General features: G+C 37.9%; 4 protein-coding genes and 1 long non-coding RNA gene across 13 annotated transcripts in view; 4 read left to right on the forward strand and 1 right to left on the reverse strand.

Moving 5' to 3' along the window:
• Positions 1 to 4,243, forward strand: part of LOC145989346 (F-box only protein 22-like) — a 12,210-nt gene extending 7,967 nt beyond the window's left edge. For all 3 annotated transcript variants that reach the window (XM_083124690.1, XM_083124682.1, XM_083124698.1), the window contains exons 4-6: positions 1,236 to 1,375; positions 2,558 to 2,750; positions 3,788 to 4,243. In XM_083124690.1, the coding sequence (XP_082980816.1) occupies positions 1,236 to 1,375; positions 2,558 to 2,750; positions 3,788 to 4,105 (651 nt within the window). In that variant the 3' untranslated portion in view covers positions 4,106 to 4,243. The remainder of the gene's footprint in view (positions 1 to 1,235; positions 1,376 to 2,557; positions 2,751 to 3,787) is intronic.
• A 49,854-nt stretch (positions 4,244 to 54,097) lies between these two features.
• LOC146002060 (zinc finger protein 341-like) lies at positions 54,098 to 93,768 on the forward strand. Of its 2 annotated transcripts, none has more exons than XM_083139783.1 (14): positions 54,098 to 54,141; positions 63,618 to 63,743; positions 64,315 to 64,422; positions 66,438 to 66,619; positions 67,748 to 67,882; positions 70,105 to 70,248; positions 73,322 to 73,549; positions 78,224 to 78,379; positions 80,581 to 80,688; positions 81,500 to 81,643; positions 84,194 to 84,387; positions 87,464 to 87,852; positions 88,824 to 88,972; positions 92,680 to 93,768. In XM_083139783.1, the coding sequence occupies exons 1-14, from the start codon at positions 54,117 to 54,119 to the stop codon at positions 93,472 to 93,474; spliced, it is 2,883 nt and encodes a 960-aa protein (XP_082995909.1). In that variant the 5' UTR covers positions 54,098 to 54,116; the 3' UTR covers positions 93,475 to 93,768. The 2 variants fall into 2 exon arrangements, with proteins under 2 accessions (XP_082995909.1, XP_082995902.1); XM_083139776.1 differs by lacking the exon at positions 54,098 to 54,141 and adding an exon at positions 54,738 to 54,768.
• A 7,032-nt stretch (positions 93,769 to 100,800) lies between these two features.
• LOC146002075 (endothelin-converting enzyme 2-like) lies at positions 100,801 to 177,411 on the forward strand. The gene is made up of 18 exons (XM_083139794.1): positions 100,801 to 101,038; positions 111,473 to 112,337; positions 118,018 to 118,194; positions 118,451 to 118,567; positions 118,862 to 118,967; positions 124,343 to 124,541; positions 140,696 to 140,830; positions 142,527 to 142,610; positions 143,183 to 143,307; positions 151,651 to 151,834; positions 153,235 to 153,414; positions 154,122 to 154,228; positions 154,556 to 154,620; positions 155,991 to 156,110; positions 159,666 to 159,799; positions 161,507 to 161,662; positions 167,806 to 167,882; positions 177,200 to 177,411. The coding sequence occupies exons 1-18, from the start codon at positions 100,835 to 100,837 to the stop codon at positions 177,354 to 177,356; spliced, it is 3,192 nt and encodes a 1,063-aa protein (XP_082995920.1). The 5' UTR covers positions 100,801 to 100,834; the 3' UTR covers positions 177,357 to 177,411.
• Positions 154,298 to 194,017, reverse strand: LOC146002102 (uncharacterized). 5 transcript variants are annotated; one of them, XR_014443675.1, is made up of 4 exons: positions 178,160 to 178,408; positions 176,160 to 176,344; positions 163,880 to 164,164; positions 154,298 to 154,683 (listed from the first exon to the last, which is right to left on the reverse strand). It is a non-coding gene; the product is annotated as an uncharacterized LOC146002102 (long non-coding RNA). The 5 variants fall into 5 exon arrangements; XR_014443677.1 differs by lacking the exon at positions 163,880 to 164,164; XR_014443673.1 differs by lacking the exons at positions 154,298 to 154,683; positions 178,160 to 178,408 and adding an exon at positions 193,779 to 194,017 and having other exon boundaries at positions 163,051 to 164,164.
• A 325-nt stretch (positions 194,018 to 194,342) lies between these two features.
• LOC146002086 (ATP-dependent RNA helicase vasa-like) lies at positions 194,343 to 230,320 on the forward strand. 2 transcript variants are annotated; one of them, XM_083139813.1, is made up of 12 exons: positions 194,343 to 194,437; positions 198,342 to 198,411; positions 204,703 to 205,150; positions 209,242 to 209,375; positions 210,054 to 210,239; positions 211,223 to 211,444; positions 212,651 to 212,827; positions 218,004 to 218,199; positions 226,051 to 226,254; positions 227,540 to 227,712; positions 228,212 to 228,313; positions 229,641 to 230,320. In XM_083139813.1, the coding sequence occupies exons 2-12, from the start codon at positions 198,352 to 198,354 to the stop codon at positions 229,719 to 229,721; spliced, it is 1,983 nt and encodes a 660-aa protein (XP_082995939.1). In that variant the 5' UTR covers positions 194,343 to 194,437; positions 198,342 to 198,351; the 3' UTR covers positions 229,722 to 230,320. The 2 variants fall into 2 exon arrangements, with proteins under 2 accessions (XP_082995939.1, XP_082995932.1); XM_083139806.1 differs by having other exon boundaries at positions 204,703 to 205,149; positions 209,235 to 209,375.
• Positions 230,321 to 243,793: the final 13,473 nt, after the last annotated feature.

The raw sequence follows: 243,793 nt of genomic DNA on the forward strand, positions 1-243,793 counted from the left end.
GGTACAGGATACAGAGAACACTGGAAGCTAGTGTAGAGCTATCAAGGAGAAAAAACTTTCCCAAAGCACTTGATATCAGATTTAAGCACATTCCTGAAACGTAGAACTTGGATCAGGAAATTTGGAAGATAAATAATCTTCATGCCCATTACAGAGAGCAATAGCTGCATCTGAAGTTGTAGGAACGAAGGAAGAACTGCTAATATTATCCATACCCTTCAGTTTAAAACAGCGGAAGCATTTAAATGCCCCATACTTTGCTCCGTGGCAGTTTGAGGTGCTTTACCGTTAACATATTAAAATCGGGTAGGCTATGCAAGGTCACGAGACAGAAGAAAAGCCAAGATAAAGTGCTTTTTATTCTAGAAAATAATAAATGGATAAAAATGTCCCAAGAAATTTTTGTCTTGATGTTTCACATGAGAAATGATGATTATTTTGACTTTTTCGGAGCCCCTTAGGCTTAGAGCTCCCGCCCGCCTCTGATTTGACATATTTATTCAAGTTATAATGTTAAACTAGAATATAGAGCCAGATAAAAAGGACTTAATTTTATTGCTCACAAAAATTAGCCTTTTCTATCTTTCTCACTTCCATTTATTACGTTTTTCGTATCAACCTCATGGGACGGGAGGCCCCTACATGCGCAAGGCCCAGGGTGCTCGCCCACTTCACCCACCCCTTGCTACGCCACTGGTTATACAACCTCAAGGCACCTGCACTGCACCTAGCAGAAATTAAAATATTTCCATGCGTAGTGAAATATAATGGCTGTTGGCAACACTGACAGGACTGCTCGCTTCTACTTGCAAGAATTACATCGAGTCTCATGGGTCTTCTTAAGACCCGGGTAATAGAAAAGCCTGGCAGGCATCGATGCCTGTGCACAACTGTGACGTGAAGCTCGCTTGTACGATGGCTTGACGTGCGTGTTGCATATTCTTGTAGGCGTTCCTCCATGCAGACGGGTTTTTTCCGGGTCTTGTGCAGGTCTCTGTTCTTGTTGTTTATTTTTACTCATGACTGAGCATTGTTAAATGTGACAAAAATCCACGTCTTACATGGGATACAAACTCAGAAACTCAACATATTACCCTGACCCCCACCTCAAGAAGATTGGTGTGTGATTAAATAATTTACTTTTAAGGGGATATTCTGTCACTTGGGACAATGTTGATGATATATTATGTTGTTAGGTAGTAGTATAATTTTTATCATTTTCCTCATTTTTGCAGGAAGTATTGAGTTCAGAAGATATGACAAAACTTACGGGAATCCCACCGACAGAAGATGTCAAGTGTCTTTTGCTGTTTTGCAATGCAGTGGAGATTGGTGGGGAGGCTGCAAGAGTAATCGCTAAGACTCTAATTTGCAGGTAAGTTCAGTCCTTTCAGAAAATTGTAATCAGAGTTAGAAAAAAGTTTTATGTCGTATTTTTGCAATTTCTGAAAGAATATTTTTCTTGTAGTAATATTATCATGCAAAATAATATAGGCAGATTCACTTTTTTCTTAAATTACTCTCTTTTGTTGTTTGAAGCAACATTGAAATTGTACTATGTGAATATAGAACCATTTGGAATATGTAAACTAGTTACAGGAAGCAGCTTATAGAATACAGAGGACAAACTGAACTATAATGTTACTTAATCACATTTAATTAAAAAATGTAACATGCAAACTATTTTCTAAAATGTAAAATAGGCTTTCTTGAAGCAACATTGTAAATATGCCTTTTCATATAAAATTCACGTACACTCTAAAAATTATGATCAAATGCACAAATGGGCTTGAAAAAGGTAAGGGAAGTGAGGATAGATTATAAAAAGACAAACCAGCTTGTGCAAACTAGTAAGTCATGTGCTACGGTGTATAGGCATTGTCTAGTATGGAAAACAGTGCCCAGGTTTATTATTGTTACTATTTACTATTTTAATAGTGTAAATATAACCATCTGGTACCACCTGTATTACAGTTTTGATAGGAACCTAGCCAACAATGGTTGATTTAATCTTATTGGTTATGTACTATTTATAGTTTCAGGAAAAGGATGTGAATACAGTGGAACCCCAATTTTACATTTTCCTGCATTATACATTTAATCTTGATGATCACAACATAGCAAAAGTGTAAAATGTTCCTCGAATTTCCATTTCCATGCATTTTAAATTTTTTTAAGCTTGATCCCCTGAAAAACATAAAATCGAGGTTCCACTATAGTAACATTGTGTGTTTACAAGGGTCATTCAAAAAATAAATTTCAGTTACCCATAACATTTTGATGAATGTGGCTGGGACAAGAATTGTTATTGAAATTTGCATATGTATTCTTTGAACAAGGTACAGAGATACTCATGTCACTCTACGACAAATGTTTCAACAGACTTTGTGATTATGTAGAATTGAAGTGTACTTTCATGTAATACAAGAACTGTCCTCCATATTCCATACGCTATTTCTTTCATGCTATTGCAACTAACTTTTTTGACTGACTCGCATATATATATGACATGATAATACAATATATGTGTAATGCACGATACAATTTTCTTTTGCAGTCAGAACGAACGAATAGCCGTTGGAGGAGGATTTGCAGACACTGTTGTGCTTCCATCTCATAGTGACAAACTATCCCCCGAGCAGCCTTTCACTGTAGGGATAGCCATTTCAGGCCCAGAAGTAAAAGCTGCATCAACAATCATCCGTCACACTGTTAAGAAGGCAGCTGGGGTAGAGAAGGTTATTCAAGAGGTAATTGCTCAGATTTTATTATTTATAGCAGCGTGCGAATTTTTCCCATTGCAGTGTCCTGTGAGAATCTCAGAATTTCAGTGTCAATCCATTTTTGTGAAGGAATTGGGTGAACAACTTGGGAAAACAACAACAAAAACCGGCAGTCTCCTGTCAAGAGTGTTAAATAACATTACTGATAAAGGGGTTGCTGCAAAATAGATTTGCTGATCTTTGTTGATTTTGTTTTATTTGACTTCGTGTTTCTGCCACTGTTGGCTAATCTGTAGATAAGATTGGGGAGGTTACTGAGTGATTGTATTCACGCAGGGCTGATATGTAGGTTCTCTACCATTTTTTCCATACTGGGGGTGTTGGTGAATTGGGGGTTAGGGGATGGATGTTCGCTACCTGGATGCAATCATTGAAAGGTGTATTGTGACTGTTGGTATGGACTGTGACAGTGAAGTCCAGGTTGGGGGAGGGGGGATACTGGTTGTTGTTGATCCTGAGGTTGATGGCTGCGTTTCCGAAAGCTAAAAGACACAGATGTTGCAGGTAAGTCTATAGATGAAGTTTGAGATGTGGCAGGATCCTTTTGGATGGAGTTGTTGTCAGGTGATTACACTAAGATATATATATATATTTTAAAATGTTAAATGTTAATTCACAGGTAACATTCAAATCTATTTTTTCTTCGTACAATAAAGAAAGCTGGTAAATATACAGCTTAAAGAAGATGTTAGTTCTGATATATGATGGTCACTGTTTGATATATATTGAAATATAGTAGATAGTATGTGCCAGAAATACAAATAAAATACAAATAAGTGGTCATATACTTTGTTAAATATTTGTTTTAATACAATAAATATGATGGTTCATTACTTTAGCTATGCGTTATTATAAATTATTTTAAAAAATCAATGCAAAATGGTTCTGAAATTTTTGCCAAGTGAATTAATCAACTGTAAAAAAAAGTTTGTATCTACAAGTCAGACTTGTGTTTTATGTTACAATAAATTGCTGCATATGTAATAGAATTGTCCCTTTTCCAGCTTAAAAACAGTAACATCCCGGAGGAAAATAGCTTAGCTTTTATGTTTGCATGCGTTGGAAGAGGAAAGGGATTTTACCGGAAACAGAACGTGGAGTCTCAGATATTTCGTAAATACTTCCCAAACACTCCACTCTTCGGGTTTTTTGGAAATGGTGAGATTGGCATCCAGTACATCCCACAGTTTGGCAATGTTGAGGAAGTGAAGCATTCGTTCAAGACCCCAAAGGGTGGGAGAAAGAAGCGTGAAGAGCTATTCCATGGCTACACTACTATACTTGTGCTTGTGTCTCTAGGAAAAACTATGAAGGGAAAGTAGCACCTGCAGGGATCCATAAATATGAAAACTTAACCTCGTGCAAAGTGTTGTGTTAAACAGTAATGTGAATTGTAATTTTTTTTATTGAAAATATCTCTGTGTGTGTGTTAACTGAAAAATATATCTATACAAACAATGTTTGTCTGTTTTAATGTTTCAGTGTTTTAATGTTTCAGATTGATATTTTTTTATGAAGTTGTGATATGAATTTGAGGTATCCTTTTCTTTTCATTAAACAGTACATTTGTCTTTGTTACTGTCATTTTATAAAAATGAACAAATTGTCTTTACTGATTATGTATGCTGAATGTTCAGGGAATTGTAACCACGTTACTAAGGAAAGTCTAAGAGTGTTCAACTACAAACTGGGATTTATTTCTTATGAACTCTGGAAACAATGGCTGAAAACTGCATGTTGTATCACATTTGGATCTGTACTACAGGGTGTTCCATTTACAACGCAACCCGGAGTTGGGGTAGTACAACTTTTGAACAGGAAGTGGTACACATATAATCCTTATACCAAATTGAAGCCTTGTAAATGCATATATTTTTAAACTGGGGAACAATGATTGGATTTCATTAGTGTCCATGCAGTGTTGCCAGATGTAACGGGAAGCATAAATGAAATTTTTACAAAGCATGAAAAATGGCACATAACACACATGTACGACATACCGTCGGTAATTTGCAGTTTCGTTAGGTGGATCTATCTATGGCAGTGAAAAAAGAAATGTTCATTTCTACCGATAGCCAATCGGATGAGGTGGGAACTAGGAAAATCGTTGTTTTTAGAAATTAAGACTGTGCATTGGCAACACTGCTGGTGTTTCAGTGCCACAAAAGGTGTGTTTCGAAACTGAATACATCATGCAATTACTGAAAACAATAAAAGAAGAAACTTGGAAATTTTCATGAAAATAGTGTTACTTACAATCACCTGGCATCAGGAATTTATCACAATGAGCTATTCTCATTAACATTGACAGCAATTACATATTCGGATGAAGAAACAAACTTATCACATGGTTGCCAGGTGCATGTAAGTAACACTCTTTTCATGAAAATTTCCAAGCAGAAATGAACATTTCTTTTTTCACTGCCATAGATGCCGAGCTAATCCACCTAACCAAATTGCAAATTACAGACGGCATGTCCGTACGTGTGTGTTATGTGCCATTTTTCATGCTTTGTAAAAAATTTCATGTACACTTCCCGTTACATCTGGCAATACTGCGTGGACACTAATGAAATGCAATCATTGTTCCCCAGTTTAAAAATATATGCATGAACAAGGCTTCAATTTGGTATGAGGATTATATGTGTACCACTTCCGGTTCAAAAGTTGTACTATCCCCAACTCCAGGTTGTGTTGTAAATGGAACAACCAATAGTTGGATCCTGCTGGATGGATTAAGATATCAGAGAGAACAAGAGAAGTGGGGGAGGGATACTGTATAGTATTGCACAGTTTTTATATGTGAAATTTTGGACAAAGAAGATGTTCCATCAGATATTTCTACCAGTATAAAACAGTGTTTTAATTCAAAGTTTGAAGTCACTATCTTGGGACAAATGTTCATTCATCGTCGTAAATTATTAGCCTGAAGAAACTGAAAATTGACATAAGATAAAAATAAGACATATACTTAAAGCTTCATGTTTTTACAGTTTGTAGTATGTTAAGCAGATTCAACAATGAAGTACAAGAGAAGGAATAATAGAGAATATAATAGTCCCTGTGGGATGCTTTTACACCTCTCCAAAGTAATCCAGTTTCTCGTATTCCACCTCTAGATTTGTGGTTTTGGCAAGTCCAAAAAAGTCCCTATTTCATGTTTTGATGATATGGTAGCCCCTTGTCATTGACCTCTCTTTCACTTGCATTCAACAAAGGTCATTGTAGTGTTTGTTACCTGTGTGGATTAGTCCACACAGATAATACAACTATCCAGTAACAAATTATTGAATGTTGTAAGAATGATATAAAATGTCTGTGTGTGTGCCACTAGAGTAGAGGGATAATATTGACTGTCTAGTTTGGTATAGATTGTAGTTTTGTCAAGACATAGGTGTGGTGTCCTCTGAGAAGTAGGAAAAATGCAACAGTTTTCTTAACTATGCTAAAGAAGAAACTGAAGAAGTAAAGATATGGGTTATTGAATTCACTCGGAAAGGTGCAAAGGGGCTTACCAGATTTTCAGAGGAGGCAAAAATTATGTTTTTGTATTTTTCTTATTTACCGCTTTTCTGCCACTTTTGACATTACAATGATGAAGATCAATGATAAGTATATTGACTTTATGGGTGGACAGTCACAAAAGAACATACCATGTTGTTGAATCAGAAAGTTTCCAAACCCATAAAAATATCACCCAGGACCATTTGATAAATAACTGTTACATTTACAAAATCATAAACATTACTCGTTAATTTGCTTCTCAGGTTCCAAGAAGTTAACAAAAGTACCATTGACTTGGAAATTTTGGGATCAAGTGCACCTCTTGCCCCCATATGTTACGCATGTAAGGGGGCAAGGTGAGGATAACAGGGAATTAGGGATGGGTATGAGCAGTACTTGAAGTGGAAAATGGTAGTGGGGGGAGGGGGGTATGTTTAAATAATCCTTGGGGTTAGCTAGGAATTGCTATTAGCTCCTATGGTTTAACATGGTTACAATTAGACATCTTGGGAGGGGGGAGGGGGATGCTTTTGCAAATATTTTGTCGAGCACCGAGTATGAGGGGTGGAAATAGGGTTTGTTTGGGAAAGTTACTGAGTAGCCTTATTCAGGCCAAGGGATGTCCTTGCACTCACGACTGATATTTAGACCCTCTCCAATGTTTTCCATACTAAGGGTGTTTGGTGGATTAGGATAAAGGTTGGATCACTACCTGGAAGCAGACATTGAGACGGAATAACCAAAGTAAAAACGAGCTGGCTTAAAAACTTTAGTTCAAATTGCAAAAACCAGAATTGCCAAATCAGAACATGTTCATATTCTACCATGTAATCCAAATTATGTTTAATTAGATATATACGAGGGCCATTTTTCTTGTAGTGGCAACACTGTTGGCATACACTTGTCAGTTATCGCTGGGACAAAAGACGATCGGGTCTTGTTTAGTCTTGTACTATGGGTCGTGTGTAGGTGTTTGGTGCTAGATAGTACTATTGTGTTAGAAGACGTTAAAGTGAAGTGTGTGTATAATACCGCCCTGAACAATGTTCATGTGTGAAGAACAACGAATATTCATCAAATTTCAGGTTGCACGTGGAAGGAATGCACGACAAATTCACAAGGGCTTACGCGAGGCATGTGGGGATCACGCTTTACAGTATTGTACCGTTGCCAGATGGACCAAGGCATTTGAAAGTGGCCGTGAATCAGCCATGAATGAACATGGTGGTGGGCATCCTCGCACAGCAACAGATCCATACCACATTCATGCACTTTGCAGATTGCTGGAGAATGATCGGCGTTGGACATGTAGTGAATTAGCAAATTAACTGAAGATTTCACCATCCTCTCTCTGTATACCAGATGCTAACTCAGGACCTCGGCCTGCGTAAGATATCGGCAAAATGGGTACCGCATATCCTGATGGAAGTTCAGCAATGGCACAGATGGGAATGTGCATGCATGCACCTTGCACGTTGCCGATTGGAAGGTAACGCATTCCTTGCTCTTATTATTGCCACTGACGAGATGTGGACCAGTTCGTACGAACCGGAATTGAAGAGACAGTCGAATGAGTGGCGTCATCCGGCTTCACCACGTTCAAAAAAAAGTCAGACAGGATCCGGCGGATTTGAAGGTGATGATGATTGATGCAGACTATTACGTCAGTTACCTTCGTGACCATTTGCTCCCTGCTCTGTGCAAAAGACCACATCTCCTGCAGGACCCATCATTCTCCACGATTGCAATATGCCATACAGCATAAGTGGTGCAGAACGTACTGCAACAATGGGGTTGGGAGGTGTTACGAGTAAAGTAAGGAAAATCAAATAAGCCGTGAATAAACCAGGAAAAGTAGTGTAAAAGTCGTGTTCCAGGATGAAAGTGGTGATGTCTTGAATGGTCTCCAGTTTTGTGATCAGAGGCGTGCCGGGCGGGGGGGGGGGGGGTTGATGGTAGTCATAACCCCCTTTGTCCCAGTATTTCTAAAGAAAGAACGTACACCCCCTTTCAAAACATCCTGGACACGCCACTGTTTGTGATATCTTCCATTGTGTAGTGTATGAATGTATTGGGTGTACGAGATTAGAACTAACATAGCTGGTACACTTTTGAAGTTTGTTTTTTTTATAAATCAAGGAGCACCGCAGGACAAAGAAATAATTTTTTTATAGGTCTGCAAAGTCTCTATTCTATCTTGCGGCGTGCTGCACGTACCTTTAGTACAAGCCTGTGTTACTTAATAAGGGATATATTATTGTTTTCTCAAATTTCATCTTTATTTAACTGTATAACAAAAATTAAAGGAATATTCATTTTAAATTTTAAAAAGAATCTGGATGGGGGCCCGCGATCCCAAAGCTTGAAGCATAGCTTGCACCTTAGGCTTCCATAGAACTGCATAAAATACAACGTTTGCTGAGCACACCACGATCTTCCCCTTCAAGCCTCTAATTCGTCCTTTCAGCAAGCTACTAAAATTGATAGTTGTAGTTCGCCTAATTTTTTTCATCATCACCGTAGAGGCGTTGCGGTACATGTCAGCTGCTCCAGGCCCGTAGCTAGAGGGGGGCAGGGGGGGCAACTGCCCCCCCCTGAGACCCTGCTCTGCCCCCCCTGTGAAAAATCATGGAAATGTTTTTCGCGATAACAATTACGAATTAGCATAATGAACCAAGATTGAATGAAGAAGAAAATTACAGAAACTATTATGCATGGACGAAGCATGTTGCTTTGAACTAATGGGAAAAGTTCAATCTTTACTGAAAACCAAGCTTTGGTGTCCGCGACTTGACCAGAGTGTAGCGAAACTTCCAAATGTTTGGAATGCGAGAATCTTGAGGTCAAACTGAAGGCACCTTGTAACTTGAACCAACTTGCAACCCCCCATCCACTTCGACATCTGGTTCCGATGCCGGACGAGAGCCGTTGTGGTGTTTAGGGAGAGAAAGAGTCGCATTCCTCTTGTCACATGGATGTGCTACGGATGTGTTAGAGAAACTTGAAGATATTTCAGAAACGAGTTGCAAGGTAAGTTTGAGATTATTTACCTCATCTAACATTAAATAAAACCCTGTCATATCACTTCAGACGGTCAGACTGACTTTTCAATTCACAGTAACATGTTGGGGCCTCGACCAAAAGGAAGTAATTCATGTTATACAGATTTGAAAATGCCCACATATACATTCGTATATACACAAAAGAACACCATTACAATTATTGCTTCTATAGTACATATTTGTTTGAAACACTGTTCCTCCCCTACACACACAAAATGCATGGATTCGAGCATTGCATCGAAAACAAGAAAGGCTTTCATTCAAGATTTTATTGAAAGTAATAATTAAAAAATTTAATGGGAATAAGTGTAGAGACGCTCACAAGGAACATTCATCCCCAAAACGGGATTCGAACCAGGAAACTCTTGCGTCGCTAACCACTCTGCCAAGGAGGTCGGCAAGTGATAATTTGGGCAAACCTAAATATTATTTATCCGTGTGCCCCTCTGTATTTTTTTTACAAAAAAAATGTAATAAGTGCCTATAGATTTTGTTCATTCTTAACGGCGGGCAATCTAGATGCTGGCAAGGGAAGTGGGGAGCGTGGTAGCGAATAATCCAGCACAAGAAACACAACAGCCTGTAGAACGAGGTGCGCGTAGTACTTCCTCCTGCCACATCGTAACTCTCGGCGCCACCGCTGTTGTCTTGTTGGTCTGCTGTGTATACCTCGCTCCCCACTTTCGTTGCCAGCATGTAGAGTGCCCGCCGTAAGAGTAGACAACACCTATAATGTTATATCAGATAGTACTCAGGATTGATTTTAATGCAAAGGAAAAACCTTCCTTTTTGCGTGAGCGGTACGGAAGTAAAAGTACACACGGATAACAATATAATCCACTGTGAATGGATGTTATAGATATAATGATTTCCACTTATTGGACTTCATTGACTTTGTTTCATTACCGAAGGGGTTATGGAAATAGTTCTCCAAAACAAGGGCTAGTTTGACACCCACGAATTCCCATTGGGCACGCCACTGATTACTTCAAAAATCATTTTTAGTGTTTTATAACTGTGCATGCTCATGCGCGTGTGTCTATTCCTCAATTTTTATTTTTTTGCTTATGTAAAAGTATTTTTATTTTTTTTATTATTTTTTGCATTTATGTATATTTGCCATGGTTTTCTGATTTTGCATATAATTTTGTATTTTTTATCATTATTTTATATATGCCTTATTTTTATTTTACCATTCATTTAAAACATATTTGTAGTAAATGTGTGTACCTTGTATACCTCTGGTTCTCATACTTTTTTGATCACGCCACATCCGTCCAGTATAATGCATTTTAAAATGTCAATCCTTCCGACCTAATCTCTTTTGAATATATTCACGCTTTCCCATTTTAATAAACGTTTTTCGTGGATTTTTACGCACACCCATATACCAAAGCCATCCCACACATTTTACACATTTTTGGTGCAAAATAACGTTCTTTTTCATCACTGAGAGGTGTCTAAAGAAATGGTTATTTCGTTTTTTTCTTGTTTTTTTTGTGCTTGTTAATAAGTTAAGCAGTCAGAACCAATGGCTTTCTCTGTAAAAATATTCAGCAATGAATTTGTACGCGAGTTCAGAGATGTTTACCATCCAGAAGGCAACCCTCATGAGGGCGGACCTCATCCTCACCCCCTGTGGCCAAGCACGTAGCCAGGGGGTGGGCTCTAGGGGCAGTAGCCCCCCGAAATCGTACATTTGACAAAAATACTGTATAGTGGTAATCAGGTCCGTAGCCAGAATTTTATTTCTGCGGGGGGAGGCAGTCACTATCAGCACCTCCCATCTAAAATCAAAAAATTTGGAGGGGGTACATATTAGTGAATTGAATGTTTAGAACCAATATAGAAAAGAATAAATATGCTATGCGCATGCATAATTTCATTTCGGAGGAGCTTCAAAGCGGTAGGTGTATAAGCCAAGGAAACATTTGTAGGATTTCGTGGGGACTTCAGCCGTCGGAGCCCTCTCCCTAGCTACGTGCCTGGTGGTAATTAACTTTACTTCCTTAGTAAGATTAAACATCTTGTATAATAAGTTACAATATACTGATAAATTCATCGTCAGTGCTATCCCCACACTTTATTGCCTTTAGATGACGGCTGTTGATAAGGGATGACCCCCCCCCTACCCGAAATAAAATTCTGGCTACGGGCCTGCCTCCGGAAAACTTGTAAGGATGAGGAAAGATGAAGTCTTGGGTTACGTGACTCGTGAGGGTGTGGGCGAGGTGATTCCCAAGGATGAGGACGTCTGAGGATGAGTCACGAAGGGAGGGCGGTCCGTAGGGATGATGGTGAGGGCAAACCTGATTGCCGTCCGCTTTGGAAAGTCTGTTATAACGGCCGTGTTTGGTAAGCCGAGACAATTGTAAAATCGTGACGTCATAGGGATGAAAAAGATCATGGGAAAAACCATCAAAAGTTCCGTTAAATTTGCAGGCAGATATTTGGAAATTCAAGTATGCTATTGTATTTAAACGAGACCCCTTTCAAGCTATCAGAAAAAATAACTATTTTCACTATGATTCACACTATGATTCGTGCTACTCAAGAGAGTGGCCAGGGCTCCGTCCTCGGGGGGAGGAGGTGGCTCGCATGGACGTCCGCAGGATATTTTCCAGGGCGGGGCAAGGAAGATATTTTTCCAGGTGGGCAAACAAGTCACATTTTCCCCCCAAAAAGTCTAGTTCCCTAAAAAAAAATTGCTTAAATTTGAATTTATGGTGTTAATGCAATAATTAAACCATATTATTGTGGCTAAAATGAAATTATATGTGTGAAATACATAATTTTTGGTTGACTTTCATTTTCCAGGGGGGTCACGACCTCGCCTTGTCCCCCCTTCCGGACGCCCATGGATGGGTGACAAACTGTGCATCCGCCTTGAATAATGTCGGAACCTTATTTCTGATCATATGTGGTGTAAGCGTGACTATTTGTTTGAAAGAGAATTGGATTTGTGTAGACGAAAAATTAATGTAAGCTACTGTGGCATATCATAATTTATTGCAAACTTATGTAGAAATTTAACCCAAGAAATTATTGTTATTTATATATTATTATGTAGGTATTAAATAATAAATACATACCTGCAACGAACGTGTTCTTTAACAGTAACATTTAAAGTTTGTAAGAAATAAGACTATTACTTTTCGTCATTAACAACTTAAATATACAACATGGCCATGTTTCTCATTGGATAAAGGTGGAAAGTAGAGAGACCAGGGTATAAAATTGTGGGGGAGGGTGAAAAGAACGGGGGGCACCAATAATCCACCTCGCCTGGGTGAAAATTTTACCTTGAGCTGGTCCTGCACACGGTTGTTTTCAAAACTGTATCAAATACATTTTGGGAGTGTAAGGAATTAAACTTGTAATTCAGAACATTTATTGTACAAGACTTTATTATTATTTTTTAAATAGCTCTCTCCATTCTTCTCTCTTTCTCATCCCCTCCCCCCTTTCTCTCACTATAATGCATAGTTCAGGAGGTGAATGGAGGCACTCATCCGGCTTGGTGATCCAGTTCTTTTAGTGGTCCAATTTCAATCTTGCCCACCGGACACCGAAGTTCCTCGATTCGAGTCTCGGCCTGGGTATGAGTGTTCTTTAATCAAATTGTCCCGGATTCGATACCTAGTGGAGGCAGATTGGTTCAAATCCGGTGTTAAACTGTTGGTTCAGTCTCACAGTAGCGTTTCTGTGCACAAATTTGCACAAAGCTGAACTCATGTGTTCTCTTTGTGTGTGTCCCTTCATCGATTAAAACTAATCACGAATCATCCTCTTCGGCGCGATTAACCAAAACTGGCAAAAAAAAATCTACACACCTCATCCTCCGGAAGACTTGTGAGGATGATTTTTTATTTGCTTTATTTTACTTCGCATTTTGTGCCACTTTTGGCTAATTTGCGAAGATGCGGATGAGTGATGATATGACGAAATTGATGAATGGACACTCACAAACAACCATGCCCAGGCCGGGACTCGAACCCGGGACCCCTGATGTCGTAGCGTGATGTGATAACCACTCCGCCACGGGGGCCGGCTTTGTAAGGATGAGGGAAGGCGATGGCTTGGGCAAGTCACGAGGGTGAGGTTAAGTCGCAAAGATGAGAGAGGTTGATTTGAAATGAATACCTCTGGGGTAGATTAAGTAGATAGATTCCGGCTCTTAAAATATTAGATTTCATAATTTCAGTTCTGATATCATCTTAAAATATGTTTATTTTTTTCTGGAAATTCTACAGAGTAGTTTGGTACACTTCACCCCTCATTTTGTAGATTGCAAAATGCATTCAAAACAAGAGAAATGGGCACTAAAATACACAAACTAGAAAGAAATTTCTACAAAGTTTTATTTTAATCTATGTAGTATTCAACTTTAACATAGACAATGAGAATAAGCTGAATGGAAAGTCTAAGAGACTGGCAAGAACATACTATGCCTACCATTTGTCCATTGAGAAGCTATCACTACATACACGTACAATCAATACAAAACGAAGGATTTTATTTGTAGTTCTATTTATAACGCTATAGTTTAAATAAGATAAATTGAAACGTGATTAAACACAGTTTGTTAATTGTCGAACTTGTGAATAGACAACTATATCTTCTGATTGGCAATAAGTGCAGCATGATCTTTGTTCTTTTATGTTTGTCGAACATTCTGTGTAATGTTATAAAACTGCCTGTTTGAACTTTTTAAAAAAAATGGTATTTGCAGGACAATTAATTTTGGTTGCCATCTAAAAGAGGTTTTCACTGCTGACTTTCTGCATCCATGAGCTGCAGCTTCATCCACCAACTACTTCTGGACAAGAGCAAACTGTTCTACATAAATGACATGAATTCTCCATGATGACAGTTTCATTGAGTATCGATGTGAGTGCCAATTAAGTTCAACTGTGTGTTAATGGACTGATTTTTCAGAGAAAGATGGATAAATTCATAGTGAGGAGCAAGAAGTTCACAAACTCAGGTACAGTGTCTAATGATTTTCCCCCAGCCTCGCCATCATCTGAAAACGAGCATCTCCTTGCTGAGGTGAAAGTATTTTCGACACGCAACAATAACACGTCAGTACCCAGTGATATTTCAACATTAGGTGAAGATATAAAACAAGTAAAGTTAAAAGTCTATCCGAGAAAAGATGGAAGAGGATTTAGAGAGGACTGGTTCAAGCAGTATATATGGCTAGAATATTCACCTTCCAGGGATGCTGCATTTTGCTATGCATGTAGGCAGTTTAACTCATGCGGTTCAAAAGAGAATGTTTTTACAGTTAGAGGATTTACGAACTGGAAAAATGCTCTTAGCAAAGAGAAATGTTTTCCAAAGCATTCCACTTCAGATTCCCATCTTGAAGCAATGCAGAAGTGGCAAGAAAAAAGGAACAGGGAATCTAAAGGTTGCTCTGTCTCGATACTTTTAAAAGACAGTGTGTTAGAACAAAGAAGATATTACGTAAAATCCATTGCAGAGGTTATTCAGTTTCTAGTGGTAAATGAATTACCATTACGAGGCGATTACAGCTTGGAGGAAAGTGAAGAACGCAGTTTATTTATGAACTTATTTAGTTTGTTTTTGAAAAAAGATGAAAAGCTCAAAGAAGCTAGTAAAATTATGCCAGGAAATGCAACATATACATCCCCAGAAATTCAAAATGAAGTTATAAGCATTATGGCTGAAATGGTTAAACAAGATATTGTAAGTGATGTTCTTTCAGCTGATGTACCATGGTTTAGCCTGCTTGAGGATGGAACAAAAGACAAAAACAACCGTGAGCAGATAGCTATTGGAATTCGTTACGTCAAGGATGGCAAGCCAAATGAATCTCTTCTTTGCATGAAGTCTTCTGAAAAATTGGATGCACAAACATTTGCAGACTTAACTCTGAAAGAACTGGAAGACTCTGGACTCTCAACTCAAAATGTGTTAAGTCAATGCTATGACGGAGCATCGGTTATGAGTGGCCGTGAAGGCGGAGTTCAAGCATTAATAAAGAAAAGTGCAGGGCGAAATATTCCTTACATACATTGTGCCAATCACCGTCTTCACCTTGTTGTAATGAAAGCTACAGACTTTGAGGACAGTGTTCAACATTTTTTTCAGCAGTGTGGTACACTTTATTGTTTCCTGAAATGTCATAAGGTGAACAGATTATACAATGGACAGCAGTTGGTGCGATTATTGCCTCAGAGGTGGTCTGGACACTTGCAAATGATCAGAATAATTTACAATAACTTTGACCTTATTCTAGCTGCGCTTGAAGAAGTAAAATCCCAGCGAACACAGTTTGATGGAGAAGACATTGTTCAAAGTGTAGGTCTTTTGAATGTCCTGAAGAAGTTTGAGTTCAGATTTATATTAGTCCTTATGAAAATGGTACTTGAAGCCCTTGAACCTGCAAATAAAAGTCTTCAATCACGCACTACAAGTTTAGTAGATAGTTCTAATATTATCAAGGCAACTACTGATTTCATATTTGACAAACGTAATGAAGAGACACTAGAAGTGCTTCTAGAAGAATCTAGAACTCTAATAAAGGTAGAAAATAGGAAATATGAGAATGCTCATGATGGTACTGCCGAAAGTTTCTCATCTCTGCTTCCATGCAAGAGACGAAAAGCAAATACGTCATTTTCAGATTTTGTCATCACTGAAAAAATAGGATCAAGTTTCTCTTCAGAAAATTTAAAGAGAATATTTTATTCGGTGATTGATGTTATTGTATGTGAACTTGCTCGCAGATTTTCCAGCAATGAAAAACTGTTAACAGGACTTCAGGCAGCGGAGAACCTTGATTATGATAATTTAAAATATCTTCGAGAATTGGGTGTATGTGTACCTTCCAAAGAAGAGGTAAAAGTTGTGAAGAACTACTTGCAAAAATTTGATGATCCGTGCATATTTCAGGAAGTTTACAAGCAGAGAACAGCTTTTGAGGACACATACAAGTTGCTAGCAACAGTGAGAACATTTCCTTGTAATACAGCAATGTGTGAATCTACATTTTCTATTTTAACCCATATAGATAGCCCAAGAAGGAGGTCAATGTCTACTACCCGACAATCAAAACTCACCTTTCTCGCCTTCGAAAAGAAGAGAACTGAAAACCTTGACCTGGACAAATTTTTACACTGCTTTAACAAAAATAGAACAAGAAGGTTGCAGCTGTTTTGATTATGTATTCTGGAGAACAAACTAAGGCATGATGTAATAAGGAACACAAGAAACTATTGTTTGTATTCGTGTTTGAAAATAATACTATATTCGTTGGATGTGTTTGGTGCAGAATGAATTAATATTAAAGTGATGAACATGTTGCACGAGTTAAATGCAAATTTATTACATGAAGAGCTGAACATTTTTTCCCCCAAGAAAATGTGAAACAGTGACAAAACACAACAGACTGTTGATGTTGATGGAGTTGCTTGTAAACGAAATTTCAATAGACAAGTGTATAATTAAAGTTGAAAGTGTTGCTGTTGAGATGCTCAACTTTTGTTTCCTTCATATGTCTACTTTTTGGATACATTGATGCATGGTGCATAGAGAACTTATTGGGTTAATTAGGAAACAATGTGAGAATGTGATTAGTGTCAAGTGTGATAGTTCAGGAATTCAGGAAGCAGGAGAATAGGAATTCTATTTTTCAAGAATGGGTGAGTACTGTAGCTTCTCTAAATTTTGTTCTTGTTATGTTTCAGTTCATTTGTTAAAATATTGTTAATATGAAATAAGTCATTGCATGGTAGAATATCCATGCACATAATAATTTCATCCACGAGCCGTTACTGAATGCGACTGGCAGCTTGCCTCTGAAAAATAATAATTATTGTTAATGGTGAAAATTGTCTATACATTTGACTCAGTATTATTTTATTTATGCATTTGTGTGTGATATATTTTAAGATAAGTGTGGACTTTCCTTGAACACTACTGTAACTAAGAGCGACACCATGTATTAAAAATTTGCCCCCTCATGGATTAATTTTGCCCCCCCTAGTAACAAATCCTGGCTACGGGCCTGAGCTGCTCTCTCTCCCGCCCTGGGTATGGCCATTCCACAGTGACTGGACACGAAAAAAATGAGTGAGTAGGCAGAGGTGACGGGAAAATTTTCTAAATCCTCTGTGAAGGGGCGGCCGGCCACCTCACGACTCCTTTCATCCACCCTAGTAATATTATACTAGTCCTTAACCTAAAGTTTATTTCGTGCTTATCTTTCGTCCCCCCCCCTGTTTCGTGATTCTTACCTTTGTTCGCCCCCCTGCCTCTCGTCGTCTCCTTATCATTCTCGCTCCATCCATCGTCATTCTTATCTTTTTTCGACCCTTTATCATTCGTGGCGTCCTATCTTTCGTCCCCTATCTCTCGTCGTCCCCATCCGTCATTCATATCTTTGTTCGCCCTCTGTCACTCGTCGCGTCGTATCTTTTGTTGGCCCTATCTTTCGTTATGCTTATCTTCGTTCGCACCCTGTCTCTCGTCCACCCCTTATCATTCGTCGCCTCCTATCTTTCGTCCTTCTTGTCTTTGTTCGCCCCCTGTGTCTCGTCGCCCCGTTATCATTGTCACCTCCTATCTTTCGTCATTCTTATCTTCCCAGTCAACAAGGTAACGTTACCACAACGTTGTGGCAACGTTAGCCCCTAACATACCTAACGTTGTTACAACGTTGAATGTATGTTGATACAACGTTGCGAAAACGTTGTGTCAACGTTTACGGGTCATTTATTTCAACGTTGCTGCAACGTTGGTTGACAACGTTGTCGCAACATATACTGAACATTATGTAGCAACGTTAGGTATGTAAGGGGTTAACGTTGCCACAACTTTTTTGCAACATTACCTTGCTGCCTGTGTAATTTACGAATATAACAATGCACATTTAAAATATGGTTATTTCACATGGTAAGCTATTAGCAATCTTGCCACATTTTTGTATATACTACATATGCGTCACAGTTTCTCTTGAAATATTATAGAAACTTTTCCTGCTCCACCAAAATAGACAATTGTTAGTCTGGAGATTTTCATGAATTAACAAATCTCTAACTACACCTGGTAATAGGTTTCTTTTTGGATCTCTTAGCTCCTGATTATATAGTCTGGGATAAAAATATTTATCATGGGAGTTTCACTTGTATTCAACATATTTCATTTTCTGATCTTCCTTACAACTTCAATATTCACACATCTTTCGAAGGATAATAAAACACATTTTTTTTCACTAATTACAAATGAAGTTATCCTTATTTGTGTTACTAAAAGTTATGTTTGATTTGCATTTGAGTCGCACTGCCATCTAGTGTATGCTGTAGGAAATATAAGGTTTGGTGGTCAGTGCACATACAAATTCAGATTAAACAAAACACTTCGATCTGATGCTTGTGGTGCTCATGGTGGTGACCATGTAAACTAAAGTGTATTCAGTGGAATGTTTTTTTTGTAACATTGATGCAACGTTATCTCAACGTTGTTCCCCTACATACAACATTCATAATAAATACAACATACATACAACGTTGTGGCAACGTTATCACAACGTTGTTCCCGTACATACAACATTCATCATAAATACAACATACATACAACGTTGTGGCAACGTTAGTGTGTTGACTGGGTTTGTTCGCCCCCATATCATTCGTCGCTCCCATTTTCCATATTATTTTCATTGTTCGCCGCCCTGTCTCTCGTCGCCCCCTTATCATTCGTCACCTCCTATCTTTCGTCGCCCCATCCTTCGTCATTCTTATCTTTGTTCGCACCCTGTCTCTTGTCGCCTCCTTTCGTCGCCCCTAGTTTAATCACTCTCTGCACTCGCCATTAAGCTTCCTGCTCTCCCATAACGGTAGTTCTTCGTAAAATACCACAATATTTGCTTTATTGCATTTCAAACCTGCATTGAGGGTCTGTCGCCCCTCGGGTAGTGGGGCGCCCTTTGCGTCCCCATTTATTCTGCTCTTGTATGTTTCTTAATTGGCTCTATGTGTGTTACAATTCATTCCAACTGTGTAAATTATTTATCAATATATGAAAAAGTAAAATATGTCCTCGATGGAAGTCCCCCACGACGTCCCCTCAAGGGCCTCGGAGGGGGATATCGCCCCCTCCACCCTCCCTTTAATCCGTCCTTGTTGGTGTTGGAGCACCCACCTTATTCTCCTGACATGAGTCCCTGCGACTTTGATGTTTTTCCCAAGACGTGTTCACGCAGCGGCAGAGATTACATTGAAGGATTGTAAATGATTCCAGGTATGTATCTCCTTTCATGTCTCTTTCTCATACATGTTGCCACTACAAGAAAAATGGCCCTCGTATATGGTGGCCATTTTGCAACCTTCAAAGTATACGAGTAAAATCCTCTTATCCAAAACCCTTACCTTAAAGTTATAAAAGGGGTGTAAGAACGGAGTGGCTACCAGTGAATAAAGTCAAGAAAGAGTAAAGAAGTCAATAAGAATTCAAGAAATTATTCTTGTGAAGAATTTTTGCTATCTCAATGATTGATTTAGTTTATTTTACTTCCCTTTTCTGCCCGTGTGGCTAATCGCGAAGATAAGGATGCATGGTGGTAAAATAACATGGATGAAGGGACAATCACAAATATATAGGGACGACAACACAAGCCTCACGTAAAATTATACTGGGTGAAAGTCCAGACGCCAGAGCTTCGCTAGTCAGTCAAATGCAGTCCAGGATGTGCTAATAGATAGCTAAAGCAAGTCTAATTCTGTTGTTAAATACAGGCCTTTTGGTAGGGGTTTTTAATTAAATAAATATTTATTTTCTTAATTCCTAATTTCCAACTTTATCTACCTAAGTAGGGGTCGTATAAATAAAGGTTAAGGAAAACGAAAATAAAAGGTCAAGAAAAAGTCAATAATTTTGGTAGACACCCTGACAAAGTCCCTTGAAAAAGGTTAAAAGTGCAAGGTTGTACAGGGACCTGCACAGGTCATACACAACACATTAAAAAGGTAAGAAGAGACTAAAAAGACTTCCTTAGAAACAGTATAAGAAAGAGCCCTGCTCTTCGCAAAATGCTAAATTGATATTATAGATCGGTATTTCTATGTTTTGAGTGATTTTGCCAGATTATCGAATGCTGCATTATACAGGGTTACTTCAAACTCGACGTATTCCTTTGAAGGCATGATAGTACAGCGAATTTGCAACAAATTGAACCCTAAAGTGCCTTATACCAAGGGGGTCCATTTTCGAGATATTCCATATTTATTGATTTTGTTGAAAAACTCCCGATTTCCATGTTCAAAATTAAAATAAGAAAAAAGTGGTGATCGAATTCAACTTGTTTTAATTTGTATGTCATGCCAACACGTTGACGATGTTTTTTATGAACAGTAAAACAATCAAAAGCACCGAACATTTTCAAATAGCAGGTCAAAACTTACTCGATGTTTAAATTTTCAATGATGTTGCTTATAAAGGCCTGCACAAGACCTGGAGCAGACCCGTTCGCGAGACATCGCTCCTGAAATGCCAAGCAACCTGCGCAACACCCTCGCTTGAGCAGCTTGTATGCCCACCTGCACAGATCGTTCCTGGCAGGCATTGTAGACCCGCTGGGTACCCGCAGTCTTACGATACCTAGGAGGTCTCAGTTCGTTCTTTCCATCAACTGCAGACCCCTCCCTCTGCATGACGTAGTTGCTTCGAGTAGAAACTGCACCTGGCCCACACCGTTCTGCAGTGTTGCCAACTGCAATAGATTTTCACTACTTAAAAAAGGGAACTCGAAGCTTCGTAAGCCACATCACCAATGAAATGAGATTTACGAATGTTGCTACCCCCCCCCCCCACACACACACATTGAAATAGGTTTTCCGTGGCACAGGATCCATAAGTATATGTCGTAAACAACCAATATACGTATATATAGTGATATAGGACAGGACTGAAACATGTCACGTTCGACGCTGAGGTCGCGAGTCGAACAACACACTGTTCTACTGCGAACACCAGGGCCGTAGCCAGCCAGGGCCATTGCCGTTACCCTCGTTTGGGGGGTAGGGCCAAGTACTTGGATAAACGTGCCAACAAGAACAATCACAATAATAGTAATAAAGTAGCATGAAAGGCATTATAATCCTCATAAATCACGCAAAAAGGGGGTAGAAGTCGGTTCTCACGCGCACTTGTGTTGAAACAGAGGATTAGAAATATTTTTTTTCAACACGTCAATTTCACATTAGCTAATAATGGAAAACAAGCACACAAACTGTTTTTGAAAGAAAGAAAGTGCATGATAAATGCATTCCGAATGTACAGACATATGGCATGTAAAATTTCCATCTACAATATTTTCTTTTCACATGGAGCGACGTATTACATAATCAATTCATCCAACTCGTAACAAACCAATATTAATAGCAAATAATATCACGGGCCGCCATAGCATTCTCTGTTTTAAAACTTTTCTCACTTAGATCGTTCGGCGCTCAGGGCCGACTCCCGCTACCCCTTTGCTACGGCATTGAACTTGATGAGACTGGATAATATTTTATAATATATTTCTACTTTCATAAAATTTGAAATCAAGGGGTTGCAATTACCCCTCCATTCCCCCTCTGCAGGTGCCCTTGGCCGTCTGGAAGGAAAATGCAAGAAAAATATGAAAATTAATTCCATCTTGAGTACCCTTTAGCCCTGCTACTCTTAAATTCTGCTAGTCTGTTTTTTCTTGTACTTTAATGTTTGACCCCCCACCCTGACCCTTCCGCTAGACTTAATTTCCGTCCAAGCTTGTGAGCAATGCACCCTACCCCCTCTGGTTGCGCCACTGCGTGCCTGGTTAAGGCACCATGCAATGAAAAGCAATTAGTTTTCAGTGAGGAGATTTTTGTTTGCTCGATCATTCATTTAAATAAATGAAGCTGTAATACTACGTGCATTTCCTGGCAATAAGATAAAAACTGCTTACGCTGAACTGAAATCGCTAAGTATATAAATTCTCCTTGGAGGAGAGAGCTCCTCCTAGGACCTCGTAGGATTTACGAGCTACGTAAGTAGGCAACACTGGCTGAAGCTGTCCACGTGGTGATGAAACACCTGGAGCGACACGCTGCCGGAGGGCTGTTTCCTTCCAGCAGGTTTTGCAGGCGCCCGGGTCTTGTTGAATGCCCAGTTACCTTGTAAGCGCAGAGCGCCTGGAAGACGAAGAACCCGGGTAAAGACGCAAGTCGACTCGTTGCCGTGGGCAGGCTAGCAGGTATACCTGTCCTCACGGGCAAGCGGGCAGTGGGTAGGTAAAATTCAGACTATGCTGGCCTCTAGTTGCTTACCAAAAAACAGAAAATATCTCAAAATATCATTAAGACACTAAGCGTACAAACTACTAGAAAAACGTCCTTGTTTTAGCAGCTGTCCGACGACGTATTATAATGTTCACAAAAAATTTAATAAATCTTGGAAAAAGTTCAATAACAACGGGACAAGTAGAGCGCGACTATGAATTGGAAATTGAAAGAATAATGAAATGAAAGAAAGTTTGTATGGAAGAATGGATTTAGTTCACAAGAGCGTCGCATTCTTCAGTCGCATGGACGATTCTTTGTTTGAGATTTTCCACGGAAAGCACTGGTGTTGCGTAAACTAAGGCCACCATGTGCACATAAAAATCGACAGTAAACAAGTCGGGACACCTTGCAGGCCACGGGATTGACTTGATAACACGAAACCTATCCTCCATTTCATCATCCCATTCTTCCTGCCAAGTGTGAAGAAGGCAAACGCAAACAAAAATGTGCAGGTCTCTAGCTGGCAGAAGTGGACAAGAACATCGCCATCTGCGTTATCAGACTTTGCGACAGCATCGGCTGCTTCGTCCCCATGCTTCGTTCCCTTAGATGCCCACGTGACTGGGGAGCCGTCACTGGCAGATAAGGAAATAAGTCGTCGAAGGATCCCAAGTAACCACAACCGTTGGGCCAACGTCAGTTTTTACGTGGGAACGGTTATTTTTACGTTGGTTGGCAAATTTACGTTGGGACAACGGTGGTTGCCAACCTTTGCCCAACCATGGAAAAGTGAGTCAAAATACGTTTTAAAAGCAACTTTCTCACGTTAAGACAGCTTCAAAGAGTATGCTGTAAATTCTAGAGTGCAAAATAAATGACATGTAAAAATGTTTCTTTCGAATATTTCAGTCACAGCACATACAAGAAATATAATATTTTTTAATGAAAGTAGAAGCTATTTTTAACAAGCAGTCACTCACCAGTCACCAGTTCTTTATCAGCCACCATGGATGAAATATGTGTTGGGAATTGTTTATTGTTTGTCTCTTTAGCTGTAGCAGAACAAGAACAATCTTACAGGTATTCTTGTGAAGGTGATTGATTAAAAGTTAGGCCAACCACTTTTGGTTACTTGGGATACGCTGCACTACAGGATGCCTGGAATCCAGCGATTACAGAATCTGGAGCACACTGATTGAATCAGTGCAAATAAGGACTCTTGAAAGTGTGGACGTTGGTAAAGAGCCTTTGGAACTGCATACAGTTCTGCCGTGTATACGGAACAGCCAGGATGTAACGCGCAACTTTAACTTTCAGAGTCCACAACAAAGGCGCAACCAACTGATTCGACTGACTTGAACCCATTGGAAGGTCACCCATGTAGCCTTATTGATAAAATTCCCCTCTAACCTCCAAAGAAGTGTCTTGAACGAGACGTGCAATCGTTAAATAGGGTAACTATTAATGTCAGTATATTAACGGTATGAAATGTGAAAAAAAAACTCATCTGGTATATTCAAGGATATGTAATAATAAAAATAACAATATTAAATAATTTATTGTAGATGTATAATAATCGTTATTTGATTATTATTATTATTATTACTAATTATAGAAGTATTATTACTAATACTTCTACTTCCTTTCAATTTTATTCCGCGGCTTGACTACCCCCCAACTACAAAAATGTCTGTCTCACCCCCATCCCCCACCCTCTTGTGAATGTGGTTGACATGCTACTGAAAATGCTTGCTCGTCGGAATCAACGACAAAGTTTTAATCGATTTGTGTAGCAATTTTGTGATTAGTTCACATTGACATTACTGTTTTGTTAGTTTCTCCTGCTCAAAGACCAAAGTGTATTTAAACAGCAACGAAGTGCATCATATCGTCTTACTTTAAACTTGAATTACGTCGATAAATTTCTTTAATGTGTCTTAATTTCCCTACATACCCCATTAACTCTAACCAATTATTTCGTCTAGAGAGGGCACACATGTTTGGCCAAGAGTTTGTGTAAACATTATTATCGCAATCAATTATTGTTTACGTCAGTCCGTGTTATCTGATGGAATGTGTAAATGTCAGAGTAAACCAATGGGTAAATAATTTCGTTTCCAGTGCTTGCTACTGACCAAATGTTTGTTAAGTTGGTAGTTATTGAGCACTCGCGTTATTCTTGATCAGATACGCATTTCACTGTCCACCAGGGGAATATATTGCTGATATAATTAACTCACACAGAACCTACAAACTCTCAAATTCAGGATCACAAACCGAAGTGTGTGTTTTATCTATTGACGAGTCCTTTCCTAGTTCCTTGTGAGTTGGAGAAAAGATCGATTGCGGTGGTCTTTGAATATCATATAACCACGTAGTAACCTTGATATAACTAGGAAAAGCATTTCGTTTCATTGAGTTCGATTAAGGTAACAACAATAAGAACAAATGTATTTCTTTCTGTTGCTTGATTGATAACTAGTTCGTGTCATCGTGTAATATTTCTCACACTCTTGTACGGATGTGAATAGAGGCCAGCATAGTCTGAATTTTACCTACCCACTGCCCGCTTGCCCGTGAGGACAGGTATACCTGCTAGCCTGCCCACGGCAACGAGTCGACTTGCGTCTTTACCCGGGTTCTTCGTCTTCCAGGCGCTCTGCGCTTACAAGGTAACTGGGCATTCAACAAGACCCGGGCGCCTGCAAAACCTGCTGGAAGGAAACAGCCCTCCGGCAGCGTGTCGCTCCAGGTGTTTCATCACCACGTGGACAGCTTCAGCCAGTGTTGCCTACTTACGTAGCTCGTAAATCCTACGAGGTCCTAGGAGGAGCTCTCTCCTCCAAGGAGAATTTATATACTTAGCGATTTCAGTTCAGCGTAAGCAGTTTTTATCTTATTGCCAGGAAATGCACGTAGTATTACAGCTTCATTTATTTAAATGAATGATCGAGCAAACAAAAATCTCCTCACTGAAAACTAATTGCTTTTCATTGCATGGTGCCTTAACCAGGCACGCAGTGGCGCAACCAGAGGGGGTAGGGTGCATTGCTCACAAGCTTGGACGGAAATTAAGTCTAGCGGAAGGGTCAGGGTGGGGGGTCAAACATTAAAGTACAAGAAAAAACAGACTAGCAGAATATAAGAGTAGCAGGGCTAAAGGGTACTCAAGATGGAATTAATTTTCATATTTTTCTTGCATTTTCCTTCCAGACGGCCAAGGGCACCTGCAGAGGGGGAATGGAGGGGTAATTGCAACCCCTTGATTTCAAATTTTATGAAAGTAGAAATATATTATAAAATATTATCCAGTCTCATCAAGTTCAATGCCGTAGCAAAGGGGTAGCGGGAGTCGGCCCTGAGCGCCGAACGATCTAAGTGAGAAAAGTTTTAAAACAGAGAATGCTATGGCGGCCCGTGATATTATTTGCTATTAATATTGGTTTGTTACGAGTTGGATGAATTGATTATGTAATACGTCGCTCCATGTGAAAAGAAAATATTGTAGATGGAAATTTTACATGCCATATGTCTGTACATTCGGAATGCATTTATCATGCACTTTCTTTCTTTCAAAAACAGTTTGTGTGCTTGTTTTCCATTATTAGCTAATGTGAAATTGACGTGTTGAAAAAAAATATTTCTAATCCTCTGTTTCAACACAAGTGCGCGTGAGAACCGACTTCTACCCCCTTTTTGCGTGATTTATGAGGATTATAATGCCTTTCATGCTACTTTATTACTATTATTGTGATTGTTCTTGTTGGCACGTTTATCCAAGTACTTGGCCCTACCCCCCAAACGAGGGTAACGGCAATGGCCCTGGCTGGCTACGGCCCTGGTGTTCGCAGTAGAACAGTGTGTTGTTCGACTCGCGACCTCAGCGTCGAACGTGACATGTTTCAGTCCTGTCCTATATCACTATATATACGTATATTGGTTGTTTACGACATATACTTATGGATCCTGTGCCACGGAAAACCTATTTCAATGTGTGTGTGTGGGGGGGGGGTAGCAACATTCGTAAATCTCATTTCATTGGTGATGTGGCTTACGAAGCTTCGAGTTCCCTTTTTAAGTAGTGAAAATCTATTGCAGTTGGCAACACTGCAGAACGGTGTGGGCCAGGTGCAGTTTCTACTCGAAGCAACTACGTCATGCAGAGGGAGGGGTCTGCAGTTGATGGAAAGAACGAACTGAGACCTCCTAGGTATCGTAAGACTGCGGGTACCCGGCCGGTCTACAATGCCTGCCAGGAACGATCTGTGCAGGTGGGCATACAAGCTGCTCAAGCGAGGGTGTTGCGCAGGTTGCTTGGCATTTCAGGAGCGATGTCTCGCGAACGGGTCTGCTCCAGGTCTTGTGCAGGCCTTTAATAACCAGACACCCCCCCATAAAATTTGATAAGAGACTTACTATCCGAGACTCTTGGTGTCGTTCGAATCTATCTACACAAAAATTTACTTTAGTATATCTATTCGATCATTAATAGATGCCGTAGATTTTGTTTATCAAATTATTCCATTGGCGGCATTGAGAACCTGTGAAACGAGTTGTTTACTTTCAAGGGGGGGGGGGGATTGCAAGGGTTCGTAGCGTTGAAACTCGGCATGAAACAGAGAAACGTTGTGAAGAGAAGTCCTTTAATGACCCTAGTCTATATACCCTCTCAAAGTTTGTGCAGTGGCACTCTGAATGTGTAGCTTATCGGGCTCTTGACGATATCGACATGAGACTGAGATTCAGCCAAGTCTCGTCTCGTCTGGTTGCAATCCCTGATATAGAGTTGGGTAGCTTACTACAAAAAATCAATATGTTACAGGTTTTCAAAGCAACCTGAGACATCCAAGGGCAGATGTATCCCCCACCCCATAATTTTATGCAAAACTTCCCACCATTCTCCATTCTTTTCTGTCGAAGCTAGAATTATGTATAATTATTAAACTTGCATTTACACTCGCAACTAAATTCTAAATTTAGTCTTATTAATTTTTAGTTCTTGCTTACATATGCATTATTTACGCAAAAATTATTCCAAAAAAATATAAAGACTGACAATTTTGGTGCCTTTTTTTTTCAATTAAAAAATAAAAGGCTAATGCTAACAAAATTTTATGTGAAAAGAACATTGTTTTTCTCAATAGAATTAACGCACTTCATCATTATTAATTATATTCAAAGTTGTAGAAACTTGGTCCTTGGTCCGATTGGGATCTGATGTTTTGCTATTGCTGTCATTTGACATATAAGGTTTCAATTTTGACGCGCAATTTGGCACGCTTTACCTAAATATATAAATCCACTTTGAAACCTTGCTTAGAAAGCCTGCTTGCACAAACAAGTGGAAGCAGCCAAGATTAAAGATATGGCCGAACGTTTTCTATTTCTATTTTTTCCTATCGTGCATCTTGTGTATTTTAATGTCAGGAGTAAATTGCTACTAATATTATCATGTTACATGTATATTCTCCCTTTTTTTCAGGATCTGTGTTGCCTAGGAATGAACTCGAAAGGCATCATCTGTCTCATTTATATAATCCCCATTACAGCGTTGCTACTTCCACACCATGACAAATGCATTGGTCTACAGAAACTGTTTAACTTCATCATAGATAAACACTTCTATCCGGGAAAGTGTTTACTTATAACTCAAGATACTAGAACATCATACAATGAATTGGAGGAAAATGGGAAATATGTTCCAATTATCATCAGCTCTAATAATTTTAAAGAACCATTTAAAGGTAGGAAGAATAACATTTATCTTCAAGTAATGAACTTGGGTTGCAATTCGTTCGCAGTCTTTAACAGTAACGTTTCCCAAACCATAACTAAACTGAATGACGCAATTGCATTTACAAAGCAAAGAATGCTTAGAAAATATGTGATATTTAGCAACACTACTTGGGATTTAGCACAAGATTCAGCTGTGAGAAATTTTTTAAAGTTCTCGCCGAACACTATAATTGTTTCTCCCAATTCTTCACATGAAACTATAGTTGATGGATCAAGTTTTGACATATTGACACACATTATAGGGGATAACTTACAACCAGTTTCATTTCAAAGAATTAATGTTTGGAATGGAAGTCAGTTGTTGGGTGATGGGGACTTATTCGCCGATAAAATCAAAAGTTTTGCTGGCAAAAACATAAAAGTCGGTTTCCTAAATGTCAGCCATCCCACAATAGCTACAAATGAGTTCTATGACGGTTCCCACTTCCGAATTCTGAAGGAAATCGCGCTCAATTATAACTTTACCTTGGATATCAACTTGATTCGAGGTGGATTTGGAACCTTCCTGAAGAACGGAACGGTCACTGGGCTGATTGGAACACTCATCAAAGGAGACAGTAATGTTGGAGTACCAGGAGCATACGTTGTGCATTTCCACAACGAAATTATGGACCTTACAATTCCCTTTTCAGTATCTTCGGTTAGTTTTTTAACGCCGAAACCAAAGATCAGAAACCGTTTATGGTCGATATTTTTGCCTTTCAGAACGTCCATGTGGGTCACTACCGCTGCGTATCTCTGTTTGACATCCTACCTGTTGTACTTATTTGCCGGAATCCGTTCTAAATGGTTTGAAGATAAGTACAAGGAGCCTTACTCCGATTTCTGGTATTCCCACTTGAACTCAATCGCTATTTTGGTTGGTGTAAGTGTTCCACTTCACGCCCACATGAACCATTTGTTAACATCTTTTTACATTACTGGAGTATTGGTGACTACAGCCTACGACTGCAACCTGGTGTCTTTCCTTACAATTCCTGTTTATGAGGAACCGATTGACACCCTACAGGGATTAGTTGACTCTGGCTTACACTGGGCAGTGCATGATGATGCATGGCCAGGACTGTTCTTAGGTGCTGAAGACACGAAGATTAAGAAGTTGCAAGACAAGTTCGTTGTTATAGAAGATTTTGATAAGTTCAACGAGATTGCAAGGGCAGGGCACGTATCAGTGTTAGTTGAGAGGCACTTGTACAACCATATCAGCTTAGTGGATTTCTTGGAAGAGGAAACCCTACAAAATCTTTACCTTATGAAAGAAAACGCAATGAATTTTCACATAGCCATCATGCTGGAAAAGAACTCCCCTCTACTTGATAGATTCAACAGGATGATCTATCTCTTTCGCTCATCAGGCATAGTAGATCAGTGGGATAGAGAGGTTTCTAGGATATACGGACTGAAGAAGTTTTTACTAGTATTGACATACACTGACGATACAGAAGGAGGCCCTTCTCCACTGTCGCTGGTGAATGTGGGTGGGGCTTTTCTTCCTTTGTTTATTGGAACTGCACTTTCAACTCTGGCTTTTTTGTGTGAAAATGCACATAAGACATGGTAACTTGTTGTGCGGGGTGAGCAAAAGGTAACTGTGCACCTACATTACGCTTCATTATGCAGAGAAAAACTTCACTTTTTTGATGTTCGTTGGTACATAAGGACATGGACAGTTGGTTAGAAAGACGCTAATTGTTGTCACCCACCTATTGTTGTAAGTCACTCATTGTTGTCTCTTCAGTTGTTTCTTCGAAGCGTGATCTTGCAAAGCGCGGAACTGCATTAGCAATGGTTTTGTTAATCGAAGCTCGTGTGTTTTTGGTGGAACATGTCTTACGACATGGAGGTGAATATAAGGAAGAACTGCGAAATAAGTTTATGGAAAGGTTTCCTGATACAGATCCACCACATCGTAATGCAGTGCGGCGGTTGATCGATACATTTCGCAGAACGGGATCAGTGAAGAATGTGCCGAAATCAGGCAGGTCACGAGTTCTAACAGAGGACAAATTACAGGATATTTCGATTAGAATAGAGCAAAGCCCAAAGATGTCAATTCGTAAATTGTCACTGCAAGTGAGTGTGTCGTACGGCAGCGCAAGAACCGCACTGAAAAAGCATTTACATTTACACCTCTACAAAATAACAGTAGTGCAAAATGTGCAAGAAAGAGTCCACGACAAGCGTGTTGAGTATTGCCAGTGGTTCAGGGACTAACCATTGCTAATGAAGTTCCGCGCTCTGCAAGATCACGCACCGAAGAAACAACTGAAGAAACAACAATGAGTGATTGACAACAATGAGTGACTGGCAACAATGGGTGACTGACAACAATGAGTGTCTTACTAACCAACTGTCCATGTCCTTATGTACCAACAACCATCAATAAAGGGAAGTTTTTCTGTGCTGAAGCATATTGTAGGTGCACACTTACCTTTTGCTCACCCGGTACAATCTATGTTTCAAGCAACACAAATTACAGTCCTTTGTAGTTGTTATTGTTGCTGGCTATTCAGGTTTTTCAAGTTCTAGCAGTAGACGCTGTAAATACTAAATGTATTCTTATCTCGTCACTTTGTGGTCCAGGCTGAAGTAGTGAAGTGCAATTGTGGTGTGAGAATAAGTAGAGAAAGGTGCTGTACATAAATGCCGTATACACTTTACGATCTTTCGATCTGCATTAATGAATATCAATTCAAGGGAAGCATAGTTCAGTGTTAATTCTGCACTATACAAAGCTTATTTTCGGCACTAATATTGTACAGAGATCTCATTTAAACTGATATCCTAGGAATTTTGGATTAAATAAATTCCTCATTCACAGTGTACTGATTTTTGCAATGTGTGTGTATTTTGTACATTTATGGGTTGATAAAACGAGAATCCTGGTTGATATGATGCACACGAGACAAAAAACACAAGGTAACATTCATTTCTTGGTGGGGATTCGAACTCAGGAGTCCCTTTCACAGCACATTATGATAACCATGCCTGCACGTAGACTGGTAACTCTTTCTTTCGTGATCTTTGCATAGTCAATAGATGGACATAGAAAGCAACGATAATTCACAATTAGAATTTGAGATTTGGAAAAGTAGGCAAGGACATTGAAAGTTATAAGCGTTGAGAGTAAGGGACAAGCGACATAATGTCTTCTGTCACTGTAAACGTTTATGACGACTCTATAAGGAGGGACTAGGGGGCAGAAAATCCCCTATTATTCAGTAGTGGCGAAGCGTGACAGTTTTACGTAGTCATCGCAAGGCTAGACAAACGTCAGGGTCAATCTCTCAACGGGAGGGGGGAGGGAGGTCAATATTTCTCCACGATAAACGCCAAAGTCATTAGTTATGTTATGCCATTCATATTCTAGTATCTGAGTGATTATTTCTCACGGTGCCGTAAGCGCGTGTCCATTATCTCAAGAAAATTCTGAGTTTGCTTACCATACATTTGCATCCGATGAGAAGTTCGGAAAAATTGGGAGAGCAAGTCCTATCGCAAATACAAAATTTCAGGTTGCTAACATTTTTTTACTATAATATTACGAACGTGATTTAAAATTCGAATTGCTAGGAATTACACCAAAGAAGAGATTGAAGAAAGGCGCCATTCCTACATGGATAATGATAACAGTGTTCGTACATGACGTGTGAAGTAGGGGTGGCCAAATCCGGATTTTTTTTTTCTATGGAGTATATGATCGTAATATGAGGAAGACGAAAATGTGTTAATACATTCTACCCGAAAAATGAAAAAAAAAAATGTTTAACCTCTCTCTCCAAAATTCGGATTGCCTCCGAAATCCGGGTAGTAACATTTCCGAATCGAAATTTTAAATTTTCCGGAATTCTGATATTTTGGCCATCCTTAGTGGGAAGGTAAGATGTGCTAGGAAAAAGGTTCTGTCTGATTTGAACCGCAGGATCCAAAAAATGAAAAGGAGAAATACTATGAAGGAAATACAATGTATCAAGAGTTACTCTTTTTTTTCAGTATCTTCCACCACTAACCGTGCGTAAATTTATACTTTTCCTCACTTATAATATTTTCGGTGCAAGTAAGTTGTCTTGCGATGCTCTTCAATATGCTCTTCCTCCTTAAAACAAGAGTGTTGAATGTATATAATGCTGCTGGAAATAGAAGACACTCTGAAAAGTTTCATCTTTATGATGTTACAGAAACCCTTCCGGGGTTGTAATCGTGGGTGCCAGTAGCGGCGATTAGGGGGACGAGGGGCGCAGTGTCCCCCCCACTTTTCGCCACTTTTGCCCCCGCACTATGCTAAATCATATATACAAAGGGAAATATACTGTCTTTGCCCCCCCCCCTCAGTTTTGACACCTTGCCCCCGGGTTTTGGAACCCAATCGCCGCCACTGAGTGCTGAAAAAAAGGTATCTTTCAAGAGCGGTTGGTCGACTGACCTTGGATTAGCAGAATTCTGCGATGAGCTGAGCCGCCTGACACCATTGCACTCAACAGGAAACCAGGAAGGAACGGTTGGGTACGGGAGGTAGAACTGGGCTCTCGTTTCAATGCGCTAAAACTTAGCGAATCTCTTGCGTATTTCTAGCTGTCACTTGACTAATTTCACACAAATATGCGAACATTCTGACTTATTTTTTTTTACTTCTTGTCTAAAATATTTAAAATGCAATATTTTTATTACTTTACTTTATCATCGCAGCATCTCTGCTATTATTGTCATTATTTCATCAGATCAGAAACTTGAATAATACCCACGAGCATTCATCTATCAGCATGAATCCAGCTTACTGTTATGGAATAACAATTATTCTTGGATATTATGAGCACAGGCAGAGAAAAGGCATTCCATTAGTTCATTCATTTTCCTTAATAAAATAAGGCAATATAGGCATGGACGTCCGCAGGATTTTTTCCAGGGAGGGGCAAGGAAGGTATTTTTTCCAGGGGGGAGGGCAAACGAAGACAATTTTTTTTCCAAAAATAGTGTTGTTCCCTAAAAAACATTGCTTAAATTTGAATTTATGGTGTTCATGCAATAATTAACACATATTATTGTGGCTAAAATGAAATTATATGTGCGAAATACATATTTTTTGGTTGACTTTCATTTTCCAGGGAGGGCCACGGCCCCCCCCTTGCCCCCCCCCCTTCCGGACGCCCATGAATATAGACTAATTATTTTGCTCCAATTTCTTATTTATAATTGCACAAAATATTTTTCAACTGTTGAACCCCTTTAAAAATTCCAGGGAGGATTATTTTCTACATCCGATCCGTACTCCCCACCTCCGGATGTCAAAACCGAGTGGGCGCAATGCCCCCTTTTTTATATTTTTGCTCGTGAGGTTTAAAAATTAAAATATTTTTACATCAGCACTAAGTCTTGCTCTTTTCAGAAGTCGTATGTAGTACATTCATAGTATTGTTGCAAGAACATCCATCGTACACGAATCCTACACGTTCATATAAAACTCAGGTGTAGGCTATATGTCCGATGCTGCATTACTTTCTCACATATAACTTTTATTTTTACATTCCCTGACACTTTAAGGTAATTCTTTGTTCTTTTTCTTCTCCTTTCAAAATTTATCTTCCATGTCCTTTTAAACAGGCTCACTATTGAAAGTTCTCATTTTCAGTTATTCTTCCCATCTTGCAAGAGCTTCGATTTGTCCACTTCGAATTGGATGTTTTGACTAGAGTGACCGTCAAATCTCCTGCATATGGCGATAGCAAATAGCAGCGCACTGCAGCGATGCCATGTCGAAATCTCACACGGAAAAGAGACAGCATGGTTGAGCGAAACGCCTTGTCAAGGAGAGCACGGCAACGCCGCACGTCTGTGATTCGCTGGTGCTGTTCAGCCGTTCAAGGCCATATGCAGGAGATTTGACGTCCACTCTAGTCCATATTTACACTAGTTTTGCAACATTTTGTTCTACAAAGAAAAAGTTTTGCATCTCTGCCAAATTACGGCAAATCATGATCCGAAAGTCGCATTCCAGCGTTAACTTGGAACCCGAAATTTGAATTTGAATTTGAGGGTTTTAATAAGCCCAGTTTGCGATAGTTTTGCACTCTTGTGTTCAACCAACAAAGAAAAAATTTTGCACCCCTCCCGAATTGCGTTAAATCGCGATTTATAATTCTTCAGCTTAAAGTTGGAGCCCCAATTTTGAATATTGTTTTACCTTTGCATAGAGTTTTGTACAAGGTTTGTAGCTTTTGTGACACGTGAAAAAAGGTTTTGCACCCCTCCCAACTTACGGGTAAATAAATCACTATCCTAAGGTCGCGTTCAGGAAAAAACTATTTTTGACGGAAGTGCTTCCTCCCCGTTTTGTTCTACAGGCATGCCAACAGACACACTTGTCCCCATCGGCATATTCCTATTGGTGTGGAACAAAATTGCTGCTAAAATTGAAATAAAGAACTGGAAATACTTTTATTTTTATTTTCTCAGAACTCAGAGAAGGGACGTCCGAATTTTACCATCATGCCAATGTGCCAACAAGTTTCAAGTCATCATGGTTTGAACGAACCAGTAGTGTGTGCGGCTTCCATCCAGGCCCGTAGCTAGAATTGATCTCAAGGGGGGGCTCACGGGTAATCAGGGGGGCTTTGCAAAGCAAGTCCCTTGTTTAAAAGTTTAACAGTATTAAATTAAAGTAAATTATGTGTGAGTGTGTGTGAGGAGGTCATTAAGTTACATAAAATTTAGAAATATCATATAAATACTACATTTTTCTATATCTTTTAAAATACCTGTTGAAGTGTTAATTCGCGATTAAAATTACCACCTGAGCGCTAGTGTCGCTTCCAATATGGCCGCTCTATGTAGGATACATCCTTGCTTACAGTATAGAGCGTGGAATATTGTCGTAAATTAAACATTGCAGACTGAAATTTTTTCTGACACCGGCAAAAGCGAAGAGGAGGACTGATCCGGTACCCTCCTCAGGCAACATGAGGAAAGGGTCCTGAGCCCACCCAAGGAAGACTTTCCGTCGCGGCAAAGACTGTTACGGCGGGAGGAGGAGGCGGGTTATTGGCATGACTGTTTAGCCGCTGCAGTTGCCGGTGATCCTTACCGGATACAGATCAGTGTTGCCATATTCAATTGACAGAAAAGAGCTAAGTCGCCTAATCGGGTCTATCTTACTCTGAAGGTGTCCAGTCACACTGGGGAACGATGGCGCAGTAGTAGCGTCGCCGCCTTGTAATCAAGGGATCCCGGGTTCTATACCCGGTGGAGGCACACGTGGTTCGGATCCCACTTTAAACTGTCCCGATTAACATTACTGTGCATGAGTGGACTTAAATCGCCAAATCAAAATTTTAAACAATCAAATCACACTGGGGGAAAAGCAAACTATCAAGTGATATTTTGCATTTACTCTAAATATCAGCGATTACGAAAGTCCTCTTTGTCCTTCTTCGACATCATGGGCGAGAAGGAGAGGAGAGGGAGGGGTATAGTCAAGGGGTCCGCTGTCCTTCTGAAAATGTCAACCTAAAATTCTATATTTCACACATATATTATTTCGGTTACAGGAATTTGTGATAATTATTAAAAGGGCCGATTGAGATTGACATACGTTGTCACAGGAATCCGATAATTTCTGATTGAAGCAATGTTTTTGAGGTGGTAGAACTGTTTTTGGGTGAAAACATTACTTGCAAGCATAATTTCCCGATATTTAGCACGCTCTGAAGTGTCAGGTGTCTCAGGTTGAATCCTCAGCAAGAAATGGTTATTTCAATGTTTGTTGTTATTATTTTACTTACATAATTATAAAAATTAATAATTACATACACAAAGAAATAATAATTTTATTTCAGTAATTCACCACGCATCCTCATCGTCACGATTATCCTATAAAGCGAAAGCCTTAAAGGTAGCAAGGGAAGTAAAATATACGAAATAGTAATGGTGGAAATTAGATTTCAGTGGATTTAGCGAAACATGGGAGTGGGAGTAGTTAGGAAATAGATGAAGACTACATCTACTCTACATACGTCTTATTTGAAACGAAAAGTTTCGCCATTTGGGCAAATCTGGTTTCAAAAGAACTAAGATGGCAACAGTAGTAGAACTGGACTTCTTGCAGGTTCCGAAGGAAGCGCCGATGCTGAGAGGGGGGAGGGGCAAGGAGGGTGCTTCACGTGTTACAGAAGTAAACAATGGTTTGCGGGAGGGACTGTGCAGTGCGAGTTTTGTGAGTGGTGTCTTTCGTCTTTATGTTGTTTTCGGGCATTGTCAATTAATTAATGGAGCTTGCTCCGAGTTCCGAGGTGGCGGGTTCATCCTATCTGAACAGTGTGTGTAATTGTGCAATAGAAGATATTTTGAAGCAATCTTTTGGTTCGTTCTTTTGCAGAAAAAAGCGAAATTGTGGCGAAAGGGAGGCCAAAGCCTATTTTGAACGATTTAAAAACCAAGTCGTCTGCTGGATATGATTTCAATGTTTCGTGGTATAACGACTATCCGTGGTTATGTGGATGTGCGCAGTTGTCGAAACTCTTTTGTTAGTCATGTACTCTATTTTCGAGTGAAAAAAGTGTGGAATTCAGGTGTGGATAACATGGACCATGACCATGACGCACCCAAAAATTCAAATTCAAATGACAAACTTCACTTTATGACAGCATCATAGAACTTTTTTGATATGATTTGATTGATTTTGCTTCGCTTGTGCCACTTTTGGCTAATTTGCGAAGATGGGGATAACTGATGATATGATGAAATTGATGAATAGACATCACAAACGTCCATGCCCAAGCAAGGATTCGAACCTGGGACCACAGCATCATATAACTATTTTCAAAGAAGAGTCGTCGAATTGATCTGCTCTATAAGTAGCCTTCGATGTTTCTGTAAGTATCAAATTACGTATTATTGTGTCAACAACCAATGTTTACGATTTCACTTCAGTCCTTATGTCAACATTTTTTTTCCTGATTAATAACTTTACCAAAATCTAGTATTGAATTGCAGACGTGCCAGATTAATATTATATGCACTACTTGGAAGACATTTGGGGGGGGTTGAGGTGGGGAGGCGCACAAGTCTTACGGCTCCTCCCTTAAATGTCCTACTGATAACCGGTAACACTTTTAAAAATCCCACGCCACGCCACTGGAACATATATTTGCAGTTCTTCCTCCAAAAAGGCAGGCTGGTTTAATAATAACATAACAATAGATTCAGAATTTCATGACCAGGCTTACAGGCTATCTTCAATGAAAAATGACATCGTACTGAATGAAACAGCAATATTAGCATTTTCTTTTTCTGGTTACATTTTAGATACTAATCCATTCTCAAACTATTTTCATCTTCGCACTTAATACTTGCGCTTGTTCGAAATTTCACACATAATAGCTACCACAATACGTTACTATCTAGATCCATTGGGCAAGACACTTCGTGACTTTTCGAAAACAAAGTTTTATTTATAAAGTAAAATTTAAAACTTTATTTTCATGGTAATATATAATCATGTTTCGAAGAATAAAGTGAGCAAACTCGTGCAATCTTCGTAATTTCCTATTTCAGCGTTTTCCACCACGCCAGTCTTCTGTCAATCAATTCCGTTTTCCATGATTTACAAATTTCATTTTATTTATTCCACGGGGATTCCACACACATGTAAACGTTTCACTTATTCTGACCCATAAAACGATTTAGAGCGAAATACTGAACAGTAGACAAGACATTACTTTCTCGCACATTCCCCATTCCTTGAACGACTTCAACACAGCAAAAGTGTCCCGCATAGAGTGGTTCCTGAAAATCTCACCAGATGACATATCGGATAATTTTAATTGCGAATTGACTGCTACTGAAATCATCCCTTACTACACACTCCATACTACTTTTGATGATACAGATATTTATATCATACAAGAGAAAATGCACAATACTTAATCATAGTGCCTACAGTACATTCAACCACCGGCGCAATGAAACTCTCCTTCGTTCCCAAAACGTGGGAGCTGTTGACCTTTGACGCAGATGTGGAAGGAACATGGATGATGACGTCAAAGTCACAGATTTGTGTCTAAACGGGATGCCGCAGAAGGGGCAGCGAAGGTACAGATAAAGAAGGTCCCCTCCCCTGTGAAATAACTTTCTAAAGTCTAGAGAAGAGAATCTTCTAAATAAATGTCGCCATTTGGGTTTCTTATAAATCATGTGAATGAATGTAATAGCTGCTTGTTCATTTTCTGTGAATTTATCCTTCACCAAAGTTGTGAACAAAATAATATCTGCTGTCTACATTTTCACTCTTCACTGCAGACAAATTATACAAAATAGTTTTACCTAATGTCAAGGGAGCTGACGGCAGTGCCAGGGGAAGCTGACGGCAGTTCCATGGGAGGCTAAGCACCCCCCCCCCCAGCCCCTGCCTGGCTACGGGCCTGCTCCCATCCAAGTATTATATTCGCAGGTTTAGTTTTCAAATACGTCTTGATTAATTTCAAACGAGAGATGATTATTTCTGCATTCGGCTATTAGCTATGTTTTAAATCGCAGGGTTTAGCTGTGAACCACTGACGATGACGAACTATCACGGCGTGTAGAGAACATCAATGTGAACGCTTTTTCTTGATAATATTTTGTTCATTGAGGTCTCATTTCAACTCTATACAAATCCTCAAGAAACAGCATTTTTATCCTGTACATTTGCAGCCACGAATCACATTCACGGTTGCCACTAGCATTTTCTTTCTGCCGAAAAATGACAAAAAATGTTTAGTACCGAAAGGACAGATAGGAAAGAATCGTCATCAGAATATGAATATCTTCAAATAAAACTTAACGAGTCTCTAATGCAAGGGTATTAAATACGATAACCAACAATGCACGAATTGAACGAAAGGATTAAAATCAGGGGTTTCATCCTACTGGCTTCTCTGCTAGCATGATCTCGCTAAAGTCTTTAGTGTGTTATCTGAAGAAAAAATGTCAGTGACAAAAATGCATCTGTAGTGCGGTCACCATAGGCGTGCGCGGACCATCTGATTAGGGGGTGGGGAAGGGAGGCAAAACCGTGACGACTGATCCGTCGGTGAAAGAAAAACCTCATTCCATATCATTGTTTTATTGTATTCGTGTGTAGGAAATAGAGGAGGAGGTATATAGTTTATGTCCGGACCCAACGAAAATCCAACTAGAATGAACTCCTGCAGTCTTACAAAATTATTCTATACTATACTACAATGTAACGGGTAAATCACAAGAGGCTGGATATCCTGCTAGATTAGCTGCTTGGGCTTGGACTAGTGGTGTGGTACATACGTACTTTGTCACGTGCTAGTTTTGTACTCTCATGATACTCGTTGCCGTACTTGGTGGTAGAATTTTGTTCCCACAAGGCATTGTGCAGACCAGCGAAGCTAAAATTGAGGAAGAACATCGTGGGATAATAGCTAGAAACTGACTCGAGAGAAGAAATGGTAATCAAGGTATGCTCAATGTGATTTTTAATGTCCTCGGGTATGTGTTCATACATGAAATTCGCAGGATTCATTGATAAAAAACAATGATTGTTGATCAAGTAAATATGTCAAACATTTAATACAGCGGTTGCTACGCCCCTTGTGGGTACGTACTTAAATGTTATTTACCACGGCTACAGATATCTTAATCTCAGGGGGATAGGTTCTTTGTTTGAGAATTCCAAATAAGAAAGCGTTTTATAGCCAAGAGGATATAGTAAAATGCGGATCTATATTCTGAGAACTTGACAAAATACAGAGAAAATATATGTATATGTATAATCGAAAAGGCTTCTTCTTCTTTTAAATGGCTTCTTCTTCTTTTAAAAGGCTTCTTCTTCTTTTAATATGGAAAAAGCTTCTTCTTTTCTTATGGAAACGGCTTCTTCTTCTTTTAAAAGGCTTCTTCTTCTTTTAAAAGGCTTCTTCTTCTTCTAAAAGGCTTCTTCTTCTTTTATTATGAAAACGTCTTCTTCTTCTTTTAATATGGAAGTGGCTTCTTCTTCTTTTTCTTTGAATTTCTTCTTCTTTTATTAAAGCGTAATCTTATTTATGTGCTCGCTTTCCCCCCGCTTCTTTGTCAAACAATACAAGCTATACTTGTAGAAAGAGTAGGGTCGACTAAACTGACAATAGCGCCACCTCCTATTTGACGACCAAAGGGGAATAACCAGGATCGCTAATAACGAGCGCTGCCAATGGCCCAGTGCGACTAATAAAAAGCGCAACCGAAAAGTGCTTCGGGGCGTCTAATTTGACACAGCGCCACCGGGGAACGGACAAATGCAAAAGCTGACGATGTTCTCCTCGTCAGAGAATCAAAAAGAAATTGAGATACATTTCTGAATTCATTTGCTCGTTTAATAACTTTCCTAAACGTTTCATATGCGGCTATATTCTTAATTCTTTCAAATTACTATATACATCATTCTATTTACTTCTATTATAGTATTTGAACTCTTCTTTTATATATTTCTCAATTTACTATAATATATATAATCCCTCTTCTCCGCTCTAAGTTTTTTATAATTTCCTTCACTTCTCTTTACATAGCGTGCTGCCATCTCTTGTCGATTCCGAGAAACCATTCCTCCTTGCAACATTCATTGTGTCGTCGAAACTGGCACGTGACACAATATCCCCCTCCTTGAGGATGAAAATTTATATATTTGAAAAAATCTTTTGGAAATAGATAAATTTTTCCACTTTCTCTACATCTCGTTTGACTTTTCTCATTGGTTCTCATTTCTACAGCTTACATTACTTTTCACTTTCACTGTGAAATTATATCTTTTGGCAGGCAGCATTTTTCCTCATCTCTCGATTTATCTCTTCTTTCAATTTTCGTTTCTAGATATCTTATCACCACATTCCGGAAATATTCGTGACCTCTTAAGTTATTTTTAGATACAAAATATAATTCTTCAATAGTTCATCTCCTGCAAGTCGACTCATCTAATCTCTCCAAGATAGTCTTTACCTGACGATGTCCTGCCAAAATAGTAATTTTCGTTTCGCCCTTTTCTTCTTTCAGCAATCTCTCTACAGATTATCAGTTAGCTCAGATTTTTCCGTTTCAAGAACTCTCTCTCTTTTCTAAGTTGACCATCTAAGTGTTTCTATCAGCTACAATAATTATTCACATCAGCCTTAATTTCATATCAGCATGTATCTAGATATATTTATTTTCTGGGATTACAACCCATTCTCGGAATACAACCGATTCTTCTTTAGCTTCTGGGATTACAACCCATTCTCGGAATACAACCGATTCTTCTTTAACTTCTGGGATTACAACCCATTTCTTTTACACTTTTCTAAATACACGATGACTTTTAGTCGTCTAAGCTTACAAAGAATTCATTTTACTGATACTATTCTTTCATATTGTCTTCTCCTTTTTCCTTGAGAGTTTTCTTCGTAATTAACTTCCTTCTGCGCCTAACTGTTCTATCTTCTTCGTTCTTCTGTTCGTACGATTGAAAAGTTTACATCCATTTTCCATATTGCTTTCTTTGGCATCTCTTCTTTTACAGGTTTGATCTTTCACTATCAGTCTCATTGTTTAATGGAGTGGTGACATAAATTAGCATTCATTATTCTTTCTTTAGATATAACTTGCAGAATAGATTTTCCTCCAACGATGACTATCATATCTATATATCTTCTTACAGGAACTAACATTAAAGAACTAAAATTTTCTTCCTTCAAATAGATCACTAATAATTCCACGAATTTTTCTTCTGGTAAACTGGAACTTTCTCAAACAACTTTAATTATTCTAGAAACGTGCGCTTGCCAGTCTGTAAATCATAACATTTCCTTCCTTTGCACTAGTCAGTCTTATTTGTTTCTTCCAATGCTTTCAAATACTCGATGCTTGTCACTATCTTGTTTTCTTTCTCTTCCTCTTTTTCTTCTCTTTCTTCTATTTTCTTTTCTATTCTTCTCAAGATTCTTCTTCCTCCTCTTCCAACTTTCTTCCAGTAAAGAAATTACTTTCATTTCTCTTTTCTTCCAATCTTGTTTCTGCCAATACTTCTTATGTTCTACATCTTCATCGAATGCATACTCTCCTTGTCTTTTCCGTCTCGTCTTCTTCTTCCTTCTCTTTGGCGAAGTAGCATCAAAATCCATTCGATCTATGCCGACCCTTTTTAGCATATTATTAACTTTCTTCAGGTTCTTTTCTATTTGTAATTTCTTTCTCTTCTTCTTCTTCCATGTCTTTACGTGAATATATCTAAATTTCATTTTACTTTTCTTTCTTCTTTTTTTACATCTTCTGCTAGGCTTATGCTTCTTTTCTTCTTCCGTCAGAGACTCGTCACTGGAACTTTCTTCCTTCATCTTCATTTCGCCATGGATTTCTTCATCATTATATTGACAACTAAATTTTTCATGTCTTTCTATTCCTCTTTCTTCTTCTTCTATTTTCTCATCTTCCTCTTCTTTGACCTCTTTAAGTTCCTGAGTGTTTTATTCTCGTAACTTTATAGCTACTTCTTCTATCTTACTGCCATGCTCGTCATTTGAACTTTCCTTTTTCATCTTCCAAATTCTATCTTCTATAAGGACCTTCGATTCTTCTATCTTGTCTTCGTTTACTTCTATTCTGGAAACATCTACTTCTGTCTTGCTGTCATTTTCTTCTGTTCTTGAGACAACTACTTCTATCTTGTTTTTGTTTTCTTCTATTCTGGAAACATCTACTACTGTTTTGCTGTCATTTTCTTTTGTTGTTGAAACAGCTAATTCTATTTGAGATTTACTTTCAACCAGCTTTCTCTCCAAATTTTCATTTCTTTGTTTATTTTCCTCTCTGAGATTCGAAACCTCCTCTTCTATTCTTCTATTTACATCAAAACTTGTACTCTCGATTAACAACGTTGTTTCTTCTATCTTGCTTTCCAGCGACTTTCTATTTCCTTCACACGTTTCATTCAATCTCAAGAACATCTTGTGGGTTTCGGACCTCGAAGCTTCCAATTTCCTGCTATTTTCCTCGAGCCTTTCTTCCATCTTTTTATTATTTTCTTCAAACTTCTCTTCTAACTTTCTACTATTTTCATCTATCTTTTCTTCAAACTTTCTTTCTAACCTTCTGCTATTTTCTTCCATTTTCTCTTCGAGTCTTCTATTATTCTCTTTTGCTTCTCTGTTATTCTCTTCCATCTGTGTTTTTAATTCTCTTTCTAATCTTCTGCTATTATCTTTTGCTTCTCTGCTATTCTTTTTATTACTTTCTTCTATCTGCATCGATAACTTCTGGAACATTTCTATCATGTTCACCTCTTCTGTCTTCTTTGTTTTTTCCTTCATTTTCTCTTCTTCCTTTTCCGTTTTCTTCTCTTCCTTTTCATTTATCCTTTCTTCCTTGCAATTTTTGCATACGTAATCTCCTCTTTCACATATTCCTATGTACTTTTCTCTTCTTATCTTCTCACATAGCCAATGTTTCATTTCTTTGCATGAGCTGCATAGGATAGTTTCTTCCTTATTTCCCTCTTCTCCACAGCAGTTTAATATTTCCTTTCTTTCTTCCATTTCCTCCATTATAGTTTCTCTGTTCTCGCCTTCAATTTTATTTTCTTCCTCCATTTTGGCTTTCTTCCTTTTTCGCTTTCTTAGTCACAATTCTGCTAGCCGCAACGTTGGTCGCCACTAATGCTACGCCCCTTGTGGGTACGTACTTAAATGTTATTTACCACGGCTACAGATATCTTAATCTCAGGGGGATAGGTTCTTTGTTTGAGAATTCCAAATAAGAAAGCGTTTTATAGCCAAGAGGATATAGTAAAATGCGGATCTATATTCTGAGAACTTGACAAAATACAGAGAAAATATATGTATATGTATAATCGAAAAGGCTTCTTCTTCTTTTAAATGGCTTCTTCTTCTTTTAAAAGGCTTCTTCTTCTTTTAATATGGAAAAAGCTTCTTCTTTTCTTATGGAAACGGCTTCTTCTTCTTTTAAAAGGCTTCTTCTTCTTTTAAAAGGCTTCTTCTTCTTCTAAAAGGCTTCTTCTTCTTTTAATATCGAAAAAGCTTCTTCTTCTTTTATTATGAAAACGTCTTCTTCTTCTTTTAATATGGAAGTGTCTTCTTCTTCTTTTTCTTTGAATTTCTTCTTCTTTTATTAAAGCGTAATCTTATTTATGTGCTCGCTTTCCCCCCCGCTTCTTTGTCAAACAATACAAGCTATACTTGTAGAAAGAGTAGGGTCGACTAAACTGACAATAGCGCCACCTCCTATTTGACGACCAAAGGGGAATAACCAGGATCGCTAATAACGAGCGCTGCCAATGGCCCAGTGCGACTAATAAAAAGCGCAACCGAAAAGTGCTTCGGGGCGTCTAATTTGACACAGCGCCACCGGGGAACGGACAAATGCAAAAGCTGACGATGTTCTCCTCGTCAGAGAATCAAAAAGAAATTGAGATACATTTCTGAATTCATTTGCTCGTTTAATAACTTTCCTAAACGTTTCATATGCGGCTATATTCTTAATTCTTTCAAATTACTATATACATCATTCTATTTACTTCTATTATAGTATTTGAACTCTTCTTTTATATATTTCTCAATTTACTATAATATATATAATCCCTCTTCTCCGCTCTAAGTTTTTTATAATTTCCTTCACTCCTCTTTACATAGCGTGCTGCCATCTCTTGTCGATTCCGAGAAACCATTCCTCCTTGCAACATTCATTGTGTCGTCGAAACTGGCACGTGACACGGTAGTAATAACGATTTCCATTATCGGCTAATCACATCTGTCGTGTACAAATTTCATTGCTATGGATAAATTCCTAAATAATATAAAACACGCATGCACCTCATTTCTGCTACTTGTTTTGAAAATCGGTAATAATAATAATAAAAAAATAGAACAATCAACACTCGAAAAACACAGAGAGAAAACGATTTTCTGGATTTTCCCTGCCAAACTCTTCATATGAGCAAACGTTCTCTCTGATTGGTTGATACCACATCATCGAGCAGAGAAACAAGTTGTAATTAGAACAGGGCATATTTAGTCGCCAAAACTAGCCTTGCAGTCAACCTGGCAACTATCATTTCTATCCTGGTAGCCAGTCTAGCGCCAACAAGGGGATTCCAGTAGGAAATCCAGTGACAAAATCACGACTACATTTCGAGAAAATTCGGGACAGGGATTAAAAGTAATGGACTGTCCCGACTAAATCGGTAAATCAATGATTATAAAAGTAAAACTACCAAATATTACAGACTGCAGACTTCTACACAACAAACACATTAATTTATGCAAGAACAAAATTGAATTTTTTACAAATTTGCAAAATCGTCGATGTTATTTTCGTAGCTTCTTATATATTCTTATATACATTTAAATATTTCAGGGTTCGAGAGGGACATGCCCCCCCCCACCCCCCGCCCCGGGTACGGTCCTGGCTCAATATAAGGCTGCAGATAATCTAAAGGGCTAGCCTGGTGTATGCTAGATTGCTCTTAGAGAACACTCTTTCACGCAAGCAACTTGTCACAGGAAAAACAGAAAACATCTTCACCACTCTACAAAAATTTGTATATTTTTCAGTTGGGTTATTACCAGAAAAAGCTCAACCACCTGCCATTCCCCAGGGAAACGATTTTCACTTGCAGAGCTGTTTAGAAAAAAAGACATATCACCAGTCGCCACTATGAAGGACTTATTCTATATTAGAAGAATTCATACTTCCGTGACAACACTGTTCTTTGCCCCCCCCCCCCTCTTTATTTTTACTCTGTGGTTCAGAGTCTAATATACATACATGGACGTCCGCAGGATTTCTTCCAGGGAAGGGCAAGCGGGGTATTTTTCCAGGGGAGGGCAAACGAGGCATATTTCCCCTCATAATAGTGTTGTTCCCTCAAAAAACAACTGCTTCAGTTTGAAGTAATGATGTTGCTGTAACGCCCTCGAAATAATCAACAAATATTGCTGTTACTGAAATGGAATTACGTGTGTTACATACATAATTTTTGGTTGACTTTCTTTTCCTGGGGAAGGGGCATGTTGCCCCTCCCCCCACCTCTGGACCTCGTAGTATACATACAAACATGATTTCTTAGAGCAGATTCAAAGCAACTACACATAATTTACTAATTTTCTATGTATGAGCAATTTATTCTGCAACCATCTAGAGGTAACACAATTAACGAATAAAGTGTGTGGGAGTGTTAAGAACAAGAAATTTGCTAGAAAACGAAGTAGGATAGTCCTCTTACATAGGATATCGTGCACCCCTCCGCCCGTTGTTGGCGTGAAAATACTTCATTTTCTTCAAGAGTATAATATTGTTTAATAATGTCGATAAGATTTCGGTACGCCAAATTTCTGTAAATGAAAGTATTAGGGGCAATTGCCTCCCCCTCGCACCCCCGTGCGCACGCCTATGGCGGTCACGGGGAACAAGCTTCACGCTGCCCACAATAAGTTCATGGCGTTCTTCGTTCCGTCCCTCACGTCGAGAAGTCCTAACTCGACTGCGTATTGGACTCACAGTCGTTTCACGTTTCACCCATGGTCACTTGCTTTTTTTATATAAGAGCTGCACCCTCCAATGTGTCATGTCTGTGATGTCGTTTTTAAGTGTTCGGCATATTCTTCTTGAATATGCCGACTTTGCTTTCCTCATGCAGATTTTTCATCTTCCCAGTTGTTTGTCATCCCTGTTGGGATATGACGACAGTGTTTTAATAAATGTTTTTAGCTTTTCACGAAGAACTGGTCTGTTCCACTGCCTGTGATGAAGTTTTTAGTTGATTCTTACTTACTTTTCAATGTGTTAGGTTTGTCTTGTGCAGGTCCTTCTACAACTTTTGCACTTTTACCCTTTCTCAAGTGGCTTCTTAAGCCCTTTGTGTTAAACTTTTAAGTAAAGAAGTTTAGATAAAGGTATATTTCTCCCGTGTACATTGAAGGGTGCAAAATGGCTATACGTGCCGACGCACTCAAAAAATTTAAATCAAGCAATCAAGCATCTGTAGTGCAAGGCTACATACACACAGGGTAAAATATTGTTTCTCGAGTAGTGGTAGCACGGAAACAAAACCTGAACTATCACAATGGTAAGTAAAACTGTTTGTCGCAATGTCCTCTGCATGCTGTCAAGTTTCGCTGGTGGTTCACGGGAAGTCCTTGTGCTGAAGGGGGCGGAATGAAGTTTTAGTTGAGTTTTAAGTTCATTTTATGCACAGATAGGCTAATTGAGGCTGGACCTACAATTTAAAATGAGATTTGAACCATTACTGGTGTCGTTCCGGAACCCTTGATCACAAGGCAACGACAATACCACTACGCCATCGGAATTCGGAAGGCACGAAATATGTGTGTGTGAGGGGGGGCAGTGGCGTAGCGCAGCGCCCTGGGGCCCCCTGCAATTAAAATATTGAACGACCTTGTCACACTATAGCTACAAATCGAAAATAATCTGTAACACTTAACAGGTGGGAAATTTGTCTTAAGTTCTTATTTGAACATGAAAATGCTTGGGCCCCCTTTGAAAATATTTGGTGGGAAGTTACATTTTAAATACCACGCATAAAACAAAGATTAGTGGTAATAGTTCATAAATTACCAAGTTTTCTTGTTTGTGTGGCAAAAAAAAACCAGACTGTCCGAGCAACTGAATCTTCCTACTGGATTCATAACTGCAGACAATTTATGCTCTAAAAGGTTCTGACAAACGGTATATCTATAAAGGTGTGAGATGAGAGATTTTTTCATTTTTTGGCGATCTGCGACATTTCTGAGGGCCTACAGGTTAAGTTTTGCCAGGACCCCTTTGATTGAGTCAGTCGCCCCTGCTTATTATCGTAGACATTGTCTTATATGTTACTGGGAACCCACTTGACCACCTTCCACATGAAAATAAATAAATAAATAAATAAAACAGTCGTGAAGTTATTTGTGGTGTAAATTACACTAACTCTGTTGATATGTAATTCTAAGTTCACCGATCGGGCGTCTCTATTTAGTGCTCACCACCGTGAATTTCGAGTTCAAATTTTGTCATTGTTGACCTACATTTGGCTATTTCGTATTTTAAAAAAGTAACCGACAGTATGTGCTGAATTTCCGAGATTATATAAAATTTCAGGCGCGCAGATTTACACAACAAATTAAAATCATATTCAGTGTGACAAGACATTGTGCACGCTGAACCAGATTCAACTCGAAAAATTACCTCTCAAATCACAATAGATTGTAAACTACCCATTCGACATCATCACTTGTTTACGCAGAAGGTGTAACCTTCCCGTTTTATCCTACCTCCCCATTTTGCCAAACTTTCCGCTAAATAGCGATTAACCATAATTTGGAATGGACGCAAAACCAGGCCCGTAGCCAGAAATTCTTAGTAGGGGGGGGGGGGGCGAAGTCAATCCTAGAGAGGGCAAATTTGTAATTTATTGCGTTGCATTGGCAGATATAGCAAGGTACAGAGGATCACTTGCCCCCCTCCTCCAAAAGTGATAAGTAACAGGAAAGGAGTGATCTTGAAACTCCAACGAACAAAAAAAGTTCGAGCAACATCAAATAACAATATTTCGATAATGACCTATCGGACTGCCAAATAATACAAATATGAAGTTTAACATAAATAGGTTAATCGGGACTGTATCTACTTGATATTTACAGGTCAATAATGTTAATAGACGATTAATATGTAGCAACAGCTTTGGGCTTCTCTGCAGAACTGATTAAGGACATCCTTTATAAATCGTGCTTCATAATGTTTCCCTCTAGTTTCAAGTATGAAAGATTTTTACGCATAAAGGAATCTAACGAGAATGCAACAACACCATTGTGTTGTGTTATGCAAAAAAAATCGAATTAATTAAATAATAATGGTTACATATAAAACTAACTAACTCTCTAGCCTTCTTAAACCCGAAGGTTCATGGCTGCAGCAACACAGGCCTTCCATCTGTCCCTATCTTGAGCAAGATCTATATACTCTTTTCCATCCCTACCGATTTCCTTTAGGTCTATCTCAACGTTGTCCCTCCATCTTCGTCTTGGCCTTCCTACAGGTCTCTTGCCATCAATGGTTACATATTATTATGATATTATCTACACTTTGATGAATTGTGTAAAAATTTGTAATACATTTTTTATAGGCCTACTTGCTAAAACATAAAAACATAGGTCCCTTACTCCACCACAGATTCTACAACCTTAGTGACAATGAAGTTCGACCAGTCACAAATATAGGAGTGTGTTGTGAAAGAAGGAGAACACATGCATATGCTGAACATATTTTATTCAGCAGGCTACATGGAACAAAGGAAAACATAAATTTCCGCTGCAACGCAGCAATGTATGGTGTTCACACAAAATAAAATATTTTCGTCCATCTACACGTGACATTGAAGTTCGACCACTGTTAGAGGGGATCCTGTTTACCATGGTGTGACGCCGCCCCGTCGGCGAATAACTGTGGCAATGCGTCAGGGCATGCTGCGGACGAGTCATTCAAGGTATTCTACATCGATGCGGTGCCATTCCTCCTGCAGGCAGGCGATAAGAGCAGCCACTGTCGTGGGTCCCCTCTGTTGCACACGTCGCTTAAGAACACGCCACACATTCTCAATGGGCGAGAGGTCGGGACTCGATGGTGGAAATGGCAGAGTTCGCACGTGATGGCGAGTCAACCATTCTCTTGTCAGCCGCGCTGTATGAGGCCTGGCATTGTCGTGTTGAAAGATGAGACGCCGCCTGTGGAACAGGTGCCTTCGCACTGTGGGAAGATGCCGCTCCAGTATGCGTGTATAGGCGTGTGCATTCACAATGCCCTCACAGACGTGTAGTGGGCCAACCCCAGATGCCGTCATGCATCCCCATACCATCACTGACGCAGGTTTCTGTACCCGACGTGCATAACATTTTGCTTCATTCTGTTCCTCCTTCCGACAAATGACTGTTTTCCGTATTTTCCCGTACACAACATTGAAAATGGATTTGTCCGTCCACAAAACCCTGTTCCACTGCCGAAATGTCCATCCCCGGTACATTCGTGCCCACCGTAGTCGATTGTCTTTGTTCAACATGGAAAGGAAGGGTTTACGTATCGCCTTGTACACTCGGTAACCGCATCGCTGTAGGTAACGGTGAATGGTTCTGGTTGACACTTCAATGTGAAAGCGTTCTCGAGTCCACAGTCGTAATTCGGCCACAGAAACATGATTGTTGGTTTGGATATAGTGCCTAAATATCTGCAGGTCAAGCACGCTCATCATGCGTTTTCGACCGGGGGCCTTACCTGGCTCTGTAGTACCCGTATTTTGGGTAAGTTCAGTTGGCGCCCTATTTCCCGTTCACTGAGTCCATCCCGTTGCAACTCCACCACTCTTCTCCTCACGGTGTTGTCAATAGGTTTGTCCCTGGCCATGGTGATGATGCACTGCGGTTCCTAGGTGCACAGCATGCGCTTATATACGGCGGACTCCCTTATTGTGTCCGTGACGTCATGCTTCCGTCGAATGCGCCACTATCTGGAATTTTCTGTGTGCGTCTGGTGCCTGGTCGAAGTTCAATGTCACGCGTATAGTTCCCCGTTTTCGTTCTTTACGTGACCTTGGGTGCAACATGCTGGGATCACGATTCTTGCCTGCTCACACGCCTCCTCTTACACACATGCGTCACTTCTGCGGGTCACCCATTCCACCGCCTATGCCTCTGTGCATTTAATCACGTATTTATTTCTGGTCGAACTTCATTGTCACCAAGGTTGTATTTGCTTCAAATGAAAGACCCTTGCATTACTACAGGCAATGTTTGCCTACTGGTTACGTTAACCATTTTGCAAAATATTGTGTTGTTGAAATACTGTGTTTGACAACGGACAAACAAATAGGAATCCCTTGATTGATCAATGACTTCTTTGATCAGTGTCATCATTAATATTTCATATCAAGTTTTATAGAGGGAAATGTTGTATCCTCTTTACATTATGAAAAATATCTTCCTTAATAACTATGATACGAAACCGAAAACCCCAAATATCAGTTTTTTTTATGCTGATACTGATTTCTGCCAGTCACAGATTGGCGAAAGATATATGAATAAAATTAGGAGAATCCACTCCATGGCAGAAGAGTTGACATAATTATTTGTCAAAAAATTAGGTTGTGCCTGAGGTACTTTAACAGACAATGTCTGCTACAGACACAATGTAATATTATAAATATAAGAAAATAAATATAATATAATTTGAGAGATTTTCAATCGTATTTATTTGACTGCAGCTTTTTTCTACTTGTCATTTTCTTGAACCTACATTCATAGGGTGCCTCCTGATGAACACCGACAACTTTCACAGTGTGTACAGGACATCAAGGCAAGCAACTTTTCTCAGTCACTATTTGCTCGTCTAATTCTTCCTTCGATGTTACAAGCAATCGAAATATGGCATCTTCTGTCCTTAATGTATGCAACCCCATTGATAGCTTCGCAGTTGCAAATCTCATTTATTGTTAGTGCCGTTTAAAATTCTTAGAGCAATATATAACATGCTATGGAAACGATATCGTGCGACAGTCAGGGTTAAAACTTAACTTTTCCTTTATAAAATGGATATCATAACACACCTATGTTGCTTATCATATTTGATGTGTCTGCATAGAGAAATGATTCATAAGATTTGATTGATTGATTGACTTGACTTGCTTTATTGTACGTACTTCGCCTTTTGTGCCACTTTTGGCTAATTTGCGAAGATGGGGATGAGTGGTGATATGATGAAATTTATGAATGGACCCTCACAAGCATCCATGCCCTGGCCAGGATTCGAACCCGGGACCCCTGGCGTCGTAGTGTGATGTGCTAACCATTCCGCCACGGGGGCCGGCTCATAAGATTTGAAATTGATATTTACACTCCATAAGATGCTTAGTGTAACCCGTATCAAACTACACATTTTATCGCTTTCTAACCGAAATAATAAATGTGAAACACTATCACATTTTCATCGTGTTTGATAATAATTTGAGACAGTAAGCTGTCCTACATCTTTCACTAGCCGACCTCCATGGTGGGATGGTTACATAACACACTACGAAGCCAGGGGTTCCAGGTTCGAGCCTGAGCATGAGTGTTCTTTGTGAGCAGAGGCGAAATTTTTATCTGGAGGGGAGGGGGTCAAGTACCAGGACAAACGTGCCAATAATAATAATAATAATAATAATAGTGGTGGTAGTGGTAGTAATAATAGTAGCATTAAAATACGACGTAAATCATGCAAAAGGGGGTAGAAGTCGGTGCTAATTTAGCACTGCTAAAGCATTTATGTTTGAACAAATGATTTGAAATAATTTTTCCAACACGTTCAATTTCATAGTAGCTAATAATGGAAAACAAGCACACAAACTGTATTTTTGAAAGACAGAAAATGCATGACGAACATTATTCTTTTTGTAAATGTACAACATATATTTTACACATGCAAAATGGAGCGACGCAAAAGAAGAAAATACGTATTCAAAGTTATGAGTTATATTATTTAAATACATTACATGATCAATTCATCCGCCAAATAGTCTCTCAAATGTGCACGCTGCGAGCGAATCGACCAAAATTTTTTACAAAATGTACTTTTATTTGTATAAAATTTGAAATCGAGGGGGCAATTGCCCCTCTGTGACTCCTGCAAGTGCCCTTAACCGTCTGGAAGAAAAATGCAAGAAACACTTGAAAACTAATTTCATCTTGAGTACCCATTTGTCCTGCTATCTTTAGATTCTGGTAGTCAGGTTTCTTTACTTCAATGTTTGCCCCCCCCCTAGATTGGACATCCGTCCAAGATTGGGGGGGAAATTCCCCTGCCCCCTGTGGTTGCAGCACTGTTTGTGAGTGTCTCATCAATTTCACGTCATCACTCATTGTCACGATTAGCTAGATGTGGTAGAAAAGCAACGCTAAGTAAAAGAAATTAAATATCCACTCCCTCTCTCTATCAGAATCGCTATTAGTACCAAAAGGTAGACTGGGGAAACAAAAAATTATGCAGTTCAAACTTCATAGTAACATATCCAAGAAGAACAACCAAACACATTAGGCACCTTTAATACAAGCTACTCAAAATATCACAATTGTTCTAGATACTGAAAATTGCTAGATCATTTCCCGAAATCTGAATCTGGAAGGGAATTCCCCCCCATACTGATACATTATACGAAATCCCACACACCTTTATAAATCACAAAATCAATAAATGTCTTTGTTATGTTGCTAGAGTAATACAGGATATAATTGTAAAGAGTAGTGAGAATTCCAGGTAGGAATGTGTTCTGTATTTTCACAGGGGGGCAGAGCAGGCTCTCAGGGGGGGAAGTTGCTCCCCCTGTCCCCCTCTAGCTACGGGCCTGCGCAAAACTTTTTCTGCCTCTGTGTGGACAAAGCCGTGCAAAACTAATGGTCTAGCCAAAGAGCCCTCAAATTCAAAAGTCGGGTTCCGAGCATAGAGTACCATAGGAGTAGAGCTTCAACTCGAAATCCGACTTTTGAATCATAATTTATCGTAATTTTGGTGCGGTGCAATTTTTTTTGGCCGAGTCTGCTGCCACGCACGTGTCAGCAGTAAGATTAAGCTTCAAATTTGCTGCTGCCACGTAATTCGTCTGCTAAGAGGATGTTACAAATCTTAAGAACTGATTAAGACGAGAGAAATGCAAATTTATGATTAGTGGGAATGAATGTACAGGTAATTTAGAATATTTTTCTTTAGAAAGCATTTAGCGATATTATTTTAATGCTAACAGAACCTAACCTAACTACGAGAGCATTTAGGTTTATTATTAGAAGAATGCTGAGGGACCTAATCTTAAAACATTTTTGTGAAAGTAATCGGTACAACTTCACAGTATGTGTTACAGACGTAATTGCATACATAGCATGATGAAATCACGATAAAACAAAGACCGAGTCTACTGCCACGCGCATGTTCTTTGAGATTCCAGCAGAAAAAGAACGTGGCAGCAGACACTGCCATTTTTGGAACAAAACGGTGCAAAAATGTTATGAAGTAGTTGCAAGGTGGTTCCAACTTGATCGGGCTGTGAGCAACCCCCCTCCCCACACACGCTATGACAACAGATTATCTTTAATTCCCACTCTGTTCTTGATTAATACGTAGATTGTTCATATTCAAAAGCAAATGCCGCTGTCGTTATTTTTTTATGAATAGAATAATGCTTAACGCTTGTGCAACTTGCTTTACTTACATTTATTCTGAAATCCGATAAGAAATACATGCGAAAGATGTACATTTTAACTAGCACCGTTAGTATCATAACAAATATGGCGCAGTCGTTGTTTGATGCATTTGGGGGTAAGCTTTATTTTTGTTGACATTTTACCGATGAACTACACATGATTGGTAGTCGTGAAAATGCCTTACTTTTGTGCACAAATATAAAAGCCCATATTCATATTTTATTTTCCTTAGATATGTGTAAGAAATCAACAACAAAATGTTGAAAACTGCATCTGGGTTCTGCTTTCCATAGTCTTAAAGATGTTGTTTTCATTTTTTACATAATTTAATTGAATAATGAGTAATTTAAATGTGCGTATAGCATCTATCGAATCAAATCTTTTATCCGATTGTAAAGAATTTACGTTAAGTTAGAATTTCCAACTACCCGAAGGGGTAGGTTAAGTAGCCGTAAAAGCCATTCCAATAGCCATTTTAGCGCGGTTGCCAAATATGCGTATTTTTAAATCCAGTAAAGGAGAAATAACTTCAAACTCCATGCTTTGCATTTTAGAATATTGGGTGTGTATTTTTCCCCTCGTAGATTCTTGCATAGAGATTTTTTTTTCGTAATATATCTTTACATGACTAGAAAGTTCAGGTACGTGCCCCAATGGTCCACCATCTATCTGCTATACCTGAAGTCCTTGTCGGCCCAAGTTTCCATTGTTTAATTCCGAATTCCTTTTGTTTTCTTTTTGCGATTTCATCATGCTACGAATGCATGGTTCAATTTCACAGCCAAAGAGCTGGGTACTACTTTACTATACCTGAGACACCTGGGAATCATTTCTTTCGCACTTTTTTACATTGCTAACGTACTATTCTGCATTCCGGAACACTTATTTAGGTGAAATAATTGAATTTGTTAGGAAAGTAATGTATATTTCTTACATTTACGAGTACTTACTGTTCTTGTTTATTTCCACACACAACATGGCGATAGCTTACCGTTGATCGTTCCTTGAGCCAGAAAAACCATTGACGTTAGCCCAAAAATTCACAATAGCCCCACAAACCATCACGGGGACGAGGTATGCCTACTAGGCTAGGTTAGGCCTGTTAGGTTTGGTTCCATTAGCACTCCTTTCGTTCAATTTAGCATATACGGACAATACGAGAGCGTATTGTGCTCTCATGCAGGAAGCAAATGGCGGCAGCAGCAATAGCGCGTCGGAAATAGATTTTCGTACAAAACCACATGCATTCGCATTAAAATGAATCAAAATTACATTCCCGAACATCAACAATGCTACAGAAAATGATTTGCGTAAGTACTTTCTCCTGTAAATTTGAAGAAATCTGTCTCAGGTATAGTAAAGTGTTACCAAGAGCTGAATTTTCTTAATGTGAAATTGTATTGTTTGTTAATTTGCATGTATATTGTTAGAAAAAAATATATTTTTCATCATTGCTATGTTTTTAAAACATTATAGTTTATTTCTTTTTCTGGTTGGTTTGTCAGTTTACAAAAAACTGTAACACTTGCATCTTTGAACAACGGATTTCTTCATTTTTACATAAGAATGTACTTACTGAAATGAGTTTTTCTAGCATTTAGATAGTTACTGGAGGTATTTTCTTTCGTCGTTCAATATGCTTGAGTGGGAATTCAGGTGTTTTTCACGAAAAGTATATCTCCGACGTACAATGGCCGTTGTTTTTCTTTTCTTCCTCTACTTGAGATCCGGATGTTCCGCACGTTTGATGACTTAATCTCCTGATAGTGTTTCCAAACACGCCGTTCTTTCGCCAGAACATGGTGGAACGAAATATAAATTCCTGACCCGAAATTTTAACTGTTTACCTAACCTAACTGAACCTAACCTAACCTTACCATGAATGGTTTGTGGGGATATCCGTGAATGGTTTGTGGGGCTATGCGTCAATTTTTGGGGCTATTCGTGAATGGTGTGTGGGGTATTTTTCGTTTATAACCCCAAATTTTAACTGTTTGCCTAACCTAACCTTACCGTGAATGGTTTGTGGGGCTATGCATCAGTTTTTGGGGCTATTCGTGAATGGTGTGTTTATAACCCCAAATTTTAACTGTTTACCCAACCCAACTGAACCCAACCTAACCTTACCGTGAATGGTTTTTGGGGCTATCCGTGAATGGTTTTTGGGGCTACGCGTGAATGGTGTGTGGGCATTTTTCGGTTAACGACATTGGAAACACTGTGAACCCACTGATCCATGATGCTAGTCAACCTGGCGCACACCATATTGTGTGTTATGGAAGCGAAACAGAGAGGAAAAAAGGACGAGCAAGAATTACTGTTATGGACATTATTTTCGTGAGACAAGCAAAATGACACACTACACAATGTTCCGCAATGCACAATCAGTAAGTATGAATGTAAAAAATGACAAAATTTACGAGTTAGAGGTGTTCGGAGATGCAAGTGGTAATCAAAAAACATCTTAACTTTAAATTGCAATATTTTGGCAACCAGGGCACCAATAGAAGTGATTCTGATGGCGTTGGAAAGGTCTTGACGGGCTCTTTCACATGAGATATAGCATGACTGCCAGGGTAATAAATCAATTCAAGGTGGTGTAATGAGAACTTTGGTAGCAGTTTTCTCAAAAACTGGTCTTTTAATTTTTTTCAAAAAATTACGTGTTATACATACACTATTACTCAATAACTATACGAAATTTAAAAATGGGATGCCAATGGAATCCGGAGTTATGTTAGGTTTAGTTTAGGTTAGATTAGGGTAGGGTATGGTAGGTTAGGTAATGGATGATAACAGATTTTGATAGACAAATTCCTAATGTTCATAAGCAAATTCTAACAGAAATCAAATACAATATTGTTTGAATTAACGTACATGTATATGATGTTTAAATTCTCATTTATTAGAAACACATGCTGACTCAAAAGTTTGGTTCAATATGCAACTCCGTTATTAGTGCACATAGCGAAAAATGAAAAGAGGTGAAAGTTGGTGGAAATAGGTGAGTTTCAATCTAAAGTGCTTGAATTTTCAACGTAGGATGCACCATTCAGGATGTACACTGGTACTATCCTAATTGGTAACCAAACATTCCACGTGCTTGCCCCGGAATACTGTATACCATCACAATGCTATGCAATTCTGGGTAAATTAAGTATTCATGATCATAATTCCCACTTTGAGTGAGTTCCATACTTTGATTATTTCAATTTATTTTAATATATTTGTTTGTTCTCATGGGTTTTCTTCGCACTTATAATGTCTCATCTATCATATATAAATAACCGTTGACTAGAAAAAGTAGGAGCGATTTTACAATACCGGACGCCTCTCCGATTTCTTTCATATTTGACATAATCATTAATTGAGGCCTCCTAATTACGAATCTGAAGTTAAAATGTGGAGGTCACGTTTTGAAAATGGGAAATGAGTGGAAAGAATGTTTTTTTGCGAAATATATGTGAATTGTTTTACAAACAGAATATTAACTATGCTTGCCTAACCTAACCTAACTTAACCTTAACTTGAATGGTTCGTGGTGATATCAGGGAATTGTTCCACCATTCTTGCACGATGCATGCTCTACAAGTAAGAAAGCAACAGTGTGGCAATGCTGTAGACAGCGTAACTGATTGGTTTCCATGCTTGTATACGGAGAATGATCGTGGTAATTGAAAAGCTTATTTTACAACTTCTACATGTCAATTAACAATTTCTACACGTCGCGTAGAAATTACACAAGCGTCTGGTATTGTAAAATCTTACCAGAAAGTAATATTGTTCTATTTTTACATTAATATACTTATGTAGATCTCTACTAGTTAATAGTGGTAGTGGTGGTGGTGGTATTAGTAGTTACAGCAGCAGCATTAGTAGTCATATTAGTAGTAATTAAACGGTAAATTTCTCGTATCGGACAAACGGCTGAAATTTGCAAGTTCATTTAATTTGAATATTCGTACTTACGTATTCTGCATTGAGAAACATTGCTGAAGGTGGCATTTCGCCTATTTCACGGAAATAAGCTCTATTTGCGACATATCGAGTCAGTTTACTTCCTTCCTTTTTGCCTTCGGTAACACGCAAAATGGCGGTCACAGTTTCACTACCGTACTCGGCATGCAGTGTTTCCACCCCATTGCACCCAAAAATACTTACGTAGCCCCACAAACCATTGACGCATAGCCCCACGAACCATTTCCGGTAAGGTTAGGTTAGGTAGGGTCACTATAGGTTACAATAGTTAAACATTGGTTTCGAAAAAAATATGCGTAGCCCCACACACCATTCTCGCATAGCCCCATGAACCATTGACGCATAGCCCCACGAACCATTGACACATAGCCCCACGAACCATTTGCGGAAACGTATCTTCTTCAGTTACATAAACACATGTTTGGAAACACTGACCGGGATTACGTCATCACATACAGGCTACATCCACCTGGAAGTAAATGGATGCAAGAGCTTTCGTGCATCGGTCACACATTTATATCGAAAAATAGATGATTTACTGGCAAAATTCAATGAACGATGCGAGAAAACACTTCCCCGAACTTCCACAAGTCTAAAGAAACTGCATTCTGTAAGTAATTTCTCCTGTAAATTTGAAGAAATCCGTTTGTCCGATACGAGAAATTTACCAATTAAACTATAATAAGATGCTGGTAATGTGAATTTGAATAAACAGTTTAAGAAAACCCTCCCCCTTCATGAAATCCATGTACACTACTGGTTAAGCCTTTTCTAGTGGTCTGGAGAGGGGAGGGGGAATGCTCGTCATATGTTCACATTTTTTTACTTTTTTTCTTTCCCTTTAATTATTGTCATCAATTCTTAAGTTACCCTTTTCATGAGAACAAACACACACATTAAAATAAATTGAAATAATCATAGAATGGAACTCACCCAAAGAGGCAATTATGATCATCAATTCTTAATTTACCCAGAATTGTATAGCTAGGGAGACAAATTTATGGTAAATAAAAACTGAGGAGAGTGGTAAATATAATGTTAGATCAGCGGTGGGAAAAAAAATTGCCACACACTTTTTCATTATGAGAGTAAAACAACATACAAAAGAGCTATAAATTGATAAACTACTTCATTTTTATATACTGTACACATCAGTGGCGGTCCCTCCATGGAACAGAGGGAACAGGCTGTTCCCTTCTACTTATCGCCCTTTTTAGCTATTTAAATTATCTATAATAACATAATAAGAACACTTCTTTCTTCCGAAATCAACACGCTGAAGAAAAACTTTCACCCTGACTGGAAGTTTGTTTACTTCACCTACCCTCGTCCTCCCACCCTCTGCTCTGACACCGAGTATTTCCGACCACGAGCGAAGGTAAACGATCGTCATGGAGCCACTTCTCACCGCGGAAGCTGAACTCTCTAGCTGTTCCCTACGAGAGACATAGCGAATTCGTTTTCCTTCGAGTTTTTGCTATGTGCTAAAGCTTAATTGCGTCGTAGTGATAGTTTGGAGTGTAGTAAGTCTATAGTTTCCTAATCTCATTGCAAAATTGCGTTTGCCAGTCATAACGAACTGGAAAAATCTTCTAGAGTCTAATCGTCTGCTAAATGCCTTGGCTAAACGCTGCGAAATAGCTTCCGAGGGAACAGCTCGCATCCACCTGTTCCACCAGCAAGACAAGCGCAGCGCAGGACAAGAAAGCGAATGTTGTATGATCGACCGGCTGAAGACGAAAGCTTTTAGTACATTGAACTTTACAGAAAAGACAGCAGACATACACCTATCCTAACCTAATTAGAAACTAAAACGAAATCGTACACAAGGCATTTTCAAACAAGTTACTACAACTCTGTAAAATGATTAACTGGATACTCTTCCAGTGGCAAATTTTTGTTGTCCTTGTTTGTTCCCGAGAGGCAGTTTGGAATAGTTCGGATTTTGTCACAATTTCTACAAATCTAGCGGACGTCATGAAAAAACTCGGCCATCTGATTGCCATTATTGCATTAAGGACGTTTGAATTACAATGCTCAACTCTAGAAAAAAAAATGTCAACTTAATCTACAAATGGAGAGATGAAACAGGTTTCGACAAAACTATTTTTTTTCTGATCAATCATAAATTGCTTTTATTAATTTTTCCTTTGTTGCACATCAACAATTTTGTTTTTAATGTTTTGTTTACATTATATCATATTTGCTTTAACATTGGTATTTTCATAATTTTAACGTGCTTCATGTATGTCACTTCTGAAAATTTTTAATATATGTTTCGTATGTTTATTTATTTCATTTCAACAAGGGTTGAATTTTACTTGGTTTACTGTATTATATTACGACAGGTATGGGAGGGGAGGGGGCAAGTGCAGGTCACCTGTTCTCCTGCCTGATTTAGCACTGCACGCCACTGGTACACATACACAAGTACTTAGCTGTCCAACCAAGAAGAAAACCTCAACATAAAATCACTTCATTTCTAAATTGCATATCTCAAGTGATTTATTCATTGTATGTATTTAAAGGATATCCTTGCTGTCCAACAAATAAAGTAATCACTACTGCACATACACAAACACATGTTGAAAATCACATGATGATAAACAAAATTCATTCAGGACTGAACACAAATGACACCATTGTTTCCCTTCATGTACGGGAACAGACTAATCTTATCGCTGCTACAACTAGCAAGTTCAATGAAACTGGAAGTTGAGTAGACATTCGGGGGAAGAAAGGAATGCAGCCTGACAGGGAGTGAAGTTTTCGAACTGAGATTATGTGCTTGGGAAATCCTAATTTGCAGCATCTTCCTGATGTGATCGAAGATAAAACGTTCTTCAGCTGCAAGTGGTATTGTCAGCAGTTCTTATGAACTTTCCAGCCTGATCATTACCAGTGCGTAGTTACAGATCGGTTAGTTCATTGAACTCTCCAGCATAACTATTGCCTATTTTTGTGGGAGCAGGGAAAGGTTTATTATCCATTATCTCACTTTGGGCAAACGTTTCGTTACAAATCAACAGTTTGCGCACACAACCTCGATTGCCGGTTTTTGCGTGTTTTCTACTTAACTTGATGATATTTCATGGTTATTTCGCGAAAAAGTGTTCATTTCGTGGGAAAGCACACATTTTGCATTACTTCGCGAATAAAACTCATGCATATTTTATCATTGGGGGTGTAGTTAAGTGCAGAATGTTCAAAATTGCATCTTTTTTTTCACATTTCGCAATTTCGCACATCATGAAAATTCAATGTTCCTATGTATAGCATTGTAATACCATACAATATTCCGGGCCAAGCATGTGGCATTTTTGGTTACCAATTAGGGTCATACCAGTGTACATCCTGAATGGTGTATGCTACGTTGAAAATTCAAGCACTTTAGATTGAAACTCACTATGTGCACTAATAACAGAGTTGCCTATGGAACCAAACTTTTGAACCACCCTGTATTTCTAATAAACGGGAATATAAACATCATATTCATGTATGTTAATTCAAACAATATTGTATATTAGGAATTTGTCTGTCGAAATCTGTTATCATCCATTACCCAACCTACCATACCCTACCCTAACCTAACCTAAACTAAATCTAACATAACTCCGGATCCCATTGGCATCCCATTTTTAAATTTTGTATACTTATTGAGTAATAGTGTATGTATAACATGTAATTTTTTGAAAAAATTAAAAGACCTGTTTTTTATAGAAAATTAGTACCAAAGTTTTCTTTAGACCACCTTGAATTGATTTTTTTACCCTGGCATAGTCATGCTATATCTCATGTGAAAGAGTCCATCAAGACCTTTCCAATGCCATCAGAATCACTTCTCTTGGTGCCCTGGTTGCCGAAATATTGCAATTTAAAGTTAACAAGATTTTGGTAAAAATGGTCAAAATCGCACAGTTTGCAACACTGTAATTTCGGAAATAGAAAATATATGGATCTGCAAAGTTGCATATTTTTCGACCTCAAGTGGCCCTTCCGGTATGCCAAATTTCAAATGGATAAATAAATGTACGGTTGAGAACCTAGTTAATTTGACATGGAATGACCCTTTTGGTCAATCCCTGCCCTTCGTCATCTGACGTAAGCGCGTGTAGCTTTACAATCGTGCGTTGTTCACACTGGTTCCAGAATCAGATTCAGACCCAAAAATTTTTCACGCAGTTTTTTTGTCAGGCATGTGATATGTGAAGCAGTCATTGTGAAGGATCAGTTGCGATTTGTTGTTCCATGCACTTGCATATGCGGGGTTGGGGGAGCTGATGGGGGTACACTCCCTCTCGAAATTTTGAGAAAAGTAAAACTTTCAAATGAAAACAGTTAAGAAGGGGGGGGGGGAAGAAACAATCTGATAAATGCAAACCTCCGATTACCATTTTTGTCTTTGAACAGCTTTTAAAATGATGGTTAAAAGTGGTGATTGTAAAATATTTTGTAGTTTATTCTGCCCCTACCTAAAAAGCAGCTATGTGATACCGACTTTTACAATTCCAACCTCCCCTCCAAAATGAAATCCTGCCTGTGCAAGCGGTTCCAGGTTAGTGTATATGTATGTGTGTGCAGAAAGGGGGGGGGGGGGGGGTCATTGTAAATGCAAGAAAGAACACATCACCTGTAGCATGTATCTTTGAAAAGTCAAGAGCTGCTTCTGGGTGGGGGTTACATGCACTTTTGTTAGTAGTCGTTCCTCATTTTGCAAACTTTTCCTGCCTTTGATATTCTTTTCTTAAGGAATGCTGGGGCTAAAGAGGGCTGGGAGGGGTGGGGTTATGACCCCCACCAACCTCCTTTGAGTATGCCACTGATTGCTACCCCAAGTGTTTACGTCACCGCATCACTGATTCTTAGACACAAGTATACAACATTCTTTAGTAATTTCATTGTCTTTTTTGATTGGTGTCTTAAATAGTTTCAGTAAAAACCTAAAATTGCTGGGCTATTGTTACAATTTCTTACATATGTTTGCAGGTGTTACACTTGATAATCAAACTACCTTGAGTGTGCATTCACTGTTGGAGTCCCAAAATGGAGGAAGCATCACTCTTCCGACAGATACTACAGGCTCTGGAACTTCGGTTGTAACAGAAGTGCAAGGTTTGTTAACAAACATGTGCATGCATGTGCATATAGTTTTATCATCATTGTAGTTCACCATTGTACAAACACTTCATGTCATCTAATAACTGATAATGAGAGAATGTATAGTAATAATTGTATAGAGATATTTATCTGAATGTTCCTTTTAACTCACAGTTAATTCATGAAAATATATATCCACATTCTCACTGACCTAGAAATTTGGGAAATATCAGGAAATTAAAAAATAATAATAATCCAGAAACGTAATAATCAAGGAAAACCAAGTGTTTTTTGTACTTGCTGGGGTTTGGGAATGATAGTGAATTCCACTTTTTTTATGAATCAGGGAATTTGAGTTGGAATGCTGTTACTAATATCCATAACATACCAAGAAGGCAAGAAAGTTATTAATTTTTGAATAGTTAAAAAAATCTGTTGTATGTTCATGTGAGTGAAATATATTATCGAGGTGGGAGAACTGATCCAGAGCATGTGTTCCGTTTCCTTAAAGCTGTTAATGTCTCTCTTTTTTTCTTATTTGATGTGAGTATTTGATATACATTTCTTCAAAATTGTCATTTTCCAGGCTCACCAGTTCCATTGGATGAAGATGATGTATTCCAGTGTGGACGATGCAAAAAACAATTCACCTCATTGCCTGTGTTTATGAGCCACAAGAAAGAACATGCTTCATGTGAGTTGGATTTACCCATGAGATAGTTAGAATATTATAATTTATACCACAAAAATACACTTTCTCAACTCATATTTTTGGGTACAAAGTGAGTGAACATTGCACATTGTGCTTAATTTGAAGCATATTTGCACTGTGTGAAAGTGTACTTTGGTATTTCAATGCTCTGTAAGGTGGGCGTACATCAGTTTTTAACAGAACTTGGATTTTAGGGCAAATGCCTACTGTAAACTGGAATTAATAATACAGGGTAATTATAAATGATTCATCAGGTTTTAAAGTTAAATATTTCCAAAACTATTAATATAATATGTGTGTGCTAATCATGAAACGAAAGAACACATCTGAAAGTTTAATTTCTCATATTTGTAAGCTTAGTGCCTGCCGACAGATGGCAGCACCAACCTAGTTTCCAAAATGGTGTCTATGCAGCAGAAAGCATTTTGTGTTTTGGAATATGAGAAGTGTTTTTCCGTTCCGTTGTTACCATACAGCATGCATTCCGGAGACAGTTTTCAACTGCACTGCCAGGTCATCAAAGCATTCTGTGATGGCATCAACAGTTTAAGGAAACTGGTTGCCTGTGTAAAGGTAAAAGCACAGGACGTCCAAGCGTTTCTGGTGAAATAGTGGAGTGAGTTAGGGCGAGTTTTGTGCGTAGCCCACAGAAGTCAACATACCGTGCCAGTCGGGAACTTGATATTCCGCAGCCAACTGTCTGGAAGATTTTGCGACTGAAACCATACCGCATACAGTTATTGCAAATGTTACAACCGAACGACCTCGTCAACTATATGAATTTTGTAATTCCATGCAGGACACTATGGAGGAGATGGTTTTCTTGAGCTGCTGCTGTTTAGTGACGAGGTGACATTCCATTGGAGTGGCAAGGTTAATTGCCATAATGTTCATATCTGGGGTACTGAACAACCAGATGCTACAGTGCAACATGAATGAGATTCCCCAAAAGTGAATGTGTTTGCTGCAGTGTGTAAGTCAAAGGTGTACGGTCCCTTTTTCTTCGCAGAGAACACTGTGATGAGTATGTCATTCCTCGATATGCCGTAGTTGTGGTCGTTTCCACAAGTGAAAGAGGATTCCAATAACTTTGTATTCCAACTTGATGGAGCACCGCCCCATTGGCACACTGAGGTGTGTTGCTACCTGAATGAGGAACTCCCATGACGTTGGTTTGGGTGATGTGCTGAAGATGACTTAGTGCTTTTTCCATGGCCTCCTAGATCTCCCGACCTAACGGTTTGTGATTTTTCCTTTGGGGGCATGTGTGTATGTGCCACCACTACCAACAACTTTGGTTGAGCTGCAGGATCGCATTACAGCTGCATTTACGATCATTAGAGAAGAGCGCGCGTGGAGCAAATTAGTCTATCGCATAGATGTGTGTCCTGTGACAAAAGGAAGTATGTCTGAAACCTGGACAGTTTCCGTTTATTTTCATGTATCATTATTTATTGTGTGTGTTATATATTTTTTAATGCAGCCCTTTCAAACCCGATGAATCATTTATAATTACCCTGTATATTAATTTCCATTTAGCCTGTCTGAGCATAAAGTAAACTTAAACACACTTTAGCTTAAAAAAATGGTTATGTGCTCCCCACCGGTGTGAGAGAAGGTCATTAATCTGTCACTGAATCAAATCAAATCAAATTAAATTTGTATCAATAAAGCACAACTCACAGCACATGCCAACAGGCATGTGATACAGGCATTGTTTGCTATTTTTGTGGCATATACCTTTAATTCCTTAAGCTTTCACCACATCATGCAGCTTATTCAGGAGTTTGGACAAGATTTCGTTAAAACATAATAAAAGATAGATCCTTTAAAAGGTAGGCACGTATCATTAGAAACAAAGAGTTGCAGCAATTTAAGGCACATGAAGAAATGAAAATAATTATAATTACAGTTGACAAGCATGAAATAGGTTGAAGTGGTGAGTCTTTCTGCATGTTTCAATATTTGAGAACAATCACTGACTTGTTTTCTCACAGGTTCTAATACTGCAAAAATGGGAAGGTGTAACTTGACTTTGGAAAGGGAGGTTGGTTCACAGCCAGATGAGGGTGCTTCAGACCCTTCGGATCCTGGAGGTTTTGATGTAGCGTCAGCTCTTTCCAGCACCTTGGGAACCTCACAGGTTCATCAGTTACAGCTACAGACTGAACAAGACCAGGTAATAGGCTAATTTACATGTTCGAAATAGTACAAAGCATGCTAAAGTTTTGTTTGCATGTCTAAGCAAATGTAATGTTATTGAGAACCCAAATTTATTCAAGCTAACTCTGGCATAGTGTGCCATTGCTCTGCCAACTAAAGTACCAAGCCCATCCTGGTTTCATGTGATATCTCTCTTTCGCTCTAATATCTACACATTATATACTCGTATCATTTATGTGTCAAAGTTAAGGTAGTCAAAGAAAGTTGGGCAAAATATTATAGATGCATTGTTATGAAATTTTTGTTGCAATACCAATAAATTGCCAATTAACTGCATGCAGTTGATAAGGCTGTCGGACTTCCATGCAGAAGAACCTTTTTTATTTATTTTCTTTTCCGAGGAGTGAGTGGTCTCAGGTGGGAACATTTCTGAATTTACAGAACATCCATCTTGAATGGTGCTGATGATAACCGTGACCCATAGATTTTCAAAGTTTGCTCAATATTGGTCCAAATAGGCATGAATCTTTGGCATTCTGTACCAATGATATATATATATCCTTTGTTTATGAAATGTAAATTATAAAAGTTGAAACATTGAGAAACAATTTTTTTGTTGACAAAGTTAATTTTCGAAATAAAATATCAAATTATATGATTTCCCACAAAGCACCTTGTTAAAATAACATACAGTATTAAAAAAATTAAAATAAAGTGCTCCCCTGTGCTTTGCACTACACCATGAAGGTGTATAGGGGGTGTGGAGTTGGGCCCCACACTTTCTTGATCACGGCCGAAGGTCAGGTTGATGTGATCAGCACCATGCCCCTGGATGCCTTTACCCCCTAGAGTTTCCTCCAGGTACCCACTATATACAACACTGGGTGGGTGCCGGAGCTGCTTGAAGAGGTGGAAAAATCCTGGTTCTCTCCTGCCGGGGATTGAACCCAGGTCTCTCGCATGGTAGTCAGACACCCTAACGACTGAGCTACCGTGGCTTCTCAAAATTAAAACATTTTTATTGTTACCCAGAGTTCTCTGAAAAATGTGTAATTAAGATTTGTTTAACTATGATTGTAATTTGCTTTGTAATTTTTAATATTGCAACAAATTTTATATTTGAACTTTGTGTTTTATGTTCTAGGTGTCCCCTAGATACAGTGGGTCCATGTCTACATCCCCTGTTCCTCATATTGGACAGCCCATTATACTGAACGATAGTGATATCTTGTCCTTCAACATTGATCAGACTTCTTTGAATATCACATCACCTTCTCAGGTAAGAATTTTGTTTAGTACTTTCTGATAATGAAGATACTGGGCATTTACTGCATGAAACCTTCCTCATTCTATTTATTTTGAAACATGCTAGATAATCCTGAAATGTGACACATTTTAAGTACAGGGTGTAGAAAAAAGAGTTAACAAAAACAATCATATTTTCCTTATCATTAAAGATACTGCCTACAAACTTCACAGGGAATGTCACTACACTGTAGAATTTAGTTTGCATATTCATTAGTGTATCATACAAATCCATACAAAAACAGCAGCAGCCTAGAAAATACCCGAAAATCATACTTAGCAATGTATGGGATGAAAGTGGAACCAACAAATCAAACAATTTTGCCAATTTGATAGTGAAGTTCAAACAAACTGGAAGTGCAGCGGATGATCTTCTGTGGTGGCTAATTAGTATGCAGACTTAATCACCCTGTAAGGGATCTCACATCGAACACATAATTTCATAAAATCCATGAGTTCTTATGTAATTTCCATTTTGAATTAACTGATTTATCAGCTTTTGTTGGATAGTTATGTCTGTTTCTTTTTGTTAAGTCCTTTTTTGACACCCTGTACATTGGCTTCAGCTGTTACATCATTCTTCAAGTCAGGCAGATTGTCAGAGAAAGGAAGTGTGCAAACAAGGTCATTTGCATCTCCCCACAAAAATTAGTCACACAAAGTGTGTACTTGTCCAAATTGAGTATGAAACTGCCACTGAAGGGGCTTCCACTTAACTGGAAAGTGGATAGGAGACCTGAAAACACATTTTGCTTTTCCTTCAATTGGTTTCTTGTATTTGAATTGAACTTTTATTTTTATTTCACATTGCATTTCTACTACTTTTGGAATTATGAAGAGTGATGATTAGATTAAATTTATGAAGGGACACTCACAAAGAACAGAGAGACTGAAAGTTGACAATTTAAAGTGTTTGCCCACCGAGCTGGCAACTGGCATCTTGATTGGGGATACTTTGTGTGAAAGTGTTTATACATTTTATTTTTTGTTCATTTGTTTTGAGCATTGTTGAATAAGCTTCATTTATTTAAATTGTCAAAGTTGAAACTTTAACACTTATTTATTACTATGTTAAAGAGTGGTCTTAATAGTTATTTTCAAGCCACCGGAAAAGTCAGGGAATTTTGTTCTGAAAAATGAAATGGATAGGAACCCTCAGAATGCTTGCTCCTCTCCAACAGCTGCTACATTGCAACAGTGGTACGTGGAATTAGAATGAACCAGTCTTTGGGAATTTTCTTGTAAAAATAACTGAGTTAAAGTTCACTTTGCTTAAAAAGTAAATTAGTTATAGTCCATGCGTTTACTTTGTTAACGTCGAAGAACGTGTGTGGGAACAAATAGCGGGCGAGTTGTTTTCGTCCAATCACACTCAACATTCAGCCAATGGGTGCAACTGTTATTCTGCTCGTCTACGCCACGTGGAGTCTCAGTCACATGACTGCGGATATGCTGTTGTCGTACTTTGCAACTTCAATGTGGAGACCGTGGGAAGGTGCTTGTGCATGGAGGGACAAGGTGGCATAGAGTAAATGTGGAGAGTAGATGTGTGGCAACACTGTGCATTGAATGTGATTGTTGCAGCTGCTGGGCGTGCTCCGTGGACTTGAAAGCCAGCTGGTCGACTATGCATGTACTCTTTTTTAAATATACTCACTTATATTTACTCTTTTTGTAACCCTGTTACAATTGATGTTACTTGACATACTTGTGCATAGTTACATCTATAGCTCGTAGAACATGTTGCATGGATAAACGTTAAGCAGAGTGTCTTTTTCTTTAGTAATGACTGTATGAAATTTACACTAATGTACATTATTTTATAATAAACTTCATAAGTATAAATATGAAAATGTAAAACTACGAAAATTCAAAGTGAACCCTTGTACTTGAAATATGTGCTGCAAATGTATATGAAAAATGATGCTTTAGTTCTATTTATTATCAACTCATAATGATGTAGATTGCTGTTAAAAAGTACATAAAAGTAGCTACTCATTTCGTTAGTTGCAACATGTAAAAAGTAACTTGTAACTGCTTTACAAGCAACTCTGTTACTTCCTAATGCTGGAATGAACTAATTTGACCTTTGATGATTGATAATTGTACAGATTAAAATTGCATTAATCTTAATGCAAATTAATTCTTCAGTTGCATAATATTCTTGGTACTTAAATTACCCAAAATTATTTTCAGGTTTTGCCAGCATTATCAGGAGCCATACAGAACACCTTATTTCTCAATAACAGAAGTGCCATTTCTTCATTGAAGCCATCTTTGATTACTTCCAATCACGTGAGCATGACGATAGCAGGGCAGCCTGTGATAGTTACCTCCCAGGTATTGTATTTCATGTACTTTTTTTGGAGCTTTTGTATTTTGAAGTAGAATAATTGCATAATTATTGTAAATGATCATATATATTTCCCTTCAGTTTGAATGAAAAAGAAAATCTTGAAAAATTGAAATATATATTTATTTATTATATACTCCCCACAGAGGCATCATCACTTCTAAGATAGTATTTCTTTACATTCATTTGTCTGGATCAACCAGTGTTTATTGTGTGATTTAGATGTGAGTAAACATTTATAATAAATTTGGAATTTATTATTAAGTTAACCTAAAAGAAAAGTGCCATGGGGTGTATTGAAACTGTGTCAAAAGCTTTACAGGTTTTTGTTAGTTTGAAGGGTCATAAGTAATGTGCATAATTAATAAGAATCAAGATATTACATATTATTATTAACTGTTCAGCCCTAAATTATTATTATATATTCCTTGGTTATCAATTAGAATTAGAATTTACACCCTGGACTGCATTTTGCAGACTAACGAGGTCTGGCACCTAAACCTGCAGCCTCTAGGAATTGTGTTGTGTTGTCCATATATGTTTGTGATTATCCCTTAATCCATCTAATTGTATCACCATTCATCCCTATTGTTGCAATTAGCCAACAGAGGCAGAAAAGTGGCGTAAAATAACCAAATTCAGTCAATCAATCAAATTAGAATTTACGTGAAGAAAATTTTGGTAAAATATGAAATCAAGAATGCGAAAGATGAAAAAATGTTAAATTTATTTGAACCACAGATACAAGGACAAAATTGATTTCTGACAGTAAATTAACAGAAGTTTCTCCATATTTTCCTGTAAGAGTCTAAGCCGTTTGTCAGTCTAGATTGTTATGTAGGAAGAGAAGCTATGTTACACATAACGTGAGGTGACACAAGCATACTTGTACCAAGCTACATTCTCTAGCTTAATGTTTACTGGAATGACTGTGAGCCAGTGGCTTGGCAGGAGTTTTTCAAAACTTGCTGGTAACCGATATTCTATCAATAGTATGATGTAAAATTACAAATGTTTATTGAATGTAAAATGTTCATAAAAATCCTTAATTAGTATATGTAACATGCAACTGCAGTGGGTTTTTACCTTTGGAAAAGAAACTGGATATTTAGACATTACTTCACAAAATCAAGGCATACGAATTACTCATGGTTATACAGGGTGAACAGAAACTATAGGGACAAACTTCAGGAGGTGATTCCTGACAGGTAAAGAAACAAAAAAGTTCATATCAACATATGTCCGGAAATGGACGGTGAGTCTGCAATAAAGCAATTAGTACCGGTACACATTACATGGCATGACTTTCATCCATGTTACAACAGGTGTTGAATGTGGCCTGCATGGGATGCAATGCAAGCGTTCACACATCGCACATGGATTGCCTCACTTGTTCGAATGTTTCAGCCTGTACCCGAATAGCGTCACAGGCTACACGGACACACTGTTCAAGGGTCTGCACATCAGGAACTGGCTCAGCATACACAACACCTTTCATATAGCCCCCAAAAGTAAAAATCAAGGGGGTTTAAGTCCGGTGATGGAGCGGGCCATGCCACAGGGCCTCCTCATCCTATCCATCTTCTGGGGAAGATGTTGAGGTGTTGACGGAACAATAATGTGAAAGTGGGCTGGTTCTCCATCATGCATCAGCCACATTACCTGTCGTATTGTCAAAGGCACATTCTGAAGGAAAAAAGGCAGAGTGTTCTGCAGGAATTCCAGATACGTCTGTCTGTTAAGGCGTTGTGGAAGAACAAAAGGTCCAAGTAGGTGGTCGCCAATAATCCGTGCCCAAACGTTGATGCTGAACCGTTGCTGATGAGACGATTCAACCATTCCCCGAGGATTGGCTGTAGCTCACAGATGACGATTGTGTAGGTTGACAATTTCATCTCTACCAAATGTTGCTCCATCGGTGAAGAGGACTGACGACAGAAATCCCAATATGGTGGTGGCTTGTTGCAAAAACCAGCGACAAAACCGTTCCCTTGGAAGAAAATCCGCTGGTGATTATCCTTGCACACGTTGCAGGTGATATGGATAGTAGCGGTTTTCATGCAGGATACACAACATCGTTGCTTGGCTTACACCATGCTGGCGGGCCACTTGCCTGGAGCTTGTACTGGGGTTGTTCTCAATATTGTGTTCGCACATGCCGCGGCTGCCCTCCATGTTCACCTGTATGAATGGACCCATGATCACACAAATGCCCATAAATGGCTGCAAAGGTTTTGTGGTTTGGGTGGTGCTGTCTGTCCGGGTACATGCCTTGATAAATTCGTGCAGCCTCTCGACCGTTTCCACCTGCTTGACCGTATATGAAGACCATCTCGGCTTGTTCCTGGTATGAATAACGGACCATGGTGCTTCGACGTAGCTCCAATCACACAATCTGCAACACAAAAAGCACACTGTGAGTGTTGTTATGAGAGGAGGATGTCGTTCTTCAGTGCCATCTACCTTGGCAAATATGCATTTCCGGACATATGTTGATATGAACTTTTTTGTTGCTTTACCTGTCAGGAATCACCTCCTGAAGTGTGTCCCTATAGTTTCTGTTCGCCCTGTATAATAACAAAATGGCAGAAGTCCTTACCAAATGAAAGAATATGTATAGATCTGATGTATCTATAAAATATAAAATTATCAGCAATTTTGTTGATAAACCGATGCACTGATATACCTGCATCAGCCAATACCGAAAGAGTACAGATTAATATATCCGTCAAAATAGAAATACAGTATGGTTAAAAATCATGGTGAAAGTGTCTTGCCTGGCACCCTGCACTTTGAATGATTCCAGACAACTAAAGGAAATTCAGAACTGCTCCACAATCCTGAACCCCATAAGCATGAACCACATTGCAAAACCTAGCAGTGATGCATTGCCATCTCCATCATGCCGTAATCTATATTAATGAAAGCAATGTTCCTTTGAAATTAAGCAAATTTTTAATTTACTTTTCAATGTTACATGTTGCATCTTTCTCGACCTTTATATGAAAATACAACAGAAGCATTGCAAGTTTATATTTTGTATGTTTTCTTCTTCTGCAGTTACATGGCACAGTGACTCCAGCAGCCCTTGTAGCCACGTCTGTACAGAGTGACTCAGCTGCTATCCATTCTTCAGAAGAACCAAAACAAATAGAGGGCATTACTATTCTTCCAGATGTGCAGAAAGCTGCAGAGAGTGGAGGCAAAGATGGCGAGAAGGAGGCAACAGACAATGCAGCACTGGATCCAAATGAACAAGGTGAAGGATCCAGCTTGAAATCCAAAAAGGTCAGTGTGCAAGGTGTAGGGGATAAGAATATTGACGGTATCTTAGGGACATACTGGACAGATTTTTAATTTAAAAAAATAATGAACACATTGTATAAATTTTCACCTCTTTATTCATTGTATATCACTGAATACCTTAATAATTTTATTCGCATTGGAAAATAATGTACATATTTAAAAGTAATTTTCCAATGAAAGAAAAGTACAATGAAACCTCAATTTTACATTCCCAGATGTTACATTTTCCTACATTATACAGTCAACTCTTGATTTTACGACCCCAGATATAACGACCCTCTTGAAGTAACGACCCTTTTCCTGGGAACCGTGAAAAATTTTGAAAAAATTGAAAAATTGAAGGAAATCAGCAGAAAAATATGTTTTTTGCACTCGTTTTATTCGTACTCATTCCCTTCACGAGCGCTCTACCACTTGCAAGTGGGTGTGATCTAAAAATAAACACCACCACACCAAGCTTGATTGATATCCAATAGCACTTGACCTCTACCATCCCCTCCCCAAGCACGCCAATGTTACTATGCACCCGACCGCCGCTACTCAACACACTAGGCTTGTTTTGCCATTCTGATTTCGCTTGCTCTTGGATACGTGAGAAGAGAAGATCGAATGTGCTTGGATGTTATTTTAAATCGACCTTGACTTGCTTCCTTGTCCTAAGAGCAGCTGACAACTGGATGGAGGGAGGGGGGGAAGCAGCCCGAAATGTCTGTGCTGGACATGCAGTCTTTGTCTATGTACATATATGACAGGTCAAGGTCTTTCATCGATAAATACACCACCTTGAGAAATTAGAGATAAAATTGCAGGAATGTTCCAAAATACAGATGCGTGGTGCCTGAAAGTGTGGACTGTCTATCCAGCTCTTACCTAGATTTCAACAGGTCCCCGTGAGTGAGCAACTCTTGGCCTCATAGCCAACAACTTCCGGTAACCGCTTTCATTCAAAACGCGTTCTTTGTTCCCTGTAACACTTAATAAGAAAGCGAAACTTTTAGAGATAATCAAAGCAACATAGGCCAACTAAAGATCGTCAACCTGCTTAATGATATGTCATCCAAGTTTCCGCAAAAGTTTACTTCAATCTTACGTGCATCATAACTCCCATTTTTCACTTCATATGTTTTCCTAACTGTGCCGATGTCGTAATATTTGCCAAAAAAGTGTTCCGTTGGCTGAGTGACTTCTCTCTCTTTTCTCTCAGCAAACGTGTAGGGGGAAGGGGGGGGGGGCAGCGATGACGATTGTTTCAGCCACGATTTTCTTGCTCGTGTGTGCACATGGGATGATTTCAGGCAAGGGTGGAATTGGACCGCTCTTCCTTTCCTTTGACATCTAAAATGGGGCAACAAGCTCAAGATAAATTCATGAAAACGAACAAAAACCATAGGAAAAAAAAAGCCACCCCCTTTCCCAGCTCATTCTCCGCCACTGGTGTGCACAGCAATGTGATAATTGCAGAATTCAGGTCCTATTTTTTCTTTTAATGCTATTTACTGCATAGGAAATATTGCCCGTATTATTGTCTGTTGCATAGTAAAACGTAAAGCAAGGGTCATTTCTTTCTTCTTCACACTGCTGATAAAAGTTCAGTCTTCGACAGTTGCGTTATCTTAAAATGCTGAGGATTTTCTCTTCAACCACCTGTTGCTCGAACTTCCAGCTGGTCTCCTTGTTTTTACGCTGCACCTGGCGCCAGTGTTTTGTCTAGCGTCTGCAAAGCTGTCGCTTGCTGATAACAGCAAAGACTCATCCAGTGCGAAGGAAGAAGTCTTTTTTTTTTAATCTGGCAAAGCTGTTTTGATTTGAAGATAACGAAATTCGATCTCCAGAAAGGAAAACAAGAGTTAAAACAACTAAATGTTCTGCACCTTCTAATAAGCAAAACTGTAATTTTTATTTTGCTACTGACAAGAATAAACTTCCGCTACATTCGGAGCGTGTTGGAAGGAAATGCACACAATATAATCGCCGCTTTTCTTCAGAACCATTCATGTGGGAGAAAAAAAAGTGCTGAATGTAGGAGTGGATGCTGAGACCGATTTAAAGAAACATTATTCAAGGGGAAAACGTTTGGAGGAGCGGATGTTTGACATCGAGAATACTCCTAAATCCAACATTAAATCATCGATTAACGTGAGACTAAATAACGATCTCCAATTTTGATACGTATCTAAAAATGCGTAGGTTTCATAAAGCTTGTTTTGAGTTCATTTTCTGCTGATGGGCTAATCGGGACTAAATATACAGTTTAAAGTGAAATCCAATTCCAAACCCGAATGATTATCGAGTGCGACGCTGTTTAATGACGTGTCCTAGAATACACATTGGGTGAAAACAGACCACAAGTTGCATGTTTCCTTTTTCACGCTGGATTACAATGCAAGTCGAGGAAGGAGTTTGGACTGCTCCCTTGAATGGGGAACGGGGGTGACTGAAGTTAGTTGAAGCAAAGAAAGCATGACTTTTTTACGATGTATTTTACACAACCGAACCAGAACGAAATTTACAGCCTCGCTTCTTTTTTGTCTGGTGCCAAGAAAGGTTGTGTTGTTTCTCCCGAGAGATATTATCTTATCAGTTAATCTTGTAACAGACAATACTCCAGTAGATCCATATAAAATCCAACATTCATTCTGCCCAATTATCTCCCGACTTTTGCTGGCGCCAGTGTGACTGGTGTCAAGATTCTTCGAGTTTCGCTTGCAATAAGCGAGAGATTGTTTTCCTTTCCATAGGACTCAGTGCCAACGGGTTTCTCATGAACTAGAATTGTAAGAATTTCCTGGAAGAGCAACGACTGTGCACAATTGAAAGAAAGTAACATTATTTGAAATCCTTTTTTGTGAAAACGTTTTCATGTTCTATTTTCCTTCTCACAACATGCATCATATGCATAACAGGTTGTATAACTACCAGGATAAATGGTATTACCGTCTCCTAGGCATCTTTGTGTCCGTTTGAGCTCCGTTTCAGCTGAAAATTGGTGCAAATTCCAATAACGACCCTTTTCCCGGGAACTGTGAAAGGTCGTTGTATCGAGAGTTGACTGTACATTCATTCTTGATGATCCAAAAATAGTAAAATGTTGTAAAATTTTCCTCGATTTTACATTTTCCCACATTTTAAGTTCTTTCAGTTTGGTCCCCTGAAAAACTTAAAATCGAGGTTCCGCTGTACATGTTCAACAAAGTATTAGAGTATTGACTATATTTTAGGCATTGCAATAAAATAATTATTATCAAGAAATACTGAAAAAAAATTGCATTAATTGACTCCAAAGGAGTAAAAGGTGTGAATATAATGGAAAAACAGTGTTGCTATGCATCTGGAAAACGGAAATGTCAGGGAATTTGGCTTGTCATGGAAAAATCAGGGAAATGTCAGGAAATTTTGCAGATTGTCTGGAATTTACGTGCATTTTGGAGTCTGCAAGACAAAATGTTGCAAAATGAACAAGCAGTTCACTTCCACTTCTGGATTCGGTTCTTGTGTGATTCCACTACCAAAGAAGATTCAGTTTAGAAACTAGTTTCTTTCGTTCTTAAGATTCTCAGTCTTGTGCAAAATTGTGGTTCCTTTGAATTTCTTTAATAAATTTTCACTTTTATAATACTAGATATTAGAAAGAATCTGAAAGTAATACTTGCAGTCCTGATATCTGATTGATGACTAAAGTACATATACAATATGATCATAATTATCGGAAAGGTTGGTGAAGATGAGATTATCATCTATTATTTTATAGATCTTAGTCTTGTTGGCATAACAAAAATATCTCCAGATTCTGTGTACTTATAAATGTAAGCAAAGAAGCAGCATTTTCTCCGACACTATAAATCTGCCAGAATATGAAAAATTGTGGAGATCTGTTATGGTGAAATAATGTACCTCTGTTACCTTAGCCTGAAGGCTAGATGCACATGATTGTAGCACCAAATACATTTCATGTTGATTGTAATTTTACATTTTAGTCTTGGAATTTTCAAGTGTTCTTGTGTGTGTAGAATGAAATTTGAAAGAGAATATTCATAATAATTAATGGATTATATATTCAATTGAAAAACACAAGGTTCAAAAGCAAAAATCATGATGATAAACATGTCTGGAAAATTTTCATTTTTGGACTGGAAAACCTGGAAATGTCAGGGAATTTCATAATAAAAAAATCGTTGCTACCCTGAAAAACCTCTTGTTTTGTTATTCACACATTAAATGCTTGCACAAGGAGTGGAAGGGTGTTTAAGTTCATGTGTATGGTTAGAACTTAAGTACATGTAATTTAAATATTAGTTCATATAACAACCAACTTGCTTGAATAATAATGCATCGAATCTAAAGTTTTTCGAAATGGGTAAAAAATTAAAATCCATCAGAACGAGCAGTGGGAAGCAGATAATTTATTGGGGCAAAGATTAGTGTGAGAAATTTAACAACTTATCATAAAATTATTAATTATCTGAATGTTTTCCTGTAGTCATCATCAGTAAATTATAATAGAAATAATAATGCACAATTATCTGCCTCCAAAAGAGAGCTGACTTCCAAGCACCCTCTTCAAAGCAAAAAATCTTAATTGGCATGCTGCATTGTAAGAATGTCAAGGATAGAAATTGTGATAAACTTTTGTAACAATGTATTGTTCTTTTCTTTCAGTTGAAATGTGCCTATTGTGAGAAGACGTTTGCGAAGAACTTTGACCTCCAGCAGCATCTAAGGTGCCACACTGGAGAGAAACCTTTCCAGTGCATTGTTTGTGGTCGAGCCTTCTCACAAAAGTCAAATGTGAAGAAACATATGCAAACACACAAGGTACAGATTGTTACTGTCACTGTCATTGAACTTAAACGTAGGAAAACATTGTAAAATTGTCTTTACCCATAGTACTAATTATAAAAATTGGTGGTGGAAAACCTTGTGTAACAAAAGTGAATATTGCAATTAAATGAGAACTAGTTTAAAATTCTGATTATCTTAAATAGATATGAATATTTTTAAGCGTAACTGTTAATTTAGACTTCCAGTCTATAAAACCAAAGTTGTTTTCAAAAATTCTTCTTCTTTTGAAAAACTACTGTGATATTCCAAATTGTGAAAAATTACATCTGTTTAGAATTCGTTCTAGAGCCTTCACATGAATCTTCATTTGGTTGTCTTTCACTGTATCTAAAGTTCAAATCATCAACCCTGAGACCTTCTGTAAACAGAACCACGTGCATGCAGAAAGCATTGCAAACTCGTAGAAGTAAAATAATCCACATGAAAATCCAGCTTTGTTACAGGATTCATTACGTAAGGTAAAACAACGGCCAATTTGTAGTATGGGATACGCTGCCGCAAATGACGTCTCACTTTATACCAAATGCTCTTTGTTTTGTGCTTATTGCTTCACCTTTATGGTTAACTCTTTGCACCAGTAATCATTTCCCATAAATTTGGCTTCGTTCTTGCATGCAAATTGAATATATTTTACTTGCATTTTTTTTAGACAAAATGATATAACATGGTAATGTATATTTCTAAGGTTTGATATAGATAGGAGTGTATTTGAAATTTGTTTGTAGATTTTATGTAAATAAAATATATAATGGGCATAAACAGCCATATGCAATGCTGTAAGTCCAATAAATATATTGATGATCAAAACAAGACAAAGAAAGTTTGTAAATTTATTGCGGTTGGAAACTTTGACAAGTATCCTAATAACGATTTTTGTTCCGCCAAATATAGTGCACTTCGTAAAATAACTTGGTGACATGGCAAGACAAGATAAGTGTGAACATTTTGTACGAATATGCATTGTAACTTTCAATGAGCTTAGAGATTTGTGTACATAATGATATTTTATAACATTGGTTATTTTCTAAAAATAATCATGTGAACAGCAAGGAAGTAGTGCCACTTTCAACATGGCGAGTTCTATGCATGCGGGAAGGTCTCCTTGTTCAGTGATACATCAAATCGGTGAGACGGTTTGTTTACAGAAAGTCTCAGGGTTGGTGATTTACATTTTAGATATTTGTGTTTGTGATAATTTTGTGGCAGTATAATCCGATGTTCTATCACAAATATCTAGCAAACCCCATGAAGCTTCACTTGAGTACTGTAGATGCAATTCTTAACAGTAGTAATTTTTCAAATTTTGGAATATCATATCCAATGCTCAAAGTGGAAATTCCTAGCTTTTGTGGGAGGGGGTTAATTTTAGCTATAGGTTGGGGGATGCTTGTAAACATCAACATGGAGACAGTACAGTAAGTGGGTGGATGAGTATGAAAATTTTCCTACATTTGGAGGGAGAGTATGTTTTATTAAAATTTTCTTAACTGGAGGATAGCCTTGATCATAGTTTTTCAGTAGAAAAGGAATTTTTGAGAAACGACTTTGCTGCCCAGAACAAGGTCAGCACAACCTTAAAGCATAGGTTACGCCTTGTGCCCACCATTATTAAGAGTGAGTTTGTAATATATTTATTTATTTCGTCTTCTTTTACATGGCGAAGTTAAGGCTGTGGAGCCTTTTCTTCCACTTGACCATGTTTACAAAAAAAATTGAACATGAAATAATTAAAATATTGAAAAAAAAGAAAGAAAAAATATATAAAAATTACAGAGAAATAAAAAATGCAAAGAAAAATTACATATAAGAAAGGTAATCTAACCTATAGATGTGATTAGTTTCCACTTATCTTTATTAATATTTGTGGCACATATTTGTTATTTTACACCTAATTTTTACTGTTTCCAACAGTCTTCCTCAGGCCAAATAACCAGGTTGATGGTCTCAGGTTGGTTCCTTAATGATTCTCTCAAATGATAAGGTATAATTCCAATGGACTTAGTCCTTGTTGACAAGTGTTTTTGAAATTTCAGGACCAAAAACAAAGATACCCACATTAAAAGTGCTTGGTGGAAACCTAACAAGCAATTTTAACCTGTGTAGTTTTATTTCCCATTTCTTCAATTTTTATCCTGACTACAGTGATGTGTTTATGTACATTATGTCATCCTTAGGTGTGGCCTAGTGAATTGTCTCAGACTTTACCAAAAGATCCCATTCAAGCTGTGATAATAGAGAATCGCAATGCAAGTGAAGTGAATGACCAATCAAAGACTGACAAGGTAAGCATGAGAACTTTTCGGTGCTTTGCTATTTCATGATTTTTCCATTGTGCATGCATATGTATATCTTATTTTAAAAATGGAGTTGTTCTTATAAAAAGATGTTAAAAACTGTACTTACGTATGCGAGTATGTTGTTCCTAATTTCCTTTCTTTAGAACTACATTTCGGAGATTAACTATCCCCTTCTTCAGGTTCGTATGAAAAAACTAGGTACTTAGCATAGTCTACGTCAAAATGTAATAAAGGATTGTGGACAAGGGTTGGTGTGGATACATTTAAGATATTATATATATCCTCGCCCTAGACGTATATGAAAAGCTCGTTGTTCGCTAAAACTTGCACAATAAACCTATTCTCATGTTAAAAACGTTAAAAAACTAAAAAAAAACTGTGTGTATCACTATATACAACTTGCAGGTTCGGCCATTCCTGCTCAGTTACATTTTGACGTGGTACTATGCTAAGTACCTAGTTTTTCATACACACCTGAAGAAGGGGATAGTTAATCTCCGAAACGTAGTTCTAAAGAAAGGAAATTAGGAACAACGTACTCGCGTACGTAAGTACAGTTTTTAACGTTAATTTTTTAACGTCTTTTTATATTCTGGAATTGTGAGTAATACACACCAAACCTACAAAATGCTATGGAGTTCTTTTGTTTTTCGTGTATATAAACCCAAATTGTTATTTTTTTGTGTGTTTTGGTTTGTTTTAATGTTTTTTTTTTAGTGTTTTGGTTTGTTGAATTGTTACGCAAGAACTGAACACAGTAATGAACAAACTGTTATAAATGTTTTTATGCTTTCAGGGAGCAAAAGGCAAAGTGAATCATAAAGAGGATGGAAAGCTTCAAATTGTGGTTGACAGTTCATATGTGTGTCGATATTGTGATACATCGTATGCCTCCTACATTGAGTTGAAAACGCACATGAAGGAACATTCGCATAGAAAGGTATTTCATACTGAATTATGTTTTGAGCATGTGTATGCTGACATTATAGAGGTACTAAATTAAATCCTTAGCTGGACATGACTGGGCCCAGATTTATATACGTGAAGGCCTGGTGTTAACATCATTGTGAATCTCCCTCCCCTATGTACAGTTTAAGTAAGTTATAACTTTTGGGTCAAATTATGTCAAATGGTTATATTTTTACTTTATTTCAAATATATTCTTTTTCCGTTTTTATATGATTGTGCATATGAGGTGTGTGTATATACACGTGGGAAAGTCAAAAAGTTAGTTGCACTTATCCATAACATTTTGTCCGAATTTTGATGAACGTGGCTGGGAAGACTGCACACAGTTCCCTTGAAAAGGTGGAGTTAAGGTTGTGCCATGGCTGTTAGGGCTCTGACATTATCAGTGCTGAAAATGTCATGTCAGTTGGAAGTTCCGTCCAAACTGGAAGTGCACACTGCAGTGACTCGCTTTCTGTGGGCAAGAAGGTGTAAACCTACTGAGAATCATTGCCAATTGCATGAAGTGTGTGGTCATAAAGCAATTTAGTCTCAGGCGATCACACAGCATTGCGTGTTGTTCGAGAATTACCGACAAGAAGGCTGTCAAACGAGGGACAATGTTGAACATGTTAATGAACTGATTCGTAGTCCAGACCTTTCACCCTGCAATCTTCATGTCTTTGAGCCTATGAATAAAGAACTTCCGAAGCAGTGAACTGCGATGCAAGAATGGTTATCGAAAGTTAGATGGAATTCTTCGAACAAGGTGTGGAGAAACTCATATCACGCTATGACAAATGTTTTAACAGACTTTGTGATTATGTAGAAAAGTAGTTTTGTTAGTGTACTTTAATGTACATACAAGAATTGTCTGCCATATTCTGTACATTTTTTCTTTCACACCAGTACAACTAACTTTTTTGACTGACTCTAGTATATGCACATCAATGGAGTGCGTGTGATGTAATATTGCGACTGGGTTGAAGAGGCACCAGGATTGGTTGATGGTATCAGAAATTATCAGATGCTATTTAACCACCAATGCTGATCAATACTTTTCTGGAGTCTTGTGGGATCAATTTCCCTCTAAACTATGCAGATTGCCTACTTTTATTTAAGTTTGCTCCAAGATAGAGTAGTATGAATGACTGTCATAATTATATAGTAGCTGTTATGATATTCTAATTATCTTGCATCTTGTACATTATATTTTAAATAATTTGAAGAAAATCCTTTGTAGAATGATGTGTTATAGTTAGAGGCATGCAAATTTCGTTTTTGACGAAAACACTAAATATGAAATAACATTACTTACGTGAAATTTAGAAGATTTCGCACTTCCGCATTGCACAATTTAATGGTTCAATCCTATTAATTTCGAAGATCCACTGTCTTCATTCACAAAAGGGTACATCGTTTGAAGTGGAGATGGTACCGCGTCACTCAGCGGTACCATCTCCACTTCAAACGATGTACCCTTTTGTGAATGAAGACAGTGGATCTTCGAAATTAATAGGATTGAACCATTAAATTGTGCAATGCGGAAGTGCGAAATCTTCTAAATTTCACGTAAGTAATTTTAAACCGCGTTTACCGCAACCATCATGACTGAAATAACATGCTGTAATGTTCATTTTTCATGTTTCTGAAAGGTCTGAGGTGCATTTTTCTACCCTGTTTTGTCACGAAAGAATGCGAAATGAACTGCAAAATGCGAAATTTACCGTTTATATACCGACGCGACACTTTCGGAAGTCTGAAGTATCCTGTGAGTTATGCAATTCACGGAAAATTGATTAATTCTGCTGTAAATATTTGAGAAGCAAAAATGGACCCCTTTACACAGGAATAAACTTAATACTCTGGTAACTACATAAATGTGCTATTAGAAGGGAAAAGTTTATTTTGTGTAATAAGTGCAGTTTTTAAATCAAATTTAGGATTATATTCACAATTTTAAAACCAAAATGTCATCTTATATAGCACTTTTGATGTGATTATTCACCGCTATAACACCGAAATTTTATTTTATTTACCGCTTTTCAACCTGAAATCGACTCTGTTTTTGTACCGAAATTTTGCTTTTTTATTTACCAAAAATATGTGCCTCTAGTTATAGTTATAATGCAACACTTATATATTAATTTTTATAACATATTTTAATTGCTCTCAATGTTCAAACATGATAGTGGTATTGGTGTGAATCAGGAAGAATATAGACATCAGTAAGAGTATCAGTTTAAAAAGTTATTGGCTCAGTACTAATGATGTCCATGCTGTTTAGTGGCCAACATACCCTGAGTATGACAAGTTTGAGCTGATATCGTGACTCCTGTGTAACATTTGTTGTTTTGTCCATGAGATGCTACAACAGACCCGGACAGCTATGTCAGAGTACACTATGATGCAGGAACCTGATCACAGCAAAAATGGTGGGACCAAGTCGTAAGTGCATATTCATGCTCTTAGAGAAAGTGTAATTGAAAAAATAAATGATTATTATGATTTGTTATTAAAAATACATGAATTGCAATTCCAGGTCTACAAATGCATCCAGAAACAGTGCCAGCAAACATTCACCGACCTGGACTCCTTCATTGTACACACAAAGTTACATTCCAACGATATGCAATATCACTGCCACGTGTGCAATAAAGCATTCTCATCACTGGGACAGCTTAGTGTACATCAGTACAGCCATAGTGGAGCCAAAAATGACAAACCTGGACCTAGGTGAGTGATATAATCTTACAGCATTGATTCAGATTTTTACAAATTTGGACATTTTGTGTCTTGTGGAACTGTGAAATGTCAAACAGAAAAGGAAGATGTTTAAAATGCACGGAAGGAATCAATTAATTGGTAAATTATAGATTTTGAGCAATAAGGTATCATTGAAGCTGAGCCAAAATGCAAAATGCCACACAACACGTGGCTGGGTGTAAATATCTGGGAAATTATGCAAGAAGCATGATTTGCATTAATATTGGAATATAATATTATTTTTATATATTACAGATGAATAGCAGCTATTTTAATTTTCTAATTATTTTATATGGCGAACTTATGATTATTTTAAAGTAAAAACTGTTGGAGATTGATATACCATATTTACGCGTGCATGTATAATGTGCAGTACAATCCAGTTTCAAGAAATGGCTTTCTTAGTTGTAGGTCGTAAAGCTGTTGCTTTGTTGATCAAGAGTGAATAACTTCATACCTATTCAATGAGTCACCTGTTGCTATGTGGACCAAGAGGAGAATATCCTCTTGTGGAAACAATAACTCATCTCCCCCCTTTTCCCTCCACTGTGTTTAGTATCCCAAAGCTTTCACTCTTTAACCACCTTATTTATTCTGTAATAGTAGAAAGCGAGATCAAAATTACGTTATGGATTTGCAGTGCTCAGGAAGTTATTTTCTATTATTTCTCGCCAACAAATACTGCTGATATGCATCCCATGTGACAGAAGGTACATGCTCGAATTTCGCCAGAGTTACACTGCTTTTCTTGGTGTCGCAGAACATTACATTACAAAGTGAAGAATCGTGTGAAATGGCCTTCAAACTTTTATACGTGGTTTTGCTCATTCCTACTTTACTTTTTTTTAAATAACTTCAAAATATATACTTTTTCCGTGACTAATGTAACATTTATACAAGGCACATTCAGGACTTTCAAACTATAGCCTGACCAGTTAAGTCCCGATATGCGCAGATCGCTGTGGAGCACTTCCTATTATGTCATCCTCCCCACCACTCTTCTACGTACTAGTCTGGCCTTGAGAGTACTCAGCAAAATTAAGCTAAAACAAATATGACAAACAATTTTTACTATGTACATTGACGATATCAGTTTATCAGTGGTTCATTTGATTTAATGGTGTCTTTGAAAATGCGTGCGGTGAGCGGATCATAAACTCTAGTAGTACGCATGCTTGTTAAGGTTTATAACGAAGAGAAAGTACTGGGCGAATGACTTCATTTTCTGAATGCGACATCAAGCAGTGGCCTGGTTTTTTTTAAAGCCGAGTAGGGTGGGGGTTCTTTTGTTTATCGTACAACAATCACTACGAGAAGACAATCTGATAACATGCTTGCCTGTGTTCTTTTTTAAAGCATTGAAATGTTCTTGCTCTTTACTCTTGGCTGCATATTTTTGGAATGCAAAAATCAAATCATGCCGGGTCCAACGAAATCCACAATCTGCTCTGGAAAGCCCCTTAGAGGACAGGCCAGATAAATTGTTTACAATGTAACATATTTGCGAAATCAGGAGTAGTTACATTAACTTAAGTATAATGTTGTCGAGTCCACAAGCGCCGCTACGGGAGTATCTACTGTAAATGGATGGTTTCTCAAGTTTTAAAAGAATTGGATTGGATTGTTGTTTTAAGTCCACTTTATGCACAGTAAGGCTAATCGGGACTGGACCTGCAGTTTAAAGTGGGATCGAACCACTATGTGCCTCTACCGGGAATCGAACCCGGGACCCCTTGCTTAGAAGGCGACGACGCTACCTCTGCGCCATCGGGGAGGCCAAGTTTTAAAAGAAGGAAAGGTGCGCTGAATTTATGTACTCCGACAGGTAGAAAACAGCCCTGGAAAAAGCAAATACAAATTTCGTTGAAAATCCTCGGACCATTCCGCTCCCTCCAGGTTGCAACACTGCGAACCAACGTTGCTGCGAAGAATGGAGTGGGGAAATGTGGTGTGAGATGCGCAACAGCTATTTGCAGCGTCTTCGTTTTAAACTTGTCAAGTTATAGTTAGCAGCACAAGATTTCTTCCATTAAGGAATTTACACACTCCATTATAATTATTTGGCCAGTAATACATTTTAATTATTGTTTTCTTTTTCCTTATGTTTTCTTTCATTCAAAGCACCATAGAAATCAGAATGTTCCTTCATTTTGTGATGAACTTATTTCAACCGCATTTCACGTTAGTGTCGTTATCTTGAATGGAATACTGTTGCCATATTCAGAAACTGCAGGATTTAAGCTTTACAACGATATTTAACATGATAGGGTTCCGAAAACATGAAAAATCAATGCAAGTGTCCAAATTCATGGAATGCCCCTGTACGGTTTCATGTTGGCTGTCTGAATTATTCCGTGCATAATATGCACCACAGTTTTTAGGAGCAAAAATTTTGGAAAAAAGTGCACATTATACATGAGTAAATACGGTATTATAGTTCCAGTGAAATTGTTACATGTTCCAGCATTGTTATCAATGGGAGTTGGCAAGAGTATTAGCATCTGCACTGGTTCAAAGAGGTATCAGCTCATCCATAGTTTCAACAATAATTTTACCACAGTATTTGTTTAAATATTTTGTAAATAAGTGTACAGACCTGCCCTTTTGTTATTTTCCACAAAAGTACACGTATATAAGCAGAGCTCGTACACTGTATTGTGCAAGAAGAGGCAGAAAACAACATAAAATAACCAAATCATCATCATTTATTGTTATCAGCAAACTGTGTATGTGTAGTCTATTTAGTATTGATAAAAGTTGAGCATTATCTTCTCGGTTGCCGAACATGTTCAGTGACCCACTCAGTTTCACTAGTCACTACAAAAGACTCTGCATTTGATTCCTGGCCTTGACATGGGTGTTTCTTTGTTAGTGTCCCTTCATTGGTTTTATCTGATTAATCCTCATTGTTGCGATTAGCCTGAAGGTGCATCTTGAGGAAACTTGATGCATTCTTGTGGATGGTTTTATGAACCTGTTTTTTGAAGTAAACAAAATTGTTTGTCTCATTTGTAACACAATGCAACTTTTATTTCCTATATTGCAGGTTCTATCGATGCTTCAAGTGCAAGAGTCATTTTTCATCACCTCAAGCCCTCGATCATCATGTGTCAAGTGCATCGCATCATTACCCTTGCAAACATTGCAACAAAGTGTTTACGTGTGAACGATACCTTCGAAGGCACCTGCCAACGCATGGGACGATGGATCTGTTTCCTTGTGTTTACTGTGGTAAAGGGTTTCGGACAGAATATTACCTGAAAACTCATTTGCTCATTCATAGTGGCGAAAAACCCTTCCGTTGCACTGAGTGTGCATCATCCTTCAATCGCAAGGACAAACTCCAGAGGCACATGCTTATCCATCAGCCTTTCAAGAAGTTCAAGTGTCCGTTCAGAAATTACTTGGGGTGTACAAAAGAGTTCAATAGGCAAGGTAAGAGGAAATGCAATGCACATAGACAGAAGTGGGCAGTAGTGTTGGTAAAAGTCTGTATTTAGAGTTTTTTTCTTAAAGTCTCATTAAATTCAGTATCTTTTGTGTTTGATTTTTGTTACTAAGCATCGCATTTGTGTCACTTTCAGCTAATCACAGTGATGAGGATACGTGATAATTTGATGAAATTGATGAAAGGACACTCACAAAGATCACCCATGCCCAGCTGAGATTCGAACCCAGGATAGCATGCTGTGGTCAATTTTGAAATTTTGGGATACATATGGATTCACAGTGAGATGACCGATATTTTTTACAGTTCAGTTAAAGATTAAACTTTCCATTTAAGACATTTTCTACTGTTGTGATAACTATTATCGTTCTGACAAAGTATCCCAGTTATGAAAGTGTTTTTTGATTATTGGATCTCACTAACAGATGGAAATTGTATATATATTATGGTTTTGAGAACTAGGTTTTCTTCTTTTAATTCACCATGTTATATTACCAAGTTACTTTTTTTACAGTACATCTATCATGATAATTTTTAGCACAAAATTAAAACATTTTCTTACCTTCATAAAAATATTAGTTTCGTGTTCAATAATAATAATATGTGACAATACTGGCTTTGGAGTTATACGTAAATGCATATAATATGGACTTTCTAAAAAATGTAATTGCCATTTCACTTTTAAAATGCTATTTGTCAATATATAATGTAATGGATCTGCAATTTCAACCATTAGACTAGCTTTCACCTCTGATCCCTCTTGAAGGCTGACAAGGCTATGACCTCTTTACACTACAGTAAGTAGTGTTGGATTCAACTTTCATCATACAGGTACATATGGTGTATAAATTTTACTTTACCGTTGATATAATTAAGAGTTGTAACATGAATTATTAAAGACTTTAGTATAGTGCTGTTCGTGATTTATATCTCCTATCTGGTGTTCTTAATTTTGCAGATAAATTGAAGCTGCACATACTGACCCACAGTCCAGTGAAGAAGTACCAATGCAAGAAGTGCAACAAAGTGTTTCAAAGACTGACTCTCCTTCGGGAGCACGAGAAGACTCATAGCAGTGCAGACCTGCACTGCACTGGCTGTGATACAGTAAGTAAAAAGGTTCACTCATAAGATTCAGTAATAGTCTAGTTTCACTGAGACACAAAAGATCACATCTTTGTCAAGTTGATTTTAAGTCATTTCATGGAGAAAGTTTAAAAAAACCAACAACCAGAATCATCATCATTAACACTGGTTGTTCGTTCTTTTGGACTTCCTTGTTGTTTTTCTGTCTCAGCTCACTAAAATAAGCAAATCCAGACTATTACTGATATCTATGTTCTGAAAGGTTTGCATAACCGCTTTTTGTAGATGCAAAATAATCTAACACAGTAATTTTTAGTGGTTTTTATTTTATCTGTGACGTTTCATCCTGGTTTCCAAGAACTTTTTCAAGTATACACCAAGATACACATACAACACACAACCTCACATGGCTAGTCCTCTACACTTCTGTGTGTAGTGTGTAGAGTTGACTAGAGTGTGTAGTGACTAGAGTGTAGAGTGTGTAAAGTGACTAGCCTATTACTGATAAAACAAGAGATGTGTGCACCTATTACAAGCAAATTCCTCGTGAGATTGCATTCTCTCCTTTATTGATTGAAATCGCCCTTAACCCTCGGATGCATGTGTGGGGTCATTTTGACCCCACTGTCTGTTTATTTCCTGGTATTATAATAAAATCTAAATAAATAATTCTGATTTTCTGTGACATCTTACCATGCTACTTCAGCTATAGGAACATGTATAAATAAATTTCTTACAATTTATTTTAAATTATATTTTTTAACGTTTTTACGTTAAACGTTAATTTAACGTTTTTTTTAACAATACCCCTCCTTTCCGTGTGTGGGGTCATTTTGACCCCAGCCTGAAAACAGCAGGAAAACATTCATAAAGGGAAATTGATCCTACATATTATGTTCAATTATGCCCTAAACTAAACGCAATCATCTGAAGGTCAACCACCCACCCTGCCATGACTCACTGCAAAGTGCGCATGCGCAGATGTATTTGGCGCGGATCGAGGCCAACTGAGAGAAGTTGGGATGTTCCTGTTCGTGAGCTTTTTTTCAACAAATTCTCCAACCCAAAGTACAAAGCAACCTTTGGAGTAAATCGTTTCGAAGACATCAGAAGACTGCTCTGATCTGATGACAAACATACTCGCGCTGCACGTCTGGAGACTGATCACATGGCTGCATTTCGATATATCTGGACACTTTTTATCAAAAACTGTCGCAGAATCATGGTACCCGGCGACTTTCTTACGATTGATGAACAGTTAGTGCCTTTCCGTGGGAGATGCAAGTTCGTGCAATACATGCCAAGTAAGCCGGCCAAATACGGCATCAAGATCTTCTGGTTGTGCGATGCTGATAACTTTTACGCCAAAGACGGTCTAATCTACTTGGGACGACAGCCAGAAGAGCCAATTCAAAAGAACCTCGCCAGCAACGTCGTGAAGAAACTGTGCTACACACTGCGGAACTCTGGAAGAAATATCACAACTGACCAATTTTTCACAAGTCATGAATTGGGTAACGATCTCCTGTTACAAAATGTAACCATTGTTGGAACAGTAAAGAAAAACAAACGTGAAATCCCACCTGCACTTACCAATATCAAGACAAGGCAGCCTAGTACATCACAATTCGACTTCCATGAAAAGAGACCCTGGTAAGCTACGTCCGAAGAAAAACAAGAATGCCATTCTACTCAGCACTATGCATCATGACATACACATTGATGATGATGATTCTAAGAAGAAGCCAGAAATCATAAAGTTTTACAACCAAACAAACAGTGGAGTGGACGCCATGGACAAACAGGTTCAAACATACAACTGCAGAAGATAGACAAGTCGATGGCCAATGGCTCTCTTCTATAATGTAATCAATGTAGGCGTTCTCAATGCATACACATGCTACTTGTCACAGAATTCTGATTACCATTCAGACGCCGTATGTTCCTTATTGAGTTGGCGAATGAGTTGATTCTTCCTCACATGCAGGGCAGGTGCCAAAGTTTGAACGTGGAGGAACCAGTAACCGAGGCAATGAAACTTTGCGGCGTAGTAAGGCAGACACAGACACTGGAGGATAGATCTTCAATAAAAAGAGTAAGATGCCAGGTCTGCACAAGACAAGAGGACAGGAAGACGACAGAACGTTGCATAAGATGTGGGAAACCTGTGTGCAATGTCCACAGCAGTGTGATTCTGGTGTGCTCAGAATGCAAGTGAGGCTTATTTAATTGCCATGAGAGGCCGGCACATTCTTCTTTTTATTTCTTTTTTATTATTTTTTTATTTTTATTTTTTTAAATTTATTTGTTCTAGATAAAATAATATTTACTGCTGTATTGTGTTATCTCTAAAATACTGTTTCTCAGGTCAACTGAAGTGCTGATAATTGCGAGCGAAGTGTAACTACCATTAATATGTAGAACAGTAATTGTTTCCTATGTTATATTCAGATAAATTATTGATCAATGAACCATATTAGCTGAACTATTTACTCTGTCGTACTTATTTCAATGCATAATTGCATTGGGGTCAAATTGACCCCACATATGTAAAGTTGTAAAAAAAAGTGGCATGCATCCGAGGGTTAATGTCATCAAGTTGCACCCTCCATGATAGCACTGCAGTGAAATTTGCACATGATAAGTATAATAATTGTTTTGGTTCCAAGATATTTTAGGTGGCCAACTGCCCCTTCAAATGCATCACAAGAAAACAAGGACCATAATCACCGAAGGGTGATATGTGCATGTGTGAAATGACAGACAATGTTTACCAGTACTGTTAATTTTCCTAACCTGTATGTGCTTACCTTCGTAATTAAGTTTCACACACAAATAATAAACACATATTAAACATTCCGAATCCAAAAATAAATAGATCAATGCACGTAGCAACAGTTTAACACCGCAGGAATGAAAACAATGATATTTGAACAACATCAAAACTTAGAATGACTTCATGTTGTAACAAATTGTAATTGGAGTGTGCATACAAGAATCTATACTGTCTACAGTGTTAAGGAAGATTTCAGATTGAAGAAAACCGCGTTTGGTACAACCTGCCACGTTTCCCATACTAGTGATCGCTTGACAGTTCTTGTGCCACTGAGAAACGAGGAAAAATTTGCTAGGCAGCAAGGAGCGAATGGAAGCTGGAAGAGAGTTGGCGTTTAAGCAGATGCTGTTGCCACGTCGCAGTCTAATTCCCATGTGTTTTGTTTGTGGCTTGTTGAAGAAACTTGTTTCAAATAAGCATGTTGCTGGTTAGTGTGGTGTTATCTGAATACACATGTCTTAATTGCAGCCTGGCCTTGGCTTCCCCAACGTGCAGGTCACTCTATATATAGCGGCAACTCTGCATGGTTTCTGTTAGAAATGCTGACTGTTGATGAGCATGGGAAACTTGACAGGTTGTATCAAAAGCAATTTAGTAAGTGTCACATGTGACAAATGGCAAGTATCATTACAGCACAAACTGCACATACCTGAGTAGCCACTTTCTCCTCTAGTATGCAAAAAGCATTATCTGTGCATGTGCAACAAGTAGAGACAACGTTACACATGCTATTGAGAAAACAACTCAATATGAGTGATACAAGTGATGTGTGCAGTGTCTTGCAACTCCAATATGAAATGAATCATTCATTTGTTGTCTCTTGTCACTTCAGTGTGAAATCTTTCTGTAAAACTAAGTATCTTTATAACCATTTATTGCTCTTCTTTTCTAGACATTCAAGAAAAAACTTCAGTTCTCTAATCATAAGTGCAGTGGTGTAAAAAGAACACAAAACAACGGAAGCAGAATCTCAAATGGTCAGAATTTAAGGTATCCTCAAGCAAGACTACGTTCAGTCAGGTTTCAGGACAGGGAGCAAACGTCACAAGCATCGGAAATCGACAAAAGGCAGTCTGACAATCCTCAAGGTAACAGCATCACACAGACAAGTTTCTCTGAAGAGAAGGAGCAGGATAGGACAGATGTTAATAAAGTTCAAGTGCCAAATGAATCTGAGAAAAATTCAAACGATGATACTATAGTGCCCAGTGATAGTGTCCCAACAATAGAGATCATAGTCGTACCTTACAATGTTAATATTCCACATGCAGGTGGCGATGGAATGTACGAGGTCACATTCCCATCTGATGGGAAAACAAACTCTACAATATCTGTGTCGAACACAATCCCCGCATCTTCTGAACTACAAGACCTAGCCAAAGAATGTTCTTCGGATGCAAACATGACTATTCAGTGCACTGAGCAGACGGTATGTTCAACAGAAACAATGAACGAGAGCAATTATTTCGATTTGGTGTACTCGAAAGAAGAAGTGAAGGATAATATGACTTTTGAAGCATCGTCCCATTTTATGGTTGCTAGTGAAAAAATATTAAAAGATGCTGAAAGTGATCAAAATTGTTCAGCACCTGATTTAACACCCGAATACAGAAATGTAAGACTTTGTGAACTGACATTCGATTTGATTAATCGTAAGGACATACAAATTCACGATTCCAGAACATAAGTTCCTTTTTTTGAGACTTTTCTTTTTCTAGTTTCAATTTGTTACCTGTAAGTGTTTGTATAGTAAATGAGTTTATGTACTGATATTTATACACAACTTTTTAAAAGTTAGTATTTGACTTTCCTTGACATTTCTGTGATTCATTTGTACACCAATTTTTTTCTTTATACTCTGACATCAAAGTGCAATATTGCATTTATATCTGCATTTATATTACAAAAAATATGATGTGTCAATTGTGGACAGGGTTGTTAGTATTGATTTATGACCTAAAACTGAATAAACATTGTTATGTTTAAAATATATATATTTCATCTTTCCTTTGTTTGCTAAAGCAGGAGTTTCTTTACAGTTGTCCATGTTACCACATTCAATGACTAATTTGTAAAACCTTAAATTTAAACCACATGTCTTATAGATGATACCAGGTGATTTGCCTGGTCACTCAATGTTTCAACCAATAATTATTGGTCTTCTTCAGGAAGCAATAGAAAATTCTTAGGTATAATAACATTGTGTCCCACACCGTGGCCGTGCGGTCTAAGGATCAGGCTACAGGATATGCGCTGGTTAGGGTCACCTGGGAAGAAGCGTAAAAAATATTCCTAAGATTTCAGCCAGTGTATGGGACTGGTGGTCACCCACCATTGTTAGGAAATTGGAGAGCTGTGAGTAAGTAGGGTAACCTAGTCATGAAAACATACGACAATGACTGGGGGTTCAACGTGCTTTTTTTATTTTTTTTTATTTGATTTAGTTTATTTTACTTCGCGTTTTGTGCCTCTTGGCTAATTTGCGAAGATGGGGATGAGTGATGAAATGATGAAATTGATGAATGGACATTCACAAACAACCAAGCCCGACCGGGATTCGAACCCGGGACCCTTGGCATCGCAGCGCGATGTGCTAACCACTCGGCCACAGGGTCGGGCGGTTCATCGTGCTGACCACACCTTACCTGTAACTGTTTGGATGATCGGCCACCTCTGCTGAGGCATGTGAGAGTGAGGTAGGTCGGCCCTGGCCTCCTGGTCCGTTGTGCCAAGGGCTATTATTATTATTATAATCACATGGTATTTAAAGAGGTAGATAATATGAGATATGGAGACATGGGCTTCCGGAAGGGGGAGCAAGGGGGGTGGGGGAAACGGAGTAAAAGCTTTGAAGGAGCTAGATTTACGAAACTGGATAAAGTGCCTCCTGGGGTAATTTTAGGTGTCAAATGAGTGGGGTTGTGGATGAGGGGCGCTGTTATTACCGTCAGCTTTAAAGTGATGGCAATTTATTCTTAGTTTTCACCATCACCATCACCCATCTCAATAATCCACTGATGGTCGTATGAAATTGGAAATAAAGTATTCCCAAATAACAATATCACGTACTCTTCATGTCAGCCAAGGTGCTATAAAGAACAGTAGCTAGGGATGTAAGAGGGTGGGGTGACTCAGCCAATATAACAATATCATGTCACGTGCAAAATGTATACTTATGACAAGTTGTCTATGTAAGCCGGAACCAGTGGTGGCATCATAGTGGGGCAGGGTGCGTGTGCTATAGTTCACAGCCAAACGAGTGCACGAAAGAGCCAGATCTGACTTCAAAAGAGCGAAGCTGGCAACAGTGATCGGCAGCTGCCGAAGAGAGGAGGACCTAGGGGAAATTGTCCATCTCCCCCTTAAGTTCTTGCTTTTAATGCGTCTGCAATTGTATTGTCCACTGTCTCCCAATAAATTATTTGTGGTAAGTCTTTGTACGTATGAGCACTGTTATTCATTTCTTTTATATATTAATTATGTTTCACTTCATCCTTCTTTTCTCTGCATTAACTCTTCAAAGAAAATAGAAATGTGTAATACAATCCTATTTATCCAACCAGTTGATTTTTATTTTGGTGATAGATTGTGTCTTGAGTGGTATGCAAATTTCTGAGATAGGTGGTTCATGTAGCACTAAAGAGAGAGAAATCATGCCATGAGTGTGCATGCATTAAAGCATGACAAATAGTTAAGGTGTCCTCGAGTTTAGCTCTGTTTTTTGCTGGTTTTGCATGTGCATGTGCACCTGAAGTGGGGAGTTTGAGCCTTTTAAAAGCAGTGCAAGTGTCGAAACTCGGTGGTAAGTCAGGGCAGCTGGAGTGTCACTCCACTGGAGAATGGATATAAGCTTGGATGAGCTTGGTGTCTATTGATTCAGCATTGGGATCAGTCCCTTGGTTGACAGCTCTCTCTCCCTGGCAGTATAATCCCTTGGGCTTAGGTTGTTCACTTATTACTCACCAGGTGTTGAGCAATCACCCATTCCATTTCAGGTTTTCCACTGACATGGAAAACAACCTTGCTATCATTAGGAGACTCCAAAGGGGGGGAGGGGGCAACCACTGGGGGAATGCCAAAGGACCATGCCGGCCAATCAACTTGAGGCAGAATGAAAGAAAACCCAATAATGTCAGTGTGGGTGTGGGTGGATGTGGTGACACATCTCCACCTAGAGGGAGAAAAAAAATGAACCTATCCAGCTTGACGAACCCAGGAAAACAAAAGAGAGAGAACAGAATGTCTAGTCACATATTCCTCTCTCTCTCTCTCTCTATCTATATCATTTTTACCTTTGGTCATGGGCAGGTATGGTTGGCCCTATAGCACACAGGATCAGTGAACCTCCAGTAATATACGGCATTTATCTTGAGAATGAACAATAAACAATGTCTTTAACTTTTGACAATTTTTCATTTAAATTTCTACACAATAAGTCATGTATTTGTATCCGTAACAGGGTGAATTCTTTTGCTGAGAGAAAGAAAGCGCAAGTTGGCTGCTCTGGTGCAGTTCCTCAGTTGATGATCCCCACAGGACAGCTTGTGCCATAGTGAAGTTTAGGGCGGCAGGCAGAAGCTTGGGGTGGCTATATGGGCAAAATACATGGAAGAGGATACTGCTGAACCTATATCTCAAAGAAACGGACATGTGCAGTTCGTGCTTTCATAGCAGAAGGCATCATTCTCGCTGTGAGTGAGACCCAGCTATTTCCTCCCTTCTAGTGTTGCCTTGTGAGGTTCAAGTTTGAAGTGCATTCATTACATATTCAATCTTCTCTGGTTTTTTTTGTTCAGAACGTCTTTGCATAAATGCAAAATTGTAGCACAGAAGGATGAGTAAAAATGAATGAAAGCTGGAATTAGCTACGATGAATTAAAATAAAAGAGATACATTACTAAAATAACTCGTGCATGCATTCAGACTTTTTCCTTAAAGGTGGAAACACTTCGGGTATGTGAAAGTAAAAGAATGGCGAGAACTTAGACAAGAAAGGAAGACGTGACTAACCTTGTCGGTGTCAATGTCTCAAGTTTGTTTCTTTGTTAGTTTTTGAAGTGTTGGATAGTTGTTGCAAAGTATTGACAAATATTGTATTGATGCTGTGAGTGAAACGAAGGATGGACTATGTTACGTCATTTGATGCAGTGTAGCCTAGTGTAGGTGTTGCTGTCTGCACAGGTAAGAAATGACTGCTAAAATGCATCCGAAGAAATAAAAAAAAGCTGTCGCATTTGAATGAAAGGGTCTCGGGTTTGATTTCTAGTACACACATGCTATTGGTTGCCATTTCCCTTTAATATTTGTAGGACCATTTTTTAATTGCAGGCATGGACGTCCAAAAGGGGAAAAGGGGCCACACTTGCCTGGAATATTAATGTCAACCTAAAACTATTTATTATACACATATAATTTCATTTCAGTCACAGTAATTTATGAAAATTATTATAAAGGTGTTGCAGGGACTGAAAGAGTGTTTTTTGAGAGAACTACAGGGGAAAATGTGCCTTGTTTGTCCCCCTGGAAAAAGAAATGAGCTTGCTTCCCATCCCCGGAACAAATCTTGAGGATGTCCATGATTTTCCAATAAAGCCCCAAATTTCTTTCATAGAGACACATTTTAGTTAGTTTCAGCAGCCCTAAATTTATTCGCACACCTCTATGAAACCTCATTCTCACAGATGAAAAAATTATGTACCAATCTTTTAAGCCTCCCACCCCCATCCTTTTGTTGGCAAAGAAAGTCTATTTGCAGAAACTGAATATGTGTCACATGGCTTCTGTGAACCACCAGGAAGAAAATGCACGAGCCGTGTATGGTCATGGATTTCATAGATGCATGCTCTCTCTAACACACACCTACTCACTGGCCAGTCCTTGTTGCCACCCCTTTCGGACAGTGCATATACTGTAAATTAGAAGGCTGTTAGGACCACCCAGGCCCTAACTTGATTGGGGGGAGCGAGCTGGAATGAAAATTGATTTTTGCAGCATCTCAGTCATGTTTGACATGCGACGAAAACACACACACACACACACAGAGAGAGAGAGAGAGAGAGAGAGGAAGTAAAATAACAAGGTAGATGATGAGGATAGTGGTGATATAGTGGTTGAGTAAGGGTATGATCACAGCTGTTTTGCTTTGTTAACCTTGTAGCCCCCCCCCCATCCATTTTGGAGGCAGAGAGAAAAAGGTGCCTGAGCAATGGGAGTGTCACAATCTCCTGTACCAGTAGGTAATTTGGAGGGAGGGGGCTTGTATACAACCACTAGGAGCTCACCTCTCTCTCTCTCTCTCTCTCTCTCTCTCTCTCTCTCTCTCTCTCTCTCTCTCTCTCTCTCTCTCTCTTTGGCGGTAGGGCATGATACCTCCAGATACTGTGTTTCTTCCTTCGTTCAACACTAACATAAAAATATATCTTCACCCTTTCCCAGAGGAAAGGAAACTTCCTTCCCTTATGATTCTTCCATTCTTGTCTTCACTGTTCTACATTCCCAAACAAGGACGTGACAAGACGTCAACCTATTCCCTTCTATTTCTACCCCATCGTCCTTTCCTACTGTTTCACACCTTCTCTCCACCACCTGCAATCACCTAAAGAGACAATCGTTTTTTCCTTGATGTTTAAAATTACCACTTTTAACATCTAGGCAATCGCCTCCACCTTGACGTCTAAAATTACACATTTTGACATCTATATACCCAATCACGTACATCTTGATGTCTAAATAGGCGATCTTCTTGGCGATTAAAATGAGACCTTTCGATATTTAAAAAAGGCCATCACCGCCCGCTTGCCGTTTGAAATCACCCTTTTGGACGTCCAAAAAGGAGATCACATCCAGATTGACGTCCTCCTTTACGTTTAAAATTACCCATATTGAATTTGAGTTCTCGTTTTAAGTTCACATTATCCACAAATAAGTTAATCGGGACTCGGCCTACAGTTTAAAATGGAATCAGAACCACTGTGTACCTCCACCGGGTATCGAACTCGGAACCCCTTGATTACCAGTATATCCTTTATGAATTAAAGAAATCGATTGCCGCCTCCTTGATGTCTAAAATTACCCCGTTTTGACAACTAAAAAAGGCGCGTCGAAAAATATCTCTTTTCAGGTATAAAAAAGCGATCGTGTACTGAAGTTGTTTAAAACTGAAAATTACCTGTTAATTAAAACCTTTGGAGTTTAGAATTAAGTGATCCCTCCCGGAGACAATGTCTAAAACTGACAATGAACCTAGCGGGCGAAAGCTAAGAAAAATAGCAAACGGACCTGTACCTCTCTCTCCGAGAGGTCACCAGCCCTCCGTAACCATTCATATACTTTGACTCAGAACCCATAGACGTCCGCATCGAAATTACCGTGTTACTGCAGCGAACCGCCTCTGTCGACTTTCGGTCTCGCCAGCGAACTTCGCTGGTTCGAGTCCCTGCCGGGGCATGGGTATTCTTTCTTCATCAATTTCATCTAATTATCAATCATCTTCATCCTCGCGATTAGCCAAAAGTGAAAGAAAGCTACGTAAAATAATAAACACTACAAATACAAAACTGCATTCCTGCAGTGATCTGTATCAATTTTCCTTGTAATTAATTATCAGAAATAAAGAATTTAGGTTGAGATTCATTTTTCAAAACGGCACACTCCATCCTTGCTCTCCGGACGTCCATGCCAGGACCTTATCCGCCCAAAAGAACGTCAGATGCAGGAAATGAGTGCATAAAATATGACTGGCTTCCAAAACAAGGAAAGCTTAATCCCCTCTTACGAAATACCTGGATCCACATTTATCATACAGTAAATGAGGAAAATGTAAGGGGAAAAATGTGATTTTGCTAATTGAAGCGTCACCCGGAATTTAAAAAAAAACAACAGATTCTGGTCTATATAGAGATAATAGATCCGAATAACGGATCAAGGTCTGAAGATTCGGATATCGGATCGAGGATTCGGATGTGGGATCCAGGATTCGGGATTCGAATATCTCAGAACAGTGTCTCTGTATTCGGATATCGTATCCAGGATCGAGATTCGAATATCGAATATCGGATCAATGATTCGGGATTCGGATAATATATCCTGAACCGGGGATTCGGATATCTGATCCAGGATTCAGATATCGGATCCTTGATTCTGCATTTGAATATCACATTCGGATATTAAATCCAGGACTCCGAATTTGGATATCAGATCGAGGATTTGGTATTCAGATTCTTGACCCATGATTCGGATCTCGGATCAGGGTCTCGGGATTTCGAGAACAGGTACAGGACTGAGGATTCGGATGTCAGATCCAGGATCCTGGTTTTGGATATCAGATCGAGGATTTGGGATTCGGATTCTTGGCCCATGATCCGGATATCGGGGTTTATTGATTGATTGATTTGCTTTATTTTACTTCGCTTATTGCGCCACTTTTGGGTACTTTGCGAAGATGGGGATGAGTGATGATGAAATGATGAAAGAACACTCACAAACATCCATGCCCAGGCCAGGATTCGAAACCGGGACCCTTGGAATCGTAGCGTGATGTGCTAACCACTCCTGCTCCGGGACTGGGGATTCGCGTTTTGGATCGAAGACATGGGAATTGGGTAGCGGGATTCTGGATTCGGATGTCAGATCCAGGACTCCGAATATGGATATCAGATCGAGGATTCGAGTTTCGAATATTGGATGCAGAGCTCAGGATTCGCATTTAAAGTTAAACACCCATCGTGCAGGTTGTCCTTTTAAAATAAATCGGAGGAAATTTTAATGTTCACTGGATGCAAGTTTTGCATAATTTCCCTGTTCGTTGGTATAGATCCAAGAAACTGCAAGAGATAAAAGACTGTGGTGAACGTCAGATATGGGGCAAATGTATTAGGAAATACAGGACGGAGATAAGAGGGTAGGAGAAAACTGGAAGGAAGTAGAACAGGGGGGTTCCTGTGCTGCGGTCGCGACGGCCGGATGTTTTCCTATCGTTCCCCTAGAACCGAGGAAGAAGCAGTTTTGCAGAAGAACTACGGCAAGGTGGATCGTAGGCAGTCCGGAGTATGACGAGGGGTTCGTACATAATTCAAGAAGGGGCAGACGGAGCATCCCCGGTTAGTCCCGCGCCCAAACGCCCGGACACGTCGTTTCGGTCCTGCGTGCTGACTCTTGGCCTATTCGCCATCTTCTGCTTTATCATCATATTAGCACTTGCTCTTTCTGGATCTGGATCGGGGACGAATGAAGAGGAATCAGCGACCACAGAGGTGAGTATTCACTATGTTAGATGAGGCCGAGACAGACATTCAAAAATCGAGGTGAGACCAGTGCCGGAACTATAAATCTTTGCCCCCCCGAAAAATATTACCAAAGGCCCCCTTCACACACACACACAAACACATTATATGTATACATATATATATATATTATGTGTGTGTGTTTAATTCTTGATCTCATGTTGATAAAGTCACATACAAGGGCCTATAGGATGAATTAAAAGTCCCTTAACACCCTTTATAAAAAGTAAAGGAGTTAGACTGGGTACAATTGGTCATCATAGAAACAGGTTAGGCTTAGGGAGAATTACATTGATGTGTTCCAAGCGGACGTCCGCCATATTGAATTCAACTCAATTTTTTTAAAATGGGAATGGGGTGATGTGCATAGGCGCCGATTTCTTTAGAGATTTGGGGGGTGGGGGCAAAGGTAAGTAAAGCATAAATACTGATTTATTTCTGTTTGCGGGGGCGGGGTGTTCAGTTGGGAACCTAATACACTTGAGTTAACCTTTGAAAAATTGTAATTACAATAACTAGCTTTAACTACAAAGCATATATATATATCAGGGCACATCGAACTCTATTTGCTGGACAAAAAAATAATTCACTGTACTACTCTGATTTTATTATGTAATTGTACAACATAATACTTTGCATGTAACTTTTGATTGAGAATTTGATTATCATGTTCGGTTTATAATACTTATTCCTACACCTACAATCCTTTATAGGAGTTTAATATCTTCACACATATTTACATAAAAAAGAAGGCCCAAGATAAAATTTTCATCCAGGCGAGGTTGATTTTTGGCACCCCAACTGGGGTGTCTTCCCGTTCCATCGCTTTTCGGAAAGTGGGCGTGGTTTGTCCCGATCTATCGCTCCTGATAACGAAAGTGGTTTTTCCATGTCAGGTGTTCCCGGTCCATCTCCCCAGAAGCATCAGTTGCATACTGAGGTTCAGGGTTTTTTCAGACCAGCACTATATTGTTTGATGCCAAACAGAGTAAAATACAGTCACATAAAAGTTTTTCCACTTACTAAATCGGTTATGCCTGCGTGGGAACCTAAAGTTATGATGATAGATTTTGAAAGTGCAATGGTGGAAGCGATGAATCGGGAACACCTGACCCGGAAAAAGCACATTCGTTATCAGGAGCGATGGATTGGGACAAACCAAGCCCACTTTTCGAGAAGCGATGGATCGGGAAGCGATGGAACGGGAGTAAATCAACTGTCCACCCTGTCACCCCCGCCTCAACTTTCTACCCTGATCCCACTACTTTCCACTTTCGGCCTCAAAAGACATGACCGTGTTGCATATTTACGGTTTTAACGACGATAAATAATAGCCTTGTTTTTTTCAATGCCTTATGTCAAAGAACGCGTATATTGTAGGTTGATATCAAAATAGCAGTGGTGTCTTAGTTTAAATTGCTACATGATTTTGCAATATACTTTTGACATTGAGAAGTAACTTCGATGATTTTTTCTCTACACAAATCCAACTCTTTATAAAACAAACATCCACATTTATGTAATCAGAAATAAGGATTTGGCTCTACTAAATCCTGACGCCCCGGTCTGGCGCCTTCACCGGTGGTGCCCCGGGCAATCGCTTGGGTCGCCCGGCCCTTAAGCCGTCCACACACACATACACGTATTGTTTTGAACGTTGGTTAAGCATTGGTATGAGTATGTAACACTGCAACTTTCAGCCACATCAATGCAGTATGAAGTAGCACACACATGTTTACAGGTATTGTAAAAACAATACTAATCCTGATTATATAAAACAGTGGCATATTGAAAACAGAATATTTTCAACTTCTGATTGACATTTCCGAAAGGAAACAAAGATGCCTATTTTGCAATGGACTGGCTCATACAAGAGCATGAAGACTATAGTATTCCCACGCTTCTTCCTCTATTCTCGCACATATTAATTCATAATATATCATGCGTTTTCCTTAATTCATTGTTGGTTTGAAAAAGGAAATACTGAAATAGTAAATGCACAAGCACAAGAAAGACTCAAACTGAGTGATAGTCCCACATTATTGATTCTGCCCATTTCAGAGCAGAATACTGCGTATTTTCCCACCTGTTGTGTGCAAAGGTTTTGTAATATGTTGAAAGTTATACATTGGGCCCCCTATAGGGGCGGGGAGCAAACGAGAACTGAAGGGCCCCCCTGGTCTTCCCGGTTTCGGCGCCCGTGTTGATGTGATAATATGACACTGTAGTGTCACCTGGAAAATGATACATTTGTTACAACCATGCAGTCATAACTTTTTCCTGATTAAAGATATGTTGAAGAATCCTTCACCATTGCATTTATCGTGAAATTCTAACCTGGTTTGATTCTAGTCTGACTGCCACGCGGGAAACCCGAGGTGGGTGATCTAAGGTCGGAATTTTTCCGGCTTTGTCCCCGCATAAAGCTGCTCCAGGGTCTACCCAGCCTCAAATCAAATGGTAGCCGGTGGGGAGTACAGGCGGCCGGAGCGTGGTGCTAATCACATCACCTCCAAGATGTCCTACATCGAAAATATGTGGGACCCTACCTCTACATACCCTAAATGTGCCTTCATGGCACGGTGCTAAATGCACAGTGAACTTGAACTTTACCTTTACCTGTATGTATATATTGTACAGAATATTGTATTAGTTTCTGTATCCCTGAGTAAGCACGTTTATTTTATACATACGCAAACCCTCTACTATGTCAATGGCTGAGGGCCTCCTAGAGGCTTATTTGTCTCAGCCCCCCCCCCCCCGCACTGCGGGGTTTTGCGGCTTGTAGATCCGGCACTGGGTGAGACCGAGACTCTCGATCTCCTTACAAACTTAGGTATGATATTGAAATTTACTTCACTATGTGACTTCTTCATCAGATATACTAAGTGGATATGTGCTTGATAAGCTAAATGTTTTGTTTGCATTGAATAGAAAGACAATCAGTAATGACAATTGCGAGCTTGTGCTGCGTACTTGCATATATAGTCAGGATAAACATCCGTTTTTTTTAAAGAACTTGTAGCGTCGAAAACACTAAACACAAAAGCTTTAGTAAAAAATAGTTGACTTCTATATGCTGTCTTAGTTTGTGCGATGATACGTTGTGGATGTTGAAGAGACCATTTTTGTCTCGACACATTCCTATGTAATTATTACCGCCTATGCACAGAAGGGTAGAAAACAATGGATGTTTTGAATGGAAGCGATCATTGTTTTTCTTTTGTTGATATATATTTATTTATATTTTTAGACGCTACTTAGGGTGGTCATTTAATTTTGCACATCAATTTGATTTTTTTAAAAATTTGAATTTAAAATTTTGGGTGCGTCAGCACTTAGGCTCCAACCCCTTATCATAACAAATAAATGTCGCATAACTAAAATCTTAAAATATTCTGACTTAGGTTAAAAGATGAGGCTGTAAAGGGGCACTCAGCACACATAAGGACAAAACACAGGACAATACATGGAATTATACTGGCCATAGAGCCAGTCGCCAGAGCCTTGTTAGTCTGCAAAAAGCAGTAGTGTCTTGCACATCAAGGAGGGCAGCGATCGATATTTACGTTTATGTTAATTTATTGTTGGTGTTAGATGGTTTCCAACAATGGCGAAGATTAGGGAGGGCGGCAACCATTTTTTGCCCCCGCACTATGGTCTATAATGCTAAGCCTTGTCTACCAAGAAAAACTAAATTCTCATTGCCTTCCCAGTTTTGGCACCCAATCGCCGCCAATAGCTGAGAGCACCCACCCTTGGGCCATGATGATAACGCGTATACGATCGCAGTCTTGCTGTCATACCTTTGTGTTTTATTCACAGTGTTGATGCATGGTTCCTTTTTTCTACAAAGAGTCTAGGCTCGATCTGGAATTCGAGTGCGATATCTTCACTTCACGTCATTTTTTAGTCGCCTTTTCCGCAACATCTCATTCGCCGACAGATTTAAGACTACAGTTTTCCGTGTCCGATCATTCAGACTTAGGTGTGCCCGCAACGTTTTGCAATGTTGGGATGGTATAGTCAACGGCAAAGATAATAGTAGGTAAATTGTCCATCACTATTTCCATTCTTTTCTATTCTACTTCCTGTGTTGTTTTAAAATATGGAATTTTGTTGATGTGAAGCAGATATTGCCCTCTCCTTATTGACGTTTTTTATTCCAATTAATGGCCATTACAATGTAGTAAACAGACTGACTGTGATGGACATATTCTAATTAATGACCATTACAATGTAGTAAACAGACTGACTGTTATGGACAATTCGCTTACTACTATTTCTTTTTCCGTTGGGTGTACCTACAGTGAAGGCCACTGGCGCTTCCTTCTCATATTTGTTCGCTTTTTTCTTTCACCTCCTGCCTAGTCGCGTGGTACAAATATGCAACGTCTAACAAATCCACCTCACCTCCAAATCTCGTTGGCCCATTCGTGTGTAGATTAGGGATGGCCAAACGGATCCGGATCCGTATCCAAAAGTTACGGATCTGGATCCGGATCCGGATCCGATAGTTTCGTATCTCAATCCCATTATAATATTACCACACCTTAAAAGGTATTATGATCTTCGATTACAAAGACATTTTTCATTTGTTAGTCCTACATGATTTTTTTCAAGTATTGTACCTAAAATAATTTGCTATTCATCGGCTAACACACTCGTGGACAAAAATAATCTTACTTGTTTAACATAAAATGTCAGAGGTGATTTTGTAAATGCCATTGAAACGAATATGTATTCATTCGAATGTATTGGAAATGGAAACACACATAAATGTGAGACATTCCATTCCAGGATGAAACCTTTAACACATTTAATAATTTGATTTGATTTGATTTAGTTTTATTTTACTTCGCGTTTTGTGCCTCTTGGCTAATTTGCGAAGATGGAGATGAGTGATGAAATGATTAAATTGATGATTGGACATTCACAAACAACCAAGCCCGACCAGGATTCGAACCCGGGACCCTTGGCGTCGCAGCGCGATGTGCTAACCACTTTTTTTTTTCTTTTTTAAAAGGAAAGCCCCTATGCGGAAGCTTCCCCCATCACACTTCATTCACTCATATCATTTCATTCATATTTCAATTTCAAGACTTTTCAGGACAGACAATCACAAACATCCATGGCCGAGCCGGGAATCGAACCCGGGACCCCTGGCGTCGTAGCGCGATGTGCTAACCACTCCGCCACAGGGGCCGCCCACCACTCGGCCACAGGGTCGGGCAACACATTCAATAAGATAGAAATGTTATACAAAAATTATACAATTGTTCTACAGTTACAGTTTTACAAATTAAAATAAAACATTATAATATATGCAGTGTTACATAATTACAAAGTGTAAGACTAACAAGAGAGTTTATCTAAGTGTTCCCCTCCGATTTCCATGAAACTTGGCAGGTGTATAAAGGGACCCAAAGGAAGAAATACGTGTTTTTTTGTTTCAGCTAAAAAACTCTCTTAGGGGCAAAACCCCCCTCAAATGTCAAGATGAGGACAAATTGAAGTAAGGATCTGACCCCTGTGTCCCCCTCCGATATTCATGGAACTTGGCAGGTGTATAAAGGGACCCAAAGGAAGAAATACGTGTTTTTTTGTTTCGGCTAAAAAAAATGTTTTAGGGGGCAAACCCCCTCAAATGTCAAAATGAGGACAAATTTAAGTGGACATTTGACCCCTGTGTCCCCCTCCGATTTTCATGAAAGTTCGCAGGTGTATAGAGGGGCCCAAAGGAAGAAATACGTGTGTGTTTGTTTCGGCTAAAAAACTGTTTTAGGGGGCAAAAACCGCCTCAAATGTCAAGATGAGGACAAACTGACGTGGGGATCTGATCCCTGTGTCCCCCTCCGATTTCCATGAAATTTGGAAGGTGTATAGAGGGGCCTTATGCCCCCTGTTTCTTCCTATGCCATATTTACGTTGTTTTGGGGTCAGATCCCCACTTCAATTTCTCATCTTGACATTTGAGGAATGTGTTGCCCCCTAAAACCATTTTTTAGCTGAAACACAAAAACACGTACTTCTTCTTTTGGGCCCCTCCATACACCTGCCAAATTTCATGGAAATCGGAGTGGCACACAGGGGTCAGATTCCCGTGTCAATTTGTCTTCATCTTGACATTTGAGGGGGTTTTGCCCCCTAAAACCGTTTTTCTTAGCTGAACCACAAAAACACGTATTTCTTCCTTTGGGTCCCTCTATACACCTGCCAAGTTTCATGGAAATCGGAGGGAGAGACTTACACCTCCCTTGTAAGTGTATTAATTACAAATCGCGCACAGGCACACATTATATATATATATATATGTGTGTGTGTGTGTGTGTGTGTGTGTGTATTATATATATATATATATATATATATATATATATATATATATATATATATATTAGCAGGTAACAATATGTTATAAACACATTCGTAGTTTCCAAAGAAGCGCTCAAGTGGAATGCAAAACTGATCCGGACCCGTTTGGATCCGAATCCGAAAGTTCCGGATCCGGGGTCCGGATCAGAAAAAAATCCGGATCTAGCCATCCCTAGTGTAGATGACGGCTGACAATGAAACGCGACACATTTGTAATCAGTAGGCGCCAGGTTTGATTTCTGGTAGCTTTCTTTGTCGCCATCAACAATGAAAGCGAAATTTTTGTTAGAAATTAAATATTTTGCGAATATTGTTTTCTTTGTTCTCGTTTATCCCGGCATTGTTCGTCGCTATTCTATTCGTGTTTAATCAAGTACTAATCCTTTTTGTTCTAAGTTCCTAGTACATATAAATGGCCTACTTTTATATGATATTTCGCGACGATGAGGATGAATAATAACCGATAAAATAGACTATGTGACAAGCATTTGTGATTCGAACCTACGGCCTCTGGCGTCGTATTGTGCTTATTGTTAGTTTTTTTTATAATTAATACCAATTACTGTGACAGTGACTGAAATTAAATTTATGTGAATAGGCTGATATGTCCTTTTCAGGGGGTCAAGGGCTCCCTCCAGATGACCTTCGTCACCCCCCCCCCAAGCATCTAAAACTGGAGTCTGTTAAGATGATGTCATTTCATTTCTAAAATTAATCTAAAACTAGCAACAATGCGTTAATAAGACGTGAGATGATTGCCCCACTTCATTTCACGTCTAAAGAAAAGATCACTCCTCTTAACGTTTAAAACCAAAGGTTCACCCCACGATTTCTACAGTAAGTAAACTGTCTATGAATCTGGCGGGTGGCAGTAATTTAGAAAATGGATTCATTTTCCTCTTCCCCTCACGAGAAAAGGTCGTTAATCCGACACTGAGGTAATCACTACATCAGAGAGGCCAGCAGAATCCAATTTTGATATTCCTCTTAAGCCCTTTTTCTCTTGCATTTACTCTGTCAGGGTGAGATATCCTCGGGCGAATGGATTATCCCTACCACGATCTTGTACTAAAAATACATGCCCCTTCCCGCCCACACACCCACTAAAGAACTTAGTTATCGTTTGCTCTCCTGTCTTTTCTCTGTTAGACTGTGTCATAAATTAAATTTTAGTTACTTTGACCTTGATCCCATCATTTGTATAGTCTATTGAATAATATTGTGGCACTCACAAGCAGTGGGCGAAAGTAGCGTGCTACTTCTAGCGGCACTACTGTAGCTAGCTACAAAATTTATAGTGGTAACTGTAGCGGTGCTACATTTTTAATATTGTAGTTGTAGCAGTAGCGAAGCTACAAAATCCCTTCTCAGCATTTTAAGGTATATTTTAAATGTGGCAACAGCATTTAAAAAAATCGACAATAACGCTTACTTTTGCATGAGATTCATAAAGACAAAGTCTATTACATGGAAATATGGATAATGTAGATTATAAATATCTTGATATTGCAGTATAGGTATCCGCGTAATTTATTTCATTAGTATCTTAATAATTCTAATATCCAGATAACTAACTGACATATATGAATATATTCCAGCTAACAGCTACTTTTTTTTTTGAGATTTTGGTGAAATGCCTCATTTATGGCACCCCTAAAAAAAAATACCTCGTTTGCGCTACCCCGGAACATATAGGATATCCCTAGCCAGCAGTCAATGGCTCAATATGTTAACAGAACTCTCAGATTTACACATCAGTTTTCTCAATATATTTCCGTTTAGATTTTCTTTTACTTTTGCTAATCATGACAATGAAGATCAATGTTTTATTTAGTAATTATCTTATCTACAGTCAAGGGGTCCTGGGTTCGATACCCGGTGGAGGCACATAGTGGATCGGATCCCACTTTAAACTGTAGGTCCAGTCCCGATTAGCCTTACTGTGCATAAAGTGGACTTAAAACAAAAAGTCAATCAATCTTATCTAGAGTCACTTTCTGCCACTTTTGGCTAATGTGAGAATGAGGAAGAATGATGAAAGACGATGAGCAGCATGGGGAATGGAGAAGCAGGAGAATCCCATCCTCCAGGCGTCTTTCCTAGTTTTTATTTGGAGTCCACTTTATGCACAGATAAGCAAATTGAGACTGGTTTCGAACCACTATGTGACTTAACTCAATATTTATTATCAATAAAAATATATTGATATATAAATGTAAATAATTCTACCAAATTTTATTTGTGTATAGTTGTAATCATTAATTTTGTGTCATCCTAATTGCAATACTCCCTATCAAATTTGAATTGATTTGCCGCTTACATAGGTACGTTATTCTGAAACACTATATTGAAAATAAGCAACTGAAGTAACACTGGTATCGAAATTACCAAATGACGGAAATCATGATAATAAATAACAGAATCTATTTTCCAATATGTACAACTATCATACTAGGGTCTTTTTTGGAATATCCATGTGGTTGTTAATTTTTTTTATGCAAAAGGAGCGGAAAAGTAGCGAAGTAGCGAGTTGCGAACAGGAGTAGTGTAGCGAGCTACTTTTTGGAAAATGTAGCTGTAGTTGTAGCGAAGCCACTTTTAAAATGTAGCGTTCTGATCACTGATCACAGGGTACAAGGATCTCTACATTTCCCAGTCTAAGAGCAGAACTCCAAGAGCATATTAAGGGGAACTCCTGAAACTTGCAATATAGTGGCGTGCCCAAAGAGGGAGGGGTTGGTGAGGGTCATAAGTCCCCTTTGACCCAACATTTCTCAAAATAAAAGAACGTCAGTCAAATGTAGGAAAAGATGGTAAAATACAGGGCTGACTACTAAAGGAAAGACGTAACTTTGAACTTATTTCCTTTTCCTCCTAGATGGAGCATAGCGACTCCAGAAAATTCCTCCATTGGACTTAGATTTGGACGAGCACCTTCACCTCTCCCCAGTTTTTCCCCCGTCTCTGAACACTCAGTGGCATGTTCAGGAGGAGGGATGGAGTCTACTTTTTTTGGTCATCTTTTCTGGAATTTGGTGCCCTTCCTTTTAGGAATGCTGGACAAAAATGGAGGAGAGGACATGACTCCTCATTCACCTTTTGGCACGCCACTGTGAACACTCTCTCATCACAGTCCTTTTCCAGGTTTTCCTGGCTTGTCCTATTTTCCTTTTACCTTAGAGATTTCATTCTATTGCTTCTTTCGGGATACTGTTCCTATCTATCTCCATTTCCTATTTTTAATTTCTGCTTCTTAGCATCGTCACCTTGTAATCATGGGGTCCCGGATTCGATACCAGGGGAGGCACATAGTGGCTTGGATCCCACTTTAAACTGTAGGTGCAGTCCCGATTAGCCTTACTGTGCATAAAGTGGACTTAAAACACCAAATCAATCCAATCCAATCCAATTCTGCTTCTCTCTTTTGCATGTTCTGTCACTTTCCATATGTATATGGACTTAGTTTGTTATCTTTTACTTCCAGTGGCGTGCCCAGGATTTTCGAAAGGGAGGGATTACGTACACTTTTTCTGGTAGTCAGCTTTCATTTTGCCATCTTTTCCTACCTTTAACGTTCTTTTTTTAGGAATACTGGGCCAAAGGGGGGTCATACCCTCACCAACCTCCCTTGGGCATGCCACTGATTACTTCCAACCATCTAATTCGAACAATCCTTCTTAATCATTTGTTTGGAAAAGTTTGCAATTAATGTATAGATGTTTTCCTTTGGTTTTTTTCCAATGTTTCACATGCATATGGCAAAATTGATTTCATGCTTGCTTCAAATGTCCTTAATTTGATGTTTAATTAAGGTTTCTTTATTGGGGATATAACCTATATAAACCATCATACACTGGAAACACCAGTAGTTATATGTTTTGCATTTCCCAGTGTATTATGTACTTTGTACAAAAATCCCTTTATGTTACATATTTTTGCAAGTATGCTTTCTTGTGTTTAATTTTGTTAGAATGAAAATGCATAAATAACTGAGGGATTCAGACGTAACATATCATTGTTTTTTTCTTGCAGACAATCTTAGGAAAGCATGCCAAATACAATGAAGAAGTTATTCCTTTCGAGGACACAACAACAACAACTACTACTACTACTACACGACGAACAACAACCAAGCAATATCCAATTAAAGAGGTAACAATCAAAAAGATAACAACCACAGAGTTGTCAACTGAAAGCACAAAGCAGACAACACATAGAACAACACCAGTAACTAAATTGGAAACTGAAATTGAAAAAGTTGAACCACCAACAACATCTATTCCAGCAATAACTTCAACAGATGGAAGGATAATTGACACTTTTGTCCATGATATCTCTTCAACACCTAAACATATTTCAACATCAGTTAATGATAGAACTGAACGTATTAGAGAAAGAATAGTTTTAGATCCAGATATCACAAGTAGCACATCCCAAACAGAACCAGTGTCTCCAGTTGAGCATATAAATCATTCAAGTATTACATTCCTAGAAACAACACCATCTAGCACTGAACCAATTAGAAAAAGGTTTGAAAACGAATCAACTACTGCTGATACAACAATGGATGAAAGTCATTTTGAGCCAGTAACAAAATTAATTGAATCTTCAAGCGAAAGGACATCAACCATTGGTTCAACGCCAATTCAACACACAAGTTCAGATACCAGCTTGGAATTTGAAAGTAATGTGAGAACGAGCTCTTCATACTCCAGTAGTACACCACTCACAGTTCTTGCCTCTCATATGCCAACTATTTCTACTGAAGAATCTGAAACTGATGTTAGGAGCTCTGCAAGTGACACCAGCACAGCAGAAACAGAAACTATCTCAAGTCTTACCGAAACAAAGAGTGGAAAAATGATTCACTCAGAGTGGAGTTCTACATCATGTATAGGTATGTGAGCATTTAATATATAAATTAATTTTTCTTCCAGTAGAATGATACTTCATAAATATCTATATCTATCTTGTCATTAAACAAGTTAAGAAAATTTCCTACAGAGACTACTTTGTTAAATTACATATGAATTGATCACACTTTTGGTGGTATATTTGTTTGTTTGGTTTGCTCTACACATATATTTGTAAGACATAGGCCCTCCCATGACCTTGGTTCCTTTTCATTAATCTATCACTGGATGAGAAGAAACTGTATCCTAAGGGAAGCTATTGAAAGAATGGCCAAGGGAAAGAAAATCTGGAAAAGAAGAAAAAAAAAAACAAATGATTAACAACATCAAAATAAATGGGTCCTATGCTGCTACAAAGTGAAGGGCTGAAGATTGAACAGCACATAGGCATGCATGTACATGGATGGGGGGAAGGGGGAAGAAAATGCCCCCCTAATCACGGACGTTCCCAGATTTTTTCCACAAAAGGAAAAGCAAGGTATTTTTCCATGGGGCATATTAACCCGATAATAGTGTTGCCCCCTCAAAAAACATCATCTGAATTTGAAATTATTGCATTCCTGCATCCCCATTACATATTAATTAATATAAATTACTATGACTGAAATCAAATTATTCCTGTGAAATATATGTTTTCGAAGGGGAAGGTGTGGCCATCCTTGACCCCCTTCCAGATGTTCCATGCCTGTATATTATTATACTCACCTAGAAATTTAATGTAGAGGAATCTAATTGCTGTTATTAAATGATATTATACTCTTCAAGAAAATGAAATATTTTCAAGCCGGTGAAAGTTCAAAGCAACTACAGGGAAAGGGGGTGCAGTGGTGCAAACACAGGGGGGCAGAGGGGCATTCCTTGATCCAAACCTTGGGCGGAAATCAATTCTAGGGGGGCAAACATAGAAGTAAAAGAAAGCAAGACTGGCAGAATCTACGAGTTGCAGGACAAAACGATACTCAAGATGGAATAAGTTTACACGTCTTTCTTGAATTATTTCTTCCATATGGCCAGGAGCACCTGCAGGGGGCACAAAGGGGCAATTGTCCCCTCGCCTTCAAATTTTATACAAATAAAAATACATTTTTTTTTTGCTCGCTTCGCTTGCAATATCTGCATTTCTTACAGTCTTGTTAAGTTCAGAGCCATACCTAGGGAGCGGCAGGAGTTGTCCCTGGGCACCGAACAATCTGATTGAGAAAAATTGTAAAAGAGAATGCCATTCTGCCAGTCCCATGAAATTTTTTGTGCTCTATGAAATTAATACTGTTATCAACTTACAAAAATTTGGATCAAAAAATTTTCTTGCTCGCTTCACTCGCAATTTCTTTTCAGTAGTAATGCATTGCAAATTACCAGAGAGAGAGAGGTAAGAACAACTAAGTACTTCAGACAGTTGCTGCTATAACAGTTTGGTTTGGAGGAAAAGGAGCACGTACATTTCAGAGACAATTTATATCGTTTTTGCTGTTGGTTTGTTATGAGCTGGATGAATTGATTATGTAATGTATTTAAATAATATGTTTATATATAAATATAATTATATACATACACACACACACAGATACCCCTCAGTGCAATAAAACTAAGACAGTGAGATAAAATGAGGTTTTTCTTTCCCAACTGAACTTTCAAGGCTTTTGCACCCCCCCCCCCCCCCTGCCCTTAATCAGAGGGTCTGCGCATGCCTATGGAACAGCATGGAGGTTACAAGGAAAGACCAACTGCCCCTGGGAAGAAAACAATGAATGAATAAATATCACTACATATGTGAGTGAGTTATCTAAGAACATATTTGAACCTATACAATTTGCAAACATCAGCATTTTATATACTTGCATTGTTAAATTTTAACTTTTAATTAACACCTTTCTTTAAAACAAGAGAAAGGGAACTTCCACTGTTCTCATTTGAACTATGTGACCCTGTTCCAGGATCACTGTCAGAAAAAAGAAACAGGTTCATGGAACATATTGTATTTGATAGCTGCCACAAACCATATTTGTCTTCCAGTATTAAGATAATACTTCAATCAGTAACACTTAGGTTGAATGTAAGAAATGAAAGTATATACACAGTACATGAAAATGTTCATAAAAGGATTTTAGCAACCAGGCACGTATCCACGAATTCCTTTCGGGGGGGGCTCAACACCATTTTTTATTTATTATAGTAAGAACCTCACAATTGTATGTTTAAGACCAGTGGTGGCAATTGGGTTCCAAAACGAGGGGGGGGGGGGGGTGCGGAGGGCGTTGCAAGGAAAGTTTACTTTCTCTTGGTAGCCAAGGCTTAACATTAAGAGGCCATAATTTTGAAGCAGAAAAATAAAAAATGGGGAGCAACTATCCCTTAAATCGTTGCCACTGTAAGGCTATCATTTTAATCAGAACGTGAAATCGGAACATTTTTTACCACTCGACTCCTCTGTTTCCATGCATTAATAATGTGTGCCGGAACCATCTCAGTATGTGTGTTTGTCCATTTCTTCTCATCAGGTATAAAAACATCTATGGTATCTTTGAGTGTTTTTACGAAGCTGTTACACATGCACGGGATGGACAATCCACTCGACAACGCGAGATTCAAATTGTGGGTTGCGAACTGGACGCAGACAGCTCTCGAATATTTCTCTCTAATTCGAGCCTGAACACCACTAACGTGTCTTGTCCTCCCATTTTTTCAGCTCTTATAAAAGCCGAAACCCCCAAATTGTTCCGATTCAGGCCTTAGCACTCACAAGTATTCAAAAATGCCTGTCACAGCTTTCGCTGTCTTGTTATATATCGGCACGAAACAAAGGAAGTCTTCTCGAATACAGGTGGATCACGAAACAATTAATGCATAATGAAAACCCTTCCGTTCCCAGCACATCTAATGTTTTGTCTCCCAGTATGATCAAATGCTTACTCATTTATCTCCAGTGACGTGCCCAAGGGAGGGTTGGTGAGGTAATAACCCCATTTGACCCAGTATTCCTTTTTTTTAAAAAAAAAAAAGAAAAAAAAGAGGAACGTCAAAGACAGGGAAAAAATGGCAAAATCAGGACTGACTACCAAAAATAGTATGCGTAACCCCTCTCCCTTCCGAAAATCCTGGGCACGCCTCTCTTTATCTCGGACACATTTTTTAAAATGAACTCACCAGAAGTTTTTATCATCGTATTGGAGATTGAAGTAAGATGCGTTCTTCCTGCAGGTTTGAATATGATCCTTTAGGGTGCTGTGGTCTACCTGCCTTCACACCTAACCTTAACAAGGCCCTAATTTTCCATCCTTGTGACTTGGATTTTCAAGACTTAGGAAGGTTTCAGACCGAAGGGACACGCGATACATGTCGATTGGAATGGGCCAATCAACAGCAACGTTTCACACCGTAGCGACACAAAAGGCCGCACAAACCTAATCTTCAGGCGACACGGTGTGAAATCTCCCTTATTAGGCCACTGTCATTGTCACCTTGAAGTAGTAGCTCTTGTTGACCACAGAAAAAAATTATCCGCAACCGGTGATAATGCTCCTCAGTTTTCTTCTCTCTCCTATATTTTTTGTGCTTGTTCACTATGCAGGCAACACCTTACGATTTGATATACACAGGACATGTACTATGTAGACATTTTAACGAAAAATCGGTTGAAGTCAAGGATGACTATGTGGCTCAGTTGGTAGAGCCCTGATGTGGGTCCTGGTAGAGCCTGCAATTTCCGCCTAAAATGTCTACATATGCAACATCTTCTTGCTTTCTCTTCTCGACATTCATAAAATTTTCGGCTGTCTCTTTATGGTAGTTAAGTGTTTGAATGTGTTTCGAACCCAATAGGCTTAAACAAAAGTATTTTTTTATATCATGAAATTCTCAGACTGCATATACGAAATTTAGTTCTGGCAAAACTAAATCATCACTCAAAACTTTGATTTTCAGTTGATCTATGCAGCTTATTTCTGTTTTAATATCCGGTACTGATGAAATATTCACTTGAGAGAGAGAGAGAGAGAGAGAGAGAGAGAGAGAGAGAGAGAGAGAGGAGAGTGAGAGTGAGAGAGTGTGTCCTTGATCTCTTCGGCCCTCGAACCGAGCTAGCACTACTCTGAGGGCCCGGAAGTTCTGCTGTCGTCAATGTCTTCATTTTCGAATCACTATATCTTATAAAGCAACCAGAGGACGCTGACTGATCTGATCACCAATCGACTGTATGAATTGTCACACTTACCTCTGAAATCTCATTAACCGATTCTTTGTACAGATCAATCGAAAAATTGAATCGGCGTATTTATATACTCATTATATTGTAGAACGTTCCGCAGATAAAACGATTGTTAATATCGCCAGTAATTGACTCCTTCTCTCATTCAAGAACGTACCCTCTCCCGCCTTCCAGAGATTAGAAATTACAACGAATCGCCCTACATGTGGCTCTACCTTTGTTGTGCAGCATCCAAATGCTGACAAGTCTCTACATAGTCCTCAAGTGCGCTGAGTCAACACCGAAAGCGCAAGAAAAGTGTATGTGCAATATTACCAACAACAGGGTTATAGAACATTCTCAGTCTTGCCTCGATACTTGTCTATCTCCTTAAATCATCGTTACATTATTCAAAAAGCCAAAAACCTAATTTTATCTAGTGTAAAATAAAAAAAATCATGGGGGGGGGGGGGCTCGAGCCACATCAACCCCACCTTGGATACGTGCTATTAACAATAACAGGGTTATAGAACATTCTCCATCTTGTCTTGATAATTATTTCTCCCAAATTATCATGACATTATTCAAGAAGCCAAAATCCTAATTTTATCTAGTGTAAACAGAAAAAAAATCCTGAAGGGGGGCTCAAGCCTCCTGATTCCCACCTTGGATACGTGCTATTGACAATAATAGGGTTATAGAACACTCTCCGTCTTGTCTCGATAATTATTTCTCTCAGATTTATAAATTTATTATCTTCACATTATTCAAGACGCCAAAAATCTAATTTTATCTAGTGTAAATTTAAAACTTTCCTGAGGGGGGGGGGCTCGAGCCACCTCATACCCACCTTGGCTACGTGCTATTAATAATAACAGGGGTATAAAACATGCTCCGTCTTGCCTCGATAATTATCTCTCTCCTTACATTATTTTAACATTATTTAAGAAGCCAAAAACCTAATTTTATCTAACGTAAAGTGAAAAATTTCCTGGGGATAGGGTCGAGCCCCCTGTGCCCCATCTTGGATACGTGCTATTATTAATAACAGGGTTACGGAACATTCTCCGTCTTGCCTCCATAATTATTTCTTTCCTTAAATTATTGTCACATTATTTTATTTCACACCACAAGAAACAAAAAAAAAACTCATTTTATCTAGTGTAAACCTAAAACTTTCGGGGGGGGGGGGCTCGAGCCCCCTAAGCCCCCCCTCTGGATACGTGCCTGTTAGCAACTAAAGAAACTAAAGTTCTTATTAATATTATTAATTATATTTTGAAAGTTTATAAGTCCAAACTAACATGTTTAACATCAGGGGAAATGATAAGAACTGGAATAACAGATAGAACAGATAGAAGTTTTGCTCTCAAACAGAAATGAATCTTTGGTTTGATTAGACTGAAAGTTTTTTATGTTAGAATTTCCATGTGTATATTACATTTCAACCTTTATATTTTACTTGTGCATTTTCATTGAAGATACACCAGTATGTAACACAACAAGCTGTAAGAATTTAGCTAGCAGAATGTTAAGCCTTATGAAACATAATGTGAGTCCATGTGAGAACTTCTATGAATTTGCCTGTGGTGGACTGCAAGGAACTGCAACTCTACTTTCAGATAATCCACAAGAAGAAGTCTGGAATAGAATCACAGGTACAGTACAGCTGGTTTCTTTAATTCTTGTGGTTCAAGTTTAAAAGATGGAGAAAAACAACAAGATTTAAAAAATGCAGTGAATGTATCCCTATTTCAGTTTCTTTTTTTGTTGTATCTCTTGCTGTTTGCATGCTATTTCAACAATGAGAATACTTGTCCTCCATATTTTGTTTGTTCATTTTATTATTTGTAGTAGAAAGGGAACATGCTGTTGAACATTTCTTCTTATTTCAATATTTTTTTTATTTCTAAGGTGAACTTAATAAAATTAATGAATCCAGTCCAAGGGCATACAGAGAATTTGCAGCATTTCACAGCAGCTGCCTACTTTATGACTCAGCTCTAAAATTAGAAGATCGAAAACAGAGAAGTAAGTGTGTTTAAATATGGATATTTTTAACTTTTTCTGTTGACAAGTATTCACCAAATTAATAACCATATATTGCATGTTACATTTTCATTCAATTGAATCTCATTCTGAATGATGTCAAGTTAAATGCTACTAATCAAACACAAGATTCTACTAAAAATATTTTCACAAAAGAAAAGTTTTCTATCAATAATTGTAGCAACATTTTTATTTAAAAGAGCATATTATTTGAAAATCAGGAAGTAAATAAAAAATCTTGACATTGATTTCTATTTCTTACTTTTTCTTTTCTAGTCAAGGCACTTATCAACAATGTGGGGAATATTAATAATATAAGTTCACCAATAGAAGATATCACACATTTGTCAGGATTAATTGTTGCAATGATCAAGTACAACAGGTATGTTATTTCTTTCACTTATCTAAATTTGTGAACACATAATGTAGCAGGAAAAGAATTTGAAAGTCTAGTTTCTGAAACTTGGACGAATTCAGAAAAAAAATTGTTATTGTTGTCCATTTTACACATTTTTAAAAATAAATTTGTCTACCTGTATTTTGCAAGTATAGTAAAATATTTGAAGGGCTCAGGTGTAAAACATGGTATGGTAAGTGACAAAATGCAGTTTTTGAGATATTGAAAGTTGATGTTCCAAAAAAAAATATGTTTACTATCATACAAACATGATATTTCATCCGAATTATTTTTTTCGGTGGTGCTACATGCACTTTGTTTGAGAGTTGTTCAAAAAAAGGAATTGTTGTAGTTACCATGCTTTACATGCAACGTTATTATCAAAATGAGTGATCAGATACCGTTTTATTCAAGCATTCAAGCTAACTTATGATGTCAGTTCAATAATAATATTTTGACATTAGACTTTTTATAGCAACCATAACAATTTGTAACACAAAAATGAAAGCTTTTAATAATATCTAATAATAATAATTTTATTCAGTAAACAATAACCTGAGCTACTTGTAACAAGTTTTTGCTTTCCTATTTCTATGACTGAAATGAGCACCATTAGAAAAGTAAATTTTATCGTTTTATTATGTTAGTATTTAAAAAAAATACACGTAAGTTCTGAATGCTTGTGATTAAAAATAACTTCCTTATATCTATATGGAGATCAATATTCGTAAAAAAATGTTCATATATGAGCGGTTTTTCAGCTTCACATAATTACTACACACACACACACACACAGAGAGAGGGTCTATTTATTACCTCAGCATGCCCAACAGAATGCAATTCACAAACGAAAAAAGATATTTTTTTGAAAAACGATTTTTTCCTTCGAAAAACCGAAAAATCGATAAATTCCATTTTCGACATTTTTTTCGAAAATGCAATCCCTAGTTTAAATCTCTATCTTCAAGATAACAATACCGGCCCCCGTGGTGGAGTGGTTAGGAAATTGCGCTACAATGCCAGGGGTCCCGGGCATGAATTAAGCCTGGGCATGGATGTTTTTGAGTGCTTATTCATCAATTTCATCATATCATCACTCATCTCCGTCTTCGGAAATAAGCCAAAAGTGACACAAGATGCGAAGTAAAATAAAGCAAATAAATGAAGACCCAAATATGACCTTGTAACTTTCTGTTGTATTTTTATTCAACTTGACATGATTGTAAAGAATGATTTCAAATGTACACAGGGCTTAAGTTTTTAATAGCTTTCACTAATATTTAGCTCTTATGGATTAAAATAGTTATAATTTCGATCCAAGAAGAAGACATATTTGCAATATCAACAATAAAATAATTTGCTTTCATCAAAGTCACACATATCATAAATACGAAAGTTAATTAAATTACAAATAAGTTATTAGGTCCACCATAAAAATATTAAAACTTTTAAAATGCGCATTACAGAATTATGAAGGAAATATTTTATATAAAAACTGTTCTAAATAATTGATATGATTCAGATCAAATTACATATTCCTTAAGTGTAATACATTTTTGACATAGCTTGTAAGGCATGGTATCTTAAAGCAGCCTTAAATGCGCATACCCAATTAAAAATCAAACGAATTTCTATGTGACTACAGTTATTTATATCTAGTAGAAGAAAAGTATCTGTTTCTCTACTAGATCGCAGTTCAAATCCAGGTACGAGAGAAAAGTTTAATTCGAAACTGCCATTTTGAGCACTGCTGCATGTAAACAATGGTATCTACAGTAGATTCCACATTTTACATGAAATAGAATGTACGTGCCCATGCACAGTTTTAGTCACATTTCTGATTGGCAACCTCTTCGTTCTCCTCATTCGTAGTCGGTGGTACATATTCTGGGTCATTATGGGAACCACATACACTTTCTAACTCGTTCTCATCTTTGCTGTTGCCTCAATACTCGCGAATTTTCTGAGACACATTGCAATTCAGTAACAGCTGTTTCGCTGCCATCTTTGCTACTTACCATACTTTACATGAAACAACTGGTAGATACCACAACTTTCAACACGTCTAGCTCTGTCATCTGTTGACGAAACAAACCTCTTCGAGTACGATTCGACTCCATTTACGATGGACTACATGATGCACATTGTAACTCCAAAATGACCAAAATGTCACTTACCATGTTTTACACCTGAGTTCTTCATTTGGCAGATCAATAAATTCTTCTTGCTTGCCTGAAGTAAATAACAGAATGAACATCTACAGTAAACTTTATATTGTAAGTAAAATGTACTAGAGATGGCAGAGGAAAATAAATATCTGGTATTCAAATATAATATCCACCTAAAGACGACTCCAAAATCACAGATGATGTATTGGCCATTTTGCAAGTGCTTCAACGTCTTACTTTCCCACCCGCTAATTAAAACTTTCTTCTTCTTCAGTGTTCAACCCTGAAATTGGATTCCTTACTATTGGAAAATGTTACTCCTCCATCATATCATGCTCATATCATATTTCCAGTGGTTGGAAGTAGAGTGCTACTTATAGCATCGTTACTATAGCTAGCTACAAAATTTGTAGCTGTAGCTGTAGCAGTGCTGCATTTTGAAAATTGTAGCCGTAGCTGTAGCAAAGCTACAAAATTCATGTAGTTGTAGCGAAAATTACAGCTACAGTTCTTCTCAGCATTTTGAGGTAAATTTTGAATGAGGTAACAGCATAAAAAAAATCTACAATAACACTTACATTTGCAGGAGGTTCATAAATACACAGTCAATTAATGGAAATATGGATAATCTAGATTATAAATATCTTGATATCACAGAATATGGATATCAGCGTAATTTATTTAATTAGTACCTGAATAATTCTAATAGAGAACTAACTGACATATATGAATATATGCATTTTGGCTAAAAGCTACATTTTTTAGCTGCATTGCTACATGCCTCATTTGAGGTATCCCTGAAAAAAAATGCCTCATTTGCATCACACCCGGAACAAATCCTATGGTTATCCATTAGTGTAAGAGACAGCAAAATGTCATTAATTGAGGACTAAAAGTGGTAAATGTTGTAAGTGCCAAAAGCAAAAGTGTTGGGAAATCGCATTGTTCAGCACATCAGCCCATAAGAATGTTCACACTAGTGACCTCTTTACATGACCTTTGAAGTACTTAGAGGGCTACCAGCCACATTTCACGTTTACCACATTATAAAGCATGGCACATTTCACAGTTTAATGTGGAAAATGGTGCTTGAATTATTGTGGCCCTTACAGCGTTTACCAATTTTAGTCTTCAATTACTGTATAAAACACAACTTGCAGTGCAAAAACGAGCGACCCCTTTTCCACTACAATGACAAAGCAATAGTGCCAACCTTATCTGTCATGTTAATTATCATTCTTGAAATAGACAATGAGATATATTTTTCATTCAAAATACTGATTTAATATCAGTCTATTAAAATTGAAATATTTATTCTCAAGCAAAATAAAGTTGATATACAAACATAAATAATCCTACAAATTTTATTTGTGTATGGTTGTAATCACCAATTTGGGTAATACACTAATTGCAATACTCATATTCATTCATTTGAGAATAATGTACCTATGTAAATGGCACTTACATAGGTATGTTATTCTCAAACACTACAGTAAAAATAAGTATCTGAAGTTACACTGCTATCAAAATTATCAAATGATGGGAATCATGATAATAAATAATAGAATCTATTTTCCACTAAGTACAACTATCATACTAGGGGGTTCTTTTGAATATCCATATGGTTGTTTTAAGTTTTTTATGCAGAAGTAGCACGAAGTAGTGAGTAGCGAACAGGAGTAGCATAGGAAACTACTCTTTGGTAAATGTATTTGTAGCAAAGCTACATTTTGGATGAGTAGTTGTAGCTGAAATGAAGCTACTTTTAAAATGTAGCGTTCTGATCACTGCATATTTCCTTATTCTCCTCTTTCTTGTGTGTTTCCCCATGCCTAGCTTTACCTTCAAGGTTTATTATGATGTTGATTGGTACCACCTTGGTTACTATGTGCATGTAGCAGTGTACTCATGATTTCACCACTGAAAATTCCAGGTTCAAATCTTGGGTTCAGGCATGAGTGTTTCTTTATGACTGTTCCTTAACCAATTTTTTGTCTAATCATCACACATCCTCATCATTGTGATTAACTAAAAATAGCACAAACACAAAAGTGGCATAAAATAAGAAAAAAAAAAAACCTGATAATTGTTGCCATTATATATATTTGAGGACAGATTGGGTGCCAAAAAGGAGGGGGGGGGCAAGGACAGTTTACTTTCTATTGTAGACAAAGCTTAGCATTAAGAGGCCATAGTGCAGGGCCAAAAGTGGCAAAAAAAATGGGGGAAGGGGGACAACTGTCTGCCAAACACTTCCACTGTTTGAGGATTGAATTGTTGTTTCAAGTCCAATTTATGCACAGATAGGTTAATCAGGACTAGACCTACAGTTTTAAGTGGGATCCGAATCACTGTGCAATGTAACTCCACTGGGTATTGAACCTGGGACATCTTGATTGCAAGGCAACAACGTTACCACTACACCATCAGGAATATATTTTAGGAGATTTGTATATCTTATTATATTACTTTGAAATTTAATCCTTTTAATATCATTGTTGGTCCCGCACCATGGCCGTGCGATCTAAGGTGAAAGCTTTGCCTGGCTACAGGACGTGTGCAGGTTCAAGTCTCCTGGGGAAAGTGTAAGGACTTTTCTCCTGAGATTTTGGCCTGAGTATGAGACTGGTGGCCACTCATCATCATAAAGAAACTGAGGAGCTACGAATGAGTAGCATAACCCGATCATGAAAATCTACAACAATGGCTGGTGGTTCGTTGTGCTGACCATACATCACCCTGTAAGCCATAACCGGTTGGATGATCTTCCACCTCTGATGGGAGTGAGGCTGGCAGTCTGTGGGTAGGCACTGGTCCTCATGGGCTGTTACACCATGGATTATTACAGTATTTTTAAAACACCATTAAGCCTTGTTTCCATGATTATGAAAAACTAAATATGCTGACCAAGGCAGTAATTTATTTTATTAAAAACATAAGCTAAACGTAGCGTTTCAACCTTCCAGCAAGGTCTTCTTCAGTAACTTTTGTACTTGATACAGAGTCTGAAGAAGACCTTGCTAGAAGGTTGAAACGCTACGTTTAGTTTATGTTTTTAATAAAATAAATTACTGCCTTGGTCAGCATATTTAGTTTTTCAGTATTTTTAACATCACTGTTGAATTACATTGCACAATTTAGAACATGATTTACTTCAATGTACATACTAAATCTGTGCTTTTTGTCCTACAGGTCACAGCTGTTTGATGTATTGCTTGACGTTGATCAAAAAGATGTTTCAAAATTGTCCCTGACACTAGTGCCACCTGGCTTTGGCTTCAGTTTTCATCCTGATGAGGAAGCACACAGCAAGTGTTTTCCAAAATGGGACAAGGAAACACACACAAACATAGATCTGAATGAAAGATACAGTGAATACCAAAGCTGCAAGGTATGTTAAGTACTTTGTTGAATCTTGTATTTGCATAACATAAATACATCTAGTCTATGAAGAACAAGATCTTCTGCAGTTGGCTTTATTCTGACATAATGATGTGATGTCAAAGACACTGAAGCGAAGGGTTACACCACTGACTGATGGAAAGCAATGAACCAGCAATCAGTTTGATTGTGTTTGGCTCATATAGTTTACTTTCATGTCCCAAATTTCTGAACACCACTTGTAGCACCAAACAAATGATAATCAGAGACATTGTACGCTGTCAAACCTACTGTAAGTGCACAGTTTTCTCCACGTAAATGTATGTGTTGCTGAAGAGTGGACCCATAAGCATGAGCGGTTGAAGTACCTTGACTCATTGTATTTCCTTTTAGCATGCAAATACAGCAACAAGCAATGCTTGGCAACATTTCTCTTGAGCAGCTGTATTGTTCCTAGAACATTCACATTGCATATTGCCACCCACTCCAGCATACCCGCCTTAAAGATTAATTGATTGAGTTGGTGTTTTAAGTCCACTTAGTAGTGTAAAAGTATATACTCCTGGCGCGAGAAAGTATGAACCCCCCTCATGCAGATTTGGCTACACTTAAAACAAGCTCAACATGCCCATATGAGCTTTTTGCTCAAGTGTGGAACCCTGTCTAATCCAAGATTTTTGTAAAAATGCCCTCGGGAATTTCCTGAGAAAGTATGACCCCCCTCAGATTGATTTGTCTACACTTACAAAAGGCACTTCTGTGAGATTGTTGTCCATAAACCTGTCAAAAATATGCCCCTCTTGATATTTTTTTTTGCCCACACCTAAAACTATGCCAAACGTATTAACACACACACACACCCACACACACACACACTGATCTTGACCTTGACCTTGAGATGATCTTGACCTTGACTATTTTTTCGATTATTTTTTCGATTTTTTTCGATTATTTTTTCCGATTATTTTTCGATTTTTTTTTCGGTTATTTTGACCTTGACCTTGACCACACCCACCCACACCCACCCATATACACACCTACACCCACCCACACCCACCCACATACACACCCACACACACCTACACCCACCCACATACACACCCACACACACCCACACCCACCCACACATATTTACTTCCGGTCCACTTGTGGCCTATTTCTGGTTTATTTATATTGCATCATGTTTTGCAACAAATTATTACCCAATATTATGCATTAGACATGTGTTATTTTCTGATTGGTTGGTTATGACATAATGTGATGATGTGTTATATTCTGATTGGCTTATTGCTTCAGATGTTTTCAATGCGGTCCGTGCTTAGGGTATATAGAGAGATTTTGCATTGCATATCAGCCAGTATTGTGAGAGTTGTTAAAGAGTGAGGGTGTGTTGTTGCAGTGCTGCTCATATTTTTTAAACACAAAAACATTGCAGATTTGTATAAATTGAATTACAAATCTATTTGATTTAATATACAGAATTTTTGACAACCTGTCATAGGTTTATTAAGTATAGAGTTTTGATTTGAACCCCAGGAAATTTTATATAAATACCAAAGCCAAAAATATTAACACACATACACACATACACACACACACAAAATATTCAAAACACACTGCTGAACCCAACTGATATTTTTTATTAAGCATAGAATTTTGATTTGAATCCCAAGAAATTGTATATAATAAACAACAACAAAAATGCCAAATCAAAAATATTGTAATCAATGCAAAAAGAATATATCTAGCCCCAATTGGGCTAAGCATCAAAGGAATTGTAATCCAGACAAATGCAGAACTCCCACAAAAATTTGCCCTAAATGCCATAGAAAATATAGCATGGAATATTTCACATATAAACATAAAGGTACTTGTTCTGCACAGTCATCAACATTGCCCCCACAACCATCTACATCTGCTCTGAAAAGAAAGCATGAAACACCTCTTAATGCTGGACCAGCAAAGCAGCCACGCTATGAACCCATCCATAGCAGTTTTAACGGCCAATTAAGGGATCACCGTTTTGTATCAGAGCCAAGATGTGACATTAAGAATTTTTTGAACAGTATAAAACCAGATGTGCAGGCAATTCTAAATGCACAAAATGGCTCTTATAAGCTGTCCCTCAAATTGTTTACACAATATAAGAAGCCAAATGGCACAAAATTTACACAGCCCCACATAACAGAAACTGTACCGGTATATTCAAATGCAAATTCAGACAAAATAATAAGCAGTTTAATAGATCAATTGAATATTAAACACTCTGAATTTGCAGCAAAAGAGTCTGGATGGAGCCTATGCGGATCTCCACACAAGTTATATATTAATATTTCTGAATTCAGCCCATTACAAGGTTCCACTTATGTGCCTTTACCTGCCAATATTAAAAACAAAAGAGCCGTGGTTAACATAGAAAATAATGATGAGAAATGCTTTTTGTGGTGTATTTTAGCTGCTTTGTATCCAGTTTTAAGGGATCCTGAGAGAATAAGTTATTATAAACAACATGAAAATGATTTTGATGAAGCAATGGAGGGTTTAGAATATCCAATGTCTGTTCAGAATATTGATAAATTTGAAAAAAAGGCCCGGGATGTTAATGGTAAACAATTATCTATTAATGTATTTACTTGTTCTACTGGCTGTGGCAATTGCTTGATAGATCCTCTCAGAATCAGTACACTTGATGATGAATCTGCTGTTCCGATTGATTTGCTCTTAATTGAAGGGGATGGCACATATCATTACACTCTGATACATAATCTTGAAGCTTTAGTCAGAACACAACTAGACAAAACTCATAAAATATTTAAGTTGTGCAGAAGATGTTTGTCTGTATTTGATGGTAAAAAAATAATAAATGGGGTTCGGGAAGTGAATGCAGAAATTGCTAAAAACAAGTTAATTGAGCATCTGAAATACTGTGGCAACCATAAACCTGTTCATATGGTGATGCCAATGCCAAGTGAAAATGCCAAATTCAAAAAGTTTGAAGCCTTGTTGGAACACCCAGCATATATAGTCTGTGATTTTGAATCAAATCTCAAACCTCTTGCATTCTGTAGCCCAGATCCTGATGAATCTTCAATTACACCATACCAGCTACATGAACCTTCCAGTTTTTATTATGTGGTTGTACAGGATGGGGTTGTTAGTAAAGAATATTTATACATGGGAGCAGATGCCATCAAAAAATTTGCACAAAGAATAGAAAATGAGTGCCATGACATAGCATCTAATGTCTTATTAAAATCAAAACCCATGTTGCCTTTAACAGAGAAACAGATTGAAGATTTCAACAATGCAGAAAAATGCCCGGTATGTGATTCTGAATTTTCAGATACAAATATCAAGGTGAAACACCATTCTCATACAGATGGTAAATTCTTAATGGCCCTGTGTAATAGCTGTAATATTAAGATCCACAGACCAAAATTTGTCCCTATATTTTGCCATGGTGCATCTAATTATGATTTTCATCATTTGATCAGGTACGAGGGGTTTGACAAGCAGAATTTAAATATTTTAGCAGAAAATGATGAGAAATATATTGCCATTAGCAAAATAATTAAAGTTAATGGTGTTCCTATTCACTTAAGATTTCTTGATTCATACAGAATTTTATCGGCTAGCCTGGCTACACTGGCCACTCAATTATCTGATGATCAATTCAAAATCACATGTGCTTTGTTTCCAAATCAGGACCTGAAATTAATTAGGCGGAAGGGTGTATATCCATATGATTATGTTACAGATTTTTCTAAATTTGATGAGTGTTCTCTGCCACCACAACAAGAGTTTTACAGCAAAATCAGAGGATCTGGAATCACTGATGAAGATTATCACCATGCCCAATTGATGTGGAACAATTTAAAATGCCAGACATTTGGTGATTATCACAAGGCATATTTAAAACTTGATGTGACCCTCTTAGCTGATATACTGCAGGCATTCAGAAAATCTTCCATGCAAAATTATAAGCTGGATCCAATGTATTTTTACAGTGCTCCGGGCCTAGCATGGTCTTCAATGTTTTTGAACACTAAAATGCAATTGGATCTGATCCAAGATCAAGATATGTATCTGTTTATGGAGCAATGTATAAGAGGAGGCATGGTGCAATGTTCTCAGAGATATGCCAGAGCAAATAACAAATATATTCCTGATTATGATCCAGCACTGCCATCAAATTATATACTGTATGTAGATGCAAACAGCCTCTATGGTTATGCTATGATGGATAAATTGCCATATGCAGGGCTTGAGTGGGTTGAAGATTTCAATATTGAAGATCTTAAAGATTATGATGACAGTAACTATGGCCTCTTCTTAGAGGTTGATCTGACAATTCCAGATAATTTACACAATAACTTTTCTGATCTGCCCCCAATTCCTGAGGTTGAGTGCTCACCTGGCTCTAAACAGAAGAAATTGATGATGACTCTAGAGCCAAAACAGGGTTATGTCATATATTACAAAAACCTCCAGTTCCTGATGAATCATGGTGTTCAAGTGAGCAAAGTTGGAAAAGTTTTGAGGTTCAGGCACTCAAGATGGTTGAAGCCATATATTGATACAAACACAGAGCTTCGAACATCTGCAATGAGCCAATTTGATAAGACCTTGTTTAAATTGATGGTCAATTCAGTGTATGGCAAAACAATTGAAAATGTCAGAAAACATATTGATGTTAAAATAATTACTGACCCCAGCCGGAGCAAAAAATTGATAGCAAAGCCCAACTTCAATTACAGAAGAATTTATGATGAAAATATGGCACTTTTCAACATGAAAAAAACAAAGATCAAATTTGATAAGCCTATTTATGTAGGGGCTGTGATATTGGAATTGGCCAAATTACACATGTTAAAATTGTATTATGATGTGTTGAAACCTTTTTATGGTGATAGTGTAAAATTGATGTACATGGACACAGATAGTTTTGTTCTTGATATTCAAACAGAAGATGTTTATAAAGATATAGCACAGCCTGAATTGTTTAAATATTTTGATACCAGTGAACATACAAAGATTCAACCCCACAACAAAAAGGTGCCTGGCAAGTTAAAAGATGAGACACTTGGTGATGTTATTGTGGCATTTGCTGGGTTAAGAGCCAAGATGTACAGTTTTGAAACATGTAGTGGCGCTGTTGCCAAAAAAGCCAAGGGCATTGGCAGAGTGACTGTGGACAAAGAGCTTGAATTTGAGGATTACAAAAATTGTCTCAAATCATGTAGCACAATCAGAACATCAGAAAATAGAATTCAGAGTGTGGATCACTTGTTGACTAGCAATATTGTAAGAAAAGTGGCTCTGGACCCACATGATGATAAGAGATGCATTTTGTCATGTGGCATACATACTTTGCCATGGGGTCATTGTGATTTGAAAAGTGGCAAACAATGCCCAATTACAGAGCATGATTTGAAATAAATAAACATGCCTATGAACTTATTTGGGTTCAAAAAACAGGCTATTATGGAGCTGCCAACACCACAACCCTCTTCTGATATGATATCTAAACTGAGTGCTTTGTTAATTATTCATCTGAACAGCATACTTACAGATGTTGATGATGAAACAGGTAAAACATTGTACATATTTAACAATAATTTAAATCATTACCAATTACCTGTAGGTGGTCAATTACAATTTATTACAACCCCTGAGGGTGATGTCAAGATTTCAGTAGGGAGAAATATTTATAGAATTAAGCACTCAAACATGATTTCTGGCACTGTATATACTGTTTCAGCTGGTGACTGCTTATATATTGAGGTCCCTGGATCATATGACAAGCTTATACCCTTTTTTATAGAATTAAGAATTAGATATTCAATAATAAATAACCACTAAAACAAAAATGCCTAATGATATATTTGGCCATACAAGACATGAAGATCACAGTGATGAGATTCTGAAGCTGTAGCAGCTCTTCAAGCCAAATTTAAGAGCCAGGCCACCAACTCTGAGCAATTGAAACAGCAATTGGAAGAGCAGATAAATAATGTCCAGACACAGCTCCAAACAATTGTCAAAAGCATAAAATCACAAGAAGATTTTGATCTAGTGATTTCCACTCTAAAGGAACAGATTCAATCATTACAGATACCTAATCTGGACCCTCTGAACAATGCCATAGCCGAGGTTAAAGAAAAAATTGAGACACTTGAAAATTTTATGAACAACTTGCCATCTTCTGATGCTTTGAGTGCAATAACTCGGAGTGTTGCCAACATCAAGCTGCAACTTGAAACATATGAAGATTTTGGAAAAATTCAAAGTACCATAACCCATCTTGAGGGTACAATAGCAGCAGTGCAAAGTGATTTGACAAATGTACAAGAATCTCTAGAATCCCGCCTGCCCGGTATTGTAGATACCCTTGTTAGTGTCCAGCAACAGATCACAAAACTTGAAAACCTCAACACTGAATCTGAGCTATCTCATTTTCATCACTTGATCGATGATATCCAAACAAAGCTTGAAATTTTACAACAATCAACACCCTCTCAGGCAGATATAGCCCTGCTCCAAAATGCTATGCAAAATGTGGCTGATGCTTCTGAATTAAACAATGTAAAATTGGCACTTGAATTTTTGCAAAATACTGTAACAAATCTGCCTACATCACAGGAACTTAAAAATATTAAGAGAGCAGTGAATCGCATATTGAAATCAGAAGATATCAAGAATATCCAGACAGAGATCAAACAACTTACTCAGACAGTGGCCACTCTACCAACTAATCAACATATTAATGAACTGCATGCCCTGTTTGAGGATATCAGAAGACAGGTCCATGATCTTACTGCTCAAAATTCAAAATTGGCAGTTATTGAAAATTTGCAACAAATTGTAGCTAATATCAAGCAACAGCTAGGGACCATGGAATCCAATCAAGCAAATGCTCTGTCTGTTTTTGCCACCCAGCTACAAGAGATTGTGCAACAATACAAGAAACTTGTTGTGGACATAAAAATCAAGCCAGGCCATGATGATGTTGTTAGGACCATCAATGAGCATCTTGAATCTGTAACAAGCAGATTGCTTACAGCTGAAAAAGAAATAACAGGCATAATTGAGAATCCAAAACATACAGTAATTCTTGAATTGTACAGCATCCCCAATAAAGAATATGATTCACCATTTACACCAGGTGGCAAAATATATATGCTGTCCCCTGCACAATTTTATTACCAGTTTTTTGTTGGGGGCACACTTAGACCAATCAAGATCAAATATTGGCTTCAACCACAGGCACACCACTACCCCACCTTATCAAAAACAAATGCTGACAACAAACCAAAAATCACCAGTGTAGAGTTAGAGGATTTTACAGACCCCAATACATTAGAAACAGCCTATGCTGAAGATGATGGCTCTCTGGAATTTAAAATACAAATAGGAGACAAATTATATTTAGAAAATCCTGTAGTATCAGCTGCTGAACACCCTATAGTTGCAATATTCTTGTTTACATATTATGTCTAGAGAAATTATTGTTGATGAATTACACAGACAAGCCAGACATAATTATAAGAGACTGCCAGTAGTCACAAAAGGCATAGATGATTTATGGCAGAGTGACTTGATTGAGATGGCAAGTGGACAGCTGAAAAACTTAGACAAAATCAACAAGGGCTACAAGTATCTACTCACTGTAATAGACACATTTTCAAAATTTGCCTGGGCTGTGCCACTCAAATCCAAGACTGGAAAATGTGTTACAGAAGACATCAGGACAATCATCAATCAGAGTGGAAGATTACCGCGCTATTTGCAAACAGATAATGGCAAAGAATTTTATAATTCTGTGTTCCAACAATTTATTAAAAGCCAGTCAATAAAACATTACTCGAGTTACAGTGATCTCAAAGCCTCAATTGTAGAGAGATTCAACAAAACCCTAAAAAATCTTATGTATAAACAATTTACACTTCAAGGTAATTATAAATGGATTAATATTCTTCCAGAACTTCTACATAAATATAACAACTCGGTCCATTCCACAATCAACATGAAACCCTCTGAAGTAACTTCATCTGATGAGCAAAAATTGATCAGGACTGTTTATTATCCTAGATACCAGCCAACAACAAGAAAGGCCAAATACAGGGTGGGTGATCAAGTAAGAATCAGCAAATATAAGCACTTGTTCAAAAGAGGCTTTACATGAAACTGTAGCACTGAATTATTTACAGTGGTTCCAATTAAACGTGGGGCCCTTAACACATATATAATAAAAGACCACCGAGGAGAAATTCTCAAAGGCAGATTCTATGAAGAAGAACTCAGCAAAACTAAACAGCCTGACACATATCTCATAGAAAAAATCATCCGCAGAAAAGGCAACAAGTTATTTGTCAAATGGCTAGGACTTCCAGAACACAGCTGGATCGATGCAGACAAAGTGATAATATGAGCACCTGGGATGTTATAAAAAGGCTGCCAGAACCTGAACAGCAGATTAAGAGAAATGGCAAGTTGCTGCCTGAAAATATTAGATGTCTTATTGTTGGGCCATCAGCTTGTGGTAAAACTACACTAATGGTTGATAATTTTTTATTGGCACCCAACTGGTTAGACTGGAAAAACAGGCACTTGTATATCTTCTCTAAGAGCTTGGAACAATTAAAATATCAGCAGCTGATGAAACTATATGATGGATTGGATATAGCCACTTTTGAATCAGATGTTAAGCCACTTCATGAATGTCTCGATAATTCTGTTGTTGTGTTTGATGACATTATACTGGATAATCAAAACAAGGTTAGAAATTTCTTTACACAGGGCCGACACAAAAACATTGATTGCTTCTACCTGGCACAGACTTTTTCTAAAATACCGAAGCAGCTGATCCGAGACAACAGCAATTTTATATGTGTGTTTCATCAAGATCATACCAACCTCAAACACATACATGATGAATATGTAGGTGGGGACTTGAGCTACAATGATTTTTCCAAGTTTTGCAGTAGGTGCTGGAACCAGGACAGTTATGGGTTTGTCACAATTGATATGACAAGAAAACTCAATAGTGGCAAATACAGAAATAAAATCAACAATTTTCTAGACATTGAAACATATATAAATAACCATGAAAAGGCCAATTATTGATGATCTTAAATTAAGAGATTATCTTGTAAAAAGATTTAAGGGATGGAAATCACAGAACCGAGGAATTTATGAACAACACAAACAAACAGAACAGCCTATTATTGATGCTATTAGTGAATTAGGTAAAAATATCAAAACTGTTACAGAGCAAAATCAAAATTTGATCACAGAGCTTGTACCTGTAGCTGCAAGGAACATATTAGATTATCCAATCACCCCACTTTCCAGTATTCATACACCTAGTCCTATTGCTCCTCGAAGAATTGAAGCTACTCTGGATCCTATTGAATTGGGTCTTCTTGCTCAAAAATATTTAAGCACACCTAAAGACAACAAAGATGAGGTCTTTGGCTTATATGCTGACACAGAGCGTGATGGTAGCATCATACATAGAATTGGCAATTTCAGAGTAACATTTATGGGAGATGATCTGATTGTATATTCAGAATCTCATCTTGGAGAAAAAGGTGGTTTTGTTAAATATCTTGGCACACCTGGATTGTGGGAACTGATGACTAGGAAAAGGCCTGGCAGCTATACAGATCAAGATTATGAGCACTACAAAGAAATATTAATAAAATCAGATGCTCTATACCAGAACAATGATCCCACACAAAAAAGAGTCAAGTCTAGCAGTGGAGCAAAATACAATAATTTAATCAAGCCCATATGGTCACAAATTAAGACAGGCAGTGGAATCAAACAATACAACACCCTGCCTAAAGAATTTGTGTGGGTTGATGATGTCAGGAAACTTGTAGATAGGTTATTGGTGATAGCTGGGGAGGAAAATGCTGGCAACCACAATTTTTACAATGAAAAGGTTGGAATTATGGACATGATAAGCACAAAATTGTCTAATTTTATAGTGAATGACACTAAGGGGATTGGATATCTTATAAAAATTATTAATACTCTACCACCTAAATTTTGGAATATTTCTGAGGGTCGGGGGCTTGTTAATGACATTATAAACAAGCTGCCATTTGAACTACATATTCCAGGCTATCAGTATTGTGGTCCCGGTACAAAATTGGACCATAGATTAAACAGAGGTGATCCTGGTGTTAATCCCCTAGATGCTGCTTGCAGAGACCATGACATAGCATACAACACACATACTGATCTTGACAAGAGACATGTTGCAGACAAGAAATTAGAAGAGGCTGCATTTGGTAGATTTGTAAGCAAAGATGCTTCTTTAAGTGAAAAAATAGCAGCATTGGGGACCACCATAGCTATGAACACCAAACAAAAACTGGGGTGGGGGCTGTGAATATGTATATAATAAACCTAGAATGAAGGCCAAGGGTGTTATGTATCAAATACCTTATGCAGGTCTTAAATCTCTTAAAACTATTGATAGTCTTTTAACCAAAAAGCAGCGCAAGAAAAAAATTATTGTATTGCCAAGGGCCATGGTATGAAATTGTTGCTTAGTACCCCCCAATTAAAAAAATTACAACAATCTAGGAAAAAATCACATGTGGGGGGATTTATATTTACTATCCCGGCCATCTTAGCAGCACTTGGGGCTGTTGGGAGCTTGGCTGGGGGATCAGCTGCCATAGCAAAAACAGTAATAGATGCCAAGAAAAATAGGGCAGAATTAGATGAATTGAAGCGCCATAACCTGGCCATGGAGAAACAAGGCAAAGGTGTTAAGAGAGCCATGAATAAGTTTAAAAAAAACAACAGCCGCTTACAAACCAAGATATTGAAGCTTTAATCAAGCCACTGGGCATCAAACATTTTAGAGGTGTGTACATGTCTGATTCTTTACCAGAACAACCACTCAACAAAGAGTGTGGCATTGTTAATTTGGATAAGTACAAAAATCAGGGCACTCACTGGATCTGTTATCTTAAATATTTAAAAAATGAGGCATTTGTGTTTGATTCATTTGGAGGTATTCCACCTGAAAATTTAGTAAAATATCTAAAATCAACTAATCTTTATTACAATAATGCCCGTGTTCAAAATTTCAAAGATGTTAATTGTGGACATTTGTGTTTATCTGTTCTTAGATATATGTCTCAAATAAATAAACCATCAATTGAAAATTTTCAAAAAGCCTTGTGGTATTTAAAACATCATGGGGGTATTCCATCTCACCAGCCAAAATTCAATATTGAAACTCAAATTACATGATGATATAGTGTATCCCAAAACAATAGCTCTCAGAGCATTTTATGGCATGTACTTGATCCCTAATATTACACACCACAACAACACAATTGCAGTAGGGGATCAAAAAATTGTCATCACTCCAGGGCAATATAATCTGTCCACTCTAAATGCTCAGTTACCCAGAGGTATAGTATTAACTCAAAATTCTGTCACTCACAGAGTAGAGATTGTATCTGCTACAGAAACAGTGGATCTGGGTACTATAGGAGAACTGTTAGGCTTTGAGAACAACACAAAACTTGAACCAGCCATCAAACACACTGCTATTAATATACCTAAATTCTTAGCCATAGAGACTCTGAATATTCACTGTAATGTGGCTGAGGGTATGATCACCAAATCAAATGTCATAGGCACTCACAAACAAACTGGCATCATTGCAACATTCAAACCTAATTCTGAATTTATGGAGCCAATCATCTACACTCCATCCCCAACATTATATTTTCCTGTGTGCCATAATAGAATAGATAACATTGAATTGATGGTCACTAATGAAAAAGAAGAATTAGTTGATTTTGCTGGAGCCACAACAACTGCAATCATAGAGATTAATATTTAAATAAAAATACATACAAAAAAAAATGGAAAATATTGAGAGTTATGAGCTACAATCATTCCCCCCAAACAGGAGGACATTTGCAAATTTAAATCAACCCAACACAGAGATTGAGGTTGATCTTGATGTAGGGGATGGCTTTATACACCCCCACAGAGCAGATCTATACATCAAATTTGATGTTGTAAAGCTCGATGGAACAGATTATCCGGCAAATTCAAATATAAGATTAGTAGACAATTTTGTGCCGCATCTGTTCTCTGAAATTGAGATCAGAAAGCATGGTGTTGTTATAAACAGAGTGGATTATCCCGGCATTACCTCCACAGCTTTGGCCACACTAAAATTATCCAAAACCGAGGCTTCTTACTACAAAATAGGTGGATTTGAGGCTGGTGATAAAATTATATCTAAGAGCCACACAGTGCTGTTCCCTATGCGCCTGTTGCCAGGATTCTTCTCAGATTACAAAGATATTATGTGGAAAGGTGGTTTAAGAATCACATTTAGAAGAGCTGCCAATGATAATAATGCTTTGATGAGGTACAGCACATTAAACTCTACAGGGGAAGCTCTGCCCAATACCCTACCTGATGAAGGCAAATGCATTATTCAGACTATGGAGCTAAGAATCCCCGTTGTTGAATATGAGGCCAGTTATGCTCTTAAATACAAAGCAGATATAATAAAAAATCCACAGATTCCTTTACAATTTTATACATATCAATGTGTACAGAAGCCTGCCGCTGGTACTTATTATGAGTTTGATGCTACAAATTCATTCTCCAGTATACAATATGACATGCTGGATTTTGTGGTGGTACTGTTTCAGACTGGAAGACACAATAATCAGGAAAAAAATTCAAGTAGATTTGATAACTGCAACATCAAGAACATATATCTTAACAATGGCAGAAATGAGGTATTTCCTAGAGAAAATTATAATTTAGACATGTCCAAGGATGATTTCCTTAAATTATATGAAGCATTTACAGCATACAAAAGGGTCACTACTGGCAATACTGACATGTATTACACACCAGATGAATTCAAAGCACAGAGACCCATGTTTGTTATTAACACTTCAAAAAGGAAACAAGTTGTGGTTAATGACAGGACAAACATTAAAATTATCTGTGAATTCCACGATACACTCCCCGATGACACCATATGTAGTGTTATTCTCATAGGTGAAAAATCATATGTTTATGATGTAAGAAATGAGAGAGTCACAGAGCAATTCTAGAAGAATTACATTATCTTAATACTAGATATACAAGTTGAGCCTGGTGCCCAATTGAACTTAAACCGGAAGTAAATATGTGTGTGTGTATATGAGTGTGTGTGTGTTAATACGTTTGGCGTAGTTTTAGGTGTGGCCAAAAAAAATATCAAGAGGGGCATATTTTTGACAGGTTTATGGACAACAATCTCACAGAAGTGCCTTTTATAAGTGTAGGCAAATCAATCTGAGGGGGGTCATACTTTCTCAGGAAATTCCCGAGGGCATTTTTACAAAAATCTTGGATTAGACAGGGTTCCACACTTGAGCAAAAAGCTCATATGGGCATGTTGAGCTTGTTTTAAGTGTAGCCAAATCTGCATGAGGGGGGTTCATACTTTCTCGCGCCAGGAGTATATACTTTTACACTACTCCACTTTATGCACAGTAAGGCTAATCGGGACTTGACCTACAGTTTAAAGTGGGATCCGAACCACTATGTGCCTCCACCGGATATCGAACCCAGAGATTCCTTGATTACAAGGTGACGATGCGACCACTATGTCATTGGGGAGGCCCTCCACCTTTGATTGTATTTGATGCTCTCAGCCTTTCCGAGATATATCTCCCAAGATCATCTGCCAAAGACAGGCTGTTATTATAAAAATAAGTAAATACAATAGTAAATAGCAATCAGTCTTCCTTTCTTGACATCTAACTCGCAACGTATCTAAAATTAACAAGAAAAGTGTTAATGGTAATAAGTGAGAACCTCCCTTCCACTTCATGCATATAATTAAGCAATCATCTAAAACTAAGAATAATATTTAAAAGGATGTGACAATTGGCAACCATTTGGTATCTAAAATTATGCAATCACCCCTTGAGATGGCATTAAAAGAATAAATATTAAATGGATCTAGTAAGTGGTAGCCAAATAAGAAAAAGTTGTTAATCCACCACTGACTCACTGGAATATGGAGTTAAATGTGATGCACATCTGGTTAGATCACTACATGCAGCTGAATGCCTGGTTCTATCACCATGATACCATAGCTGTGGCCTTGTCGTTATACACATACTAGCCAATTTTAGAAGCATCTTCATGGAATAGATGTATTAAAATGTGATTGTTTCACTTTTTAATATTTGATTGTATTTTTGCTTTAGAAAGGTTTAAATCCCTTGTCATGGGGATGGGACTATATGGCCATCCAACCTAATATTGTAATAGTTACAATATTTATAGTTATAATCAGTGGCGGCCAGCAGCTAGTATGATGGGTAGTGCCAACATGATCAAGAAATCAAAAAACATCTCCATGGCGTATGTCATAGAAATATAATGAAAGAGGTAATGTAAATGAAATTTTGTTTTCTAAAATGTACATGCAGAAAACATTTCAGAGTTTCTAAGATTGATTGGGCCATTCCATGTCAAATCAGGCCGCTGAAGGCACAAGTGGTTTGGATCCCACTTTAAACTGTAGGTTCAGTCCCGATTAGTCTTACTGTGCATAAAGTGGACTTAAAACAACAAATCAACCCATGTCAAATCAGGCAGGAGTTGACCCTAATAGTCACCGAGTTTGATGATATTTGGTACACAGCTTTGCTTTGCTCCAAAACCGGTAAATTTGAAAAGATTTTGCTGAAATATGATTATTACGAATTTTATGAGGGTTGTTCAAAATGTCGTTTTTGAGCAACATGCTCTTTTCAATTAAGTATATCTCGGGAATGAATGAAGATACAGAAGCGTTCTTGAGCTCGTTGTAAATAGGAAAGACGGTTGCATATCATGAGATGATCAAATGTTCAAATTTCAAGTTTGAACAGCTCAAAACACCCCGTAATCGATTTTTTTTCATTTTTGGATATTTTTAACTACCATCCTTCCTCTTCTTACTGAGAAAGTTTTATCGAGGTGTTTTTTGATATAAGGGAGAAAAATGAGATTGAAATTTGTCCTGCACCAACAATGAACTGAGCTGCAGCATCCCTATGATGAGGCTTTTCATTTGTGTCGTGCTAAAGGATATATATACTTACTGTTCAGGGACAGATGATATATCCACTCGATAATTGGCTTCATTTTGTGCTGTTATTGCTAATTTATGTTAACGTTTCCATACTTTTAGCCGCGTTCGTGGGGATGAGACGTGGCCATATTGTGAAAACTTCCGTGTTAGCCAAAATAATGAAGTGGAAAAACGATGAATGTCGGGAATGTTTGAGAAAAAACACTGAATTCTATTTCCAAGTGAAATTCATACATATATAGGTTTTACAGATGATTTTTTAAAATATATAAGTAAAAAATCTCCTTGTGGTATGAGTTCCCCTTGATATTTATTTTACAAAAAATGTAAAAAATGTCTAGAATATATTTTCGATGTCCAATTACAAATACCTTTGTGTCTGTATGCATGGGAAGGAGATGGTGAGAGGAAGAGATATCTTTTCGTAAGAAAGAAATCGATAACGAAAAGTCTGGATGGCCCTTAAGACGAACATCTATCCAAACTGTAATATAAATTTGGGAAGATATTACATTCGTTCTTCCCAAAATGGCACAAAAGTAGCTAGTACCTATCTTTCCCACGAATTACTTCTCAAACGGGTAATAAAAATCAGCCAGAATTAGTGACTTCTCTCTAAATTTGCAACTATGCTAGGCTAGCACAATGCCAAGTCTCCCGTGTCGTGCCAAACGAAAATGGGCTTGGCTGGTGTCTTATTGCCAGCATAGCTAACCCCTTGCTACCCTGTTTCCCACCGAGACTTTTTCAAGCTTCTGTGCATGCGCAACCTGGGCCACGTCTTTGTATGGCTCGGAAGAAGGTGGCAAACAACAGGGTATGCCGCGAGAAGATTAAGGCAGCTGTAATCTTGAACGACTGCAAGATTCAAACCTCCTTGTCCAGAAATGTGTTAATTTAACCATATTTTTGCGATGCATGCACTTCTTCTGAGGGTAGAGCCATGGCACAGAGGTTCTTCCTTTAAATCCGCCGTTGGTTACAATATTTTTATAGTTACAATATATTTGAATTTATACTTACAGGCAGATCACACTGAATATTTGAGAAAAATAGAAGCAGTTTTTGATGATCTCAAACTTTCTGAGATTGATCTCTTCAAGAAAAATGCCGAAAACATTCAAACTACAATTGAAGTCCTTCTTAATACAATTGATGAGGTAAGTAGAAGCATCTTATTTTAACAGCTCAACACTTTCATACATATTAACATAACCACTGTTGTTAATGTAAACAGAAGATAATATGTCTAAAAACATAAAAATAGTGTACAGTGGAACACCCAATTTTATGTTCCTCAATTTTACATTTCCCTACCTTCAAATTCCTTCTCTCTATAAAGCAACGTCTTACAAACTTTCCCAAGATTTTACACTTCCCAGATTTTAAACTTTTTCGTCATGGTTCCCTGAAAATGCAAATTGAGTTAATCTTGTACTTACAAGCAGTAGCATACCTAAGAAAGGTCAAAACCCCACCTGTGGTTCAGTATTTCTAAAAAAAAAGTAACATCAGATGCACCAAATATAGGGCAAAATTGAAGACATGCTTCCCCCCCCCCCCCCATATCCATTTTAAACTGCTTACAAGTGATTAAATCCAAATTCATCCTTCTTCAGGAATAGCCAGGAAATGAGACATTGTAAGTGCTTTAGAATGGTTAGGAAATTAATAAAATCATTAAAAGGGTTAGAAATGGTTTTTAACCACTGAATGGCTGAAGAAGGAACTAAGAAGTGTTCTAAAATGTTGGAAAGAAGAAAAAAACACTTTCAAGTACAATTTTTCAAATTTTTAGATATCAGTGGTGTGCGGTGACCATTTAGATAGCCAAAACACTGAAAATATAATTTTTAAGTAAACAATAGTAAATCAAAGGGCAGGCTTGCCTTGATAAAAATCACAGCTGGTAATAGTTCAAATTAAAAGAATAAAGATCAAAGATAAAAATCACAACTGATAATAGACTAAATTAAAAGAATAGATATTGAAATAATTAGACCTAATATCAATTTTACTATAAGCAAAATTTTATAGAAAATAACTAGTTTCTAGTTTCCAAACAACAGACAATACCAGCAAAACACAGCATTTAGCTCAGCGCTACCAGCTAACCAGTCACATTTGGTATGCATATTACACTGAAAATGTCTAGTGGATTTACTGGTCTTTTGAACCAAGTTCGGTAGTTCTGGTGTTGGCCGTCCACTTTTAATTATCTCATTTTTTTCTGAGAAAGAACGGGCAGAAAACGGCTTGGACAAAAGCTCTTTTATAGTACACATTGTTCTATATTACTAGATACTACCTGGTTACCTTCACACACATAGAGTAAACTAACTCCCTGTCCGATGCTAGCTTTGTTTGCAGCAGAAATACATGCACACGGCCCGTGACCTTGAGGTTCACGCGCAACTGTCTGCCACTGCTGAACTGATGCGAGAGGGAGATCGCTTCGGCTCAACCTCAGCGCAGGCCTGCAGGAGCTGGTATTTGTTCTATGTGTAGCGAAGAAATGGAACGGTTTTATCTAGATATTATTGAATAATCGTGTAATTATAATGACATAATATATTGTTATGTTATTGCATATTGCATTCCGAAGCAATGCTTTGGAAGCTTACATTGTATGCACGCCACTTTTAGATATGTTTTTTTCTAATTTATATGGTTTCTATTCCACCATCACATGTCAATGTAGAAATACTTACAAAGAAGGATTAAAGGAATGCATTATCACAGCTAAACATACATATAGAAATGTTTTTTTTAAAAAATGTTAACATATTGCAGAGAAGGACATTGAAAGTAAAAGTATGTGTTTATTAAATGTTAACTAATAATAATCTTTTTCAGAACTTAGCTGATAGGAGTAGAATCCAGTTGCAAAAAAATTATACAGAATATACAGTACAAGGATTGCAAGGAAAGTACAGTTTGGTGAGTACATAACTTTTGTTAAAATCTTGTTTATGCACAGGCAGGTTAGTCAGAATGTGCCATGTCCCAGGAAATAACATTATTTATGAAAACCAGATATTAAATTACAGGTTCATAAACCAGTAAAATTTTGCATCTGATCTGGGCTGGAAAAGTGTTGAGACAAAAAGGAACCAGTTCAAAGTGACAAGCAAAGATATACTCATCTACCCATCTTGCCAATTTTTTCATGACATCCTCTTAAAATTATTCACAAATACTTAATTTTTTGTCATTTTTGTGACAAATTCTCTTTTAGACTCCCCTAAAAACATTTACATGCCCACAGATTGAAAAATTTTGGATAAACCCCTGCTGGCAAGTTAACTGGATGAGATCGGGCCCTAAAAATATAAAACTCCCAAGAGATGGAAGGTGCAACATGTATTACCTGTATGCCGCCTGATGTCTTGAGATGATAAATGGACTATTTCTTGGGAAAGTAAACTATGTTTCCAGAAAAATTAGGTTAAAATATGAATGTATGTTTTGATTTTTATTCATATGTACATTGAATTCAATTTTGATTGCAGATTGATTGGAATGACTTGGTATCAGAGCTTTTGAAGGATCCAGCGAAGACTGATACGAAAGTGCAAGTTTATTTTGAAAAGTTTTTTGATATTTTATTTGACAAGCTGAAAGATGAAGATGTTGAGTAAGTATTTGATGTTTCATAAAACTTATGAGTCAATACTAATCTATGTCAACCCCCTCCCCTATCTTGAGGGCACAAAAACGAATACATGCACAAATTTCATTAATTTTTGAGCAGCATATTTCAAATGGTTTAAAGATAAAAGGAGAAAAATATGTGAATGATCACGCATGAAGGAAGGATTGAGTATTAAAGTACTCCTCCCTTTCTCTCCTGAAAGTTATTCAATCAGTAATAAAAACATTCTCAAAGACTCAAAAGTCAACACATAACATATGCACACACACACACACAATGAATGCTCGTATTAAATTGTTATTTCATTCATATGGCATACAGTATATTTTGCAGGAAATATGTTTTACAAATTAGCATGATCCAACAAAATAAAGTGACATGATGGAAACTTTGTAAGTAAGAAGGGCTTTAGGAACAAAGTTTAATCATTATTCTTATACTGATCATATTTTATTTGTATAATTCAGTGAAGTAATGGGCATTTCTTTCTAACCTCCTATATTTCAGTCTTGTGCTGTGAACAAATTGGAATTCACCTCAAAAGGAAAAAAAAAACATTTTACTCACTACTCAGCACCAAGGTCGCACAAAGCAAAGTCTTGACTCAAACATTGAACATAAATTGTACTGCCGTAAATTGGCAGCATCAGACTTTCTGATGTGGGTGGGCTATTGAATTGCTATTGAACATTTGGGTGGGTCACTTCAAAGAAAAATTTATTTTGATTTTCACATTTTTATTATGTGATCTAAGCAATGATTGATTTATTGTCCAATAATAGGACGTTTAAATATTGAATTCAAAAATTGCCTTGAAAATGTGTTAAATTTGAAATATGACAACATTTTACAGGATGACATAGTAACAATTAAAAATTCAACCTAATTAACAGTATAATGCATTAAGGGAAATATGGAAAAATAATATTAGGGAGATTTCAGACCAAAGCAACAGGTGACAAGCAACAATAGGGGTTCACACCGAAGTGATAAGCGACAATTTACGAATATACAAGGTCTGTCTAAAAAGTAGTGGCAATGAGACTGTGGCGCAAATTAAAAAGAGTTTATTGAAAAAATATTACTGTCATCATATTTATTAGATGCCAAATTTGTATGTATTTGTTTAACTTTTGATTGTTTTTTTTCGTTTCTGTCCAGATTGACAAATAGCAGGATGGCCAAACTTATTCGAAAAAATCATGAAGAACAAAGAGCCAATATTCGGTTTTGTTTTTTATTGGGTAAAACAGCAACTGAAGCATATAAAATGTTGCAACAGGCTTATCAACAAGCTTGCCTACCCTCAAGAACAGGTTACCGGTGGTTTTCTGCTTTTAACTGTGGCAGAACTGAAACAAATGACATTCCAAGATCAGGTCGCCCAAAAACTGTTCATACAGAAGAATTAGTGCAAAAGGCAGGGTGCAAAATCCTGGGGGGGGAGAGGGGGATTTCCGCTCACCAACAGTCTTGGCTTCAAAAATTTCCCCACTATGCATACTCTCTCTCATTCAAGAGACCATTTACAGATCTTACACCAATAACAAATGTTATATTGATATAATATATTCATAATAAAGGTAAAATAACAATGCAAGAGAAATATAACTATGAAATCTAATTGATTTATACTAATAGAAAGCAAAACTAAACAAAAACGTAAAAGATAATATAAATGTTTAAACTATTTTGTCATTTATGGACATCCTTAACCAGTCAGTATAGGAATTAGTTTGCTACTTTTTAAATATCTGATGTATATAAAAGTATATGTATAATTAATAATAATTATAATAATAATAATGTATTTTAAATCTTAATTTACTTGTATATTCATTATTATAAATATATATTATATGTATAAATATTTATATATTTGTATAGCCTATATATACGTATGTGTGTAGATTAAGATCTCCCTCCCGCCCCCACCAATCTTCAATGATTTTGCACCCTGGCAAAAGGTGAAAGAAATGGTGCAAATTGACAGGAGCAGTGGCGTGCGGTGCTAAATCAGACAGGGGAACAGGTGACCTGCACTTGCCCCCTCCCCTCCCATACCCGTCGTAATATAATACAGTAGACCAAGTAAAATTCAACCCTTATTGAAATGAACTAAATACAGGGGTGCCCCCCCCCCAAGGCCAATGGCACATCCCCTCCAAATCATATAATTTGTGCACTTAAACCATATCGTAATCCCCACAATGTATTTAATTACAACAGCGTGTCTACTGAAAGAAACTTCTTTCTTAGCTTTACTGAACACTATATTTGATCTGCCCCTCCTCCCTAAACAGGGGGCCCATCACTCAAGACCACCCCTAAAATCGTTCATCATAATCGAGAATATAACTTGTCTTGTAATGCAGCTATAGTATACGTATAAACTTCACATTCACCTCATTCAAGCGCCAAACACGCATCCTAGTAACATATCATTGTGATGGAAGCTAGCAAGAAAATATTTAAATCCATTCCTTTGCAGGCTTTCAAGAATATTAATTTAATGGGATGTCAATACTTTCTTAAGATCCCGAGATATTTCGTCTTTTCCAGTTTCCCCTTTGGCACGTTCAGGGTCTAAATGCAGTCTCCAAAATTTAATTTTCGAACTCTCTCTCCACTACAGAAATCTCTTGACAATCTGAGATTTCACCAAAGTTTCCATGCCAATTTTAGACTTACTGTTGATATTGAAGAGTGGATTATGTCTCCCCCAAAAATTAATTCTCAGTCTCCACACCAGAATTTCCGCAATAGTCTATCTAAGACAATAGTAATACACAATAATTGTATAATTGCCCTCAATTTAAGGCTCAATCCCCCTCTAACTAAAATACCCGCAATAATCCAAGACCTAGAGTTGGATACTGTGCCCCCAAAGTTTAATTCACAATCCTCCAAGAACCCCCGTGTCAATTACTGCCTAATATGTAAGAGTTGGATATCTCCCCCCCCCCCCCTTTCGATAATACCCTTAAACACTTTCTTTTCTTCATCTAATGGATTAAATATGGTGCATTTAAGGTGTACAATTTTTACATATATTTTGGAAAAAGATATAAATGTTGAATTTTATATTATTTGAAGGGACCCCCCCCAAAAAAAAATCTCGATAGCGCAACCTGCGCCATAATCCCCCCCTGTTGGCACCCCTCCTGACCAAATAAACATACGATACATATGTTACAAATTGTCAGAAGTAACATACCATGAAGCACGTTAAAATTTGGACAATAACAATGTTAAAGCAAATATGATACTGTAATGTAAAAATAACATTAAAAACAAAATTGTTGAAGAGCAACAAAGAAAATAATAATAAAAGCAATTTATGAGTGATCAGAGAGAAAACATGTTTTGTCGACACCTGTTTCATCTCTCTATTTGTTTGGTTTGAGTTGCTGTTTTAAGTCCACTTTATGCACAGTAAGGCTAATTGGGACTGGACCTACAGTTTAAAGTGGGATCCGAACCACTTGTGCCTCCACCAGGTATCGAACCCGGGACCCCTCGATTACAAGGCAAGGATGCTACCACTGTGCCATGGGGGAGGCCCATCTCTCTATTTGTAAATTAAGTTGACTTTTTTTTTTGTAGAGTTGGGCATTCTTGTAATTCAAACGTCCTCAATGCAATAATGGCATACAGATGGTCGAGTTTTTTCATGACGTTCGCTACATTTGTAGAAATTGTGACAAAACCCGAACTGTTCCAAACTCCCTTCTCGTGAACAAACAACAACGACAACAATAATTTGCCACTGGAAGAGTATCCAGTTAATCATTTTACAGAGTTGTAGTAACTTTTTATAAAATGCCTTGTGTACGATTTCATTTTTGTTTTTAATGCGGTTAGGGTAGGTCTTGGTTTGCTGTCTTTTCTGTAAAGTTCAATGAACTAAAAGCATTCGTCTTCAGCCTGTCGATCATACAACATTCTCAACCCTACGCTCGCAACATTAGCTTTCTTGCCCTGCCTCTGCGTGCACCTGGTCTTGGGGCTGGTGGAACAGGTAGATGCGAGCTGTTCCCTCGGAAGCTATTTCGCAGCATTTAGCCAAGGCATTTAGCAGACGATTAACTGTAGAAGATTTTTCCAGTTCGTTATGAATGTCAGACGCAATTTTGCAATGAGATTAGGAAACTATAGACTTACTACACTCAAAACTATCAGTACGGACGCAATTAAACTTTAGCACATAGCAAAAACTCGAAGGAAAACGAATTCGCTGTCTCTCGTAGGGAACAGCTAGAGAGTTCAGCTTCCCTGGTGGGAAGTGGGACCATCAGGATCGTTTACCTTCGCGCGTGGTCGGAAATACTCGGCGTCAGGTACTAGAGGGTGGAACGACGAGGGTTGGTGAAGTAAACAAACGTCCAGTCACGGTGAAAGTTTTCTTCGGCATGTTGATTTCGGGAGAAAGAAGTGTTCTTATTATGTTAATATAGATAATTAAAATACAAGTAGCTTCAATGGGCGATAAGTAGGAGGGAACAGCCTGTTCCCTCTGTTCCATGGAGGGACCACCACTGGACAGGAGTATTAGTGTAAGGATGATTGCAGAAGCTTTGGCAGTAAATAAAGTCACAGTTCATCAGATTCTAATAGCGGACCTTAACAAAAGAAAGAAAGAAGTGTTCTCGCATTGTGCCCAAAGTGTTGAGTGAAGATGACAATGCCAGGCCTCACACTGCAATATCCGTCAACCAATTCTTGGGACAAAAAAAGGGTAACAGTCATGCCTCACCCTCCATATTCACCCGATTTAGCCCCCTGTGATTTTTTCTTGTTTGGCAAGATAAAAAGGGATTTGAAAATTTGGAAGAAATTAAGGTGGCTTCCTTCTACTGCCAAATTATCTTCCGTCACCAGCGAAGAATTCAGTTCTTGTTTTTCTGATATAGTGAAAAGATGGGAAGAATGTATAAAAGCTGATGGTGATTATTTTGAAGGGATCTCTTAGGGCTTTAAGATAAATGTAAATATGTTCATAAATATATTTTATTTTTTGAGTTATTGATCCATTGCCACTACTTTTTAGACAGACCTTGTATATCAATATACTGCCAATGTGATATAAAATTGTATGTTTCTTGGAGAACCTGAACAGTTCATTAAATATTAAATAACATGTGTAATGAAGTGAATGCAATATATTTTGACTCAGCCAATATATATATATATATATATATACAGGGTGTTGCAAAATACCTGTTACAACGCTTGGGAGGTGATTCGACAAGTAAAAACAAGGAAAAAATGCCATGTGAAAAAATGTCGAAATCGGCACCGTTTTCGAGTGACAGGCGTGCGAAAATCGCCTCACACCATGTTTATGGCACAATAACTCAAGAAGGAAGAAAGATATCAATGTCGGAATAAAATAATACAAACAAAATCGTACGTGGCGAATACAATGGTGCATCAATTGAGGCCCAGTGTAAATTGCGCAAGGGGACTCTCAAAGAAAGTGGAGAATCCCCTGATGGAAAATACAAGAAATTTACTACTATCTTCTACATAATGTTGAGATCGGAATGTAGCCAGTAAAATATGGCGACGTATGTCCACATGTCTCACTACTTCTGGGACACCATCCCAAATGGAAAAAAATACGGGAAAATCATAAAAAAACGTTTTCAATCCCTTAATGTTGACACACTACTTTGCAGTACGAAAAACGAAAGTTAAACAATGGCCGCATGTCGTCAGGCTGTACATACATATACTAAAAGAGAGCTCCCCAAAGAAAGTGGATAATCCTCGAAGGAATGAAGACGGAGAATGGCGAGAAAACGCACACAATGGCATGTAACATTTCCAGGCACAGCACATCTGGAAGGGATTCCACTGAGAAGCGCACAGCCTCTGCACATGCAGATCGACGGTATGAAGTACAGCGATATCCAGCATCTTCACTCGCACCTTTCCTAAAGGACACTATGCGGTGCTGATAGGGGCTCACAAACACCGGTATACTCAGAGACTTTGTTGAAAATGTCCGCCATTGACTTGAAGATAAAGATGACATCGGCGAAGCACTGATTGTCTGGTACGCGCAAATTCCTCTTTCATGTCAACAATTGTCCCAGCATCGGCACTAACACGAGCAACGAGATCCTCAGCACTTTCCACGGGGGTTTCATACACGAGCCTTTTCATTTCTCCCCACACAAAGAAATCCAGTGGTGTGAGGTCGGGGGAACGAGGTGGCTACTGTAAAGGTCCACCCCTGCCAATCCAACGATCGCCGAAAATACCGTTGAGTAAGGCCCTGGCTTCCCGGTCGAAACGTGCGGGGGCGCCGTCGTGTTGAAACCAGATACGTTGTCTACCTGCCAGTGGCACGTTTTCCAAAAGTTCAGGCAATACGTCATGTAGAAACAACCGATAATTCCCACCACACAAAGTAGAGGGCAAAATGTACGGGCCTATCAAGTGGTCACCTACTACGCCACACCACACATTCACTGCGAACCTATGTTGATGATGGCGCACAATGATTGCATGCGGATTGTCCATATCCCAGACGTGGCTGTTGTGGCTATTGAACATGCCGTCCCTGGTGAATATTGCCTCATCGGTCCACAAAACTCTTGTTGGGAAATCTGGAATGGCAAGAGTTTGTTGCACGTACCATTGGCAGAAATCCAAGCGTAGAGAAAAGTACGTGGGCAGTATGTAGTGCACCTTATGCAATTTTTTATGGGTGCAACCCCTGCTCTTGAAGAACGCGGAACACATTGCTATGGTGGGTTTGTTGAGTACGAGCAATGACACGTGTACTGGTGTCAGGACGGACTCGTATCGCGTCCAACACGTCCTCTTCAAATTGCACAGTGCGGGGTCTTCCACAATCCCACCTACGGGCTAGTAGAGATCCAGTTTCACGCAGTCGAGCATCAAGTCTTTGAAAGAGTGCATGTTCTGGTAACCGCCTATTGGGAAAACGTTCGTGATACGAACGCCGTGCTTCACGGCTGTTTCGGTTTGCCTACCCATAAAAGAGATGCATATCAGCAAGTTAGTGGGTAGAATACTCCACCATTGTCCTGTTCGAGAACTGCCCAGCAACAGGGGCACTGCCCCTCCGAGTGACGGATCACAACTACCGTGATTAGCACCCACGTAATGTCACACAGGTGTCCACGCAGTTGTTGCAAACCGAGAAAGAACACGGAAATACGTACTCTACGTACAATATTCCTTGGCGCAATTCATCCATACACACACGCCAGACTAAACTCCACGCTGCGAGACGCAGAACAGACAGGAAAAACAACGGTCGACTACACTCTCTACGTAGTATCCACCAACACTAATACGTAACAGGTGACCTACACTCACAGCGCCTCTAGTGGGGCTTTCTGTATCAATTAGTTGAAATCAATCTGAGCGTAATTTGATGGCATAGCGTCATTTTCGAGTGAATTTCCTATTTCCCGAGTGTGGGACGGTGTCCCAGCAGTAGTGAGACATGTGGACATACGTCGTCATTTTTTACTGCCTACATTCCGATCTCAACATTATGTAGCAGATAGTAGTAAATTTCCTGTATTTTCCATCAGGGGATTCTCCACTTTCTTTGAGAGTCCCCTTGCGCAATTTACACTGGGCCTCAATTGATGCACCATTGTATTCGTCAGGCACGACTTTCTTTGTATTCTTTTAATCCGACATTGATATCTTTCTTCCTTCTTGAGTTATTGTGCTTTACACATGGTGTGAGGCGATTTTCGCACGCCTGTCACTCGAAAACGGTGCCGATTTCGACATTTTTTCACATGGCATTTTTTCCTTGTTTTTACATGTCGAATCACCTCCCAAGCGTTGTAACAGGTATTTTGCAACACCCTGTATATATATATATATATATATATATATATATATATATATATATATATATATATATATATATATATATATATATATATATTTATTGACTCAGCCAAAAAAAAAGAACAAAAACCCTGCATGTTTGGGCATTTTCTTTAAGAAACCAAAACTGTACTACACTCCATAATGCAACAGCTCTCTGATGTTTGGCCAGTGCATAGAGTCACACCAAAGGTAAGAGTGATAATTATTTGGCTATGTGGGAACACCTTTATGAAACCAGGGTACATAAATTATATATCTTTATGCTCATAAAAATAATAACAAAATGGCAGAATTTGGCATTAAGTGACTTGCTATTTTGATAAATATTGAATTTGTAAAATTATTAGCAATTTTGCTGATGAGTTTACTTTTAAGTAAACATGCATTTAGAACAGTATTTATTTTCAGTGACTATATTGTTGCACTTCTTCACAGGTCACTGTATGTTTCATTACTAGCCATGTTTGCTCATGACATGTATGAGGATTTTATTAAACCTAACCCATGCGACAGACAAAAGTACTGTTTGAGTGTAGCAACTAGTCTTATGAGTGATGTAGCATCTGGCTTGTACCTAAGGAGCTTCTCTGAGGATGAAATTAATACAATTACAAATCAGGTGAGTATCTGATTGGAACGCACTGTATGTGGAACAGTTTATGAAATTAAACCTAATTGTTTATTTGACACAAGATTCCTTATGCCTTGTGGAAAATACAATTTAATTCGCAAAACCCTGCATTTTGAGACCCAACAAACTGGGCATCTTGGAACTGATTCAGCCAACTATGTTCTCCACAAAGCTGGCTTATTTCAACTCCATTTAGTCTGATGGAACTGAAAAGTTTGTGAATAGTTACCACTGTAAAAATAGTGAACCAAAATATGATTTTTTGTATTTTACAGAGGCTATTCTGTGTATATGTGACCAAATTGTACTTACCAAATAGTTACGAAAATCCATGGCACCAGGTGCGGCAATGCTCGATGTGTCTCCCCTGGTTCCGAACGATGGCAACGTAGTTTCCATTCCAGAAGGCTCCGTTGGAGAACTACGAAGGGAATCTTGTTCCATTCCTCTTGCACAGCTTTCCAGAGTCCATTCACAGTTGTCACACATCTCTTGCCCAAAGCCCTCTTAAGCAGTCCAAATCCACAAAAGTCCATTGGACTTGCATCTGGAGACTTCGCAGGTATATTATTGAAAGGTATGGCCTGTATACCAAGGTAGGGCAAGTTAATTCTGTATGTGGGGGAAGAAATCTCATTTGGTCAAACATACGCAGAACACCCTTCTGTATCTATTGTACTTTGTATGATACAATTTGAAGACAAATGCAAAATTTCATTTGCAAATGCAAAGATATGCTAAATCAAGATGCATTTTATAACTTGCCTTCCTATATTCCTGACAAATGTCTTCATTTCCTACATCAAAACCGGTGTGTGTAGCTGACAGTATATAAGGATACAGTTCCTCGAATAGAAATAAGACAACAATATGGTAAACATTTGGTAATAACAAAGAAAAATCACATGAAGCAATGAAAATCTAATGTTTCACTTTTCACAGGTTTCCCGCTCACACTGTTAAGAAAGTAATGGAGGAGTAAAAAGGAAGTAAGCAGTGTAAATCAAGAAAAGCTTAACACATGTCAGAACATTAGGTGTAAAAAGATATTTCAGTAAATATTTGGAAAGATTTTTAACTTCAAGACAGACTGTGAACAGCCTGCTTCTAGATCAACTAATCAGGAGTAGACCTACAGCTTAAAGTGGAATGAAGACCACTGTGTGTGTGCCCCATCAAAAAATACCCGAGAAACCCTGATTACAAGGGTGTAAAGAGAGAAATGATAATTGCATTATCATAGTATATGAAGATGAATATATGAAAAGGGCTTTCAGATCATTCTATGGTGGTTAACACAGAGAAAAGCTACTTGCATATGAATATTAATATGATCATTTTAAATAGCTCAAAAATTTATCTTTAACAACCATTCATTACTTTTCCAGGTCCAGAGTATATTCAACAGCCTCATTGCAACATTTCACAATGCATTTAATGAAACTTTGTGGCTTACCGAGACTTCCTACAGTGCTCTTATAGAGAAATTACGAAAGATAAACATTGTCCTAGATGGTGGAAAAGATATCTTCTTGAACGATGGTTTCCTCGAGTTTAAGTTTAAAGAGGTAATTGGAATAATTCTAACATTTTGTTGTATTGGAATTAGAAAAATTAAATGTATAATGCAAGAAAAGTGAAAACTCCAGGGAAATAAAGTGTTTTTATTCTATTAGTTTGTTTTTGTTTGAATTGTTGATTTAAGGCCACTTTATGCACAGAAAGGCTAATTGGGACTGGACTACAGTTTCAAGTGGGTTCTGAACAACTGTGTGCCTCCACCAGATATTGAACCCAGGACCCCTTGATTACAAGGCAACAACATTACCATCGGGGAGGCCTTTATTCTATTAGTATACTAACAAGTGAAAATTTTCTTCACAAATCATACACTTCTGTTGTCATTGCTCCCCATTATTATATGAATCCATAACATTCGTCACAGTATACAGTTGATGAAAGTGAAGGGCTAAAATAGAACTACCAATGAAACTAACAATGAAAGGATGACTGACTTTTCATGCACGCTGAATTCATCAATGATACATTTTATCTGCTCAGCTCAAAATAATTCATACCTATGTGGTTCTTTATAGGTAGCAGACACACACAAACAAAACAACAACAACGACCAAAACATGGTAGAATATTCAACAGTTCCAAAAATAGAGTGGCCACAGTAGTAGAAATGAACATTCTGTGACAAAATTTGCAACAGTAGTAGGAATGAACATTCTGTGACAAAATTCTCTAACAATATTTCTTTTTCCTACAGGTTGAAATGTCTAACGACTATTTCAGTAACTCTTTGAATTTACTCCAGTATCATCGTAAGCAAATGTACTCCAAGTTCAGTGCTGATCCACGTCAACCTGAACAGTTGTAAGTCCTATTCATATATAAATTAATTAATTTACCTCATGGAATGAATTTATCATCTTTGCTGGAATAGATTTTATACAATATAACTTAATCTATGTGTTGTAACAGAGATATAATACATGTTGCCAATACCATTGAAGGTTGCAAAAAGCAAATAAAAAATCAGCATTGTATAACTATAATTATTACAAATTTCTCTCAAGAAATACTTCTTCCGTCAAAAGAAGAAAGCTAGATGCATCCATTGAAATGTTGCCAGTTACAATATTTTATAAAATATTTTTACATTTTTGATACTCAAGTTTAACATACAGTCTTCTTTTTTAGATGGTCTGTGTTCCTTCACCCCTACAGCACAGAAGCAGTTGTCTTGCATAAGCTTAATACAGTAGGTATGTAGAAGTTTCAGATAAGACTTATTCTTGACGTGTTTGTCTTCTCTGTTGTTAGGGAGGCTAATGAAAAAACGAGCAAAAAATTAGAGCTCATTCAATACAAATACTGATTTATCAGTATCAGAAACTATCAGATTCCAATTTGATCACTACTAGCTGATACTTTTCCGGAGTCCACAAGAAATCAATGCAACACTTTCCTGAAGTTTAATACCCTCCCTGTACCACACCACTGAAATGAGACAGTACAGTGGAGACACATTTGAGTATTGACGCAGAGAATGCGTTGTTTTGTGTACCATAACAATGTCAGTGAGCATACAACTTACATCATAGAAGTTGTTTGAAAAGTTACTTCTGAGTAACTGAGCTAAACAGTTAGTTACTTTGTGTAAAAAGTAACTGCTTTACAGTTAATCATTTTAAAAAGTTAACTTGCTTACACTTACTGGTACTTGAAAAGTAACTGTTAGTTACTTTCCGCTGAATATTTTCTTGCAAACAAATTATGCACAATTAAACTTAACTCCATGGTGCCCTCTAGGGCCTGCCAAGTGACTTTTTCATTGGGCAAGTGCTTCAAGTCTCATTGCTGTTGTTCTTCGGCTTTTGAGAATAAAAAAAAAAAGCTGCCTAGCATAGATTGGTCAACAAAGTGTTATTGCATCAAAGCATTTAGTTTTTAAATAAACATTCTGGTTTGAAATATAATGTAATAGCTTTCACATTTAATATACGAGGGTTACAACAAAAGTAATGGCAACCATTTTTTTTCCACGATAATGCAGACCAGGCAAGAAATTTTAAAATATGCAGTGGAGATCCCATCACATGCAATATATTGTGATGCCACTACATGGCAGAGGGAAGTGGGAAGTCAGTGCATGTTTAAAGTCATGCACGGTGAATGTGACCTGGCTTGAACAGCATTCTTATGTGAAAATGGCAGTTCTCCGTGGAAGGAATGTGAGAGAATGTCACACGGAGCCCATGGAAGCTTTAGAAAATGATGCTCTACCATACTGAATTGTTGCAAGATGGACAGCAGCATTCAGGTGTGCAAGAGAAGCAACTGCCAACATGCAACATTCGGGATGACCTGTGACTGCACGTATTTTGTATTTTTCTCTATCCTGATACAGATCTCTATGTTGTTCAAAATTCATGCATTAAACGTTAGCGTACATCATGGCCTTCCAATTGTATATTTTAAAATATCTTGCCTGACCTGCATTATCACGGAAAAAAATGGTTGCCATGACTTTTGCTGTAACCCTTGTATGTTACTTAAGTTTTGAAAAGTATCAAAAAGAGTACAATCTAAAATTATATGAAGAATGAAAAACATTTCTTATTCTTACTTTCAGCAATCCCTATTGGATTAATGACAGAAACTCTTGCCAGTGCTGAATATCCATCATACATTCGCTGGTCAAAAATAGGCAGTCTTATTGCTCAGGCCATTGCTCATCATTTTGACCCAACAGGTAAAGAGAAATAATTAAGTTTTACTGCAAATTTAGAACACAAATACAAGGAAGTGACTGAGGTAGCTTTCAGACTGAAGTGACAAGCAGCAAGTGACATACTACACAGGAGTTGCACACTGAGGTGAAAAGTACGGTAACACAGCTCTTCCAGTCGTACTTCACGTACTTCATGGATCACTTCATACATGGCCTCAGACTTCAACAGCACAATATGTTCAATACACGAAAAGACAATAACCTGGACTACATTCTCTCATCACTCCCTTCAGCGCACATTACCCCTTCGAGAAATCTCATCCCTTCGGACCACGAATCGCTGGATGCTGTATTCTGGCTCCCGGACCACCTGAAAAGTCAACGACCTTCCAGCCCTCCACGCCAATACCTTGTTTGGCGCAAAGCACCCTGGGGTGACATCCGTTCGGCGCTGGATTCCATTCCCTGGACAATCCTGGAGAGTGGAAGTGTCGACGAAGCGTGTGACGTGTTTACTGATGTGATTCATGCAGTGATAAAGGATTATGTGCCACTCAAAAAAACGAAATCAAGCAAATACCCTTCCTGGTTCGACTCTGAGCTCTTGCTTGCCCTTTTAAACCGAAAAAAGGCCTGGGATCTCTGGAAACATTTTCCTAATGAATACACACGGAAAACTTTCACCGACTTACGACGTCACTCTAAACAATTGCAGAAGACCAAATACAGGGAATACATTGGTGCCATCACAAACAATATCAAATCAAATCCAAAACGTTTTTGGTCACTAATCAACTCAAGGAGGCAAAATTCCCGAATACCTCTGAAAGTAACACATGACTCAGTATGCGCAGAGGGCCCTGACAAAGCTAATCTTTTTAACTCTTTTTTCTCCATAAATACAACCTCGAATACACCGGCTTCATCCCTTCCCAACCTCCGTCCAGTTTGCTGTCACTCTCTAACTTCTCTCTCCACGTCTCCAGAAGAAGTGCAACACATCCTATCTTCAATGCCTCAAAATCGCGCCAATGGTCCTGATGAAATCCCTTCTATTTTCCTAAAAAACGCTGCTTCCTCTCTCGCTATTCCCTTCTCTATTTTATTAAACAGATGCTTCAATGAGGGTACATTTCCAGATTCATGGAAAAATGCTAACGTGGTACCATTATATAAATCTGGAGACAAGTGTGCTGTTTCTTCTTATAGACCTATTTCCCTTCTTTCACCACTTTCTATCGCCTGTGAAAAGATAATAAAGGACCGACTCTACAAATTTACCTCTCCATATATAAATACAGCACAGCACGGCTTTTTACCAGGAAGCTCCTGCTTAACCAACTTAAGCATTTTATTATCTGGCGCTATCAACTCTATATCTGAAAATTCTCAACTGGATGTAATATATCTGGATTTTTCGAAAGCTTTTGACTCTATAAACCACAATTTCCTGCTTCATAAATTATCCCACCGTTTCAATATTCATGGAAACTTTCTCTCTCTGCTCAAGCACTACCTCCAAAACAGACAACAAAAAGTTGTTCTTTCCGGAATGACTTCTTCTTATCAAGCTGTATCTTCTGGTGTACCTCAAGGCAGTGTTCTTGGACCTCTTCTCTTCATCCTGTACCTTGATGATCTCCCAGAATATCTTTCCGAGTCATGCAAGAACCTTCTCTTGTTCGCTGACGATTGCAAAATATATAGTAAAATCTCCAATTTCAGTGACATGACACTTCTGCAAAAGAATTTAGATTCTCTAATAAAGTGGTGTGAATTATGGAACTTAAAACTCAACCCTCAAAAATGTACCATGATGACCTTCTCCTTAAAGAAAAACACATTTAATACTAAATATTTCATAAGAAATAATTGTGTTCAAAGAGTTGCCGCACAAAAGGACCTGGGCGTCATATTTGACGAGAAACTTTCCTTTTCTGAGCACATCTCTACAGTCACAAGGGGTTCAATGCGTATGCTGGGTCTTCTCTATCGGTTCACGGAAATAAACAACTTGACTGCCCTCAGCACCTTTTACAAATCTTTTGTGTCACCTAAAATTGAATACTGTTCTCCGATCTGGTCTATGGCATGCCCCTCAAATTCAGATAGACTTAATTCCGTCCTAAATTTCTTCCTGGCCATTGTTCGACACCGAATTCCATCCACAAAACACTTGCAAAAGTCCATCCTCCTGCAAATGTTAAATATCCAAACTCCACAAGAGAGACATAGACAGGCTGACCAAATATTTCTACATAAAATAGTGAATGGCAACCTCAGAAGTGACCGCCTTCTTCAGGAAATTCACTTTCGTGTGCCTGCCCGTTCAACAAGAAGCACTCAACTATTTGCCTCTCAGAAGCCGAGATTGTGTCTCATCCAGCGCTCTCTGTTCCATAGACTGCCCAGTGAATATAATAATCTAGGAAGCCAAATAGACATTTTTGAAAATCTGGACAGTTTTAGAAGAAAGTTAGCAAAAAATATGTAAGTCTTTTAACCACATGTAATTTTTTTTATGTTATTATTTTTGATGTATTATGTTATTATTTTTTTGTCCTTATGTTCTATAAAAACGTTCCAATGTAAAATGGCTAACGCTGTATTTGGAATCTTCTATTAAATAAATAAATAAATAAATAAAAAGCATTCACTGAACATGTGCAACCACCAGACAAGACAGCCCAATACGAGTGACTCGCAAGCAACAAGGGGCATTTGCAGCTTGCCATGTCACTTCAATACAAAAGATTGCATTTATTTCTGAAAGTTTATTTCCATGTGACAAGTGTCGTTTGTCACTTTGGTCTGAAAGTTCCCTTTGAAATGTTCAATAACATAATTAGTCAGTTTACTTGGCTAGTTAATATAGTTCAATTTCTGTGAGGTCAGTGCATTCTTGATGTTGTTCCACACATTGTTAATGTATTGTAGTGAGTTCAAGAAAGTATTTGATACTGGTATGTTCAATTGTAGACACAAAAAGAACAAATGTTATATACATCAGACAGTGTTCATTTCTTGTGAATGGAAGTTTTAGATGTCATTGTGCACAAACTGCTTCATTCATCTGCCTCCTACATACCCTTTGATATATGTAGATCACAACTTTCAGCAATGGCACAAACTTCTTTTATGAATGTTTTTTTATATGTTTGTCCTTATTATGTGCAATTTTCATCCATGTACTACTATGGGAGTATATTGTTTTACACTTACTAAAGATGGAATAGTTTGATCTTGCATGAAGGAATATTTTTAATAAATTGCATGGGCATTCTTGCATGCCTCTAAAAAAATTAAGGAATACATAAGTTACTATATTTTGGTGAGGCTAATGTCCTTTATTTAAGTTTTAACTGTTTCTTTAACAATTTTTAAATTTTGAACTTCTGGGTTTCAGCAAGTCAAAATCCTAGTAGTTAGTCTTTTAAACATTCAAGCAGTTCATAAATCACACATGAAATGTTACATCATGCTTTATTTCAGTTTTCCCAATTTCTTCTACTACACGATGGTACACATGCCTAAGACCTCAATAGGAACTTAATTCATATTTTATGCTAATTACAGGTCTTAGTGATACATTAGAGAGTGAATCAATTGAAGCAGCAGATACTTATCATAGAATAATTAATTGCTTTAAATTCCAATATTTACCTAAGCAATCACTGAAGCTTGACGATACAACACATGTTCAATTTCAGGTATGTTAAAAAATTAACAATGTTTAAAAGTTAACTTGTAAGTTGCTACCAGTAGCAGTGATTGGGTACCAAAACTGTGGGGGGAGGTGTATAAGACAGTTTGCTTTTTCTTGATAGACAAGGCTTAGCATTAAGAGGCCATTGCAGGGCAAAAAGTGACTCCCTCCCAAACTACTTTGAAGATATAGGTATCAGATTTATGTTTATTTTGCATTGAAGATTAAATGACGTGACCATTTGTAAATTTCTGTTTGTCAAAAGTGTGAAAATACTTGTTCTGTACATGATGTGTTTGAAATTTCATTTTATGCACTGTAAAACTGTTTGAAAAGGTGTTTCAGTCCCAAAAAAATCTTAGTCCTTAATTATATGGAAAGAGATGTTATATTATTTTAGTTTTGTTATGGGTATCAATTGCACTGAAATGAATTTCTTACTGATATAAAATTTACTGATATTGGTAACCAATAGTCTACTGATGCAATATAAAACTCCAAATGCTCCTTAAAGAACATGAATGGTTCATTCACTTCCTCAATTGGTGTATGTAATTAAGTGATTGCAATGTGTTTTGCCTTTGAAAAACTACATACCGTATTTGAACATTTACTTTACGACATATGAATTATATTCATGTCATTTATTAGTGAATGACATATTCATGATGATCAAAACAAAACTGCATGAAATCACAAGCTATTTATAAATGCATCAGGTCAGCAAAATTATCAGTAATATTTCTGATAAAACTGGTAAACTGAGCCTATATGAGCCAATACCAAGTATCGATAAATGTGTCTCATTTCTAATAATAATAAAGTGAGGAGTATAAAAATGAGGAAAATGATGGATGCCATTGTAAAACAAATTTTAAAATATTAATGTACTGTGGAAAACTTAGGGAAAATACATTTGGAGTCCATGTGGGAAACCTGATACAATTAAGAATTGAGCACCAATTGTCATGGTCATTTATCTTCCATTGTGGGTCAATGAATGCACTCTCTCCATCTCTGCTAGACAAGGTCCATTCACTTCTTGCTTGGTCTTTTTGTATTTAGTTTGAAGTTCATCGTTTACTTGCTTAGTCTTTCTTAATTTATCCTCTACATTCTACAACTGTCCATGGTATTTTAATCCATGTCTGTAGCTTATCAACTTGTTGTACTATACTTTTTTTCACACCTTAATATTAGTTACCAGTGGCGGCGATTGGGTTCCAAAACTTGGGAGGGGCCAAGGAAAGTTTACTTTCCCTTTGTAGATAAGGTTTAGCATAGTGTGGGGGCAAAAGTGGTGGCAAAAATTGGGTGGACAACTGTCTCCCCCCCCCAATCACTGCCACTGGTTATTACCTTAATGTGATTGCAATTAAGCCATACAGCATTTCCTTTAAACAGTATTAATGCAAATCTGCATGAATTATTCAAACCTTTAATTAATATATGTGAAAAATAACTGATGTAGTTCTTTTAACTTATAAAAAAGGAACCAAGTATTCAAATCTTTATATTTTTTTTTACAAGGAAAAGAAAACTTTGCCTTAACATTCAGAAATGTACACTCAATACCATACCATTTACAGAAATAGATTTAATAATATGCCATTCCTGGTCGACAATTTACTAAGTACTGATTATTCAGTTATCCCTTAAATTGATATTAAACTCATGAAGGATTAGTTATTAATGTGTTTTTACATTGCAGCTGAATTTCAATTTGCCAATGGATGACATAATTTCAGACAGCAGTGCACTAAATTTAGCATATGAGACATATAGAAACTCGGAAATCAATGGAGATGAACCACTACCATGGCTTGGAATGTCATGGGAAAAGCTTTATTTCTTATCTCATGCTCAGGTAGTGTTTTAGTTTATGTAAAACTTACATTCAGTTTGTATCATGCTTTATATTTACAATTTCAATATTCCTTTCTGGTAGGGGAAGGGTGGGCATAGTGGCCACGTTAAGGAAAAATATTTTTTTTCAATAAGTAAAAATTGAAAAAAGAAATGAAAATTTGGCAAGAAGTTAGTTTCGTTATTTAGGTTTATGCAAAAAAAAAATTTTTGACTTTATTTTGGTTACTTAAAAATAAAATAGAAATTTCCCGCAACCCTACCAAATGGCCACATTGCCCTACAGGGTAGGGCAAAATGGCCACTGGGTGGCTACTATGCCTGATATAAAAAAGAACTGTTCGACTGCATTTTAAAGAATATGATTGTGTATTTTCTAACATGAAAGCAATATTATCATTCAATACAAAGGTTGTGAAACTTTTACTGCATTTGAATCTTATTTTCTAATTTAAATTGTTCAATTATTTCAAAATTATTTGCATTTAAAAAAATATTTAACATCATTTTCTTAGCTATTGTCTTTTATCAATCTATTTACACACATCACAGATGAACTCATTGTCTTCTTCCTCGCACCTAGCACAAGCCTCGTGTGCCCAACGAAGACAACTTGAGCACCTGATACACCCTTCATTTTCTCTGGACTTGGAAAAATAGTCCCCACAGTACAAGCAATCAGCATCACTGACGTCACTGTCATCAGAGTCCTCAAACAAATCATGATTAGTCACTTTCGATTTCTTTTTCCCTTCAACTTTTTTCTTCTTTAGCTTTCTTTTCTTCTTTTAATTCTAGGTTGATATTCTTCAGTCTTGCACGGTACAGGCTTGAAGTCAAAATGGCTGCTGATCCTTTATTCAGTTATTTTTTCGTTTGCTACTGTTTGCTTTAGGGATTGGGACAATATCACGAGGACGTACAGCAAATGAGGTTGGCCTACTGGACATGGAGAGTGGGCTTACAGCAGATGAGGTACTGGGCTTGGTGATTGGGCTTACAGCAGATGAGGTACTGGGCCTTGATGAGTCTGAAGAGATGAGAACAAATGCATTGTTGGGGTCTCCGGAACCTACAGTGAATGTTGGGCTATAGTCATCAGAAAATAGGCCTACAGGAAGTGCAGCATTGCGTTGAGGGTCTGCAGATCCACAATCAGTCTCATCAGAAGGAGATTCCTCTTGGCCTGGGGCCTGTGACCCCTGATGATCATCAGCTGGTGGGCATACGGCAGAGGGATCGGAGATATCTGTGGTCGCAGCTGCAGCAAAATCCATTTCAGTAAACACATCTCTGTTGATTGGGACTATACCACATCTTCGAAATCCCTTTAGGGCAACAGTTGGAGTAGCTGCATTCAAAAAAGCCCCCCCCCCCCCAGAAGGCGAGACACTTGATATTGAGTTACTTGCCTGCCAGTGTTATTTCGCAAGAATCTCTCAATTACTTGAAAATAATACGTGTTGAATGGCCCCATGAAAGATACATCAGAAGCAGCTGCAGCTTCTGAATTACAATGAGGTGTAAGAGAAACTACAGTGGTGTGATTATTCCTCTCCTTTTCAATGAAGTCAAGGTTCCTTGTATGCGTAGCGTGTCCATCAAGTATTAGTAATAATGGGTCTTCGTTTGATGGTTTGGCATACTTCAAGAAGTGATCAAACCATTGTGCAAATATCTCACTTTGCATCCACCCTGAAGGGTGACAAAAAAACTCCATCCCAGGTGGAGCAACATCTTTAAGTTTTACTTTCATCCGCTGCCTGGGAAGTATGACGAAAAAAGGGATAAAAACTCCCCCCGCTGACATGCAAACTGCAAATGTAGAGAGAACACCTCTTTCGGCAGATGTTAGGGTGCCAACTTGCCATCTACCTTTAAGTGCAAAAACTTTTGAGGATTTTGACTGGAGTCAAAAGTCCCGTTTCATCAACATTGTAAACTCTATGAAAAGGATACAAGTGACTTTTCTGGACGTCCTCTAAAATGTCAAAGAATTTTGTGAAAATTTGTTTTGTTGAAGGCTTGGGCTCTTGCTGCTGTGGTTGCCTCTGGTTTTCGCAACACAATTTCGGGATGGCACTTTCTAAATCCAGTAACCCAATCTTTCCCAGCTATTTTTTTTTTCATGATTGAAGCTGTTAGGAATATTATTTTGTACTGCCAGTTGGTAAGCAAGGCTACGCAGGTCGGCTACTGTAATTCCAAAAATACATACCTCCATGTCCAAAAGATGATTTACAAGCTGCTGTTCTTCTTCTTTGTTGAAAACAGCACGATAACGCCCCAGACATTTTTTGTTGTCAGTAGCATGCTGGTTTTTGTTTAGAACATGACGTTTTAGAGTGTTCCTCAGCACATTAAATCTTTTAGCAGCCGTTTGCCACGCCTTACCATATTTTTTCACCATATTTTTTCACGGCATCGATAGCTCGTTGCATCGCCTTAGGGTCCCAGGTCTGCTGATGGCTCTTCCTTTGGTACTTGGACACCATAAATGGGTCTGAAACCAAACCAAAATGTGTTAATGCTAAATAGCATTGATAGTGCCAAAGTAAGCTTTGATTCGCTGGGATTAAAACAAAAACAGGTTGTTTATAAAAATGCACGCTATTTTTATAAAATGACGCCATTTGCATTTTGCATTTGTTAGAAGCGGCCCCGGTACCCACCCAGCGTCAAATGAAATGGGTTCCTGGGGAAACCCTGGGGGTAAAAGTGGTCAGGGGCATGATGGTAATCACATCACCCCCACTCACAACCGGATCAAGAAAGTGTAGGGTGTTAACCCCATACCCCCATGCCTTCATGGCGTGGTGCTAAGCACAGAGGAAGACTTTACCTTTTTTCATTTGGATCCGCTAAAGCATTCTACTTTCGCTAGTATGCATATGATGTCACGATCAAGTACTACACAAACACAGAAAATTTATAATTTCTTGAAATTCGGAAAATAGCATTTCACACGGATTACTCAAATTGCAATCTTTCAGCCTTTTGGTAATAATAATAAGTAAATGTGGAGGAAATTTGCATAAATATTCTTTAAAATACATTTTTGTAAAGAGAAGGTAAACTAAAACTCATTAAATTGATTTATATAATTGATTAAATAACAGATTTAATATAATAGATTATAAGTAAAATATAAATACGGAGAAACTAGTACTCACTTTTATCCGCGAAGCTGTTTTTTCTTCTTTTTCGATTAATTTCAGTGGCCACTGCCACCATCCTCGTTGGAACTTGCTGCGCTGTTGCTTGGCATGCGTCTTTTGTTCGTAGTTCTTGCGCAGCAAGTTCCAACGAGGATGGTGGCAGTGGCCACTGAAATTAATCGAAAAAGAAGAAAAAACAGCTTCGCGGATAAAAGTGAGTACTAGTTTCTCCGTATTTATATACTACCGCGTCTCTCTTTTCCCAATTATGAATAAAATATAGTAGATTAAATATAAGAGATTAATTTATATAATCGATTGATATAATACATTCTCCATAAAAAAAAATATTTGTCGGGCAGAGTGGCCATGGTTGAGGGCAAAATAGCCACGGGCATGGCCACTGTGCCCTCTTTGATGCCATTACATAAATGTGAATCTACAGGCTAAACAACTAACCCTACCTCTTACTTACACACATACATTTAAAGCTTAAATCACATTGTTTTAAGGGGTTACTGCTAATCGCATATATTGAGAACTTGTATTTAGTTATAATCATTATTTTAATACGCTTACCTTACATCAGCACGTTGAAAAACACGAAAATCTTGAATAATTTCCAAGCAAGTGATCAAAACAGCTCCGAACTTCAGAATGGCAATGATGGCGAACTAGCAGAGTAGTTGAGGCATTTGCTGTTTCGTGGCAGCACTGCATGGGGAGAAAAATGGCCAGTAGCCACTTTGCCCGTCGTGGCCACGATGCCCACCCTTCCCCTATATTAAAGATACTTTCTTATGTGGAAAAATGTTAGCTACTTGCATTTTTATGTTTAATTCATGAAAGTCAGAAAATTGTGGCCCAACCAGGGAATGAACCTGGGCCGCTTGCATTCCTTTCCTTACTCTACCACTGAGTATCAAAGTTAACTTCAGGGCTCCCCACAATTTCTACAACTTATGACTATTCCAGGTATACTGCAAGCTCTCATTATTTGACACCCTTGGACATGTGAATGTTCGTTTTCAGGATAGAAATGTTAGGATATACATATCATTGCAATCTGCCAGAAGATTGCTTTATATTAATTATAGAATAACATTGGAGTATTAGAATTGCACTCATTTAATCACAAAATATGTTTTGCCACACAATATTGATGCTGTACTAACCTTCTACATTTTAACACTGTTAAGCCTTGTTTCCATGTTAATAAAACAATCAAATGATGACCAAGGCAAAATTTATTGTAGAAATTTTTTTACACTAAAATGTAACATTTCCACCCTCTAACCGGGTCTTCCTCAGACAAAGATTCAGAATAATTAGATCTAAAGATCCAACCTCCATCTTATATATACACTTGCACTCCATACACAAAACAACATAAAGGTGCCAGTCCTTATCTCAGACATTTCCTGTCAGGAATTCCTGAGTGTAGTCTCCTGACAGGTAATAGACACTCTACCTGACAGGTGATTGACAGGTACCCCTTAAGTGTCTGTGCCTTATCAATTAGTCCACATCTGGGCCTGGACAGGTTCCTTATCTCCTGGACTACTTCTCTCCTCTTTTCTTTCTTCCTCCTTCCTTTCTCTCATCCTTTCCATTCTTTGTTTAACTTCAGTCCCCAATTCCAGTTCATACTGTCTTCTCCTTTTTTTCTCTATTTCCTTGGCCTCTTTCCACTTCCTCTCTTTTCCGTCCTATCTTCCTAGCTTTCTCCCATTCTATGTCCTGTCCCGTTTCTTTTGTGTGCTTGAATATAGCATTTTTCTCTCTCTTATGTCTTACATCATCTTTATGTTGTTTCAACCTGTCTTTCAGTCTCTTTTTCATTTCCCCTATGTACACACTATCACATTCCATGCACTGAACCTCATATATAATCCCTTCCTCTTCTCTTCTCTGTTTTGTTCCTTCTTCTTGTTCCTTAAAACACTGCAGCCTCCCTTTCTGTAAGTGGGCATAAGGACAAAAAGACAGTATGAACTGGAAAGAAGGAAAGAAGAAGGAAGAATAGCGAAGAAAGAAAAGAGGAAAGAAGTAATCCAGGGGATAAGGAATCTGTCCAGACCCAGATGTGGACTAATTGATAAGACACAGACACTTAAGGGGTACCTGTCAATCACCTGTCAGGTAGAGTGTCTATTACCTGTCAGGAGACTACACTCAGGAATTCCTGACAAGAAATATCTGAGATAAGGACTGGCGCCTTTATGTTGTTTTGTGTATGGAGTGCAAGTGTATATATAAGATGGAGGTTGGATCTTTAGATCTAATTATTGTGAATCTTTGTCTGAGGAAGACCCTGTTAGAGGGTGGAAACGTTACGTTTTAGTGTAAAAAAAATGTCTACAATAAATTTTGCCTTCATCAGCATTTGATTGTTCTACATTTTAGATAAATCTGAGGATGTTTGGATTACTCAAGTGTGTCAGTCAGCTTTCTCAGGAACTCATCAGGATACCAGGATTCTGGCTTAGCCCTACTCCTAAAGCATTGTCTTGTTTGCCCCCATCCCTCCCATTTTTGTGGGAAAATAGGACAATTGTAATAAAACCACAGAAATATTTCCTGGAATGCCTTAGCACAACCTCTAAACAGACCTGGTTTTCCAGAATTCGGAATATTGGTATGTAAATATCTCCTTACACAGATTGAAGATCCAACAGAGACAATTCCACACAAGTGGAACAGCATGCAGAAAATGAGGCAAAACTAGAGGCTGGCTTGGTAGCTCACTTGGTACAACAATGGCACAGTATACCAGAGCCCTAGATTCAAGTTCTGGTTGAGCCTGCATTTTTTGCTTAAATTTCCATGTAGTACACCTCTTGTGAATGCTAAATTATAAGTCAGCTCTATGTGTTTTTCGCTAATTCTACTGCATTCCATTGTTATATTGTTACTATTATGCCATTTGAACTTGCAATTGAAATAACATACTAAAGGAGTTGAAAAACCATTTTTTTGTTTTCAGATGTTATGTTCCAAGAAAACCATACTGGACTATTCTACCTCAATTTTTGAAGATAAGCATTTACCAACTTTTTTGAGGTAAACTAAATATGGCTCTATATGGTATTTATAGATTTTCCTGCTTACATGCTTATCTGCTTCATAGTATTCTTTTTTTTCTCTTTTACCACTAATTTCTATACAATTTACTGATTATTATTTTATACTTTCTTGCTCCTGTCATATGTGTTTGTTTTATAACTCTCAAATATTTCCACATTTATTTTCAACACAAGAGCTCTTCTATTCAAAGAGAATTATGATTTTGTGTATTCATAACTTTTCCCATACAGAGAACTGAATTTTGCAATTAAAAAAGTTAATGTGTCATGTTATAAAGCTGGGACCATAATATTAATTAAAGCATGACTAATGCATTTATGTATTTGTGTTATGTTGCTTATCTGGCACTTCTGGCTCATCACAATGAAGTAATGGCTTGTGCTAACATGATTTGTAATTAAATACAGCACCACTGCATGCAGTTCCCCCTCTGATATTTTACCAAATTACAATATTTTAGAATAAAAATTTTACAGAAACAAAAGTAGATGTTCTTTATAGATATTGTGATGTTAAATCATGAAAAACACCAGTAACTTTTCTTGATTGGCTCTTATTTCAAGTAATGTAAACAAATGTTACTGAAATGACACACACAAATACTGTGTCTTATGTGGTCTATATGTAGAGAACCTAAGTGGATATAATTTCATTGTCTGTTTAAGTTGTCTAATTGGGACTGGACCTACAATTTAAAGTGGGATGCAAATCACCATGTGCCTCCCTTGGGTATTGAACCCAGGATCCTTCGATTACAAGACAACAACATTACCACTATCCCATTAGGGAGGCCCTAAAATTTAATGTTTTAAGTAACAAAATAATGTCAATTAAGAATTTTATATTAATGTTAGTGTTTCTCCTGAATTTCACCATGTATGTAGTCCATCTGCCTTTGTCGTGACTATCAATGCAAGTACACATGCGCTGACTGGATGAGTCCAGTGGCATTTCACGTAGGAAACAGTGAAGCTAGAGTAAAAGCTTGGAAAGGCAAGCGAGCACCTTGCAGTGGGCATGTGATGTACTGCCACCTGGTACACTTCTGTTCACAGAAAGTGGCACACTCATTTGAGTTAAAGTCCAGCTTCGGTCTGGCAGTACAGCCGAAGTAAGTGGTTGGAAACCTGGAGTGTTGGCTTACTATCAAACATTTTAACCCCATACTTGGAATTTTGTGTTTCTCAGAAAGGCGGTCAGGGGCGTGATGCTGATCACATCACCCCCCCATCACAACCCCCTATACGCCTTCATGGCATGGTGCTAAGCAAAGGGGAGCACTTTACCTTTTTCTTTACCTTTACCGGGTTCGAATTTGGCTTGAGCATGGGTGATATTTTTGAGTCTCTCTTCATCGTTGCAAGTAGCCAAAAATGGAAGAAAAGAGACAGTAAGTAACGAGGAAAAAAAAAAAGCAAGGTGGAAATAATGCTGTTGTATTTCCTGAAAATGATGCAAAAAAAAAACAAAAAAAAACTTATTTCTTCTTTCGAAAAAAGTGTTTTCCTATCCCGGGAGAAGGCTTGAAGAATATATAAACTCTTCCCCATCCACTTTGGCAAACATAATCGCAAAGTCGGCACTGAATATGCGATGGGAAAAATAAGAGAAATCCGAAGCAAGAAGAGTTTGTCACAGCTAGGGAGGCACATGAGAGGAGGTACCCCTCCCCCACAAACACACACACATCAGTCATCCAAGCTATTAACAATAAGTCAATGGTTGTCGTCTCATTTAACTTTAACAATAAATGGAATTTTTGTAAAATTAAAATTGTCGGGCTTTCCTTCTTTACACGTGCACGTTGGTTTCGTAATGGAGCAAAAAAAAAAAAAATAGAATTGTGACTCGTAAAATCACTACCAGCTGAATGAATTTCTCTGTAGATTCCAGAATAATGACTCTTCTTTTTTAAATAAATAGTTAAAAATAATATAATATATGTGCCGTTGGTTAATAAGATTCCTCGTCACATAGCAGAATCCCCTATGTTGATTGAAGCTAGAACTTGATCATCATTTAGGGTTGGAAACACTCACTTTCCACAAAGCACGGCTTTGCAATGTTTTCCTTCATTTTCATGCACAAGCTTGACTTGTATTCTGATGAAGCGTATTGCTTTCAAATTAATGTAATTACTAATTAATAATGTAAACGGCAACAAACGTTTCGAGCTGGACAAAAAAAGATTCAATGTTATGGATAAATTGGTCGAATAGTTTGGTTTCTTCACTGTGTCTTGTGACCATGTCGGTTAAAGGCTTTGTAAGCTGAAGTCCTATGTTCGAAACCCCGTGTCACCAAAATATTTTTTCTTACCAAATGGGTATTACATAATGTATTTTATTCTCGTCACACCAATTGCAGCCTGAAACTTTGTTACTGTTAGTGTCCCAAAAAGAAAATATGTATTGAAACTATTACTCGTTCAGAGAACGTGATTGTTACTCGAGAAAATTGAAATTGAGATTTTTTTAGTTGCTGCTAAGCCTCGATATTTACAACAATTGCTAAAATTGAAAATTGTTGTGTGATATAACACACTGTTAATATTCTCAAGAAGAAAACCACTGAAATTAAATGAGTAAGTTGTGAGGAACATCAGCAGATGCACGTATTTTAAGATGTTCCGTCATTCACATGTCACTCTTCTCGTTTTATACATAGATAGATATTTACAAGTGACCCACTCGATGAATGCTCACACCTTAAGAGTAATTTTCAGATGGGAAAGAAAAAGCCTGGTCCAAATTGTAAAGTCAAGACGTGTGTAGATTGTAGATGTTATTATTATAAACAAACTGGATTAATAAGTAACTACAATTATTTACCTAAATGTATTTTTCACAAATTTTTCGCATATACATTAATTTCAATGTAGACATGGACAGTGCAGTTAATTAATATTTGTGCTGAAATCTTTTCATTAGCCCTTTTCTTTGAGTCTGAGAGACAGAAAATTCCCTGCATGTGGTTAAAATGTTTGATAGTAAGCAACACTGAAGACCCAAAGCTGGACTTCAACTCAAACGAGTGTGCCACTTTCTGTGAACAGAAGTGTACATACATACACACATTTTCACAAGGCACAGTGCAATTATGGTGGTCTGTCATGAAGGTTGACAAATTAGCCGTGCATATTTTGTTATGACATTATTGAAAAAAAGGGGAATGGGTGAAAGCTGCAAGAGAAATTTGTGTGATGGAAGGTGAGGGTACAGTGAACATTAGGAAAGCACAGAAATGGTTCAAGGGGTTCTTGTCTGGGGACATGAGTGTGAAAGTCAATCCCCGACATGGGAGACAGGGTACCATGGATACAGGTGCTCTGCTACAACACGTGGCAACCGATGCAAGTGTCAGTACACGGTAACTGGTACGACAGGTTGGATCATCCCAAAGCACCATGGTTCGCTCTCTTCAAAAATGGGTTTTGTCTCTCGACGGCCTCGACTTGTTCCCCACAAGTTGACACCACAACAGACTGAACGACGAGTAAATATCGGACGACAGGTTTTGGCATCGTATTGTCACAGGTGACAAAAAGTGGATCTTTCTACGATATTCTGCCGGTGGTAACCAATGGTTACAGCCACTGCAAGAAGTAATGCCACTTGTTCAAAGGGGGATGGTTTGAAAATAAGGTTATGTTATGCATATGGTGGAATATAGATGGTCCAGTGTTCTGGAAACTCGTACAAGACAGTTGTGCTGTCGATGGGAACCTTTACTGTACAACTGCAGGAGGTCCATGATGCTATGCTCCAGAAGTACCCAACATTGATGCATTGGAAGAGAGCCTTGTTGCAGGTGGATAATGCCCCATGTCACTGGTCACGAATTGTTACCCAGAAGCTGCAGTACTTGGAGGGAATTCAAATGAAAACAGAGGTGCCAGTGCTGGATCTATAAGCTGCAAAACCCCGCAGTGCAAGGGGGGGGGGGGGGGGGGTCCGGAGACAACTAAGCCTTTAGGGGGGCCCTCAACCATTGACATAGTAGAGGGTTCATAATGTGTATGTAGTAAAGAATAAACGTAGTTACTCAAGGGTACATACAGAAACGAATGCAATATATACAGGTAAAGTTAAAGTTCCCTGTGCATATAGTACCGTACCATGAATGCACATTTAGGGTATGTGGGTCCCACATATGTTTCGATGTCGGCCATCTTGGTTTGGATGGTTTTGGCTTATTTTACTTCGCCTTTTTGTGCCAATTTTGGCTAATTTGCAAAAATGGGGATGAGTGATGCCATGATGAAATTGATGAATGGACACTCACAAACATCCATGCTCAGGCCGGGATTCGAACCCTGAACCCTGTCGTCCTAGCGTGATGTGCTAACTACTCTGCCACGGGAGTCGGCTCGGCCATCTTGGAGGTGATGTGATCAGCACCATGCTGCACCCGCTTTTACCCTCTTCCCCAGGTATCATTTGATTTTAGGCTGGGTGGGCCCTAGAGCTGCTTTATGTGGGGACAAAGCCGGAAAAATTCCAACCTTAGATCACCCACCCCAGGTTTCCCGCATAGCAGTCAGATTAGAATCAAATAAGGCTAGAATTTCACGAGAAATGAAGGGTGAAGGTTTCTTCAACCTATCTTTAATCAGGAAAAATTTACGATTGCATGATTGTAACAAATGTATCATTTTTCGGGTGTGAGAAAATAGTGTCATATATATATGTATATATATATCACCTCACCCGTTTAAAAAAAATTGAGTTGAATTCAATATGGCACACTTCCCACTTGAAACACACCAATGTACGAGTAGTTCCCCTTAGACTAACATGTTTCCATCAACCAATTGTAGCCAGCCTAATTCCTTCACTTTTTGTAGGGGGTGTTAAGGGACTATTGAATCACCCTCTTGGTTGTGACTTTGTCAACATGAGATCAAGAATTACAAGTAGGTAAAGGTAAGTAGGTAGAAGGGAGCCTTTGGTAATATTTTGCAGGGGGTCCAAGATTTGTAGATCCAGCACTGAGACGTGCGCAAGCTTAATGGTATCGTCGTGGGATTGTGGCTCTCACGGAACATTGGCAGAAAACCATTCAACAGAATGGCCTATACTTTGCCAAATAAGTCCGATGTCTCCAGTCTCAATGTCCATGTGCAAAAACGAACTAACTTTTGACTCACCCTGGTAGAAGTAGCTGGCCAAATACATTTACAGGGGTGTTAAGATTTGTAAAAGCCTTCACAAATGCAGCAAAGCTATACCTTTTCCGCGCTTAGAAGGGACTGCACTGTAAACACAAGGGCAAAGGTATTACTCCGCCAGGCTTCAGCGATTGGATGACCGTAAAGCTTCTGCTGCTTCCCCCACGTGTGAGAGAAAGTTGGCGCGAAAGCAATGTTACAAGCTACGAGAAATTAAATAAAAAGGAAAACTATAACTATTCACAAGATAAGCTGAACTTCTGTACTTAAGAATTTAATTTGAAGATATAAAAGTGTTTTACTTGCCTAAGCAGAGTCAGATAGAAAGTCGATTCCTTCCATAGATTCCTCCCCTTCACTGCTGGTGCCGCCGCTACTGCTATCAGCTGGATTGATAACAAGTCGGTCAACAACCGTGTCGCACATGTAATCTGATTCCCAGAAGCGTTCCTCTTCTTTCTCCAATATGCAATACAATAAGGCGTCTGCCTTTGCCGGTCGGGTTTCTTAGCCCTGTGGTTAATCCTGAGAGGAAAGCCTGTTTTTTAGATTTTACGGCAGAATCTATCCACACCTTAGAAACAGTATGACCTTCATTCACCCACGTTTCATCAAGGAAATACAACTTTCGCCCCTCCCGCCTGTATTCGCATATTTTCCTCAGGTAGTTCCGGCGCCACAACAATATGTCTTCTCGGTCAACAATAATATTTTTTCTGTTGCGTTGCACAAACTCGAAGCTGATTTCTTTCTTTCAGAAGTGTGTGGAAACTTGTTATCTTAAGGTTCGGCAGATCCGGATCACTATTCACACTCACCAACACTTTATTTATTGTTGCCGTTTCGTTCCTATCCAAAAAGTGATGAACCTTACAACGGATCCTCGCAAACTCATCGTACTGAACTTGTAACACAGGCTTTTGACGTTGACGCTTTTTCCCTGGTGTTGTTTAAATGCCCTTATTTAGAACCTCGCTGCGCGCAGATTTTACACTCTTTAACAGACACACCAGTAAACTCAGATGTCAATTTCATCACGTCCTGGATAACCATAGTTGGATATTTCTCGCAAAACTTTGCGAACACATTCAATACAATTTGTTTCTCGCCGCTTTTCAACGGTTTCCCGCTGCAGTGTTTAACGTAGCCAACGCGAACAACCATCTCGCACAAATTGAAATTCCCTCCCGCCTGCCCAGCCTTTACGCATGCGTGTTGTACCCAGAGTAAAAATTGTCAGGTCTTGTGTATTTATGCCAACCTGGAGTTCATTTACATACTAAATATTGGTTATGATAATTCTAGAGTACGATAATTACAATTGTGTTGAAGGAATGTTCTATTCTTGCAAGTTAGAAAGTGGACTATATTTTGTTGCACGTGGCAGGGTCTGTTGTTCAAGCAGACTCAACGAGAAGTGTTGCCAATCCGACTATTCTTTTGCTAAAATTAGCTGTTTTGAACTTTTTGGTCCTGCATTGGTGACAATAATGGCTTTCAGATATTTGCACAGTAGTATCATACTTATTTGACTTCATTCAAAAATACACACGGAAGTGACCTATTTTTCGTTTGTTTATTTATTTTCTTTAACAGCAGTATTAATCCTTGTGGTATTGTTGCAGATGCTCCTATTCGAACGTTATCTACGTCGCTGTTTGTAACTATGATGCTAGATTTTCAAAATCTTGAAAAATGGAAGAAATAAAGTGGCTGAAGTTCCATTTCGTTGGTAATTTTCGATTCGTCAAACCTGTTACGATTTTTGAGTAAATTAGACGAAATTCTGCACATCTATTCTCTACGTTCATTGCAAGACAGTGTCTACTTCATTTTTTTGATAGCATAAAAAGATAAAATCGCGGATCCAGGATGTTGGATATTTTTTCAAATTCTCTTACAATTTTTGTCCAATTTGCGTGAAATTTGGAAAACTCTAAAAATGTATCCAAAACTAGTTATGTGAATATGTATATACTACATATATATATTTAATAAACCTACGGATATACAAAGATAACACTCGGAAAGAACTGGCCATTCAAAAAATGGCTTTTCTTGTGAGGGACGTGAGGAGGAAAATTTGTATTCTTTATTCTATGAAAACTAGCAACAAATAGGGTATGACATGTCCACATTGTTATTATGATGATTATCCATAAAAAACATTTCTACAATATAATGTAGAACCCTACACACTGTGAGAATTCGCTTTTCGCTATATTCTGCAGGTGTTGGTTGGCAACACTGTATTCATACACGTGCATTTGTTTACAGTACAGTTCCTTCTAAGGGCGGATCCAGTATAGCGATAATAAACAAACAACGAATGCATACAAACTAAATACTGATCTGCTTCTATCCACTTCCCCTATCGCATGTAGATTTGCCCCCTTGAGCTAGTCTTATCTTTCACAGCTGAATAATATATTGATGCATATTCTGTGTGCAACACCAAGAAAATCATAAATTTTTGCCATGTAAGTTTAATGTATTCGATAACATTCTGGCAAAAATAGTTTTTTATGAATATATTCATCACAATTGATATATGTAGTGACAAACACATTATAAGATGTTATTTCAGTACTATTTTCCCCCAACAATTTTCCAACACACACTTCATTAGAAGTTGGGCCCCACATGAAAAAAATTCTGGCTATGTGCCTGTAAAGCACTGTGACTTTATATAATTATTTTACTACATATCATAATATATTAATTTCACATTTTAACTTTAAATTTCAATAATTTTAAGTAATAGTGATATTTAACATTATATAGTACACCAAATGTGAGGATTAGTGTGCGTCTTGCTCGATTCTGTTCTATTTATATTTAAAGCATCAATTTCAATACTGTGTATGCATTTCTTACAAATTATGTGCCGCACACGACATGTGGTTTATTCAATTTGTGATCAAATTGAAAGACAACAAATCAACTTTTGCTCGATTCTGTTATATTTATATTTACAGCCTCAATTTCAATACTGTGTATGCATTTCTTACAAATTATGTGCCACACACGACACGTGGTTTATTCAATTTATGATCAAATTGAAAGACAACAAATCAACTAACCTGAGACAACAAACTACGTTCAAATGTAAACTGAATTGAAACCAAAGACTGGCTTGGTACTCATGTAGTTTTAGAAGTTGCATAATATGAAGATGTCTGGATCCATCCCTAGTTGAACTAAAATTGCCAGGTACATTTCCTTCATTCCAATTTGAGAAACATCTATTTCTGTCCCGACAAGTTAACTGAAATTATACATATATATAATCATTTTTGGCTTGATAATGAGTTTTATAGGATATTTAATATAAATATAAAAGTAGTGTGGTCCTAGTCCAGTCAGATTAGGTCAAACCTGGACATTTAAAACAAAAACAAAAGACAAAGTAGAACCAAGTGGAAAAAAGTTGAGAGCACCTTCTGAAATGTCTCCAAGCAAAGTTGTTCCAAATTTTGGTTGTTGGTTTTCCACCATTTGCAAAAAGGTATCTGTCAACTTCTTTAATTAAAATTGTCATAGAATCTATGTATTACACTTACATATTTATTTATTTACTACCTTTGAAATGAGCCTTCATTCAAGTGGTAAATAATTTCTTGTGATGAATCCCTACATCATCTTTTTACGAGAGAAAATTCCATATGTTTTTGTTTTGAAACAAAAATATGGTTCATTTACTAAAAAAAAAATCAGATAACATGTCACATTAAAAAAGGGTGGAATGTGGAAAATTCAAGGATTTTCTTGAGAGAAATTTGATAGGGGCTGTTAATTTTCTTAATTCTTAAAAGGCTTAGGGCAAATCCTATTTTGAATGGTTTTCTAGAGTGAAGAGAATAATAATGTATGTAATTACTCATATATCTTAGGAAAAATATATGACAGTTCATCAATACTACAATAGAGCGAAAATAAAAGTTTTGAAGTAATGCTCTAGTGGTACAAATTGTCCATTAGTAAATCATGTTATTTAGTGAACAAGATAGATAAGAGAATATCAAATCTTGAAAAATTCAAATTATCTTACAGAAGCTGTAAGTACTCTTCCATGTGCTGTCAAATCTAATCTGTTTGTGCTTTTCTTTTCTTTTTCAACCAGGGTGAATAAGATGATGATGAATTCTGTGGAGTTTGCTACTGTCTTTGGCTGCCATTACAAAAGCAAAATAAATAATCCTGACAAGTGTGAGCCTTTCCCATTTCTGAAGAATACACAGCACTCCAATGAAGAAATAAATATGGCCATTTCAAAATAATTACTTTATTTCTTCTCTGGATAAATTGCAAAATGGTCTATGTACATCTAACTTCTGTAAAAAATAAAATTATTTTATAAAACAGGTCACACTTGATTTTTCTTGTCACTTTCTTCAATGCATCTAAATAATGAGGTAGTAGATTAGTGATTTGCAATTTAAATTACTAAACAGCATATTCTGCAAACGTGTGAAACATTACCTATTATAAAAGCAATCAATGAGCTGTTCAGAAAGTAGTATTTGAATTTGTAATTTTGTTATGCAGCATTGCTTTTCTGCCACTTTGGGCTAATTGCAATGATGAGGATGAGTGATATGATATGATTAAGCGAGATCAATCTTCTTCAGACTTCATTTTAATTTGCTTTCAAGTCTGAGGAAGACCCTGATAGAGGATTGAAACATAATGTTTTGATTGATTGATTTGCTTTATTTTACTTCACTTTTTGTGTTATTTTTGGCTAATTTGTGAAGATGGGGATAGTGATGACATGATGAAATTGATGAAAGAACATCCACAAATATCCATGACCAGGCCAGGATTAGAACCCAGGTGCACGATGTGCTAACCACTCCACCACAGTGGCCGGAAAAACAAATATGTTAAGTGTTTTTTCTTTTTTTTACTGGTCAGTATAAGTAGTGTTTTTTTCTGTTATGAAAACAAGGTTCAATCGTACTATCACATTCAAAATAATAATTAACAATTAAGTCACGACACAAATTCCATGTAGCATATCAATTACTTACATGTTTTTTTGACTATGAATTAGATACATCAGAAAGTACACCTGACTTACCAGACTTCCCTACCTCTCAGATTTCTAAGGTAATCCTTTTTAAAATTTCACATCCTAGGAAAATGCACTGTTAACAATTCATTCTATGGGGTGTCCAAAAAGTCATGCAACCGAGACTTTTGTAGAAAAAGCGATACAGACATGAAATTTACACTAGGTATTAACTATGTCTATGTGAATATTTTTGAAACTTTAAACAAGAAAATCATGTTCTACATGAACGTTCATGAGCTTTTACAAACGGTACATACTCACATAATGTAAGTAAACTGTATTTTATATTTTATGAAATATGTATTTTATGCATTACACATGATTTATGGCTCGTCAATTGTGACATATTCATAAAAAGTATGTTTCCTTTTTTAATTCCTTTGATCATACCTGAATATTTTTGTTTCAAAATTTATTTCTCTTGCTCTATGGTTAATATAAGTAGATATACTGTTTATGTTAGTCACTGTAGACTTAAGGTTGACCCTACCTTAATTTTCAGCACCTTGGCCCAACATAAAAACCACCTGTTGCCTCTACACTAGTACAGTGGGATCCATGAGTATTACCGTGCAAATTGTCCATCACCATGTTCGTGCACTTTATTTGACCCAATAAGAGCTTCAAGAATGAAAAGAAAACTCAGAACAAGCTGTTGACAACTTCTGCACCATAATACATAAAAATCCATGGCTTAAAAACGCATCGGGTGTAAGAGAAAAAATAAATGAAAATAGGCATGGACAATTTGCACGGAAATACTCAAGGATCTTACTGTACAAAAGCCAAAAATTACCATTCTATCTGCCCAACCACTTTTAGCACAGATGACCTAATCTTGGGTCAACTGCATCTGTTTACTTAGGCTACTACATACAAATTAAATGGAAGCTTACCTCAGCTTTGTTAACATGTGCTCAATGATCCTACAGTCAGTGCTCACATACAAATTTAGTTCACTGTTAGCCTTTTCTCATTCTCACAATGTTGTGTCGAACTTGGCTAGTTGCTACCAATGCAGCACACTTGTTTGTGTAATTCAATACCCATAAATCAGTAGAAACAATATAATCTGAAATGTGTAATTAGAACTAGACCTGCAGGGTATGATCACTGGAATATCACTCCAACAGGATATATTGCTTACAAATGTTAGTACAAGGCCTTCCAATGAACGGACAATTTTGTAGTAGATAACGGTTCTGAATGTTTAACTCTGGAACCACACCGTGGGGTTACCAGCGACCAGACGCTTTGTTTATATCTCTCTGTGCATGCACAATTTTGTTGTAAAGCATTGTCACACAGTGTACCTTCAGTGCTTTGACAGCTGTTGAGTTGATGTGAAAAATGTTCTTTTCCTCTGATGTGTCTTTGAGCATTGGGTCGAATATAACCCCCACAGTGTGATTAAAGTTACAGATTTTTTTTTCTTGTTTCACTGCTTCTTGCTAATTATGCACTAACAGTGTTAATTACGCGGTGCAGAGACAGCAGTGTAGAAGGAAAAAGACATTCAAAAAGTTATACTTGAAGAATTAGAAGAGGGTCATACTGATACTTGTTGAATCTCATCTACAAGAAATGATTACTTGTACTCGAATACCAAGTGAATTTCTGAGTCAGTATTCCTGATATCCTAGGTATTGAAGAAGGACCAGCAGTACAAGAAACTGGAATCCCAGCTCAGATTTCTGTCCTACAATGAAGGATAAAACCAGAACAAACTCACTGTACCATCTGTTCTAGAAGTACTTGCACTGAAAACCAGCGATCAGAAGTAGCACACTACTTGTAGCATTGCTACAGTAGATAGCTACAAGATTGTAGCTGTAGCGGTAGCGAAGCTACAAAATTCCTGTAGTTGTAGCGAAAATTTTGCTACAGCTACATTTTTCTCAGCATTTTGAGGTGGCAACAGCGTCAGAAAAATCGACAATAACCTTTAATTTTGCAGGAGGTTCATAAAGACAAAGTCTATTACATGGAAATACAGATTATCTACATTGTAGATTATAGATATCTGCATTTTATTTAATTAGTATCTGAATAAATCAGATATCAAGATAACTAACTGACATATATGAATATATTCCAGCAAACAGGCTAACAGCTAAGTTTGTTTGAGTTGCATCGTTATTTTGGGAAGAAACATGCCTCGTTTGCTACACCACTGGAAAAAAGTGCCTCGTTTACATCACCCCCGGAACAAATCCTGTGGATATCCATGGTGCTGTGTAAGACACAACTTGCAGTGCAGAAACGAATGATGGATTTCCCACTGCACTGACAAAGGAATAGTGCCAGCAATAAATGGTTTAGTACATTAACAGCATTGATCATTGTCAGTATATAAGATCTCACCAGCAAGAAATTATTGTTACAAGAATGATGGAGTTTCTGGAATTACAATTATTTTCGCGATAATATTTGTTCACAAATTTTAAAATTACAATACGTTTAGAACACTCGGGTTTACACGACAGTTTCCTCAATATATTGTATCATATTGTAAAACGTACGTACGTGTTATTGCCTTTCCTGCAGAAATGACAATTTTCTTTAGTTAATATACATAGTTTTCAAATTTATGTATTTTTCCTACTTTTGCGTCACTTTTCTGTAACTTTTGCTAATCATGACATCATCATCATCATCATCCTTCATCGTTTTCTGCCTCTGGCTGGGTCGGCATAGCAGTCAAACCTCTCCATTATTACCTGGTCTTCCACCACTCCTCTCTTTTCACAGTGTTACAATCTTGTCCTCTTCTCCTAACACTCTCCACTATCTACTCTTTCCACCGACCTCTTGGTCTCCCCCTTGGCCTTATTCCCACTCCTTGTGCATTATAATCTCTTCTTACTGGTAGTCATTCTGCATCCATCCTCTTCATGTGGCCGAACCATCTCATCTGTGCCTCACCTATCCTGTCCTTAAGCTTCACCACACCCACTGTCTGTTGGATCTCCTCATTCCTTATTCTATCCCTTCTAGTCTTCTCCCATAGACTCCTTAAAAATTTCATCTCCACTGCCTGCATCTTTTTCTTGTCTCTCTATGTTACGTAATTATTGGCAGATAGTATGTGTTATATATTATCTTCTTGCATTTCATAGGTACATCCCTGTTCCATATTAATCTTCGAACACTTTGATATAGTCCACCACCCATTTGTCCTCTTCTGTTTACCTCCTCATCTATTCTTCAACTCTTCTCAATCATGACACTGAGGATGAAAGTTTATTTAATTATATTCTCTTGTCTATAGTCGCTCTCTGCCACTTTCAGCTAATTGTGAGATCGAGGAAGAATGATGAATGATGATCAGTGTGGGGAATGGAGGAGCAGGAAGATTCCATCCTCCCAACTTGACATCTTTCCTAGTTTTTGTTTTGAGTCCATTTTATGCATAGATAAGCTGATCGAGACTGGATCCGAGCCACTATGTGCCTCCACTGGGTATTGAACCTGAAGCCCTTTTGTAAACAAAGGGCCCCAGATAATTTTTATTCAAAATGCTGCCTTCATATCAGTCTATTAAAAAATGAAATATTTATTCTCAAGAAAAATATGTTGATGTGAACATAAATACGTAATCCTACCAAATTTCATTTGTGTATAGTTGTAATCATTAATTTGGGTAACACCCTAATTGCAATATTCATATATCAAATTTGAATTGAAATGCCACTTGCATAGGTATGTTATTCTCAAAAACTATAGTAAAAATAAGTAACTGTAGTAAGTAACACTGCTATCAAAATTATCAAATGACGGGAATCATGATAATAAGTAACACAATATACTTACCAGTAGTAGAGGATTTTTTAAATATCAACATGGTTCTTTTTAAGTTTTTTTTATCCAGAAGTAGCGTAAAAAGTAGTGAAGTAGTGAGTAACGAACAGGAGTAGCGTAGCAAGCTACTTTTTGGTAAATGTAGCTATAGCTGTAGCGAAGCTACATTTTGGAAGAGTAGCTGTAGCTGTAGTGAAGCTACTTTTAAAATGTAGCGTTCTGATCACTGCTGAAAACCGACTCAGAATGTGTCCTGACTAAGAACATTGTGAAAAAAGTTCCTGAAAACTGTGCAACAAAGGAGACTGAAAATGGAATAATTTACTCATTAACCAAATTTCACTTATGGTTTAATAGACTTGACGAGATTTTTAAAAAAATATATAAAAAGATGGAGATAAGATAATATGTAACTTTAGGTTACCAAGACAACAGACAGTAAACAAACGGCTGCTCACAAAGAATCATATATTGATTGCATTGAGCTGGTTTACTTTACTTCGCATTTCTGCCACTTTTCACTAATTGCAAAGATGAGGATGAGTGATGATATGACGAAGGAGCACTTACAAATAACACCCATGCCCAGGATGGGATTTGAAGCCAGGACCCTGTTCTAATCATTCCACGAAATTCTTGACCATCTGTACTCCCTCGAGAATGTTAAATATTTTGCATGGTTTATGAAGATTATGTTGTTCATGAATAATGTTTTAAGCTTGCGGAAATGTGTCATTGTGAAGTAAAGTATGTCTGTTACCTTAGCATGTTACTTTACATGAAGCAGAACAGCACAAAGGCTTCGTGCAAGTGAACATAGCACCCAACAACACATATATTCCACAACAGCAGCTATAATTTAACATCGTTATGCTAAGATTAATAGGTTTGGGAGTGATAGTTATTTTTGATGTGTTCTTTTGCTATTTCAGTGTATCCAAACTGATTTTACTAATAAAAAGTGACGAAAGAACTCCAAAATAGCAGGTTTTTACTTATGTGGGTCATACTATGGGATCAAATATCTTTATTATTTGTGTCTTCCACATTCTGGAATCCATTTTGTATCACTCAAAACATCAAAATATGTCGATTAACAAAAAATCAACAAAATTCTCGAGGAAGTACAGTAGTTAACGGCCCATACTCTGCCACGGAGGCCGGCGCAGAATCATACAGAAGTACAGGGAAGATAATAGTTGTTCTCCAGAAAACATGCAGTTAAGTAATCACTAAGACTCAGAAGTATGTGTTAACATACATCATTAGGGCCCAAGTTCTAATTGTTTAATTCAGATTTAATTATGGTATGCAGGCTTTTATTTCATGGTTCGATTTCTATTTATGAATGTTAACCTATACTTTGGAGTTTTCGCGATTACTTACTGTGTGTTTGCTTAAGAATGTTTTTTCACTACTGTATAGTTCTACTCGTATAACTCTTGCAACCAGCCATTTCTTTACAGTCGTCTTGGTTACAGATTGCTCCTGCCATTTAGCTCACATGCGTGTGGTACGAAATGATTTCATAGTTGTGTTAGGAAAGTCAGGTTTAGGGCTTAGTCTCTAAATGCTTTTGTGGTTAGGTTAGGCAGTCCAGGTTAAAAATTCATAAAAACTTTAGTACCCGTCAAACGTCTGAAATTCCTTTATTTTCTTGTTTTTTTAACATTGGTACCTACGTATTCTGCATTGCTAAGGATTCTTGAAGGTGGGATTTCGTCTTTTTCACGACAATAAATTCAATTTTCCACATATCGAGTAATTATTGTTCGTTGGTTTTTCGGTTGTGTTACACACAATATGGCGGGCAAATCTTGACTAGCGTTGTCTATGATCACTGGGTGTAGAGTGTTCCCAACCTTCTTCACCGAAAAATACCTACTTTCGTGTTACTGATTTTGTATTTTTCTCCAGGTTCGAAAACCCCCCGAACCATGCATGGATAGCCCCACGAACCATTTCCGGATAGTCCCACGAACAATTCACGGATAGCCCCACGAACCATACACTGCAAGGTTAGATTAGGTTCGGTTAGGGCAAACATAGTTAAAATTGTCATGTTCTTGTAAAACAATGGCGTGGTTGGAGACACTGACCGGGGGTTACATCATCAAACGCACGCAACACTTGGTTCACGTAGTAGAAGGACATCAAGGGAACAGCTTTCGTGCATCGGAGAGACATTAATCTTGAAAAATACATGATTTACTGGCAAAATAAATTAAGCGAGGGGAAAAAACACTTCTGAGACCTTCATAAAGTCTACAGAAACTCATTTCGGTAAGTACTTTCTCCTGTAAAATTGAAGAAATACGTTTTGCAGTTACTAAAATTTTACCAAAAATTCATAGTATTACAATAATTTCCATAAATTCTTTCATCCTCTAGTCATGTTGGTGTTGGAATGCCTTGTTGATGAGAATCAAGGATATTTGTGTAAGGTATCTTCTACATTTTCTTTTCGCCGATAAAGAGGACTTGGGGCCATTTACCCACTGTACCCCCTCGAGAATTACGTCTAATTTTCTTTTAATACACAGATTTCAATGTTTTACGTAATGTAAAAAGTTGTTCCAGCTTTAGGATGGCCCACGTAAGTTAAAACCTGCAATTTTGGAGTATATTCGCTGCTTTTTGTTAGTACAGGTGTTAAGTTAATTTTAAACTAATGACCGTCAAAGTCATTGTTTGTATGCACACCAAAATAACGAAAGAACACGTCGAAAATAACTATCAGTACCAAACCTAACAATCCTAACCTAACTACATAAAATTATAGCTGCTGTTGTGGAAAGTCGTTTTGGGTGCTATAGTCACTTGCGCGATGCCTTTGGGCTGTTCTGCTACACGTACTTTACTTCACAAGTACACATTTCCGAGAGCTAAAATCAACTGAAAACGTTCATGAACAATAAAACCTTCATAAACCATGCAAAATATTGCACATTCTCCAGGGGGTACAGAGGGTCAAGGGTACCTACTTTACGTCCTTATTGCCTTTTGGTGGTAACCGATGGGAGTTAACAACACTGCAGACTCGTCTTTATGTCTGCGTTGTGAATGTGTGTGCTTTGCTCGTTTGCGTTCTGCATGGTGATTGCTTTACGTTCTCGTTGTGTTGTGCGTGTGTATGGTGCATGAAAAAAAACAGGTTCCAAAATCTTGTAGATAGTGTAAAATAAATTTATCCCCAGTAATAATTTAGTGCATCATTAAAAACCGTGCTTGCAGACAGCCGGCAAGTACCTTTTTCTTTCTGTTCTACAGCCCCACTAACCATTCACGCTAGCCCCAAAAACCATGCACGGGTAGCCCCACAAACCATTCACGTTAGCTTCAAACACCATGCATGGGTAGCCCCATGAACCATTCACGGGGACGAGGTATGCCTATGAGGTTAGGTTAGGCCTGTTAGGTAGGTTTCATTAGCACTCATTTCACCCCTAAATATGTACTTCATCATAGAAAAATTTCATCAGTACATTCAATTACGCATATCCGGAAAACATCGGTTATTATCGATTTCCTCCTCCAAGTTAATTTTTCCTCGCTTTGGGATTTACATTGTTGAATTCCTTATACAATAAGCTTTCCAACGATATATGACATGTATTCCTTAGGAAAAGTACGTAAAGTAGAGTCTTACCGGACCCATTCATTAAAAGGCGATGACGCTACCACTACACCATCAGGGAGGCACATCTTTCAAAATCCTCCCATGGGCATATTCAATCATGCATGGTTTCAATATTGTATTTTTGAAATTGTTGACACCTCGTATGATTGAATCACTTCTCACAAGACTTTTGCAAATAAAAAGGAGCGGTCAATAGTAAGTATTAGAAACCACGTGCATTTCTGAGTTTGCTATCTCGATTCGCCTTCTGCTTCACAAACACACAAAAACCGAAAATAACTGAGATGAAGAGTATACAGTATGTAACATTCTTATTCGTACACACGGATTTTCAAAGAAAATGTTGTAATATCTGAAAGAGAATACACTCTTTTGAAGTTGTCTCTTTACAATTCAATAACTAATATCATTAGGAACATAAAATCTTACCCAAATTCTGTATAACCAATGACAATAATAAAATAAATGAAACTGAAAGAGAAACATGCCATTTTTTGTACAACTTTTCTATTCGTACACTTAATAATATAAAAGAAAAAAAGTATATTCAGATCAAATTGACTGACAGTTCTAATACCTTGATGCATATCCTTTGGCTCTAATTACTGCTTGACACCTGTTCTTTATAGAATTAACCAGTTCCTGACATGTTTCAGAGCTTATTTTATTGCACTCGGCTTCCACAACAGTTTTCAACTCTTGTTTGGACTTGATGCCTGCTTTATGGACTCGCCTCTTCAAAATTGCCCATAAATGCTCAATGGGATTTAAGTCTGGACTTTGAGCTGTTGTTTGTAGTAGTTTCGGCACATTCCATATTAGCCAATTCATGTTAACTCGTGCCTTATGCTTACTGTCATTGTCTTGTTGGAATTTGTAGATAGGCGGCATGTCCATTTTTTGGGCACTCTGCTTTACATTGTTCTTCAGTATGTCCAAATAGACATATGCATCCATGATACCATCAATAAACTGGATGGTACCAACACCTTTGGACGACATACAGCCCCAAATCATTAATGATCACCACTGTGTTCAACTGTTGGAACTGTGTTAATGTGATCATTATCTTTATTTGATTTTCTCCAGACCCTCTTTATCCCATCTGACCCGTATATATTAATCTTGGACTCCTCTGACCATATGACACTATCCCAAAATTCCTGGTCCTTGAGGATGTGCTCTCTCGCGAATGAAAGTCTATTCCTGCGATTCACATTATTTACATATGGCCTCTTTCGTGGTATTCTGCCATGATATCCATGCTTCCACAAGGCACGTCGGACAGTTTGATCGGACATCATCTTGCCAGCAACATTTTCTACTAACTTTCGTAACTGAGGAACACTTAGTCGGTGGTTTTCTCGCACTCTTTTTAAAATAAAGCATTCGTCATGTTTATTCAACCGTCTCTCTTTTGGTTTTCTCGGCACATTCTGTGTTGAACATTCCTCTCTAAATTTGTTTACTATGTATTGAACTGGCTGTGTTGAACATTCCTCTCTAAATTTGTTTACTATGTATTGAACTGTGGAGTGGGATTTATTGACTGCTTGTCCAATTTTTCTTAACGAATAACCACTCTAAGAGCCAAATTTAACATCCTTCAGATCGGAACTAAGTTCCTTCACCTTGCCCATTTCGAACATGCTGATAGATAGACGATAGGCCTACAACAATACCTATCCCAGCATTCCGCTTGACGGGGAGCAAGCCTGCATGTTCAAACTTGTTATGAAGTTGCAAACTGCACGAAATCACCCGAATAGCGGTGGCGCAGTATGCAAGGAAGATTGAAACTTTTGCCTGTACGAATAACAATGTAGCATGAAACAGCGTGTTTTTCTCTTTTCACACAAATTATATGCTGTTGGTGAAACCTTCATTAACATTAATTGGTTTGTTTGAGTGTTTAAGTGTTTGTGCAGTAATATTTTTCTCGCAACATGGGCATCACAAAAGGTGAATGGAGCAGAATTGAGAGCACGATGGAAAGGGTTGTTGCCAAAGAACTGAACTCTCAACTGGGGGATCTGGACGAGAGGATAGCCCTGGCCTTTGTTAGCGACAAGGTTCAGTCGCTAATCAAGAGTTCCCTGACTCAAATGATAGCCGAGGCGGTGGAGGAAGCCGTTTGTAAAACAACGGAGAAATACGATGCCGAAATCAGGGCTCTTAGATCGACGGTGAGTACACTACAGTTGCATACAAACTCGATCGAACAATATGACAGAAGATTGAACCTCGTGATACATGGCGTGGGTGAATCTGAGGGGGAGAACTGCGAGGAGAAGGTGCTGGACATCCTCCGGGACAAGGTGCAGGTTCCCGTCGATGCATCCCAGATCCAGAGATGCCACCGCCTGGGAGCGAAGCGGCGCGACGGAAGGAGCAGGGCGCTGATCGTGCGTTTCGTGTCCTACAGGACTCGTCGGTTGGTGCTTCAGAAGAAGATGATCCTGAAGGATTCCGCCCACCACGTTTCCATCATGGAAAACCTCACCCGGCAAAACCTGCAGCTGTTTCACCAGGTAAGAAATAGTGGAACTTTTCAACGCGTGTGGACTTCCGATGGCAACATCCTGGCACTTCACAACAACGCCACAGTTAAAATAGACAGCCTGGATGACCTAAACAATTATGGAAAATGACAAACTCTGCCCTCGTTTGGCACTCATTGCATATATTAACCACCGTAATCATTCACTCACTTCAATCATGTGCTTCTGAATCTTATATTTTTTTAGTTTTACATTTCTTCTTTAAATAATTTAATTTTGTCTCACATATATTATTTTTTTTTTCAGTCATTTTATTAATAACGAGTTTCGCTGTTTCAAATGTAGGAAGGCAAGAGGTCAACGTGCAGTGTCAGTGCCAGATAGTTCGTTGGACACCCCTGAAAGATGTTCCCTGATATTTGCAAGAATGGTCACTCTCTCTTTTCCCCCCGAGGCCAAGGTCAAGACCACAATGCTGAGGCTGTAAATAGTTTTCCTCCCTCCTCGCCTGGCAATGAGCCGCCACCCCGCGTGACGTTACACAGGCTGAGCGTGGCAAACCGGAGATTCCTTGCAAACTTGTATCCGCACGTAGAAGACCTTGCTTTCCCCGCAAACGCAGAAAATATCACGGTGGGCCACATCAATATTAACCGCATAAAGAACAAAATAGATGAAATCGCAGCGTCACATATAATAAACTTCACATGCGTTGCAATCACCGAGACTTGGCTCGATGATTCCATTCCAGACAGACATGTTGAAATTGAAGGGTTCAAAATGTACAGACTTGATCGAGGCTATCCTAAGCAAGGGGGAGGTATTATTGTTTACGTAAAAACAGCTGTAATATCGGAACTTATATATTCTGTGTCAGATGTAGACATTGAAGGATTGTGGGTGTCTTTAAAACTCAAACAGAATGACAAACCTTTAATTCTAGGATGCGTATATAGACATCCCAAGGCCCCCGTCACTTTTAATGAAAAACTAGAAAATATTTTGCAGTCATTTCCGGCTTGCCACGCTTCGGTTCTCGTTGGGGATACAAATCATGACGTCATGAAACCAACTGCAGCGGACAATGCATTTTTCGATACGATGGAAACAGCGGGGTACAAGCAACTCGTTCGCCTGCCGACACGCGTCACCGACACGAGTGAGAGTCTCATAGATCACATTTTTACCAACAAGAAAGAATTGCATGATAAATCCGCCATAGTAATGCATGATTTAAGCGATCATTTTTTTATATATACCTCAATTAACCTAAGGCCACAAAGCTCTCCAAGAATACTCGTAACTAAGCGTTCTTTTAAAAATTTCCCTGTACAACAGTTCGTTGATCATTGTTCTTATCTACCCTTTCACAAAACAACAACGATGCCGGAGATAAATGATAAGGTGACATATTTGCAGTCATTAATAACCGAAGCTCTGGATATCTATGCGCCAATAAAAACGTTTCGTGTTAGGGGCAACAAGAGTCCCTGGATCACTAGCGGTCTTCTTAGATTGATATCACTCAAGAACCGGATGTTTAAGCGCGCACGTAGTCCAAATAATAATAATTACACGTGGGAACAATATAAGACCATAAGGAACTACGTAACAAAAACAGTTAAAGATGCCAAAAGAAATTATATCATTACGCAGATCTATTCCGATAAATATTCAGGCAATAACAAATTCAAGATTTTCAGGTTCTTAACTGGAAATGATAGCAAAAGCCAATCCATCGCATCTATTGAACATAACAATGAAACAATTACGGAAGATGCAAGGGTGTCGAACGTCCTCAATGATCACTTTGCTAACGTCGGCTCATCAATATCCAACACATTCACTAACAATTTAAGGGCGAAGAAAAATGAAAGTAACAAACAAAATGAAAAAGACGCTAAATATCAAGAAACCAGCTTCAGTTTTAAGCCCGTCTCAAGTGATGACGTTATGATAATTCTTCAAAACCTTAACCTCAGAAAAGGTCCAGATTTCAATGAAATAAGTAATCGCATAATATATCTACTCGGCCCATGGATTGTCGAACCTCTCACAGATATAATTAATTCATCCTTAAAAAGCGGAATCTTTCCTAACACTTGGAAACACGCAAGGGTCACACCTATATTTAAAGGGGGGTCCCCGACGCAAGTTAATAATTATCGCCCCATATCAATAACTTCCTCATTAAGCAGGATTCTTGAAAAGGTAATAGACAAGCAATTAGAACAATACTTACATTCTAACAATCTACTGACAGATAGACAGTTTGCTTTTAGAAAAAATCGCTCGACAGAATTACTCGTGCATGAACTGATACATAATTGGAGAAATTTATTAGATCGTAAAGGAAAGCAATACATTGGCATTATTTCTCTAGACATCAGTAAAGCATTCCACAGTGTTCAACCAAATTTATTAATACAGAAATTACATCAGCAATTTAATTTCTCTGCCCTTGCATGCAACTGGATCGAAAGTTATTTATGGAATAGGAGTATCGACACAAAAGTAGGCAACTCGATTTCAAACAGTTTAAATGTATCTTTCGGTGTACCACAGGGATCTATTCTAGGTCCTAAACTGTTTAACATGTTTGTGAATGACATCGCAGACAGGGAATTTGGGTTTGAATTATATTTGTACGCAGATGACTGTCTCCTGTACTGCGCGTCAAGCAAATTAGAAAATGTAATTGCAAATATTGAGGAAAAGATGCCCGAAGTTCTTGAGTGGTATCAATCTAACATGTTGAAAGTGAACGAGTCTAAGACGCAAGTATTAATACTATCCAGTGAAAATAATAACAATACGCTAATTGGCAACATAAAAATAGGAAATTTCAATATAAAACCATGTGAATCTCTAAAATATCTCGGTATGCACCTAGATAAAAGTTTATCCTTTTCACAACATGTAAAAAGAATGTGTTCACGCGCAGCACCTAGAATCAAGCAGTTTCAATTTGTCTGCAAATATGTACACCTTGCCCACAAATTAGCGTTCTACAAAGCCTTTATTAGGCCGTTACTTGAATACTGTTCCTCTGTACTTTATGGGATTAATAGAAATAACACCACGAAACTAGAGAAAATGCAAATTTGGGCTATTCGTAGCATAAGAAATAAGGCGCACACGACCTCACGTGCAAGCAGAGAAGAACTCCAATTGCCCACGCTGGAATCCAGACGAAAATATGCATTTCTACTAAAAATTCACCAGGCAATTAACGGGCACCACCACTTATTAAAGGACAAAGTAATGATATCTCGTAACATACATTATCCCAATCTGCGATCCAATAACACCAACAGTATCCGAGTACCAAAATGTAACAAGGCAAGATACGGATCAAAATCCCTGTCATCTCTGGCAAGTAAAGCGTGGAATCAACTACCTATAAATTGCAGAAAAGAGAGAAATTTGGCCAATTTTAAACAACAGATTAGGACATTAATTTATGAATACTGACACTGTGCCTATTCTACCTCATTCCCTCCTTCATAAAACGTAGCTACAAAAATTGATTATTTTAGGATATTTCTTAAATTTTTCAATTATATAAATTTATAATATTCCATTTTATGTATACTTAGAACACATATAGCATAAAGCTGTTTTTGTAGTTCGGAATCAATGTAAAAAAAAATGTAAGCTTAATTGTAACCCTACTTTAATAATAATAAATAATAAATAATAAAAATCACCCAAACAGATTTCTTTAAATTTACAGGAGAAACTACTTACTGAAATCAGTTTCTGTAGCATTGTCGAAGTTCTTGGAGGTATTTTCTTTCGCGGAAACTGAAAACTTCACCATAGAATGCTGCAGAACAAGAAATAATCACTTGTTACATAAGGAACTTGCATCTTCTGTAACATTAGGCCGTTGTTTCCATTATGTACGTGCACTGGCGCAAGCGTCGAAAGTCATGCAGTCTCGCCAGTGTTTCCAAATGTGCTTTTTTTTTACGAGAATTTTTTAATTTTTTTTTTAACTATGCTTACCTAATCCCACCTAACCTAACCTTGCCGGAAATGGTCCGTGGGGCTATCGTGAATGGTTTTTAGGGCTATCAGTCAATGGTTTTTAAGGCTATCCATCAATGGTTCGTGGGGCTATCATGGAAGGTTTTTGGGGCTATCTTGAATGGCTTTGGGGCTATCGTGAATGGTTTTTGGGGCTATCCATCAATGGTTTGTGACGACATAATGAACACTAAAGTAGGTATTTTTCGGTTTAGAAGGTTGAAACACTGCATACCCACTCCAAATCGACAAAAAACACAAGCACGGCGCACGATGATCCATGACGATTGCACACCATATTGTCTGTTAGGTAAATGTCTGTTATATCGGAGACACTTTTCTAACGCATATTTTCAGTTTCAAATGGTTCGTACTTACCAATCGTGTATTGCGGAACATAGTTGAAGGTGCCATTATGCTTTTTACATGAAAATAACTTCGATTTTTCACATTACGAGTAATTGTTTTGGGACCTTTCTTCCGTTGCGGAGCATAGAATATTTCGCGCACAGCTGTGGATCATCATCTGTCGTGCTTGTGTTTTGTCGATTTGGAGTGGGCATGCAGTGTTGCAACCTTCTTAATCGAAAATACCTACTTTCGTGTTCATTGTCATCACAAACAATAGACGGACAGCTCCAAAAACCATTCCCGATAGCCCCAAAAACCATTGACGGATACCCCCAAAAACCATTCACAATAGCCCCAAAAACCATTCACGATAGCCCCAAAAACCATTCACGTTGGCCCCACGAACCATTTCCGGCAAGGTTAGGTTAGGTTGGGTTAGGTTAGGTAAACATAGTTAAAAAAATAAAAATAAAAATTCTGGTTAAAAAAAGGCACGTTTGGAAACACTTCTTCTTCTCGCGAGACCACTTGACTTTCAACACTCTCGCCATCTGCTGGTTCATAATGGAAACAACGGCATAATGTTGTCGCTTCGCACAAAAGGCTACTTTTATACATCAAAAGTGCTTATTTTATGTTGTGCAGCATTCCGTTGTGACAAATTACCTCCACGAAGTTTGATAAATGCAACAGAAACTCATTTCCGTAAGTAGTTTCTCCTGTAAATTTGAAGGAAAGTGTCTCCGATATAACAGACATTTACCGTCTGTTACCCAAGCATAAAAAGGGAGACAAATAATGACTCGTAATATGAAAAGTTGACACTATTTTATGGAAAAAGGCATAATTACACCTTAAAGAATCTTCCGCAATGCAGAATAGGTAAGTATCAATGCTAAAATTAAGGAAATAAACGACTGAGAGGTGTTCGGGCATTATCGGTTGGTTGATTTGGTGTTTTAAGTCCACTTTATGCACAGTAAGGCTAATCGGGACTGGACCTACAGTTTAAAGTGGGATCCGAACCACTATGTGCCTCCACCGGGTATCGAACCCGGGACCCCTTGATTACAAGGCAACGATGCTACCACTGCGCCATTGAGGAGGCCACGGGGGCATTATCGGATAAGTACCCATTAATTTCCAAGTACATATGAAAATGAATATATTTACTAGTAGATATGACATTTTTCCCTCGGAAATTCTATGTGTACGAATAACAATGTTACATACTGTAGTAGAGTAGCAAAGTTATTAGAAGTATAGTAGAGTATGACAAATAAATGCAAACACCAATTACACTTTGTTTAATTAGCTCCCAGGAGACAACCTCTTCTTTTACACAATTTTCTAAGTAGTGTTCAGTGTTCAATTGGCATTTTACTAAAATCCACTAGTTTACACAGATTTTCTACGTAGTGTTCAGTGTTCAATTGGCAATCTAAGTAGTAAATTGTGAATCAACTACTCCATCTTACTTATAAAAAAAATGTCACAACTTTTATAGTTCAAGTTGTTTCAATCAACTAAAAAATATAATTGAACATTTGAAGGGATCGATATTACGTTGTATAAATAATGCACTGCTTATAGCTTATGTGTCTTCTTTTATACAGCATTTTGTGAAAGGTTGAAAGCACGCATCTTTAATCTGAGTGAAAAGCGATAAAGCTGGCCGTAATTTTTAGTGACACGTATTTGTATTCTTATTTAAAAAAAGTGAAACTTGCTTCTTCAGTTTGCAAAGTGTACAAGGAAGAATTATCAATTATCCTTGGTGCAAGCAAGTCTGACTAAAAAGTGGGGATGGGGACATTTCGATAAGAAGAAGAAAACGTCTCATGGTGATGCAGGCTTCTGCATTCGACATCACATGGTGGGTGCTTAACTGTGTTATAGAAGAACAAAAGGCAAGGGCGCGAGTCAGTTCTTGTCGAAACCTGTAACGTCGATTGTAAAGTAAGGTTTAAGTTAAATTGTTATTTTAGGGTGATGATTTTTGTTACAGATTCAATGTATGGATCTTTAAATTCGCGTTGTGTCCATGGTGTAGAGTGTACGTGTCTAGCTTCCTGGACAAGTTTAAATAGGGGTGACATTTAAGTTTAGGGTACAGAATATTGCACGTGATCATGTTCATAAAGTTCGACGCTTCTTGAAGAAGCAAATTGATAATAATTTATAAAGGATTCGAATTTATATTTTTACTAGGTTCTTTTGATTCCACTCTACAATAGGTATCAGATTTTCTTTTTTGTTTTTGATTGAATAATTTTTGGCGGTAGTAAGCTAGTAACCGACAAACTGCGAGGTTTGCAACTTGATAATCTGGTAGTTTGAGTTGAAAGCAATTGATAATCGGGTAGTTTGAGATGAAACCAACTTTCACAAGCCGAACAAAGGAGTTCCACGTAAATTTTATAGCATTAATTGAAGTTTTTGTGCGTGGTAGATTTCACAGTTTCGAGGACCCTTAACTATACTAACTACACCGTATTTTTTCTTTCGGAACGGACCAAATCTAAAACTTTTGTCGACTGCTATTTGCTTTTATCACATTCTGGTAAATTTATTCGTACTTACAAAACTTGGTAACAGTTCGTTATATCGGGTATTTTGTGTTTCGCATGGTTCGTACTTACCAATTGTATATTGCGGAACAAGTTCAAGGTGCCATTATGCTTTTTACACGAAAACAAACAAAAAGTTTCACATATCTTTTTTTTTTTTAACCTCATTTGTTCGCTTCTGTAACACACGATATGGCGGGCACGGTACTACTTCACTATACCGGAGACACTTATCAATGATTTATTTCGCAATTTTTTACGTTGCTAACGTACTTTTCTGCATTGTGGAACATTTCTGTAGGTGAAATAATGAATTTCTAACGAAAATAATGTCTATTTCTTACATTAACGAGTACTTACTGTTGTTCCTTATTTCCCAAAAACCATTGACATTAGCCCAAAAATTCACCATAACCCCACGAAACATCAAGGGGGCGAGGTATGCCTACAAGGTTAGGTTAGGTTCCATTAGCACTCCTTTCGTTCAATTTAGCATATACGGATAACATTGGAATTACAAATTCCACGGCATCTTCCACACCCGGCAACAACTTCGCGACGTATGCTCAACATGTCATCTTGTAGCAGCAGCAATAGCGCGTATTGTGCTCTCGTGCAGAAAGCAAATGGTGGCAGCATCAATAGCGCGTCGGAAATTGATTTTCGTAATGCATTCGCATTAAAATGGATCAAAACTACATTCCCAAACATCAACAATGCTGCAGAAAATGATTTGCGTAAGTACTTTCTCCTGTAAATTTGAAGAAATCAGTCTCCGGTATAGTAAAGTGTTACCGCGGGCACATTTTGACTCATGCTGTGGTTATGCAGTGTTTCCAACCTAAAATCTAAGTATCCCGAAACATATTTCTTCAATTTTACAGGAGAAAGTACTTACTGAACTGAAATGTTGTGGGAGTTTTTTTTTCCATCGGTTAATTTATTTCGCCGGTAAATCATGTATTTTTGAAGATAAATGTCTCTCCAATGCATGAAAGCTGTTGCCTCCATGTCCGTCCACTACGTGAATCAAATGTTGTATGCGATCGATGATGTAACCCCCGGTCAGTTTCCAACCACACAGTTGTTTTCCAAGAACATGACAATTTTAACTTTTGCCTAACCTAACCTAACCTTACCTTTCCTTGCATGGTTATTGGGGCTAATTATGAATGGTTAGTGGGGTTTTCGAACCTGGAAAGAAATACAAAATCAGTAACAGAGAAGTAGGTATTTTTCGATGAAGGTTGCAACACTGCACAACCACTGATCATCGACAATGCTAGCCAAGATTTCTCTGCCATATTGCGTGTAACGCAAGCGAAAACGAACAAACAAGGATTGCTCCATATGTCGAAAATTGAGATTTGCATGAAAAAATGAAATGGCACCTTCAAGAATCCTTAAGGAATGCCGAATACGGTAAAATTTAAGTATCCCCGAAATGCATTTCTTCAAATTTACAGGAGAAATTACTTACCGTATGCAGTTTCTTTAGAATTGTGGAAGTTCGGGGAAGTGTTTTCTTGCATCGTTCATTCAATTTTGCCGGTAAATCTATTTTTCGATATAAATGTGTGACCGATGCACGAAAGCTCTTGCATCCACATACTTCCAGGTGGATGTAGCCTGTGTGTGATGACGTAATCCCAGTCAATCCCGGTCAGTGTTTCCAAACACGTGTTTTTGTAACTGAAGAAGGTAGGTTTTTTTGCAAATGGTTTGTGGGGCTATGTGTCAATGGTTTGTGGGGCTATGCGAGAATGGTGTGTGGGGCTACGCGTATTTTTTTTAACCAATTTTTAACTATTGTAGCCTATACATGACCCTACCTAATGGCACCTTCAAGAATCCTTAGGAATGCAGAATACGTAAGTACCAATGTGAAAAAGAAGAAAATAAAGGAATTTCAGGCGTTTCGGGGATACTTAACATTTAATAAGAATGGTTACCTAAAACTTATACTGTTCTTCCTTTTGTCCATATTTAATTCATTCAATAATAAATGTGGTACTAGTTTACTATCCTTCGGACACATTTATTTATTTTTACAGAAGAAACTACTTACTGTAATAAGTTCCTGTAGCATTGTCGAACATCGGGAAGGTGTTTTGTGTGATGTGGGAATGTATCCTAGCTGAAATTCATGTTGTTTGTTGAAAATTAATTCTCCGACGGAGAATAGCATTTGGCACGTACACCTTCATACACCATCACGCGTCTTATTTTTCATGCATCACTCGTCGTGATTGTGTTTTGTTCATGTTCATTGGGTATCCAGTGTTTCAAACTTTTTGCGTTTGCAACGAGAGTTAGAAGGATGGCGTGTCGCAAGCCGCATGAACCATTGGCGCTAGCCCCACGAATCATTGGCACGTGGTTAGGTTAGGAAACATAGTTAAAATTTGGTGTCCTGTTAGTATCAGGATCTAGAAATTGGAAATAATTGTGAACCATTGACGCTAGCCCCACAACCCATTGGCACTAGCCCCACGAACCATTGGCATAGGTTAGGAAACACAGTTAAAATTTGGTGGCGTGTATAAGGATCTGGAAATTGGAAATAATTGCAAACCATTGGCACGTGGTTAGGTTAGGAAACATAGTTAAAATTTGGTGACATGTTAACAGGATCTAGAAATTGGAAATAATTGCGAACCATTGACGCTAGCCCCTCGAACCATTTACGCTAGCCCCACGAACCATTGATGCATGGTTAGGTTAGTTCAGTTAGGTTAGGAAACAGTTAAAATTTGGTGTCTTGGTAGTATCAGGAATATATATATTTGGTTGTGAAACAAAAAAAATCGCGAAAATACAGTTTCCATTCCGAAAACTAATGCCTTATTTTCGCTTATTTTGCAATTTCTAGATGTTTCCCACTTATTCCAGGATGGATAGCCCCAAAAACGATTCAAAAAACGCAAGAAAAAAATGAAAAAGAAATAGATCTGATGAACTTTGTTCACTGGCATTTCTTGGGTTCCGAAGGTTGAAACACTGCATAACAATTGAAAATCGAGGAAAGACAAGCCCGACACGTCATTATGTAGGAAGGTGTACGTGCCATATTGTGTGTGAGGCAAGCGGAAAGGCTAGGAGAAAGAAGTACTGGTAATGTGAAAAATTGCTCTTACTTTCATCAAAACAATGTCAATACACCTTCAGGAATGTTCCGTGAAGGAGATACGTAAGTACGAATGTCAAAAATTGACGAAACGAAAAAATTAGAGGTGTCCGAAGGATAGTAAATCTTTACCCTTGGTGATGATTTTTTTTCCCCCCGTTTGTAGGTTTAAAACCATGGAAGATAGCTGGGACGATGACGGGCCTGTTGTGACAACACCAGCTGGAGGAGGACATGTAAGTTTTTCATTGTATATATGGAGAAAATGTGCTTTCAAGTTACATTTATTAAAGCTAATCCAACAGTTCTGTGTTCTAATTTTTGGAAGAGGAATTCCAGTGCAAGAAATCTTACACCCTGAATTTCGCGAACATTTCAAATGTTTTCGTCAAATAAGTAAGTTTCTTGTAACAAAGGGTGTTCCTAAATAGCGCGGAAGGTATTTTTTTTACATCTACGGCTACGAAACTTAAGTTCTTTTGATATTGAAGTTTGTTGCGTCTATACGGCCTTTCAGGGATTCCATATTGGATTAATGTTACAAGCTGCAATGGGATAATTTGTGCAATTTTTTGGAGGAGTATCTGGATGAGTTTGGTTTGACAGGCATGGAAAACGGCGATGAGGAATATCATTCAACATATTGTTGAACGGTATCCTCAGCGTGTGTAAATACGTTATCTTGTGGAACATCGTGCACATTTCTCTTCGCAACTGTGGGCCAGAAATGACTTGCGGGAAAAGTACATCAAAGTCTTTTGACGTACAACTGACTTCTCTTTTGGACTTTCAAATTAACTTAGACCCGCAATTCGGCCGGCAATTGAAATAAAGAGGTAAGTTACCTTTTGAGGTTTAATTTTAGCCTTATTTCTTTGGTACCTAAATGTGTGTGTGCGAAAGAATAGTATTAGGGGCAATTGGCTCCGGCCAGTTTCTAACATACCTTCAAAAGGGACTCTCTATAGAAAAGCAGGTAGCCGGTGCGGATGTGGTAGCTTAATTACTCCAGGGGCGGACCCCTGAATCTGTGGGAAATTTCAACACAGCAACCACCTCGCAACTTCAAACGTCTTTACAGTCGTAAATACTTATTTCTGCGCTCCAGAATTTTATTATTCACAATTAGCAGAACATACTCTTTATTTATATATATATATATACACACCTGCAAAATCGAGGGTGTAAGTTTTCAACATGGACCCGAAATTTGGCCATGACTATTTTCACCAGGTTTTGAGAATAGCATATGCGACTATTTTCACAAGTTTCTGAGAAAGACACGTGAGACTATTTTCGGTTAGATTTTACAATACCTGATACTCAATCATTTTGGGCTCCTAATCACGAATCTGCAGTTAATATTTGGGGGTCACGTGTAGAAATTCGGAAAAAAAAGGTCCTTGATCGCAACCAACAATGCACGATTGCTCATTACTTACCGGAAGATTTTGTTTCTAATACTGAAAAAAATAAATGTAATTTCTATCCCACTTCTTATACTCACAAAATACGTAGTCCCGATGAAGTATCAGAGGTTAATATGTGAGGGTAACATGTTGAAATTGTTTTTTGATGTGTAGAAGTTGTAAAATAAGTTTTTCAATTACCGTTCTCCATTTACAATCATGGAAACTTCACGGAAGAATGGCGGAAGTTAGTAACCTGTGAGGTGTAAGGAAGATGGCGACTTTGAATGTAGGAAATAAAAGTTCTTTCTTTCATAAGTTTTTGTTAGTAAATTTTAGTTGGGTACATATTAATAATACATGCAATTTGTTCATATTTCGCATATTCAATATGTAAGGACACTTGATCACGATTTTGTTGTCCCTCCAGTGCTACAGAACTGAATTTTTTTACGGTGTCCCACACACCATTCACGCATAGCCCCCCAAACCATTCACAATAAGATTAGATTCAGTTCGGTTAGGTTAGGCAAACATAGTTATAATTTGGGGTCGTAATTTCGTTCTTTAGGTATTGAATACACTTAAATAATGAGCAATTTTGCATTGTCGGTTGCTATCACAGACTCCTTTTCTTTTTAATTTCTACACGTGACCCCCAAATATTAATTGCAGATTCGTGATCAGGACCCCAAAATCATTAAGAATGCGAAATATGAACGAAATCGGGGAATTGTAAAATTGCTCCCTATTTTCACCATGTATTGAGATTGGCAAAAAATGTTGAAGGCCTCAAATTGCATGATCAGGTATTGGATGCATGCTCATATTATGTTAAGTGACATATTAGCAGTCCATGTCTGAATACCTCACACCCATGGTGTGCAGGAGGGGGGGGGGGTAGAAGGACTAGTCACTAGCTCTTTGCATCTGTTTTTAAAACCCATTTTCATTGTCAATTCACATTGTGAAACCAATTTTATACAGATTTTTATTCAACGGAGTAAAATTGTTCTTTGAATGTGACAACATTGCATGTGCTGTCTGTTAAACCGTGGAAACTGCGAGCGGTGATGCCACATTGAACATGCATCTTTGAGCCGTTGAATAAAAATGTGTGTAAAATAGGTTTCGCAGTGAATTGAGGATGATAATGGGTATGATTATAGAATTTCAAAGAGACCGGTTATTTGGAAAATTAACTGTCATTTTTTCCTTCCCCATGACAATAAAAAATTGAAGGCATACTCGAAAAAGAATTGGGTTACCACAGCTTAATGCAGAATTGAATAAGCTAAATTTTGATTTAACTCGTTTTTATGTGGTTCTGCTGGTGGTTGTTTGTTTAATTGGGAGTCCCATCTCTAGTATTCACGTACAGTCTTCTCTGCACTTTCCTGCCCATCCTCTGTGCCCCTTCGGTTCCTCTTTCTTTCATACTTCTCCCCTTTTTGCTAATGATTTTTAATCCAATAATAGAATGGAAGGTTAAAATTATATAACATTTCAGTTGATCACAGACAATAAAAATAGCTTGTGATTTATTATAATTAATGTATGTCCCATTGTTTTGCAACCAATTAACAATCTTCTCTGTAATTAACTTTTTAAATACAATCATTTTACATAATGAGGGTGTGTGTAATAGTATAACTGGGCGTCTTCGACATACAGATGGTAACGACAGTGTTTTAAGATGTTTGGCAGGTCGTTATGTATAAAGAAAATAATAAAGGTCATAGTACACTTCCTTGCGGAATGCCAAAGCGGTCTCTGATAGTGCAGAATACTTTCATCATAAACCACCCTTCGTTTATGTTCAGTTAAGTAGGATTTGACCCAATCTATTGCAGAGGGGGTAGCGTTTTAAAAATATATATATTTTTTTTGCTTGCCAATGGATATATGTTAGTTACTGGAAATACTTTGTATAGTCTAATAAAACTAAAACAGACACCTGTCTGCAATCCTTCGCTTGTCTAATGTCAGTTATGAGTGTCATTTATGGCCATTTTAGTGCTGTCCTTGTCTAAATCCCTACTGCAAGGAAAGTAGATATTCCTTTGAATGTCAGCTGATTTGATCATGAGCAATATTTTCTAAGTGTTTCAATAACACAGGGAGTATGCTGATAGGGCGAAACTTGTCAGTGCACATGGCAGGGTCAGTTTTGGCAAGAGGGGGACATGTGCAATTATCCACTTATCTGGAAAAATTCCTGAGCACAGAAAAAGATTTAAAATATCAGTGATGTATCAGCTTTATTATGTGCAATGGGATGTTGTCTGCTCCTTCAGAACCAGGTTTGAGCTTACCTGTTAGTTGTGACTTGAAAATAGTGGATTGGGTTAAAATTAATATTTGCCATTCAGTTTTAGGTTTTGAAAAAGCTCTTTGTATTTGGAGAATTGATGCACTTGCTAGATTTAAACCTGCAGAGAGCCAAATTATGGTCTGCCATAAGTGCAAGAATGCTGTCGGTCATCTGAGGGGAGGCTAGCCTTGCAACTAGTTTTGGGTCATTCCATTTTAAATCAACAAGGTCCTCAACCTTACATTTTTTTGATTCATTTAAAATTCAGCATAATGAAAGGGCCATCTGAGTTGGGAAAATATACAAAATTGCAGATCCATATCTTTTGTCTTTCCGAAATTAGTGTTGCAAACTCAAAATTTGACAATTTTTTTCCATCTTGTTAAATTTAAATTGCAATATTTCATTTCGGCAATGAGATCACGTATAGAAGTGACTGCGTTGGTAAGGTCTTGAAGGGTTCTTTCACATGAGATACAGCATACCTATGTCAGTGTAAAGGAAGAATTGAAGGTAATGTAGAGAAAACTTTGGTAGCCATTTTCTCAAAACTGTGCGTTTTAATTTAATTTTATTTTTCTTTCAAAAAAATTGTCACTATTACCCAATAAATTGACAAAATTTTAAAATGGCATGCCAATTTCATCGGGAGTTGTGTAATGTACGATACCTGATTTTGATCGACAATTTCCTAATATCCAAAAGTAAAAGTCTAACGTACATGAGTGATGTTTAAATCCCAGACATTAGAAATATAGGGTGATTCAGAAGTCCTGTCTCATAGGCAGCTCCATTATTAGTGCATATAGCGAAAAATGGAAAAACGTAAAACTTGTTGGAAATCAAATTTCAATCTAAAGTGCTGGAATTTTCAACATATCTTACATTGTTCAGGCTATACAGTGGTACGAGCTTTATTGGTAGCCAAAAATGCCACAGCTAGAAGGTTGAAACGCTAAGTGTAGTTTGTTTTAAAATAAAATAAATTTCTGCTTTGGTCAGCATATTGAGTTTTACAAAAAATCATTTTCTAACTTACACTGTACTGCAATTTGAACTTAGAATCTCCAAATTTCGTACATGCAAACTTAAAAGAACGGCAATATTACAGCAAAAAATCAGTCGCCAGGCTGAAAATTTTAGTTGCCATGGAAACCTGGTGACTGATTTTTCGAGCCCTGTACATAATGTAATTTATTGTCATCACACCAATTGCAGCCTGAAACTTTGTTATTGTTCACGTGACAATAAGGAAATATGTATTGAAACTATTACTCGAGACTACTTGGAATTTAGATTTCTTTAGTTGCTGCTAAGCCTCGATATTTACAAGTGCAAGAATTGAAAATTGTTGGGTGATAAATCACACCGCCGTTAATATTCATGTGCTCAGTCATCCCTTGTTTTATATACGTATAGATAGTGAGTGACCCACCCACTCAAGAAAGCTCACACCATAAGAGCAATTGCCAGATGTGATGGAAAAAAGATGTTGATTGTAGATGTGGAAATTCCAGTTAATTAATATTTACGCTACAATCTTTCCATTAGCCCTTTTCTTTGAGTCTGAGAGAGACAAAATTCCTCGTGTGAGGTTAAAATTTTTGATTCTAAGCTTCACTGCTACATTCCGAACATTTGTTTCGGCTGTACTGCCAGACACAATTGCCTATGAAGCTGTTCAACTCAAACAAGAGTGCCACTTTTATGAACAGAAGTGTACAAGTAAAGTGGTGATGTTCCCAGAATGGGAAATTTTAGATCCAAGAGGTACAGAAGAGAGAGATTTAAAATTGCAAGAAACTGTGACATTTGACATGCAATAATGCTTGCTTGCTTTTTCCCTTTCTATTGCAGTGCTGCATAAACACCTGAAATATTGCCTTTAGTTTCAATTCAAACTCAGCTGATCAGAATAGAGTTAAAAAGTGTAACAACATTAAAGTTAAAAGATTAATTAACAGCAATGATTGAAATAAAGCAAATATCAAATATTGCAAATATAACATCTGATGTGAAGTAAATAAATTAGCTATGTAGTCTGTGATTTATTCAGCTCTAAATAACACAGCCATTATTTTTTTTCCCCCACAATTCATCTTTAAGTTTATTCAGACCTAAATTTGGTGCTAAATTTCCCTTTACATCCTCCTAAAATTGTACTTACGCCCTCCTCCATCAGAAGTTCTGGACAGTGATGTGTGTGTACACATAAACAACAATTGATGCGCAACAAGACAGATGCGCTTTGCTGTGCAGTAAGTAGACAAAAAAAAATTCTAGACTTCCTTTTTGTCTGTATAAAAGATGTCAGTTTTCACTTTTTTTCCCTAGAAGTCTTCTTCTTTCTTGTTGAAAATTTGATAACTGATCACGTTGGATGGTCTTAAGTTGGTTATAGGCACAATTATGATGTGTTTGAAGATAAGAATACTTTATCTTTTAAACAGCACTGGGATTTCTTTCTTCCCTGTTTACATTGTCTACAGTAGACTATGTAATCTTCTTGTAGATTACGCATAGACAACACATGTAGACATATAGTTAGTCTATGGCACATCACTGGTTCTGGACAAATTCTAAAATTAGTGACCATTTCTTTTCTATTTTAATTTTGCATTTCTTGGTTTTGGTAAACAAGGAATTGTAAGGTCGAAAAGGGATTTTTTTTATTTTGTCCACAGGAGGGAATTTTAGCTCTAGACCAGGGCAAAGTTTTATAGAATTTATGTAGTCCATAAGCAAATGTTTTCTTTAGATAAGAGATCTTTAATTCAGTTTTAAATAATTCCATTTAATTTCAGAATTTGATTGATGAGGGTACCTCATGGGGACGAGGCAGAGGGTTCGTGCCAGTTGAACCTAAATTTGGCTCACTTCAAAAGTCCTCTTTTGCACCCCAGACCAAAAACGAGGATGATGGATGGGACGAGACACCCAGTGGAAATGATTATGGCAGCTCCTCTCCCCGGAAGGGCGGATACGGAGGTGGTTTCAACAATAGAAGGAACAATGATGAAAATGGTGACAATGACAGAGGCTCGTTTTCTGACAGACGAGGCGGAAGAGGTGGCCGAGGAGGATTTGGTGACCGTGGAGGCAGAGGAGGATTTGGTGACCGTGGAGGCAGAGGAGGATTTGGCGACCGTGGAGGCAGAGGAGGATTTGGTGACCGTGGTGGCAGAGGAGGAGGAAGAAGAAACTTTGGAGACAGAGATAATGATGGTGACAATGAAGAGGACAGAAAGTTTGGTAAGTTTAATCATATTGAAATATTTTTTTTATCAGAAATGTAAAGACATCTACAGTCCAATTTGTGATTGTTGAATTCCAAATCAATTGTTAAACATGTGCATTTTTTGCTTGTATGTCCGCACATACTTCCTCATTGTAGTGATTACTGAACCGCATGTTTCGTGGAGAATTTTTCCCTTCCATGTAGTACAATATATATGTTTCTGTGCAATCAATATTTTTTTTCTGTTTTCTTGGATATGGCCTCTTACTGCCATCTGCGTGGTGCTTGAAAGTGTTCAGTTCCAGCCACTGATTGTGTCAATCATGGCAACAGAAGGTGCTCTTTGCAAACTTGAACTTAAAGGTTTTGTTAAAAAATGCGTTACACCTTTGTGTTTAGCTCAATGATTTTGAGCTAAAAACAAAGGTGTAATGCATTTTTTAACAAAACAGTGTGTTGTAGATCTGTTCTAAAAGCTAGCGACGGACCTCCAAAAGAGTAGGGGAAGGGCAGGCCTAGAGTTCCCAGCATAGAATTGAATGTTCGATGTGAGAAAGTAATGTGGTTGTTCTGATTCAGGGAAAGGTGGTTGCCACACTTTTCCACAGATGTAATCTCTCATTAGTCCTGCATCAAAAGTGCTGAAATGTGAGAAACCTGATCCAATTTTGTACATTTCCTTTCTTCTTAGTCAGCATAAATATGCAGCTGAAAGGAGCGTATGTAAGAGGAAATTTTACTCCTAAGAATCTAAACATAACTGGATCTTGCTGTACATGCAGGGGTAGAAAATTGTCTCATTTTACTGAGACTGCTACTTCATTTTTTGTGGTAACTTTTCAGTTCACCTAAATGACATGTCCTAATCCAGTAATAACTACAGTCAACTCTCGATTCAACGACCTTTCTCAGTTCCCGGGTAAAGTGTTGGTATTTCGAAGGGGTCGTTATTGGAATTTGCACCAATTTGAAGCTTAAACGGAGCTCAAACGGACACAAAGATGCCTAGGAGATGGTAACACCCTTTATCCTGGTAGTTATACAACCTGTTATGCACAGGATGCGTGTTGTGAGAAGGAAAATAGAACATGAAAAAGTTTTCACAAAAGAGAATTTAAAATAATGTTTCTTTATTTCAATTGTGCACAGTCGTTGCTTTTCCAGGAAATTCTTACAATTCTAGTTCATGAGAAACCCGTTTGCACGGAGGCCAATGGAAAGGAAAACAATCTCTCGCTTATTGCAAGTGAAACTCGAAGAATCTTGACACCAGTCAGACTGGTGCCAGCAAAAGTCGGGAGATAATCGGGCAGAATGAATGTTGGATTTTATACGGGTTTACTGGAGCATTGTCTGTTACAAGATTAACTGGTAAGATTAGATCTCTCGGGAGAAACAACACAACCTCTCTAGGTACCAGACAAAAAAAAAATAAAGGCAGGGCTGTAATTTTCGTTCTGGTTCGGCTGTGTAAAATACATCGTAAAAAAAGTCACTTTTCTTTGCTTCAACCAACTTCATTCACCCTCCTTCCCCATTCAAGGGAGCAGTTCAAACTCCTTCCTTGACTTGCATTGTAATCCAGTGTGAAAAAGGAAACACGCAACTTGCGATCTGTTTTCACCCAATGCGTATTCTAGGACAAGTCATTAAACAGGGTGGCAGTCGATAATCATTCGGGTTTGGAATTGAATTTCTCTTTAAACTGTATATTTAGTCCCGATTAGCCCATCAGCATAAAATGAACTGAAAACAAGCTTTATGAAACTACGCATTTTTACATATCAAAATGGTAGATCGTTATTTACTCTCAAGTTAATGGACGATTTAATGTTGGATTTAGGAGTATTCTCGATGTCAAACACCCACCCTTCCAAACGTTTTCCTCTTGAATAATGTCTTTTTAATCAGTCTCAGCGACCATTCCTGCATTGAACACACTTTGTTTTCCTCCACATGAATGGTTCTGAAGAAAAGCCGATACAAATTAAATTTACAGATTTGCTTATCAGAAGGTGCAGAACATGAAGTTATTTTAACTCTTTTCCTTTCTGGAGATCGAATTTTGTTATCGTCAAATCAAAACAGCTTTTGGAGATTCAAAACAATAACTTTTGCCTTAGCGCTGGATGAGTCATCGCTGTTATCGGCAAGCAAGAGCTTTGCAGACGCTAGACAAAACACTGGCGCCAGCTGCATCGTAAAAACAAGTTCGAGCAACAGGTGGCGGAAGAGAAAAGTCCCAGCATTTTAAAGATAACAACTGTCGAAGATGGAACTTTTAACAGCAGTGTAAAGAAGAAAGAAATGACCCTTGCTTTACATTTTACCATGCAACAGACAATAATACGGGCAATATTTCCTATGCAGACAACAGCATTAAAAAATAATAATAAATAAATAAATAAAAACTGAAATCTGCAATTATCAACATTGCCGTGCACACCAGTGGCGGAGAATGAGCTGGGGAAAGGGTAGAGGGTCACTTTTTTTTTACTTCTTCTATGGTTTTTGTTCGTTTTCAAGAATATAACCAGAACTTGTTGCCCCATTTTAGACGTCAAAGGAAAGGAAGAGGGGTGGTTCCTTTTCCACCCTCGCCTGTAATCAGCCCGCATCAGCAAGAAAATCCTGGCTGAAACAATCTGCATCGCGCCCCCCCCCCCCCCCCATACGTTTGTTGACAGGAAAAGAGGGAGAAGTCAGTCGTTTAACATATATTTGGCAGATATTACGACATCGACACAATTAGGAAAACGTATGAAGTGGGAAACGAGTTATGATGCACATAAGATCGAAGTAAACTTTTGTGCAAACCTGGATGACAACGCATTAAGCGGGTTGACGATCTTTATTTCACCTATGTGGTTTTGATTATCTCGAACAGTTTCGCTTTTTTATGAAGTGTTGCAGGGAACAAAGAACACGTTTTGAATGAAAGCGGTTACCGGAAGTTGTCGGCTACAAGGCCAAAAGTTGCTCACTCACGGGAACCTGCTGAACTCTAGGTCAGAGCTGGACAGATGGGCCAGACTTCCAGGTGCCACACATCTGTATTTTCGAACATTCCTGTGATCTTATCTCTCAAGGTGGTGTATTTATCGATGAAAGAGCTTGACCTGCCATACACATTGGCAAAGACTGCAAGTCCAGCAGTCATGTTGGGCTGCTCCCACCCTCCCCTGTGAGTTTTCAGCAGCTCTTAGGACAAGGAAACAAGTCAAGTCGATTTAAAATAACATCCAAGCACATTCGATCTTCTCTTCTCGGGTATCCAAGAGCAAGCGTGGCAAAACAAGCCTGGCACTTTGGGTAGCGGCAGTCGGGTGCGGGGTGACATTGGTGCACTTGAGGGAGGGGAGGGCAGTGGTCAAGTGCTATTAGATATCACTCAGGCATGGTGCGGTGGTGTCTATTTTTAGTTCAGACCTAACTGTGAGCGGTAGAGCGCTCGTAAAGGAAATGAGTAGAGGAAAAACGACGCATTTTTCGGCCGATTTCCTTCAATTTTTCAACTTTTTTTTTTCCAAATCTTTCTAAATTTTTCACGGTTCCCGGGAAAAGGGTCGTTACTTCGAGAGGGTCGTTATACCCGGGATCGTAGATTCTAGAGTTGACTGTATTATTATAACCCTGTTATGAAAAGTTTTCAGCATTGACTTCCCGTAATTGCTTAAAATATAAAACTCATGATTTGGTAATTTTGTCCCCTCTTATTCACCACCATGGTTTTTCTGTTGCCCCCTTGTTTACAGTGAATTGTAAATGTGTTTAGTACAAAAATGTTGTATGTTGTCATATCTTCACACTGATATTAATTTTTGTGTGCAATAAAAATGTATGTCATGGCTGTATAGATATTGGATGGCAGATGTTTGTGAAATCTCATTTGCACTTTCAAAATGTCAATTTGTCAGTAGGCCATAATTACATTGATCAGTCATTAGTTAATCAGTAGTTTCGAATTTTTGGCTGGGTTCCACTGCATTTGCTAACTTGAATCAAAATCTTGATATTTTTAATAAACTGGATTATTTTTGTGTTAATTGTGATTAGCTCTTTACTGTTATTTGTCAAGTGCATGCTTATTCATTCTCGGGGTCAGGAGATGAAGAGAAGCCTGAAAAACCAAGAGAATTCTACATCCCACCTGAGCCATCGCAAGATGAGAGTGTGATGTTTGAAGGAGGAATTACTAGTGGCATTAACTTCGACAAGTACAATAACATACGTATAAAGGTTGGTAGTAACTAGGGATATCTACTGACTGAGAATTCTGTCAATTCTGAAGTGGGGAATTTTTTGCAATGTGGATTGTTTTTCCCATTCTCTGAAAAATTATCCATGGTTTCATATCAATGTGGGAAATTGTTGTACACAAAGGTGTTGTTTACAATGTTTGCGTAAGTGACATGCCTTTCCACATAGTTTAAATAATTTAAATTCAGTTATATGCAGATGCATGTTATTGAAAATGTGTATTTCACAAATTATTTTTCTTGTGCCATATTTTTGAAAATATATTATTAATTACTACATTTTTCTTTGCTTAATTTGGCAACTTTGTCCATAAATGTGCATATTTGGTTTTATTTTGTATACAAAGTGTGTGTGTGTGACAGAACTTGCTAGATTTTTTTTTCCTTATTTTAAGTGTTTTGAAGATACAAGGTTTTTCAGTATAAACTACTTTACATTACTGTACAGTTACAGTCCAGATTTCACGGTAGGAGAGGGATGCATCTGGCTGGCTCATTACTGTTTTAGAATAATCCTTTGAACATTATGATTTTTTTCTCGTAAGTCCATGGTGCATAAAGAAAAAGGTGTTCTCAGTTCAGATATATATGAACATGGATGCACTGAAAGTAAGTAAATACAGAATTCATCATTAAGCATATTCCCCATTTTTCATAGGTGACCGGTGAAAATGTTCCAGAGCCAATCAGCAGCTTTGAATCTTCCGGTTTAAGACCACTTGTACTTGACAACGTAAAAAAATCTAAGTATGCAACACCTACTCCAGTCCAGAAGCATGCTATACCTATCATCATGTCAGGACGGGATTTGATGGCATGTGCACAGACTGGATCTGGAAAGACTGTAAGTTTTTTGCTTTGTGTGTTGATGAGAGGTATTGTACACAGTAGGATAAGTCTCAAAACTGACAAAATTAGGAACCTTTTCTGAAAAATCTCATGTAATTTCATAATTTTGAGTGTGTCAGTTGACAATTGATTTTGGATAATGTATGAAAAAGAATTTTAACAATTGGGGAGAATAATGAAATCCTAGATAACATATTGTGTATCCCCAACAATTGTTTCAGAATAATTTTTTTTCCGTCAATGAGTAAAATATTTCCTATCTTTACTTCACTCCATTTTACATACAGTTCACTGTACTTTTACTCTGGCCTGAGGAGAAAATACAACTATTGGTGTTATTTTTTATCTATATAACTTAATTTAATGCCTATGATATGTCTAGTTTCATTTGACTTCAAATATTTATTGGTTAGGTGAAGTACTTTTGTTTTACATTCAACCTAGGACCTAGGGGTAGATATAATCAGTGTAAATCAGTCTGCAAAAGTTTAGAAATACTGTTTTAATAGATTTCTAAATTTGATATTTTATGGTAACTACATTACACCATTTCTTTTGGGTGTGCGAATTACTCACAATTACAGAAAAACAAGTATTCTAAAAAAATATATTTAAAAAATACTAAACTTATTTTACTTATGATTAGTGAGTATGTACTATTTCCAAACAATGTTTCAGGAATCAACTGTTCCCTTCATCAGGTTCCTTCTTGACTAGCGAGATCGCTTCATAGCCAGTCAAATCGAATTTTTCCTTGTTTTTAATTGAATTTGACGTGGCTATGAAGCAATCTCGCTAGTCAAGAAGAAACCTGATAAAGGGAACAGTTGATTCCTGAAACGTTGTTTGTAAATAGTATATACTCACTAATCATAAGTAAAATAAGTTTAGTTTTTTTAAATATTTTTATAGAATACCATTTAGTGAACCAAAGTTGTTTTGTTTCCTATTTTGTAATTTCTTTGATGGTGTTTGCAGGCAGCATTTCTCCTTCCAATAATCCATACGTTGATCGAACGTCCCACAGACATGGTGACAAACGGTGAACAGAGCGAACCTCAGGTGATCATAGTGTCTCCAACCAGGGAGCTTGCCATTCAGATTTTCAATGAAGCCCGAAAATTTGCTCACAGTTCAGTGATCCGTGTGTGCATTGCGTACGGAGGAACAGCAGCATTCCATCAGAGCAAACTGATTGTGGTAAGTATACTTGTGTGCATACTTTTGTTCAGAGTGAACCAGTAGGTTAAAAATGATAGTGGAACATGCTAATCTATAGAAATCATGAATAATAAACTATTCCATGTCTCTGAGATCTGATACAAAGATTTGTCAGCAATGTGATGTTATTGTGGAGAACAATGAATATCTGGATATCACTTTTATAGGGCTGTTCCACACCAGTGTCTTTAATTGGTTGAAAGAACGGGTGTATATATATCAACAATTTATAGAGATTATTACTTCTCCAATAATCTGTGTGGTGGCATTAGTAGGTGCATATGCCTGGCAAGTTCACTCATTGTGGGAAAAATGTAGAAAACTGGGTTTTCAAAAATGGACTTTGTCATGTTTCCTACAAATGTTATTTTGGAGCTGTATGTGGGAAATGAGAGGTCATGCACTAGAAATTTATAATTTGAATATATGCAGCAGTACCACATCATAATGACCCACTTACCCTGAAGTTGTAGCACTACTGAAACATCCAATATTTATCCTTTCTTGCATAATATAAGAACATGTAGAGCTTCGTCAAGGATAGTCACAAAGATTATAGTTCTGTTTGTAAATTCCATACGAAAGCAGACTGAAAGGAGCCAACAATAGGAGGATCATAGCTAGAGAATTGATCCAAGCCAAAGCCATTTATATCTATCAAATCAGTTTGGTTTCTTCGATTATAGTTAGGGACTTTGCTATATGTAGATTTTTTTTCTCCATTATTTCTCTTGCAACAAATACCAATGTTACGGCTGCTGTTTAATGATAGATGACCATTTTATCTCTGCCAAAACTGTGCCATTTAAACTTTTCTCAAATAAAAATTCTGTACTAATGTTAAGGCTCCTTTCTTGGTACTCAATCTCAGCCAGAACCGTGTGGTGTTACTCTGTAATGCAAAATGTTTCTCGTGAAAAAATATCTATGCCCACATGACTGTAGTAGATGCATGCACAATATCCTGTCAGAATCCCCACCACTTTATGGTATTATCATTTTTTAAAAAAAATACATGGTCCTTATAGTTTTAACGTTTATGAGCAGTTTAGGAAAAAAATTGTTATTCCATTGATATTCCCTTTCATCCCCAAACTTAAGGTTGGTCTCCTCCAATGTATGTCGCACATTACAATTTTCTCTTACTTGGTTAAAATATTTTATGGTGATAATTTGATTTTTCAGAATGGATGCCATATTGTGGTTGCTACTCCAGGTCGGTTAATGGACATGGTAAATAGAGGTAAAGTTACATTTGGTTCCGTGAGATATTTTGTGTTGGATGAAGCAGATCGTATGCTGGATCTAGGATTTCATCAGGAAATTGAAAAGATGCTGAATCACAACACGATGGTTGCAACAGTAAGTTTTTTAAGAAATAATTTGATAGTAATATGTGTTTGTGTTCGAAAGAACAAATTAAAAGTTTATTTTTTGCAAAGTGCAATATTTTACTCAACAGATTCAAGGAAAATGTTGTCCTTGCCATGATTGAAAAGTGTAGTTTTTTTTTATGTATATATATTAATATCATCCAGATTGAACATTTAAAACTCATTTATTAGTATGTTTTATGTAGTTGAGTGTCGGGAAGTTATTTTAAATGGTGGAAAAATCCAGGAATTCAGTTTGGCAAAATCAATGGGAGCCCTAAGGAATTTGCACTAAAAGTGGAAATTAAAAATCTTCCTGTTTGCTAGTTAAGTGGCTGGATAAGGTTCTCTGTAAGTTTAAAACTATCAATTACTGCTGGTTAAAAAAATTGAAATTTTTATTTCATGTGGCTTGAGCAGTTTTATTCTTCTGTTTGAAGAAAGCTGTGTGTGATGTTTCTTAGGTTGGTAATTTATGTAAATGAAATTAGAGAGATTGGTGTGTTGAAATGGAACATGAAGTGACAAGAATAACATGTGGTATTCATTTATTTTAGCAAAATGACTAATTAGTGCTGTAGGTAATTATAGCACTCTACAGGCCTCAGGTGGAGTGGTTAGCACAGCATGCTATGACACTAGGGGTCCTGTAGTTGAATCCTGGCTTGGACATCAATGTATCTACCAATCCCAGAAATTTAAAATTATTACTTTTTTTCTATAGTATTTTTGAAAAAATAAATATGCTGACCAAGGCAGTAATTTATTTTATTAAAAACATAAACTGCCACACCCCACTGCCCATAAATGCAACCGCCCCAGGTGCAAGACCTGCCCCATTCTTATTACCTCTCACACCCTCCAGGTGCACACAGCCACTGGCAAATTTACTCTGCCATGCCTCAAACCTTATCTACATCCTCACCTGCAACATCTGTGGTGATTTTTACCTGGGGGAAACATCAACGGCCCTCAACCTCAGCATCAATAACCACCGCTCCTCCACCCACAACCTGGACTTCACTGTTGCCGTCCACACCAACCACCACGACATCAGTTTCAACGACTGCTTCCGGGTAGCAATCATCCATCTCCTACCCCAACCAGCCAACACCTCTGTTCGCAAAAGATGGGAGAGGGCCTATATATCGGCCATGAGTGCAACCACTCCACCTGGCCTGAAGAAGGCCACCCAGTAATGCCCATCCCTCCCACCCTCCCTCCCAACTCATCCTACACACTCACAGTTTAAGACTAGCCTGGTGACAAAACATTGTTTTTTTGTTCTACGCACTGCTTCTTCGATGGGGACCTGGCAACTCTGCAGGGCCCCAACTTCCGGTTCAGTTTTTCTCCTCACACCGATGATGCTACAAAGTTAGCGAAAATTTTGAATTTTTCCAAGAAAATAAGCTTTATATGTACTATATAATAATATTGTAAGTTTTAAAGAAAGTGTAAAAAATGTTACACAAAATGAGAACACTGAGCTTAACGTGGACACAAAGATTCCAAGGAGACGGTTAACACCATTTATCCTGCCTAGTTATACAACCGGTTATGCACGGGATGCATGTTGTGGCAAAAAGTCTTTTAAAAAATGGTATTTTCTTTTAATTGTGCAAAGTCGTTGCTCTTGCATGAAATTCTTACAATTTTAGTTCATAAGAAACCCGTTTGCAGGGAGACCTACGGAAAGGAAAACAATCTCATTTATTGCAAGAAGTGAAACTCGGAAGAATCTTGACTGGCGCGAGCAAGACAGGAGATAATCGGACAAAATGAATATTGGATTTTATGTGCGTTCACTAGAACATTATCCGTTACAGGAATAACTGTTAAGAGAAGATTCTTGGGAGGGAACACAACCTTTCCCTGGCACAAAACAAAACAAAAAAATCAGGGCTGTATATTTCGTTCTGGTTCGGCTGTCTAAAACACATCGTAAAAAGTCACGTATTCTTTGTTTCAGTTAAAACGTATGAAGTGGGAAACTGGAGTTGCAACATACGTAAGATTGATGACAACGCATTAAGCAGGTTGACTATCTTTAGTTGGCCTATGCAGCTTTGATTATCTGTAATGGTTCTACAGGGCACAAAGAACACGCTTTTAATGAAAGTGGTTACTGGAAGTTGTCGGCTACCAATCCAAAAGTTGCTCGCTCACGGCAAATTGCTGTATCTCTAGCTCAGAGCTAGATAGATGGGTGAGACTTTCAGGTGCCACGCGTCTTGTATTTTGGAACATTCCTGCGATCTTATCTCGCATTTCTCATCTAGCACTGGTGAATATTTCCAAGGTGGCGCATTCAGCGGTTAAAGAGCTTGACCTCCCATGCACATTGACAAAGAATGTCAATGTCCAGCGGGCATTTCGGGCTGCTTCCCTCGAGTTGTCAGCATCTCTTAGGACAAGGAAACATGTCAAGGTCAAGTTAAAATAACGTCCAAGCTCTCTCCACATTCGATATTCTCTTGTCGACTTACGCAGGTGTCTACTTCGAATTAAGCGAAACCAGTTTTGCGGAAGGGTCTTGGAAACAACTTCGTATTAAAAATTATCTGTACTGAAATACATTATAAATCCTATCTTATCGGCTGGTGAATGGGAATAACTTCAGATTAAAGGGTACTTTGTATTAACCAATACATATATATATATGGAGTGTTTAAAGGCCTTAATGGAAGAAATCTTGTGTTGCTAACTGCTAGTTTGAGGGTCCTGAATGTGCCTTGTATAAATGTTACGTTAGTCCCGGAAAAGTATATACAGTAAAATTGCAATGGTACGTTTCGGGATAGTACATTTTTTTTTCTGGCAGTCCCTGCTAATTCCCATAAGGCTGCGTTCTATTATATTTCAGTTATACGTTCAATGAGTTTAGTTCCAGCAAGAAAAATACTTGAGTTATAAGTTTTTAAATCTGCTTGCTGGAAAGAATGCTGCTCTTGGAATTCAAGATTTCCGTGATGACATCTGCCACCCGTTCCATACAGGTTTTTTTGTCAGCTGCAAACATAGAACCAGATTCTCGACTTCTATTCTATTTCTATTTTTGTCCCTTGCATGGGAGAGAAGGGGAGGGGCTATGCACGCTTGAACAAGATTGGCCCGTTCTAAATTATCCTGCTAAGATTGGCCCGTTCTAAATTATCCTGCTTTTGTTCTTTGCATTTCCTTCGGCAAGTCATATCTGCCTGAAGCAGATCGGAGATTGATATCTTTCAAGCTGTCAGACAAGTCACTGGCACCACACTTACCAGCCTGTCATAAACATTATAAACAAGCTGAAGAAAGGGAGGGGGAGTCTACAGCAGCCTGCAGGGGTGGGGGAGTTCAGCTGGGTCTCATTACAGTCATATTTAAAGATAATACGGTTCTTGAAGACGTTGCAGTACTTTTTATTATGCAAAACTAAATCGCAGATAAACTAATTATTGAACACTGACTTATTTTTAACGTGTGAATGTTTTTGAAGTAAAGCAGCGAGCATTCACTATGTGCCTTTTTCTTTCTGCAAGTGCCATTTGAAATGAGCACACTTTCTCTTTTGTTACTATGGGATAAATTGAACTAGAATTGCTGAACCACTGCATATTTGTTAGAAAATTAAATTCTAAATGTAAGAATGAACAAATGGGAACAGTTTAAGTAACTTTCGACAATTATGTCTAGGGGGGAAGCGGGGGCAAAATCCGAAAGTTTGAATTTTTCCGCAATTTTGCAAAATTTTTGAGCGCTGTAATTTCCTTCTTTTTTTCAAATTTGCGGCGGGAGCATTACATATGTTCATAGAGTGGTCTTTTGTTGTTTGTTGTTCAAAATTTGGTCCATCCAGCATCCATAGGGCTGATGCTGGAAGCGAAATTCCGTAATTACGCAACATTTCCGAATGCCGTGAATTCAGTTTTATTATATTTTTTTATCGAGGTTGCGGCACTAGCATTATATATCCTCATAGTGGTATTTTATTGTCTCCCTCAAAATTTGGTCAATCCAGCGTCCTTAGGGCCAACGCTAGAGTCGCTATTTAGTAATTTAGGTGCCGGCTTCAATGGGATTACAGGCTTGTGAGGCTCTGTCCGCTAAAGGTATTTAAGTCCACTTTATGCACAGAAGGCTAATCGGGACTGGACCTACAGTTTAAAGTGCCTCTACCTGGTATTTTACCGGAAACCCTGGATTACAAAACGATGACGTTACCATGACACAATCGGGGAGGCAAAAGAGAAATGTATACGTAACCCCCACCCCCTCAAAAATCCTGGGCACGCCACTGACTCTAAGTGTTCAAAAGAATTAGTCTTGTGTTATCTGCAAGATAAGAGTTAAGGTTTTGGTGGGGATCATATTAGTGCAATATAGCAAACTTTCGTGTATATGTAGTACTCCTTTTCTTCCTTTGTGTACTTAATTTTACCATTTTTATTATATTTCAATAATCCGCTTTTCTCAGTTATAAGTTTTTACCCTTCTGTCCCCCATAAAACGTATAACTGAGATTTCGCTGTATTTTGAAGTTTTCTTATAAAAAGTAAAGAAGGAATGAGCAAAACCACATGTATAAATTTGAAGGCGATTTCCCACAATTTTTTTCTTTGTAATGTAATGTTCTGCAACACCAAGGAAAGCAGTGCCATTCTGGCGGAATTTGAGAATGCACCTCCTGTCACGTGGGATGCGTATCAGCGGTATTTGTTGGGTAAGAAATAATAGAAAATAACCTCCTGAGCACTGCAAATCCATTACATAATTTTGATACCTCTGTCTATTACAGAATAAATAAGTTGATTAAAGAGGGAGAGCTTTGGGATGCTAAGCACAGTGCTGGGAGGGAGGGGGGGTGGTGTGGCTTGGTGACTCATGGCATACACAAGTGATATTATTCTCCCCTTGGTCCACATAGTAACAAGCGATTCATTGAATAGGTATGATGTCATTCACTCTTGATCAGCATAACAATAGCTTTACGACCTACAATTAAGAAAACCATTTCTTGAAATTGATTATACGTGCATTATATACAAGATATAATTGTTTAACACTTTCCCCATCAAAAACCAAGGTGTGCATTATACAAGTTTATTTAGTTGAACATAGTTTAATAAAAGACTAAAGTTTAGTTTAATAAAAAATTATAATTTTATTGTTTTTTCTTTCAGGGAGAACGTCAGACTTTAATGTTTTCAGCAACCTTTCCTGAAGAGATCCAACGCCTTGCTTCTAATTACCTCAATAACTATTTGTTCCTTGCTGTTGGAATCGTAGGTGGTGCGTGTGCAGATGTTGAACAGAAATTCCATCTGGTCCCAAAGTTTGAAAAGAGACCAAAGCTTGTAGATCTGATTAAGCAAGAAGGTATGATTCTCTTTATTTCTCTCTTTCTCTCTCTCCAGGGTGACTAGCAACTGGGAATTGTCAGAGCATTTAAAAAATCTGGAAAATTCAGGGAATTTTAATTTGTGCATGAATTAAAATTTTTAAATTATTTCAAAGTTATCAAAAGTCATGTGAATTCTTGAGTAACAGTAATTTATCAAGATACTATTGTCAATATTTTTTTCAGTGAGTCTTTTGTAAGTTTGTTTGCCAAGTTACCTTGTGTTTCTTTCCTCCACCACTGACGCCAGCGTGCACCAATGTATTCGGCCAATCACGTTCAGGTGTTGAACAATTTCAAGTCAACTGGCTGCACGAGCCTTGTTTTTCATCATGGCTAGAAATAGAAAAAGTGCCAAATGATTTACATTTCGGCCTAGTGTAGATTGTGCTGCAAGATTTTTAGTAGTGATGGGCCGATACCGATAAAGTACCGATATGAAATTAGAAATGGTCCTTGAAGAAGCTGAAGGTTCATTGACCTCCTTAATAAATGTGTGTTTCAAGGTGATTGCAGTAAAAAGAAATTGCATATTTATACATTTACTTTTTTAGAAAGTAGGGCATGGAGATTATCTATAAAAATTACAACAAAATGGCAGAATTTTGCACTAAATTATCATATTTAACGATATATCGGATCGGTAAAATATTCTGTAATTTTACCGATAGACCAATACACCAATATGCCCATATCGGCCGATACCGATAGAGTACAGATTAATCGGTCCCATCCCAAATTTTTACTTTAAGCAATATGGGTCGTCGTGCTTTGTCGAGCCATATGGAAAGCCTTAAGCAAAAAATAATGTCAACGAGTCAAAGTATAAGTGCCTCGATTAACCTTTTGAGTCCCAAGGCCATTTTCACATGTAACCCCCTTGGTCCCGAGCCGATTTTGAGCAAAATGCAGAGTTTCAATTAAATGAGTGTAGATCGCAGGCTAATTGCCCTAGAGAGATGAGTGATATACCGTTGTATGCGGAATGAACCAGAGATTCAGACTATATGAAATTTAAGCAAATTTGGTGTATATGTGGCAGTGGGGAGGGGGCTAACTCTCAAAATTTCGGGGGAAAAAATGGAGTCCCCCCCTCCCCCACCCCAAGAAAAAATACATGACAGTGTCGACATGCACATGGAAATGATCGCTGACATGTAAGGAAGACATAAATATTTGCATTATCATCATGTAAAGTAAAGGTAAAGTAAAGCGTTCCCCTGTGCATAGCACCACGCCCATATGACCAATGTAACGTGAGTTGTACCCCCAGAAGGAATGGTCGCACGCCACTGATTCAAGCTTCAAAATGCAGTGGTACCTTGAAATGGCTTTAGCTCAGAGACAATTTGCTCTGGAGATATGAACGATATACCGTTGTACACAGAATGAATCACAGATTCAGACGATATATAATTTATGCACATTCGGCATACATATGGAGTGGGAAATGGGGGGAAATCCCCTGAAAAATATTTTTTTTTAAAGAAAATGAGTGGTTTCTCCCCTGCCTCACCGAAAAAAAGGATATGAAAAGTTCAAAATGCATATAGAAATTATCGCTGGCATGTAAGAAACGGAAAAATATTTTCATTTTTGTCATATGACCAATATTACAAGAGTTGTACCCCTGAAACGAAAGGCTTGTACGCCACTGTCTCAAGCTTCGGAATTGAGCGAACTGCAGAGTTACATTGAAATGACTATAGCTCAGAAACTAAATGCCCTAGAGATATGAAAGATATACCGTTGTACGCAGAATGAATCACAGATTCAGACGATATATAAATTATGCACATTCGGCGTATATATGGAGGGGAAGGGAGAAAACTCCCAAAAATGATTTTAAAAAATTGTCACTTCACCCAAAAAATGTCCTCGCACTTGGACACAAAACGACACCTACTCACAACATTCATGGACGAAAAGGTAGAACGCAGTGAAAAATGAGCGCCGATTCTTGCAGCTGCTTGAAATTCTATTTTTAGACAATGCAGGGTAACCCGTGTTGCAACTTGTGGACACTTGTGCTAAAAAACAAAGGTTTCCTTCAGCGCGCTTCGAAATTCCATTCTCACAACGCAGATTCAACAACCAGTCTTCCCCCTCCCCCACCCCCTGCTAGCGCCCTCACAGAAAACTTTCATTTTGACATCGGATACTGGTAAACAAGCTTCCTTCGAATGCAGTTAACTGGCAGGAGTGAAAAGCATTGCTTTAGAACAACAAAGCCAGTCTTCCTTTGTCGGCAAAAATTTTCCCTTGAAAAGAGATGCAAAAGAGAAGTCCCTTTTACCGCCTTTTCCCCTCCATTTTCATGAAGAAAAAAAAGGTGCAAGAAACATTTGTTAAATACATGTGTTAAGAACAATATATATAAAAAAAATCGAAATTCTAGCCAAAAATAGAAAAGTTATAACGTAAAAACTAAGACCTTGACACAGCGTCTCGATCGAGACGCTTGGTTCCGTGAGGGTTACATTTGAGTATCTCGATCGAGATGCTTGGGACACAAAAGGTTAAGATTTTTGTGAGTGCAAGTGGGAGAAGTGAACAGGAAAATATTCCCTGTCCAAGTGAAGAACTCAATTCATTGAAGAAGGATTAGACTTTTAAACCTGCTTCATCCAGTTCCTTTTCTGAGAGTGAAAATACACGGAAGTTCCGACAATGTGCTACATCCAAGGGGACTAAAGTCATTCCTGTTGAATGACAGTGTAACTAAAGCTGAAATATTGTGGTGCATTCAGACCGCAATGACACACAGTTCTCTGCGAACTGCAGGACGAAATTTAAATTTGTTCAGTGTCATGTTTCCCGATAGTGATATCGCGAAAAAAATGCAGCTGCAGAAAGGTAAGATAGATTATACCATTGCTTTTGGTATTGCACCTTTTGTCAAAAAGAATCTACTTGAGAAACTTTCGAAGTGTGAATCGTTGGTCATTGGATATGACGAATCCCTAAACAGAGTAGCCCAGCGGCAACAAATGGATGTATATGTTGGGGCCTGGGACAATGATTGTGTGGAAGTAAAGACACGATATTTGACGTCAGTGTTCCTGGGTCGTTCAAGGTCAAGTGGCATGTTAGAGGCATTTCAGAAGGCAATAAAAGATTTAAGTGCAATAAAATTTTGTAGATTTCAAAGGAATGTGAAATTTAAATTTCTTCGTGAACTGAAGGAGGCACTGAAAACTGAACCTGGTGGCAAAGACATTTTGGAATTTGGGGTTTACGCACCTTGTAAGTACTAATTCACATTTTTATAGGAGGCTGAGGTTGTTGCATCTGTTGGTGGCTTATTGTTTACACATGAGGATATTCTTCTCGTGGTCCACACAGCAACGGGTGATTCATTGAATACGTATGATGTCATTCACTCTTGATAAAGCTTTACGACCTACAACTAAGAAAGCCATCTCTTGAACCTGGATTGCTCTGTGCATTATATGAGAGATATAATTGTTTGTTCCTTTTCCCAATCAAAACCAGGGTGCGCATTATACACGCGTAAATGTGGTAACCTCGATCAGTCAACTAGCGGTTTACTTAGAAATAGGTACAGTCAACTCTCGATTGAACGACCTTTCACAGTTCCCGGGAAAAGGGTCGTTATTGGAATTTGCCCCAATTTTCTGCTTAAACGGAGCTCAAACTGACACACAGATGCCTAGGAAATGGTAACACCATTTATCCTGGTAGTTATACAACCTGTTATGCACAGGACGTGTGTTGCGAGAAGGAAAATAGAACATGAAAACGTTTTCACAAAAGAGAATTTAAAATAATGTTACTTTCTTTCAATTGTGCACAGTCATTGCTTTTCCAGGAAATTCTTACAATTATAGTTCATGAGAAACCCATTTGCACGGAGACCTATGGAAAGGAAAACAATCTCTCGCTTGAAGAATCTTGACACCAGTCACATTGGCGCCAGCAAACAGCAAAAGTCAGGAGATAATCGGGCAGAATGAATGTTGGATTTTATACGGGTCTACTGGAGCATTGTCTGTTACAAGATTAACTGGTAAGATTAGATCTCTCGGGAGAAACAATACAACCTTTCTAGGCACCAGACGACGACGACAAAAAAAAAAAAGAAAGAAGAAAAAAGCGGGGCTGTAATTTTCGTTCTGGTTGGGCTGTAAAATACATCGCAAAAAAAAGCCACGTTTTCTTTGCTTCAACCAACTTCATTCACCCTCCCCCCTTCCCCATTCAAGGGAGCAGTCCAAACTCCTTCCTTGACTTGCATTGTAATCCAGTGTGAAAAAGGAAACTCTCAACTTGCGATCTGTCTTCACCCAATGCATATTCTAGGACAAGTCATTAAACAGCGTCCCAGTCGAAAGTCATTTAGGTTTGGAATTGAATTTCACTTTAAACTGTATATTTAGTCCCGATTAGCCCATCAGCATAAAATGAACTCAAAACAAGCTTTATGAAACTGCGCATTTTTACATATCAAAATGGTAGATCGTTATTTACTCTCACGTTTGTCGATTAATGTTGGATTTAGGAGTATTCTCGATGTCAAACACCCACTCCTCCAAAAGTTTTCCTCTTGAATAATGTCTTTTTAATCGATACCATTCCTACATTGAGCACTTTTTTTTCTTCACATGAATGGCTCAGAAGAAAAGTGAATGCTAATTAAATTTACAGTTTTGCTTATCAGAAGGTGCAGAACATGAAGTTATTTTAACTCTAGTTTTCCTTTCTGAAGATTGAATTTCGTTATCGTCAAATCAAAACAGCTTTGCGAGATTCATAACAATAACTTTTTCCTTCGCACTGGATGAGTCATCGCTGTTATCGGCAAACAAGAGCTTTGCAGATAGACAAAACACTGGCGCCAGCTGCATCGTAAAAACAAGGAGACCGGCTGGAAGTTCGAGCAACAGGTGGCGGAAGATGAAAATCCCAGCATTTTAACCCTTAGTACCCCCCCCCCCCCCCCGTTGCATGTATGCAACAAAAAAAGTATGTCCCTTGCAGCTGCTGTTGCAGATATGCAACAAACAGCTTTAGATACAATTATGGAGGGTTTGCCACACTTATATTTGTATATTTAGGTTGAAACACTGACAGTTTGTTGGGGAACATGTTTTGCAATCGTGTTTACGAAAATTCCAAATCCCCCCCCTCCCTCCTTTCTCGGAATATGTCACATGTTTGGGCACGTGCTCTTCAGTTGACAGACACAACAAATGCTTGGTATTTACGATGCTGTTTTCCTCCAAGCTTCCAACGCTGTGATTTAGTACTGATAAAGCACGCATTCTTCTTTGTGTTTAGACCTGGTGATCCAGCTGAAGTTGTGGCATGGGGGGGGGGTAGGGCAAGGGGAGAGGGGATTGGGGGTGTCAGCTTTCTGTCGCCTCTATGTTAGAAATGCAATGAAGCTTGACGATAGCCAGAGGCCAGAGTCTAAAGCGTGAGTCTATCCAGAAGTATAGACAAAACAAACGATTGCAAAGGCTCCCTTCCCTCCTCTGTTAGGAAAGGCCTCAACACAAACAGTTCGTATCATATAACAGCTCATCGATTTCCCTAACGCACAATCGTTTCCTTCCAGACATATTTCCACAAAGAGCAGAGTCAACAGGGAAGAAATAGATTCACAGTAGCTACACAAGATGGAAGTGCGAACGAAAAAAGCAAAAGTTTGGGTTTTCTCCCCAAAGTAGCGTGAGAAGAGGGGGCAAACTCCACATTTTTATGATTTTTTCATTGAAATTGGAGGGATGCAGCCCCCCCCCGTAACCCCCCCCCCTATGGTTGGGGCATCCAAATTTTACATGGTTGTATGCACCGATGTATTACCTGCAAAACAAAAGTTATCCGAAGTAGATTGGTCCCATAGTGTCAGTTATAACAATTTTATGAATAATATGCAAATTGGCTAAAATTCGCTAGTGTTTTACGTTTTGCCTTATTATTCAAATTGTATTGCACCCACGAACATGAATCAAGTTTCATTCTGTTGTAGAAAGTCCATTCTTTAAAAAAAGCAAAAGTTCTGGTTTTCTCCCCAAAGTAGCTGGAGAAGAGGGGGCAAACTCCACATTTTTATGTTTTTTTCATTGAAATTCGGGGGATGCAGCCCCCGCGGTTGGGGCATCCAAATTTTACATGGTTGCATGCACCGATGTATTACCTGCAAAACAAAAGTTATCCAAAGTAGATTGGTTCCTTAGTGCCAGAGTTATTACGATTTTTCTCCATTATGTATACAAATTCAAATTTCCCGCTCAAAGCCTCGGCGACACTGGCCTTACTTTCGTCAGACCGCGCGGCGTACTAAGGGTTAAAGATAATGCAACTGTCGAAGACTGAGCTTTTAACAGCAGTGTAAAGAAGAAAGAAATGACCCTTGCTTTACGTTTTACCATGCAACAGACAATAATACGGGTAATATTTCCTATGCAGACAACAGCATAAAAATAACAAAATACCGGAATTCTGCAATTATCAACATTGCCGTGCACACCAGTGGCAGAGAATAAGCTGGGAAAAGGGGGGGAGGGTTATTTTTTATTTTTTTTACTGTTTTTGTTAGTTTTCAAGAATATATCCAGAACTGGTTGCCCCATTTTAGACGTCAAAGCAAAGGAAGAGGGGTGGGTCCACTTCCACCCTCACCTGTAATCAGCCCGTGTGCACACACGAGCAAGAAAATCGCCCCTCCCTCCTTTGCTGACAGGAAAAAAGGGAGAAGTCAGTCAGCCAACGGAACACTTTTTTGGCAGATATTAAGACACAATTAGGAAAACGTATGAAGTGGGAAACCGGAATTATGATGCACGTAAAATTGAAGTAAACTTTTTTGGAAAGCTGGATGACAATGCATTAAGTGGGTTGACGATCTTTAGTTCGCCTATGTGGCTTTGATTATCTCTAACAGTTCGCTTTTTTATGCAGTATTGCAGGGAACAAAGAACACGTTTTGAATGAAAGCGGTTACTGGAAGTTGTCGGCTACAAGGCCGAGAGTTGCTCACTCACGGGAACCTACTGAAATCTAGGTCAGAGCTGGACAGATGGGCCAGACTTCCAGGCGCCACGCATCTGTATTTTGGAACATTCCTGCGATCTTATCTCTCAAGGTGGTGTATTTATCGATGAAAGAGCTTGACCTGCCATACACATTGGCAAAGACTGCAAGTCAGTCAAGGTCGATTTAGAATAAGATCCAAGCACATTCGATCTTATCTTCTCGCATATCCAAGAGAAAGCGTGGCAAAACAAGCCTGGCGCGTTTGGTAGTGGCCGTCGGGTGCGGGGTAACATTGGTGCGCTTGAGGGAGGGGAGGGCAGAGGTCAAGTGCTATTGGATATCACTCAAGCATGGTGTGGTGGTGTCTATTTTTAGTTCAGACTCAATTGTGAGTGGTAGAGTGCTCGTGAAGGGCATGAGTGGAAAGAAAACCTCATATTTCGGCTGATTTCCTTCAATTTTTCAACTTTTTTTCCAAATTTTTCAACTTTTTTCTAAATTTTTCACTGTTCCCGGGAAAAGGGTTGTTACTTCTAGGTGGTTGTTATACCCAGGGTCGTAGAATCGAGAGTTGACTGTATATGTTCAGTAATGTGATAATCACCACATGTGGTATTTAATCACAATATCATTGGCTACAGTTTAGATCAAAATTAATTTAATTTCCATATTCTGTGAAGGTGTTTGTTGACATTTTGTGCATCCAATATGACTTTGCCAAATTTGCATCTCATTTTCCAATGCATGGTCCTGACAATATATATGTATAAACTTGGCCATAATAGAGACTACAATTAATGCTTAACTAACAAAATATTTTGTTTCAGGTTCTGGTGCTGAGAAGATACTGGTGTTTGTTGGAATGAAGAGAACAGCAGATTTTATCGCAGCGTTTTTGTCCCAGAATAGTCTCCCGACCACCAGCATCCATGGGGACAGACAACAGCGTGAACGTGAAGAAGCTCTGGAAGACTTCAAGTCTGGGCGTATGCCAATCCTGGTGGCTACTGCTGTGGCGGCTAGAGGCCTCGGTATGTACAGATTATTTTGTAGCATTTGTTGGTAAAATATGCCCAGTGTAAGGCTGAACAGATACTCAGGGACTTTGATTGACATCTTGTATTTTTTTAACTAGTATTTTAATTTGTAGTTCACCCAACCTATGCCTAGTCATGAGTCGTGGAACTTATTTTTGAGGAAGTTATTTTTCCATAATTTCTTGTCACAAATACCAATGTTATGTCTCCCAGTGGGATGTTACATGACCACTCCATATCCACTAAAACCATGCCACTTTGTTTGGTGATGTAAAATGTTTCTCACACAACAAATACTGAGCGTTACGGCTCCAGTAAGTTGGTAGGTGCACACTCAATCTCCCACCAGAACCCTATCACTTTGCTCCGTTAATTGAGAAATCTTGGGAAACATACATTTGTGTGTGGTTTCATGTGGCTGTCAGCATTGTTTCATGTATTATAACATGCACCATAGTTCCTTTTGGGATAATATTTTGGAAAATCTGCATGTTATACATGTGTACATATGGTACACTTTATTTTTTAAGCACAAATTCCAATAAAGGCCACAATTTCATTCTATACCAAATTCAAGCTATTTCGAGATTTCAAATGCATATACATTAACATTTTTTTTTCAACAATATAAATTTTTCGGTTTTATCACATTTGCGAAATGTCAGTCCCTGCTTATATTGATTCTTGAAAAGTGTAACAGTTGAAAGTTGTTCAGAAATTAACATTCCTCTGCAATTGTACCACATCATTGTGTGGCATATTTATTTAAAATATACAGAGTTACATTGAAATATTAAATGAGCTGTTACTTAATCACAAGATAAATTTATTTACACAAAACTGGTGCAGAATAATGGAAAACTTAGAATTTTTGCTCAATTTCCGTGGAATTTCTGCACTCCTCACAAAATACCCAAACATCCTAAAAGATCAATAACTTCAGTTGCAACTGATACAAATACCAATGGAATCAGTTTAGCCTTAGTCCATTGTAACTGTTCTGTTTATTTTTACATGTTATTTATAAAGCTGTGTTGCTTAATATTGTCATATCATTTGGACTTTATGTTAATACTGATTAATTAATATCACACCACTGAATGTTCCAAGTTTGAGCTCTACCCATAGTGTTCCTTTTCTGCTGTCCTTCATCAATATTGCTAAAAAAATATTTGTATACATTGTTTTGAATGGAATGTGTTCCCCGAAAATGCTTTGTATCATTTGAATGACTCTTTATTGTATTTCATCTGATGTACGTACGATGTCTTCTTTTCAGATATAAAGAATGTGGCGCACGTGATTAACTATGATCTGCCTACGAGTATTGATGAATATGTGCATAGGATTGGTCGAACTGGCAGAGTAGGCAATAGGGGAAAGGCGACCAGTTTCTATGATCCAGAAATTGATAGAGCTATCGCCAAGGACTTGATGAAAATACTTGAACAGGTTAGTAGCCTTTGCATACTTCCTGATGCATCTTTCTCTCTAAAAAATCATAGTACAACCAATTGTCATTGAGAGAGAAAAATCTCTTTATTTATAATTATTTTGTTTATTAAATTTTATGTTTGCAGAATGACAGAGCTCTTAGCAAAGATGAAAGTAATACATTTTATCTTCCAATTAAGAAAGTTTAGAAAAAAAATATATATATATAACCCTGTAGCCACAACAAGAGACCAAAGTGAAGGAAAACTTATGTTTCAGTGGTATATTCTTACAATTGTCAAAGATTGACAGGTAGATACTTCTTGGGAGAAAATAATTTGTAAGAGCTGTGTAGCCATCTTACGGATTAGATTTCCGTAAAATCTGTTTGTGTTTGCCATGTGGGTGGTCAAGTTTTGAAACCAGCATCCTGGAAAGGTTATTGTTGAAGCATTGAAAAACAAATGTCGGATTGTTAATTTAACTGTACTTTGCAAATATTTGATTATCTTTCCAGACTGAACAAGAGATTCCATCCTTCTTGCAAGATGATGCATCTCTAATGGGTGCCACATCATCATTCTCAAGAAGCAAGTTCGGTGGTACAGATGTCCGAAAGGTATGTACATTCTTATCCATTGTTCAGGAATTTTCAAGTTTCCCATTGACATGGAAAGTCATTTTTTTCTTGCCAGCATTGTGGGAGAAAACCACTTGTGAAAACGTGTGCAGACATGTGGGGAGGTGATTTTTAGTGAACTTTCTCAAAATGTGAGAAGAATGTGTGGAAGTATGAGGATGCATTTCAAACATCTTGTGTGACGAAAGTACATAATTAATTGCAATTGTGAAATAATAATAATATGTACATCCCATTTCGCTAGCAAGCAGCATGGTTCCAGCTGCTACATGGGCCCGTGTTAAAAGTTGCCAAATGTAGCTGTTTAAATATAGTGTAGTCCCCCCCCCTCCTTTCCAAAGAAAAAGGAAACTGAAATGCTCTTTAATACTTTCAATTCCCTTTTGAGAAGAGGGGAGACACTGTATGATTTATTGAATGGTTATATAGATAATATGCCTTAACTAGGATCCAACCTGGCTTTTTTTGAAATCCTGTGCCAGTACCCTTGCTTGTTGCCCACCTACTACCCTGTGTTCTCCCCATATACACAATAACAAATACTCAGATTCTATCATCCCTTGTTGAACTATAATTTTTACAACTTTTCAGAAAATTGTAATTAAGACCTTGTAGATACTTAATTCCTGCATCTCTCTCCAAAATATTTATATTCCTGTAATCAAGAAAGGAATATTTTTCTACGCAATACTGGGGCAAACAGAATGTATATTTCAAATTTTGTACAATTTCCACAAAATAGACACTGAAAGTGTCATGTGACAGTGCTCTGAAAAATACTTAGGCTGTGGGGGGCACACCTGAAAACATGTCACCTCAATTGTTTCATACCATGTCAAATTATGTATAATGTAATTGTCGAATGGCCCTGATGTAAGATATAACTTGTACATAGCATTATAAGGACTGGAAACTTTTTTATCTTTAAGTGTTAATGCTATAAATGTATCAGTAACAATAATTTTACCTTCCTGTTAGAAAATATTGGCCCATCTCAAAGCAGTAACTTAAATGCAAATTTAGAAATTGCACAAGATATTGAAAATTGTACTTGAATTTTTCCTTTCAATCACAATTAAATACATGTGAAAGCAAATAAGACTCTCAATTATACATATGCATTGTTACATACATGCAAAGGAAACATTTGGTGCTTTGTGCTTAATTCCAGTAATTGTTGATGTGAAGAGAAGTTGTTATAATGTGGGTGTTTGTGAAAGATGAAGATTAGGTAACAGTTCAATTATCTTGACTCATGAATGTGTGTCCTGAGTACTTTATGCTAATGGAAATAATTTTCTTTCAGTTTGGGCAAACTGATAACAATGACTTTGGAAATGCGTCGTATCAAGCTCCTCAGACCATTGAAGCAGATGAGGAGTGGTGAGAGGAAATTAATTTACCAAGACTGTTTTAAGTGACAAAAAATTTTTTCGTTGTGTGTTTTAAAATTGCATACTTTTATTATATTTTTTTTCCAAATGTAATCAAGTGCATACATATGAAACTATTATTTTTCATGCATTGTGAACTGGTGCTCGCATGAGAATACTGAGAAGAAGGTGAAGAAGTATTTTCAATTTTAGTGCAAGGAGGAACATCCTTGCGCCATGAGCTGTGATCAAGACTATGTTATGTGCTGTGTGATTGGAAGATTATCATTCCACTTTACCATATTTTGTTCAGACTAGCAAAATGTTTTTTAGTGATACTATATTGTTCGTGTTGTGTTCCTACTGAATATAAGTGCAAGTTAAGTCATTCCTGTTGATATTAAGTGGAGAATTTAATGATAAGTGCGTTTGAGCTTCCTGTAAGTTTTGCCTAGTTTACTACTGTTCATTTGTAAAAATGTGTGTTTATTTTCAGCAAATGGAATTGCTTTCCACACTGCTATGCATAAAAGTCGGATGTTTTCAAATAAACACATTTAGTTAACAAGCCATATGTATGAATTTTACCATGCGATGTAATTAAATATGCACCAGACATCTAATAGATTTCAACATTTGCACCTGGAAAATAGTGTGTATAAAGTGGAGAAAACTTAATCAGTTTTCTACTGTACAGTGGGATCCATGATTATTACCAAGCAAATTGTCCCATCACCATGTTCGTGCACTTTATTTGACCCAATAAGAGCTTCAAGAATTAAATGAAAACTCAAAACAAGCTGTTGACAACTTCACCAGCATACATGAAAATCCATCGCTTAAGAACACACAGGATGTAAGAAAAATTAATTAAAATAGTCATGGATAATTTGCATAGTAATACTCATGAATCCCACTGTACAGTATTTTCAGAATGTAAATGGCAGTGACTGGCCAATTCCGGAACTAATGCTCTGAAATAAGAAGTTGGAACATGTAGCTAACAATAACACTTTGCAATACAATACATGGGCTATACCAGATCAGAATAGCCAGGTGGGAATAAACTACTACAGAAGGTCAGTTCAGAGTTGCAGTCCTTAATAGTCTATTCTATCTATCTTGTAAAATTAATTGGTGAAATGGCAGGTAGATTATTGCATTTGCAAGATTTCAAGCAACTCTTAACACAAAAGTTCAACTCTGCTTATTCAAATAAGAAAGTGGGAACATAGTAGAAAGGTGACCCAGTTGTCTTAAGAAATGGACTATTTTGTTCCATTTCTTTTTGATATGTGGTTGAATTAAGGCTTGGCTGGACCTTTGACTCCAGGGCAACTTTTTTTTTTTGAGTTTTCCTCTTTCGAAAAATTGCTATGATATTCCAAATTTAAAAAAATACATATCCTTAGAATTACTTCTATAGCATTCATGTGAATGTTCGCATGGTTTGCAAACCACATGAAGATTCATGTGGATATTCTAGAACGAAATATCATGTAATTTTTCAGATTTTGGAATATTTTTTTTAAAGGAGAGGAGAATTTCAAAACAGTTGCCCTGGAATCAGCCGAGCCTTAATGTACGAGGGGTGTCAAAGCTGAATTTATAAAAACATCCAAAATAGTGTGTGGTCAAAAAACATGTTGTTTATTTTTCAGTGTAGCCTCCCCCCCCCTCTATTAACACTCATAATTCCAGTGTTGTAGAAGAATTCATCCCAAGACTCAAAAAAAGGAAGTTCGCAGTGCACGTGATCATCTTGTCAAATGAGTCCTTTTAACTTGATCTTCAAATGTTGAAACAGATAAAAAATCAATGTGGGCCAGGTGTGGCTGATTATTCTGAATTGCTGTTTGTCTGGAGCAGCCCTGGCAATGCGTGACGTGCCTGATGGTGCATTATCATGTAACACAATCACCCACAGTACCTGTCAATAATACCCCTCTTGTGGTAAATGGCTTGCAGCAGTTCGGCCAAAGTTTCTGCATACGATTCACCATTAATCATATTTGTGGCATGGACCTTGGTAAGGAGTGATCTTGTGGTCCCAAAAACATTAAACATCCTCCCATGTTGTTTTTTTAAACTTTTGTCTTCTTGGGTGCAGGAGTGTCTTTATGCTTTCACTGCATGGAAGCTTACTTCTTTTTGTGGTCATTATCATATACCTATGTCTTGTCCCCTGTTACCAGGTGCGGGTGCATATAGCAGTGTGCAGTGAAGGCACATTTAGGGGATGTAGGTTTAGGGTCCCCACACAGTCTCGATCTGCCATTTTGGAGGCACCCTGCTCTGGTCACATATACGTCCAGGTACCCATTGGTTTGAGACTGGGTGAGCCCCAGAGCCACTTTACGTGGGAACAAGCCTGGAAAAATTCCGACCTTAGATCACATACCAGAAGTCTCCCGCGTGGCAGTCAGATGCCCTACTGAGTAGACCATTGTGCCTTTTCTGACTTTTCAACCAATTCCAAATTTTCAAATGTTGACATGATCTTGCTTTTCATGTGGTGTCAGTAACTTTTGGCACCCATTGCATGGACACTTTTCTCATAAAGTCTTCAGTCATCAGATGAATTGTAGATTTTGGAAAACCCATTATCTCCACCTGTACAGACAGTTTCATTCAATCTTCTGTCTCAAATCACTAATTCTGATTTTTTAAGGTTTTCTAGAGTCCGGGCAGTTAAGGAGATGGTTCATCTTGAATGGATTTCCTTCCTTGTTAACCCAATTGTACACCTGGCATGGGAAGGTGAAGGGTCTTTGTACATTGAAAGGCAAAGACAATCGTAGGCAAATTGTCCATCGCTATTCTCATTACTTTTTTATTCTACATCCTGTGTTGTTTTAAGGAATGAAACTATGTTGGTTTGAAGTAGGCATTGTTCTCGGCTTATTGATAGAGGCACATATTTTTGGTAAATAAAAAAGCAAAATTTCGGTATAAAAACTGAGTCAATTTCGGGTTCAAAAGCGGTAAATAAAATAAAATATCGGTGTTATAGCGGTGAATAATCACATAAAAAATGCTATATAAAATGACATTTTGGTTTTAAAATTGTGAATATAATCCTAAATTTGATTTAAAAACTACACTTATTCCACAGAATTAACATTTCACTTCTAATAGCCCATTTATGTAGTTATCCGAGTATTAAGTTTATTTCTGTGTAAAGGAATCAATTTTGTTTCTCCAATATTAACAGCAGAATTAATCGATTTTCCGGGAATTGCATAACTCTCAGGATAATTCAGACCTTAGAAGGTGTCGCGTCGGTGAATAAACCCTAAATTTCGTGTTTAAGAGTTAATTTCGCTTTTTACTGTTCATTTCGCATTATTTCGTGACAAAACATGGTCACAAAATGCATCTCACACCTTTCAAAAACATTAAAAATTAACACTACAATGTGTTGTTTCAAATTTCATTTTTTCGTCAAAAACGAAATATGCATGCCCCTACTTATTGACATCATTATTTCTATTCATTGTCATCACATTGTGTAATTCAGACCGAATGAAAATTGTGGTGAACAATTCACCTGTTTCTTTCACCATTGGGTGTACACATTAACCAAACAGGCGTGGATGTCTTTGGTGGTAACCCTTCCAGCATTAACAACTACACTCTAAAAAAAAAAATTACCCCTGTAAGTTCTTGAGTTTCTCTCTGTTCAATTTAAGGGCAGAAACGAGGCTTCCAAATTTGCGAAGCCAGCATTGTGCTCAAATGAAATAATGGAAGGAGGAGCAATAGTGGAAGGAAAAACTATACTTGACATTGATCATTCTTTTATTAAATATCCTCACTGCCCACATGGAAGATAAATGAAGAGACATACAAACATACATACTCTCACTAAGTCAGATGAAAAATATATTGCTTCTAAAATTGGTTACTGACAATTTTATAATTATAATCATCTTAATTTACAATAGCCTCTACTGCAAAATAAGAACGAGATAATTGAAAGTTTGGTATTAAATTTATCACTATTCATAAAGACTTTTACTTTGTTTTCCAAGGCCTCCCCGGTGGCACCTTGTAATCAAGGGGTCCCAGGTTCAATACCTGGTGGAAGCACATAGTGGTTCGGATCCCACTTTAATCTGTAGGTCCAGTCCCGATTAGTAGAGGCACATATTTTTGGTAAATAAAAAGTCAAAATTTCGGTACAAAAACTGAGTCAATTTCGGGTTCAAAAGCGGTAAATAAAATAAAATATCGGTGTTATAGCGGTGAAAAAATGGATGAAAAGTGGTATATAAAAAGACATATTTGTTTTAAAATTGTGAAAATAATCCTAAATTTGATTTAAAAACTACACTTATTCCACAGAATTAACATTTCACTTCTAATAGCACATTTATGTAGTTATCAGAGTATTAAGTTTATTTCTGTGTAAAGGAGTCCATTTTTGCTTCTCCAATATTAACAGCAGAATTGATCAATTTTCCGGGAATTGCATAACTCTCAGGATAATTCAGACCTCGGAAGGTGTCGCATCGGTGAATAAACCCTGAATTTCGTGTTTAAGAGTTAATTTCGCTTTTTGCAGTTTATTTCGCATTATTTCGTGACAAAATATGGTCACAAAATGCACCTCACACCTTTCAAAAACATGAAAAATTAACATTACAATGTGTTTTTTCAAATTTCGTTTTTTCGTCAAAAACGAAATATGCATGACCCTACCGATTAGTCTATATGTGCATAAATTGGACTTAAAAACAATTCAATACTTTTTTTCCAGAAGGCAATTTCAGTTTGGGGTTTCCTTTGTGTGCATGTTGTCATTATATCAGTTGCACAATAAATTTCAATACTTAGTTTATGTATAATTACAAGGAAATAATCTGCATACTGAAATGAAAGATATATTTTCAATTTTCTGTGAAATACCTCACCCAAATGTATTGACTCGTTGGCTCAACCTCACTACTAGGGATGGTATCGAGCTGAGGCATGGGCAATCGCTGTTTCATTTCATGTTGTAAATGCATGTTCATTTGTAAATATCTCGATGGTCACTAAATATATAGAATAAACCAAGGTCCGTTGACCTGTGTTTGTCGCTCGCTTTGGAAGGTCCGTTCATAACGCGCCTTTTGAGCAAGCCAAGGTGGTTGTAAAACTGTGACGTCATAGACATGGCAGGTCGCTGGGGAAAGTTTAGTATCCGCTAGTTTTAGCAGGGGAAACTTGTTTCTGTGTTCTTTCCTTGCTCTTGTATTCGTGTATTTTTAGTCATTTTGTTGTTTTCATATTGTAATGTGAGTGATAATAATAATGTCTAACTGTGCTGTGAGCACATGTCGAAACTATCTCAGGAAAACTAAATTTTTGGTATAGTTTACCATAAATTTCCTCCCAACGAGAAGTTCCGAAAAATCTGGGAGAGCAAATGTTATCGAAAAGACAAATTTCAGGTTGCTAACTCGAGTATTTGTTCTTCACATTTTTCACCAGAATGTTACGAACGCGATTTAAAATCGGAATTATTAGGAATTACACCAAAGAAGAGACTGAAGAAAGATGCCATTCCTACATTGTTACTTCCAGTCACACATGTGCAGGTCAGTAACGACAACAGGGTTCGTGCAAGATGTGCTAGGAAAAGGGTTCTCTCTAAGGTAAGTGAACAATTATTAGTGAACAGCAGCGTGCCACCTCAAGAACAAAAGCCTTTATCTGTGTTGTCATTTGTTTGTTCAATAGAAAGTGAAAAAATCGAAAACACAAAACAACTGGAAGTGCTTCGTGGGGAAAATGAAAAGCTAAAGACAGATATAAATAATTGTCATGAGGAAATCAAAAACCTTAAAATCAATTTGCAAAAATGGCAAGCAAGCTGTAAGAAGATATTGCAGTCAAAAGTGGCTTTAAAATCAAGGGAGCGGAAGAAAGTGAAAACTATCGTGAACAAGAAAGTGAGACAAATTTTGAGCAAAACCTTTACTCCAGGGCAAATCAACATGTTAATTAAGGGGAATAGAAAGCAGAGGTGGAAACAGGAAGATATAATTCCTGCATTAACACAAAAGGCGATCAGTGAACGATTGTATACCCACATGAGATCAGAGGTCGGAATTCCATTACCCAGCATTGCAACACTTCGTCGCTGGGTGCAGAAATTGAGACTCCCACCGGGAATTCTTGCACCAGTTTTGAATATTATGAAACAGCAGGGACAGTGCTTGACTGAAGTGGAAAAACTGTGTGTCCTGTTGTTTGATGAAATTAATGTTAACGGACGAGTGTGCTACGACAGTGAAAATGACAGAGTTTTGGGTCCCCATAGAAATGTTCAGGTTGCAATGCTTCGAGGATTGATAGGTGAATGGAAACAGCCAGTATACTATAACTTTGATACGGCTATGACCAAGGCTTTGTTGTTTGATATTATATCCATGGTTGGGATAGCTGGGTATAAAATAGTCGCTATAGTTTCCAGTAGCGGCTCGTGCCTAAAATAACAGGTGAAGAAGTTTGTTTTAGAGTCACCACTGAACGCGTTTTTTTATTTTCTTGTAATGGTTCTCTATTTCTAACGAACTTTTCGATATTAATAATGCAACAAGTTCCTTGAAATTCCCACGATTAAGCGAAGACACGCTTTCGTCGTGACCCCTGAACGCAAGTTCTTGTTTACATAAATACAGCGTTGCGTCAACTATTAATTGTAGGAAAAGCCTATTTAATCTTACATTTTCATTGAACCGTACATTTAAAAGCCTACTATTTTCTTGAAGGGCATCTGCTATGGTATTCCTGTTTTTTTTTCAAAAACTTTGAATTGTAATTTACACTTTAAATGTTCCACCGAATCATTGTGCTTATGCAGAGAACGCGTTATATTGACAAAATCGTTATACCCTTCTTTATTCCACACATTGTATTTGTTGCTAAACAGTAAACAAAGCCAGCAGAACAACGATTGCAAATATCGACTACTACACAACCAAGGAAAGTCGACAAACCAGGAACTTTTAAATTTAATGTTGTATGATTTCCCTGCCTTTTTGTTCTCTCGCTTAACTGATATTTGAAGAATGTCAGTTGGCCGCCCACAATTTAAAACGTCTTTTTTGTCTTGATCCGTCCATCTGGAAAATGCTGTCTGCAACAAATTACACACTAAGTCATTTACTGGGTTCATTGTACAAACCACAGCTCAACACATGAACACAACACACGATTAGGAAACGCGGAACAAGATCTCGCGAGAACGCAAAGATTTTGTCACAACCACTGGATGCAATGTTTTCTCCGACGAGAGAACTGATTCACGTAGAGGGCGACACCATGTTCAAGGCCAACGCTAGGTGACGTCACCGTTGCCATGACAACCGGCTAAGTCTTCCGCACCCTGGTGGGGTTTGCTCTTCGACGAACTCACGTGCGTAGCGCCGAGCGGCGTAATTTGAGTATTATCGCGTACGTTCTGCTGAGAAATAGTTTAATTTAACAAGCAAATGAAAAATGTCAATATTAATTTGAAAATTAGGTGAAAACATCTGCACTTGTTGCACTTGGCCAGCCGCCACTGATAGTTTCGGATCTAGGTGGAAGTAATAGAAAACTCTGGAACGATCTTAGTGTCAATTGTGAGCAGCCGTTTTTTTCAGTTCCATTGTCGGGAGAAAATTTGGGTTTTTGCGGATTTGCCACACTTAATAAAATTATTGAGGAATCATTTTATCGATAATGGGATCCAGTGGAATGAAACAGTTATGAAGAAAAATATCATAGAAAGGATACTCAAAATGGATTCTTCCGAACTCAGGCTTGCTCCAAAGTTAAATTGGATGCACATATCGGTGCAACAGAACGACAGACAAAGGGTTGCGCCAGCAATGGAACTTTTCTCCAGGCACACTGCTGCTCGTATTGAGTATGTCTTACCAGAGAATGAGGTTGAGGCAAATTTTTTCCATCTCACTAACAATTTTATTGACGTCATGAATTCAGGTGTGCCACTGAATTCTAGCAATAAAATCAAATGTGGCTTTGGCATACATTATGACGAACAAATGGAAGTGCTTAGTGAAATGGAGAAAGCAATATCAGAGGCAAGAGTTATGGGAAAACGCAATCTTCTTCCATTCCAACAAGGATTTCTTGTCTCCATCCGCAGCCTAACAGGATTATACCATGATTTAAAATCAAAAGGTTTGAAATACATTCTTACCAGAAAGCTGAACCAAGATGCTCTGCAGAACCTTTTCTCTCAACTTCGTGGGATGGGGAATTTTTACAACAATCCGCTACCGGTAGAAGTGAAGAACAGGTTGCACTTATTGATACTAGGTTGCCGCCTGCCTCACCCGGGGAGTGCTCCTGTGGAAGATGCTGGGAGACCACGATGCTTGCTTCATTGTTTGATGGTCTCGTCGATTCTCAAACAACTGACCAAAGACAAGAAGTGACCTTTATGTCATCATCTGTAGACTTGCCAGATGAAAACAGTGACATGCTTTACTTGATGAGAAATGAAGAAAAGGAGGCTCTGTGGTATGTTGCGGGCTATATCGCAAGAAAATGTAGGAATGTCGAAGCTGGTGAAATTTGTGCATCAAATTCATCGGGTGAAGGATGGATAGAAACTTTGTCACGGGGGGCCTTGTGTCTCCTTCTCCTAATTGGATGCAAGTTATAAAAGAGTGTGAGGAAATATTCCGGCAGTTCCACGGAAAAACAATAAATCGAAGAGCAAAAGTAATAAGCAGTCTGTTGGAAATTCTGAAAAATAGGTTTCCCCATGAAGATCCGAAGATGCTCAAGTTGTTTTGTAGAGCAAGAACATTTTTCAGAGTTCGATATCTAAATTGCAGGACCCAAGAAATAAAAAGGAGAAATGCCATGAAACAAAAACAATGAACCCAGAGCTGCTGCTCTTCCAGTTCTTTCCAGCACTAGCCGTGGGTAAGTTTATACTTTTACATACTTATAATTCTTCTATACACCATTACTTTCATGTATTCTGTGTAAGTTGTTTTGCGATGCTCTTCAGTATGTGTTTTTTCCCTTAAAAACAAGAGCGTTGCAAGCTTTACATTGCTGAAAATAGCAGACAGGCAGAGAGTATCATGCTGATGACGTCACAGAACCCCTGCCGAAGTTGTAAACACGGGGATTGACAAAAAGACCTGTTATGACCAGACCTTCTAGAGCGGGGGAAAGTGGGCTTCGACGGACCTTGGAATAAACAACATACACAAAGGGTCACCTGTAGAGTTGCAAAAAAGCCGGCTTTTTTGAATAGACGTTTTTTTTTATATAAAAAGCCAGCTTTTTTGGGGAAAAAACCCTAATTTTTTGGCTTTTTACCAATTACAGCTAACCTATTTCACTTGAAGTTACTGTTATTAGTTTACAGGTTTGTAGTGACATATTTTACAACTAGCTAAAAGAAATTGACATGATGTAGCTAGCAGCCAAGAGACAGATATTGGCCAATCCCAAGAGAGACATATTGCATAATGGTTCCGGTAGCTTACCAAGGGAGTTAAGTGGGGCTTGCAGGCCCACCACCTCTATTTTTTAGATTTTTCAACTGTTTGAAAATAAAATTACATTGTTTCCTAGTGTGTTCCCATTATTTCTTTATTGCTTTTGTTCATAAAAACAAATGTAATGTAATTAGGAGGCAAACTTAAAACAAGCTTTTACATGTTTGGGTCTCAATATAAATGTTTGTCATAAAATATGAAACAAATGCTAATATCAAAATATTCGATGTTTCGGTACAATTCAAAATCTTTACTGTTCACAACACTATGCAGAAGCATACGTATTACGTGAATTTGTGTGTATATCCTGTTTAACAGAGCTTTGAGATGGAAGCGACACGTGGCTCTTGGAAACTAACCCTTAGAAGTACATGCAACCTTTCAAACCGAAGCAACATAAGCTGCAAGTGTCACTTGTCACTTGGCCTGTACCATTTTCTCAGGGAACTTTCAGACCGAAGCAACAAGTGGCATGTGTCACTTGGAAGCAGACCCTCGGTAATCCATTCAACCTTTTGAACTGAAGCACGACAACAAGCTAAACATGTCACTTGCATGTTTTCTCCGTGGCGTGCATCGTGCCGCTTCGGTCTGTTATTCTTGCATTCACGGTGAATGTTCTGCTTTATACAGGAGACTGTGTCGCTTGTCATCTGCGACTTCAATCTGAAAGCTCCTTCATTGGCACGCATCATGTAACCTCGGTCTTGTTTGTGCATGTGTGGTGAATTTTTGCTTAGACTGGAGGGGCCCTTGTCTCTTCAAAGTTACACCCTCCACTGTCATGTGTTGCTTCTTTCTGAATGTTACTTAACAAGATCGTTAGCTACTTCATCAGAGATTAAGATCTAATTTAGCCTGTAAAGCACAAGAGAACAAATTGCAAGTACTGCTGATGGAAAAAGGCTGGCTTTTTGATAGAAGGTTCCTTTTATAATCGTGAATGGCCCCCTGGAGTGGAATAAAGTAATGCTGTTGCCTTGTAATAAGAAGAGGTCTGAGGTTGAATTCTCTGTGGAGGCAAAGTGCTTCAGATCTCATTTCAAACTTTGGGTCCAGTCCACATATCTTTAATAAATTATTTTTCTCCATTTGCGCAATCTTATTTGCTTCAGTTTTAGTGCCAGTGTTTTTCAATCCCGGGTCACAGTCTGTTGCACCCAGAGGTTGACGACTAATTTTTTAATCTAATTTTATATTTGACAGCAAGTCTATACATAATTGAACTATGATTATGCCATACTTGATATATTAATATTAATTAAGGTTGCATATTAATTTTCATATAAACTTTAAAGATCAGAAATGTATTTGAGTGAAATTGTTGGGATTCAGGGCATTGACATGTAAGAAATAAATTTACTGGGCTGTGGTCTCACAAAGAACCACTGCAACAAGCAGCCAAAATACATCACTAGTTGCTCAGTCACTAGGTTTAGCCGCCATTTAACCAAATTATACATGTACTGGAAAGCCAGAACACAAATATATATTTTACTGAACACAAAATTTAGCGTAGAGAGATTTGATACTAGTTGTTCAAAAGGTAGAGCAGTATTTCCTTTTTGCTTCATGTACATGTTCGTATAACAAAATTAAAAAATTAAAAACACATACAAAACTACTCTAGTTATCTTAATCTGTTTATATTACATAGATATATTTAATAAGCCTACGAAAATATGAAGATACACACGTAAAGAACTGCCCATTCAAAAAAGCCAGCTTTCTTGAAAACACTGTTTATGTCTAGCTGCAAATTTCACATTGTAAATTGTATTTTATATTTAGAAATGAGTGTGTATTTTACAGTAGGGAGATAAACGAAAACCATGGAACAGGAAAAATACTGGCAACTCCTGGTTTTTCATTGATTTCAGACACTTGTGAAAAAGCCTCTAAAAAAAACTGGTTTTCCCCCCAACCTCTTCCAACTCTAGTCACCTTACAAACTTTCAGTGTTATTAAAACACACTTTTCTTAATGACTTTTTTTTTTGTCTGCCGCTACGAGCCTTCCAATAATAGAAGCCTGTGTCTGGCTTTTCTCAGTACCAACTATACTTGCAATCAAATATTTCAGGTTTAACACTCAACCTGAGCATGGCTGTTCCTTTGTGAATGTTGAATGGCATATCCCGAAAATTTTACCTGGTTTACCACAACAATTCTTACTTATCTGTGGGGACGATTAGCACTGTGAGCTCTTAATGCTAAGGCCACATTCGAATCGGCAGCAGATGTCACCTAGAGCACCATTCCATCCAGGGACTCAGCCAACGTCCGTTGTCCGAATTGGCGGCAGGCATGGAGTCTGGGGAGAGAGCTGAAAGCCGCGACAGATGAACGCTTGAACTCGCTGTGGCCCTGCGCTTGACAGCCATATTCCAACTTTCACTTTGTACAGACATTTACTGAATAGACGATGTACAACTCAGTGATACTTGGACATTTTATCAATAATACTGAATGTAGAAAAATTGTAAATGAAGAAATAGCATGTTACATTTTTAATGAGTAGTAAATAGGTGGAAATCATTGTGATGTTTGTTTGGCATCTGCCTTCTGCTTCCATACCTGGGGCGCATGCAGGTGACGTTCAGGCTGACACCTGGTGGAAAAAGTGAGAACCGTACTACAAGGGTACATGCAGATTCAGGTGATTTCGACGGCAAGCGAAAGCAACAGGAGAGAACGGGACGGAGCACTTGCTAATCCGGACACGGCGTTAGCCTTGTCTATAAAGAAAAAATAGTGTTCTTCCACCCCACCTTAGTTTTGGCACCCATTTGCTGCCACTGTTACTTATTGCAGTTAGTTATTATACACCAGCCCATCGAAATGAATTAAATATAACATAAATAAAAAAATACCAACGCAGGCATGCAAGTAAAACTAGTAAAAAAAAAATTGTTTAAAAAGACTTGTTAAATCTCACTTTTTGTCATACAGGTTAATTTGGGCTATACCTACAGGTTAAAATGGATTACAAACCACTGTACAATTTACCTCCACCGGGGATCAAAACCGTAAGTCATTAATTTTGTTTATTATAAAGTGCACAGCATTGGTCTATAATTTGTAAAGCTCATTTCTCCCATCCTTTCCCTGAAATTTTGATGTCTAGTTGTAATACATACTTGAAAATTAGTTCCACTCTCCTTGTCTTGATCATGAAGTCAATGACACGATCGTAGAACTTAAATGCACTGTTCCTTAGTTTGTGTAATAGCCTTTTCTCAATTGAAATCAGAGATAGGGAACTTAGCCATTCTTGTCCTTGATTTGCCTGCATTACAGTGAGATGCAAAAGTACTATCAAGCAAATTGCCCATCACCATATTTATTCTTTGTTTTACCCAATGAGAGCTTCAGGAATTGAAACAAAACTCCAGACAAGCTGATGAAAACCTCTGCACCAGCATACTTCAAGATTCATTCCTTGAAAATGAGTCCTGGACAATTTGTCGAGTAATACTTGTGCATCCCACTGTGTCTTTATATTCGCTTGAGTGCAGAAAAAGATCTTTCGACAAGCTGTTATTGAGGGTATTGTTGTAATCTAGCAAGTTAACTTTTATATTTCTGGCATAACCCAAAGCAAGTCGAACAAGTACATGGACAGCCTTTCCTGAAAATTCAGGATCTGAGCAATATAAAATGCCCAGATCCCAGTGCAAGGGACAGTTTTTTCTTCTCAAAGCAACACTGTATTTCTTCAGTGCTCCTTGTTAGCAGTGCCGGACCATCGCAGACCATACATTTTTAACAGCTACCTCCCACTTTTTCTTCTGCTCCCTCGGCCTGCCATGCAACCAGGGAAGAACAGGTCTTCAGATGGGTGTGTTATGTACGATCAGTCCAGTGACGTAGGGAAACCAGCCTTCAAGTTCTTTAAACGGTTTACTTAAATTCTGATTTAAAAGCTTGTATAATGTATAATAAGCAATTTTTGTATATATTAACAAAAATAGATGAGGAAAGTTGGTTTACCAGCAGTAACATGGAGAAAACTCCCTTGCGAATAAAGTGGACATTGTTAAGGCTCGAGCCTTTGGGGACAGCTTGGTGATGCTTCTGTGGTTAACATGGTGGAATTGAGACAGCTTGGGTGATACTTAAGTTGTGCTGGTTGATGGTGGTGGGTGGGGGGAGGTAGTATCCTCCTGCATCCCAACATCAAAAACTGTGTATCATCCTTCATCTTCATTGTCTCAAGTAGCCAAAAGTGCCTAGATAAGTGATGCAAGAGAGAACAAATTAACCATTATTTCTCATGAATGGCGTAATTGCTGCTCCCACAATGCAGGGGGAGGAGCGAGGTGTAGGTCCCCATGATGTTCTGTCTGCGGTACTGAAATTTTGTATAATTCCAGAAATTCAACAGATAGTGTCGTTTGTAAGAAATCTATTTATGAAACAGATGTGTCAACAATAGGATGCATTTAGAACTAAATTCTTTGAGGGGAGCATGCCCCCTGCCTTTTTTTTTTTTTGTTGTTGTTGTTACCAATCAACTTGACATGTGAGACCTATCTGAAATGTCGAGTGAACTGATTTCCTCAC

This window comes from Lepisma saccharinum, chromosome 1 (assembly GCF_977018435.1).
Source record: "Lepisma saccharinum chromosome 1, izLepSacc3.1, whole genome shotgun sequence".
Taxonomy (NCBI): Eukaryota; Metazoa; Arthropoda; class Insecta; order Zygentoma; family Lepismatidae; genus Lepisma; species Lepisma saccharinum.

Bases quoted from the DNA above. Each gene is read 5' to 3' on its own strand.
- LOC146002060 (XM_083139776.1), top strand. From the start codon at position 54,738: ATGGCGCAGTCGTTGTTTGATGCATTTGGGG. The intron at 84,388-87,463 runs GTGAGTGATATA...CCTATATTGCAG, and splicing joins AATGACAAACCTGGACCTAG to GTTCTATCGATGCTTCAAGT. The intron at 87,853-88,823 runs GTAAGAGGAAAT...TTAATTTTGCAG, and splicing joins AAAAGAGTTCAATAGGCAAG to ATAAATTGAAGCTGCACATA.
- LOC146002075 (XM_083139794.1), top strand. From the start codon at position 100,835: ATGACGAGGGGTTCGTACATAATTCAAGAAGGGGCAGACGGAGCATCC. The intron at 140,831-142,526 runs GTAAGTAGAAGC...AATCTTTTTCAG, and splicing joins TTCTTAATACAATTGATGAG to AACTTAGCTGATAGGAGTAG. The intron at 153,415-154,121 runs GTAATTGGAATA...TTTTTCCTACAG, and splicing joins TCGAGTTTAAGTTTAAAGAG to GTTGAAATGTCTAACGACTA.
- LOC146002086 (XM_083139806.1), top strand. From the start codon at position 198,352: ATGGAAGATAGCTGGGACGATGACGGGCCTGTTGTGACAACACCAGCT. The intron at 198,412-204,702 runs GTAAGTTTTTCA...ATTTAATTTCAG, and splicing joins CACCAGCTGGAGGAGGACAT to AATTTGATTGATGAGGGTAC. The intron at 227,713-228,211 runs GTTAGTAGCCTT...TTATCTTTCCAG, and splicing joins TGATGAAAATACTTGAACAG to ACTGAACAAGAGATTCCATC.